The sequence below is a fragment of the Haliotis asinina genome, chromosome 4 (assembly GCF_037392515.1).
Source record: "Haliotis asinina isolate JCU_RB_2024 chromosome 4, JCU_Hal_asi_v2, whole genome shotgun sequence".
In the NCBI taxonomy this organism is placed as follows: Eukaryota; Metazoa; Mollusca; class Gastropoda; order Lepetellida; family Haliotidae; genus Haliotis; species Haliotis asinina.
The window spans coordinates 67,875,236-68,119,028 of record NC_090283.1 but is presented as its reverse complement, the minus strand read 5'-3'; the positions used below and the strand labels follow the sequence as shown (position 1 = coordinate 68,119,028).

The 243,793-nt window shown below is 39.7% G+C and overlaps 5 protein-coding genes across 6 annotated transcripts; 3 read left to right on the top strand and 2 right to left on the bottom strand.

Annotated features, from left to right (window-relative positions):
- The first annotated feature begins 265 nt into the window (after window positions 1–265).
- Window positions 266–45,146, top strand: LOC137281813 (U2 snRNP-associated SURP motif-containing protein-like). Its single transcript, XM_067813433.1, has 24 exons — window positions 266–353; window positions 4,849–4,947; window positions 5,709–5,865; window positions 9,203–9,312; window positions 10,153–10,226; window positions 10,410–10,549; window positions 11,528–11,610; window positions 12,110–12,275; window positions 13,850–14,082; window positions 14,427–14,470; window positions 18,037–18,141; window positions 20,852–20,918; window positions 27,125–27,300; window positions 27,609–27,771; window positions 28,089–28,168; window positions 28,644–28,731; window positions 29,939–30,052; window positions 31,044–31,206; window positions 32,229–32,330; window positions 33,869–33,968; window positions 35,013–35,145; window positions 35,630–35,740; window positions 42,082–42,203; window positions 43,051–45,146. Exons 1-24 carry the CDS (start codon window positions 294–296, stop codon window positions 43,163–43,165), a joined length of 2,805 nt encoding a protein of 934 aa, XP_067669534.1. The 5' UTR covers window positions 266–293; the 3' UTR covers window positions 43,166–45,146.
- Window positions 45,147–45,653: 507 nt separating this feature from the next.
- On the bottom strand, window positions 45,654–101,117 carry LOC137281812 (collagen alpha-2(IV) chain-like). The gene is made up of 40 exons (XM_067813431.1): window positions 100,844–101,117; window positions 96,353–96,409; window positions 94,966–95,100; window positions 90,840–90,884; window positions 89,689–89,751; window positions 81,536–81,616; window positions 79,884–79,961; window positions 79,241–79,303; window positions 78,034–78,111; window positions 76,978–77,124; window positions 73,770–73,832; window positions 72,625–72,723; window positions 72,357–72,410; window positions 71,380–71,479; window positions 70,765–70,887; window positions 70,298–70,603; window positions 69,185–69,265; window positions 68,199–68,296; window positions 67,435–67,644; window positions 66,100–66,268; window positions 64,228–64,338; window positions 63,627–63,841; window positions 63,024–63,177; window positions 62,586–62,702; window positions 62,068–62,238; window positions 60,063–60,152; window positions 58,493–58,750; window positions 56,954–57,043; window positions 56,248–56,381; window positions 54,879–55,185; window positions 54,451–54,504; window positions 53,611–53,796; window positions 52,867–53,000; window positions 52,616–52,760; window positions 51,717–51,845; window positions 50,832–51,039; window positions 50,011–50,123; window positions 48,816–49,021; window positions 47,876–47,962; window positions 45,654–47,071 (listed from the first exon to the last, which is right to left on the bottom strand). Exons 1-40 carry the CDS (start codon window positions 100,931–100,933, stop codon window positions 46,787–46,789), a joined length of 5,334 nt encoding a protein of 1,777 aa, XP_067669532.1. The 5' UTR covers window positions 100,934–101,117; the 3' UTR covers window positions 45,654–46,786.
- A 745-nt stretch (window positions 101,118–101,862) lies between these two features.
- LOC137281811 (collagen alpha-2(IV) chain-like) lies at window positions 101,863–174,119 on the top strand. The gene is made up of 42 exons (XM_067813430.1): window positions 101,863–102,140; window positions 102,269–102,326; window positions 129,516–129,629; window positions 135,273–135,407; window positions 138,384–138,428; window positions 140,513–140,575; window positions 147,669–147,791; window positions 148,332–148,367; window positions 148,665–148,727; window positions 149,164–149,355; window positions 149,803–149,856; window positions 150,182–150,244; window positions 150,570–150,614; window positions 151,332–151,451; window positions 152,098–152,302; window positions 152,810–153,109; window positions 153,666–153,844; window positions 156,366–156,450; window positions 157,137–157,252; window positions 157,383–157,560; window positions 157,830–157,946; window positions 158,571–158,660; window positions 159,410–159,517; window positions 160,687–160,800; window positions 161,328–161,489; window positions 161,944–162,114; window positions 162,448–162,591; window positions 162,875–163,009; window positions 163,246–163,421; window positions 163,726–163,789; window positions 164,268–164,447; window positions 164,826–164,933; window positions 165,145–165,216; window positions 166,275–166,397; window positions 167,527–167,631; window positions 167,981–168,115; window positions 168,481–168,615; window positions 169,021–169,176; window positions 169,452–169,568; window positions 170,701–170,892; window positions 172,009–172,295; window positions 172,801–174,119. The coding sequence occupies exons 1-42, from the start codon at window positions 102,034–102,036 to the stop codon at window positions 173,056–173,058; spliced, it is 5,430 nt and encodes a 1,809-aa protein (XP_067669531.1). The 5' UTR covers window positions 101,863–102,033; the 3' UTR covers window positions 173,059–174,119.
- A 17,105-nt stretch (window positions 174,120–191,224) lies between these two features.
- On the top strand, window positions 191,225–203,686 carry LOC137282668 (protein O-mannosyl-transferase TMTC4-like). The gene is made up of 16 exons (XM_067814455.1): window positions 191,225–191,561; window positions 191,923–192,142; window positions 192,477–192,564; window positions 193,164–193,273; window positions 194,237–194,341; window positions 194,976–195,137; window positions 195,955–196,157; window positions 196,550–196,730; window positions 197,079–197,135; window positions 198,327–198,398; window positions 199,318–199,397; window positions 199,751–199,858; window positions 201,016–201,157; window positions 201,621–201,735; window positions 202,364–202,546; window positions 203,398–203,686. The coding sequence occupies exons 1-16, from the start codon at window positions 191,248–191,250 to the stop codon at window positions 203,532–203,534; spliced, it is 2,277 nt and encodes a 758-aa protein (XP_067670556.1). The 5' UTR covers window positions 191,225–191,247; the 3' UTR covers window positions 203,535–203,686.
- A 7,401-nt stretch (window positions 203,687–211,087) lies between these two features.
- LOC137281803 (protein O-mannosyl-transferase TMTC4-like) lies at window positions 211,088–238,676 on the bottom strand. 2 transcript variants are annotated; one of them, XM_067813421.1, is made up of 16 exons: window positions 238,186–238,676; window positions 237,880–238,099; window positions 237,345–237,432; window positions 228,986–229,098; window positions 227,856–227,936; window positions 226,843–226,998; window positions 226,337–226,539; window positions 225,634–225,814; window positions 224,325–224,381; window positions 223,386–223,457; window positions 222,636–222,715; window positions 222,283–222,393; window positions 220,532–220,673; window positions 219,894–220,008; window positions 214,187–214,369; window positions 211,088–211,293 (listed from the first exon to the last, which is right to left on the bottom strand). In XM_067813421.1, the coding sequence occupies exons 1-16, from the start codon at window positions 238,518–238,520 to the stop codon at window positions 211,160–211,162; spliced, it is 2,271 nt and encodes a 756-aa protein (XP_067669522.1). In that variant the 5' UTR covers window positions 238,521–238,676; the 3' UTR covers window positions 211,088–211,159. The 2 variants fall into 2 exon arrangements, with proteins under 2 accessions (XP_067669522.1, XP_067669523.1); XM_067813422.1 differs by lacking the exon at window positions 227,856–227,936 and having other exon boundaries at window positions 238,186–238,675.
- Between the last annotated feature and the right edge of the window lie 5,117 nt (window positions 238,677–243,793).

The window sequence follows — 243,793 nt, the reverse complement described above, 5'->3', positions numbered from 1 at the left end:
AACTACATTCGTTAGATTAAGTGTGTGAGTGAGTACGCCGCTTAAATTACACTATTCCAGCAATATCACGGCTCAGAAACCAGAAAAAGGTCTTCTCACATTGTACCCATGCTCGTAATCGAACCTGATATTGCTGGAATATTGTCAAAATCAGTGTGAAACAAACCACACTCATAATCCAGTTGGTGTAGTTTAGTGGTCTGTGTTGTCAGTGCTTTTACGATTATCTCCCTTTGAAATTAGTCGTACATTACCGGTACTTTTCGGCAATATCCGTATGAACGCCAGACAAAATGGCGAACAAATTACCATGGGGCCTGAAAGGGAGCCGTTTGGCCCCTGGTTCTGCAAAGGTATGACTAGTAGTAGAATTTCACGATATCTAAATGGAAGTTTACAAATTGCTCGTTCAAAGCGATGATGTTTAACCTGCAATTTTGCCTCAGTTTTACGTGTCATGAGATAACATGATATGCCCCACACTGGGTCACGTTGTTTTCCGACATTCATCGTTCTGACCTAGTGTTTTCTTTAGGTTGTGTTCAGCCGAACACAGGTACCAACTGGACGTAGTTTAATAACAAATTTGAATCAACATATTGGTTTTGCCAGAGGAACAGTACACCAACTGGACCAAATGGACCAGTCTGGCGATTTAGCTATTTAAGTTACTAACATTTAGCTATGTTCAAATCCAGTGGCCATGCCATTGGAAGCAGTTTACCGAGCGCATCACCCTTTACGATCTTTAAGGTTTGGGGTTACGATAAGGTATCCTTTACAATCCTTATGGGTATAGGGTTACGGTTGGCCACACACTAGGGTTGGGCACCCACTATGATCATTAGGGGTAGGGACCCTTTACAATTTTTAGGGTTTGTGGTTAGGGTTAAGGCTAGGGTTTGGGGTCAGAGTGCTAATTGATCTGAAAAAGAAAAACAGAAACAGAACGCCTATTGTTTTTCCCTACTGGAAGATATTCCAATTGCATTTGATAAAAATATAGCTACTTCTGAAACATACAGTGAGCATGTTCCTGTTAGTGTACTTATGAAATGTGTATTATGTTTTGAACAAGAACTCTCTACAGTTCAGCATTCAATAGACCCCTGAAGATCCCGGGGTAGAATAGGCCTTCAGCAACCCATGCTTGCCATAGAAGGCGACTCAGCTTGTCGTTAGAGGCGACTAACGGGATCGGGTGGTCAGACTCGCTGACTTGGTTGACACATGTCATCAGTTCCCAATTGCGCAGATCGATGCTCATGTTGTTGATCACTGGATTGTCTGGTCCAGACTCGATTATTTACAGACCACCGCCATATAGCTGGAATATTGCTGAGTGCGGCGTAAAACTCAACTCACTCACTCACTCAGCATTCAATATTTAGACTTGACATCCTGTAGTCACGAATACATAGGTACAATTGATTCCTTTAGAATGTTTATCAAGATGGTAGAACTAACATATTCATTCATCATGATAATGAGTGAAAGCATGTGACAACGTACATCAACACTTGAATCAGTAGCATGTACATCATCAATATTTATGGGACACAAGTTCCTGTGTCCTATAAGTGGCAACGAATGCAACAAAATTGTATTAGTGTGTCCACAGGAACACAGAAAAAGTTCAAATGCTCTTTGTACAAATTTCAAACAAGCAATAGTGATATTCATTTTACCTAACAGATTGAGTTTCCTTGATCAAGTTGGTATTTCAAGAAATTGTTGTTTCGTTTTGATTTGGACTTTTGGCTATTTTTAACAAATGTCAAATGTCAAACATGTCACAACCTGTGTACGAAAGGGGAAATGAAGCAAAGTATGGCTACAGATAAACAAAAAGGCCAGATTTACGAAAGTGTTTTGGCAGGCATGACGCAAACATTTGTAAATCTTCTGATGAATATGCTGGGAATGAATGGTTCAAAAGCGATTTGTCACATAACCTTGGTCCGTCAACTTTGAAGTTGAAAACAAATATAGAAAGTTGCAGAATGACAGCTTTCTGAAGTACACATGGCTAAAGAAAACTTTATGCTTTGTGATATTGGTTTGAAGGGAAAAGCAACTTATCCCTTAACAAGTGATGAAAGTTGCATTTTAAAATTCAACTTTGATACGGCACCAAGTATCAAAGTCTCACATTCACAGTGTTATCAAACCTGTATTGAGGTCATGTTACATCAGTACCAACCCACAAGAACTTTGATATCAGCTGATGATAAAGCATTTCAAGTTCCTAAACCTGAAACAAAGATGGGGGAAGTGGGTCTATACTTTGCAGTTCCAAAGCTGTGTGATGCTCTGCCACTGGAAATCAGAAACTGTCCAACAAAAGACTCTTTCCTATATCAGCTGAACACTTATCTTTTTCCGCTTCCTTCAACAAGCGCCGTTGAGTAGTCATGGCTAATCTGGAAACAAAATCAATTATCATTCATTCGTCAAAATGAAACTATGCACACAACTTGAATGAGCACTTCGAAATGCAGCAATTCACAACCAGGAATCAGAGAATGAAAAACCTTCAATATTACATTTAACAATTAAGTACTGTCTATTTAAAGGTGAAACGAGATATTGCTGATGGCGTTATCACTGATTCAATGAACTTGCAAATTTTGCATGGTGTCAGATGTGACCATTACTATTAAAGGCAACAAATAATCACAGTCTAAGTAAACTTAGCCCCAGTGTTATTCGTTACACTCCTACACTGGGTCTAACTAAACCTAGTAGGATCTCACGTCAGGTAACCTTTGAGATTGACCAATCAGAGCTCAGCTTTCCAAATCATGAAAGTGGACATTCACACATTCCTTGTGGACTTTTACCCACACAAAGGTTTGTGCCCAAATGATTCTGAATGCTATTTTCCCTAAGCATGGGCTGCATGCAGCATGCCACAACGGTGAAAAAACAGTCGCTGAAAATAGCGCTTTTGGCAATATTCAGAGATATCAGCTTGCGGAATATTGACTAATGGTAACCATGTCAGCAGAAACCAGAAAGCGTATATACTGCAGTTCAAATATCAGTGTTATATGCAGATGTTCATTTGTTGAGAGATCATTGTCAGTGACCGGTGTATTTTTTAAGTCCCACCAAAGCCTTAACAGTAGCCATTGTCTGATTGGTTAAATCGTTTTTTTTGCCATCGTGTCTTTTATTTTATAGGATGGTGATAGGTCACTCAAAGGTTACCTGATGCAACCTCCTACTAGGTTTTGTTGGACCCAGTATTGGAGTATAACGAATAACAATGAGGCTATGATTACTTAGACTGCAAATATTCATGGAATTTGAGGGCTGTATTGAGTCTGTTCTCGAAAAGGATTTGATAGAGAGCATATAACAAGGTGACTATTTGGGTATCATGTTAGACGAAAAATGTGAAATTACTTGAGAAGAAACATACAGTCTATGTAAAATTTATTTGCAATGTTGAAGCTTATGTAGCATTTTTAGGAAACAAGCACACCACCAATGCTACTGTTGTTGGGATTGATGACAACCTGTCTTGATTGTATGGACTAGGGCACTGATGAGGCTGCTGTAATGACTGGCAGATTTTTTAAAAGATTGCCATCATTATGCCTGTATCATCAGCCCCACATGAGAGCTGATTTCCTGTCCAAAATTCTGTGAAGACAAAGGTTAGAAACAGGTTAAATCCTGAAAGGTTGAATAGACCTATGTTCATAAAGCTAGTTGGTCCAAACATGGAGGACTTTGACTTTTCAAAAGCTGCAAGAATATTCAGCAAAATGAAGAGCAGGTGACCTGAGTGGTTTTGTAGGTTGTGACAATGTCACTTACTGTAAGTGTAACTATCACTGTCAATCTGTGTGACTGGGTTAATGTATTATAACACATGATGTGCATTTTGAGCACCAGTGACACTAGCCAGTGTTATTTACAATGAAGCATTAACATGTCATTGTTTGTGTGGTTGTCTTCAGATTGTAAGAAAACTCTGTCTGTTATTGAATATCTATGTTTAAAGGTGTTTAAGTTATCACTACATTTATTAGTAATATTACTATCTGAGTTACGGTTAATTAATTTGTGTACCAATGTGCTAATGATGATACGCATTACAATAACAGTTCGTGAATAACAACGATTTATTAATAATAGTATTTAAGTGTCTGGGGTGCCCATGTTGTAGCCCAGGACACCTGAAAATTAGGAGTATGAGTCCCTGGGACCCTCAAATATAGGACTCTAGGTAAATTCCTGAATATGGTCAGTATGTTAGTATTGAGTGTCTATTGATTGGTGATGGGGTAGCCTAGTGGTTAAAGTGTTTACTTGTCACGTTTGGTTTGAGTCCCACATAGATACAATGTGTGTAGCCCATTTCTGGTGTCCCCTGCAGTGATGTTGCTGCAGTATTCATACAGAGGCGTAACACCATATCATACCCACACATATCTTTGAGGTACTACAGATCACTCAGCTTGACTCTTGCCAGGAGAATTCGATATGGGTTTGAATCCATTGCTCTAAGGTTTGTCCTTCACCTAAGTGATAATATGGTTAAAAGTCAAAAACCTGGGTATTATTATGCTTCCCCAACAACAAAGGTTTCTTTCAGCTAATTTGACTTTCGAATAATATCAGCTTGCTCTGAAATGCAAGGAACTGTGGAAATGTCAACATTTTACCGGAGAACCAACATCCACCACCTTCCCGGCTCAGGCATACACTTTCAGTGCATGCACACGCAAGGATCTTGGTGCTGTTTGAGGAACAGATAGCCTTTTTTCCTACACAAACACTTTTTACTCACATCAAGACATATATCTTCATTAATAGTCTTGCTCTATTTTTCAGACCATATCCGAAAGCAAGTTGAAAGCTTTCGAGGTGGGAACTATGAATCTGGGAAAGCAATCCATGTCAAAAAAAGAATTAGATGAAATGAGGAAAAAGGTAATGACATTGTTCAAATTATTGCATAATTGTGTTCATTATTGTACATTATGTATTTGTTTATATGCTTCAAATCACTAGCATTTGGGATTACTTGGCCATTTTATTAAGCATGTCAACTTATCCCAACTGAGTAGATTGATGCTGATCATGTAAATCACGGTCCAGTTACAATTATTTTCAAACTGCCACCATATACCTGGAATGCTGGTATGTGTGTTTTTAAACAGCAAACAAAGAAATGCAATTCTTTGTAGTGTCTGAATGAGAAATTTAGGGTTTTGCTATTTGATATGTCATAATTGTTATAATAGTGATAGAATAGGCAGAATAGGCCTTAAGGAACCCATGCTTGCAATAAAGGTGACTATGCTTGTCACAAGAGGTGACTAAGAGGATTGGGTGGTCCGGCTTGCTGACTTGGTTGACACGTCATCGGTTCCCAATCGTGCAGATCGATGCTCGTGTTGTTGATCACTGGATTGTCTGGTCCAGACCCGATTATTTACAGACCACCGCCATATGGCTGGAATATTGCTCAGAGCAGCGTAAAACTAAACTCACTCACTCACTATAATAGTGATATAACAAAAAAAGCTCTTAAAAACTCAGAATACCAGCCACATGTGTCACAGGCTGAAATAGTGATGTGTTTGTGAGGTGTTGATAAAGGTGAAAGTGAGGTGAATGCAAAGGCGTGTGAAAACTCAACACCAGTAGAGAAGCACTTATTGTTAAACGTTTATTGTAACTGTTTGCAGCAAGATGCAGAAGCTACTGCCCAGGTATATGAGGAGTTTGTGGCTTCATTTGATGAAGCACATAAACAAGCTGGCACCAAGATGTGGGTCAAGGGGGAAACTGTCAATGCTGACAGACCTTTCAGTGGACCTCAGAGAACTCCAAGAAACAACTCAGGTAAGAATAATCTCCCAGCATTTATGATACTTACCATCATGATCATTATGTGCTTTGAAAAATCATAGGCCTTGTTCAAAATTAAGCATGAAAGTCAAGGGTCCTTGATGAGAGGGATTCCTAATTTAAGAAATACTGAACACTATAGGACTACAGGACATTGTGTTATTTTGAACACTGATAAGCAAAAGACACATGCATATTGTAACATGGACAACTAGTCACCAAAATGTCTTCAGCAACCTATGTTTTTTTCGTAAGAGGACACCACATGATATGGTGGTCAGGTTTGCTGACTTCATTGACACGTCTTTGTACCCATTTGCACAGATCAATGTTAAGGTATTGATCACTTGATTGTCTGGTCCAAACTGTATATTCACAGACCATCATCATATAACTGGAATATTGCTGCGTGCATGCTAAACAAACTAGTTCAAGAACTCTCCAAAACTGCTAAAATCACCAGTCTCCATTGATTCCTATCCCAAAAAGAACCGTGTACAAAATATAGTTTAGTTGTGGTGCCTATTCCATGTACAACCAAGTTTAATGTGTATTTGATACTCTGGATGATAAGTCATTTACTGCTAGACACATATTAGATGATCCTGCGCACACATTTGTGACAAGAGAGGCGGTACAACGAATTGGGCGAGTACACTTGGCTGCTACAGGTAGCTTGACGATTATGCACGTGCAGTACATGCTAACCATGACATGAAATCAACACCGCTACTGATTAACACCTGTCTCACTACTGTGTAACACCAGTCTTGCTACTGTTTTACACCTGTCTCAATACTGTTAAACAGATTTCAGTTGTAGTGAAAAATGTCCAAGTTAGGAAAACATGGGCAAATAGTTCAAGGGAGATGGCATACAATGTTATCATGTATATGGACAAAAATTGTGCAACCAAAGCAGATTCTCTTTTACAAAGTAGCCTTGCTACTGGACTCTCAACAGCAACTTTAAAGCGCATTAAGGCAGAAGGTGGTAGGAGTGCGAGTAGACCAACATTTATCAGTCCCACCAAGTTGCGCAAACCCAAAACTTGCAGTTACAAACTTGATGATTTCGACCGGTGTGCAGTCCGTCAATTTGAACAAATTTTATATGGCGTAACAAAACAACTACCCACTCTGGATACACTGTATGATATGGCAAAGTGCCAGTTGAACTAATGGGTTCTAAGGAAAGTTTTCAAAAAAATCTCAAAAGACATGGGGTTTAGGTGGTGAAAAACGCAGTCCATCCGTAAACTTTTAATGGAACATAAAGATATTGTTTCCAAGCGTTTGCAATACTGGCGTGCAATAAAGAAATACAGAGAAGAAAATCGAACACTCATCTTTATCGATGAAACATGGTTGCATGTACACCACATTGTCCCAAAGTGTTGGCAACTTGAGGGCGAAGTCGTGATAAATTGGGTTCAACCTCCATCTGGCACCGGACCTCGGCTTATTGTGGTTCATGCAGGGGGTGAAAACGGTTTTGTTCCAAATGCTTTGCTTGTTTTTGATTCCAAACTCAAATCAGCAGACTATCATGACGAGATGAACTTTGATAATTTTTCCAAATGGCTCCAGGAAAACTTGATCCCAAACCTTCCATGGCACTCTGTCATCGTTATGGATAATGCACCATATCATAGCAAGCAAGTGGACAAATGTCCAACAACCGCCAACAGAAAAGATGACATAAAAGCGTGGCTACAAAGGCACAATATCTCATTTGATGAAAAAATGCTTGAGGCCGAACTATTGTTTCTTGCAGAATCCAACAAATCGGGCCCTGTCTACAGAGTAGACACGATGTTGAAGCAACATGGTCGTGATGTACTACGTCTCCCTCCATACCACGCAGAACTAAACACGATTGAGTTAATTTGGGCAAATGTGAAAAATTATGTCGCTTCACAATACTTGCAGTTCACAAAAAGCTCTTTAAGAGTTGCCATAAAAGAAAGGATGTCTGCAATTGGTGCAAAAGAATGGTCAGAATGTTGTAAACATGTTAAAACAATTGAAGATGGTTAGTGGCAATGCGAAATCGCAGTAGAAAGGGAAATTGACAGACTAGTGATTGACTTAGGACTTGCAAGCGATTCAGACACCGAGACTGATTCAGAGAGTGATAAATTAAGCATAAATCAGTAAGTCTGCCTAATTTTCCAGCATTGTTGTGTCTTGTATAATAATTGACACATACTATATCAGGTTTTTACTGTTCCCATACGTTGTCATAAAAAAAGAGTAATCTTTGGTGAGTTGTCTGTATTTTATATTTTTTTAGTCACTGATAAATCTACTGAGTCTGGTACTGAGTAATCCCCAAACCGACAAATTTGTGTACAAAGATATTTCTCACTGACTTATCAATGTCAAAAGGTATTTTCAGTTTTCTGTACACAATTTTGGTGACCATAATAAAAATATGACAGAAATTTGGAAATATTGTTTGAATACCAACCATTTCTCTGGAACCGGTTATATAAATTTCCAGGACATGTATTCCAGGTTGATCACCAGCAGAATTATGGACGAAAATCAGCCTGTACAGAGAAATAGGAACAAAATTATGGGATAAAAATATTTCTCCCTTACTACTCTGATTTAGCCACCACCATTCAGTAACAGATAACTTTTAACATATTAAAAAGTTAAATGAAACACAATTAACTGTATGTAGTTATTATCTATTTAATATTTAGCAGGCGAAAAGTCAACTTTACCCATTAAAACAACACCGCATATTTCTTCGAATGATAAAACTGCAATTTCAGGCATAAGATACTGATATTCCACGCTAACCTTTAGTTAAGACAAAGACAGATAGATGATTGGGGCATTGACAAGCATTTTAGATATTCAACAATTTTGTTAAAAAAAACCAGGAAAAGGTCATTTGCTTCGTGAAAAGGATCAGTGGTCCTAAACATATTTGCTCAGTATATTGTGTTGATTCAATTCGTTGGGATTGTACCTGTTCCCAAATCGAGTGTGCTATAACTATTCATGTGTGAAATGCTCTGGGAAAATGAACTTCTGGATATTTATCAGACAACCTATCTCCCTCTCGTTCTGTGGGGCGTTCCCAAGTATGCAAATTGGGGTCATTTGTCAGGTCGTGGATCATCTTGTATGTATTTACCAGTATCTACTCCTGTTAAACTGATTCCAAGCTTCATCAATAATAGACTATTAACAGGCTACCATTATGATGATTGCATTTGTGGAATATATTTGCAGCATTCCTTCTTTGAAGAGAACCATGAAGTTAGTTTTTGTTAACTATTTCTTTAACTTTGCTTGCACTGTGCATTTTGCAGGAGACAGCAAACCTGACAAAAGCCGACTGTATAAGCCAACGTCCAAGCTAGCAGAACTTGCTGCCACATTCCAGTCTATGAAGGAAACCAAGAAAGAAGATGATAAGCCGGTAACTTATAATATGTCAGCTAAACTATGTGCATGGTTAAACTTTAAACACTTAATATAGCAGATTCCTGCTGCAAATCCACTTTCAGTATTGAAAGCAGTTAATGAATGATTTTCTATGAAAGCATCATCATTCTGTTGATACATCATAGTTTGTCTCTCCTCCCCTCTTTTTCTCTTTGCATTGTCTCATTTGAAGTCATTTACCACATAAATGTGTAATTTATATGAAATTAAAACAAGCTGAGGTAGTTTCAGTCTCTTTTGATAACTGACAAAACACCAGTTTGTTGAGCGATAACATTGACAGATATCCCTATGTCAAAGTGAATGAATCTGGTCTTGCTGTATTTTGCACTGTGATTTTTCAACAGAGGTCCATTATATCGATAATCATACATACTCTCGATGCATTGATAATTTTTCGTTTCTACCTTTGATTATTTGAGACTCAACAATTGCAATCCATTGATAGTTTGATGCATCATTACAGCCCCATTATTTAGTGAGTCAGACTAATGCAGGGAATATGGGTTGATGGCAACATGTACAGTACACTGGATCATGAAGAATTGTGGCAGATACTGAAGTTCCTCTGACATATCTCTACACCCCAGTCAACTGAAGGCAGGACTGACCTAATCAGTTAGCCACTATTTTGGGTTTAAGGGGTGTAAATATAGAATCAGCTCACCCCCAGGGTTAGTGTTAGGGGCGATGTTATTCTTTACTTGGTTCCCTCTCTTTTCCCTTATAAGTACAGTTTGTCTGGAATTTAGGCACACAGTTTCTGTTAGGTTTCAGTTGGTTATTATCATGATCATGGAGGTTTCTTTTACAGAATTCTAACAAAAAGAAAAGGGGAGATGAGAAGAAAAAAAGCAATCTTGAACTCTTCAAAGAAGAATTGAAACAGTAAGTGCATGAATGAAATTGTAGAGATTAATAATTTTGCTTGTTTGTTAAATCCATGCGAAAGTCATGCTCACGGTTTCTTGTCTGATGTTTGTCATTTGATTGGTGTTTAGGTAATGATAAACAATCCATCAAACTATACTGCCTTAATATAAATATTTATCTTGCCATCACAACTTACAGGATACAGGAGGAAAGACAGGAGCGACACAAACTAAAAAAAGTGTTGAGAGATTCGGGAGTTGATCTTCAAGACAGTGACAACAAGATTTCCCCGTTTCTTGATCCCATGGACATAGGACCTGCTTCGCTACGTGGGCCAGGTAAGGTGACTTCTCAGTGTGTGCATCTGGACCTCTTTCATCTTGACCTGTGAAGATCTGGGTTGGAATTATTGTTCAGTAACCCATGCATGTCATAAAATGGGATCAGGTTGTAAGGCTTGCAAGCTTGCTTGACACATGCTGTCATATCCCAATTGCGTAGATCAATGTTTATGTTGTTGATCACAGGATCGTCTGGTCCAAACTTGGTTATTTGCAGACCACCACCATGCAGCTGGGATATTACAGAGTTTGGTGTAAAACTAAACTCACTTACTCTTTCCACTGAAGCAAATCCCAGTTAGAATAGATGGTTGTTAGAAGTGATCAAGGGGGCCAAATGGTCAGATTCAAGGACTTGCTTCACTCTCAACCTGTCTAAACTGGACATCGTAGATTGTTGCTCCCAATGTTTATGTTTTCGATTGTCCTGTCAAGACTCGATTCACCACCATGTAATGTATATTTTACTATTTTAAGTGGCGAATATACATTAAAATATGATTAATTCTGGTGAAAGATTGGCAGATAGGCTAAGAATACACTATCTCACTTCAATTCATTTCTGTTCAGTAGTGTTTTTGCATTTGTTTGCATTCATATTATAAGGCCATGCCTGCTCATTTTGCATTAATCTGTGATGCATGATGACTCATTGTACTTGTTAATCTTCATGTACTTATGCCTCTATACCCACTCCCCTACATGGCACAATGAGTGAAGTCCATTCCCAGTCTGATTAGCTGGCTGGAATATTGCAAAACCTGGCTGATTCCATTAGTAGTTGTTCATTTGACTTGGCTTAATGTTGCGAAACTCCACTTTCAAAACAGTTCTTTCTGTTATTCTGATTTTATCCATTATGAATTTTCTGTTTATAGATGGAACTTTGTACTAGTTGTTCATGCAGATCATTTATTATCTATTTCTGGTATTTCTTGATCGTGTTGGTATGATTAAATGTAATCCTTGATTCAGGAGACCGAGCAGGGGGAATTGGATCATTTGACCCAGGCGATGAGAATACAACCAACATATATGTGGGCAACATATGTCCAAAGGTGAGGAAATATTGTATTATCAGGATTTATACATACAAACTGATACCAGTGACAGTTTCTTCAGTAAACAAATAGTTGTTCATAGTTACCTCCGTTGGATGTCATAGAAACTGTGGATCAGAGATTCTGATCCAGGTTTGTCGTGATGATTTCAAGGCTTGTTTGCACCTTCCCTTCCATGGTTTTGTTTTTTAACCATTTTTTTCGAAGTGGTACACCACTTAACCATTACTTATGCATACATGGATATAGAACTGAAAAACTGTTGAAAGCTGCATTTAACTAGACTGACTCGCTCCTTTGTCAGAACTGATATAGATTATAAGCAAAGGCAAGTCTGATGCTTTTTAATGAATTGCATTGAATTTATTCTTTCATTTTGTTCAGTGTTTCATGTAGATAATTAATTTAAAGTAAAATTCTTAAATATTTAAAAGACAATGGAGAATTCTTTTACATTTGCTAATGAAAAGCCTTGGTGGTGAAAATTTAACCTCAGATGACAGAGCAACAGCTTTGTGAAACATTTGGGAAGTATGGTCCTCTAGCAAGCATCAAGATCATGTGGCCTCGAACAGAAGAAGAACGTTCCCGTGGAAGAAACTGTGGCTTCGTTGCCTTCATGAACAGGAAGGATGGAGAGCGAGCGATGAACTCCCTACGAGGTGGGTAGGAGATTACCAAGGATTTCTCTGGCTCATTTCTGCGCTTTTTGAATTATTTGTTTGTTGAAATCCTGTTGCAGCAACCTGTGGGAAGGCTAGGAATTTTGCATTCATTTCATTTGAAATGAAAGTTCAAACAAATTTCTCTAGTTGCAGTAAATGCTTCACTTTTGAGGTTTTCATCAATTTGGGTCTTTTGTCATTTTGAGGGTTTTCATGTCTTTAAATATTGTGATCTATTCCACTTTGATTTATTTTCACTATTGCTTTACAAGAGTTTGCATTTTGAGAGCACACCAAGCCGTGCCACAATAGACTTAAAAGGAAATGAGATTGTAGAGATGAGACAGTCAAACAAAGTCACTTTGAATGAACAGTTATATTTTCATTCCGAATTGAAAATATATACCCTGAATATGTTTACAAATTGGCACTAAATGATATTTGACTCGAACTAGCAGTTGTTGAATTACCCATTTGGTGATGCAGAATGTCCAGATGGAACTGGACAATCTATAGATATAAACTGGAAGTCACATTTATCATTAAATTTGGGAAACATTGTATTGGACATTGTTCAACATGTCCATTTAAACTAAAGGACTGGTTCAGGGAGACATTTTCCCACTTAGAAGAAAGGCCCTCTTTATGAAAATTTACAGAAACATATTCTTTACTTTTTTCAGGATATCATTATTAAAACTAGTTGTACTGTAATTTGCTAGGCATGCATGTACAATAAAAAGAATGAGGCATCTTACCTTTTCTGAAATGTATAGGCCACCAGCATTGCTCATGTCCTTTGTATCAAACAGGCAACTTCATAGAGCACTTGGTACAAATTTGTTTTGTGTGACTGTTCATTTCAACTCATTTGACTCATTATTTGTGTCGTATTTTCTCCTCTTTGCCTTAAGCATGTTTCTTGGTCAAGTACAGTGTAAAGTATCTGTACATTTTCTAAATACCCTGGACCTGTTTGATATTTTGGTTAAATTTTGGAAGTGATTTCAATACTCACTCCTACTTAAGCACAGAATGTAAGCAGGTCCACTTACTTCTTATAGTCAGGCTGTGACTTGGCTGAGAATATATCTCTGTACCCAAATAGTGTGGGTCATTGCTTACAGTATCGATCACTGTATTGCCTAGTCCAGACCATGTTACTTTCAGGCTGCTATCATGTAGCTTGAATATTGCAAAGCACAGTGATATATACAACACATAGGAAAATTTGTTAATTTTGAAGTCATGCTGTCAGTTACAAAACATTAAACCAGATGTCACTTGCTTTGTTTATCAGTTGTAAGCGACAGTTCTGTTTTAAGTAGTTTTATAAGCTTGCTTATTTTGACCAACTTCATACCACTGTCTCGTTGAATTGGATTATTCTGGTATAAACATGACCAGTCTGCTATGATTATTGAGCTAAAGTTTTATTTTTTCATGTTTTTGTGAACTGAAGGAAAAAAACCCTGTTTACCTTGTGTACATCTTCTTACAGAAAAGTTGTTCTTATTTCATGTTGTCAATGCGATTTCTTCACTCTTTGCCTTTGGAATATTTGAACACAGGAAGAGAAGTGATGGGCTTTGAAATGAAGCTAGGGTGGGGTAAGGCGGTGCCCATTCCGCCCCACCCCATTTATATACCCCCAGCTCTGGTTGAGATGACCCAGCCACCCCCACCCTCAGGACTTCCATTTAATGCTCAACCACTGAAAAAAGCAAGACTGGAGAAGTTGTATGGAAATATTCCACCACCAAAAGATGGAGAAGATGAACAATCGAAGGAGGAGAAAGAAAAGGTAATGATATTTGACAGTGATGCTTATGTTCATTTGTTGAAATTTGTTTAGTGATAAATTTCACAGATAGTTACTGTGAATTGTTTCTGTAAATCTCAAACTAATGTTTAGTTTAAATACTTGGTAAGTAGAAGAATACAAGGATTTGTAGGTGTTTTTCAGTATCTATTTTGAAACCTTAAACAAGAATTTATCTTTAATATTCATGAAGTAATATTGATACAAATTTTCTTAAAACTTATCATTAAATTTTGTTGATATTAAATAGTAGTGTAAGTTGTTTATATACCTGTTGTTGGTATAAATATCCCATCTCATGTTGTTTTCAACTGCCATTTCTCCAGACTTTAGCCAACGCTGTTGTCAAAGTGGTTATCCCCACAGAAAGGTATATTTTTAGACTCTTTTTCGATCATTTGTCCAAAGAGCTTCATCATCTGATATGGAGAAATATAGTTGGAAGATATTTGTTAATTATTTTAGTCTCAAATCATTTCCTGAAATTTTCAAATACATGTTTATTTCTAAGGAAGAGCATATTTTTTAAATTTCAAATACATATCATGAATGATGAAGACAAAAGGACAGAAAAATGTCCAGTTGAGATTGTAATGTGAACAAAAGGTAGGACGGGATTGAAGAAGAGGAGGATGAAGAAAGATGATGGTGATGAAGATTCCAGGATGTGGATGTGTACTGTGAACTGTTAAAAACTGACTCTTGTGAATTCCACGTGTGTTCTCGGACAGTGCTCACACATAAATAAATTGATTGTTTCTCAGCTTGTGTACCAACTGTGAACAGGCATGAGAATACATGACTCTCAGTTTACATTTTGTTCCAATGTTCCATGGACTCGTTTATATTGATGCCATTTGTTGCAATGGACATTCTCATGCTTATGTGTAAATATGATGTACATTTCATATCCATGCTTGAATATTTAGCAACTGCAGTAATGTGAACTGGATTTAAAGGAGGTTTTAGGTTTTATTTGAAAGGGAATAGAAACGGGTAGTATAAACACACTGAAAGAACTGGTTTTCTTTCGGGGATGGGGTGAAAATGTGATTTTTTTATTTATTTTTTTATTGTATTTTTTTTTGTACATTTGATTGTTTCTTGAATATTCAGCTGACCATATGCATCTCATCTCCCTTTTCATGTAGTGGTTTGTAAGTAATTATAATCAACACTTTTAGAAATCTGAAACATATGTAAGTATACTGGGCTTGATTTTGACCTCATTAACATCACAAAGGATATAGATAAGAAAGAAAAAAATATCAAGAATGGTCTTATTATTTCCAGTTATAAATATTAAGACATGGTGATATATGAAATGGCATAAGAAGGCAGTCAGGTTGTCATTTCATAAGTAATCTCTCGAAGTCATGGTAGTCATGTTTGTAGCACTTGTGAGTTGGATGTTAACTGCAACATGCTGAACATCAAATACTGGTTAGGGATATATTCTAATAACAAGCATGGCAAGTAGGTGTGTTAGTGTTCGGCTGTAGATTCTGGTGTCTTACCAATAATGTGTGTTTTTTGTATGTGTTTGATTCACTTGGGTGATTCCTTGTGACTAATGTTTCACATGCATGTGACAATGTGATTTCGCCTATTTCTATGCTTTGTTAGCCCCATAGCTTGTGGGTTTTACCAAACTGGATCACTTAAGGCTGTCCTCCTGCTTTAAGCTTACATGTCGTGAGATAACTGCAATACTGTTCACAGCGGCATTGAATCCCACTCATGTAAACACTGACTATAGTGATCTGTCATTATGGTTTCCCAACAGTTTGTTGTGACAGGTGACTGTGAGGTCAGTCCATGATTTGGTTTTCGTACCCTGATGTGTTTTCATCATCAGGTTGATCATAGGTTTATCTGGTCCAGACTTTATCATGTACAGACATCCATCAAATAGCTGAAACATTGCTGACTGTGACGCTAAACAACAAACATTATAAAGATTAGAATGGATTGTTGCCCTGAATAAGATATCTGAAGTATTGCTCCACGTGAGAATGCGTATGATGACAAGTATTGCTCATGGGGAAAGCTCCATCCTGTGCACCAAATTACATTAATATGAGCCAGGTAAAATGATCACCTGGTTGATAGTTTGTCAACATACTCAGATATTGTGATGGGTGCTCATCTTTTCAACCATTGGTTTGTTTGGGCCACCATTCATTATTTGTAGGAGGCCTTCACTTGGCTGAAAGATTGCTGACTCTCAGACTGAGACGTAAAACAATGTTTATTCACTCTATCACATATTTCGATGTATTTGCATTAATGAAGCCTACACATAGCTGAAAGATTGCTGACTCTCAGACAGGGTTCTAAAACAACATTCATTCACTGTCATATATATTCATATGTATGTGCATCATCAGTACCTCTTGAAGTTGTATATGCTATATCCTTCCATTACCTGTGATCTTTTAAGGCACAGTGGAGTGTAATAGCTATGCATGTCTATGTAGGAGTGTTTTAAAAGTCATATGTGCTCAGTGCTTATTAAGTTTACTTGCAACACTGTCTTACAGGAATTTGTAACAGTTTCTGACTTGAATTTTGCAAAATTGTAGGCCTGGTTATCTGGTGCTGTTACATTTTGCTCTGACATATCATTAAATCAAGTGACACTGGCGAATGACTGTCCTGTAGTGCAGCCTTGATAAAGTTATAGGACCATGCTGCAGCTTGGTTTTATGCAGAGCAAAGCCCTGGTAAGAATATTGGTCGTCAGTAACCCATGATCATCATATGAGGTGGCTAACGGGATTGGATGGTCAGACTTGCTCACTTGGTCATTGGTTCCAAATTGTGAAAATCAATACTCATGCTGTTAATCACTGGATTGTCTGATCCAGACTTGATTATTTACAGATTGCTGCCTGATAACTGGGATATTGCTGAGTGTGGCGTGAAACTAAACTCACTCACTGGCTCCCTATTCAGTGCAATCACATTTTCATCTTAACTTGCAAATAAAGTTTCATTAATCAAGTCCTGATTAGTTATATGATCAGGTTAGTTATGACACATAAAAGTCGAATGATTACGTCTCTGTACACAAGCCTTGTGCGAACCATACTTGCTGAATGCATGCCTAACACTGTGGCAGGGTGCAAGACAGTTGCAGATGTTACTTGATTGAAAAATGTTGCCATTGTTGCCTGTGAGTAAGCATTCACTGGTATTCCTTGCTTCATCCTGGTAAAGGCTTAATTCCTTGGGGTAGTGGGTACACTGCAAATGGACATTTATTCTCAGGTCATGGAGGTGTGTAGTGTATTCAGGAACAGGAGGTGCTGATGACAAGTAAACAAGCACAGAAATCTTGCTATCTGTTTTCTTTTAAACTGATTTTATAAGAGCTTGTTATGACTGGTGAATGGAGAGAATATCATTTGAAATAGCTTTCATCATGAATCACAGCCTGACTTTTGTTTAGAGTTCTTTTATGTTTGAGGTTCAATTGTTTATGAGATTTCTTTCCTCCGTTTTTTACTCGCATCCTGATCAAGATATAAATGCTATGTTTGTGTCATATTGTGAAGTTGTTGACCAGTTTCAAATTCAAACAGAACTTTTATTCTGGATTATTGGCTTATGTCAATCTCACTTCATGGTTAACGAAAAATGCTAGTAAGTAGTTTTTATGTAGTAATGTGACCTAAACTGTCCCTGTTCAATTTTTCATCAAATGCTTTAGACGTAACAACAGTTAATTTATTTTTTTTAATGTTTTGTGACTGTAAACACCCTACCAAAACAAATGTTTATGATTTTAACAACCTGCCAAAACGTAACTGAGACTTGTTCACCCCTGGTCTTCGGCTGGTTATTATTTGCTGATTACATATATATGGTGTAGTTAGGTCCCGAAGGGGGCTTAACTCCCACGTCCTGGCATTGTCTAGCTTCTTCTTACAGAAATCTCCTGTCTCTTATACATCGATTGGTCGAGTTTGTTGTTCGAGAAGGACCCATGTTTGAAGCAATGATTATGAATAGGGAAATAAATAACCCTATGTTCAGGTGAGTTCAAGTTGTAACTGACAGATTACTGATAGTAATTGGACAGAATCATATGTTCTTTAACGTCATGTTGAATTCTTTAATGGTAAATAATATCTTGTACGATTATATATGGTCTTACGTAAGTTACGTAAGGGTTGAGGTATAGTCTGTTTATCTGAACAATGAAAATCTTTCAGTGTTGCTAGTACAAACACTTTCTTCAGGAAATGCTACCATATCCTAATGTGAGAAAAAATCAGACAATAATGACAATAATCTTTCAACATGTCAGTAAAGATATACAAATACCCTGACCAGTAAATTTTGAGTTGTTCCATGAAAACCATTTTCTAATCTTTATGCAAAAGAAATGTCCAGCCATGACAAAAATCATTCCGTGTTTATGTAGGTTATGGTGTTGCAGTTGGGTAGTCCAGCTGTTAAAGGGTTTGCCTGTAATGCTGAAGAACCAGGTTCTGTTCCACACATGGGTACAGTGTGTGAAGCAAATTTTGTATGAATATTGCCAGATGAAACCATATGTATTAGGTTGTGGTGCTGTGATTTGATGTGTAGCAAAATCAGTAGGATATTAGTCACAGACCAAACCTTGGGACAGGGCTCAAACTCACAATTAAGCATGGCCTGTGTAATCATAGTAGCAAGAGAGTAAGTGAAGATATCTGATCACATCAGCAGTATTTCAAGCATATGGATACAATGTGTGACGCTCATTTCTGGTGTTCCCTGATGTGATATTGCTGGAATAATGCTAAAAGGAGCATAAAACCAATCTCACTCGCTCACTGACTCTGAGATCAGAGGGCCTATTTAGCAGACAGGGACTTACGCAGGGAATACCGATAATATACATAGAGTGTAGTTGAGATAATGTTTGTCTTGCCAGTCTACGATTATAGTCATTTGCGTATAATAGAGAAAAGACATTGTTTCAATGAACTGAAGCAAAACCAAAAGCTTTATGTTTATTCAAGAAGGTAATCTCACACACCACCTCCAAGAACAACCCTTTGCTTAAGGTTTCTTTCTAGAAAATCAGTGCATCAATGAATAGATTATTAGATTCTCATCCTGATTGTTTTTTTATTAGGAGCAATATGTTACTGAATGTAACTCTCTGAAACTTTGGTGAGCCATGCAGTGGGCTCCTTTCACCGAATAAAGATGGAAGGGATCACAATTCTTTCCCACAAGGGTACTTTGGAAGTAATCTTCCTCTCTGGTCTAGTGGATAGAGAGTGGCCACTTCATTTCAAAAGACATTGAGTAGTACTGTTACCCTGCCTTGTGCTCAGCATTCAGTGGATAAAACAAGCCATGGACGTGGAGTTAAACTATAGTGTGACATCTTACTGGGCTACCTTTATTATGAACTTTTGGGCATGCCATCCTGACACAAGCATACACATCAGTATAGAAGGTCACTAAACTTCTATTCAACATTAGACCACATTTACCTGGCCTCTGTGGATAACAATCAAGCTAGATGAGGCAAAGGGTGAAAATCTAATGCTACACTAATAGAGATGCCAACCTCTACGCTTTTATCGTAGTCGCTACGAATTTTAACTTCAAACTACGCCAATACGATTCCACTAGAAATCCTACGAAATTTGAGTAAAATGCATTAAAATTCGGATATGTAGACAAAAACATGTATTTTCAATGATGAAATACATTTTCAGACTTCACGTACTTTCCATTCATCATATTTAATGACATATTTGAACTGGAGTGATTGCAAGTAAGAGACATAATTTTAGCAAAGCTGATTTCAATACCTTTGCGATTTGACATGTTTAGTTCCTGCGGGAATAATTTAACCATGTGACCGTAATATCATTCATTTTTTTCTCAGAATCCATCATGATTTTGTTTATTTAGTTAACTACAAATTTTATGGTCAAACTACTAATTTCGAACATTGAAACTACTGTTTGCAACACTTTTAGGTTGACATAATCTGCACTAATACTGCATTGTTGCCAGTAAGCCAACTGGAGGTGGGGTAGCCTAGTGGTTAACGTGTTAACTTGTCACGTTAAAGACCTGGGTTCAATTCACCACGTGGGTACATTGTGTGAAGCCCATAATGGTATCCCCTGCCATGATGTTGCCGGAATAATGCCAAAAGCCATGTAAAACTATACTCACGCGCTCAAACTGCAAGTGACATTTTATCAAATTCATCTATATGTGCACCATATATCGACACAATTTTTTCATATATATTTTTGTAGAAAATGTTATTTGAGTATGGATTGTTTTTAAGCTAATTTCTGTGTTTTTATATTAACTAGATTCCATAGAAGATAGACATCCCTGTCTTGTATGGTAACTTGTACATGTAAACGATATGAAGAATCATGATTGATATTTTCAAAATTCACTCATGGCAGTTATGTATAGGTCATCAAGTATGATCTTTCTTTAACTATTTAATGCAGTTCATTATCTCAGTATGGTAAGGAACGGCATACAGGTAAAGTTGTCGTCTTAAACTATAAAAGTTAAATTTGAACTTAAGTGTCATGTTAAACATGTTTTTCACCTCAGGGTTTCTTTCCACTTGACATGCCATTATTAAACTGGAATACTTTTAACTCAACTCACTTAACTATCACAAGGCATAATATCTTGTCATTTATTCATGTGTATGATATGAATGTTTTTGCTATGTATTGACACAATTTGTGTACCACTGCAGGTTTCTGTTCGACAACCAAACACCAGCACACACATACTACCGATGGAAGCTTTTCTCAATTCTTCAGGTACAGCTTTCTTTAATTTGGTGACATTTAAATTTACACTTGCGTGTCTAGAGGACCTTTGATTGTCATGATTAGAGATGGTTGGGTAGTCAGATGGTTAAAGCCTTTAATTCTACCAAATGCCTGGGTTTGATTCCCCACACAGGTGCTGTGTGCAGTGCCCATGATTAAAGAGGATGCCTTTACTTAATTACGCCATTGCCTTAAGTTCATGTTTTAGCTATCACAGTATGAAAGTTTTAAACAGATGTCACCTTGTCTTTCAGAATGTCCTCTGCAATGATTGTAAATGGATTTCTTTCCCTTGTTTAGTGCAAGACAAATGAAAATATTATTTTATTGATACAGTGATCAGGTTTGATGACATTGTTGACTGAATGTGATCAAATTGCAGCAGATATTTGTGATGCTATGATAGTTTTGTTTGGTCCAGATTCAGTTATTACAGGCCGCTTTCATAGCTGAGACGTTACTCAGTATGGTTTGCAACCAACCAACAGTCAAATTAAACCAATTTTTGCATCATATTCATGACTGCCTCCTGATTACTATCAGAGCAACCAGTTTTAAAGACTATCAAAAAAAGCCTTTAAACCCTATCTGTTCACAATATCCCTAGGCTTTTCTTGCTCCCATTTTCAACGCTGTTAAGCAAATACTTTTGGGAACCAAGCGCTGTATAAATTCATTATATTTTTAACTTACCTTACCGTAGGTCTTATGCATATTACCTCAAGCTTCGCTAGTAGAGATCAGACAGACGTTGATTCGCCATTCCCTAAATGGCTACCTCGTATAATCTACGGATGTAGTCACGGAAGTGACGTGATCTCCCTAGTCGCGGGAACACGAGCCATCCCAAAATTCACTTTTACTTCTAGCGTTCGTCTGATCAGACGTGTTTGTTTCGCTCGGAGTTTTCTATTGTGTTGAATAAAGTTGTCGTTCAACAGGTAGGTGTGTGTTGTTTCCTTAGGTGTGTGGTTAGTTAAATTGAATTTAACTTCACTTACCTTGCTACCTCGTGTTGTAAATGTTTCCTTTTTTCTCACTTCGATGTGGGTTTTCCTGCGTCGTTTGTGAGGTGTCATGGCGGGCTTGGAGGTTCTTTATTCCGTCAGGGATACTTCCTCCATCTGTTCTGCTATTTTGTATGGTATTTCCTCCCGTTTTTTGCCTTTTTTCATGTGTTTTTTGTCCCACGTGGCATGTTTCGCAGGTAGCCATGTTGGTTGCTAGCCGTCACTGTCGCGAGCTTACAGGTGTACCCACCTTAGGTTGGGGGTGCGCTCTTGCTGCATTTTTTCTGTAGGGGTGTTTTTCGTTTCAACCTCTAGCGTTATTGTTTATTTCACGCTTCGGGTATGTTTTTTTCTGTTGCAGTTAACTGTGTATGACTCGGCAGTTTTGTACTATCTGCAAGGGGCAGAAGTCAGCCAAGGATCCCCACCCCTGGTGTCCGGATTGTGCATCACAAACCTGTTCCCTTGACAGCCGCTGTCAGCATTGTACAAGTCTTTCAGTGGCAGATTTCAAGACCTTTTTAGCTGTCCGTAGAAAGAGGTTTACTCAGCAGAAGAGGAGAATGTCTTCCCCAGCTTCTTCATTAGGTTCCTTACAGGACGACCCGGAGCTGCCTACCTTTACAGCACTAACGCCGATGTCTGGTTTGGAGCGCTCATCTACGACACCGGTTCGATCATCTCCGGAGCCACTTCGCTCGGACGCCTTTGTCGACTTATCCCGTCCGGACACCTTGGCGCACCCAGAAGTTCAGAGGCTTTTACGGTCTCTCCTGACGCCCAGCACTTCTACTAGAGAGCCAGCGCCGACCTCTGCTGCTGGGCCAGCGCCGATGTCAGCGCCTGCCTTGATTCCCGAACTTGTTTCAACGTCAACGCCTACGCCTATGCCAGCACCGACGCTGACGCCAGCGCCTATGCCCACGTCAGCGTCCAAAGCCTTGATGGGGACACCTTCACTGGTTCCAATACCAGCACCTATACCTACGCCAGCGCTTGTTCAGACGCCGGCTCCTGTGCCTCCGCCAGCGCCTTACCGGATCCCCAGGATTTCTCACACGCTATCTAGAGAAGAGGTGCTACAACGTCAGCTAGATGAGGAGAGCGCTCGGCGCTTAGAAGCGGAGCGCTCGAGACGCAGATCGCGGTCCAGATCTCCGAGAAGTCAGCGCTCCCGTTCTCCTCACTTTAGTCGGCGTCAGCAGTCGCGCTCATGCTCACGCTCTCCTAGACGATCCATGGAGGATTCTTATTCCAACAGGAGTAGACGGCGCTTCCGTTCGCGATCCAGATCTCCTCGGCGCTCTTCCAGAACCCGGCGTTCACGTTCACCAGAGGCCCCGCGAGTTTCACTGAAGGATTCTTCTACTCGGACGCCTTCTACCTCTTCCACCCAGCGGCGGGAATCGACTTCAGTCTCTTGGGAAGATTTGGAGGAGCAACACTTCTGCCCTGACTATGAAGAAGAGGCAGGTGTAGGCGAGGATGATGGCACCTATCTACCACTATCGGCAGTGTTTGAGTGGATTGCTGACAGGCTACCTGACTGTCCTTCTCCGTCAGTCGATCCTAATAATCCGGCATCCATCCGTTTGTCCCCGGAACTACTCATTCCACCTCATCCTATGGTGGCGGATGCAGTGTCTCTCCTGGACGAGGATTTTGCCAAGCTGTCTCTGAATCCTACGATCAAGGCATCTAAGTCAAGGAAGTCTGATTACAAGATCCACAGCCTAGACTTCACAGATAATGGTGCGGCTCAGGACGACTCACTCAAGCGCTTGTCAAGTTCTTCACTCTCAGCTTATAAAGTGCAGGACTCCAAATTAGCAGCTATTGACACGGAACTCAAGCGCATGCTTAAACCTATTTCGGCTACTTCAGCGGCTGCAGCAGACCTATCAGAGGACAACGCCTCCAGGGTGGATCATCTCACGACGATCTTCCAGTGGCAGGGCAAAGTTCTTCATGACTTACTCGGCCACTTACGTGCAGCATTGGCTATGACTAGTCGCACGCGGAATTAACGAACACTGAAGTCGCGCTGTCTACCTTTGAGGCGCTTGGTTCTGCCTTTCGTGGCAGAGTCAGAGGAAGTGGAAAGAAGCGCTATATTCCCAGGAGGGAATCCATCCGCTCCTCCTTTGGTAGGGGACGTGGCCGCACCAAGGATAATGACGCACAGCAGAAGCCCCAGGAGCGCAGCCGGGACACCACCTCGACGCCAGGGCTTGGCTAGCCAGTCTGGACCTACAGGACGCGTACCTACATATTCCCATACATCCGCGTCACAGGAAGTACCTGAGGTTCGTCTTCAACGGAATACATTACCAGTGGAGGGTGCTTCCGTTTGGCATTTCTACAGCCCCATGGCTTTTCACACGCATCACGCTTCCGGTTACCAGGTTTCTACATCTAAGGGGACTTTGATCCATACATAGACGACTGCCTTCTCAACCACGGCAGTCCTCTACTGCTACGCAAACAGTTGGACTTCTCCACCCGCCTGCTGCATCAACTGGGTTGGATGGTCAACACCAACATGTCACATCTGGAACCAACTCAAGAACTGACCTTCATCGGGGGATTATTTTTAGCGAAGGACAATCTTGTCAGGGTCCCTCCAGATCGGTGGCTGAAGATTCTGGCGTTTGCGGATCGAGGTCTCTCTCAACCCATGACCCTCAGAGAGTGGCAGTCTCTGTTGGGTCTTTTGACATCGGCGCAGAGGGCGCCTTATGCTACGGCCCTTACAGAGGTTTCTGTCACCATTCATCCAGATGAACGACCTCAAGTCACAGGTTCTTCTACCTCCACATCTACATCAGTATCTCCGGTGGTGGATGGTAGAATCGAATGTCTGCGCCGGCGTCTGTTTGGAAGACTCCAGTCACGACCGCGAGTTGTTCGTGGATGCGTCCCTGCTAGGGTGGGGCGCCCATCTGGCGGGCCGAACGACCTCAGGGCTGTGGTCCGACGCCGAAAGGTTGTGGCACATCAACAACATGGAATTGCAAGCCGTCAGTCTAGCAGTTCGCCACTGGCTACCAATTTTGTCCAACACCAAGCTCCTGGTGGCGTCGGACAACTCCACAGTCGTCTGGGTTATCCGGAATCAGGGCACGACCAGGTCCAAGCAACTCCTAGACCAGATGTTCGTGTTAGCAGATCTGCTAGACAGCAACGGGATCACAATCAGGGTTCGGCACATACCCGGCACATACCCGGATCCACAGGCTTGGGCAGTCGACGTTCTATCTCTGTCATGGGAGGGTCTAGACGCGTACGCTTTTCCACCACCCATTCTTCTCCCGGAAGTGATTGGCAAGATCAAGCAGACACAGAACCTGAGATTGCTTTTGGTCGCGCCCTGGTGGCCAGCCAGACCGTGGTTCCCCGATCTGCGACGCCTCGTCAGCGGAGATCCGATTCAGCTTCCAGATTGGCCACACCTCCTTCGTCATCCGCACAGCCAACAACTCCATCCAGATCCGCTGAGATTCCATCTGCACGGCTGGACCATTTACAGAAGGCATTAAGGGCGAAAGGCTATTCCTTGCGTGTGGCGAATGCCATAGCCTGAGCTCATCGGACATCCACCAGATCCCTCTATGATGACAAGTGGCGCTCATTTGAAAGCTCTTGTGCTCAGAGATCACAGGATCCCATAACAGCTTCCCCACAGTACGTGGCGAATTTTTTTATGTTTCTACGTAATTCCAAGCATCTCAAGGGGAGTACGTTAGGTACCTACTTGTCAGCGTTGAACTCTGTCTTGGCGGTCAAGTCGGATCGTCAGATTTCTAAAGTTCCAGAACTGGTTGCCCTGCTGAAGGCGTTCAAGTTAGAGGACCAGAAGGATAAGTTCCGCCCTCCAGCTTGGGATCTGAATGTTGTTTTGCAACACTTGAGAGGCCCCCCCATATGAGCCCCTAGAGGATGCTTCTTTCGAGCTGTTGTCCAGGAAGATGGTCTTCTTACTTGCCCTAGCTACGGCAGCTAGAGTTAGTGAGATTCATGCCCTGGATGTCACACAAGTGCGTTTTGAACAAGCTAGGCATGTCCGAGTCCACTTTGCTGTGGGACTTCATTGCCAAGAATCAGCTTCCCGGTCAACCGGATAGACGGTTCTCCATCCCGCCTTTATCGACCATCCTCGGACGACATGATACGGAGGAGGAGTTCCGGTGTCCAGTCAGGGCCCTTAGATATTACATCCAGAGGTCTGCCTTGAAGAAACATTCCCGAAAAAGACTGTTTATCCCTTTTTCTTCATTGTGCAAAGCCACACTATTGCTCTGTGGCTTCGTGCGACTATCCTGGCGGCGTACGATGCCAAGAAACTCCCCCATCCGACGGCGAACAACCCCCATGAAATTAGAGCTCTGGCGTCCACTATGGCCCTCCACAGGAACTGTACGGTGCCACAGATTATGGAGGGTTGTTTTTGGAAGTCGTCCACTGTTTTTGCCTCACACTACCTGAGGGACTTGGCTGTCGAGGACATGGAGGGGCTTCAGTCTTTTGGCCCGTTGGTGGTTGCACAGCAACTCACCCGGCCTTCCGCCCATTAGATAATTATGTTGTTCTTACCTCTGGTCTTAAGATTAACCTCACCCTCTGGGTGCGTCGGTTTCTCTTTGGAGTTCCCTTGGGTTATCCTTTGTCCTGTTTCCAGGTTTGCCCTGTGACGTTGGCACTGGTCTCCCGGGTCTCCTGTGCATGTGCTTGGTCTGCTGAAGAGTTGAAGGTCCTCCGGAGTCCACACCACCGTCCTCTCTGTCAAAGCCATATGCATAAGACCTATGGTAAGGTAAGTTAAAAATTTATTAAAATCTAAATATTTTAGATATTTAAATACTCACTTTACCAATGGGCGGTGACTCCCTTCCAACGCTGGATGCTCCTCCCCACTTTGGACTCTTCGGACCTTTCTTTCCTGCTGCCAGTAAAAGTGAATTTTAGGATGGCTTGCGTTCCCGCGAGTAGGGAGATCACGTCACTTCCGTGACTACATCCGTAGATTATACGAGGTAGCCATTCAGGGAATGGCGAATCAACGTCTGTCTGATCTCTACTAGCGAAGCTTGAGGTAATATGCATAAGACCTATGGTAAGGTAAGTATTTAAATATCTAAAATATTTAGATTTTAATAACATTATCATTACTGTTGCTGTTTTCAGGGAGATTCACCGTACACATGGCGAACAGAAGAGTTCCGTATGTTCAAGGGTGGGTCGTTGTGGCGACCTCCACCTTTGAACCCGTACACCCAGGGAATGCCCGAGGAGCTTGTGAGCAAGTCTGCCTATAGCCTTGATATTGACCCAAGCATTAAGAAGGGGCAGCTCACTGATAGGTATGTGTAGCAGATATTTTCATTTGACAACCAGTAGAGTCACACAACTGTTGTATGTTGACTTTGATTATTGAATGCCAAAATGATTTTGGATTTTGTTTATATCCTTGCCACAGAACTATTAGGTCAGATAAAAGTAATAGGAAATACTACAGTGTGGTACTGATGGCATTTTCTGGTGTCCCTCACCATATTACTAGAATTTTGTTGCAAGCTCACTCTTTCACTATTGTAATCCACTTTGATAGAGCATCTAATGGCAGCAATGTAGGATATGTGATAACGGTGATGGTCTTTTGATGTTCCAGTCAGAGAGACAGGTTGGAGGACATGTTGCGAGAGTTGAGTCCAGAGCGACAGAAAATTGCTGACGCCATGGTGTGGTGTCTGGATCACGCAGAGTCGGCGGAGGAAGTAGTGGAGTGCATTGCCGAGTCTCTGTCTATCCTCCAGACTCCACTCCCGAAAAAAGTTTGTAACCTCAGACCAGTGTCTCTCAGACTCCGATGACTCACAGATTATCTTTATGTATATGCCATAAATGTTGCATTGTGCACATCACATTTTCTTTACCTAAACCAAACAAAGATATGGTACTCCGTGACATTACTTTTTCAGTATAGACCTTTACATACCCTCCCAAGACTATCAACATTTTTGTGTAGAAGTTAACAACACAATGCCACAACTCCCTGTATGCATCTTAAATCATCACAGAAAAATATTGAAATACCTGTCTGAGATGGAAGATAGAGACACAAAGTATCTTTATTTCTCTTACGTTTCAGATTGCACGTCTGTTCCTTGTGTCGGACATCCTCTATAATTCAAGTGCTAAGGTGGCCAATGCCTCCTACTTCAGAAAGTAGTAAGTACACGTATCAGCAGGTCCTGGCAGTGCTGCCTCCATTACCTGGTGGGATCTTGACTTTTGTTTGTAGAATCTAATGTGTTATGACAAATTATATATTATACCATGCAGCTCAATTTCAATTTCATAATTGAAATTTGACCAAAGAGATGTCTTTATGTTCGGATCTCCATCTGATTACTTCTGTGTCAAGGTCATTGAAAAAACTTGTTACCTATCACTGCGATCTACTTTGTCAGGAAGTCAGTGTGGGTGTGAAGTAATTAGGGAGCTCCTTTGTATTAATGATTTGCTCATTTTAATAATGTAGCATTATCACTTGCATCCCAGGGCAATAAGGGTATTGTTGAGGTCCAATTGAAAGGATTCTCTGTCATATTGTAGGACAAATGGTTGACCCTTCTGGGTAAGCTACAGTTAAACATGTTAGAAAGCCACTGGATATGACTCATGCTCCTGCCTTCTCTTGCAGTTTTCAAGTCAAGCTTGAGGAAATATTCAAAGATGTGCATGAAACCTATGAAAACATTGATGGCAGATTAAAGGCAGAACAGTTCAAGGTACATTTTTTTTATGTGTGTGTATGACTTGTGAAATGTAAGAACATGTAACAACATTCATTCATTCATTCATTCATCCATCCATTCATTCATTCATTCATTCATTCATCCATCCATCCATTCATTCATTCATTCATTCATTCATTCATTCATTCATCGCCATTTTACTATATTATTGGTCACAGTGAGGATCCATGCTAGAACTGGTCTTCAACAATCAAAGCTTGTTGTATAAGATGTCAAAATGAGATTATGTGGTCAAGCTTGCTGACTGGGTTGATGCATGTCATCATGTCCCAGTTGCCTAGATTGATATTGTTAACTGGATGTCAATGTTTTCCCAAAGCTTACGATCATATCACTCATACATTTTTTGTATGGTCCAACATTGATATACCTTGAGTCCTGTTTTTGAGGGTCCTTTGGGACACATGCTTTCTCTGGTCCAGAGGAAACAAATACTTTTCACTACGTAAACACTCTAAGTAAACTTAGTCTCAGTGTATTTCGTTACCCTCCACCACTGAATCTAACAAAACCTAGTAGAAGGACGCGTTAGGTAACCTTTGAGCAACCACTGACCATCCAATAAAATGTGAGACAGTTAAATAGACTTTAAATCCACCAGACAACGGCTACTGTTTAGGGATCCAAGGGACTTTCATTTCACTGACACACATCTGTCCACAAACAAAAATCCGCATATGACACAGTTATTTGACATGCAGTATATACGTTTTGCGGTTTCTGTTGACATGGTTGCCACTAGTTTATATTTCCGCAAGATAACATCCTAGAATATTGCCAGAAACACTATTTTCAGCGAATGGTTACTCACTGTTGTCATGGTTGTACGTACGCCGTGTGCATCACCCGGAAGCGAGCGTACGCTAAATAGCATTCGGAATGGTTCAAGTATGAATCTTTTCAAGATAAAAAGTTCGAAGGGTATGTGCAAATGTACACTTTGGCGATTTGGTAAGCTGTGTTCTGATTGGTCAATCTCAAAGGTTACCTGACGCGAAGGTTTTGTTAGACTCAGTAGTGGAGTGTAACTAAAAGTACTGAGGATAAGTTTACTTAGACTAACTACACAAATGGAAATAGTCATGTGCTGGGTTACCTGTAGGCTAAACCGCACTGATTTGGATGGTATTTCTTTTCATGTTTGAAAATGTGATCTAACCTTGTTTATGTTTGATTCCAGCAAAAAGTCATGTCATGTTTCCGCACATGGGAAGACTGGGCCGTCTATCCGAACGACTATCTCATCAATCTGCAGAATGTCTTCCTTGGCCTCATTACACCCAAAGAAGAACCGGTTAGTAGAAAGTCTCCATGGTCTCATCTGTTCACCAGTCTGCCAAACCATCAGTTAGAGTAAGAACTGGTCCTCAGTGGAGCTGTGAAGATATATCGTATTATCAATAGTCGTGATACTTTTTTGAGCGATAAATATATCGATATTTTTTTTCGTATCATGATACGTATCTTTGACCCCAAAATTGTTAATTGTCACTAGAAATTGACGGTTATGTCAGTATTTACACTGTTACTTGATATCAAATAGATGTTTCTAAACAAAATGACTGAAGATAGAATTTATTGAATTGAATCATATCGTAACCTTCCAAGATATCATCCTAGGCATTAGCCATTCAGTGAAAGAAAAATTGCGTCCAGAGTTACTGATGTAACAGAGATCGATGTAATGGAGCCACTTCTGAAATGAAACATAGTTCAAGTTTCAAGTGTTGCTGTTAAGCTCAGGGGAATGATCCACAAAGTCATGTTAAGTGATCATACCCTTCATATTGATTGACAGGGCAGTGGGGTAACCTTGGTGTTGAAGCATTTGCTCGTCACACCGTAGACCTGTTTCTCCTTTCACAAAGCAGCCTTTGCTAAGGTGAACCTTAACACCCATTCATTAACACTGCACCAAAGTTACCTTAGTCTAAGGTAACCTAAATGCAGTGTTAAAGAATGGGAGTTACGGTTAACCATAGTGAAGACTGCTTTGAGAAAGGAGCCCCTGATTTCATTTGCCGACATGGGTACAATGTGTGAAGCTCATTTCTGGTGTCTCCAAGATGGCATTGCTGGAATATTGCAAAAAGCGATATAATACTGAACTCACTCACTCCATATTGTTTGATGGGCTTGTGAAGTTGAAGCACATGTTTCACTTTGTAGAATGGAGGGCAGGTAGTTAAGATTGATTATTGAGGTGTAGACGTTACTGTTACCACTGTTTGCATCCCATTTAGTGATGTTGCGTATGTTCAAATCCTTCCATGAATGTGTTACAGGAGGTTGAGGAGAAGCCAGAGAAGCCGATTGTAGACTACTTGGATGGAGCTCCCATTGATGATCTGGATGGTTTGCCACTGAAAGATATCGAGTACATTGAACGCAAAGTCATTGAGGATTTGGATGGGGCACCTCTGTCAGACGATTTAGATGGCATGCCATGTATGTTTGCTCATGAATTGAAATCCTAAGTGACGTGTGTGCTGTAGGATTATTTGTCTGAATTTGAAAAACCTAAGTGTCCCAATACTTGGCCTGTAGAAACAGTTGCTGTGTATACACATGAAAAAAAGTATTACAACATCTGTGATTTTTAACCTTCATTTTGCTGCTTATATTCACATGATAGTGTTATTACTGTGTTGATCCTTTGTGTGTACAGTACATTCATGACAAATTTGCATGTGCTGCATGCCAAGGCGAGCATCACTTGTAGTATGGGTACATGTCTTTAAGTGTGTATAAAGTTGCAGTTTTGTGCTGATGAGATTCAGATTGTCACACACTTGTCTTCAGGAATATCTTCATTTTTATATGGTCTATAGTGCAACAGTAGAAATAAGCATCTGTGAGACCAGTCTTGGTCTGAATTACTATTCCAGCATTCTGAGAGAAATCATCAGACATTCTTGAACTAATGTCCATTCTTGAACTAATATCACTAATAGGATGGGTTAAACATGATGACAGTCAAGGATTACTGGACAGCTAGCTTTGAATAGGAACAATAACCAATACTGTATTGGAGAGGTGTTGAGATTGTTTCAAGTTGCAGACTAAAGGAGTGAGGAATACATCATTCATTTTAAATTAATGTCTAAATTGCGTGTCTCCATTTCTAAATCCTAATTCAGGTGTTAAATTCTTTAACTTCAGTGTAGGGTGGTGTGAAAGCCTAGTGGTAAAGGCGTTCACTTGTCATGCGAAAACCCCATATGGGAACAATGTGTGAAGCCCATTACTTGTGTTCCCCACTGTGATATTGCTAAAAGTGGAGTTAACCTAAATTCGATCACTCACTCACTATGGTTCAGTGTAGATGACTTTAGGACCAATATTATTTTGTTATGCGTGTACATTTCCAAAATAACATTCTCAGAGGGATTTTATGTTAGAAAAGATACCGGGCACACTGTGTGACATGTGTAAGTAGTGGAAACACTCAGATATGCTTACATTTTCAGTGGACAAGCCAGAAAAACCAGCCAAGCAAGAGACATCTTCAATGGCCCGCTTTGCCCGCTCCAAGTGGGAGGAGGTTGATGAGACAGAGCTTGAAGCTCAAGGTAAGAGTTATGTAGGCTTATTTTATATACATAACTTCCATTATCATATAATGGTTAGGTTTGTCAGCAGATTGAATTATTTATGCATTAATAAGATATAAAAGAAGAAATCATGAAGATATTGCTATGAATTCCAGTCTGGCAAGGCCGTTTGACTACCAAGTTAGAAATAACAATCAGGGAGCTTTTCAAGTTGTTAGGAAAGTTGGTATAATTGTCAAAATAATACTCTAAGATGCTGAAAATTGGTGTCTAAAGAGATGCAGATTAGGTTAGTTGTAGATGTTGGCAACTTCTGGGGGTATAACTGCAAAGAAAGTTGACAAGGATGGCCTAGATATGAGGTCCCATACCTGTGTGGTGATGTAGCCTCGTGGTTAAAGCTTTTACCCATCACGCCGCAGACCCTGGTTTGATTCCCCTCATGGAGACAATGTCTGAGGCTCCTTTCTGGTGTCCCCTTTCATGATATTGCTGGAATATTGCTAAAAGTGATGTAAAACTAAACTCATTCATTAACTCATGGGAGCCTTTCTTTAAATCGTAAACAGCTGGAATTGGTTGAAGTTTGTGCTATTTCATGCTGTAGCTGTGAGTGACATTATTTTCTGTATTCTGTTACAAAACTTTATAACAGGCCAGACATAATTTAAATAAACCTGACTTTTCCTAGACTTGAGTATCTTCCCTTTGTTAAATGGCAATTACTTTGTTTGGCTATGAAAAGAGATCATGGACAAGTCCGGGAAATTGTCTTTATATTTTTATGGTAGTTTATTTGTTTAATGAAAAGTTTCACTTGAAACATCATTAGTTGTTGTTACATTCATTTCTGATGAAATATGTTCTTGTAAGACCTGTATGTTCAGATACTAATTTGAGGCTGATGACAGATTATTACTTCGAGGATTGAAGTTAAAATCACTGCATCTGATTTACCATTTTGCTTGCCAGGGCTAAATACAGTGTTAATTGCCCTGACCATCTCCTAACACAGTAGGACAATAACCTTATATACTAGCATTTGGCCAATAAACTTATAGATACTTTGTACTTTTCATCAGTGTTAGAGACAAGTGCCCACATGATGTGTTTTTACCCAGGATATAATAGAAAGTTTTTGCCCAGGATGAAAAAAAATGGCAGGATGACATAATTTCAAAAGGGGCATGCTATGATAGACTTCCTAGTATGTTAAATTATTCATGCATATGATTCTTTCATACTTTAAGGCACAGTTATGTCACTTAACTTCATCGTGAAATAGAAACTATAAACTCCCAAGTATTAATTGATCTTATTTTATTAAAAAGAAGTTCAGAGCATCAAATGACTATGACAGATAGATGTTGTGGTGGGGCCTTGTTTCAACAGTATGTGAGCTTTACTAAAAAGCAGTATTTACAGTTGGAATTATTTGTCATGGTTACGTTCATGTTTTCAAATGAAGGCTTGAAGAGTGTAGACAGGGCTTCCACCTATGTCTTTGGTTGTGATGGTGTCTCGGTGTGTATTATATTCCAAACACTGCTTTCCAGCCATGTCGACCTCCAAGTGGGACCTTTTGGACCAGCAGAGTGGGGAAGAGGAGGATGCAGCAGGACAGGACCAGATGGCAGGAGAAGATATTGATGGGGCGTAAGTGAGACCTGCACATCTCGCAGGATAGTTGTATTGTCTCTTGATCATCAAGCATTGTCAGATGAATCTTTGACAGCTTTCTTTGTTGTTTGATGGTGCACTCGGCAATATTCTGGCTATATACAACAGTCGGTTAATAATCTATTCTGAACCAGACAATCCAGTGAACAACAGCATGAGCATTGATACCTATGCTCTTTGGATATGATGTCATGTGTTAACCGAGCGAGCCTGATACAATGTCATGTTTTAAGCGATTTAGTCTTTCCACCCAATCCTGTTAGTTGCCTCTTACAACAAGAATAGGTTTCTGAAGACCCATTCCGACCTGTATCTTCACGGAAGTTGAGTCAACTAAATGTTTAAGTGTGATTGTGTTATCTATTCTGATAAAGTCACAATGACCATTCTATTGACCGCTGGCATGCCTGGCCCAGATTGATTGTGTTTGATGTTACATCAGATGAGGGTGGGTATGCATCGGTGAATGCATGTCTTCGTCACGTCAGACATGGTATACATGCCCCACATTGGCACAGTGTGTGAAGACCATTTCTGGTGTCCCTTTCTGTGATATTGATGGAATATTACGAGCAGTTTAAAATGAAACTGTGTATACACAGGTGCTTTATATCTTCAACGTGATTGGATCCTTTTCGGGTGTTCACCAACTTTTCATTCTGATGAAATATTTGACTTGATCTTACTTTTGACTAAATACCATAGTTATAAATGTGAGTTGTGAAAGACCTACATTGTTGCAATTTAAGAATTAATTACAATAGTATTATCTTATAGAAAAAGTTAAGACATTGGAATAAATCTGAGTTAAAGAATTTGAAAGAAAATGAGCACTGTATCTGACTAACTTTGTTTGTAGAAGATGTATGGTTACAAATGAGAGTGTGTATGGTATATAAAAAGAAAAAGAAAAAAGGTGATGTACACATTGACACGTTGCCCTCTCCCGAAATGATACAACTGAAGGCTGAGGAGTTGTTATTGAAGAAATGAGGTAACACGAGAGCTTGACTGTTTCAGTCCTATGGAGTTTGAGGACAGAGGGCAGGACTCTGAATCAAGTGAGGACAGTGATGATGATAGTCAGGAGCAGACTACACCATACAGACAGGAGATGTCTGAGGAGAGGAGAGCCAAGCTGAGGGAAATAGAGGTAAGCAGATCACTCTCACTTCAGCCTTACAGAAGTAGTCTGAAGCCTGCTGTTTGGATAACTTCACTTTTCATGTGAGTATGGTGCACACCTGAATATTATTGGGGATCCCCACTTTAGGGGATTCAGTATTTAGACAAACTTATTTCATGCATTATGCAAAGACAAAAAACTGAATAGTAAATGAACAGTGATTTGGTTGATTGGTTGATAATGTAACGCCACTCTCAGCGTTATTTCAGCTATATGGAGGCGGTCTGTAAATAATCGAGTCTGGATTATTCAATTCAGTGATCAGTATGATAAGCATCGGTCAGTGCAATATGGATACAATGACAAATGTCAACCAGCAAGACCTCTTATAGTTGGAGAATGAAGTTAATTGCAATACCACAAGATACCAGATAGTAGTACTTGCATGTACTGTCTTTTGTTACTCTGGAAGGGGGTTACCAGGTGGCTACATTTGTATATGTTGATGCAGGTTAAGGTGATGAAATATCAGGATGAGCTGGAAGCTGGACGAAGATCGCGAAAGCCCAACTTAACCTTCGCAGAGCAGATAGCCCACTATCGCAAGAAACTCTTACAGAAGGTATGTAATGGACTCACATTGAAACTACATTTATGTCCCAAAGTTCATCCTCAGTCTGTCTGTGTGATACACCATTGATTTCTGTTGTGAAATACCATAGTGTCAAATTACGTGTCTTGTGGCACTATGCTTAACACTTTTTCCTAATAGAGGCTTTTTATCCAAATTTCATTGTCATATTTGGGTTTTGGACGAAATGCTTATTTAATTAATAGTAAATAGTAAATATTACTGGAAAGGCAAATTTTTAACTTACCTTACCATAGGTCTTATGCATATTACCTCAACTTCGCTAGAAGAGATCAGACAGTCGTTGATTTGCCATTCCCTGGATGGCTACCTCATGTAATCTACGAATGTAGTCACGGAAGTGATGTGATCTCCCCTCTCGTGCGAGAGCACAGAATCCAAAATTCACTTTTACCTCTAGCGTTCGTCTGTTCGGACGTGTTTGGTTCGCTTAGTTTAGCTACTTTGTGGTTCAATAAATTTATTTCCTCACGGGTAGGTATGGTTTGTATCCCTTAGGTGTGCGTGTTAAGGTAAATAATCATTTAACTGCACTTACTTTGCTACCTCGTGTTGTTTTTTTCTCTCACTTCGGGGTGGGTTCGCCCGCGTCGTGTGTGAGTGCGGCATGGCGTCCGTGGGGGTATTATATCTTGCTGGTTTTTTCTTCCTCCATGTGATTTTCCATGTCGATTAGTATTTTTGACCATGTTCCACAGCATTTATGTGGGGTTTTTTTCGTGCCACGTTGCGATGTACGCAGACAGCCATTTGGGTTGTTTGGCCTTTCGCTGTCACGAGCTTACGGGCGTGCCTACTTTACAGTAGGGGTACGTTGGTGCTGCATTTCTGGTATAGGGGTGTTTTTTCTACCTCCTAGCGTTGGTTTCAACGCATTGTTATGTTTGTTTGTTGCACTTAACTGTGTATGTCTAGGGGCAGGAATCGGCGAATATCCCCACCCTTGGTGCCCGGATTGTGCGTCTCTAGCCTGTTCTTTTGACGGACACTGCCAGTACTGCAAGGCGTTATTGGTGGCGGATTTCAAGACTTTTATTGCGGCTAAGAGGAAGTTTTTTTTCACAGCGGAAGAGAAGGTTGCCGTCTCCAGCGTCGTCGTTGGGATCTCTGCCGGACGACCCTGACTTACAACCGCCTTCAGCACCTGTGCCGACGCCTGGGATGGGGCGTTCGTCTGTGACGCCTGTACGTTTGTCCCCGGAACCACCTCGCTCGGATTCCATCGTGGATCTGTTTTCATCCAGATGCCTTGTCTCATCGGGAAGTCCAGAGGTTCCTGCGCTCTCTCCTGACGCCCGGTGCTGCTGCGATGCCAGCGTCTCGACATCTCGACACCAGCGCCTTTGCTTACGCCAGCGCCTATGCCTACGCCAGTGCCTGTGTTTGCGCCAGCGCCTATGCCTACGCCTACGCCAGCGCCTGTGCTTGCGCCAGTGCCTATGCCTACGCCAGCGCCTATGCCTACGCCAGCGCCTATGTCTACGCCAGCGCCAGAGGCTGTGCTTGCGCTAGTGCTTATGCCTACGCCAGCGCCTATGCCTACTCCAGCGCCAGTGCTTGCGCCAGTGCCTATGCCTATGTCTACGCCAGCGCCAGATGCTGTGCTTGTGCTAGTGCCTATGCCTACACCAGCGCCTTTGCCGACGCCGGACCCTATGCCAGCGCCAGCGCCTTACCGTATACCCAGGGTGTTGCATACGTTGTCCAGGGAAAAGGTTTTACAACGACAGTTGGATGAAGGGCGTGCTCGGCGCTTGAAGGCAGTGCGCTCTCGGCGCAGATCGCGCTCCAGGTTCCCTGGGAGTCGGCGATCCTGTACCCTCCACAGTAGTCTTTGTCGGCGCTCTCGGTCCCCGCGACGCCCTTTGAATGAGGACTCTCGCTTTACTACCAGGTTTACTTGCGCTCCCAGTCCATATCACCTCGACGCTCCTCTAGAACTCGACGTTTGCGGTCGCCGGACCCACCTTGGATCCCGTCCAAGGAATCTGCTGCTCATGCATCGACTTCGTCTCCTACACTGCGGCGTGATTCGAATTCCGTTTCCTGGGAGGACCTGGAAGAACAGGTTTTTGGCCCGGACTTCGACGAGGAGGCAGGAGGCGATGGTGAGGGCACTTAACTACCCTTATCAGTCGTCTTCGAGTGGATTGCTGACAGGTTACCGTACTGCCCTTCACCTTCGGCTGATTCCAGCAACCCTGCAGCACTTCATTTATCGCCGGAGCTACTCATCCCGCCTAATCCTATGGTGGCGGATGCCGTGGCTGTATTAGATGCGGTCTTTGAAAAATTGTCATCTAATCCGAATTTCAAAGCGTGTAAATCCAAGAAGTCAGATTACAAGATACACAGCCTGGTTTTCGCGGACAGAGTGGCTGTCTTGGTTGAATCTATGTAGCGGTTACTGGGCTCCTAGCAGCTCTCTTACAGAGTGCAGGATTCTAAGCGGGTGACCATTGAGACTGAACTCAAGCAGATGCTTAAGCCGTTGTCTGCGCTGGTGTCAGCTACCTCGGCGGCGGCGATGGACTTGTCTGAAGACAACGCCTCGAGGATTGATCACCGTACCAGATATTCCTATGCTGGTAGGCGTGAGACTGGGTGTCCTTTGGAGGGACTGACTGCATCCTCGAAGATCCTTACGTTACAATTTGTCTACATATACTTCAAGCGGAGAAAGTTTTCTTTCACGTGATTTACGCATTTTGTCACGAAGATTTTTCGAGACCTCTTCCAAGTGCCACGCCTAACTACACCTCTTATTACAAGAGAGGGCAGCATTTATCTTCGGGGAAAATTCCAACATGTATACTTGGGAAGCAATTTGTCTACGTCAGTTTCAAGCGGCGGAAGGGTTTTCGCGGCCTTTACTCATTTAGACACGTGCTCTCCAAACAGCATGGTTACTGTTAAGCCTACAGGCTAGCAGGGTATCACCGTTTACAAGATTTCATGGTGATCAGTTACCTGCTACACCGGTGACGTCACGTCTACATTTTGATTGGTCCCCGAGAGACAACGCCCTGCAAAGGATCCCAGGGACGTTACATCTACGATCTGATTGGTCATCGAGGGACAATGCCCTGCGCAGAATGTGTTGTTATTATTCTAGTGTAAGGAAGTTGTCTGCAGTGACTTAGTCATTTACGATGGAAAGATGTCGTTTACACTCTAGACTAGCAGTCTACAGCGGCATTGGATTTCTCTAGTCGGCATAGAGATCCTCTAACAGTAGTCTCAACGCTGCCTATCAGGAGGCGTGCAGCGATGTATGGCAGTTTCTGATCGGACAGACAGCCAGCTATAAATAGACTTCCTTGAAATGTCAACACATTCATAATGAACAGCGTGGTTATTCTGAAGTCGAAGAATGACGCATCTTTACGGCATACAAGATTATCTTGAGAGGGGTGGACTTCATTATCAGGCTGTTAAGTCAGCTTGGATGACTAACTAACTCCGCGGGATTTGATTCATCACATCGCCGCCCCAGGTTCGGGGGGTCGAAGTTCAAGGCGATGTTAAAAGCAAGCTCTACTCTGTCCGTTATCACTATGTCAGTGACAATGTCTACTCGATTTGCTCATGTCACCTTAGGACATCGACATTGGACATCTTGACACCACACCTGTGGTAGGCTCGCTGGTCAATGTTTGCGTAGGAAGTTACATATTAGAGCTGTCATTCAACAACCATCTTTAGGTAGACACTTCTCTCCAAGGATTGAGTGCCTATCTAGTCAAGGAGGTTGCAGCAGGATTCTGGAAGAGTGGAGCTCAATCTCTTCACATTACCCAGTTGAAGATGAAAACGGAGATGCATGTCTATCATTGGTTGACAGCACCGAGAGACAAGCTACTGATGATCCATACGGTCAACTCAATAATAGCTTTCTAGGTAAACAAGGGTCAAGGAGGCCTCGACCTCTACTACACTTGTCGTTTCTACCCTTCGACGTGGTCTAGTCTGATCCTCCAAAATAAAGTATCTCACATACCAGGAGCCTGCATCTTCATGGCAGACGCCTTATCTCACCCCCTACGTCTATCACCAACGGAGAATATGTTGTGTCAAGAGACGTTTCAAATAGTCGGCTTCCAGAGTGGGACCAATTGTTGTACCATCATCACAATCGGACACTGCACCTGGTTCCGTCGCGGTTTCATCTTTGTGCCTGGACCATCTGTGAAAGTCTTGAGGGCCAAGGGGTACTCATCTCAAGTGGCGAAGTTTATCGCCCGGGAGCACAGGGTTTCCACTCAGTCACTTTATGGACCTGGAGGCGTGAGCGATCGACGCGATGTCCCTGTCGTGGGAAGGTCTGGACGCTTACACATTTCCACCACCAGCCCTTTCTCTCAGAAGTGGTCGCTAAGGTCAAGCAGACTCAGAACCTGCGACTGCTTTTGGTCGCACCTTGGTGGCCAGCCAGGCCATGGTTCCCCGACCTTCGATGGCTCGCAAACGGAGAACCATACAAACTTCCAGAGTGGTTGCATCTACTTCGGCATCCACACAGTCGACAACTGCATCCGGATCCACTGCGATTCCATCTTCACGCATGGGTCATTTGCAGGGGGCGTTAAAGGCTAAGGGCTACTCCATGCGCTTGGCGAGCGTTATAGCTGGCGCGCATAGAGTTTCTACCCGATCCCTATATGACGACAAATGGCGCTCGTTCGAGAATTTTTGCGCACAAAGATCTCAAGATCCTATGGCAGCATCCCCTCAGTTTGTGTCAAAGTTCTCTTTCTACGGAACTTTAGACATCTCTGAGGTAGTACCCTAGGCACCTATCTGTCAGCATTGAATTCTGTCCTTGCGATCAAGTCAGATAAACAGATCTCCAAGGTACCGGAACTTATTGCGCTTCTCAAAGCTTTCAAGCTGGAAGACCAGAAGGCCAAGTTTCGTCCTCCAGCCTGGGATCTTAATGTCGTTCTACAACATCTTAGAGGACCGCCGTATGAGCCGTTAGAGGAAGCCTCTTTTGAACACCTATCCAAGAAGACGGCTTTCCTACTAGCATTGGCGACAGCGGCTAGAGTCAGTGAGATCCATGCTCTTGACGTCACACAGATCCACTTTGAACAGTCAAGGCACGGACAAGTCCATTTGGGTCTGCTCTGGGACTTTGTGGCTAAGAACCTGCTTCCCGGGCAGCCCTACAGGTTATTTTCCATCCCTCCTTTGTCTACGATCCTTGGTCATCATGACTTGGAGGAGGAACTGCTATGTCCGGTCAGAGCTCTGAGATGTTACATTAAAAGGTCAGCCTCTAGGAGACGGTCCCGCAAAAGACTATTCTTCCCATTTGCGTCGACCTGCAAAGGAGAGGTAAACAGGAACACGATTGCCCTTTGGCTCAGATCGACAATCCTGGCTGCCTACGACGACAAGCTCCTGCCTCATCCGGTAGCAAATAACCCGCACGAGATCAGGGCCTTGGCGTCTACAATGGCCCTTCATCGAAATTGCACGGTAGCACAGATCATGGAGGGCTGTTTCTGGAAATCATCAACTGTCTTCGCTTCCCACTACTTGAGGGACCTGGCAGTTGAAGATGTGGAGGGGTTACAGTCATTTGGTCCACTGGTAGTTGCTCAGCAACTTACCCGACCGTCCGCCCATTAGGTAATAACGCTGTTACTTACCGTTAGTCTTAAGATTAACCTCACCCTCAGGGTGCGTCGTTTTTTCTTTGGAGTTCTATTGGGTTACTCTTTGTCCTGCTCCAGGTGTTTTCCTGAGACCGTTGGCATTGATTTCCCAAGTTCTCCTGATGCATGTGCACTGTTTGCTGAGGGATGGTCCTCCGGAGTCCACACCACCATCCATCTGTCGAAGCCATATGCATAAGACCTATGGTAAGGTAAGTTAAAAATTTATTAAAATCTAAATATTTTAGATATTTAAATACTTACCTTACCATAGGGCGGTGACTCCCTCCCAGCGCTGGATGCTCCTCCCCACTTTGGACTCTTCGACCTTCCAGTTGGCGGTAAAAGTGAATTTTGGATTCTGTGCTCTCACGCGAGAGGGGAGATCACGTCACATCCGTGACTACATTCGTAGATTACATGAGGTAGCCATCCAGGGAATGGCGAATCAACGACTGTCTGATCTCTTCTAGCGAAGTTGAGGTAATATGCATAAGACCTATGGTAAGGTAAGTATTTAAATATCTAAAATATTTAGATTTTAATAATATGTACCTGCCAAATAGGTGTATTTTTTAAGGTCTCATTTTAATTTATTCCTGTCGGGTTACATTGTGTAATTGTTCTTTTTGCTTGGGATTGTTGCAGGAGACCAGTGAGTCACCTGGAAGAACATCACGTGAGAGGAAGAGACACAGGTCAAGGTCACCATATTCACCATCACTACGTCTTGGCTATGACAGTCCAAAGCGATCAAAGAAGATGAAAAGGTTAGTCGTCAGTCTTGCTTTAAGTGTAAGCATATAAGGGAGGACATTACATTTGTAGTTTGTCTGTTTTGTGTTGTTGTTGTTTGTTGTTTCTTAGGTACTTTTAACGAATGAATGGAAGACTTTCTCAGGTTGATGTTTAGAAAATTCCAAATTGGAATACAAAATATTGAAGTCTGTGTTGGAATATCTCAGCTTGATTGAACATAAAAACACATTACAAACAACCCAAATTGTCCTCTACATTCAATTTTTCAAATGATGTAAATGATTCCTTGTGTTTTTGTTCCTTTGACTTTTTGGGATAGTTTGCCACCTGTTGTTCAGTGTGCTAAGCTGAGAACACCCCATCAGTAGGCCATAGTTCCAGATGAATCAATTATGAGGAATTTGTCAAGGTAGAATTGTCAATTTTACATTATTTTGAGTTTTATGCACCAGTCTTCCAAGGTGCCTTAAATCGCAGTGCAGAGTTGCCTCCCTTACACAAGTATTTGTGGGTTCCTGTCCTTATTCATGTTGAGTATGTTTCTAGGTCTGTCATTACTATACCCTACACATAGAGTTTACAAAAATGGTTAGTGTCTGAGACCTTGGCCTAGATTTTTTAAGCTCATTTCGCACTAAGAGAGCTTTGCAAATCTAGACCCTGTATCTCCTCAAGTAATCTGCTTACATAACTTGATGCTTCTTGACATGACTCGAATATGTTTTTAAGTAGCATTAATGCCAACTCACTCACTCACTTTATATTTATACTGATGCTTCCTGAATACAATGTACCACTCCTTCACATACTTATTGTTTTCAACATACTTATTGTTTTCACTACTCTCTTCTGCAACAGCCCCAAGAGATCTCGGCGTTCACGTTCACCAAAGTCAAGGTCACCCAGGAAGTCCCCATCAAGAAGTCCAAGTCGTCATCGACACAAACACAAGAGGAACAAATACCGAGACTGACGTGTGCCCCTCACTAAGTATAACTTGTATATATTGTAAAGACATTGTACAGTCATGAGCTACACCAATAACAACAGTGATCTCTCCAGCCCTCAGCATGTTTTAAGTCAGTGTTCTATGATGTGTTCTTTGTTGAAAACACTCTGGTGTCAAATGAAGGAATTTCCTTTTTATTTACTCCGTTTCTTTATAAGCTGCCTATTTACACATACCAGTCGAGGAATATTAGAAGCTGCACAGATTAGACCTAATGCTTTACAAACTTAATATAAATATATTGGACTACTGAATATGGGGACAGAAGTATTCCACCTGTAAAAGAATCTGTCTCCATTGAGTATTGGATTGTGCTCAGGTTTGAAGCATTGAACATTGAAGCTTTGCATCAATAAAAGCCTAACCTTGAATGACGTAGTGGTTATGTCGATCCGCTTTTTCAGGGGTCATGTGGTGAAATTTCTTATGTTTGTTCTGCAGTAATTCTAGTCACCTTTATACATATCATTTCCTTTGTACAACTGACTCATAAAGGGATACATATACTTGAATATACTACTTCTTACTATAGGGAATAATAGTCTCAGTTATTGCATTTGGATTGTACAATTTCTTGGCAGAAATAGAAGAATTATATTGTTAATAGAAGGATCCATTGAATAGAGAACCATTAACAAATTCTTGCTGGTCATTGTCCAACCTGTGTGCAAGGTTGTTACTATTATATTCTCTCAAAGTCTCCATGTCAATGGCAGCAGTTTATGCATTCAGAGTTCACTGTAGTGATGCTGGGTTGTGTGAGATCAGGTATTATTCTTAACCGTTCATTGTTACCATTTGTTCATCACTTCTCATGACATCATGCAAGAACCAAATATACACCTTTATGTAATGTTCCTGTGTATGTCCTTAAAGATTTGTCCTGTCCCGTACAGATCACACATTATCAAGCACAGTCATTTGGTTTTTGTTTGAAAGTTCAGAAGTGTTAGAACATATACTGTCGGAGTAATTGACAGTTTCCAAGACTGACCAAGTTGTGGAGAAGCCTGATTTGTAAAGGAAAATCTGAGAGGAGACATAGTTATGCTATTTCCTTCATTAAGGTTAATACTCAACATGTCATATTACAATTTTAAAAATATCGGCCTGTGTTCAGTCAGTTGTGAATGTACCATATGTTAGAACAAGTCTTTTACAAAATGTTACATGTTTTCCTGACGTATTATTATCAGCAAAAATGTCCATATGTCCAGCTGAGTTGTAGTTTCTACTATGACAAATCAGTCAACATTGAAAGTTCTTGTGGTTATTCTATCTTTGAGACCTGGATGTATGTGATGAAACATTTGATTGTGTAATCAAGGAAAATTTCTGTTCAGTGAGATTTTGTAAATAAAAAAATTATATTTCTTCAAATTAAACACTGACCCTAACAAAGTAATGATATGACAAAGTATTGCAAATTTGCAAATAATGACTTCTCCGAAAATTGGAATGTGATCATCTTTGAGAAAGTTTTGTCATGAGGTGTATTGATGTTTATTTTGTGTGTGCATCAACTTTGAATTCTGCAGTTTATCACTGGATTGGCTGGTCCAGACTCAATTAATTAAAGACCACCACCACCACCTTGCTGTATTATTGACTAGTGGGGCGTAAACTAACCTCACTCACAGCTCCTTGAGTGCTCAATGATCAGTCTTCTTCATAATTTATTCATTGCTAGTGACCTACATTTTGTGTTGATTTGTTTTAATGATGTTAATACAAATGCAAACGTATGCAGTTACCTCCTGTTCTAAAGGATGAATAATGTTGGAGCAACTGCTGTGTTTGCAGGGCCAGCTGATAAATCAAAGAGTAAGATGAATTAGATGTTTATTTCTGCACAATATTTGAATGTGATGTACATTTTCTCCCATCAAGCAAGTCACATGAAGTTACCATTGATGCCAATCATGAAATAAATATGAACAAGTTACTGCTTCTCCTGTTTGAATTTGGATTCACTGCTAACTGTTTTCTCAGATTCGCTACTTACATCTTTTTTTTAGAATTGTTATTTCATTGCTAAAACCCAGTTACAAGTAATGGGCCCAGCCACAACACCCAACACTGCCGCTGTTACAGGTCATTGGCTCCCTCCCTCTGCAAGCTGTCAGCATTCTCCTGGGGTTTTTTAGGGGACAGTTACATAGACAGATTCTTTCATACAAATGCATAAAATTGGTGATTTACAATGTGATTAGGTTGTCTGACAAAACATCCACATGCAAAGTTTGAGATCTATTGGATCATTGGATGAAGAGTTATTTACAAAAAACCCGGGTCCACATGCATGTCACGCCAAACTATATGTAACTTTCTCCGTTCCTCCAGTGATATTGCAGAGTAAACTCATACCTAAATAAATCCAATGAACTGGCATACAGTTGGCGTTCCTTCCAATGAAGTCATCCTTTCAGAACATATGAGGCAGACACCATGATGTCAAATGATCATTTATTCTCTTTAATTACAGACATTGTGAATTGAGCTAACCCAAAGGAGTATTCAATTTCATGTAGTACAGACAATTGAATTGACATGATCTCAAAGACTGAACTCCCCCAATAAACCAGATCTGATGTGATAAACATCCACACCCTGTTCCGTTGGCAGTATAATGAAACATACAAAAGATACATTATCTTCAAGTATTAAAGCTTAAATTTCATCCAGCTTGAAATATTCACTAATATGCATAAGAGCTTAAACTAGCAACAACAGGTCAAGATAAAACAGGGAGGATTTTAGTCACCACTTATAGTACAGTCTGTATAAAAATCAAGAAAAACAACTGAGCATTTTTGAGCCTTGTCTTAAATCACTGAATCAAATGTGCCTCGGCTATAAGGAACGTCTGGTGTCTGGAATTCAACTATTTTTGTCTTATCTTGACCTGTTGAATCTTGTTATATCATTATGACTATTCAGACCCTTCAAAACAGATGCCGCTTTAGGCGGTCATTACATACAAAAGACACAGATATGAGGATGGTAGATACTACTGTTTTCTTCTACACGAGAGGCACATTAGCAGTAATCATATCACACATCCAATACTTGAAAATATATCACGAGAATTTGGCAGTGATGGTTGGGTACAAGGAGTATTATCACGTTATTGCACTGAAAGATGCTATCTGTTAATATGGCTTGCAGTACTTCCAACAATTTTCTTCATAATTTTATAAATTGTATGTAGTTAGGTACAAAAGCATGTTGAATGTAGTGCAAGCCAGTTTGACTCTACATGTGACTAGAAAGTACACTGTTTTCTTCTACTCCGTGCAAAACATCAAGTGTACAAAACACAGATGTCTGAATGTAAATAGCACCAATATGAAATCAGACTGGTGACCCTTCATTGCAAATTGGGGTCTGTTTTTTCTTCAAACACACATGCCTAGCCATGAAAAAACCTGTTTGTATGGAAGCTGGTGCTTTCAATACATAGGGGGTAGTTTACGTTCCATCGTCGGACGGTATGTACAGATTTACAAGCACATGACGCCTGGAGCAATATCCCTGACGAGATCACAAATTAATTATAGAAGCTAAAAGAACTTTCACTTGTATTTATTTAAACCTATAGAGAAAAGGTTCAAGAGATTCATCTTTCATACAAACTTGGCATCTGCTTATTTTACTTCGTAAATTGCCTGCCTTGAGTGTGTCTGAGAGAGGCCTGCTAAACTGGTTATCTCTTTCTAAAGTAGCTAACCAGAAACTTAGTGAAGTTGCATAGTAATTACATGTGCCTCTTCCATGGCACTCGATGAAAGGAGCGGCACGGAAGTCCTCCAGGCAGGAACCTGGGGAAGCCAAGGACTGGCCAGAGCCAGAAGAACCAGCACCAGTGTTCTGAAACAGATAGGTTGGGAATGTTAGGTCACATTCTTGTGTCAGAATCTGGTGAGCATGTTTATTGCTCATCAACTCATTCAGAAATAGTCCAGCTATAAAACAACTGTTTGTAAATACTCAAATCGGCAACAGGCAATCTTGTGACTGATATCAACACAACTGATCTATGCAATTTCACACAATACTGTAATTGTATATATCGTATATAGAGTATTGCTATCTGATACATTATAACCTCACGCTATAATGCCTCATAGGGGTCAAGGCTAAAAATTGACACGGAATTCCATCACGTTGTATATGATGCAGATCAAATCTACAAGGCAGTTTCCTTAAACCTCAAGAGTTGCTATTTGGAGTAAATAATTTAACCAGGTGAATTTATTGCTGGTCCCCACGATTTGTTTGCCATAATATACTGGTCCTTTGACATTTTTGCCTGTGAAATACCGGAATATACTGGTAGATGGAAAGACTGTCATAATTTGCGTGTTGAACATGAAAATTAAGCTTCATATGATTATTATCCACGTTTTTTCACTTAAATAGTGAAAATGTATCCCATGCGCAAAATAACTACGATTACAGTACTTAAAATCAACAAGGTCAGTGAGTCCAACAACCCAGTCATGTTACTCCTTCTTAATATTAGTCCTGATTTACACAAGCTGGGTTGCTGAGGACCAACCCGGATCTTCTTAGGCAACTTGTATTGATTTGTCTCATATGTAAAACCAGTTCTGAGTGATTTTGTCATTGATCTTGCCAGTGTTCATGGGCTGCTAAGATAAGGTGACTTACCAGAATGAAACTATAACCGATCCATAGGGACCTCCAGCCTCCTGGACACTCAGGCAGAACCATGGTTTGACTGTGGATGGCCATGATCTGAAACGCAATAAGCATAGTTCCACACTTTGTTTCTTATTTTAATGTCACTCTCAGTAATATTCCAGCTACATGGAACCAGTCTGCAAGTAAGTCAGGACAAGACAATCCAGTGATCAACAACATGAGTCCTCGCAGCAGGGATACGATGTCATGTGTCAACCAGGTCAGAAAGTCTGACCACCCAATCCTGTTAGTCGCATGCATACAAACATGCGTTGCTGAAGATAAATTCTAACCCAGATTTTCATTGGGTATTCCATTATTATAAACTCCATGTGCGGAGAGTGGTAATGACAAATCTAGAATCATAATCTAGGACTGACTCGGGTCCTTACATACAGAGCAGGAACATTACTCAGAACATGTAGCCAGTAATTACACACGAAACAGACTATATTGTCACAGTCAAGTCTTTTTACAGCATTTGGAAGTGCACATAAACAGTCAGAATTTATGGACATCAACTTCTTTAGGAAGGAACACAATGATTTTGAGTATATTCTTTCTCCTTGATGTTAACAGAGTAAATACCTACTAAGGAGGACTAAGAAAATGAAACTGAAAATACAGAAAATATGTAATGTTTCAGACTATGTTCACAATAGTGTAAACAATTACATTGTCACATCAAAGGCATGGGTTTGACTTCCCACATAGGTACAATGTCTGATTCCTGTTTTTGACATGCTCTCGGCACTAGGAATTGCTGGACTACAGTGGCACTACACCAACCTCACTGTCTCGCTCCTCACACAATACAATATATGGTGCTAACTCCAACACTGTTATAAACAGCATTAAATCTCCACACTCGCTAACCCATCTCCCTGCTACAAACACAGTGACTTACAGGTGACGGTGCTTCACAGACGGTGCAGCGACTGATGTAGGGTCGAATCTGTTCCCCACTGACTGGATTCATCATAGGCGTCATTGGTTCGGGCGTGGCTAGCCAGTAGCTGTAGTCACTGCGCGAGGCCACGTTGCAGACGTTGTTGATGTTGCAGAACATGAAAGGCATGGTGCTGAACCTGGGCAGACAGCTACCAGCAGTACCTGATGAGAAACCAATCACACTGTAATCATGAGATCAAATTTGACTGACCCGTGAAGGTCTGGGATAGAATAGGCCTTCAGCAACCCATGCTTGCCATAAAAGGCAACTATGCTTGTCGCAAGAGGTGACTAACGGGATCGGGTGGTCAGGCTTGCTGGAATATGGCTGTGTGCGGTGTAAAACTCACTCACTCGCTTAAATTTGACTGTTCATAAATACAAGAAGAGCACAGCCTTGTCCAAGTAAGTCCTCCTAGCGCTACGATAACCATAACTCTCATTCTTAAAAGACCTATGTTGGTCATATCACAGAGATCAATATGTGGGTGCCGGGAGCATCAGATACAACCTAAGCAAGTTTAATTCATACAGATAATGGTCATTATGAGTCGTAAATATGATCCAAAGTTACAATGTGTGGCAGTGCAGATGTTATGGAAGTCCAAATAACATTGAAATCTAAAACTGTTTGTCTATACAAAAGAAACACTGTTTGACTTTTTCCAGGATGGAACAAAACAATCTGGGGGGATCACTTTCACATTTGGTGGTGGCTTCCTGAAAGTTCACTACTTCTCCATGTGTATATTTGTTTCAGACTTAATGAACAATTAAGAAAACTCAACAGTCTAGTACTTTCTGATATTTTCTAGTCAAAAGTAATTTTGAGAGCACACTATATATCAATGAAAGCAATATTTCATCATATCTTGAATAAAACTTATAGATGAAAATCATGAGCCTGGATAATAAACACTTTGCAAATAATCAAGTCTCCAGACAAGACAATCCAGTGACCAACATCATGAAGATCGTTCTCGGCAAATGGCATATGATGACATATGTCAACAAGTCAGTGACTCTGAACACCTGATTCCATTAGTTGCCTCATTTGACTACAAGCATGGTTTAATGAGGACAAATTCAAACCCCATATCTTCATTGATCTTTTATAAAACATAAACTATGAAACACATCTGTGCTCCTACCAAGATCTTGTCCATGTGCACGCCCATTGCCAACAACGTACAGCAGTGAATACCCGGTCCACATATTGACTGTCCCCACTGGGCAGTTTGGAACATTGGTGGTCTGACTGTGCCTGAAAATATAACATAATCGTAACATAAAGACCCACAGAATAATGTATAGTAGTTGTTTGAATATGAAAACACAGATGGAAACAGCCATCTTTATTCTGTCATCTGGTCCATAGTCAACATAGGTTTAATACTGCTAGCAAACCAATCAGAAAGCAACATTCAAAAATGTCACGACTGAATTGTGTTTGATTCAGCAAGAATAGAAATCAGCCCATTATAATTATTAATAGTGCACTCTGTCCAACTCGGACTCTGACCAACACAGAATCTTTCTTGGACTGCTGTAAATACTGGACTGAACTTACGGTCCTGCAACAATCATACTTCATAGGAAACTTATGTTTAACTCAGACTGCTCTGACTTTTCAACTGGTTCCAAGTCGGTCCTAATTAGACAGAGTGCAGTTAATACCGTAGTTGTACCAATAATCAAGAATGAACATTAACCAGTGATAAATAGCATTGTTTTGAGAACAAGAAGAATGTATCACAATGTCCAGACAGACCAAAGCAAAGGTGTCATGAAAAATACACAAAGTAAGAATATATTTAAGTCCCAAGACTGGGCCTAGATTTTTAAAGCACTCTTAGCATGAAGACAGTCATAATTTAATGTTAATGTATGGCAGTTACGACTATCTTAGTGCTAAGAGAGCTTAAAAAGTCTAGACCCTGATGCCTAGCTGCACTGTGCCCACCATCCTTACCTTGTGAAGTAAATGCCCGGGCCTCCTCCATCCCCTCCGGGTCCTCCTATCTCACCAGGGAATCCTGGCAAACCAGGAAGACCAGGCATGCCATCGATACCAGGAATACCAGGCTGACCGGAGGGGCCTGGTTCACCAGCTGTTCCTGGAGTTCCTGGGAACCCTTCGGTACCACGGAGGCCATTCAGACCAGGTAGACCATCATCACCTGGAACGACATGTATAGTTAGTTTGGGACAAAACCTCACCGGAAGTGTGATCCAACTACATTGTTACAATTGTGGAAAAATGAAGGGGCACTCAGGCTATTTTCCCTGCTCCAGAAGGCATAGATATCCTAAAGCACCTGTCCAGAACGCTGAATTTGTTTTTAAAGAATGAGTTGTAGTTACGAAACTGAGTTTAAACAACAACAATGGCGTATCCTAGTGGTTAAAGCATTCACTCATGACTCCAAAGAAACAGGGGCCCCTTTCACAAAACTCTCGTAAGTCTAAGGTCTCGTAACTTTTCTCGTAGCATTCGTGCCTCCTATGCTGTAACATTGGAAATAGGAATTCTACGAGTAAAGTTACGAGACCTTAGGCTTACAAGAGTTTTGTGAAAGGGGCCCCTGGTCCTTATCCCCATATGGGTACAATGTGTAAAACCCATTAGTCTGTCCCCTAAACTTAGTGAAAAAATCAATGGAACTATAAGGAACGTGATAATCATTTTCATGTAATCATATATTCCTTCAAAGCTGTTGTTTGTCATCTACACAGGAAAATATAGATTTTCATACGAATGTTCAATAAAAGTTGTGGAACACTTGCAGATAGGTCTAGAGTTTTACAACACTTCATACAGTGAATCTGAATACACACTAAAGGGAAGGTAGCTTACCTGTAGGTCCTCTTAGGCCTTCTAAACCTGGCAGACCAGGTTCACCCCTTCCTCCTTTGTCTCCACGCGGGCTATCTGGCAGGCGAGCGTAATCAATGGGGCCGGGGTCACCTGGGTATCCCTTCAAACCTGCAAGATGGAAGAACCATACATATTTTCAATAATCTACAGAGCTCAATACAAGCATTTACAACTTGCACAGGCGTAACATGAAACTGCAACCTCGGATTTACACCAACTTGTCATGAAAAGCAAGATAACATTTTATCTACGATAAATCTTTTATAATGATGTCTACATCATCAATACCACTACACAAACATTAACAGAATCAGATGGTCAGGCTTGCTGACATGGTTGACACATGTCATCATATACAAAATGCATAGATTGATGTTCATGTGTTGATCACTGGATTGTCTGGTCCTGACTACTGCAATGTAGTGGGAATATTAGTGTGTGGGAGTGTGTCATTAAACAACAAACCAACCAACCAAAACCCAATCATTATATATACAGTGGAAGCTGTCTAAACTGGCGCTCATCAGGACTGAAGAAATAATAAAGTTTAGACAATGTGCTGGATTTTTGGAGCTGATGATAAATGTACAAGCCACGAATGGGACTGAGATTTTATGTGGCTATTGACAACTTGCAGGATTGGACAGATGCCAGTTTTGACAGATTCCACTGTAATTGTATATTCAACAGCTGCTGCAACCTGTTTTTGTCCGGAGCAACAAGATTATCATGTATAATTGCTCTAGGTGCACACAGTCCTGTAAAAATCCCCAAATACATCCATATAAGAAAATATTGTATGTAAGTAAAATTAGAGGCATGTTCTGGACAATATATTTAACAAGCACATGTGCCAGGTGTTAAAAAGGTGAACCTACCAGGAATACCAGGACCTCCAGGTCGACCTCTTTCACCAGAGAAGCCAGGATCACCTCTCTCTCCCTTGCGACCAGGAAAACCATTTTCACCATCGTCACCACGCCGACCATCAATACCTGGGAGACCAGGTTGACCAGGTTCTCCCTGAAAGGACAACATCAAATTAATACTCAAGTAAAAAAAATCGCCAATGTCTGTCAAGTTCACAGAGCTGTGTAAGTTCGTAAAATGCAGGAATATATATACTCACATCTTCGCCAATCCTGCCTGGTTCTCCATCTCGACCGTCAGTCCCTGGTAGACCTGGCAAAGCAGTTTCTCCCTTCAATCCCTGCAGACCAGGTAATCCTGGCTGTCCTGGTGCTCCCCGTTCTCCAGGTAAACCTGTTGAATCAATGGAAAACATTGCATTGCTTCATCTGATTTTGACAAAGTCCTCAAGATCTGCAACAACTGACATGTGTATCCTCTGTGATCGTATGCTACTGTCCCCTACCTGATGTTATGTTATTGTGGCTTATCTGATGACATGTTATTGTGCAGTACCTGATGGTGTGTTATTGTGCCCTACCAGATAGTATGCTATTGTGTCCTACCGAAAAGTATGCTATTGTGCACTATCCAGTGGTATGCTATTGTGCCCCACCTGATGGTATGTTCTTGTGTCCTACCTGGTGGTATACTGATGGTATGTCATTGTGACCCTTACTGAAGGTAGGTTATTGTGACCCAGCTGAAGATAGGTTATTGTGACCCAGCTGAAGATGGGTTATTGTGCCATAAGCTGTTGAAAATTTTCAAAACGCACTTTTATAAGATAAACCATATAGGCGTATTCCTTGAGTGATGACTAATGATTATTTCATATATGTTTTTACTGAGGTTCTAACTGAAATATCAAATACCCATGTATATGATATTAACAAGAGATTTTTATTAAGGATGACAAATGAATTATCTAACCATTTGGTATTGCATAAATGAAAGATCTTACCCGGAAGTCCATCAAGTCCTGAGTCTCCTGGCAGGCCCTTCAGTCCAGGTAGAGAAAAGGCAGACTCTCCCTTTTGGCCTGGAAGTCCAGGTCGACCTGGAAAACCATCTTCACCTTGCAAACCTGGAAGGCCAGGCAGACCAGGGGTGCCTGGGATACCATCCACACCAGGAGGTCCTGGGCGACCTGAGAAACAACACACATGCAGGATTATCAACACAATCACTGACAGTTATTGGTATTAAGAAAACATGATGATCTGAACCTTTTTATGTTTCAGAGTAGGACCTATGAAATACAAGCAAAAATTGACCTTCAGCAACCCATGCTTGTCATAAAAGGTGACAAAGAGGATCGGGTGATAAGCCTTGCAGACCTGGCTGACACAGGTTATCGTATCCCAGTTGCGTAGGTCAAGGAAAACTAAACTAAGGCAATATCAAGATTAAATGAATCAGTGTCAGTAATTACAGGTACGTTGTGAGTGAAAGCAGGGGTAGAAACACTTTTTGTGTGCCTTAGGGCAGCAGACAAATATGCTTTGTATGTCATTCAAAAATCAACTACACCAGTTTCAAGGTACAGCAGTGTCAACCTAATAGGAGATGCATAAAAAACATGAACCTAATTGCTGTAACAAAGGTATGTTGTCTATATGTATGAAAGAACTGTTCAACTGAGCTATGCTTAACTATATTTTCAGTAAGAATTGGCTATGTGAAGAGCCCATACAAAAGTCGTCATGAATTAAAAAGTAACTGTCTCATTAGTCTTTTATTATTCACTTTTGTATATCAGAAATGGTAGCAATGAATTTTTAATTGTCAGCAATTGTCTCACCTGCTGGTGCTTCTTCTCCAGGCAGACCTGGCAGACCAGGACCTCCATCAAAACCTGCAACAAGATAATCACAGCTTTATAGTCACCAGCTGTACCTGGTTATGCATAAATTTGAGGACTTGTGTGGCTGAAAATGTAAGTGATGATCACAGCCAGTTATTTCTGGATATGCTATGTGGAACTGCCTGATGATTTCAAAGCCAGGAGGACTGACATTTGGCTATGTGTTCATGTAAACCAGGTGGTTATGCAATGTTCATACTTATTCAAGGTTTTATGTTATTGATCCAGTCGAAGGAATGATATTGATACAAAGCACACTTTTCTTTTGAATCTGTATTCAGTGGCTACAACTAAGGAGCCACAGACCTGCAGCACTACATCAGTTTCTGGTTGTACTAGGCCAGGGAGTTGTCATTCCACCATACCTGGTTGGCCAGGCTCGCCATCAAGACCAGGTCGACCTTGAAGACCATTCTCTCCTCTAAGACCACGGGGCCCACTAAGACCTGGCAAACCATCTTCACCACGTCCCCCAGGAAATCCATCAGCTCCAGGGAGTCCAGCAGGACCAGGGGATCCCTTCATGCCATTCAGACCTGGTAATCCTGGTAGACCAGGCAGACCATCATCACCAGGCTGTCCAAGTTCTCCGTCGATACCAGGGAGTCCATCCTGTCCACGATCACCTGTAAGGCCAGGGAGACCAGGGGTGCCAGGCAAGCCATCCACACCCTATCCAAGAGAGAAGCACAAGCGATTGATGAACTCATGTGAGTCAGAGATGTTTTTGGCAGTCAGCTCATAGGTGATAGGATCACTTCTAATTGATTTTCAAAATTGGGTAGAAAACAATATAACCAGTGCTAGCTAGTCTTTTGTAGAACTAACCGTTTTTCTCTTCACCATCATCAATAATTAAGAGGTCTCTAAAACTGTCCCCAATGTTATAAAGATGTGGCAACTTTGGTGAGCGAGTGAGTTTAGTTTTATGCCGCACTCAGCAATATTCCACCTACATGGCGGCGGTCTGTAGATAATTGAGTCTGGACCAGACAATCCAGTGATCAACAACATGAGCATCGACCTGCACAATTGGGAACAGATGACATGTGCCAACCAAGTCAGCAAGCCTGACCACCCGATCCCATTAGTCGCCTCTTACGACAAGCATAGTCGCCTTTTATGGCAAGCATGGGTTGCTGAAGGCCTATTCTACCCTGGGACCTTCACGGGTCCACTTACATTTGGTACATCTTGGTACAGCATTGGGGTGTATTTACATATGGTACAGTTTTGGTACAAAGCAATACAGCAGTACCTCTTTTCACATATAGACAATGCAGTTGACTGATAACAGAACTTAACTAGCTCTGTTGGAGCAATAGGAACAGCAGCAGCGACATAATGAGTCCATTTCAGATTTAAGTGTTGCAAGGAAACCCTGACATAGATAATGAATAGAATTTACATAGTTTCTTTAATCTTCCAACAAAAATGTTTAAAATTTACATTCATTCCTTAATCTTTCAACAAAATCATTTTTAGAATTCACATATTTTTGTTAATCTTCCAACACAGTTAATGTTTAGAATTCACATATATTCCTTAATCTTACAACAAAAATAATGTTTAGAATTCACATATTTTTGTTAATCCGCCAACACAAATAATGTTTAGAATTTACATATATTCCTTAATCTTCAGTCCTGTAAAAACACACTGTAAAATAGATATCCTGTTTGCAATGGTGAAAAAAGAATATGGTGGTGTCCCCTAGATTATGGCCATACCTACCAAACCACCTCGTTCTCCATCCAGACCTGGCAGACCATCAAGACCTCGCTCCCCCTTCAACCCAGGAAGACCAGGGAGGCCATCATTGCCATCTCTCCCCTGCAGACCGGGGTCTCCAGGCAGACCATCGAGGCCTGCAGAATCAACAACACAACTTGTATCGTGTACACCCACCATTAACCATTGAGGGGTTTGGAGCTTCAATTTCTTGGACAGTACCGGTATATTTTTCAGTCATTACTCCAAAAAATGAACTGAGTTTGTGGTGGAAGAAAAAACAATCTGAAGTAATATTAAGGAAACATTTGTCTCTCCACTTTTGAAGTGACAGTTCCTTAGCTTCACAACCAGAATTAATAACAACATGATCAAAAGAAGATATTCATAAAAAAATAAAAATAAATATTAAAATATATCCCCAAATCTGATTGCCACATCAGTAACTAAAAAATACTGAAATCTCAAATCATTCAAAAAATGAAAAGCAGTTATCTTATGAATATACATAAACTATTCAAACACACTATAGTAAAATCCTGTTAAAAACATGTTATAAGCTCATGACACCTCTAAGATGATTTACCTCACTACATTTTCATGAAATAGAAGAAATATTTGATACTGAATTTGGTTTTGATTACCTTAATTGCAACTGAACAAGGTTTATGAGGTATGCGTCATTGATAGTATAGGTAATCACACTCACCAGGGATTCCCATTTCTCCAATCCTGCCTTTGGGTCCAGATGGTCCGTCAGGTCCTGGGAGTCCACTTAGACCAGGAAGACCCTCACGACCTGTAGGATACAGCCAGACATTAGATACACAATGTTATCTCCAGGTATAAGGTGCCACACCCAATTCACACAACCTTCATCAACATAAACAGTGCTAACAACAGACCTCTGGTATTTGGGGGTCAAGTCTGTAATTGGGGTCAAGATTAGGCTATGTTGAAAAATTGATTAAACAGGAAGCCCTTTTGAAAGCGCAGAGATTTTCCAATTTTTTCAAGTCAACAGGCAGTTCATTCCACAATGTTGCTGCCTTGAAGGAAAAGGATTTTTCCTCAAACCATCTAAGCTTTGGTTTTGGCACACAGAAGAGACACAAATCTGCAGATCAAAGTTGTCATGGTGGTTCATAATGTTTTCTGGATTCCAAGTACACCAGTTCCAAATCAATCAGTCAATGTATATCACCTCAATGTACAAGGTCAGGGATCTGATCCCCATTTAGTTTTCATCACTGGATATTTAGGAGATAAACATACGTTTAGCAGAAAAAAACAAGGATATAACAAAATCACGATGGGTCTAAATTTTATATCTAAAACCTCATGCTACATGTTTGGTTTTCAATCAAACTTAGAGCTATTATAATTTCATTATATACTATGCATTCAGTTTTAAATCGGATTTACGGCTGTAATAATTGTGTTATATACCTCTGATTTTCAAACACAGTATGTTTATCTCCTTTCTACCACAACTACACTATTCAGATTTACAAAAACAAAACAAATACCGTGTTGGAAAATCAGAGGCATATAACATGATTATATACCTCTGAATGACTCTGATTAACCAATCACAATCCAGTATTTACCGAAGTCAGGGAAGAATAACTGATGGTACTTGACATTACCCTAATAGATGGTCACAATTCGCAGTGCATCCGTGTCTCTATGATATTCATAAGATTATAATACTTTATGATTATGATAGCTTGTAATGTTAAAAATACTTTGTGGTTCATGTTCCTGGACTGTGCCCCTTGTTAAAGACAAGTACAATTATTTCATGTCAATTTTGGTAAAAAGTGACGAGGTATCAAATCCCTGACCCTGTACTCCCTGGGCAGACACTCCATCTCCTGGATCAAAGTGGTGGTCTCTGTCCAGAGTGAATGTACAGGTGAGTGTACTGTAATATTCAGTTATATCAGCACAACATGCCGTGTGTTCTTTATGTCCTGTCCCATGAAGTCCACAGCCTCATGCACAAAGAACAGACATTGTGTTTTAAAAGGGTCATTTTGTGTAGTACTCATTTGTTAAAGAAAATTCAGAAATACATAAAATGTCAGCAAGGAAACTCTGAAGTCAACCTACTGTTTTGGTGACCACTTTGAGAAATAATGAATGAGAGATTACTCGACAGAATTACTCTCAGAATGCATATTGGCAGTTATCCTAAATTTCATCATAATACAGGCCATTTTAAACACGTATATTTCCCTCTTACCTATTTCTCCTGGGTAGCTTGGACCCCTATCTCCACCCAGTCCCCTAAGTCCCTTCCGTCCAGGGAGACCTGGCTGTCCAGCAAGCCCCGGCAGACCATCAAGACCGGGTTGACCCCTCACACCCTTGATGCCAAAAGGTGCTGTGTCACCCTTAAGACCTGGGAGACCAGGGAGACCAGGTTCACCAGCGAAGCCTTTGGGCCCTGTTGGTCCTGGAAGGCCAGGTAGGCCAGGGAGACCAGCATTTCCAACCTCACCTGGAATAATATCATTATTATTACACCCCACGTTTCTTATCTAACGGGGCAGTACGGTAGCTTAGTGGCTAAAACATTTGCTCTTCTCACTGAAGTCCATGGGTTTTGTACCAACATGGGTACAATGTGTGAAGTCCATTTCCAGTGTCCTATGGCATGTTATTGCTGGAATATTGCTACAAGCATCAATTGAAAAAAAGCAGCATAAAATCCACCACACTCACCCTCATCTAAACTGTCCTCATGGTCAGCTTTTTCAATTAATGTTTGTATATGATCATAGTTACTTTACCAGTTACTATAACAACACTTAGTGCTTAGTGGTTAAACCATTTGCTCTTCATACTGAAGTCCATGGGTTTTGTTCCAACATGTGTACAACGTGTGAAGTATTGTTATCTACCATCGACTACATGGATAATAAGTGTCACTGAACACCGACAATGGGGTACATCTCGTATATCACATGTATGTGTGAAAATATGACAAACCAATCAGAGTGCATGTAAAGATTGAGGCAAAACCTAATAGCATTCAAATAGCATTTTGTGATTGTTTAATACATCGAGAAAATTAAGACAGTCATTCTGACATCATAAATGACATAGCTAATAGAACTGTGTTGCATAATTAATTTCAAATTTCACTACATATATGGCAGTAAGATTATACAGACAAGCACAAACAAAATCGAAATCAATGTTTGGACCGTCTACAAATTCTTTAGTTTGTGTTTACTTAAATCTCTTTTTCATATCAATTTTCAAGTAATTCAGTTACTTTTTTACTGTTGGAATTGAACTGCAATAGAGTTACGGTTCTTGTTTAAAGTAGACTCAAAACAAATTCCTCCAGAGGGACATTTTTGGGTTTTCGGCTAGTTGACCATGAATGACAGGGGAAGTTGGGAATGTCGCCGACAGCCTTCTATTTCCCATTTATGTCACCAGAAGGCTGTTTCTCAACTGTCCATATGTGAAAAAGTTGTACATGCCACCCGTATTTGGCTACCCAAATCACGTGCATTCCATGCCTGTGACGTGTGACACTTCCTTGTCACCATCCGAGTATGTTGGATGTGCAACATTTTATAATGTTGTAATCTTGGTGCTTAACAGGCAATAAACTGGTTCAGATCTTGAGCGACATTCCCCGTCTCATTATTTATTGTCCTTTTGACATTTGAAGAGCAGAACCTGTCACAGGAATGTAAGTTAAATTACAGCCAGTTGTTTGTATGATAGACTGTCACAAGATTTCTGTGATACTGAGCCATAAAGCAACAAACATAAACAAGAGACACACTACTTACCCTTGGCACCACTGGCACCAGGCAATCCAGTCAGACCATCGGTACCGGGAGATCCAGGAATACCATTGACGCCTTTCGCTCCAGCCAGGCCTACAATCAATCATTCACTTATTTATGTCATGTAGTCAAATATAATCAACCAAATACAACAGGTTTCTCCCCCACTTGTGTGTAAAAATACACACATGGGTTTCTAACCCACATGTGTATAAGGATACTCACATAGGTTTCTCACCCACTGGTATGTAAGAGAACTCACATGGGTTTCTAACCCACATGTGTATAAGGATACTCACATAGGTTTCTCACCCACTGGTATGTAAGAGAACCCACATGGGTTTCTAACCCACATGTGTATAAGGATACTCACATAGGTTTCTCACCCACTGGTATGTAAGAGAACTCACATGGGTTTCTAACCCACATGTGTATAAGGATACTCACATAGGTTTCACACCCACTGGTATGTAAGAGAACTCACATGGGTTTCTCACCCCATTGGGTGTAAGAATACTCACATGGGTTTCTCACTATCTGGTATGTAAGAGCACTCACATGGGTTTCTCACTATCTGGTATGTAAGAGCACTCACATAGGTTTCTCACCCACTGGTATGTAAGAGAACTCACATGGGTTTCTAACCCACATGTGTATAAGGATACTCACATAGGTTTCACACCCACTGGTATGTAAGAGAACTCACATGGGTTTCTCACCCCACTGGGTGTAAGAATACTCACATGGGTTTCTCACTATCTGGTATGTAAGAGCACTCACATGGGTTTCTCACCCCATTGGGTGTAAGAATACTCACATGGGTTTCTCACTATCTGGTATGTAAGAGCACTCAGATGGGGGTTTCTCACCCATTGAGTGTAAGAATGCATGGATTTCTCACCAACTCATGAGTAAGACACTCATCTATCTCACTAGCTGTATGTCTCATTGATGGCATCCACCAAGCAGCTCATCACAAACCTGCCTGGGAACTGTCCCAAACAGCTGATGATGCTTTATCCAAACCTAATTATGACACTCCAAGCTGACTTGTACCATTAGCTATTTACTATGGGGGTTTTCCTTTTATTTCAGCTGAATAATAAAAATATCAAGGTATAAAATTCCCCCCCCTCCCCCCCACAAAAAATAAACCCTGACAGCAGGAACACAAGCAGCCCACAAGTAGTGCTCTGGAATTAAATCTTTCATAGACTAGATTCTGTTGTCATGGAAACTAGAATCATTTCTTAAAAACAAATACAGGCAAAAAGCACAACTCCATGACCAGACAGTCTGGAAAGCTTTGTCCAGATATATCAAATGGCTTGGTAGTTAAATTCCAGAAACTTCATGAAGGGTACATGTTTTAAAGAAATCACAAATGTACATTCCATTGAACCCTTCTCCTGAGGTAGTTTTGAGAAAGGTACTTTTCAAACTCATTACTTGAGGTATTAAAGTACAACTCTGATATAAAGGTAACAGAACTGGGGAAATTCACATGTCCTGTCTCAAACATATCCATTAGTGTTGGGAATTGGTTAAAATCTCATAAATGATTGGTTCATTGCAATCAACCATCAAAGATTATTGGTTTATGTCAATTATCACTTTCTCTGGGCTATGTTTGTTAATGCACCACAAAACAATAAAGAAAAAAGGTGTAGTTCTCTGAGTGTTTCTCAAATTGCAAAACATGCATTTACAATTTCAACATTTCTAAAGGATGATTATTATGTAAGGAACATATATTTCCTGGGGTCTTTAAGATACATTCAGTCATGACTGAACAAGCCTGTAGTGCTTGTGAAATGTAACAAAGTCAGCCTTGTGAAAAATATTGTTAATCCAAACAATTGCTCCAAAACTGTTTGTGTTCATCTATGAGAAAACATGATGGAGTGCTTTGTTGATCAATCGCCATGACAAATCTTTGACTATTTAAATTAATCAGACCACCATTAGTATCCATCCTATCTATTATGATTGTATCCACGGTACATACCTGGGCGCCCAGGTAGACCATCCAGACCAGCTTCTCCTGGCTGACCAGGGAGACCATCTTCACCGTCAAGACCACGAATACCAGGAAGACCGGGCTGGCCCTTGACACCAGTAAACCCTGGTATACCTGGCAGTCCTTCATCACCTCGGATACCACGCAGACCAGGGGATCCTGCAAGCAGATTTCATAAACAAATGTCAACTGTGCCATCACATTTACCAATTTATATTTACAAGGTAAAGATCTACACTTATCTCAAATGAAAAATACCACCCCAAAGGGATGCAGGTAGTCCTGTATTTGAGGGTCACAAGGACATATTCGCAGGTCCTGGACTACAAAATGTGAGTGCCAGACACTTAAATATTTTTGTTAATGCTATGATGTAATATCGTTGTTATTCGTTACTGTTATTGTACTGTGTATCATGATCATCACTTTGTCCACAGCCAATGCTTTTGACAAAATTTAATCCATGAGGAATTTTGTGGTATAAATGGATGTTCATTCTGATGTACCTGGGAATCCCCGCATTCCTTGCAAGCCGGGCAGGCCAGGGAGACCGCGTTGTCCGGGCTCTCCAGACAATCCCTTTAATCCAGGGCTTCCAGGAAGACCAGGAAGTCCATCCTCACCTGTTCAAGAGAAAGGACAACAGATTTGTAAGGAAGTATACACAGGTACGTGACAACAGCCTGAAGAGTCGTCATGTGCCCACATGGCAGCCAGTGTATTAGTTGAAAGTGTGAGCACTGTAGGATTCAACTAGAATTGCTTCATGGCCAATATTCAGTCAGCAGTGAGTGTTGTACTGCAGTCTTAATTCACTCGATCTCTGGGTGATGATGATCTGTCATAGTGTAATAAGAATTCAAGTTGGAACAAGCAACAAGAAGGACAATATTATTGATTCTTGCTTTGACATGCCATGTGGCAATATTCAGTGACTCACTCACCATATGCTCCTGGAATACCATCAGGTCCAGATGTTCCCTGTCGACCAGGAAAACCGACAGCGCCACCAATACCAGGTTCTCCAGGGATTCCATCTTCACCTCTTTCTCCTGGGATGCCTTGTCTTGGGGTACGTCCAGGTTCACCTCTAGGTCCCTGTAATGGCCAAAGACAATTTTGATGATACTTAGCTACAGGTAACATTTTGGGGGTAAGTTGGTTAGATGACTCTTAGTATGGGCTGGAGTAGGGATGGTTGTGATTGTGGGGGTTGTGGTTGGGTGGGGGTTCCTGTTGAGTTGAGGGGTGAGTGAGGTTACTAGTAGTTAAAACATTCACTTTGGTACACATAATATTCATCCTACAGTAAGTCTACACATCATAAAATCAAATGTTAACTCCCACAAAGTACAGATATTGATATAAACAATTAAGCCCGCTGCCTCATTTGCACATTTCAAATGAATAGATCATTGCTCTATGACATAAAAACCCCTCATGGAACATGCACACTTTTGACACACTTTTTGAGACTTAAATGTCAATAAAACAACAGTTTATTATGTCTATCAACATAACAAAATTTGTCAAAAACAAAGTTCTACCTGTAATCCTGGCAGACCAGGCAGTCCATCATCTCCAGGAAGACCCTTAATTCCTGACTGACCAGGCAGTCCCTCGTCTCCTGGCAAACCAGGATAGCCTTTGGAGCCACGAGAGCCTTGGCCACCAGGCAGACCAGGGAGACCATCGACACCTTTCATGCCTGGTAATCCTGGCAGACCAGGCATACCAGGAAGTCCATCTAAGCCAAGTTCACCTGAATATACAAAGTGATCCTTGCACTTTAACAACATATGAGCTGATGTGATGATGTTACTGTGTACCCCTGTCTTACTGAAACAGCCAGTTTATATTGTCATTATCTGGATATTACAGTTGATTGAATGAAGTATTATCAATGTGACATTATCTAGAGGTTACGTCTGCATAAGTATCTCCTCAGAAAGATCATAACCTAGGATTTAAAACAAAGAATTAACATAAGCTTACAATCATCATATCATCAATTGGGACCAGTTGCTCAAATGAATTAGAACCAATAATGTTGCCTCTGAACAATCCATTATTCATATTACACATATTCTACAGTACAAATCATTTACCACCTTTGATTAAATAAGACAACAAAAATAGTGAAGTTACCTTCAAACCCTGGTTCTCCATCGAAGCCTGGAATACCTGGCAAACCTCGGATTCCAATTTCTCCCTTCAGATCCTGCTTAATTGGTAAAGGTACAGGGTCGCCTTGTTCACCTGGAACGTAACATGACATCTTCATAAAAAGTACAAAGGCAACATGTAGAGGGACTTGTTTTCAGAACAAGTACAAAGGTAAGGTGTGGAGGGACGTGTCTTCAGAACAAGTACAAAGGCAAGGTGTGGAGGGACTTGTCTTCAGAACAAGTACAAAGGCAAGGTGTGGAGGGACTTGTTTTCAGAACAAGTACAAAGGCAAGGTGTGGAGGGACGTGTCTTCAGAACAAGTACAAAGGTAAGGTGTGGAGGGACGTGTCTTCAGAACAAGTACAAAGGCAAGGTGTGGAGGGACTTGTCTTCAGAACAAGTACAAAGGTAAGGTGTGGAGGGACGTGTCTTCAGAACAAGTACAAAGGCAAGGTGTGGAGGGACTTTCTTCAGAACATGTACAAAGGCAATGTGTAAAGCGACTTGTTCTTCAGAACAAGTACAAAGGCAAGGTGTGGAGGGACTTTCTTCAGAACAAGTACAAAGGTAAGGTGTGGAGGGACTTGTCTTCAGAACAAGTACAAAGGCAAGGTGTGGAGGGACTTTCTTCAGAACAAGTACAAAGGTAAGGTGTGGAGGGACTTGTCTTCAGAACAAGTACAAAGGTAAGGTGTGGAAGGACTTTCTTCAGAACAAGTACAAAGGCAAGGTGTGGAGGGACTTTCTTCAGAACATGTACAAAGGCAAGGTGTGGAGGGACTTGTCTTCAGAACAAGTACAAAGGTGAGGTGTGGAAGGACTTTCTTGAGAACAAGTACAAAGGCAAGGTGTGGAGGGACGTGTCTTCAGAACAAGTACAAAGGTAAGGTGTGGAGGGACTTTCTTCAGAACAAGTACAAAGGCAATGTACAGAGGGACCTTCTTGAGAACATGTACAAAGGCAATGTACAGAGGGACTTGTCTTCAGAACAAGTACAAAGGCAATGAACATAGGGACCTTCTTCAGAACATGTACAAAGGCAATGTACAGAGGGACTTGTTTTCAAAACAAGTACAAAGGCATGGTGTGGAGGGACTTGTCTTCAGAACAAGTACAAAGGCATGGTACAGAGGGACTTGTCTTCAAAACATGTATAAAGGCAAGGTATAGAGGGAAGTGTCTTCAGAACAAGTACAAAGGTAAGGTGTGGAGGGACTTTCTTCAGAACAAGTACAAAGGCAAGGTGTGGAGGGACGTGTCTTCAGAACAAGTACAAAGGCAAGGTGTGGAGGGACTTGTCTTCAGAACAAGTACAAAGGTAAGGTGTGGAGGGACGTGTCTTTAGAACAAGTACAAAGGCAAGGTGTGGAGGGACTTTCTTCAGAACAAGTACAAAGGCAAGGTGTGGAGGGACTTTCTTCAGAACAAGTACAAAGGTAAGGTGTGGAGGGACTTGTCTTCAGAACAAGTACAAAGGTAAGGTGTGGAAGGACTTTCTTCAGAACAAGTACAAAGGCAAGGTGTGGAGGGACTTTCTTCAGAACATGTACAAAGGCAAGGTGTGGAGGGACTTGTCTTCAGAACAAGTACAAAGGTGAGGTGTGGAAGGACTTTCTTGAGAACAAGTACAAAGGCAAGGTGTGGAGGGACTTGTCTTCAGAACAAGTACAAAGGCATGGTACAGAGGGACTTGTCTTCAAAACATGTATAAAGGCAAGGTATAGAGGGAAGTGTCTTCAGAACATGTACAATGTGTCCTGTGTATGCATCCAAACTGAACAAATAATTTACATTGTGGGTGTTTGTCTTCAGTTAATGGAAATAGTTCAGTGGGTTGAGGGAGAGCCTACCCTTTACTCCTTTCCTGCCATCGCCTCCATCAAGTCCTGGCAGACCAGGGTCACCCTTTTCTCCTCTGGCGCCGGGAATCTCATCCCCAGGCAGACCTTTGTTGCCAGGGAGACCAGGAAGTCCAGGTAGTCCGTCAAGACCAGTGTCTCCAGGAATGCCAGAATCACCCTAATCAAAGAAGAGTCAGTGATTCCATATACACCACAGGGATTAAGTGTAAAATCATATAAATAAATATAAATATTTACCAGGAAATACAAATGGATAAAGAAACAAAAGTCATCAGAAGATGACCTATTCCCCCGGCCCCCACATGTTTGAAAGGACAAATCATCTCACAGTTACTCATTGTCTTTTCTAGACTAAGTTTGAATTGTTTCCATGGAATTCTTGAAAATTATAAATGCCATATATCTGTAACCAGCAAAGTCACAATTTCATATATCTGCCAAGATCTGCTGAAAGATATGAAATGGTTTTCGAGCTGTGCTCTAGGAATGAAGCCCACCCCTTCATTTTGAGACTAAGTCCAAAACGTATCCATGGAAACCAAGAAAATAATACATAAAAAAAACCTTTAAAAACCAAAAGGCACCACTTTGGGGTCTGCCACACATATCTGCCAAGTTTTATGGACAGATATTAAGAAGTTTTTGAGTTCAGACTAGGTCCAAAACGTTTCCATGGAAACCGAGAAAATAATACATCACAAGATCTTGTACGTAGCAAAAAGCACCACTTCAGGTTCTGACTGATATATCTACCAAGTTAAGCTGAAAAATATTGAATGGTTCTTGAGTTCTGCTCTGGAAACGAAACACACCTCTCACTTTTGAGACTGTGAGAAACATTTCCATGGAAACCAAGAAAATAATAAATCACAAAAACTTGTAAATACCAAAAGGCACCACTACATGTTCAGATTGATATATCTACCGAGTTTTGCAGAAAAATATTGAATGGTTTTTGAGTTCTGCTCCGGAAACAAAATGATTACGGACGGACAGACGGACCGACGGACGATGGATGGACGGACAGACGAGGCGTCAACTATATCCCCCCGCATTACATGCCGGAGGGATAAAAAATATAAATGCCAAAAATCTGTAAACAGCAAAAGGCACAACCATAGGCTGAGATTACTATATCTGTCAAGTTTGGTCTAAAAGTATTGAACGGTTTCTGAGTTATGCTCCGGAAACAAAATCATTACGGACGGACGGACGGACAGACGGACATGCCGGAGGGATGAAAACAGAATACCTACTACAGTTAAACATTAACACAGGTGATATGATACATATCTATCTCATGGCAAATATGGTGAAACTGACCTTCATTCCCTGGTAACCAGCACTTCCAGGCAAACCTCTTTCTCCAACCGTTCCCATAGATCCATCAATGCCTGGCAGACCAGGGTAGCCTGTTGAGCCCTTTGGACCTGTGGGGCCTCGGTATCTTTCAAGATCAATGAATCCCAGCGGTTCACCTGGTAATCCCTTGGCACCAGGGAAACCAGGGGCGCCATCGCGTCCTGGGGCTCCCTGATACAGCCAAACAAACAATATGTTATACTTTGAACATGACGCCACCTTTTCCGTCTCACCACACAAGTCACAACTCATGGGCTGGAGGACCCTGCATTTGTCAGTTTTTTTTAACATTTGTTCTCAACTTATAATATTCCTCTACTGACATGATGACAGTTGAACAATGAGAGATATGACATCAAAAGGTGTATGACTTCAGGTGTAGCTTATATTGTAGCTTATATGGTATGAATATTCCTCTGGTATAACATCGAAACCAAACCGTTGACGTAATGACAGCTGAACAATGAGAGCTGTGGAATCAACAAGTATATGTCCAGCAGACATATTAAGAATATCAGTTGTGGCTGTTTTTAAAACGTCTTCTATTTTATGAATATTTCTCTATACTAGTATAATATCAAAACCATAATGACACTTCAACAATGACATCTATGGCAGCACTAGATGTATGGCCATGTCAGGACTGGGGAGATACTATCATATCATTACTGGTTGGTCCTTTCTAGAGATAACCATACAAAACCATACACACAGAGAATACTTACGGGCTCGCCAGGCCTTCCATCAGGGCCAGGCAGCCCAAATTCACCAGGTTGTCCTTTCTCGCCAGTGAAACCAGGCAGCCCAGGGAAGCCATCCTGCCCTGTCAACACACAAATAGTGAGTGAGTGAGCTTAACAATGCTTTCAGCACTATTCCAGCAATAAAAAATGGGGGCACCAGATATCGGCTTCACACATGTGGAACAAAACAAACAAGTGTTTGAAACTAACATGGCACTGTCCACCGCTGCTAAAGAAGAAAATGAGTTATTTATAACATATTTACTACTCTTTACTTATTGCTCACACGTAAGATACATGAAATGACTGGTGTCTGGATAATCACCCTATGTAGGCTGTCAAGAAAATTGAGGACATTGGTTGCAATGTTTTATGGAATACTGCGTTAACATAAGTTCAAAAAGTGGACAAAGTGTTGCAGACATATTGAAAATACCCAAATCAACTCGTGTCTGCATAATCCCCTAATGTAGGCTGTCACCAAATTTGAAGATACTGGGTACAACAGTTCATGAGTCGTGGTTACCCAAATCAACTGGTGTCTGTGTAATCGCCTAATCTAGACTGTCACCAAATTTAAAGACATAGAGTACAACAGTTCATGAGGCATCCATTAACAAGAGTTGGAAGAGTGGTCAGAGTTACCATGACCTTGGAAATAAGGTCAAAGTCAACAAAAATTGAATGGTGTCTGTGTATTCTCCCAATGTAGGCTGTCACCAGATTTGAAGACATTCGGTACTACGGTTCATGAGATATCTTGTTGACAAGAAACAGGACGTACACACATATGTGCAGATGCAGCTGAATACATAGTCCACTTTTAGTACCACTGTTGCGGTAAGGGACAATAACATTATCAAGACAAACTTGTAAGCTTGTGCTTGTGAAAATGTCAATTTGAGCTCAACATATTCATGCTAACATCAAATGTTTTAGCGATTAATTGATATTTTGAAGAAGCTGACCTTGTCTGCCAGTATCGCCATTATCTCCTCGCCCACCAGGAATTCCATCTGGACAGAAGCCACAGTCATCTCCTCGGAGACCTGCAAAATGCATTTCCAACATATGTACTGCGAAAAACATGATGAACTGAAACTGAACAACCAGCAAAATCCTACTGACCTTTTAGCACTTTTGTAGTAGCTAGCATTATTGTAACTAATATTGACTTACTGTACCATACTGAATAGTGTTTTAAATTCTCAGTTTAACCTCCAGGTTTTGTTGGGTCAAGCGCTATGATACTCGAGGGATGTAATTGATGTCTACACTTCTCGCAACCTGAGATCAATAATTTCATTATCTTGTCTCTTCCTAAGGTTGAAACTGTCAGTTATCAGTTTTGGGGTTTTCTATTCTCCAAAAGGGCAAGGAATGCCAATGTCGATGAATTTTTTGTGTGCTCAAGCATACATTTTGTATGGAGACACTGACCATCAAAACATACAATCATTATTACTCTCGGCCATGTACTTAGGACCTGTAAATATTTGAGCCTGGAAATACATGTACAATTTATTTTATTCACACAGTGTATACAAAAGTTGTCAATTTTGGTATAACAAGGACCTGTATTGCTAAACCTATTGTGGCATAAAGGGGCAAAGTCCCTACCAATTCATATTGATGTCTACACAGGGATTAACAATTTTACAGAAACATATCTTCCCTGTTTTGTAAATTCAAAGGTAAAATTTGTGAATGAATTTTATTGGTAGATTTGGGTCAAATAGTAGTAAACTGCCTGTAATTTACACCAAATATAGGGAACCAACTACAAATATGATAATACATATCATTTGAAGAAACATATTGCAGCATGAAAAGAAAATGATAATACCTTGTGGTTGTAGTAAACTTCAACAGTGTGCTTACTTGTAGAAACGATGGTTTTGTTATTTTATTTCTGTAGGGAACTGGGTTTCACAACTAAAATGTAGTAACAGTTGATCTTTTTCTAAAGACTGAAATGTGATAAATTGCTAATATAAACTTAAGAAACATAATGAAAATGCTCATGAAACTCATTAACATTTTCTATATTTGCAAGTACAAGATCCGTGGATGCACTTTACCTTTTTCTCCAGAGAGACCTGGTAGACCATCCACACCTGGTGGTCCAGGTTCACCTCTGTCTCCTGGCAATCCTCGTGGTCCGACGGGTCCAAACAAGGTGAAGCCTTCACCAGGGTAGCCAGGCTCTCCATAGTATCCAGAATCTCCAGGAAGTCCTGGTAAACCAGGCAGGCCAGGAAGACCAGACAGACCCTGCTCACCAGGAGGCCCATACACAGTCTCACCTGGACGACCATTTTCTCCATTCTCCCCGGCCAGACCAGGGAAGCCCACGATACCATCTTTCCCGTCAACTCCAGGTAGACCTGCATGATATTCACGAAAGGATTGTATTCCATTTGGTGGTACAAAAAAAACCAAACCACTTAGAGGCTGGATAAGCAGGGGTCAGCTTCTTATAAGCAGGGGTCAGCATTCTATCAACTTTTGAAGATAGATGGGCAAGGTAGTATGGATATACACATACCTCCGACACCTCGGTCACCCTTCATGGACATGCCGGGAATACCGGGGAGACCGGGCAGACCCTGGGAGCCAGGGAGGCCAGGGAGACCAGGCAGACCACGGCGACCCTCCTCACCATCAAAACCTGAAGCAAACAAAACATTGACACAATATTTCTCTCTGAATGCCACTATCACCCCGTTGGTAATGATTAAAAACAAAACAACAATATTAACAATACTTATGTAAAAACAACAGAAGTTATGAATTAGCAGGGGATTAGTGAAATTAAAATTGAAATCAACTAGCACAACAAGGGCAACGAAACTATATAATTGTCTCTTTTTAGGTATTGTCTTGGGACGACATTAGTCTTATACATTCCTGTTTCTGTGTTGTGATGCCAGAGATTAGTCACATTCCAGGTACTGTTTTGAAACAATATACGTTTCCCATGTACATCTGACTACCAACTTTTCTCTTCCTGTTATTTTCCTCTATTTTCCACTCAGGTGAGATATTGCATTTAAATCCATGTATTTCCATGGAATTCAGGAAAATTACCATACTTGCAAACAGATAACTTGAGATTTTTATTTGTAAGTAATGGTGCCAACAATCCCACAAATCAATCTACCTGGGCCTCCAGGGAAACCTTTAGGTCCGGGTGGTCCAATTCTTCCCCTGGGACCTGGCCGGCCGGTGCCAGTACCGTTACCAAGGATACCAGGAGGACCCTGAAACACACAATTTCTTACTGTGCACACATACATGTGTTATTAAAGCATGCAAGCCAATACTAGCATCCAGAAAGCCAGAGTTCAGCACAAAAGAAGAAAATACTAACTGCATTTGTTTTGATTTAACAAAAAGATCTTTTCGTCATCTGAAGCTGTTGCCTTAGGAAGACCTTCTTGCTAGTCATAAGGTGACTAGTATATTTTAAAGCATTAATTATGATACCTTTACAAATGTCTCATATTTAAGGATTGTTTTATTTTTTCTTTTTGTATTTACCGAAGGATAACAGTGACACTAGTCAGTGTACTTCAGTACACTTTAGAGCTTTTCAGTTTAGACAAAACAGTTAAGCATCCAGTCTTCATACAAAAACTACAGTAGGTTTTCCTGTATAGGTGTAATATGTGAATATGTAATGTGAGGCCTATTTCTGGGGTCCCCAGGCAAGATATTCCTGGAATAAACTGATATAAAAACATACTCACTGACTGACTCAAGAGTCTTTAGAGATATGAAACTCTGACTATAAAACTATAATTCTGTATAAAACTATAAATTTCACTAAGATCACCCAGTGGAACAAGATATCATAATAATAATAATATTGCTAATTTTTGTGCCTAGAGTTCAACGCGATGCTGCTTTCTGGCCACACATTATTACCCAGACGGAAATTTCAAAACTGTTACCTGGCACTTAGCGCGACCAAATAGTTCCATACATCCAATTCCCAGGTACCCATTTTAAACAGCTGGGTGGAATGAGTGCAATGTGGAGGATGTGCTTTGCCAAGGGACACAACACAGAATGGTCACAAATTGTTGGTGTCTCCACATATTAATGAACAGAATGTGAGCGGACTGATGTACTTACAGGCAAACCTTGAAGGCCCTGTCGTCCCGGGAAACCAGGCTCACCGAACATACCCTGGCAATGACAAGTACCATGAATGAATAATTACATATATATTACACAGATATAAAATATGGATGCCAGTGTTTACAGTCAGGGTGACAATGTAGAGACAAAAGTATTACATCAAAGGCGGGTTCATAGTCATGATAATTAATCTAAATTACAAACAGTATAATTTCAGAATTAAGAGAAAGGCCATGAATATGCAAGTTTTCTGATATTTTACCTTTACTCCATTTATTCCCGGATTGCCTGGGAAGCCCTTGGCGCCAGGAAAGCCCTTAGCTCCGTATGGTCCTTGTGGTCCTTCCTTACCACGTTTGCCCTGCAGAATTTGGTACACATCATCAGATCATTCCAGAAATCAAGCAGTGATTAGTTCCACTTACTTGTCTGGTTTGAGAAATGAATATATGACAAGTTTCTAAGGATACATGCTTTTGATTCTTTATACGATGTTTCACAGCAAGAACCGACTCTTAGACCTTGCTTAAAGAATAAAATGTTGTTTTCCATAAAAACATATCATGTATTCCTGTTTGTCCAACTTCTAAATGCCTTACAAGAACTGGTCTGAGAAAATTTAATCACACATTAAGACAAACAGAGAAATCATTATCACCGATCTGTCAATAATCCTTCCACTCGCATATTACAAGTAAGGCTTCATAGGAAAGGGCAGGTTTTGACATGAGTACAGGTTTCCTGAAAGTTTTCTTTAGCTTGCAAAGTGTGTTTTCAATATTGGATTTCTTGTCAAGTTGCCAATTACAAATTGAGGATGATGCTAAAGAATAATGAGAAATCGATAACACAAACCTTGAAAAGAAGGTGAAGGTCAGTGTACGCTGTCACCAAATTTGGAGATATTGCATTAACAAAAATCTGAACAAAAAAGTGCCCAAAGTGTCATGGTGACCTTGATAATAAGCTAAAGGTCACCCAAACTGACCAATGTCTGCGCAATCCCCCAATGTAGGCTGTCACCAAATTTGATGATATTGGGTAAAATAGTTCATGATAAAAAGAATCCGGATGTACGTATGTAGTCCCTGTTGCTTGAATTTCGTAGGTCTCTTAGCGCTTATCTGTATCTGCCATACATGAACATAAACTTACAACCATCTTAGCACTAAAAGACCTTTGAAATTCTAGGCCCTGGAGACAAAGAGCAAGCATGTTGATGCTAATGTACAGAAGTAAAACAAAACATCTTACTATGGATTAAAGTATGGACAAAGATGTAACTTTTCCAATCTGGAAGTCCGCTGTGATATTTTGAAATGCTTATTCTCAGCCGTGTGTTTATTAAAATGACAGGGAACAGAAAGGGGTGCTGCTAACAGTGTCCGTAGAGAGGAGAACACCTACCCTCCTTCCTGGAGGTCCATCCATTCCCTTGGGACCCTTCAGTCCACTCAGTCCAGGTGCACCCTGAAACATTTATCAGGTCATTCACAGTTGTCAAACAGTTACAAACAGATACAAACAGTTACAAACAGATACAAACAGTTACAAACAGATAGAAACAGTTACAAACAGATACAAACAGTTACAAACAGATACGAACAGTTACATTGCTGGGGATACACTGTTTATTGTAACACTAACCATACTATGATAAACAACGGCACTGAAATAGATACATAGTGTTTAAGTAACACAAACAATACTATATTAAACAGTTACACGGACACAGATACACACCTTAATGTAACACTAGAGATATCACAAGAATCATCCAGTTTGTGCTAAAACTATGTACAGTGAAATAATACACAGTATCATAGTTAAACCATGAGGACATGGTGCACTTTGCCCATTGTTCAAGTTATTGCCTGATAAAGTACTGTCCGACCTTTTTCATCTTTTAGTGAATCATCATGGGTGATCTTTTTGAATTTATCTTCCCGTTACTAATCCGCTAGGTGCGCTGATCCAGACGGTCCAACCTTAAACTGACAGCGCGTGTCGTACGCGCGATGTGTGCCGTTCGCGTTAAAATTACACTTAGTGACAGTTAACCAGCATAGCCTTCACAGTCACCAGTAACGTTCACGCCGGTGCATGGCCAGTATATCTTTTCCCTTTTACGATGATATATCAAGTGTTACGTCCTGAAATATTTGTTCCATGATTCTATGAAACACCTGAGATAGTCATGACTGCTTATATTGCAAGAATGAATCGCAAAATAGCAGTTCGAAGCAAGGTGGTGGAATCAGTTGATAATTATCATGTTTTGTCATTTTGTTGACGTTTTGCAATCGGTAATATAAGTCTGACACTAGATGTCTCAATATCACACATCTAAAACTGCAGTGTATTTTCATAGTATATGTACTCAAATCACTTAAGTATTACCGCTGATTTCACACATTCATGTACTTCACTGCATCTAGGAGCTGATGCTGTGCGTGAAACACTGAAAGTCTTGTTACGTAAATTTCATCAGGTCATACAAGATAGGATTGAGATTTTTGACATAACAAATACTTAGCAAGTACAGAGAGAAACAATGGTCAACTAATTGTAACATAACAGTTACGGACGATTTATGTCAATCATCACTTATATGCAGCCATGCAATGTTGAAATATGATAAACATGGGCATAAGTAAAATCTACATTTTTATGTCTGTAACAGTTTGTGATGCATGGAATATAAAATCACTGTATGGATAAATAATGCATAAAAACATTGCAAATTTCTACTGCATTTTAATTATCCTGAATTAAGGGTATAAATTAAAATGCTTTGTTTTTACTTAACTTTTAACACAAGTGAATAATATTACAATATACATTCATTAACTGTAATATTTCAGACACAGAAGAAGCACTACTACTACTAGCATAAGTACATATTCAAGGGCACTTTCCAAATTCTTTTTTTTCGTCACATAGCTAAAAGAATAAATATATTCACACTGATGATCTCTGGTACAATAAATGGCAATGTTAAGTGTTGAAGCAACAAATGGTTTACATTTTAATGCAGTGTCTACATACTGCGTGCCTTCACAATATTCAGATCATTATAATAGTCTTGGTAAAGCTGATAGTGTATTTATTAGAGCTAGCTCTTCATGTTTTGTTGCAAATAAATTGATTTTTCAAATTCTAACACAAATATATCAAAAGAGTCAGAATCTTTTCCCACTTTACAATATAGCTGCAATGTACAATGTTGTAATTCAAACTGAACTTTTGTATTATGGTGCATGTGTACTTTAATATAAAATTACACATGCAAGACTTTATTCAGTCATTGTACATATTATCTGTTAATTTGTAAAAACATAAATAAATGCGTAAACATATCTTTATAGAATAATTGTGGGGTTAAATTTCATATCATCAAAGACACATATTTGATTTTAAACACCTTTTCTGTGTTAATTCTTTTTCTGTATTAAACCTACATAATCTTAAGTTTTCTTGGAGAATGAATGAATGTTGAATGAAAATCAGAAAACATGGGAAATATTTGTCAAAATAATGTTATCAAATCAGGAAACACATGTGTAAAGTAATTCTATCATACACATCCTCTTGGGAGGTCAGAATTATACGTTGTTTTCTGAGAGAAATCTCTGTAAATGACTATTTATATTAAGATGCGTTAAAGTTTCCTAAGAAACGAATCAATAAATTCTCATATATAAACTGACTCACAACACTGAATGACAGACGTATTTTACAAGGGGTAAATATTGTATTGCAAACTATGATGACTGGTGTTTCTGATGCAACCGACTAACTGCTTGGATAACAGGTGTATGCATAAAATCATACAGTAGTGTCAGAATTTAAAAGCAAAATGGATTCAGATAAGAGAGGAAATGGTGCTCAAAACAAACTTAATATATTTCTAACTAACTGTTACATTCTATGCAGAATTTTTTCAATTGTCAGGGATTTGTAATAATCACAAATTGGTGATAAAGACCTTCCAGGGGATACTCGTTGGTTGGAGGTATATCTCTGATTTTTTACATTGAGAACGGTGGTATTATGGGAACAATATGGAAGATTTTAATGCGGCAACAGTTTAAGAATCACTGATGGAAATAACATAGGCATTGATAACATACAAAAAGAATTTTCATTGATGCTACGACACATAAGACTTGCACTGCCTCATGTTCTTTCATAGGAAATGCCGTGACGACAGACTGTCTATTCATTGCATTTTCCCTTTTTATCTATATCATGTCAATTCATACTGCACTTGGAAATTAAACAAATGATACTTTTCTGAACTAAAAATCAAAGCAAAACATGTCAGTTAATGGCTTTTCTTCGTAAATAATTGTTTTTTCTGTGAAGGTGAACATGGCAACGCGTAAGCTGGATTCTGGGTTCGCTAAGATGACAGACAGATGAACTGTCACTGCATACACTGGAACAATTTTCCACCATGATGATAAATATCTGCATACATCTGCGGAATTTCCTTAAAAAATTGCCATTCATGGGCTTCACCAATCAAATGATACTATAAAACATTTTTTATCCAGTCCAGCGTTTACACAGAAATATGTATCAGTTTGGGAGCAAATGTGTGAGCACGTACCCTATCTCCTTCCATGCCCTTGTCGCCTGGGTCTCCTGGAGGTCCTTTAGGACCGGGGTCACCCTTGTCTCCTGGAATACCGGATCGCACCTCTGTAGGTCCAACGACGGGGAACTTCCCTGGTGGACCTGGGTCACCGGTGTCTCCCTGAACAAACACACAATGGACATAATAGAAATATTGTAACTGTAGGAAAACATCTCTGTCAATATTTTACTGCATGTATTGAGAACAAACCTGTTAGGTCTGATGCAGTATACTGTGGTATTTTGTTTTCGGTTCAGCAGACCGAAATCCACTTTAAAAAATGGTACATTTTGTTTTCGTACCAAAAATTTCATCTAACTGACCTTACACACATTACTTTTGGAATGTCATTACAAATATTCCATGTAATTTAATTCCAGATAACATCTGCTTGCTGGGGTTAAAAAATCCCATTGCCCGATGCCCGGGCCAAGTCAGTTTTCACAATGGGCAATCAAATAATGGTATCTTACTTGTCCGTGCACTACTATATAATTTCCACTTAAGGTTTCAAACTGCAAATAAAGTTGGATTTCATTCCATATCTGCTTATAACGTAGCTTTTAAATTTTGCAATAATAATAAATTAGAGCTATCGTTCTTTGAAATTTATCACTCTTTGATAAATACTCCAGTAAACATTAACATTGTGTCATAAACTCAGGACGAGTGGAAAATTAGTCAGACAAGTTACTTTCTCGAAGTCACTTGCCCTGAGGCAAATGGCTTTTAAACCAAATTTTGAACCCCTGGCATGTAGCTACTGTTTCTGACAACAAACCTATCAGTATTCTTAACCCCTTATGATCACATGACATTATTATAGTTGGAGACTGTCTTCAGTCAGATATTGACTGGCTATATGAAACTACATTTTCAAAACATGACTCAACTATAGCTCATCCTACACAAATAAAATGTCTGTATATCAACCACAATAAGATAAATGTCATGAAAATCAAGTAAATCTGTTGATTTCAGAAGTAATATGTGTTCCAGGTTGTCATCACCGTGGAAGCCATCAGTTACCTTTGCTCCTTTATGTCCTAGTTTCATTGCACCCGGCAAACCTTTGTATCCCTTGGGACCCGGCAGCCCTTTTGGACCCTGAAACACAATGTGACATCAGCGTACCTCTACCCACAGCATGATATTGCTGCAAGGCAGGGGTTGATTTAAGGACATGAAAACTACTTGCACCTGGTGCAACCTGAGGCAATCATCTTGTTGCACCAAATAAAAACAGGTTGCACCTACTGCATAATACAGGGCTCAGGCTGTTAACCTACTTGCACCAGGTTAAAATAAAAACCCATGGTGCACCAAATCAGATGCAATGCTTGAATTGCAATGTGTAATGAAATAAACGTGCGTTTGAATCATTTAAATGTTTTATGCATTAAATCGTGCCCTGTTCATGTAAAATCTAATATAATGCTTGAAATTTGGTAAAGATAGTTTAGAACAGTATTATAACAAATGAAATCTGTAGGTATCTTGCTTCCTAAACTTTCATGAACAGTAAGTTATTATTCCTACAATAATCAGAGATACTGTCCCTACAACAATCAGAGTCACTGTTCCTACAACAATCAGAGTCACTGTTCCTACAATAATCAGAGTCGCTGTTCCTACAACAATTAGAGTCACTTTCCCTACAATAATCAGTCACTGTTCCTACAACAATCAGAGTCACTGTTCCTACAACAATCAGAGTCACCGTCCCTACAACAATCAGAGTCACTGTTCCTACAACAATCAGAGTCACTGTTCCTACATATGTTCGATAATTATTTTTCTTTTCTTATTATAACTTTCTTTCAATCGATTTTCAATTATTTTTAGTCACTGGAACATCACTAAGCAACAGAGTGAAATTAAAGCCATCTAAATCCAGGCTCTATTATATTACAGCTTCACTGAGGTTTTACTTGACTGTAGATTCTGTGTTTGGTCATACACTCTTAAAATCCTAACTTCCACAAGAGCAATTCTAATAATTTACACAAGCACACAGATCTGGTGTAACGCCATTTGTCTTCAAGCTGACACACCGCAAGCTTGGCCAAACACTGGCCTGGAAAACTATGTAGACGTTATAATGTACAAAAATTTGGTCCTTTTGTTGACCTGCCTGATGCTCATCAAAATGGGATAAACCAAGACCTATGTCAGTATACCAGCATCATACACTGGCGTTAGTCCATACCAGTACAAGCATTTTGATTCTACTCACAGGGATTCCTCTGTCTCCAGGGTAGCCGTAATCACCGGGCAGACCAATCTCACCAGTGATACCCTGTCAATGAACAGAAGCTGTGTACACATGCACAAAATAAATGTCACATTTGAACCTATTTTATACTCACCATCATTAGTAAAGCTACTTTTTCTACACTTAGTTGCATATTTCTGAAAATCCATTTCTGAACATCTTTCACACTTGATTTCACAAGCAAGGGTTTTCTTTAGAAACATGATTTCCTTTTTTATTACCTTCACTTATATCAAAGGATTCATGTAGGGAATAACAAATGATATTGCTTATCCTTTATCATATTAATGACATACATTATCAGGGAATTCCACACTTAGAATATGTTATTTGGTTCAAATTTGGGACTCTTTTTGAACATTCATATTTTCAGAGGTATCATGACATTGCACTAATGTACTAATGTAAGTACATTCTTTTTTACTAGTCCTGTTATCTGTTATATCCTGTGAAATTATTGATTATATATCTCAGAAGCAGAAAGGTGCCACATAAGTGACAGAATGTGATGAAGAAATATATGTTTACCAACTGTACCAGTCACTTTGATATTTATCATTTTTTCCCAATACGAGAGACATTTAGGAAGTTTAATATGGCTTACCACTTGTCCTGGTCTTCCATCTTCACCAGGCTGTCCCTTGAAGCCAAAACGCACACCTTCACTTTCTCCTGGTGCTCCCTAAACAACAACATGTGTCACTGATATACAAATCAAATGGATGGAATACAGACAGAATACTGAAAAATGTCCTGTGTACTACCATACATATTATGGTATCACATGGGACATACTTTAATATCTTATTTATTACTCACATTAGCAAAATAATTCTGAGCAAAGTACTCCGTTTCTAAGAATCCAACAAATCTGATGACTCTCAGCATTCCTTGAGTCAAGCAAGGTCTAATACTATTGTGATGTCATAACTGTAAAGGCCTTAGATGTCATACATGCTGTGATACTGTGAACATCAAGTGATGTTAATAACATGGTAAAATTATGAAACAGTGATATCTTCAAGTTGTAAGTAATAAAAATTGTATTACATGGAAAGTTGTTTACCTATCTGTATACCACACATACATCATACAGACATGTATTTCATCCGTGGAATATCATGAAATATACCATACATATATTCAATACAACCACTTGGGTGGAACACCTTGAAATACATCAAACAGATACCCTATTTGTTTAACATCCTGAAATATGCCACATACATCCTTCATTTTCTAGCACTGATAAAAAAATATGTCCTTTGCCTCTTTGTAAATGATGGAGGCATGTACTTCAAAAGTTGATATAACTGGGCCACTTACCTCCCTTCAAGTCACTTCATACACTAACAAATATTGTATCAAGTATACTACAGCATGTCATACACCTTCACTTCCTCATATATATCGACTTCTAGTTTCAGAAAAGGCATTTGACCCAGTGTCAAAGACTGAATTGATCTGGACACCCGGTGTCTAAATAGTGGAAGTATGGTATAACATGTGGCATTCTAGAAGCTGTAGTATCAGTGCACACAAGTGTGCAACCTCCTCAGTGCAACATTTCGATACATGTCCTCAGCATGTCCACACAATTACCTGTATATTATGATTTGAAATGCTAATGTGCTGGCACCTTTATCATCAACACTTACCAAATGTTGCATCAATAAGACTGACATGCTTATGTCAAAGTTCTCTTCATATCGCATATATCATATATATTTAGTGAGGATACAACCAGTTGGAATATGTCACCATTAATTCCTGATTCCTTAGAGCTCACTAACTGACTAATTGTAATCTGCAATTACATTTAGTCTTATTTCTGAACTAAAGATTTGATGTGGATTTGATCTCCCCAGTTAGCATCAACCATTCCCACCTTGTCCTTCCAAACACTTAAGCTATCAAACTGTCTACATGGCTCACAAAAGTAATCGTGTAAAGAGCACCAATCCAATTTAAATCTTGCCAGACCTTTTGAACAACTTTCATGATAGTGGACAGTCAAAACAAGCTTTGATTTAGAAAAGAATATTAAATGAGGAAACACAGAATGACCTGCATCTTATTAACTGCAGCCTTCATATGAGCCGACTGAGGTATGCAAGGTAGGAAAATCATTAAACAAATATATGAACAACAGTGAAAATTTGTTTCTCTTTACCTGATAAAACATTCTTATAAATGCAAACATCCAGCATGACTAAATGTTAATTTAAAAAAAACATCTTCTGTGCTTGTTCTTACCTTTCTACCAGGTCTACCTGGACGTCCTCTAGATCCTGGCAGGCCAGGCAGACCAGGCTGTCCCGGGAAACCAGCATCTCCCTGGAAGAAGCACATGAAATATGTGATCACCGAAGATTAGACTCTAAAATCTTGAAATATATGTGAAAAGAAGATGAAGCCTCCATCATCGTGCAAGTTTAATGGCATTCAGGTTCAAAATAAAGGCATTCACACAAGATGTGTGAGGCAAGGCAAGGTGCACTCATACTTTCAAAATACAGCCAGCACTTGGTTACTCAAAACATACATACTAACTAGAGCAAAGAAAATCAGGTGCTTCTGGCGGATGTATATAATTGTTGTACTGGCAAGGGGCAAAAAGGAGTAAGTTTCTTATCATGTCTGAAATTCGAAAAGCACATAATTTTTTTTCTGACAATACACATAACTATAAACATACTGTCACCGCATGTTAACTGGCCTGGATATGTAGTCAACAGTTTAACATATGAACAAAGATAGAAACTATAGGAATGTTACTGTCAGTCATCATATTCCAGTAATGGCAGAAATACAAAGGACATCAGGACAAACACACACAGCAAAGTTCAGATATGTGTTTTTCTGAGAATTTAAGAACATGGTAAAAGAAAGTTGAAAATGAATATCACCAGAAATAGAACATTAACACTTAACTTCACTAGTTCCATACATGTATATGAGAAAAGAATAGGTTTTTTAAAATTGGTGCCAAGAGGGATACCATAATTGGTTAGAATTAGTGGGTATCTGTGGGTACAGATTCTCTAGCCTACTTGTTTCTGAGAAGATGAATTGCCAAGAAAATGTATTTTAAGAGAATTTAGAGAGTGCCATGGTCAAAGGTAGGTCAAATCATTTTATCTTACCTCACATATAAATGTCGTTTTCCCCCCACTTGCAATAGTGTCAATATCAACTCATTCGGTACTTCGTGGTAGTACTTCTTTATTTCAAATAACATTAAATGATGCATGATGCACAGAAATTACCAATGTTTTGCGAATACAAATCTACGGAAGGGAGATAACTCTAAGTGTGCTTTTCTTCTAGCGATGGCTAGTAATGACTATGAAAAGAGTTGCCTGCCATTCCAATAAATACATTCTGACAAGACGTTCAAATGTAGTCCTTGTGAATATTAAGAATTCATACAGGTTGGCTGAAGTGTTTGATTCAATACCCATGCTTCACATTGGGGTGTTCTGCAAGATAAATACACTGTTCTATCGTCCCTTGGGCCCATGGTTTGAGGTACCTTCAATATTTGTTATGTTTCCCTCGCCCTTCGGCATCAGGCATCATAAACAAACATTGACCAATGAACAACTCATAAAATACACTTCAAATATGTAAAAGGAAAAACAAGGATTGTGTTTGTGGTTTATCATTGCATCAAGCAATATACCAGCCATTTGATTGCTGCCTTTAGATATTAAGCCTGAACCTCCTTTCACAAATTGTTTCACAGCATAAGGTTGTTGGACTACAATTCTTACTGGAATCTGACAATTGTTTTCACAGCATAAGGTTGTTGGACTACAATTCTTACTGGAATTTGACAATTGTTTTCACAGAAGACTACCACCAAAGTTTACCAGAGACCAATATAACTCAATGAAAAATTTAGGAAACAGCTGCGGACTATTATCATGGCCCATTGATAAAAGCTTGATTGTGAAGTACATAGTATGCTTCGGATTACATTCAGGGAGACAGCTCAACTGGAATCTTTGGTTGTCTAATAGTGCTGGGGCCAGATAAGTACAAAATGGTAACGAGGCTGAAAATTGAATCAAGATAATGATCTGTGGAGCCATAATGACAGCGTTGCAGTGAACCATTCCAGACGAACATGGCACAGGGGCAGCCTCAAGATTGTGTTTGTTCCTTGACAATGGACAATGCCGTTGAGTATAGGTAATGGCAATCTACCTTAAGGCAAGAGAGAAGCACAATGGGATACGTTATGAGTTTGTTATGTTAAACCCACTTCAAGTAATTAAAGTACTATCATGACAAACAAAGAAATATACTTGAATTTGCACCTACAATGTCTGAACCTGCATCACAAGATCCCAGGTACCCAGTTGTAAGTCATGTGTCACTTTATGCTATAAACCAGGATGTGTTATCAATAAAGAATGCTTCACTGACTCACTAACTACTAGACTGTTGATAAATTTGTGTAAACAAGTTTGACATAGCCAAAAGAATCTACTGTTCTATGACTGGGTAAAGCGCCAAGGTTAGTGTTATATCATTGTATTGTCTAATGTATTTGTACTGTGGTCTACAGTTTGGGATTAATTAAAATGCATACAGTCTGACAGGTCATAATTGTTGATATGCTGATATATATGACTTCAGTGTTTTTTTAACTAATGCAGGTTTAAATGTTGAAATGCCTGTGATCTTTGCTATGCAGGTTTATACAGCATACCAGCTGGTGTGTATATCTACGTAACACAACAAGGACTGAAGTAAATCCTCTGGCACTGGTATTTAAAGCATGGCAAATAATTTCATCCAATGGGTGGTCACTATTTCATTCAAGTGTAGCACATTTAAATGCTGACGAATTACTGTAAACTATACAGTTTACAGATGTGTGGAACTTGTGTGCTTTGTGAAACTTGAACATTTCTGCATGATGGCCCTTAAACATAAACATCTGACTGCAGAAGCTGTACTGGTTATATACACAAATTGAAATCTGGTCAAACTTGAATGGAGTTTACATGCTCTGTGCTCCAAGATGGATGGAGAATTTGTGCTAGTGCTTATAAGCATATACAAGCAGAGCTACAAGAAATACTGGCAGTGTGGCATGTGTACCATAAACTGGGCTGCATTGTAAGACAAAAAGAATTCATTTCTAGAAGCTGGTATATGAGAACACAAGTTTACAGCTTCCTTATCATTTAACATAATTATCTGTGGTATCTACATACCTTCTTTGGGGACTATGCACCCAATCATTTCTGGCATAAGCTCAATGAAGAAACAAGTTGGTAGATAAATGTTTTGAATTATTGACATAAGGCATGTAATGGGAGAAATCTGAGCTGACCCAAGATGGAAACAGTGAATTCCCAGAAGAATGTACGTGTCCCCCATCGGATTGTGCTGACACATGCAGAAATCAGGCACTTTGAGACAAAACAATAAGCAACAAGTGCATCCTAGAAGGCCTGCCAGTTCTCTTTATCTGTGAATGTGGCACCATGTGGCCTGGGTGGGCTGTTGTCTTTGTGATGCAAGGGATAAACAGGCTAATATTTCACCAGTATTGTGTTGAGGCCTTTGCATACAGGGGAACTCATTTTTGTTGCTTAGTACAGTTGACATTTAGGTTCTTACCCATTTATGTGGGAGGGAAGGAAACCTAAACCATCACTCATTTTTTAAGAGGAGGCAGGAGAAAGAAAAGGAAAGAGGAGAGGAAGGAGAGGAAGGTGATAAGGAGGAAGAAGAGAGGAAGGTGATAAGGAGGAAGCAGAGAGGAAGGTGATAAGGAGGAAGAAGAGAGGAAGGTGATAAGGAGGAAGCAGAGAAGAAGGTGATAAGGAGGAAGAAGGGAGGAAGGTGTGGGAGGAAGAGGAAGAGAGGAAGGTGGTCAGGAGAAAGAGGAGAGGATGGTGATGAGGAGGAAGAGAGGAAGGTGGTCAGGAGGAAGAGGAGAAGAGGGTGATGAGGAAGAGGAGAGGATGGTGATAATTAGGAAGAAGAGAGGAAGGTGATATGGAAAGGAGTTGATAAGGAGTAAGAGGAGAGGAAGGTGATAAGGAGGAAGAGGAGAGGGTGCTGATAAGGAGGAGGAGGAGAGGGTGCTGATAAGGAGGCAGAGGAGAGGGTGGTGATAAGGAGGAAGAGGAGAGGGTGTGATAAGGAGGCAGAGGAGGAGAGGAGGTGATAAGGAGGAAGAGGAGAGGGTGGTGATAAGGAGGATGAGGAGAGGGTGGTGATAAGGAGGAAGAGGAGAGGGTGGTGATAAGGAGGAAGAGGAGAGGGTGGTGATAAGGAGGAACAAAAGAATAGAACAAAAGTATCTTTGTGTGTTTGATGAAATGAATACTTTACTGAGTTGACCTGATCGCATTAATCTTTTCCTTTTCTAGCAAACACGTTTTTTAATTACTCTTAAAAAATGTGATAGCAACCCAAGTCTCCTGACGAGTACCCTTTTCTAATGACAAAGTAAGAACCCCCAAATGTACACTTTGACGCAAGACATATAAACTAATGAAAACAAGAAATGAACGGCCTTTAACTGCACATTATGTGCGGTGCACCCTGACATTTGTCAGTCCTGTGGAGCTGTGCAGCATATCATATGTGTACAAATGTTGCTTTAACCTTTGAGTGTTTACACACAAAAATGCATTAAGTATTGCAAACTGTGTTCAAAACTCCCAACACAATTTTCAAACATCAAAATTTTGCTTTTTAAACTTAATCGCATTTGATTGACACCGTAACTACAATTCATGAATATGACAAGGCTCAACACCTCCAGCTATCCTCACCACAAACTTCACATAAATTGGTCTTAAATAAACAACTTAGATTCTCCTTTCCCATTCACATGTTCATGGCCATTGAATAATAAACTAATTCTCACTGACAAAGTATTATCATGTAAATATTTGCATGTTTTAACATCAGGCAGATACATCCAATAAGCAGTCCCTGTGTTCTCACATGGACCATGTTAGTTGCCCTGCAGGAGGGCTGGCTGCACAGTAGTCACGCTAAGACACAAGGAGGGGCAGTGTTTACACTACTCCAATGAAGTGTCAGTCTCTATACTGGGTGTCTGGAGACGGCCACTGCATGTGCTTGTTGATACAGCTTCCTTTCCTTTTATCTGTGTAATCCTGGAGTCAGATTAGCACAGAGTCCATGTGTGTCATGCCATGCTCCTGACACACTGATTAAGATACGAAATAAGCTTTGTCTGTTGTAACTGGCTGTTGACTACTTTAGTGTGGACATAATGTTGCCTCCTGCCACTGGTTGATCTGACGGGGTTAGAGGGTCACAGGGATGAGAGAGAGGACTTGAGACAAACACAGGATGGTGGGTAGGTGAAGGGAGGACAGGGTGGGGCAGTAGGTAGGGGAAGGTGTAACAGGGTAGGACAGTGGATTGGGGAAGGGAGGACATATTAGGACTGTGGGTAAGGGAAGGCAGGGCAGGGTAGCACAGTGGGAAAGGAATAGTAGGAAAGGGTGGGACAGCGGGTAAGTGAAGGGAGGACAGGGTAGGACAATAGGTAGGGGAAGACAAGACAGGGTAGAACAGTTTGTAGGAGACTGGGTAGGGGAAGATAGGACAGGGTAGGAAAGTGGGTAGAGGATAGCAGGAAAGGGTGGGACAGTGGGTAGGGGAAGGCAGGACAAGGTAGGACAGTGGGTTGGGAAAGATGAGTGTTTGTTATATACACCAGAATTTTAGTGGAATTGGAAGAGCTGCACTGCCTTCTGTTCTAGTTCAAAATAATGCCTGTCATGGGTTTATCCTGAAATTTTCTCTGTTTCAATGCCATTTTCAATGCATGTCATTGTATCCCAATTGCATAGACAGATGCTCCTTATATCTATCACTGGACAGTCTAGCTTAGATGCACATGTATACAGATCACTGTCAGCAGCAGGAATATTGCTGGAGCAAAAAGCATAATAAACAAACAGACCGATAAAATAGTAAATATTAGAGTGACAGGGACCAAGACACCCCCTCCTATGCTGAAGCCTTTGTTTCCCATTATTGTGTGTGAGCATGCCTTTGGTAGTGAGTCACTTCCTACATGGGGAAATGTTACACCATGAGAGGGATCATTACTCATGGTGGGACCTGAGGGAAGCCATTCCATCAGATAAACCACATAAACCTCTGAGTAAGCATCTTTTGTTTACTCAGTGCACTACAAGGTCAACATAGAGCAGACAGGGTACAGTAGTGGCGAGATGGCTATGGTGAGTGAGTGAGTGAGTGGGCATGGGCTGCTGAAGGCCTATTCTACCCCGTGACCTTCACGGGTAGATGGCTATGGTAGTCATGAGATGTGATATATAGTCTATATAGTATATATATATAGAGGATCCAGAGTAACCAGTGTACAGTATTGGTGAGGGGACTGTGGTGTCATGAGATGTGATATATAGTCTATATTGTATATATATAAAGAACCCAGAGTGATCAGGGTACAGTATTGGTGAGGTGACTATGGTAGCCATGAGATGTGATATATAGTCTGTATAGTATATATAGAGGACCCAGAGTGATGAGGGTACAGTATTGGTGAGGTGACTATGGTAGCCATGAGATGTGATATATAGTCTATATAGTATATATAGAGGACCCAGAGTGACCAGGGTACAGTATTGGTGAGGTGACTATGGTAGTCATGAGATGTGATATATAGTCTATATAGTATATATAGAGAGGACCCAGAGTAATGAGGGTACAGTATTGGTGAGGGGACTATGGTAGTCATGAGATGTGATATATAGTCTGTATAGTATATATAGAGGACCCAGAGTGACCAGGGTACAGTATTGGTGAGGTGACTATGGTAGCCATGAGATGTGATATATAGTCTGTATAGTATATATAGAGGACCCAGAGTGATGAGGGTACAGTATTGGTGAGGTGACTATGGTAGCCATGAGATGTGATATATAGTCTATATAGTATATATAGAGGACCCAGAGTGACCAGGGTACAGTATTGGTGAGGTGACTATGGTAGTCATGAGATGTGATATATAGTCTATATAGTATATATAGAGAGGACCCAGAGTGATGAGGGTACAGTATTGGTGAGGGGACTATGGTAGTCATGAGATGTGATATATAGTCTGTATAGTATATATAGAGGACCCAGAGTGACCAGGGTACAGTATTGGTGAGGTGACTATGGTAGTCATGAGATGTGATTATAGTTTATATACTATATATAGAGAGGATCCATAGTGACCAGGGTAGAGTATTGGTCAGGTGACTATGGTAGTCATGAGATGTGATATATAGTCTGTATAATATATATAAAGAACCCAGAGTGATGAGGGTACAGTATTGGTGAGGTGACTATGGTAGTCATGAGATGTGATTATAGTTTATATACTATATATAGAGAGGATCCATAGTGACCAGGGTAGAGTATTGGTGAGGTGACTATGGTAGTCATGAGATGTGATATATAGTCTGTATAATATATATAAAGAACCCAGAGTGATGAGGGTACAGTATTGGTGAGATGACTATGGTAGTCATGAGATGTGATATGTAGTCTATATAGTATATATAGAGGACCCAGAGTGATCAGGGTACCGTATTGGTGAGGTGACTATGGTAGCCATGAGATGTGATATATAGTCTGTATAGTATATATAGAGGACCCAGAGTGATGAGGGTACAGTATTGGTGAGGTGACTATGGTAGCCATGAGATGTGATTATAGTTTATATAGTATATAGAGAGAGGATCCATAGTGACCAGGGTAGAGTATTGGTGAGGTGACTATGGTAGTCATGAGATGTGATATATAGTCTATATAGTATATATAGAGAGGACCCAGAGTGACCAGGGTACAGTATTGGTGAGGTGACTATGGTAGTCATGAGATGTGATATATAGTCTATATAGTATATATAGAGAGGACCCAGAGTGACCAGGGTACAGTATTGGTGAGGTGACTATGGTAGTCATGAGATGTGATATATAGTCTATATAGTATATATAGAGAGGACCCAGAGTGACCAGGGTAGAGTATTGGTGAGGTGACTATGGTAGTCATGAGATGTGATATATAGTCTATATAGTATATATAGAGGACCCAGAGTGATCAGTGTACAGTATTGGTGAGGGGACTATGGTAGTCATGAGATGTGATATTAGTTATATCTAGTAGCCTGGAGCTAATGGTACTAAGCTAGAAGGGGGATGGTGGTGTGAGGGGATGAGGGTGTATGGACAGCTGGAACTATTATTGATGGAAGATATTCTCACATGCTGAAATGGCAACAGAAAACTTAACATTGTGTTATCGAATGGGGCAAATAAAATTGACAGAAATCTGCAGATGAGCTGAAATTTGCCATTACTGGTCACATATGTTGTACTTACTTTGGTTCCATTGCAGCCAGGATATCCTTGTGGTCCTACTGGTCCCTCGATTCCAGGTTGACCCTGAAACAAATCACAATATGAACACTCGTGGAAACATTTCAATCTACTAGCTGTGTGATGACTGATACTGCCCATGAAATAATAACTTTCAGATTCTGTTCAGTGAAGGTGTCATGCAGCAAAATATATGTAACTGAGGGTCGTATCTAAGGTTTGCAATATTTTAAAATAATCTACTACAGTTTTAGTGACTACATCCTATTTGGGTAACTTTATAGCTCGATTTACAACTCTTCTGTTTGTGTGATACAGAACTGCTGATAGGTATTTTAGATTTCTCTCCAAAATATCAATACAAAATGCTTTCTTTATACAAATTCAAACACTTCAAACAACTTATCCAGGGGATATTTCCTATACTTAACTAAGTAAATTTTGCAGATGATTCTCCAAACTGTTGTACAAGATGATTGATGGTTAGACAGACATGATCAAAATTAACAATTCCATTAATTTTTAATTACAAGAACAAAAAACTGGAGTTTTTTCCCTTTTTCTTTAGTATATATGAGTTTGTGTGTACATGAATATTGAAAAACTAACCTATAGTACAATGTTACAGTAACTACTGCTATTAACAGATAAAATGTACTCAATAAAAATCACCGACTATCGATACCAACCCAAAGAAATTGCCTGTTGGATTGCAGTGTCCTTATAGTAAATACATAAAATAAAAAAATCTCAATTAATAACTTCTACATTGATAATTTTTAAAAAGCATGACTAGATATTGACCCAGCCAGTGAAATCACCTGATCACCAGATCAGATTCACATGATGTGATGTGATATGGGCATACAGTAGAGCACAGGCAATGCTCACGAGTTCAGTTGACATATGTAGCTTCACATACTGAAAGGTAGTCCTATAAATGTGCTTGGAGTGTGAGAGTACCAAAAATGTGTTTGCAAGAAAACTAAGACATTGTTATGCAATGCACATGAAGCAGTATGCTGTAGATGAAAAATATTTCTGAACAGCAATGCACACTAAGTGAAAGTCTTACACACAAAATAACACAAATCTTACCCAGCTACAAGGGAGACAATACAGTGAGTTGTCAGGATACCAGAGAAAAAACTTACCGGGATACCTGGTATTCCTGTGAAACCGGGCAGACCTGAGGCACCCTGCAAAATTGAAATAGAAATTAGCTGTCTTTAACAGACTCAGCATGTGGACAATGAATATTTTTCTAATATGTTTTTTTAGCACTAATAATTAATTGAGAGGATTTGTCTATTAAAAGCATGGAGCGGTCTTAGCCAGGGTCCCAACATGAGTAGTGTCATCCTTGCTGTGAGAACCTTTATCTGACAACACCTGATTTTAATGATTTTTATTCCTAACTTAAAGGATGAAACCTGTGAAAGTCCAGGTTAGAATAAATCTTCAGTAACCCATGCTTGTTATAAAAGGTGACTAAAGGGATCGAGTGGTCAGGATCATTGATTTGGTTGACACAAGTCATCATAGCCCATTTGTGTTGATTGATGCTTATGCTGTTGATCACCACACTGACTGGTCCAGACTCAATTATTTACGGACCACTGCCTTATAGGTGGAATATCATTTGGTACAGCATTAAACAACTGCCAACAACCAACTAACAGGCAGACATCAGTTCATTGAAGTGACTTTCAGCAGCAAATGACTGAAGCACTCATAAAATGGTAATGAAACTCTATTTTCAGGGTTCCATTACCTTGCAACACAAGGATAAGTCTGGATCCCGTATAATGCCACTGACGCTTTACCCTTGCACCATGTATGGCTTTCATGTATGACTTTCATAAAGATTTTTTATTTATTTCATATTTAACATATTTAAATCATCACATATATTACCCTTTTGGGTGTGGCCTGGTAAATTTAATTACTTTCTCCTGGAAGAATTGGGTATAAATATATGCAAAATGTTTGAAAACTAATCAGTGATTTCAGTTCATGAAGATTTTGTCTAATACACAAATGGTCAAGAAATTTGTAAAATTTGTCACTTTCCGGAATACAGGCACCAATCCTCCACTGCTTGAATTATGCTGATGTAGACTATCCTGTTACATGTGCTTGAGTTCATGAGAAACGACACAGCCCATCCCTGGTTGATGCCATGACAGTGGGGAAGTGCATTCCCATGCACTCAGCCAGTCCCTCCAACTCCCTCCCACTCTCACAGTGTCACAGTCAAACCATTTACACCACCTTCTACATCTCTGCCAGTGATATGGCATGAAGTCATCCACAGACTCATCATCTAGACCATTTGATATGCATGAAATTATTTCAAAGACAGCCCTTTTCCTTCTCAGGATTCTGCGCTGGATGTGCTGGTAACAATGGGTCACTATGATCTATGAAGTATTTTACTTGAAAATGGTTTCTTGTAAAGCTGATTGATGTCTAAAGTATTAAAGTGGACACCAGAAAATTGACAGAAAATCACTTTTTCATACAAAAAATATCATCTAAATGTAAGGCTTGTTTCATCACAGGATCTAAAGACAGGAGGCACCTGCCCTGTGATGTCTGACCCATACTGCACCCAGAATTAACTTCAGATTTCATAAACATAAGAAATAAAATCTGATTATAAAAATAATCTTGAGGAAATATGTTTCTAGACATAGATTTACAATTGCCTCAAAAACAATTGTTTCTGCTTGTAAACCTACTTTCAATAAAAATACACTTGCAAGCTATCAATACAGTGACGTGATTTCATAACAAAAAGAGTTATGAAATTGGCTCCATGACTCAAAGATGTATACGTCATTCAACAAGAGCAGTTTGAATGCATTAATGGAACAACAGCATGTGTGTGTCATATGGTGTGGTGACAGACTGGGCGGTTCTCTTATGGCCAGCAAGAAGAAGGTGGGGGAAAAGGCTGTCAGCCTACACACCCCACTGGGGGTGTCTGCAGACTTCTGCCTACGTACTATGCCAGGCCTGTCTGCAGACAGTTCTCTCTACACTCTGGACAGAAGAGCTAGCCACAGCAAGTCTACACATTACACTGGGAATGTTTACTCAGTTTGCCTATACAGTACACTGGGGCTGTCTCCAGCCATCCTACACAGGTCACTAGAGCTGTCTGCAGAAATGCCAGCCTACACACTACATGGGTGTCTGCAGTAATGTTGCTTACAATATACAACGGAGGTCTGTAGAAATGTCTGCCTACACAAATTACTGGGGCCAGTCTGCAGAAACATGTGTCTACACACTACACTGGGGCTCTCTGCAGAAATCTGTTCCTACACACATCACTGGGGTTGTCTGCAGAAATGTCAGCTTACATGTTACACTGGGTCTGTCTGCAGAAATGTCAGCTTACATGTTACACTGTGTCTGTTTGCAGGAATGTCTGTCTACACACAATAATCGGGCTGTCTGCAGAAAAATCTACACACTACAGCAGCTCTGTCTGCAGACAAGTCTGCCTACAAAATTCACTGGCACTGTCTACATAAAGGTCTAATTAAATCCTACACTTAGGTTATCTACAGAAATGCCTGACTACATACTACCTTGCGACAGTCTACAGAAATGTCTGCTTAGACACAACACTGACGCCGTCTACAGAAAAGTGTGCCTACACACTACACTCAATCTGTCTACAGAAATGTCTGCCTAAACTCTATACTGGGGCTGTCTACATACAACAGTATGTCTGTCTACAGACACGCCTGCCTACATGTCACTGAGGCTGTCTGCAGACACGGACCCTACATAAAGCGTATCCCTCATGAGCCAGATGGACCGCACACCTCACAAGTCCAAACAATAAACACACATCAGACCGTGCCACTTCCATCCTACTCAACCAGCTGGCCCCACCCTGTAACCATGTAACCCAAGTATTGATCACACGTCATAAACTTACTAATAATTACTTCCCTCTTTAACATCAGCCACATGAACAAACACAGGACTGAACAACTGAAATCATACGAACTTACATTCACACAAAGTTTTCGTAACCGATTTTACATTAGATGTGTGATCTGATGGATATTCACAACGTTCAATAAAAACAAGATGATTCAGAAGAACAGTTTTCAAAGAAAGTTAATGAATTATCTGACCCAGGGGCAGACACAGCTCTTTGAGAAAGGGGGAGTGCACACTTCATTTTCACCTGTTTTCAAGAGTTTCATTTAATAAAGTATCAGGACAAATGGGTGTAAGTGCACCCTTGCATCCCCCATTGGATAAGCCTATGTCAGACCTATTCCTTCTTTCACATTAGTGCTTTCAGCAACCATGGTTACTTAAATATACTGTGCCATACATAAAGCAGATGTACCTGTATATTATTTCATGTTACTAGTGTGAACGCTGTCCAGGTAGTCCCTGTCAGACTTTCTTCACCCCTATCACATCAACACAAACACGAATCCTCAACATGGTAAGCAAGAGTCGTCTCACATACTTTGTGTTCAATAGGTGTTTCTACAGTGATCATACTGGGACTCTGTAACACCTGGGACCTCTAGCCTGAGAGTCACTAGGATACACACTGCTACCACTGCCTTATGCATGTCATGAAGAAGTGGCCATGTGTTCAGAGTATTCTACATATCGGGTTATTTGGGTCACCTGAAACTTATTTTCTTAGTTCTTACTAAAGAAAGTCATAGTATAAATTCTAAGTTATGAAACGTTCAAAATAAGATGTTATCAAATATGGACTATCAGTTCATTTTATAAGTTTGTAACTGGAATTTCTTGCAGTTTATAACATTTTACACCAAATTTTCAGAATATCTTGTCCCTTAATAATATGCCCCCTCCTCCCACACTTTTCATTCATGAACTTCATAATTTTTGTGGCCTGACACGGAATCAGATCTCAAATGAATATAAAATTAATTACTTTTTCAAGAGAACAAATCAGTGATAGCATGCACTCAATATTGAGATAATTCATTTAATTAACAGTTGTCAGAAACGTTTCCGAACATTTGCCTGGATGGAAAATGATTGTGTTACTATCTGGTCTCAATTCCCACCACTGCACGAAGATCACACTTGTTGTGACCATAAGGTTACAAGTGTATGCCAAGCCCACAGACCCTCTGATCTTACGTCAGATGTCTTGTCCATACTACCTTTGAGGATAACTGTCAAGAAGCTGACAACTGTAAGAACACCTGTGGCATGACTTTACACCCAACAACACACCCATCGGCTTCTAGTGCTTACTCTGAATCCCTTGGGTCCTCGAGCGCCGGCCTCACCCAGGTCACCTTTCATCCCCATCTGACCAATGGGACCCTCTGGTCCAGGGAAGCCAGGTAGGCCAGGTGGACCCTGAAGCCCTGGAAGTCCCCTCTCTCCCTGAAACAAACAAACAATGCCATCCAAACAACACATACAAAATGTTTGAGGTTAACACCGATGGATAGACTCTTTAATGTGTATTTATCATATTAAAACATAATACTTTGTAATTTATTTAGCTTTAAATCTAACATTGATATTTCATGCCAGATGAAAAAACACTATATAACAGAACTACTTTCAGCAAGGAATCAGTGACACGTTTATGAAGCAATAAAGATGACAATATTCAAAAGAAGTTAATAACCACCCAGATTTTTTGTACACATGAATATATTTAATCAGCTAATAGAATATACACATTTGAAAATATCCCATTATTCTTGCATCTCTTTGCATATACCTTAACATTTTAAGCAATAGTTTTATGAAACCAGTTGTTAAAAACATTTTCCCTGATGCTTACTTTACAATTTTAGAACATTACCAATCATCAATCAATCATGATTTTGACTTTTGTGCCCTGTCATTAAATTGACAGACATTATAATCTAAACTAAACTTTAGATAACAAATCCTCTATTGTGTAAAATATTCACTTCAGAATTAACATAGAAACCTTGCATTTGAACAGTATTAGCTTCTCATGTCAGGATAATGAGATTTCTTCTTTTGACAGGTGCTAACCACTAAAGCTGATGCAAGGAGGTTGAACAATCATAACGGAGCCAGAAAATGTCAACGACCAGAAAAGTTTATTTGCTGACAAGTCCTAATTAAACAAGGTGTTGCATCGCTGTTTTAGCCATTTAAACACTAGCTGTGAGAATGATTAAGCGTGACGTAAGCCCTGTCTGCGGTTTCCCTAATAAGTCAGGGGACAGACAAACAGCTTCACACACCAATGTAAATAAATCTCACACAACAGCTGAGGTCTAACAGTGGACCTCTGAATCTCCTTTACCGGTAATATTGAGTTGGGATGTATTGATTCTGTTTCGTGTTATATCACAGCTAGGTGATAAGTCATAAGATTACAAACATGGTTGTAGCATTCACAGTAATCCCAATAGTTTACAAAGTAGAACATAACATAATGAAGTATTGTTATGAATGTTTGTACACATGACAACTAGGTGATAACTGATAATACTTCATGCTGAAACATAAGTTACAAAACACTGCTGATTTAAGTGGAATACAATGTTCAATATGTGTCTGAAAGACTAGTGAACCTTTATATCCAATCACAAGTTGTTCCATGCAGCACATTCTTTTAAAAATTAGAATGGTGCGAAGCTTTACTCACATTTTCTCCCTTCTGGCCCTCACAGATACACACATTTGATGTGCATCCTTTACAAGCCTGAAAAACAAAATGATGATATTAAGCACATGAGCGTATGAGCATGCTTTTATGTCCCTTTTAGCAATATTCTAGCTGTATCACAGCAGGGGAACACAATCACTGTTCATCACACAGGATACCCATGCAGTCAATTGAACTGCTATCTTCAGCATGAGCAAACGCTTTAACTACACACTACCAAGCACTCCCTAATGAAAATGAAAATCAGCATTCTGCTGAGTTCAGATCTCCAGCCAAACAATTTACTTTGTGAATCTGAAGACGTTAATATCCTTAAATCATAGGAAACTTAATGACAGTCTCACTAAGCTCAAATGAATGTATATTTTGGAAAAGAGTGTAATGATTTATCAAGTGCATTGATCAGTTACTTGTTTTATACAACCAGAGCAATTTTATTTCTTATTCATGAATTTTTGTCCTCAGAAAACCTAAAGTCAGGAGCAGAAGAAGAAAAATTATATCACCAGTCAAGCAAAATACACACCAAGTTTCCATGATAACTCTTTTGGTTTGTATATATACATATATCTGTTCTGAAGATTTTGTAATGTTCTCGGATGTTTTAACTTGATAGCATGAACACATCCGCTTCGCAGCCAGGTCATGGCTTTTCATGCTGCATGAGATTTTGTGTAAGGTCCAAACGACTGCGTATCATTAAAAGGGTTAGAAAAAAATACTTGGATTGTCGATGAGTGAAACGGTGTTGATGGGTTGCTTTCCCCATAACTAGTTAAAAAGAAAATAGAACTATAGTTGAAGAAAGTTGCTCACTGACAATTTGACAGTATCTAAATAAACATCTGTTTCATATTCAGTTTAAGGTTCATAATTATTAGTTTATTTCTCATTTCGTTACAAACGGAATTTCACGTTTAATATTTTACAAGGGGATTTCATGTTTGGTTCGTTAAAAGGTAAGTCAAAATTTACCTTAATAAGTTACATTTTAAATTCCCACTGCGCAACAGTATCAAAGATAAATAAGTTCAGTTTGCTGATTTCAAGAGTATTTCACTTAAATCACATTAACAACTGGATATCATTTATCATTTTCCGAGGGGGGTGGGAAGTGGGGTGGGGAAATATTCTGGAAAAACATGCAACCAGCAGATCTGTAAAACAAGACATAAAATTGTTCTTGCCTAAGGTAAGATACTGACACATGGGTGGTCAAAGGTTTTGTCAAGGGCTTGGAAGTCCTTGGAACATTGTCAAGACAACGGTAACCTTCCTTTAGATTGTGGCGATTGATGGGGTAATCAGAATCAAATACTAAAAGAGCAAACCTCTATAACCCACAGCCCCCATCTAACCCTTTGCACATATTAAAAGTGTTGATTACCAACATAGTCTGAAGGAAACAAGAAAATTTGATTTGTGATGTTATCAATCAATGTTATAACATACCAGACCTAGATTAGCAAAGAACACTATAAAATTATGACATCTTGTGAGTTGTGCTGGTGTTTGGAAATGGTGTCTTTGATCAGTTAGATCTAGAAAGGTCATGTGTTTTGAGAGACCTTGAAAAAGGAATGAATGTGAGACAATAACATTTCTTTTTAATCATTTCTTTCAGAAACTGAAAGTAAGTTAAAACTCTTTGAGATCATAGATGTTTCCAGAACAGTAATGCACTTTAATCTTTGTAATCCGTTCAGAAATTAGGATCATCGACAAGTACATTCACTTTACTATACTGGACAAAAATAATTAGGGATATCTGTAAATTCAGGAATTCTGAAAATGGTCTATTTGTTCACTGACACACTGATAAAATATCAATCCAGTATATCAGTATCAAGTCAACAGTCAGCAAAGTTTGGTTAACCCTCAGTATAACAGCAAAATGTTATTCCAGCACTAAGTCAAAAAAAACCTTATAGTTTGATAGGTTTTAGTTTATAAATTTATTCCATGTTTTTTTCTCTGTTTTGTGTTTGAGTTACTAAGTATCATATAAAACACAGAAGGAAACTCATCCTCCATTATAATTCCAAGAATATGGAACGAGGATCCTAGAATTATGCTTAGGGTTCATTCTTTGGTCTTTTTAGTCTCTGTTTGCTCAAGACATGAGTGCTTGTGAGTCATGAGTCCCTTGTGTAACATTACCCCACCCCCAGGTGACATGTGACCCCAGGTGGGGGCCAGTCTTGGCCTACACACTGCTGACTGGGGTTGTGTGGTTTTCATTAACCCAGCATCAGGTTTCAGACAGGGATGTTATCAAATTTCCTTATCTTGACCAGAACTATGTAGCACTGAGGCCATGTGTTAACAAAAGCAATGTGCTTCATCATCAGATTGAAACGTTGCCCAGTGGGTGGGTGTTTCAGTGAGGACAGTTATAGCAACTTATTCCTATTTAACATTGCAATATTGATATTTCACGTGTTAACCCAAAGGAAATCTGTGTGTACTCTCTTGACCTTAAATAGCACTCTTCTGTTTTATATGTATAGTTTCATAATCAATGCATATACCATGTTTCATAAGTTATAACTAGTCATATCCATTACTAACAAATTTATGGATAACAGCTTCTTTTATTTTGTGAATGCAGCTATTCAATAAAAATTCTTGTACCACCTGTGCTGAAATACCACATTCAGAAAACGGATCATCTCACCCCCAACACCATCCACCCTCGACCTCCGAAGAATATTCATTATTCATGTGAAAAAAAGCCTTCTATTTGTGAAACGGACGTCAGGGATGAGAATCCGTATGAGTAGAAAAAAAAAAGAGGAAAATGGGCTAGGCCTCTTTGGAGTCCTGTTAACTGAAACAAATTAACAAACATCATGAACAGCACCAGAGCCATCCACTACACGGAATTCCATGGATTCTCAGAAATTTCTCATCCCTGGTACATAATTATCACCACTCTCTGTCTCACAAGGGTTAAACTCTTTTAACTTCAATAACATATTTGAATAATCTACACTCTTAACTGGATTGATCTTTTAATCTATAGAAACAATTATCCTGGTAATTCACGATTAGATTTTGATGTATTTTTAAAATTAAATATGATGATAGCACAGTAATCTATACTGTTGGTTGATAAAAGACCCGATGGTTTGTGCAGTGCCAGCAATTTATATCTTATATGGTATCTATTCTATCACAGTGGGTCATTAGGGGAAGTTGGTGAAGGGTCATTCCTGGAGAACATTGTGGAAATTCCAGCTGTGAGCAGTCCAGAACCACACACATAACACACAGATATAACAGTCACACCATTCCTGGTCCTTGCACTTGTGTTTTTACTCACACTGCCATATTAGCCAGAAGACTCATGATTAGCACTTTCTGATTTTCAATTTTAATAATTTTACGGTGGATCTACATTTAAAAAATCTAGGAAATGTGTACAGTTTCAAATATTTTCATTTTAATATAACCCATATAAATACATTGGGGTATATTGTTTCTATGCCAACGTGTAGAACGTTGTGGGATTCCCGTTACGTTGTTTGAAACACTATGATCACATGACGGGCAGTGTAAAATGGTAGATATCTACGAGATATAATTGAACAAAACGTGTTTGAAAGGTGCGTAGAAAGTAAAAATAGTCAAGAATCTATTTTGGAATTTGTGAGCATCGCGTCCAGACCGAAAGCAAATAAATTCTGAGTGTGAACGCTTAGTCCCAGATAAGGCATGTGACCTACATCAAGCTCAGCGTAACCGCGTAAACGTGCAAAACGAAATAATGACTGCTCCCTGTATCATGGCACCGCGAGAGGCCACAAGCACATGTACATGGAACTTGTATTGAATGGTATTTGCTTTTATCAACCACTTGACAAACATCTTGACTGGTTAATGTTCAATATCTTTGTTCCAAACGTACCTCAATAATATGAAGATGTTAATATTAGAAACTTTATCGAAAATGTTTTCAGCTTATAAAGGTAATGTTTCGGTATTCATATCTAACTTAAGACTAGCATCATATCCACTGAACAAGTGTATCTCGCATCACTACAACTTACACCTCTAACAACGTCATATCTACAGGTCTATAGTTATCCAAACACGTCCCTAGCAACCAGGTATTTGCTGAGGAACTGGACATTGGCCGATGACAAGAATTACGGCATAGATTAAGATACCTATCGGTTGATCATAGTTCAGATGTTCATTGAAGGCAGCTTACAAGCTCTATGCATATTTCAGAATACAGAATAAATAATTGTTAGTAAATATCATATCTAAAAGAATTATTAACGGAAACGAAATGCCCTGTGAGAAATGACACAATTAAGTCTAAACGAAAACATTAACTGGATCAACTTTAACATGACCATTTCTTCACTCGTTACGTCCTACGGGGCATTTGAATTAATGAATATTACAAATCTGTAACTGATGCAGTGAGAAAAGGGCTGTAAGTACAAAGGAAATACTCACGGCTCCAGAAGCAGTATCCAAATAATCCAAGAAGAGAATCACTCCCAGAACTAACGGCAAGTGCCGCTTCAGAAACTCCTTGGGTTTCATGTTGTTAAATGCTAAATCACACTTTGCTTATGCAGAATAATACTATCATAAAGCCTACTGGCCAAAGGAAAGCCAGCAAGCCCTTCAAACTAGCTGTTCCTCGCTATCCCTCACTTCGAGACGGGCTAGTTTCTTCAGTTTTCCACCATCTTGTCTCGAGTTGAGGGAATATGCACCAAACTGCAGACGACAAAATAGGGGCACTATTTTCTCAGGTTTCTGGAAGGCACCGAATTTGGAATATTTTGTCACGGAAATTCCCCACTTTACCAAGTCATATCTCAGTACATGATTAAAGTGGAAAATTTGTCAGTATTGTAGTGAAAGAATTTCCAACAAGACGGACTAACTTCTCTCAGCGGAAGCAGAGTTCCTCCTTTTCCGCGCAAGCCGCCCTGAACTTGTGCCTGTGGGCGGATGCTGTAGGGGGTTGACCTGTCAATCACTCCGTGTTTGTCGTGGGGTAACGGTCCGCTGTACCAAATATCCCACGAGAACTTGGGAGAATTCACGACCTAGCGCGCATAGAACTGACTGTAATGTGTGGAAACACTTCTCTGTATTGAACATTAGACTGTAACTTCAAGAGAAAACCTTGAACTTTGTGAAAAAGAATAAAATTAGAAAAGAAATGTTCAGTGAGAAATTCTTTACCCAACATTAGCAATTTGATCTGCATATGAATTGAATACAATGGTTGCTCTTCATGCAACACCCTTCTTTAATGCAAGCGTCACGTTACAATGTATAAACAAAGGTCTGTTGTCCATTCAAATTGCCATTGAGTAACATTTCCGATTGAAATAGCGACACATGAGTAATGCGACAAATTCTCAACATATGCTCCGACGGCGTGGGAGGGGGTGTGGTTAAGCCACTTAAACTCCGCCCATTTCCCAAATCTATGCACATCCGCGGAGAAGCACATCGTCTTCCAAGATATTCTTGTGGAAGAACTGGGTGCAGACGACTGAATGTTAGAGAAAAGATTCTAGCGTCTGTTCAAGTTAGGGATTTGATTCTTTGCTGAGTCCAAACTCAGCTAGAAGGGCGGCCGGAGCCTTACTTGCTGGCCGTTTGGACATTCTAATTCCCTATAGATGATTTTGTGTTGCTCGGGTGCCAGTCCAGTGACTGGCACTGCCAACCTCTTTCATACACATAGAGTACCGAGTTCGTCCCGTAGAATTAAGGCCATGTCTACATGGTAAGTTGAGAATCGTTTCTATGTCTCTGTAGTTAAATGTAATTAATAATGCGTGCTATAATTACTTTTCGTTGCTGGTACCATTTACCAATACTCTGAATGTCTTCATGTTTCTTCTTGTTTTCCAGGCTGCTTCTCAGCATCTCTGTGATCGCCTTAGGGACCCTTTCTCAAGGCGTCAGCGCAGTGAGTACACTATTTTGTATACACGTTATTATCCAAACTGCATGTCCATAACAACCCACCAATATCGTTTTTGCCAATATTTGTGGTGGCACACGTGTGGAATAACAGAATATAATGATGTTTTTGATGAAGACAGGCTTAATCTGTTTCATTGCGGCTTTGTTTTTACATGGATAACTACTCAGTTACGACTGCGGGCGATTTGTTCTCCCCGTGCAATGTTTAGGTGCATCATAATATTCAAAGTAAAAGTAATATCTGCACAAATATGAACAAAAGTTGAACTCTTCTGTAAGGCGGATAGAATGACCCGGGGAGCATTCATTATTTCGTTTTGCAAGAGGTCCGAGGCCAGTAACGCTATCTGTATCAGTATCAACATTTGTGAGGGTGAGGCTGAGGTTTGTTCGGCTTTTGATTGTGTGTTTTCATTGTTTATTGTTTCATAGATCGCTGGTCACATCATTTTTATAGATTACAGTGAGACAGTTCGTTTAACCATTATCTTTACTGATAAAACCTTCAAACAATGTGAACTCAAGTATGAATTCTTGATGTTACCTCTGCACAATGCAAACAATTGTGACAGATCACATAATCTGACAACTGAAACATGGCAATTAATGCTGTCGACGCAATATGTCAAGACAGTTACTGAGAAACAATTTCCTTTCATACTGATATGGTTTAGCTTTTTTCTGTTTCATAAATGAAATCTTTTTATGTAAAATATCAAAAGATGCCTACAAAACATTTTGCTAAAAAAAAAAACAGATTTCATTTTGTAAATTACATCAACTTGTAAATATTCAATGTAAGTGTACAGTTAGTCAAACTGTCCAAGTGGTATCACATTTCAAACTTATTATGCCACATGTTATTCCTCCACTAAACTAACCAGCTCTTTTTTATCATTTCTAAAGTAAGAGAAAATGAGTTTACCATTCATTTCAGGGAATTATAAACCTTATATATTGTATAAATTTTAATTTGTTATTCATATGTATTGCATGATGAAAAACTGATTATGATGAGTATGCAAAATCAACAGTATGCAAAACATGTTGCCTTTTGTCACTTTTAGAAACAAATTTGTACTCAAATGTTTCTTGGTATAAGTTAGAAGTAAGATTCATGATTTATGTGATTTTAAACTCTGAAGAGCATTGAGGACAACAGGAGTTGTCTCCCCCTGGTTCCTCCAGTCCTTGGCATTCCCTTAATGCCGATTTCCTTCAGACAGAAGGGGTGAATGTAGGTGGGGGAGGAGGCAAGATGTCTGCCACAGGGGAAATTCCGCTTTAGAGGAGGGGAAATATTACATTGGGGGAGTAGTTTAGTTTATAGGTTTCGTGTTATTATTAATCAACAGAATATACTTTCGAGGAAAAACATGTAATCTTTTGAAACGGCTTATACAAAAATTATTATAATGGCATTTACTGCAATAGGTATTGCAATTTAGTACCCAGTGATATCAACTTAATTCTGAAATCAGTCAATGAAATGTATGTTTTCCATCTGTTTCAAAGCTATCTTTATTACAAGATCATTAATCATCATCTAAAATAGTTTCCATATTAGTTCTCTTCTTTCACAGATTCATTTCATTAACAAACAATACACTGATTGCATGTAATATCCTAAATATTTTGAACAATGAGGCATTTATTTTAAATGATAAATAGACATGCTTCACTGAGAACAGATTTAAGAAATGATCCCATTAAGATACCAGTGGTTCCATTAATCATGTACTCACCGTGAGTATTTGTCCTGCTGGTCTTGTGTAACGAGTCAAATGGCTACACACAGGTTATATCAGCAGGTTGTAACACCGGGCTGTTTGGGGGCCTAAGCCTTGTGTTTTTGATTTGCTGGGGGATTAATGGCTACATAATCAGGACAAACAAACAAGATTGTCAAGTTGTTTGCACATCTGGTGACGCGGATGACCCCAATTAAAGGCTGCATCTCTTCCTTGACTTTCCAACCTTGCTCCTTCATAATGAAAACTTGTTTAACATTTGTCTTTAAAACATACACTTAATGTGGGTTTCATATATTAGTGAAAATGTAATGCTTGATTAAATGTCAATATTTTCATTTCTTTTCTGGGACATTTTGGTGGCTCATATTCATAAAATTGTTATAAGCAACCTTTGCATGTATAAAAACAGAATAATTGCATGAAATACATTGTTTTATGTTTATTGTACAGAAAATGAAAAATATTGTCCGTAATTCAATCTAATTTGTAATCATTACTAAATAGTATATATCTGTCTTTAGGTGCGTTGTGTTAAATCAAAAAAAAAAAATAAATAAAATAAAAACATTTACATTCTCATCCAAATTATGGTGTAAATTATGTCATATTGTGTTTTTTTAATGTTGCAAATTTCCATTCTGTAGTCATATTTCATGTGGATCATGTTTGATGATCCTGTCTGATAACTATTTCAGGGAACAAAGTTGCTATTCACTCATTCCATGTCTTGAATTTAAACGGTATCTTCGTGAAGAAGCACCATCATGTACTTGACTGCCTCAGGTCTATACTTTATCTGAACAGGTATATGGGGCACCATCATGTTCTTCATCTGAAAAGGTCTATAGTTGACCTCAGCAAGTCTAGTGGGCACAGTCATGAATTTACTCAGAACAGGTCTGTGGAGTCAGCATAATGTGCTTGATTTGAACAATTCATTGAGTCGAGTTATGTATCTGAACAGTTCTCTTGGGCACAGTCTGATTGGTGGGTGTCTAATTTAATGCTGCATGATCAATTCTTAAGGGTCCAAGTCCTACACAGTCGGCAGACTGTTTTGTTGAGTAACCATAGTAACAGTGTCTAGTCATGAAACAATCAATTCTCTGCAGTAGCCTGTAATAGTTTTTTCCCATCCATAACTAGTCAGGATAAACTAAACAAACAACACCCTGTACACCATGTTTCCTAGTTACAAGAACAATTCCAAGGTTGATAAGATGGCCTATAAATTCTTGACCAAGATTCCATAGACTGAGGACTGACACAGTCTTCTTCCCAAGTGAATGTTTCACACCATGACTTGGCAGGGTGCCTGCCAGTCGACATCTTGATCCCATCACCTTCGGGTGAACAGGGGGATGAGCTCACAGGATACCATCTCATGTGATCTTCATGGCTCCATGTCCTGGCGGCCATCTTGGTTTACCAGAACTGGAACCCCCCCAAGTATGCTACATTGACTGAGAACTTTTCCTGACAAGATGAACACTGCAGCAGCTGGTGTTGATGCTTCCTACAGACTGGCCAGTCAGCCCCGGCTTTACCAGAACATCATCATCATGGATGTTTCCATCCTCCTGATATGCAGATGAAAGACAGAAAAGACAAGCTGGCTTGGACAGAAGCATAACATAGCTCTTGAGTTACACCTAGCTTCGCTTTGAACAGTGTTATTTATGTGTGTGGTAGATCATCTGATGTGGTCCAACCATACACCTAAACCCACACCTAGTGGAAGATGACTTTTTCAATGAAAATAAGTGAAATAAGGGTAGTTATGCTCCGTAAATTCTCGTATGCATACTATAATTTGTGAACCAGTTTTTAATTACCATAAAAAGGGGCAAGAAGTAACGTCGTAAGATAAATAAGTTGCTGTAGAGTTATGCTCTGTTTTAAAGATACTCTTCCCATGAATACCTTCGCAATCCAGTGACACAGTGTTTAATGGATAGTATATATCCAGCAAAAAAACAAACCTTGTGGCTGTCTAAATTATGTGTTTCGAGATCTGTGTCTGAGCAGCTTAAACAGAATCTTGAGTGTTAGTACCTTCTCGTTGTCTTGCTTATCATTACTATAATTCTGTCATATAATCAACTTTGTCTTAATTATTTGGTTTGGTTGAATTAGAAGTTATATGAAACTGTAACTAAAATATAAGTTTATCGATGTCTGCCAAAAGCTGGGAACCTGAAGTTGTCACTTGACATTATTCTCAGTAGACCTTAGCCTCCATGTATTTATATTTGCAAATCATACTTTACCCAAAAATAGTTTACGAGACTCTGGTTATAGACTAGTGGCCAAATGTCACAAATTTGTTTGTCCAATCACAATCTTACATTTTTTTCATGTTAGGACATTATTTTGTTTTCGGACTCAGCAATAGGACAGCACAGTGTTCCAGTATACACTTTACAGATGATACATATTGCAGTATCATTTGGGATGATTGGTACATTGTTGAAAAAATACTTTTATGTTAAATCTACACTTTCAAAGATATGATTATATTCTAATGGTTTTTTGCAGTCTTTGGAAAAGTCATTTTATGAATGAAATTGCAAGAAATAATAACCCTGATTTGTTGATAATATTTTACATTATTCTAACAAGTATAATTGTCTATAAGAAGTCTAGAAAACCAGTGATTTTGTCCATTTGAGGCAGTAGCAGCATATAGTGATTTTATCATCAGTCAGAAAAAAATATTTGCATGCTTGTTTCATTATTCAAAACAACATTATGCAAGATTTAACATCATTTGAAGAATTGTTTTAGTATATTATTAGCAATTTCAGCACATATTGGATGACAACTGGACAATGTCGTAGCAAATAAACTGACCATCTGCAGCATATGAATCCCAAAACAGTTCAGTCTGACCAAAGGGAAAAAGCAAGAAAAGAAACACTGTATATTTCAGATTTGTGAGTGAATTATTGTCCTTAAATATGCGGAATATTTTCATATACATATCTAAATTTTGATCTAACCGTCAGCAGCTGAATTTGAGAATCTTGCAGTCTGTGTTTAGGATAAACTGTCCCACTGGTCAGGAAGACAAGTGGTTTGAACACTGCCATGTAACTTGCATAATGACTTCAAAATACAGAATTTCTTGTGAAAGCTCATATTTTTAACAAAGTAATCAGTGAACAAGCTGTAGATTGTGACCCATTTCTGCTGACCAATACACTGGTAGATGTGTAACACTTACTCTCCCAGCCTGACCACTTCTGTATTGCTGAACACACACAGTGCTAACCAAGAGCATTTCACATACTGTCATATGATTTTGATGACATCAAGATGTGCGCCTCCCAGTGATGCATGACATATGAATTGTCCGTGTACTATGGGGATAGGTCTTGTGTCTGGTAGGTGGTGCCACTGGAAGCATTGTGGCATTGGCTACTCATGGCCAGTGAAAAATATTCACTGCTCATAAAAATAAAGTTTTGAAAAATAGAATTTCTAGGCCAATTTGGTGCAGGTGCAGTGGGGTCCAGGATAGACTAATTTGCATTGAAATCTGTGGATTTCTGCGGAAAATTGCCATCTCTGTAGTATTTTGCAAGGTTGATGTTAAAAATTAAATATCAGCTTCTTCAATATCCATAGCAAAGCAGTATCTAAAAAAGTGAAGTGAAAAAGCCTCACAGTTGTTGCTGTCAGTGGTTGAACTTGTAGAATATCTTTGATAGTTCCTTTTCTGTTGAAAAAGAGAGTTTGAAATGGCCACTAAGTTACTCTCCGAAAAGTGAAGTTGTTTTTTTCCAAAATGAAGATATTTTGCACAAAGCGTTAACTGGAAATGATCTCTGCCTAGATAGTTATGATTTCTACCCATAATGCCTTTGCTCAAAGGTGCCATGGTCATAAAGGTTAGCTCTCTTAAGTAGTTTTTTTCTCATGGTTACTACAGAGGTTTGGCAATTTCAGCAGTAAGTGTGTATCAAGTTTTATGACATGTTAATTAAGCTAAGTCAGACATAAAATGCTTAAATACCTCTGCTGACCAGCTGATATCCAGGAAGCAGGTCTGGCAGGAAGTGTTGAAGGTAGGGGTTCAGGGTCCCAGGAAGCTCCCCTGGGAGTCACTCCGGGTGGTCAGGGGGTCAGCCTCCTAGGGGACATGTTAACAACCACTTACAGCCCTTATAGAGCAGGAAACTGTACTGTTACGTCCCCTTATGCTCCCCTTATGCGGGATCCTGTCATGATCAAACAGGGCTACTTGAAAACTTTGGTGTTAATTCAATTGCCTTTTCATTATCTGCCATTAGCCACACTGTAACATCTGTTTGTCTTTTGATGGCAAAGGTGGTCGTCATTTTACGGTGGCTGGTGTCCCTTAGAGGGAATTAGTGCATTTCTGCATGACATACAGTGGTAATTTATGCTCAGTGTAGTTGTCTGAGCTGCTAATTGATACAAGCACCTCTGAGTAGACATGCCCTTCAACAACAGATGACAGTGCTCAGCACTTATTGCAACAACAACCTCTGGCGTTTGGTTCACTGTTTGATGGGCATTACAGTGTTTGATATCCTGTTCAAGAGTATTTCACTTACATATTGCTGGCATGTGGTTGCTTGCCTTAGTCTCATCATTATTTGGGAACCTTAGTAGATGATGTTATTTAAAAAAAATTACTTCTCATAGTTTGTGAATTGAAAAAAATGTTTGTGTTTTTATCTGAAATTGAAGAAAAAGAATCGAAAGTCAACAAACCAAATCATTCTGTGTCCTGCAGGATAACAAGTGGTTGGTCTTTAAATTTAGGTTAGTTTGTAAGGAGATTTGGACTTTGGTGCCTCTTTGGCAACAGTCTTAATCTTCCTGTATCACAGGAAATAGTCTTTACTGCCACCCCTGTGTAGAGCCCCATCTGATAGGGCTTGATGCTGGCTTGATGTACATGCCTCTCCTGGCTACCTCTGCCTTACAGGAAACACCCTCAACTCTGAAACACAACACTGTCAGAATGTGCAGAGTCAGGGCTTTCATACACCTCTGATAGTGTGATTGCCATCTCCCAGTCCAACTCACACCAACTCTCACATACATGGCTTGGCCTGCTGTTGTCAGGGAACATGTCCAGTGTCCTTCAGTCATAGTATCCAGTCTCCTGAATGCATCATTGATGCTGCTGCAGCTGTCTCTGTGATGGTGCTGGATGCTTTCTTTGATGTTCCTGGAAGCATCCTTCCTTGTGGCATTTCTGACTGAAGTTCATGAATGCAGCCTTCATAGTGCACAAATGTTTGCACTGGCATTGACTAGACATTATCAAGAGGATCCTGGATCCTTAAGTGTTCACAGTATTCAGTCTTGCATTGTTGTAGCTTAATTTTGTATACAGTGATACCATTCGGTTTGCATCGTGATTCAACTGTTGAACCGACAGACTTTGATGGAACATAGCCATTACTTCTAGGAGTCAAATGTTGTGTGATTTTTATGATATTTGAAAAGTGTTTGAAATAAAACCTCTAGATTACAAACACTGGTTTGTTTAGTGATGGGAAAATCCTGATTTACCTTCTGGTTTAACCTCGAAGTATCAGGTATAATGTTAGCATTTTTGTTTAGGCCAGACCAAAGTTATTTCTTGTTTTATGGATCTGACAGTCATATTCTTTCAAAAATAAGAAACAAAAATGAAAATTAATTTGCGCCGCTCAAAAAACAAAATTGTGATATTTGTATGGGCCAAAAACGTAAACTTACAAGAAAATTTCCTTTGGATTGTTTTTTACCCCATATACACAAAATAAATTACCAAAAGTATAAAAGTATAAAACTAATAGTATTTCAGAAGGAATATTACTTTGATATTCCCCTTTTGCCGTTAGGTCTTCTGAGAACAAATATGTTAAATATTTAGATAAAATTGGTCTGGCCTGATCTATTTCTTCAGGTTTATCAAATGCAAAAATTAGTCACAAATTTGACTGCCAGAGAGACGTTGGAGGTATGAGGCTTCATGACATTTGATAATATTTTAATAATTTTATTAATTTTTGGTAGTGAATTTCCTGTCATTATTTCATTTGAACTTGTTTGTAGGATATTGGTGAGAACTGAACAGTGATCTGGAATGTGAAGAAATATGACTTTTGTACTAGAAAAAGGAACTGTGTGACAATTTCAAGAGCCTGTATGAAGTCAACAGGCACCTGCAACAGTTACATTGTTGATAGTGTGTATATGAATCTGCCAGTCCAGGTGTTTTTGTCTGTCTTTGTAAGTACAGGCATGTAACTTCAGCCAATTTGAAATATGACTTCCCCATGCCCTGTATTAGTGTGGAAAAATATTCAACTCTTTACCCGCCAGTCTCAGACATATGGTAGAAATTAAAGTCTGAGGCTCTCAGTTCGCTATGACCTTCAGGAAACACTTTTGCATTCCTTGGCAAGAACCATATTTGGCTACCTTACATAGGTGTGTGAAACACGCATGTTGAAAATATCAATATTTGTGACATTTTTCATGAATTTGTCATCACTATTGTCATAGGTGTTGCGTTTTGTACAAACACTGGTTCTGGGTGTGACATATTTAAAATCATGTCATGCTGGTTGATTTCATCAGTTATGGGGAATACTTGAGCAATCAACTCAGTACCATGTTAAATTAATCATATATTACTTATGCTTCAATTGTTCTATAGGAAGTTCTTTATGCCCAGTATTTTATGCTTTAGTTCACAGATTTGTGTGAAAATAGAGTGCTGGCTGATGTGTATGTATGTATGTGACTCACTTAAAAATCTACTGTATATTAGGTGGGGTACCAGGACTATGTGTTACAAACACACTTGGCATCAGGATACATCGTGCAGCCTGATCTGTCATCTAAATCAAAACTTGTGATTTTGATAAAATCATTAATAACAATGGTTGAATGAAATTACTGAAAAGGAAAACTGCAAGTCAGCCCAAAAAGTTAATGGTTGCAAACGTTAAACCTAAACCAGTTGAACTCAGACTCTGAAAACAAGTCTTTAAACCTCTCATGACCTAAGACATGTTTGAAAGTTTAGTTTTCCCCGTATCGCCCTCCCCCATTGTTGTATACATTACACACTGGGGTAGCAAGCACTTCCCTCTCTGCTAGGCAGTGACTCAGTGTGCAATATGCAGTACAGGCACACAACATACACCTGCTCTTTTGCCTGTACAGAGCTCTCTATCTATATTTGCCAATTCACACGCTGAAAGCTGGTGTTTTGTTTTTGTCTTATCTCACGTCTAGTACACGCCAATCTCACCATCACTGTTTGAATATCATATCCCCTCTCATCCTGTCTGTCCAACATTCTGTGCCCATTGTCAGGGTATATTCTATATCCAGTCAGATTGAGGGTTGATAATGACTCTTTATGGCGAAGGGACTGTAGAGAGTTGTATATTAAGGATGGTAATAGTCTGAGGCCATTAAAAAAAATAGTACTGACCTTTTATATACTAAAATAGTGTTTGATCAAGTTTTGGATAGCCATTCAAAATATGTGTAAGTGTTGCCCAAATATGTGACAAGATCAAAAAAGTCTCTCTTGTGTACCTTTATAAACATGAAGATGCAGAATCTTTTGCAAGAAAGGGTAGTTTGTGAATAAATCTTTGTTCAATGTTGATATCATAATGTGTTATGTGGAAAACATACTTGTACATAATGTGTTTTTGTAGGTAAAACATTTGGAATTGGAAATGTCAGTTTTCATTCATGCAAGCCAGTAGTTGATTTGCAGAAGGCATAAAATTTTCAACCCTTGTTTACTGCTCAAATATACACAAAGAGCATGAGAATCAGGAGCGAACCAGAGTTTAAAGGGCGTTATTCATCACTGTCAACTGAGACATTTTATAAATGGCAATAAAAACATCTAGGTTTTGTTAAATGGAATGTGCTAGGTTTTCCTCTTCTTGGAAGCTGTTGAAATACCAATTCTCAGAAACCTGTCACAGAGTACATAAGTTATCCTGCAAAAACACTATTGTTGAAATATGAAGATATTTTTGTTTTGTGTGGCCTAGATTAGGACAAAGGAGCAGTTGTTGGAAGAACCGATAGGGCTGTTAAAGTGCAGTCTTTCTGATCAGTCACATTAGAAATATGGAGCGATGTAGTCATATATTCTGGCTAGAGCTGATATAGATACAAATAGAGGCTTCGGAAGAAGTGATAATATTCGCCAGTGCATAAATGGGTTAATGTATTGTCAGATATCAGCAGAGAAATCGAATCTAGTCTAGGAAGTATACATGAACCAGCAGAAGCCAGAGCTGCAATGTAATTGAAAAATATCAAAGGTGGACTCGTCTCTGCTGAAGATGCTTGGGCATCAAAATGTTATCTCCATCAGCAACTCCAGAAACTGAATTTGCTAGGGTTGAAATCATACACTGATCTTTTGATGATATACAACTTGCAGCAAGAACGTTTATGGCGAGATTACTTTCAGTGTGCAGCTTTTAGTCCACTGAGAAAAGATTAAGAATTCCTGGAACATATTTATCTCAAGACTGTGATGGTGTCTGCTGAGGGGAATAGTCAGTGGCTTGGTCCTCGATACACTAACAACTAGTTTCTGATATTAACATATTTTACAGAAAATAAATCCGTTCATAAAGCCAGACAAATTTAATTTCTAGTTTTTTCGATTTTGGTCCTTGAAAAATCTGAGGGCAGGAGGGGGATTAAAAAAAATCACAATTCAAATTGATATTCCTTCTCAATGCTAAAAGTTTTTTACTTTTACCAATTTATTGAGAGTATTTGAGGCAAAATACAAACTTAAAAAATTCTTATGAGTTTTTACTTTTGGCTATTTTAAACCTTAGCATTATGTTTTTTGATTGAGGTATTTTTTCCTTATTCTTGAAAGAAATATAACTGGTGGATCCATAAAACAAGAAACAAAACTGGTCTGGCCTAAAAGATGAAAAAATAATGTTAATGAAAAGGAGCCTTGAGACTTTCTTCATTTTCAGGAAACTGTTGGAATCTTGGCTCATGTTCTAGACTAGCATGGGCATCCTCAGAAATATTTGTTTCTGGGTCTGGATAAAAAAACTAGCTCCCAAGCTGTGTGTTGAAAGATGGATGAATTTATAGTCATTGTAAGCAAGTCTAGATAGGGCTCACGGTAAATATCTAGAAATGGCTGGTCTGCTATGGCACCAGTCATTTTATTAAGACAACTTGTCCACTGTTACCTAGAATCTTGTACAGACACCACAGTGCCCACTGTAGCCAGGGTCTTATGGTCTCTTGTTTTAGAGAATTAAGTCTGGCACTTTGTGGCATGCACAACCCATACTGTGGAGGTGCATGTCAAGTGCGTTTATGGTGCATTAATTACTCACAGGCAGTTTGGGGGCATGAGTGTGAAAAGATACTGTTTGAAAACAGGAAATTGGGTAAATTAGGTGCCTTTTTCAGAAAAAAAGACCTGTTGGTTAAATCAATGAAGAAATATATGAGCACTGATATTGTTTAAATGTCTTTGGAAATCATGAACAGGTTCAAGACTTTGAAACCTCTATTCAGTTGGGTTTTTCCAAAACTGATTCTTTCCTCGCGAAAATGGAAAGAGAAAAATGTTACTGAAAAAAATGGTAAATAAATCCCAGACCTCAAAATTCCTGTGAAGGAAATTAACCATTTCCGTTTCACATTAGAAATTTTCTCATAACCTTTTTAACTTCCATCCATTTGTTGACTATGACTGTGCTCTGTCTCATGCTTAGTGTCATAAGATAGAAGATGTACATAGTTTCTACGTCTTACATTCCTAAATTGTTAGTACTTCTTACTGGTACCACAGACCGACGTGACAAAGCAATAACATGCTGATTATAGCTCGAAGGACAGTGGTTCCGTATGTGCCAAGGCTGAACTTTTTAAATGCGCACATTCATTTCCTTGCGAAAACAGGACGTTCATCAGATTTTGAGGACAGCAGTTTTTTTTCTCCTTTTCTAGACCTATAGGGAAGAAAGAAATGCAGTCAGGTTTTATGCAAAGGGAACTGAGCTATGGACTTTCATATGACGAGGGAATGTTTAACCATATATTCTTCACATCAGACATGTATGTTGTAAGGTACCTTGTAAGTTGCTTCTGATCCAAGCTCTGATTCTCTAATCATGATACGTATGACAAGGGAATGTTTAACCATATATACTTCACATCATACTTGTATGTTGTAAGGTACCTTATTAGTTAGTCACTTCTAAACAAAGCTTTGATTCTCTAATCATGATACCCAGCATTTGTAACAACGTGATCGGTCTGGCGCTTCATGGCCTGCAAGGTCTGCACGCTGGTTCACATGGCCTCAAGTGTGAAAGTCGTTTCCCATGTTAGCTGCTACGTATTTACACAGCCAAAGCCTACCCATTATAATTACAAGTACATCATTTCATACTGCCTCATTGGATAATCAGCTTAATTCCAACTGAACACTTTGACTTGGGAAATGTTTTACCCTCATTTTGGCAGCTTTAAATTTGTTTACAAAGGTGTTTGAGTGTGTGAACATCCTGCAAGGAATTAGAAGGGTCGAGCTGGCTTAAGGACAATCATTTTACAGAAGAGATGTTGTGCAACAAATCATTTTCTTTGGTAAAGAAACTTCCATGTTTTGTCATTTGTTTCCTCAGAATTTTAATCATCACCAGATCAGTCACCATAAACATTATTATCATTAAATTGTCATTTTCGTTAGTCATATGACCATGACTATGATTATTACACTGTTTGACCGCCTCCTTGGTGTAGTGATGATACCGTCTACTCAGAGAATGGAAGGTTGCAGATTCGCTCCTCGGCCTTCTTATACCAAACGACGCTAAAATATGGTACTTGTAGGCCCCTGCCTGGTTCTTGGCATTAATGGGTACGACAAGGACTGGTTGGTTCAGAGTCAGTATAATGTGCCTGAGTGATAAATCCATCAAACCAACTTAAGTCTGGGCTAGTACAAGCAGTTACATACACATGCATGCATGTTGTCATATGAGCGAAATATTATTAAATATGACGTTAGACCCCATTTAACTTCACTTCACCATCACGTCTTATCTTCATTATAATTATCACTGCAGGATCAGTATCAAGGAAGACATGGTTTTTCACTGTGGTAGGGTTATCAACAGTTATTTAAGCAGGGAAGGTTCGGGTTAGAATGTATCTTCAGCTTGCGATACGAGGCGTCTATCAAGATCAGGTGGTCAGATTTGCTGACTTGGTTGACACGTGTCATTGGTTCCCAGCTGTGCAGATCGATGCTCATGCTGTTGATCACTGGAATGTCTGGTCGAAACTGGATTATTTACAGCCTGCTGCCATATAGCTAGATAATTGCTGACTGCGGCATAAAACTAAATTCACTCAATAAACAGTAATTTTGAGCTAATGATTAGAAAACCTATGTTTATTGTTAACGGAACTCTGTTATATGGTCATAAACATGTTACGTGTCTGCAAACTGTCTGTAAACCTGCTTCTTCATGTACGATGCTGCAACGATGCTGCAACCTAGCATGAAGTGAAGCGGATGCACTTCAACACCGGTGCTCATAAAATAGCTTAGTTACTGATTGTATCAGAGTTGTCAGTGCATTGATATGTGACACAAACCCGAAACCATCTATGCATACATCATTAACCCTATACTTTCTTGTGCTATCAGAACAAAAAGACTGTCTATTTATAGCGTGTATGTGAGGCTGTGGTGACTGTACTCCTCCAGCAAGTCATCACATGCTATTTCCAGGCAATGGTATCTCATGCATTTCATGGCACATTAACAAAGTTTAGTTCAGTTGAAATGATAGACCATGAGCTTATTTTATAGTCAATAAACTAAAAGCAGCATACTTTTGTATTTAAGTAAGATGTGAACTTTGAAGTGTTTTCTTTCATGTATTATTGAAGTCACTACTACAATTATTGGTCTCTTGGGGTACTACATCTTTTATATACTAGAAAAAGTTGTGGCATTTTAAAGTAAATTGTAGGTTGTCATATATTAATATGAAACAACCAGTGCTCCTTTACATGGAGGCTATGTAACGACCTTCCATGTAGTACGATTTATATTTTTATGTAACAAGTCAATGTTTGGGTGTCACACGAGCAAAAGCGAAATGGTATTATATGGAAGCAAGTTTAGTATTCTGTTTATTACCCTAGAAACATACTTGATAGAAATTGCCTACAAGGTGATTACTCTCATAATAGTTTTCCGCCTGTCAAGCAAGGTGTCAAACTTTGCATTAGCATTATGACGTCATGATTAGCCTTTATGACGTCATACATCTAGTGGTATTACACTAGTGTAATATTGCCTTAAAAATATTACACTGCAGTATCTTCCATGGGCGAGTGTTAATTTGTATGATTAGGTTTTCAGTGGTCTTAAGTATTCATTTTGTAATTTTACCAGATATTTGCACACTACATCCATATGATAGAACTGAGCATCTGCAAGTCCGACTAAATTGACTTTTTATCCTTGGACGTTACCCAGACAACTGTTACCAAGCGACAAAACAAGATTTCTTCTGTCAGCTGTTTTCCATCTGTCAAACCATCACCTTCCCCTTCCTCTAAATGTGTCTACCTCTCATGCCCCAGCCAGGATGCTATGTCCTGCACAAGTAATGTTTAGTGTTGTACTGGGAAGGAGTATTCTGATGAATTAATTGAAGGATATGTCTATTTGTCTTGCAGATATTTTATGGATAGATTTACGCTCATTGAATCTTCATGAATTCATAAGTTGTCCTGTACTCTTGCTGTGATTATTTTTTCTAATTTTGGGCTGGTTTTGTGAATGATAGTGAAACGTCATATTTATCCCTTGAACTATTTAAGGCTAACGTCCTTGGTTGCCCATATCCAATATAGACTAGAATTGATGAAGACAATCCAAACAGTTTTCGAATTTAGGGAATTATATTTTGTTGATAGTATGTTAAATGCAAGACATTGTGTAGTGAAGACTTGACCATAAGAAGATGATAAGAAAATGGAGTTCATTTTGTTCTGTGTTTTCCACAGTGATGCTGTGGTGTGTGGACAGACTGAAATGGTTAAAAGTAGTCAGTGTACAGGTGAAAAATAAGGAAAGATAGAATATTAGTTCAAAAGAATACCCAGTCTTGACTATCATCAGAAGTTTTGTATGAAAGCAAAATAGCTGTGAAAATTATATGAATGGATGAGCTAAAATGTATTGTTGTTGTATTAAGTGCCCTGTTGAAACGAGTGACCAACTTTTTGACGTATCTATGAGTATTGTCTTTTGAGACCCCACCGTACAGAAAGCCTGGAGTGTTTTTTTTGTGTAAATTATCTAAGAATTCTAGTCGTGTGTTACTGTGAATGCTGTAAAGCTGAAGTGTTATGAAGGTGGCTCAAAGACAAAATAGTAACTTTCTTTCAATGAAGGACATTATTTGTGAAAATATAGTGGATTAGAAGTGTCAGTCATTATAGAAAGCTCAGACAGGCAGAATAACTTGAAACCATAAACCCTTTTATGGACAACAGCGTCTTTATTGTTGCAAGGTTTCAGGGCTACTTCTTGCTCCTTCATCAGGTCAGTAATCAGGTCCCAAGAAGCCATGAACCTGCATAAACTGAGTGTGTAAAGAGAGTAAAGCATGGCTGTATACAAGAAAACAGGATCCCAGGAGTGCTCACCCTTGGTATGCGAGATCCCTGTGGGAATATTGTAGTTACGCCCCCACATCTGTTTCCCACATCAAGGCAGTACAAGAAGTGGGTAAGCTGCTGCCTCTTCTATCACTGAAGCACAATCCGTCAGTGAACCCTACAGTGTACCCTTTGTCCTATCTCAAACACTAGGAGCACAAAGCATTGCAAAGTGCTGTCCTGACAGTTTGTTAGATTGTAAGGCAAAGGTTTTCCTATCTGTACTCAGCAGTACATGAACACGTTCTTGCATCATGAAGTTACCCAGATAAGTTGTCCCCTTGTCTCATTCCTTGCTTGATAATTGCTATGTTCATGAGAACTGCTGAAGGTTGAGGTTGAAGTTTAGAATGGCTTCCTTAGGTCATGAAGTAGCCAAGAGGTTTAAGGATTCACTTATCTTTCAGAAGCTTTGGAATCTTTTCTCTATAAGTATCCCTTTTGCACTGCATTGTGTTTGACCCACACTGGAATTGCAGAGGTAAACTCTTTGAAGTGTGCATATCTTAACAAAATTTCACAGCAGTAGACATATTTCACTGCTTTGGCAATATTTGTGTCAGTACTGAAATGTACTTTTGTGACATTTTCCACATAAAAACATTAAACACATATAATATTTCTAATATGTTGAATATGTGTAAATCTCCAGGAAACTGGACCATGAATATTTCCATAAAGAAATATTATTGCCTGAAGTTAGGGAGCAGTACACATGTATGAAAATATTGCTGTACAGATATTCTGTATTCACATCTAACCATGACGACATGATTTACATGTGTTTATGACTGCCAAAGATGGGACGTGATATACTCACCTTTTTGTAAACACCTGATAACATTGCCATCATAGTGGTTCATAAACACATTTTCAAGAAATACACTGAAACGTACAACCAATTATAGTAGAGAATCTTCAGAATTTGGAAAAGGTCTTGACACTTAAGTTTGGTCATATGGCATGAAACTGACCTCCAGTTTGGCACAAACTGAGAAGTACCTGAGACTGGTTGCATTTGTTACCAAGGCAGGAGGGAACAAGGATGCATGCAGTGGAATCCTGACCGATTTAACCAGCATTATAGTATTGTTATGTCATATGTTTTGGCAGGTTTGATTTATGACTGGTAGTATTGTTTGACCATAATATAAATTCTTTATCACATGCTTGCCATAAAAGGTGACTATGCTTGTCGTAAGAGGCGACTAACGGGATCGGGTGGTCAGGCTCACTGACTTGGTTGACTCATGTCATCGGTTCCCAATTGCGCAGATCGATGCTCATGTTGTTGATCACTGGATTGTCTGGTCCAGACTCGATTATTTACAGACCGTCGCCATATAGCTGGAATATTGCTAAGTGCGACGTAAAACTAAACTCACTCACTCACTCACTCTTTTACATTCCTCTTGTCTTGGGTCGAGACAACACAGCCATGTTATTTTCCCCTCATGTCCAGAATGACTTTAAATCTGTTAGCTGAACATAATGCATCTATCATTCTTACCCAAAGAACCAATCAAGCAGGTGTTCCATCAAATATCCTTGAAATCATTTTGAAATGACATCTGCAATAAAGTACATTGTGATTGGTTTGCCAGTTTCCTCATTTTCAGAAATATCTGGGTATTTAGGTCAGGTTAACTGAATGCTATTTTTATTTAGAGTCCATGACCGGCAGATTAAGTTAACTCATTATTTGATGTATTTGTGTACCATATTTGGAAACACCCCTTCCTTAAACCACCTACATCTCAGGATGGAGATTACCAGCAACAGATTGGTTCTAGGGTCTGCTTCATATAAAGCCAGTTCCTGTTCATGCATGCTCTCTGTACCTAGGGCCTGACCTCAGTCAAGTTCAGATGTGTAAAATGTGCCTCCCTGCAAATACTACTGTGGTCCCACATCTGGGACATCTTCACCCCTCCCTCCCTCCCTCCCTCCCTCTGTCCCTCCCTCCCTCCGTCTGCCATGAGGTGCCACTATATTCTGTACAGCCAAATGTCTAACATTTCCACTGACCCACCCTTCAGACCTTTCAACATGGACAGCAGCAGAAGACGTATTGATGACTGCTTCATCACCACCACCAGCTGATGTTACCTCTTCTCACTACATTATGTATCTTATTGCAAACATTCTTGATGTGCTGAAATACGTTCCACACACATTTCTTTTGGCAGTAGGTTTTGTTGGGTCAGGATCTGACATTTGACATTCCAGCTAACATGTCCCGTACAAACCATCAAACCATTTTCAGGTCATAACTCACCAAAATTCTATATTATTTGGAGTACCTTCCATACTCCCAAATGTTGCAATCTTTGCTTAAAAGGCCTCTAAGCACAAGGATCTGAATCACAGATTGGACAATAATATTAAAAATCTGGACTTTTACGCAATTGTACATTGCTTTTATGTGTTATGATCAACATATATTTAAAGTTGGTGAAGAGATGAATATTTTTTAAAGTTTTACCACTACACTCATTACAAAAAATACATGAGGGGTGACACTTGCTTTGCAAATAAAAACTGAAAAAAACCCACACAATCTGACTATTTCAGTGTGTGGTTCATTCAACCCTTACATTTTTCACACCCACAAAAAAAATTGTCCTGGGATATTCTGTGATGCCATCATGTTATTGCAGAAAGACAGTGTCATAAATATCATTGCAGACAAATGCCAACAATATCAGATTTAGGTCAGTGTATCCTGAGAGAGACACATATACACAGATGTCTGCTTAGAATTCGTGTGGCACCCAACAGAGATGATGTGATAAAATACAACTCTTCACTAGACAACTGTGGAATCAGAAATGAATTCTTGATCTGTGAAGGACTGGACAAAACAGGATTCCAGAATACAGCTTACTGCTGTGGCGGCCAATTTATGTCTGGGTTTGTCATTGGAACATCATCAATGTGTGAACACATCTGTGAAACAACTCATATTGGTTTATCCACATGTGTGAGAAGCATTCACATGTCTTGTGTCTCTGGTGCCAGCTAATAAGCTTGAGACTACAAGAGAAACTGATGCATGGGCTTCTTGCTGTGTGACATCATCTGAGATATCTTTGTCTGAAACAACAGGTACCATTTCCGGTCAGATCAGTGGATGAACAGTGTAAACCACTGGATGCACACAAAGAGTCAGAGTTGAGCAGGAGTGATTTTAACACTCTACTTGATGTCAGTTAAAAGGCAGATGCTATGCTATTGCTCGTCACAGATGGCAATACAATTTTCAGCTCTACATTTCAGGATTTGATCGACTTATGGATAGGTCAGTGTCCTGACAACTGCAAAATACAGTTAGAAATTTTATTGTATTGAAGATTCTTGAACAATACAATCATGTGGGTTTGTTTCAACAGACTGCTGATCAAATCCCTTCTCATGTTTTATAATACTTCTTTTAACATGGTAATATGTGATTGGCCTTCTTCCGGTATATGATATTCATGGGGTATATAAGGACACACCATATGAGACCTCAAGGTCTCTTGTCATGGTACAATAATCAATCTATTATACTCGTTCAGCTTTCTTTTCACTCATTCTTATTAGGTCGAACCAATGTTATTTTTTGTATTTACTCATGCACCAGTTGTATTTTTTCAATAAAAATTCTCTAAATAAAAATTAATTTTACACGTCAAAAACAAAATCATATGTATTTATTGGCCCAAAATGTAAACTTACAAGAAAAAAATGTTTTCATAGTTTTTTGCTCCATTGTTAGAAGTAAAATATTTAGAAGGAATATTACTTTGACTGGTGATTTTATTTGATTATTTTATTCTCTCCAGGCTTTTGGGGGTTTTTTTGGACATAAATCCATAAAACAAGAAATATAATTGGTCTGGCCTAAGATACAACGAGTAAGTGAGTGAGTTTAGTTTTACGCCGCACTCAGCAATATTCCAGCTATATGGCGCCGGTCTGTAAATAATCGAGTCTGGACCAGACAATCCAGTGATCAACAACATAAGCATCGATCTGCGCAATTGGGAACCGATGACATGTGTCAACCAAATCAGCGAGCCTGACCACCCGATCCCGTTAGTCGCCTCTTACGACAAGCGTAGTCGCCTTTTATGGCAAGCATGGGTTGCTGAAGGCCTATTCTACCCACGTGTCACCTAAGATACAAAGCACACAGAATACATGTTTACCATTTGTGGATTCTTGAGATATATTTACTCTGAACAATATAGATTTACTGTTTGTATGAAAAGGTGCTTCTTTCCCAGAAATAATGTAGTTGCATTTGACAAGTTATGGCAGATGGGTGTTGTCCTGTTCCTTAGGAACAGCAGTTGTATTATTAAAGAGAACAGACTGATGCAGTCTTCCTATATCAGCCACATCTTACATACAGTCATGACTCATCCAGCATTGCAATGCCACAGTCAATCTCCCTCGAAAACTACATCACCTCTGTCTAAGAAAACATTCTCAAACACAGATTTAGAAAGGTGTATACATCTGTGTTATTGACAATGCATATCACCTGGGAACTGGTTTCAGTTGGCATGATATCCATTGCTTAAAGTCCAGCATTGTTGTTTTCATCCCATGTAATTTCACACTGATGTCTGCATGTTTGTCTGTATTGTGTTTCTTTGTATTTTGATGAGAGGAGTGTCTGAAAATGTCATGGGAAAACTGTTCCAGTTTCTGAAAAACATACAACACTGTTGACCTTGTAGAATGTTAGTCTTCCCAAGAAAACTAAGGCTGTGAGCATGAAGGAACATTTAGGATTGGCTGTGATGAACAAGATCTGTGGTATGGTAGCTGAAAGATATTTGGCAGTGGTTCTGGAAACGTTGAGGGCCTGTGTTTGATTCCGTTCATGAGAATAACCCATATTGAAATGTCAGTGATTTATAAATATCTTTGATTGAAGTGTAGAAGCTCAAGAACACTGTCTCCTCTCTGAAGTATGAGTGAGTGAGTTTAATTTTACACCGCACTCAGCAATATTCCAGCCATATGGGGACAGTCTGTAAATAATCGAGTCTGGACCAGACAATCCAGAGATCAACTGCATGAGCATCGAGCAGCACAATTGGGAACCGATGACATGTGCTTCCCAAGTCAGCGAGCCTGACCACCTGATCTCGTTAGGTGCCTCTTACGACAAGCATAGTCGCCTTTTATGGCAAGCATGGATTGCTTAAGGTTTATTCTACCGCGGACCTTCACGGGACGCTCTGAATTATGAATACTTGAATAATGAATGTATGTATATTGATAAAGAGAGTGTTCATTTGCTGAATGGGCTGAACTTTAATGGTGCTGCCAGTAGACATGCTGACCCTTTCTGAGAAACACTTGCAGGGAGTCATCCTGGTTCTTTCCCTTAATGTTCATGACTAAATTGCCTTTTATACCAAATGGACAAGATTGATTATTCTCTCATATCAGCCTTCTGAGTTTACCTCACTGTAGACATAAATGTCCCAAGAATGTTCTCCTTTTCTTCCTCCATGTTCCTGGAGATCCCCAAGTCTGATTCTGCTTCTTGGTCTATACATCTTCAGTATCAGCTGGCAGAACAGGAACACTCCTGACATAGCTCTCTCACAACCAGAACAAGCCAAACATGACACCATCTGATAAGCTCACATGTTTCCCTGGTTCACTTATTGCCACCATATGCATATGTCATATCGTCACAAGGTTGATTATCTTTAATTAGGTAAGGTTCTTTTGATGTGATGCACCTTGGCAAAGATTCTTATTTCTGCGTGGCTCCAGGATCATTTAGATTTGCATTTAGTATTAAAAGTAATAATTGTAAGACCATAGGGATGAAACTTCTCAACATTCTTACAAGAAATAGAAAAACTTACTTTTGAACAAAATTTACAGTTGGGTGAACATGAACAAATCCCTGTCTAACCTTGAAACTTTCGATGTTACAATGGACATACACACAGACAGAGTCCAATTAGCTTTGTTTATACCTCAGTTATGTAACTATTTTTAAAGTGAGTCACTTCTATTTAACATTTAGTACAGCCAGTTAATGATGGACAGACCAGAAGTGTGTTTCGCAAATCATACATGATACTTTAAAAAGTTGTAACAAAATCTGATGGGTTTTCTTTAGAGTTTTCTTTAGAGTCTGCTAAAACAAACTGCAGGCACATATGAAGAAGTCGGTACATGGACAAGGCATTTTGTACTCAATGTTGACGGAACTGAGCACTGTTCATGCTTCACTAATTGTAAAATTGCATACTTGTCAGTCTTCCTGCATCTCCTTGTCCCTATCAAAGGTCTACATATGGTGTGAGCTCATGTGTTGAGGTCTTTATGACTACTTTATGATCTATGAATGTCTCCATGATGTCAGGCCTTGCTTGAGGATGGGATTTCATAGTCTTCTGTTCAGGAAAAGAATGACCTTCCATGAACCCAATAATATTGAAGTGGCTGACCTTGCAGTCTGTTTCTTAGACTTGCACAAGTCTCTAAGGTAATAATTAAAAAAAAATATAAAAGGCTTTGGGCCTTACAATTACTGTCCTTGAAGCAAGACTATCTATTTGTTAACACTGTATACATCATGACTGTATAATTTATCTTGGCATATGTGATATTGTATTTAGGTAAGAATTAATTTAAGGTATTGAGAACACTTCTTTGAAGTAAATGTTGGAAAACGGTTCAGTTCAGTGTGTAGAGGAAGCTGAATGGTGCTGATCAGCAGTTTTTATTAACTGCTTTTAAGAGCTTGTTGCATACAAAAACTACTCTGTCTCATTGTTTGGATAAAGTTAATACATTGTTGACAGTGCGCAAAATAAGATGTCTCAGCATTCTTTCAGACAATCATGCAAGAAAACTAACTGATGCTGCAAGTGTTAAATTTGACAGTGACTTTAGTTCACTTCACAGTATTTTGTTCGTTTCACATTCTGTGATTAAATATGATCACCTTCAGCCCATTAACTCAGAGTTCAGAGTGATATGATACTGAAATTTATCATTCCAAACTGTGTTCCTGAGGAGATATCATCGTTTTGACAATAGATATTGTACAATGCACAGACAATGCTGATGTGATGAGCCTTATGACCTCACAATGCTGTGATATCACTGTACTGCAATGCCCTTGGCATCACTGTGATGTACGCACTAATGAAGTGTGATTTTTTTAACAATAAGTAGAATCTCACCCTCATGTCATTTGTTATCATACATATCAACACTCACAGATAAATGTAAAAATATGCTTTGATATGTGTAACTTTATATCTACTCGTGGTGATATGTTTGGTATCAAAAGACATGAGGGTGAGATTCTCTCTATATGTGCATTTGCTGACTGGATATTTTCATGTTGTTAAACAGGATACAGCTGGAAAACCGCTTCACAGCATTATGTTATTTACTTTCAACCTACACTGCAGCAGAATTGACTTTCTGGTGAAATCAGTGTCGGCTTAAAAACAGGCTCACCTGTTCTCCCCGTTTAAACTTTGATAAGGCGACTGGCAACACTTCCCCAGTGAGTCAGTGTCTGCCTGGCTATCAGGAGATGTAGTTGAATTGAAACAGGGTGAGATTTGTGGCTAGTGTGGGAGGATGATGTTAGCTTATGTGCAGATAGATGCACTTTCAGGGAGGGAGAGCTTTGTTAGCAGATCAGAATATAGATAGTAACTTTGTGAGTGGGAGAGCCAAGTACATGTGCACAACAGAGGGATGTCAAAGCCATGTGGATGCATCATTGTAGGATGAGGGTGGATGCATATTGTGCGTGCGTGCGTGCGTGCGTGCGTGGGGCGGTGAAGGAGGAAGATTGTGTATTTGCATTTAGTGCATTTCATGATGAATGGTATACCAAATGAAAGTGCATGCATGCACTTTTTGAGAGGCACATATAAGTAAACACACCTCAGCTCCATGGAAATGTTTAAATGTGAATGTGTGTATGTAAATCATAGATGACAGATATTTGGACTTTATGTAGTTTATTGAGTGGAAGAAACCAGTCTTTCTGCCTTTTTGTGTGTGGTGGGACTGATATTTATGCTGCTCTACCTGTGCTTTACGAAGGATAAATAGAAAGAAGTGGGGAAAGGGAGTTGCAGTACTTGCCTGTCAGCTCACACATTTGGGGATTTGGGGGTAAGAGGACACATGAGTAATACTTCAATGGAAATGGAACAGACTGTCCATGTCAGTTGTCTAGCATTTCAACTTAGTCAGCATATATTGCCTCATTTAATGTGTGTAGGTGGCGGAAATTAACTTTTAATATCTGTACACAGCCCTCTGTATTGTTTTTCTCCAGGGAAAACATATTTTTTTTGTACACTTCATGGGAAAGGGGTATATCATCCATGGTATGAGTAGCAGTCATTTGGGACTTGTACTGAGTTTCAGATGTATGTGTCACTAATTAATGTTTCCTATTGCATCACCTCAAAACTATTGCCACTCAAAGAGTTTCCTCAAATCTACCCAAGATTGTAGCTGTATGTTAGCTTGACATAAAAATCAATGAGATGTTACTTTGGACGTGTCTGTGGTACGCATACCAACCTGATTAAGTGGTAAAAATAAGTACTTTGAGTGAAAATTACACCATTCTAACTTAATTGATTAAGTCTCTGAAGAGTTCTTTTTATTGTTAACTTCAGCTAGTCCTTTTGTAAAACACCGCAGTTTTAATCAGAACAGTTTGGAATAATGACAGAAAACACTTAATAACATTTAACAGAGATTTGATTCTTTTCCAAAATTTCACTGTTTTTATTGTATGAATTATTAAAACTGTTTTGACAGCCTATGACAGTATATGAAGAAGTAAAAGTAATACATCTTTGCCTGCTCCGGAAATATCTGTTTTCTCTCCAATGTCCTCCTCCTACGTCATAATAGCCACTTAAACATGCATGTTCAGCGAATTTGAAACAATAGAAGCGACTGGGCTTCTGACAAGGCAATGTATCCACCGTCATACCATGTGTGTGGGATTATTTGCCATCTAAAAGAACAATTTGCTCTTTCACTTTAAGAATCGCTTTAGATAGTAGTTCTTGTCTTATGTTCAACATAGAAACATATATGGTGGAATGCTGTGGTCACGATTTCTTGTAGCCAACCTTTGTGTTGGTATTAGTGAGAGGTTATGGGATACAGGACGATGACTAAGAGGTTTTCTCCAGCTGTGTTGTAGGCAGCTGTAACAAAAGGTTGAACAATGTAATACAGGAGGATCTTATCTGTGTTGATTTCCTACTTACTATTTGTAGGTTCTGTGGGAAATGTCAAAGTGCCAAGACCACTGCTACCTATGTTGTAATGCTGAAGTCATTATTGTGAATGAAAGTTGTTAAATGTCCATATTGTTTTATATGCTGAAAGTATTCTTATCATAGGATATTTGTATAGCACACATATCCTCCCAACCAGTACATGCTCAAGGCACTGGTTTTTCCCTCAGTCACTGGATGTCAATCTTAACAGCACATCGTATTATCAGTCTCAACTCCCTGGGGTGTATCCAACTCTTACAACCCCAAGTTTTTGCTGCTTTCTCATCCTTTGGATTTTTTGTTATCAATCAAAAAGTAAGGTGATCTAAGTACGAAAGTGATTGTTATTTCTATGCTGTAGCATAGGATTACAGTCCTTATAATGACAGTCACAGATTCAGTTTAATTCCTTCTTGTGCCAAGCAAGAGCATGCCAAACAGTAGCGTGCCAAGCAATAGCGTGCCAACTCCATGGGGTTAGAACTGATAGCCGACAACCTCTGTTGGTCACCTCTGGAGACAACAGGTGGTCAGACTCAGTGACTTGCACAACCTCAACGATTTAATCGTAGTTGCTAGAATACTAGACTAAACTACAGCAATATGATTCCACTAGAAATTCTATGAAATTTGTAGAAGATCCATTAGAATTTGGATCTGTAAACAAAGACCCATATTTTCGTTGATTAAATACATTTTCCAACTTCACTTTCCTTACATTCATCAAATTTAATGACATATTTGAACTGGAATCATCGTAACTACCAAACTATTTTTTAGCAAAAATGTCTCTCAGGAATCTGAAGCAGATTTTCGATTCCTTGGTGGTTTCAAGTGTTTAGATGACTTCTAATTTTATGATAAGCAACTGATTTTCTTCCATGAAACTACTAATTGCAAGAATTTGGGGTTGGCATCTCTGAACTTGGATCATGGTATAACTGTACCCCGAGAACATGGGTCATTCATAAAATCAGTGTTGTGTGGTCAAGACCCGATTAACACAGTTGACGTTTTCCCCATTTTACACAACCCTCTCAGTAATGCTGTAGCCCTTAGTGAAGAAGTTGACGTTTATCACAGGTTTTGAATCTCCTCTCTTACTGGAGAATGTAGATCCTTGTTTCTATGTAAACATTAATTTGTGGGAAACTGAGTGTTAATTTGTGGGAAACTGAGTGTTGGCCTACTGTCAGCTGTATACAAGCATCTGTCAGCGGTATACATGCATCTGTCAGCTTCACCTTCCTTTCCTCACACAGATTCTTCCTAAGAAAGATGATGTTGTATAAACTGCCTCCTTACATCCTCTCAATCTAGTCATACCTTGCCAGTCATAATAAAGCCAGCACTGAGTGAACATATTGCACATGTTTGCAAACAAATAATTTTCAGTCATTAATCGGTCTTGCACTTGTGGTGGGGTAGCCTAGTGGTTAAAGCACGTGGACCTGAGTTCGATTCCCCACATGAGTACAGTGTGTAGAGCGCATTTCTGGTGTTCGGCACTGTGATATTGCTGGAATGTTGCTAAAAGCACATAAAAGTCACTCATTTATTCGCTCTTGTACTTGATAACCCTTCTGTGAAACAGTCAGTTAACCATGACTGTTTTTACCAAACTTCTACAGTCTGTTCACTCTAAACCTCATGATGCAGACAACAAAGCATTAGTTGGAAACAGAGGAATCATGAAATGGAGTTATTGGTAATTCAGGCATAGCAGAATCAACACAACAATGTAGCATTTGAATATTAAAGAGTTTTATGTGGAGGAAATATACTAAACTGTGTAGCCGCTTCTTTAGTGGTGATCTAGACAGTTGTGAAGTGGAGGTGTGTCTGAGTTTTTAGGTTAACTGTTAATGGACAAGAATGCCTTGAATGATCCTTGTAGGCACTGGCAAATGGCTTGTGCTGCAATGAATAATTGCCCAGTAATAGTCACAACTTCAGCGGTCGAGTTGAAAATCTGGAACCAAACTGAATAATGGAGACATATTTGTGCAGATGCTTACTGAAAAATATCATTTATGATATAAAACATCAGTTTCCATCCGTTCAGCCTGACTTCTTCTAGAATGCTGATTACAAATATATATATATATATATATATATATATATATGTTAAAATGTTAAAATGTTTGCTAGTCACACCGAAGATCAGAATTTGATTCCTCATATGGGTACGTTGTGTGAAGCCCATTTCAGGTGTCCCCTGCCAAAATATTTGCTGGAATATTACTAAAACCAGACTCACTCACTCACTCTATATCTAATAAGTGGAACACTAATCCTCAACCCTAACACTCACTAGACAAAGTGAATATAGTATGTGTTTGTTTACTAAACTTGGTGTATTGGTTGTTTCAGCAAAGAGATGTGAGAGGAAGAGAAAGAGAAAGAGGTGATTTAGATCCTAAACGATGTGGAGCTGGCTGCGAGACTGGAGGAAACTGCAGATGCACTGGAGAAAAAGGTTCCAGGGTGAGTAGATCATGCACAGAAACAAAAGGCTTCGAGAGTTTTTATTTTAATTACATATATATCAATGTATGATGTAAGGCCCATCCTACCGCCCGAGACGGTCCGGAAGGTCTAAATTACAGCTGGTCAGTCTGATGGTCTGGTTTCAGATGTTCCTGAGTCAATTCACCCTATCTTGGTGCCTGGTCTGGTTAAATCCATATTCAGCTGGTAGCATTTTGAAGTCACCAGCCCTGATGTCTGCTTGGGTTTTTGACTTATTTCATACACTGCATATGCAGATGGTAGCTGGATAGCTGGAACTTGACTGAATGTGGGAGGAATGTAAAGAACAGAACAAATGTAAAGGAACATGTTTGTAACGAGATATGTGCCTTGTTCCAAATGTCACACTGTTTACAATCATGAGAATGATGTGACTTTTCTTGATCCCCAGTGAAAAAGTTCACTATGAGGTTCAAAGTGTTATAATAGAAAATGATGTGGACAATTTGTTGTCAAGGGTATAAATTGGACTGGCGATTGAAGGAAAACAAACAGTTTGCAAACAAATATCGTCGCCTGGAATGACTTTAGGTGCTTCTTAGAGAAGAAATAGCATATATTTTCCTGGTGAGAGAAAATGGGTTGCAACATCTATAAGGAATAATCTCTGCTTCAGTGATTTTTTCTTAGTATCAAAATAAGAAATGAAATTGCAGTAATCTTTTTGGGGTTGCTGTTTTCAATGTTCACCAAGGTCCATCTTGATGCTGGCTGTGATTAGCATAGCATCCATTAAGGCTGATATCAAAACTTGATTTATGGGCACAAATTTCCAGGGTATGACCTATGAAAATATTTGAGGGAACTACATGACAGAGTGCATTTCAGCATGCATGTCATGTGAGATGAATGAGTGTGGCAGCTGCTTGTTAGATACACCCTCTCCTTTTCCTCAACTCCATGAGAGGGCAGGAACACAGGAATATTTCACAGTAATCTGCACAGAAAACTGCACCCATAACCCTTCATTAAACATCCTTTGAAATGATGCCTTGGTGTTTGGGACAGAGATCTGAACACACTTTAATGTATTCATTCAAGTAGAACAATCCTGAAAATGGTTAAAGATGTAAATTTCAGACACTTCACTAACATCACTTGCTTATAAATCAAACATAACACACCTTTAGTAAGTGGAATTAGTGGTGCTAATATCAACGCAATAAATATTGGCCAATATGATGGCAGAAAGATTAATTAGGAGATACCCCTTTCACTGACCGTAGAAGCAAACCTCTGTCTGTCTCACAGTCCCAGAACTACAGTATTTTCCTTACTGTTCAGCCCTCCCTGCAATGCCAAAGCCTTAAATGAACCAAGTCTAGATTGTCTAAAGGTTCTGATCTCTGTTATCCCTGGGGCTCCTTTTCAGTTTATATGGGTTAGTTTGTTACTATTAAAATTATATATAGCATCAAGTCTCGTTAATCTGACATCTGTTTATCTAACAGTTGGCTTTATCCAATGCTTTTGTTGGTATCAAATTGATTAAGCATAATTTAGTCTCAATTATTTAGTCTGACATTCTCGTTAATCCGATAATTTGCTGTGAAATGAATGATGTTGGATTAACAAGACTTGACTGTAGTGTACCTCAGGGTATGTGACACTAGCAAAAGGTCAATCCTATCCCTTTTTCCACATCCCAGTGACTTAGTGAAGACATAGTGAATTTGCCACACAGCTTGTATATCGTGTTTTGTTGATGGGAAAGATAACTCCCCAGCCCACATCTTACAGAATGCTTCATATTTTGGGTGGAGTAGCTGTAACAGCTCACAGCATCAAAGTCTTGGATTTCATTCCCAAGATGAGGGCAATATGTAAAAACCATTTACATAGAGTCCATCAGTATGATCTTAACTAAATACTCACTCACTAAATACATTCTCACTCACTCACTCACTCACTCACTCACTCACTCACTCACTCACTCACTCACTCACTCACTCACTCACTCGGTATGCTGTTCTTTCTGCATGTCTTGAAACCAGGTGAACCATCCATTGCCCTGAGAGATGCAGGCAGTAATTACCTAGAGGGAGCTAGCACAAAACAAACACAGTAATCTCCAAACATCAACTCCCTCCCTATCCTAGCCACATGACAGTGTTTAGGCAGGGATACCACACATCCTCACAGCAACAAATATAAATATACCACTAATGGTGGGGAGGCCCCTGAATCAGACTGGTCTGAGTAGCTATACTAGAATATCCCGGTTTAAACCTTCAGGCCCTGTCTGAACAGATAGATTCCTACTCTCTTTATCTATTTCAGTGTCATGAGCTAATAAGTAACAGATTCCTTCTGTTCTAGTGTAAAAATTCCTTCTGAGTAAATACCCTCTTGTGACTTCTGAAGTTAGTCATAGAGACCTTGATTTGTGTAATACTTTATTGATGTTGAATAAAGGAACTGAGGCTTCAGTGCTTGAAGAGGTACTGATGGACTGGTTATTGCAACACCATCTAATGTGGGGTGTGAATGAGTGTAGTCAGTTTACTGAGATACCTAGACCTCTGCATTATGCTTCTTTCCGGGGAAATCAGCTTGGAATAATTTGCGAATGCCTCATGCTTGTCCAAAATGTTGGCCACAGATCTGGACTGAGTTTTTGTGGTCCCAGTACACAAAATGTTTGTTGTGGTGTGACATTCGTAAGACTGATAAATCATGGAGCTATGACACTGGAATTACAACAGGTCTTCATGTTGCAAACATATTATAGATAAGGACCCGGACTATGATAGCAAATAATATGTTTGGAATACTGCTGACTGCTGCCTCCAAACACTCGATATCTCTCTTCCACACAGGTATCAGACCCTGAGTCCTGTTTCACAAAGCTCTCATAAGTCTAAGATCCGTAACTTTTCATACGTTTTCTCCTAACATTCGTACCTCCCAAACTATAACAAAGGGATTGTGGTAGCTATGAGAAAAGTTATGAGATCTTAGGCTTATGAGAGCTTTGTAAAACAGGGGTCTGATCAGTGTGCATTGCTCGCATGTAAAAGAAATGAAGTCATAGTCAAGACCCCTCCATGGAAAGGATTCTGCAATATTTTCTCTAACATTTCCCTGTTATAAAACTGCAAGTGTATCAGTGTTGCCAGTTGATTATCATCCAATCTCCCTTCAACTCTCTGCACTCACTACCATGCCAGAAACCAGCAGCCTTTTTCCTTCTTTATCAGATGACCTTAGAATGGCTCTCTGTTTAAATAATCTATTTCCAGATTTTGCTACCTATCGTATTGTTCCTTTTTTCTAAATTCAAATACTTCATTGACGTTTATTCCTTGCTCTTTGGTTGTAATGTTAAAATATTGTTTCACTGGTGCTTAAAATTGTCAGTGTTTGGAGAATTGTTGTGGAAAATACAATTTCATTGATAAGAGATAAAACTGTGAACCAAATGCGCTTAAAGGCACATGATTCATATCTATATCCAAAGGTTTACCAGTTGATATTTATCTTCCATGATTCATGCCAAGACATGATTATTCATTTGCCCTTGTAACTTCCCAAAACTCAGACATAAAGCTTTGATGGCCTTTTCCAGAACTGAAGCATATGTTTATGTCACACCCAATTCCTGCCCTGCCCTCAATATGCTTTCCCTCCTGACCAGGGTTTCCTTTCACAAAGCACTAGCATGATCATAAGTCACTAATTTAACCTTAGTCCATTGTTAAGGATTGGGAGTTAGGGTTAATCTTAGTAAAGGTTGCTTCGTGAAAAGAGCCCCTGATCTGTATTGCTGCAGTTGAGCACTGTACAGTCATGTCCAATTGCCCTTGTTTCTTTGAGTCACTGTCTATCTGGCATCAGATGCTTTGAAGATTTTCCCCATCATCAACTCTGCTGGTCCGTCTCTGATCCGTCTCAGTGTAAGCCAGATCCACCCAAATGACCCACAACAGAAATAAAGATACAAAACAGCTGTTGAGTAACCTCTGTGGCTTAATCTGTCTTCATTAACATGATTAACATCAAATCAGTCTTGACGTGTAATTGTAATTCTTTGGCTCTGGGACTTGTACCAAGTCACCTGTCTGGTGATGGTTGAGTATTATTTGTCCTGATACTCATGAGTAAGCAGAAAGCAGATTTTTGTGACATTCTTTGAAGATTGAATTTAAAAGATAAGCCACATCTACTGACAAACGTTTATGAATAGTCTGTGTCACATCCCTTTCTGCAATGCTACAGCCTTAAATGAAGCAAATCTAGATTTCTTCAGGTTTTGAATCTCCCTTCTCACCAGAGGTCCTTTTCAATATAAAGTATGAGAAGACTATTAAACAGCATTGGCCCCTTCCTCATTGTGGCTAGAACAAGGATCAGTAGTCATTAAAGTCATTAAACTCTCATGCTGGGACTTTTGCCGGTAAAGTTAGCATTTGTACAAGTCACTGAGATGAAATAAAAGTGACGTGGCTCTTTAATGGCATCAATGGCAAGACTAGTCATAGGTACATGAGAGGAATTAGCTGCTGTGCTATGACTGATGGTATTTCCTATGCTAACTCACACAGACCGGATATCATCTTGCCATGTCTTGTTATAACCGCAGACAGGAAACACTGTACATTTATGCCCCTTCCTATTTGCTGGTGGTAGCCGGAGGAAATACCTTAGTATGATTTATATGCATTGTTATTCTTGTATGTGTTGAAAATATCAACAGAATCTCTTTAATTAATAATGTGCCATTGTTGCCGAAAGGGAATAAAGGCCTGTAACTAAGAATCAAAGCTTTTGAACAAAAGTTTTTGAAAAATAGGTTATTGATATATGTTATCATCTATGTATATTTATATAACATTGTATCTTTATGTTTATATTTGTAGTGTATAGAATATTGCCACTGATCCTTAATGGCACGTCATGCAATATATATCTTATCTATCTTATCTATCTATCTTATCTATCTAGAAATATTGGTGGACTGATTGAATTGCCTTTGTAAGTGTTTATCATAGATGGCAGGATGTGCAGTACTTTTTGCCCGAGTCTGATCTCATCATTATTTGATAATGAAAACTGAACACCCGATGAAGATATAATTTGAACTGTACAGTGGAAACTGCTCTAAAGCAGAACTTTTTGTGATTATGGAAATCATTTTTCTCACCTTAACTAGGTGGATCAAACCATGTAAATATTTGGTACAGAGATTATCTTACTTTCTCTTGATGTTTCCAAGACACCAAGGATCTCTTTGGTATTCCGAAACAGTTCTTTTTTTTATTGGAATATATGGTCTCTCAAGCATTTGGACTTCTGGACCTTCTTTCACAAAGCATAATGGTGATTGTAATTCACTAAGGTAACCTTAGTACAGTGTTAAAAAATGGGAGTTGAGGTTGACCTTAGTAAAGGTTGCTTTGTGAAAGGAGACCCTGAACTTTGAGGGGCATGTCCACTGAAAGAATATACAGGTCATAGATGAACTACCAGATGAGATGTTGCTGGATCATTATTGAAATATCAAAATTTTGAAGACTTACCATTATTATTTCAGTATTCATGATTGGCTTTATGCATGAAGAATTTTACCAGACTTTCAATTTCTCAATTGGATTCCAGGGTGCACCAGGAGCTATTGGTCCATCTGGTCCGCAAGGTAACCAAGGCTTCCCTGGACCCGAAGGCCTTCCTGGACCCAAGGGTATGAAGGGTGACATTGGCCCCAATGGACCAATCGGAGAAAAGGGAGCCAGGGTAAGTCGAGTCCTTCTGATTGGTGGTCTTGCAAGGAGCATCTAAGTTCATTATGGCAACACAAAATTTCACAATTTTACTATACACTACAACCTGCCTTTTCTAACCTTTACATACTTGCGCAAGACAATCAACAATTCCCAAGTACTATGACATTATGTGTTGGGTTAATAAATATATCATTGGAACCATTTCGAAAATTATTCAGTAAAGATTACATGACACACAGGCAAGCAAAGTCAGTATCAGTTCAGTTTTTGTAAGTGTTGATGTGAATCAGAACTGTAAAGTCAGGACAATTAATGACGTTGTGTCACATATGAATAAATGCAAGAATGACAAAATGGAAAGCAAAGGTTTATATTTAATGGTTATGTGGAATGAGTATATATATATATATATATTCAAGACTCCTCCCACCATTATGGTGAGGAATAAGTCATCTGTAGGAGAACAGCTTAGTGCTGTTTTCAGACAGCCTGACAACCTCACTGACTACATGTCCGCATTCCATGGTAGATACCACTTCTCTGGAATCCTGTCCTTCTGTTACCATAGCAACCTCTGTACCCAGTTGCCATTTGTAACAGAGAATTTGCAAGAAATGACACAACACAATTCAGACTTGTTCAGCAAAACATGCTTGATACCTTGACCTAACTTCTTCACCAAAATGGACAAACCTAAATTGCCCATTTCAACAGAATTGTCCATAATCAAAATCGAACTTGGTAGTTTTGTGGAGTTTATTGTCTTAATCTGAGTTAGATTAACTTTGGTATTAAGATTAAGTATTTTGTCACTCAATTTTGAATATCTTTGCTTTACAATAGAAAGTTTTGCAAGTAATTTCATTCGTAGGGAAAGGGATTCCTAGCATGAATTTTGAAATATGTTTAAAAGTTTATTGTGTCTACAAGCAAAGATTTTAAAGGACATCTGGCTCCACAGAAGTAAATGTCAAAAGCATTTCAGCAATTGGATTTTATGGTATCTACCATTAACATAGCTAAATTACTCCCAACCATCTCTAGATTTGATGTTATGGTCTGAGTCTCAAAAGTGTATACGTAACTGAAATGTAAATCCAGATTTTAATTTGATGTTATATACATTACAGTAATTTAAAACTAGGCCCTGAGTGTTTGGCACAATCTGTACCCAGCAGAATGCATAAACTAAAGAGAGCAGAGCCAGGGAAGTGGTGAATGCTTTAGCTAAGACTGGAACCACAGTATAAGGCCTGGCAGCACCTGATTTATTCCTACACAGCATCATGTATATATATACCTCTGACCTACATCTCTGGCCGCCACCCATGAGTTAGTCCTGGAACACTAAGACTACTTACCTCTGTGTCGTCTTTATTTGGGAACAGACAGACAGCATTAGACTGGCCATTTGTAGTGAAGAACTATCTCTAGATAGCTTTAGAATGGCTTCATGCTGCCATTTTGAGGGATCTATTATCTACAGACAGCTTTAGAATGGCTTCATACTGACATTTGTGGGGATTGACTATCTACAGACAGCTTTAGAATGGCTTCATGTTGCCATTTGTAAGGATGTACTACAGACAGTATCAGACTGGAGTCATGTTGCTATTTGTAGGAAACAACTATCTACAGACAGTATTAGACTGGAGTCATGTTGCTATTTGTAGGAAACAACTATCTACAGACAGTATCAGACTGGAGTCATGTTGCTATTTGTAGGACACAACTTTCTACAGACAGTATTAGACTGGATACAGTCATGATGGTTACAGTCATGACATAACAGTGCTAATGCCTCTGTCGCAATGTGATTAGACCTTGCCTGACTCGTGGAAAATAATATGAGAGTCATCACACTGTGGGCAGTTTCTATCCATTTATGTTTCTAGAGTAATAAACAGAATAATAAACTCGCATCCATGAAATACCATTTTTATCTGGCTTGTGCAAAATTTAGCATCTAGGTCACTGTCACTCATTTGATACCAATCATCAGTTCATTAAATAAAATTGGTATCGCACAGAAGGTCATTTAGTATCCTCTATGCACGGATGAACTTGAAAATATCTTAATAGGAAGAACTAACCTAGAACATGCTCTAGAATTTTCATTTCTAAAATTTGTTTTAAAAAGTTGTCTATCTCCCATATTGCCCCTCAATTTAAACAGCTCTGCACCTGTTGAGTGGGCAATGTGTGTAGACTATAGACAAAGAGAGTAGTTTATCTTTTGTAAAATAATGAGTAAACAAAGATCCTAGACAGCCATTTACTGTATGGAATCTTGCCAAATCAGTAGCTCAAGCAAAACAACCTCCTTTATCCTTCATTTCAAACTTCAAGACCTTATCTTCGTGGACCAATGAGCTGATTTAGGCATGATGTACTAAGTCTCCCCAATTTAAACTCACATCAAAAACACTTGCATGTATTCCAGTGAAATGACACCATTCTGCACGTCTCTATAGGGTGAGAAAATTCTGAGGAATTGGGACTTTCCTGTTGGTATCTACTCTTTGGAAAGGGGCTTGATCACTTTTGACACAATGCCTTCCCTTTGCTCTTGTATAATATTTGCAGACCAGCCGAAATTTTAGTGTTTGATTTAATTATTGTTTTAAATATGAAGACAATGAATGTGCAAATGTGACCAAACTAGAATCTACTGACATGGATCACAATAGTATAGTGATTGACATGAGAGCTATGAAACAAACATGTAGACAAGGGTTGTCGGTGCCTGGCGATGGGGACTTATGGCTTAAAGATAAGACAGACTTTAGTATAACTCTATCCGTCAGATACAATAAGAAGAAAGGAATGGGTTTCTGACAAATTTCAGCCCATGGTTTGTTGGAGGACAGCATATCTGAGAGTCCTGCTGTTGGCGTGACCAAACCTTGTAAGACTTCATGGCATGCTAAATATGCTATGATATGGGTTGACTGTTTGATAACAAATGTTTTATATCTCTCCACAGGGAAAGATGGGGTCACCTGGTTTCTCTGGCATCAACGGTATTCCTGTAAGTATATGCTGTAGTACAAATTACGGGTTGAATGAAGATTGTTACCACTATCAAACATAGGGAATGGTTATCTTTTTTTGTTTCAGTTTTAGTAATAAGAGCCTAGACTACCTCTGAAAGCAGCAAGGCACAGGTTTAATCTTGCTTATCACAGACTGCCACTAAAACAGGGGATCACCATGGGGTCGTTCATGCCAGCACTGGGTTATCTTAAAAGGATGTGTTGTCTAATCAGCTGAACTCTTGAGTTTCTACAACAGGACTCGTGAATTAACTTGGGAATTGACAAAACAATTTTTTGTGATCAGTAGTTCCGATTCATTTAACTTCAGTTAATCCCACCAGTTAATCTGTATTCAAAATGTGCTAATGCTTGGATTTTGAGATCAATGGATCCAAAGCTGGTAACATAATGTGCATTTTCATACTTGGATATATAACAGCAAGCGACATGAGAAACAGGTATAGAAACATTTATAGTGAGTGAGTGAGTATAGTTTTACACCACACTCAGCAATATTCCAGCTATATGGATGGAAACAGTTATAATATCAAGCAAAGGAATCTTTGTTGGGAAATATTTCACAGGATGTGACCTCCTTCAAGATGGTACACACCAAGCCTTTCTGTGACTCAATGACATTGTAATGTGAACTGCAGTAGTAGCAGAAGGGCAATTATTGGCAATATGTTCTTTGTGCTTGATGACTGGGCAGCCCTGCCCTGTTCCCACATGCTTCTAGTTCCCTGACACCCTTCAGACTGGTCCTCACATTCCAAGACAAGTCTGCTGCTGTAGTGCATTGACCCAGACACTCAAGTTGAAAATGGACCAGATTCTTCCAGAAAATGTGATCAAGTTCAAGGAGCATGTTGGCTCACAAGATGTATTTATACAGATTTGTTCTCAGTTGAGTCACAAAAAACAGATCCTTGTGGACAAATTGGATGCACATGTTCTGTAAGGATTCCTCATGGCAAACCGAAGAGCATTGAAAGATGGGTCAGCTATGAGCGTCTTTTGTGTAGGCCTCCTTCAATCTTGATGACTAGAGAATGACTGTTTCTTACACTTTCAAGGAAGTTGAACAGTCTTTGCCACAAACTTATATTATATGACAATATTAGTATATTCAAGTAATATCTTCAGATTTGTTGAAGCAGAGCATACTTGAGGGCTGAATTATGACCTGTTCATTCAGTGACTTGTTGGCACTAGCTAATTTAAAGAGACAACTATAAAATTATTAAACAGGAGTTATTTCAATTTTTGGTGGTCGTCAAGCAGATCAAATTTCTCCATCAACCAACAGCATCCATTTGCTGTATATTACTTTCCAGCATATGTAGAGGGATGAATGAACTGAGTAGAACATACCCAGCAAGCCTGGCTGCATGATATGCTATAACAATAAACACATGAAGCATAAATGTCAGCTTTCAGACCTGTGTAATTGATAAAACACACTTGGTGCTAACTTACAGCTCAAGTCTTGTGCATGACAAATGGCTTCCGTTATGGCTGGAACAATCTGCCCTGCAGGGCTTACTTCTTGCTGAAACTAAATGAATAGAGTTTTTGTTTCCTAATGACCCATCAGTGTCACAAGAAGCTACACAACTTCACGGTGAATTAAAACAATTTTATGATCAAATTCAGCTATATCTGCTTGATCAGCAAGGCTAGACTACCTTTCTTTCGAAATTCTCTGCTGGACAAACTAGACAAAAGTATTACAGATGGGGCTTGTATTATCTGTCATACAGACACTGAAGCAAATATATCCAGGAAAGCCCATGCAAGTGTAGCCTAGATTTCCACAGCTTGGAGAAAGTCTCAGGGCTTCTTTTCGTTATATTTTATATTTTATTTTTTTTCATTTATATTTTAACTATGAACACTATTTTTCTGTAAAATGTGTTAATTTCTGAAACTAGTTGTTAGTCGAGGGTATGTTATATTAGTTATTAAAGAAAATGTAAACTAGGACATTGAGACACACTTGTTATACCTCAGTAATCCTACTTAGATGAATTTGAAAATTACCAATCCTAAACTCATTTTGAATTTATGTTTCTAGGGATTCCCTGGCCCACCTGGACCTCGAGGTGCTACTGGTCTGGATGGTTGCAATGGAACTCAGGTATGTACTGGACAGATGTTAATTGATGTTGCTTATATTCCTCATGCTGTTCTGTTGATCCAATCAAAAACCGTTTCAGTATATGCTCTCATGATGCAGCTGAAAACAGGTATGTATTAATAATAACAGCTTTGATGTTCCCCATGCCATCTGATGGATGCAGCTGAAAACAGGTACATAGAATTAATATACAGCTTCTATTCTGAAACTGAGTTTCAGTTTCATTATCATCTCCACTGAAAGGTAATGTAGTTTTTCATGAGCTTAGTTTATTACTCTCTGGGAACAATGAAAAGGACTTAACAATCTTGTTACCATTGCCCATACAGCTAAAGTGACTGATGTAAATATCTCGAGTTGTACAAGGTTGATACAATCGCAAAATAATGATGAAAAAAACTTTGGGACAAACCTAAGTCTGACACATCCAAGTTTGACACACGAGTGTTTTTGTGCAGATATAATTCATTCCCTAAAAACAGTTGTATTTGAGAAAGTTAATTTAACTGATGGGAATGGTCTGGGTATTAAACACAAGCTGGGAGAAGCTGGAGGAAGTGATACGGTGAGGTTTTGTTTTCAGCATAATGTTTGTGGCTTTATTTACTTTAGGAACACAGCCCTAATCTATTGGGCTGAAACAGCATAATTTCTAGGCTCGCTAACAGGGGATATGTCATCACCCACCAGATACCCATAAAACTGAGGCTTCAAGAATGCTAGCCCTGCAAAGTAAATAGGATGTACGTTCTCAGCATATGGGCCTGGGTGCGTTTGCAGCAGCGTACAGGCAACATCCCCAGTGGGGTATATTGCTGGCTTTATGGCACTGAAACTCTGTCCTATATGGAGCCAGATTGCCATCTTCTGAGACATGGGTGAGGATAAGATCACAATCACCTATATACTGGATGGACCATGCATAAAAGTAGGACTTAAGAAAAGGTTACAGGTGTTTGAAATCTTACTTTGCTTTTGTGCAATACAATGGATTAAAAAAGACATAATTTACATTTACTAAAACTCATAGACCTACTTAATTATTAACTAAATGCATAGAATTCATGAGATTTTTTCAGTAATCAGAAAAATATAGGGAATAAACTGAGTAAGGAATAGTATATATCCTTGGTTTATTCTATGTTGTCCGGAAATGTGATGCCCAGAAATAGTTTCTTTGAAACTAGATAACCATGGTTCCGTTGACCAGTTAGTTCACTGCAAATATGATGCCTTTCCTGTTCCATGAGGACATTTTTACTGGGTCAACATGGCCATAGCTGCAAGGTTAGGTACAAACACTGAACACATGTGCAAACCCAGCATGCTGCATACAGGATGAGGATCTCTTTTCCATTCTTGACGTTTCAAAATCCTTTCATGCAAAACATGCAGAGTGGAAATTCACATTCAACAGTGTACAAAACAGTGTGTCATGATACTTTCAGTTTTCATACATTGTTTCAGACAGTGTTGGAATGTCTGTTCGATTATGTTTTGTGTGCTAATAGGGATACATTGAATTTGTTCATGAAATCAAGATAAACCTTGTAGATTATTTTCAAAGTATTCATGAACCGCAGCCTTCATCAAACTAAGGAAGGTATTTCAGCAATTAGTCTGCATCAACAGATTCCCTCCATACACTTCAACACACAAGCATCTGCCACCTCCCAGCCAGTACATGTCAGATACTGTGATGATATCAAATTCCAAAATCAAGTCCTAACTCCTGGTGGAGATAAACCTGTGGAAGTGTACCTCCTGCCTCCCCTTTGTTAAGGGCAGTCCAGGGGTTCAAAAATTCCATCGCCCTGATGCTTGGGACAAGTCAGTTTTCATTTCACAGTTTTCAAATAATGGTGTCATACTAGCCCGTGGACTGCTAGATAATTTCCACTTATGGTTTCAGACTGCAAATGAACTTGGATTTCATTTCATATCTGCTCATAATGTAGCTATTACATTTCACAATAATAGTAATTTAGAGCTATCATTCTTTGAAATTTATGATTCTTCGATAAATAGTCCAGTACATATTAACAACAAACATTGTGTCATAAAAGCAGGGCAAGTGGAAAATCAGTCAGGACCAGTTACTTTCTTAAGTCACTTGCCCTGTGGCAAGTCCCTTTTAAAAAAGAAAATTGAACCCCTGTTGTCCAATATACACACTCACTTCCATAGCACTGAACACACCATACAAGCTCATGGTTACCAGGAACATACAATCCCATTATCTAACAACCACCTCTCAGCTGTCATTGTATAACTGACATACCCAACAGATGTCATAGGCCAGTTACCTCACAACCTCATGCCTGGTCCAGTTAACTCATGACCCCATGACATAAATCAACCCACCCCTTACCCACCACAAAAACCCCCACCCATCCTACAGAAATCATCACCCCATCATTTCACCACCCAGCTACCACCCCATCCCACACCCAACAATCACATCCAATTGATGTCTCTCTCAACAAATCTGACATCAGCCAAACCTTGTTCTGCCAGATGCCTCTACCAATAGCAACACCACCATCATCCAGTTTGTTGCATGTCCGGCATTGCTGACACAGCACATGCTATCTACTCCTGTAGCCCTTCATACCTCCTGTGGTGCTAGCATTCACTACAGCATATGCCATAACTGACTTCGCCAAGTCAGGAACTGCCTCCTTGGGATTATTTAATGTTGATGAGATCTGGAGGTCTGGGGATTCTGACCGGGTGGTCAATGACTGTCTGCTTCACAAGTCCTGATCTAGTTCCTATGAATCTAGGCTACCAGCTTTGGTATGCAATGGTCTTGAAAATTAGATCTATGACATCTACAAGACTTCAACTGAAACCATGAGATGTGTCTGGAGCACACTGCCATGATAAAAGATGCCATGATTCCATCAAGAATCTTACTTTCTTGCCATGACAACAGTACGAGAAACATCTTTTGAGTGAATTATCCCACACTTTTGGATTACAATTAAGAAAACTTCATTAAGTTAGTTCTCTCTTTAGTCTTTCTTGCACTTCTGGTATGTTATAGATTACACTTCAGTGTTTGATCTTTGTCAAGACAGAGGATAGCCAGTTTGACCAAACCAAGTGCCTACTGCTGAGCATTAAATGAGGTCATGTCTTGGATGAATTTGGATGCTGGTGGTCTAGAAAAGATCTGGTTACACAAGTGATTGGGTCCATTATCAGTAGAAGCAGAATGAGGGATAGCCCAGTGATTGCAGGAGGGTTCCCACAGGGGGTCCCAGAAGACTGTCAGGATAGGGCTATTGCCTCCATCATCACAGTGACTGGCACCACCTCATGTTGTGGTCAAACGGACCTTGCCCTTGAGTCCTTGCAAAAGCCTTCAACAACCACAATTTGACAATAAATTGGCATTGTGATGTTAAACATTTATTCCATATTGACAAGTGAGCACTGGATAAACTACAACTTTCTGGCGTTAATGTTCATTATAAATGTAAGCATTGCTGTAAATTTCTGAGACTAGAGAGGTCAGCTAAATGTCTGAAAGCATCGCAAGCCCAGGTAAAAAGGCTAGGGCTACTATTCTTAGTCACACGTTCTGTAGTACATATCTGTAATACATATCTGTTGAGACACAATGATACCTATGTCTATATAGGTGCTGATGTATCTATCAATAAAACCCAGGAGCTGGGAAGAAGAGTCAGTGGACAAAAAAGCCTTTTCTATGTCTGTACCCTCAAGTGTAGAGCCTCCTATGGTAAAATGGTGAGATGAAACTGTGAGATGGGAAATAACCCCAGTGTTTATTACAGATGGGTGGGTCTGCTGACTCTCACAACCTGTTTGCACAGGATGTTTGAAATGGCCACAACCTTCCATTCTTTTGGCATAGGAAGTAGGGGATTCCCAGATATCATTTTAGCCATGTACTGATCACAGTAGTAACAGGTATTGGTATAGAATGAGAAAGGTACATCGAGTAGTCAGCAATGCTGATACAGCAAAATTCCTATCTTAATAATAGAAGAGAGGACAACTGCTTTTTTGTGTCAATGATTGGTTTTCATTGTCACTGGTATGTTGAAAGCTTTTTGTATATTCTCTCTGGACATTTCAATAATTTCTCTAAAGAATGTGTAATGTTTGGCCGTAAGTATAAAAAGTATTCATGTCTGGGGGTAAAAAGTTCAATTGTCCCTCATTACATAATGCTATTGAGGTATGCTCCAGTTGTTTGGTGGCATGAACGTTTCAATAATTTCGTTAAAGAATGTGTAATGTGGTTGTAAATGTTAAAAGTCTTCATGTCTGTTCGGGGTAAAAAGGTTTAAGTGTCCCTCGTTACATAACAGTATTGAGATATGCTCCAATTGTTTAGTGGCTATGTGGGAGAATATGGTCACAGTTTGTCGCTGTGGCAAATTCTTTTCAGGTCAGCAACCCACAACCAGAGACCTATCTCACTTATACATATGATGTCAATCAGAATGGAAATCTGAGCTGACTTGAAAAGCAAAGCACAGTGCTTGGCCTCGTAACAGAGCAGGGCAGTTTTTATGATTTATGAAAGAGGAATTGTTTTACAAAACACTTAAGGTCCGAATAGAGATACCTGGTTAAATTTTAATGACTTTTCCCCTATAGTATTGACATTGTCAATTGTAATAATTAAAACAATTTCAGGACCGTCATATAACAAACTAGTGACTATACATATAGATGCATGGCTCTTTGACATAGTTTCCTAGTTAAGACCGTTATTGTGTCTTACATCCAATTAGGTGGGCAGGCCTAGTGGTTGAGGCATTTGCTCTTCATGTTGAAGATCCAGGTTTGATTCCCCCCAGGGTGCCCTTTTCCGATGTCCCCCACCGTGTTATTGCTGGAATATTGCTAAAAGCAGCATTGAACCAAAGTCACTCACTTTTATCAAATGAAGTGTCAAATACTCTCCAAATCCACCACAACAGTTCTTACACTATTACTGAAATAGTGATAAATAATAAACTCATGCAAGAGAATAAATAATGTCAGGTGCTTTGAGGATTTTAAGATTCACAATAAAAATATATCCGTTCAGATCATAGTGAAAATATACATTTTGTATGGTGAGAAAGAATATGCATGTTTTGTATGGTGAGAAAGAATATGCATGTTTTGTATGGTGAGAAAGCAAACACACAAGGACTGCTGAAGGCACTTTCCATCTTGTGTTTAAGGTTTTGAATGAAATATGCCACATTTGAATTATTACAGACTTCATCTTTGTTGGTAAAAGCTTTTCACCAACCAGGACTGAGATATTGGGGGATATGAATCTGGACAGAATCCTTTTGTGAGTTTTCTGGTCGGTTAGATCCACAATGGATGCAAATTAACCTAGAGTCACCCTGAACTCATTTGAGCCTGACAGTTTAGGTACACAGTGGACAATGGTCAAGGGTAGAGTTCTGAGTGGGTACATGCACATAGTTAACTGTGTTACATGCTTTGTTTCAGTAGAGGTAGATAGATGTTGGGTTGAGATCAAGGATAGAAGTCTGAGTGGGTACATGCACATAGTTAACTGTGTTACATGCCTTGTTTCAGTAGAGGTAGATAGATGTTGGGTTGAGATCAAGGATAGAGTTCTGAGTGGGTACATGCACATAGTTAACTGTGTTACATGCTTTGTTTCAGTAGAGGTAGATAGATGTTGGGTTGAGGTCAAGGATAGAGTTCTGAGTGGGTACATGCACATAGTTAACTGTGTTACATGCTTTGTTTCAGTAGAGGTAGATAGATGTTGGGTTGAGATCAAGGGTAGAGTTCTGAGTGGGTACATGCACATAGTTAACTGTGTTATATGCTTTGTTTCAGTAGAAGTAGATAGATGTTGGGTTGAGATCAAGGATAGAGTTTTGAGTGGGTACATGCACATAGTTAACTGTGTTACATGCTTTGTTTCAGTAGAAGTAGATAGATGTTGGGTTGAGATCAAGGATAGAGTTCTGAGTGGGTACATGCACATAGTTAACTGTGTTACATGCTTTGTTTCAGTAGAGGTAGATAGATGTTGGGTTGAGATCAAGGGTAGAGTTCTGAGTGGGTACATGCACATAGTTAACTGTGTTACATGCTTTGTTTCAGTAGAAGTAGATAGATGTTGGGTTGAGATCAAGGATAGAGTTTTGAGTGGGTACATGCACATAGTTAACTGTGTTACATGCTTTGTTTCAGTAGAAGTAGATAGATGTTGGGTTGAGGTCAAGGATAGAGTTCTGAGTGGGTACATGCACATAGTTAACTGTGTTATATGCTTTGTTTCAGTAGAGGTAGATAGATGTTGGGTTGAGATCAAGGATAGAGTTCTGAGTGGGTACATGCACATAGTTAACTGTGTTACATGCTTTGTTTCAGTAGAGGTAGATAGATGTTGGGTTGAGATCAAGGATAGAGTTCTGAGTGGGTACATGCACATAGTTAACTGTGTTATATGCTTTGTTTCAGTAGAGGTAGATAGATGTTGGGTTGAGGTCAAGGATAGAAGTCTGAGTGGAGTTCCACATACGTGTTAAAATAGCAATAAAAATTATATGAATTGAATTTTTGATGACTTGAGGCATTTCCAGTTGAGAAACCAAGGTACGTGAAAGTTGTGCTAGTTATTACATAATTTTCACAGGAAGATTAAATACTTTCACTTTAAGTCTCAACCATCTCTTCATGAATTTAATACTGTAAGTATTTCATTTTGAATGTATCATATATGTTTTGTCATGTTACCTAAGTATTTTATCATACTTAGTCATGTAGTTACTTACTGGTAATTTGATTCATTCATGTCCTTTACTAACAGAACATGATAATTATACATTGTCATTTTCCTGACCGTACTGAGATCCAACTGTTGGTATGTTTTGTTGGGATTCCAGGGTATGGATTGTGCACATTAGGTCCAATCAATAACATGTTTGAGGTGAATATATTTTGACCCTTCATGGAATCACACATTGAATCATTTCTCCTTGATTATACTAGGTTCTTGCAGTTAGTTTTACCTGACAGGTAGTTGTAGATGTATGACTATGTATTCACTATGTTTTCTCATGTGTTATAGGGAGATCCTGGAGCTCCTGGTCTGCCAGGTCTTCCTGGAGAACCTGGTACACCTGGTCTCGATGGTCTTCCTGGTCTTAAGGGAGAACCGTCAGTTGCTGGAGTAACCCTTCCAGGACAGAAGGTAAGGCTAGACCTTATCTTGTTACCTTGTTTTTTTTCTTGATTTTTGTTGTAAGAAATATACAGAAGGAAAAAAAATATCATCAGTCAAAGTAATATTCTTTCTAAATATTAAAATACTTCTGTATATTTTTTGCTAGTTAAAAGATTGTATTTTTTGAACGGGCATATTATTTTTCTTATTCTTGCATAAAAATGACAGATGGATCCATAAAACAAGCAATAGACTTGATCCATAAAACAAGCAATAGACTTGGTCTGGCCAAATGGTAAAAAACGTACATTCTTGTAAAATCAAGAGAACCAATTGCATGAAAGTTTGGAAGACATATTGATACAGATAGAAATTTTAAAAGTTCACAACATTTAGAACTGCAAAATGCTATCAGATTTGTAGTGGAAAATGTGACCAAACAGTGTATATTTTTAAAGAAATATGAGATCTCAGATCACTGTGTGGGCAGTGAAGTTGTAAATAACCTTGTTTACATTTAGGTATTTTAATTCTTGCAGTTGAATATTATTGTGTGCCATTTTGCAGGGAGAGCCTGGAGCAGATGGTCTACCCGGGTTGCCTGTGAGTACTAACATTTAACTGGACCATGACAGTTTACTCAAAACCTTGTTTACAAATCTGTCCTGTCCTCAGATTTGATGTGTGAAACAAAATATTAATGATATATTTACTGATTAAACATATTTATGCATCATAGTGCATTTTCTATTGGTTTCCATGACAACACAATCAAACTACATGACTAAGCTGCACTTATGAACAGAAATTACACAGATTAGATTTGTCTTTCTTACAAGTGTTGAAGCAAAACAAGATATAGTCTATGCAAATATTCATGTACACATTTGTTTGTAACAGGGAAGTCACGGAAGAGATGGACCTATTGGCCCCAAGGGAGAGCCTGGTTTAGCAGGACCACCCGTATGTACAAGCTCTTTCTTGTTGAGAATGCTCCCAGATTATCATATACTGCAGAAATTAATTCAACTGAAACTAGAAGTTCTGAGAACATTTTACAAACATTAAACATATCTTTATCTTTGTAATCACATTGCCAAACTGTATCACCACATTAAGAAAGTAAGATTCTTTATGGATAACAACTTCTTAATTACATCTAATGCTACGTTTCAGTATGGATCCCGATACTGTTGTCAAGCCTTAAGCTTGTGGTTCTACTGCATGTGTTTGACTGCAGTAACAATAAGAAGTCAGAGCTTTTGGTTCATGCCACTGCCACAGCTATCGTACTTTGTAACAATTATGTGTGACAGCTCCAGCTATACGACACAGCATCTGGAACATCTTTCCACTGATGTTATGACACACCCACAGCAATGTAGAATTTGCTTTGCAGGGTCCCCTTGGTGAACGAGGACCCCAAGGAGAGAAAGGTAACATGGGTTTGGGCACTCATGGAGAAAAGGGTCAGAAAGGATCCACAGGACCCCCAGGCAACCCCGGACCCCCAGGTGATCTAGGAGCTCTCACCAATCCTCCAGGCCAAATCCAAGGACCTAAGGGACTGAAAGGCATGATTGGAGATGAGGTGTGTTGTCATGTGATATTTACGTATATGAAAAGCTTCATGTCGACTGGTTCTGCAGTTTTACTTGTTGACTTGATGAAGTGTCTTTATCTTTGACCATGTTGTAGAATGCCATTCAGTCACCGTCAAGTAGCTTTTTACTGTTTTAATACTTGAAAACACAGCTGCAATAAAATATGTGATGTGATGAACGTTTGCTGAATTAGGTCCATGTTTGTTTCCTTGCATGAGATGTATTAGGATCTGCACCAATGGAAAAATAAACGACTAACAGTGTTGACTTGGTTTTATTAGGTCATCAGACAGAAAGACAGAAAGGGAAGCTGATGCCTGGCATTGTCTTCTCATTGTTGGTCTTTAGCAGTGTATCATCAGAAACCACAAGCTTAATGAATCTGAAACTTCACATACTTATTCCCACCAACAATTTGATTTTGTTCATTTCAGGGTATGAAGGGAGAACCTGGTCTGCCTGGCATGAAGGGGCCCTCCGGTCTGCAGGTAGGATTTCAGATCTCTCCTTCATGCGACACTGTCACCTCAAAGTAGCAAGCCTATAATTCTGCCATACAGGGTCAATTATCACATGACAATAAGATGTCATATTCATTTCAGACATCACAACATACAGGCAGATTTTACTTTTAGACAAGACAGAAATGAGCCAGTGAGATAGCTGGATTGTACTATGAGTATTGATTGTCAACATAATAATATGATGATGATGTGTCATTAAAGCACGAGTAACAAATCTAATAAAAATATTGTTCTTATCTTCTTATCATATTAAGGATGTTGTTTTTGATTTTGTTTTTGATTATTTCAGGGCCTACCTGGTCCTCCAGGAATGATTGGTGAGAAGGGCGTACCTGGCATTGCTGGTCCTCGTGTGAGTTGCCAAAACTAGCATCTTATTAATGCATTTGTATTGAGAATCAAACACATTAGCAGCATTCATATCACAGAACTGAATAAGTGCCAGTTCCAATCCAAAGATTCTTTGTCCTATGGCACATGTAATTTCTTTGCTTCTGGATGTCTAAGAGACATCATAAATACATTGCTGAAATAGCTTGTGTATGTTTTGCTAGTAGGGTAGTTCTGTTCACCAATATAGAAAGGACGAATGTTTGAGTGTAAAGATAAATGTAGAGACCAATCATTATGTTGCCAAAGCTTTCGTATGTGTTACGTATTTTGTCATTGTTTTCCAGGGTAAACAAGGCTATCCTGGTGTTCCTGGACAACCTGGACAAAAGGTACTGTCAGATTAAATACTTTCTGGTACAGATGAAATATATTTGAGATACTGTGGCTTTCTCTGAAATATATACATATATTAGGAGATAAACAGCATGTGTAGGCCAATTTCCGGGTGATATTGAGTACTTGAAATATGGGAATTTATTTGGATCTAAAAGTGATAACCGAAGGTTTTAAATGAAATATTCCTATGCTTCAAAATACTCAATAACAGCTTGATATTGTCCAACACATGATGTATATCGATATTACAAACACAAAGGTAAACCAAAAGGCCAACATAGGGTTTACTGTCTGCACTCCTTTACACTGAGTACAGGTACAGATACAGCAGGGAAAGGGTCATCACTGGCTGTTTCAGCTGGTTCCCATGGTAGCATCTGGAACTGCTCATTTGTGAGTCATTCAGACTTCACATCACCACTGCTCATGACACATCTATACAATTATATTTCTACGTGTCTATACGCAGTGAAAAGTCTTGTAATTTCTGGGAATTGAATAACATTCAATCATGTTTTTCAACCAATGAGATTAAACAACATTGCGACTTTTGGTTTACATTGATGAATAAAGCCTTATGATTTCTGATGATGTAATAAGCATCGGTGACAGTGAAAGATGTCTGGCAATGCTTAATGTATTTGCCAAATTAATGTGCCTGCTACATCTCTGTGTTTGTTTACCATGTTTTACTCTATCCTGTTGTGTAGGGTGACCGGGGAATGGATGGTCTTCCTGGTGTCCCTGGCCTTCCTGGTATGAAGGGAGATCGTGGTCTAACTGGTGTTGATGGTCTTCGTGGTCAGAGAGGTCCCCCTGGTCCAGCTGGAGTAAGTATGGTGTAAAGCAGTAATTACCCTTTGGAAATGATCATGAAACCTTACAAACATTTGAACTTTGAGTTGTAGCAATTACATTGTCATCAATGTCAATTACATTGTCATACATTGTCCTAAATCTTGGTTCAGTTTTCAAGAATAAATTCCACAATCTTTCTGGTCAAACCCTAATTGTCTTGGGCCTCCTTTCACGAAGCACTAAGGTGATCATAAGTCAATCTGGTAACCTTAGTGCTGTGTTGAAGAATGGGAGTTCAGATTAACCTTTGTAAAGGTTGCTTCGTGAAAGGAGTCCCTGAGCCATAAATGTACTTCAGCCAAAGACAAAGTAGGTGACTTGCTAACTTGTGAACAGCGAAACACTGGACTAGTTACACAGTGCAGTGATGATACTCCAAATCAGTTAATGAACAAACACAAATTTCTCTGATCATCATGGTGTCAGAAGTTTCTCAAAAGTATGTATCTTCACTGACATAACAATTAAAAAGTTATTGACCAATGCCTTTCAAAACATAAAATAAGCCCCATTTATTACAGTCTGACCATGGAGTAGCGTTATTGAATCCCTTATCATGCTATTAACCAAATGCTTTACCACTCCTTGCTCCTCACCTGCTAATGGTACATTGTGCAGGGACCTGGAGGAGATGGTCCACCTGGTCCAGTTGGACCTGCTGGTCCACGTGGTCTGCCCGGTGATCCTGGACTGCCCGGCCTTCCTGGGCCACAAGGTCTACGTGGTAATGATGGTCCCTCTGGTGGCCCTGGAATCCCTGGAGTACCTGGTACTCAAGGTCTTGATGGCCCCAAAGGAGAAAGAGGAGATGCTGGAGTTCCAGGTAAAGTATAGCTGTCCTTTCGACCAACAAAACATGCATTTAAATTAACCCATGTTTAATCAAGCAAGCTCACATTTGTTTTGTTTTCTGTGAGTTTCAGGTAAAGTTTAGCTTTTCTTTCAACCAGAAACACATACTGCTATTAACCTATGTTTAGTCAAGCAACCACAGGTGTTTTGAGAGAATCACAACATTTCTTTTGGTTTCAGCATAAACAGTAAACAGCTATTGTTTTGTAATGCTTGCAACTCTATTATCATTTCTTTTCAGCCATGTGCGGAAGAGACCTTTTCCCAAAAATCCCAGGTGTTCACTGTGATAAAAGAAAATCCCAAAGTCAAAAAACATCATAGCCGATAAGAATATTTGCACTTCTTGGTCTCGCATGATGTTTAAAAATATTTATCTGGGCATTTGATAATCAAATTTGCCAAATGACACATTTCAGTATGTAAAATGTAGATACTGTTGGGTTTATGTTTAGCCTGTGTCTCTATTTATCATCAGGTATTGCTGGTCTGGATGGTCGCCCTGGTGCTCCTGGTTTATCTGGACAGAAGGGAGAGCCTGGTTTCCCAGGTGAAAGTGGAGCAAGTATTCCTGGTGTTAGGGGACCACCTGGTTTGCCTGGTCTGGATGGTATTCCTGGGGCGAAGGGCGAGAGAGGTCCTAAAGGTCTGCCTGGTCCACCTGGAAATTCTACCAAGGGTTTGCCCGGCCCCTCAGGTCCCAAGGGAGAAAAGGGCCAGGGAGGGTTCTCTGGTTTACCTGGTCGTGATGGTCTTCCTGGTCTCCCTGGAGATAAAGGTCAGTTGGTTGACAAACTGACACCTTTTATTTCCAGTGTTATAGTTTGTAAAAGGATACCATTAATCATCTTGATTTTCAAAGAGAAAGTATCTACTTGTGTCAGTTAAAAGTTAGTCTTCTGCAGTAAATACTCAATTATTGATAATTGATTGGAAACAGGGAATCTTAGGTCCAGACCAGTTTTATTTATTGTTTTATGGATTTTTGTCCTCTTAAAAACCTGAAGGCAGGAGGGGGAATATAAAAAATTGTAATATTCCTTCTGAAGGCTAAAGTATTTTACTTTTAGCAATTTTTCAAGAGATTATATGGGGCAAAAACAATCTAAACAAATTACTCCTTTTCTTTGAGGAGGGAGTGGGGTTGGGGAAAGAAGAGTTTACTTTACATTTTTTCTTATTCTTGAAAAAATATGACCAACAACTCCATAAAACAAGGAATGAAATTGACCTGGCATTATGGAATTTTAACTGAATTTGAACAGATATCTTATCTTATCATATGTTCTCCTTCTGTGTAAAGTATGGAAACTATATTGTTCCCATATCTACAGGTGACCGTGGCGGTTCCTGCAGTCTGTGTCAGAATGGTGTAAAGGGAGAGAAAGGTCTGTCTGGTCTAGATGGGCTCCCTGGACAGCCTGGTGTTCCAGGAGAGCCTGGACCGGTTGGATCCAAGGGAGAGCCTGGCGAGGATGGTCCTCCAGGTCTGCCTGGCCTCCCTGGTCTCAGGGTTAGTAATGGCACTCAGTTTACAGACATTTCCATTGATACTACTCATCAAAAGTTTAGACTCATTTGTGTAAATGTAGCCACTTACTTCAGGCAACTGTTCTAAGCTAGATTTTGCAAAATATTCCATTCTATTTAAAGGTACAGATTACACATAAACTGTAAATCAAATTTGTAACATTGAAAAGCTTACTGCCATGAGTTCAGTAAATGATGAAAATCAGTGAAAATTGGAAAATTCTTAACAAAACTTTACGCCAAAAAGTAGCTGTTCACATACATAATATTTCCACATGCGTTTTAGCAATCTGATGCATGATCCTCGTGCAATTCATCTGCATAAAGTTTGCAGTTGTTGTCCCCAAGTTAATGGAGAAATTCATTACATATGTAACCATATGTACAAGCATAACATATAGTGAGTGCTTTAACCCCTAGATGCCACAGTGATATATATGCTTCCTCAACCATTACGTTGAAGTCCAATAAAATTTTGAAACTTTGCCGATGAACCGAGAAATGGTTGGGATGTTTTCAAGAATGCACTGACATGAACGCTGAAGTGCTCTTTCTGCCATATTGGAAAGTGTTTACAAAATCATTTTTTGTGAAGGCAGGTATTGAGACACCAATTACATCACATATTTCTCATATTCAGCTGTGACAAATGCATCATTGACTTCCCCATACATCTTAGAATCACAATACAAATGGTCTTTGTCACCAGTACCAACAGTCTAGATAAAATGAAGCTAAAGATATTGAGTCTGAAAAGGAATGCTGTGTTCAAAAGACTATGCTTTTTGAAAATGTAAGCAAAGAACAATTCCGATTTTACAATACACAGCATTTTCAGAAATTTTCCTACATCCAATCGTCTAATCATTGCTTACTATGACTCGGTATACGTTTGTATTCTGTGAAAGTTTTTGTAGGTTTGAATAATATTTACATAGGAAGCTGACACATTTAGTGTTGTAAACCACATTTTAAGACTTTACTCAAGTGTTAGAACATCACATGTAGCCATTACTGGAACATGTACTTTTGTTCCTGTGGCGTACAATATTCAGTAATAATTATGTTAGGACAAATATTGCAATTCCGTATAAACAGGTTAATAAACAGCGATTTAATTCAACCTTACAAGTAAAACTGATAATAATAATGAAAATTTTATGAAATGTAAAGGCACACATATTTAAAGGAATTGTCTTGTTCATTGCATTTGTTTGTGTCGTTTTATAGACAAAACAATTATGAATATTGACTGACCGGGTGCAAGTTCGTCAAAAGCGTTTTACAATTCATTATCAGTGATTTCAATAATACAATCAATTCAGATTATGTTAAAACATACCGTGATGGCAGGATATCTAACTCAAACAATATTTATATGAAAATTGTTTAAATATATATACACCAGGCCATGTCTTATTTTAGACAAACCTTAAGTCCATATTCTAATAGTTCCATACTAAAAAAGCTATCTCTTTGTACCTTTCATTGCATACTTATGAAAAGAAATATTACTTTTCATTTGAGTTAAATTGATGCAAAACCGATGTGCATGTTGCTCACAGTAAAATACATTGTTCAACTGTTGTTGATGTATTCTGGACACTATTTCAATGGTAAAACCATTAATTTTGTGTTTTTTCAAAATGTGTTTAATTCAGCCATAGCAGCCGAGACAATATCGTCTTTTTCCGACATCCCAAAATGCACAAAACGTGCCATGTCATCAACTAAAATGATGCATTATTTTCAGTCATTTCATTACATTTGAACATGTGGCTGTTACTGCGTTAATAATGGTGCCAAATTAGTCAAAATACATCCACACAAACAGGAGAATATGAGAATGTAAGAACTAACCTATGTATCAGATAGGGCCATCCAAATCGCTACTGCCTGCTTTCTCATGTAGTACATTGGCATCTTTTCTTGTGAACCTACCAAAACGTATACGCTCACATTGGGAAACTTTGTACTGGAATACTTTTGTTCACCATGAACAAAACATAATGAAAATATAGTGTCCATATCCACAACAGTTTCTTTCCACGTGATCTGAGTTACACTGGCCTAGTAATAAGCATAGCAGAGTTATGAACCTTATCTTTATACATGCATGGCCTCTCTGTCATTTAAGAAAGTGGATTTTTGACATTTGTTGCAGGTCATTTTTAATGTTGAGCATATAATGTTACGTTTTAGCCCATAAATCCTTTTCATATAAACTTCTGTCATTTAGATATCAAGCGGTATTTTCTTTGCTCACACCTTCTGTAAAGATGAAAATTGATAAAATCACAGGAGAGTGCTTTTATCGATGCATGATAAAAACTGGAAAAACTGACTTTTTTCAACAAAAGCTTCAATGAAAGTTATAGGTTGTTAAAAGTTGCTGAATTGTTGCTGCAGTAACCACTCCCCTGATTTGGTTATAGGATATGGCGGGGCCACTGGTTGTTGTTTGTGTCCATGGAATGACATTGGGTACCATCTCTGTATTCTAGGGTGAGGATGGTCTGCCTGGTCTGCCTGGTATTCAAGGTATCAAAGGAGAAGATGCAAGAGCAGAGGTCATACCTGGACCTGAGGGTTAGCACCTTGAGTAACGCATTCTGTTGATTCTGTCCATACTGACAAAGTTTTGTCAAAGCTGTGGGTTCTGCTCACACAGGAGGCTGACCCAATGCCATATTACTGAAAAAATGTACCACATGGCATCAAATCAACTCATTCACCTACATTGTTTGAGAGTATTATCTATCAATTTTATGTATTATCATGACAGAAGTAAGAGAGTTAAACCAGTCTTGCAAAAGAATGAGTGAATGCTTCTATGATTAGGCTACTTTTTTCTCATCTGGATGGCACCATACAACTACATTCTTAGAGTGAATGTTTCTTGCACTGACTGACAGTGTTAAGGCATCTGCATGTAGTCTGTAAAAAATAAGGATTCCTTTATATTTTTCCAGGTTTCTTCACAAGCTATGTGATACAGAAACCTGGAAAAAATATAGGAATTAGTGTGCTTTCATGTGATCCCTTATGTTTTTCCCTCAGTATATGTAGTTGTACTTCTTAAGAATGGTCCACTGCCTGGTACCCTTATTTCAGAAACACAACTACTAATCTCTATATCTACAAAGAGGTTTTGGAGTAATGGAATCAAACTTGTTTGGACTTAAATATCTTGAGTCTCTTTGCTTGTATAGAAAACTATGACTGACTGTCACGAAAAGTCAGGGCTTTTCAATAGACTGTGGTTATTTTAACAGGTTTCAAGGGTGAACGTGGTGATGTTGGTCTCCCTGGTGAGTCTGGTCGGCGAGGTCTTCCTGGACCTCAGGGTCCCCCTGGAGCTCCAGGTCTGCCGGGAATCAAGGGAGAGAGGGTAAGTCAAATATGAATTCACCATTAAATTGAAAGGCACCTTCCTGTTGTCAGAACAAATAATTGTGATGCCACTAAATGAATATTTATTTTCACTGAATATTTATTTTTCTTATCTGCTTTTTTATCAGGGAACAAAAGGCCTTCCCGGTTTAGATGGTCGCCCTGGCAACCCAGGAGAACCTGGTATTCCTGGCTCAAGAGGCCAACCTGGAATTGGTTTACCGGGTTTCCCTGGAGACCGTGGTGACCCAGGAGTGTCTGGTCTGCCAGGTCTTCCTGGTATGAAAGGAACAAAGGGAGAACCAGGTATGCTGTTTGTCAATGTCAATATTTCTTGATGTGTCCCTTCAAAGAATTTAGACTGCAAAAGTGCATGCTTTTGTTAATAGCTTTAAGTCTTTTTCAAAAGATTATAGGAACACACAACACAGTATACTTGTAAGACGATTATATGGGTGACAACTTCTTCTTTACTGTATAGCATGATGTTTCTGGGCTACTTCATGTGATAGTAGTAAACTGTCCAAAACTGGTATATTTGTAACTCTTTGACCAAAAGATTTTTGATTTTGCAGGAATTCTTCCCCTTAACATCATTAACACATTGAAGGGAGAAAAAGGAGAATCAGGTCTGTCTGGTCCCTCAGGTATCCCTGGCATGCCAGGTTTGCCAGGACAGAAGGGAAATCCAGGTGAGAATAGAACTTGACCCTGCTTATGGTTTGAAACCGTATCCTGACACTGAAATGCTGATGCCTTGTATTTGTTGTAGAGTCAGGTGATTTACAATCAACTCGGAGTGTGGCTGGTGAGCTACTGCGCCAGACTAGTGATCCAGTTTGGAGGTGTCGGGATCAAGGCCACAATAGGGTGTAAAAACCTTGGAGTCAACTTTGTGTGCAGACTCTATCCGTGTTGTCACAACCCCTAGTATACAGTACACAATCTTGTGCATGTAAAAGAAACCAAGATTCTGTATGTATATGACCAAAATGGTGGCCACATGAATATGTGTAAATGCCTAGTTGTGGGTACAGCAATGTGCAGTAAACTTGGACAATAGTAGTGCGTCCTAGTCCACCCTGTGAATGGGAACCTCATAAGGATGGGAAAGCCACAATAATTCGGTGTGCCTGATGGCTGCAGGAGTCGCATGATCCACAGTAAATTGAGATTGATAATATAATGTTGCTAGTGAGATTGATATCCAGTGATCGATGGGAAAATACCATCTCCTTGAGCATCTACCAGATATGTCTATCTATCTAGATATGTGCACTGTATAGATATCTTAAGTTATAAATAACTTCTTTCAGGTTTGCCTGGCAAAACTGGTGTGGATGGCTTACCTGGATTTAAGGGAGAAGGTGGTCTGCCTGGTTTACCTGGCTTGTCTGGTCCAAGAGGTGAGACAAATGGCAATAAGTCAGTGACATAGACCTTGTCTTGCATTGTTTACCCTCGTTACATGTACACAGTGAAACAACTCCATAAACAACAGAAGTTAAAAGACAATGAAGTCAGTGACATAGACCTTGTCTTGCATTGTTTACCCTCTTTACATCTACACAGTGAAACAACTCCATGAACAACAGAAGTTAAAAGACAATCTCTGCTATGTTTAACTGGAATAAAAACCAAATGTACATTATGTTCAACAGCACTGACTTATACAGTAAGGCTTGTGGAGGGTCAATTTCTATTCAACATTGATATGATGAATCAGTATAAAAGGATATAGCCTTCTTCCTGGATACCATACCATCGAGTACCCTACCTTGATACCCATTATGTTAATTCTTATCATCATATGTAAGAAACTGCAATGTGTTCTTCAGCTCATGGCTGAGTTCTACAATATCTTATCCAATTATTATTTTCAAAACAGGTGACTGCACAATTATATCTAAATCTTCAAAGACAATGCAAGAATTACACATTGTATTGCTCAAGCTGTTAGTCACACAATCATAACGGGTCAGGGTATGGACACAGGTACCCGGGTTCACTCATTACCGATCCGTCTTGGGTATACGGGTTAACCATCCCAGCCCTGATAATTAGGTTGTGTTATGTGTTTACCATGTACGCTTGTCACTGATATGAATTACAATTTCTCTCCCACTTCTCAAACTTAAGTCATGTTGATCTGCAGGTCTTCCTGGTCCACGAGGGGATAAAGGTGAACCAGGACTGCCAGGTTTGCCAGGACCAAATGGACTGAAAGGAGATGGTGGACTTCCTGGTCTTCCAGGCATTTCAGGTACAAAGTCTGTCTGAATTAACAGAAGTAATACTGTTGCTGAGATGTCAGTCTCTTCGATTTTATCACAGTCGCCACAGATTTGAGCCTCAAACTACGTCAATACAATTGCATTAGAAATTCTACTAATTTGAAGAGACAATTTATTACATATCATTACAATTCAGATCTATTTACAAAATCATATATTTTCGTTGATTTCGCCAAAAAAGAGATGACAAGAATTTGGATCATAGACAAAAACATATATTTTTATCAGTTAAATATATATTCACAAAAAAAGGCACAGCAAAAAGAAATGTAATGCTGAAAGTTTGGAAATCTGCTGTTGTAGGTATGTGAAATTAGAGCTACACTTTTGACTAGCATCATAGTATTTTTCTCAGAATATCTCCTGATTTTAATGTATTTAGTTGACTGCTAATTTTATGGTCAAACTACCCATTTTGATCCTTGAAAATACCATTTGCAACACTTTGGAGTGGGCATCTCTGGCCTAGTCCAGAGTAGAGAGATATCAATAAAAGGATCATTGCTTTGACCCTGCCAAATATAACTGGTATGATAATCTGATAAAGATGCAAATGAACTTTGTAGTCTATGTGCATCAGATATCACAGGATGATCCCTCAATGAAGAGATAGTGGTTTTGCATATATAATGGACTGTATCACCTGTAGCCGATTCCCCGACTCCTTGAAGCAAACTTATATTTACTCTGATCTCAAACTGAGTATGACAGTTTGGAACACATGAATGTAAATATTTACCTGAACTGCTCGTTTAAAATAAAAACCCCAAACAACGTTAGTAATCTACCCACCAAACTTCAATTGTCAACTGTGCTTGAGTTCAATGCCATTTTCAGTATATTCTGGGAAATGCATTTTCCTGTGCTTTTTCAAGTATGAACTTGCAGCGTAGCATGTTAATTCATGCATTATTATCCTTGTTTTGTATTCTTAATATCACATATAAGGAATAGATGTATTTGTTTTCTCTCACTGTTCTCACCAAATGCTCACACAATACATACAATGCTGACTTCTTCCTCCCTGACAAACTGTATTCTTCTGTAGCATGGTGCCTAATAAATCTTTCTGCATCATCACTGTCTTTTCCCAGGATATGTTCAGTGTAAACTTCATTACTTTATGACCTTGTTCCAGGTTTGAAAGGAGAGACTGGATTCCCTGGAGAACCTATGGTGGGACCCAAGGGAGAACCTGGTTTGCCAGGTCTGCCTGGAGAAAAAGGACTTGTTGGTTATGCTGGCCCAGAAGGTGAGCAATATATAATTTTGCACGAGTTTCATATAAAATGTTATATTATTATGTAAGCATAGCATTGTTTACATAACACTATTGGTTTGTAGTGAAAATAAGATTACTTTTCTTGATTAAATGGACATGTTTGGTTTTTAGAAGCTTTGTTTTCGGTAATTACATAGTAAGTATAGACTGGTGAATTCAATACCTGTAATATCCATTGCAACAGGTACTGACCTCCTTACCAGTCTATAATTGTATAAGATGCACTTTCCCGAATGAAATAATTTCTTTATTATCCATTTCATTCATGTACATTTCTGCAGTAAAACATGGTATGCAAGTGTATAACCCTTCATGGATGTCACTTTCAGTTGTTTATTGATGTCACAGATGATGAAATACAGAAATAATGCTTGCTAGGCAAAAATATGTGCATATGATATATATGATATAGGTTATGTTTCACCATAACCTATAATATAAGATGTAACAATTCTATAGTGAATATCTAAAACACAGTGGCTATCTTCCTTTGCTAGGTCTGCCTGGTGCACCCGGCTTGCCTGGTCTCAAGGGTGAAGCTGGCCAGCCTGGTTTGCCTGGTCTTGATGGTCTTCCTGGTGTCAAAGGGGAGCCTGGACTCGATGGACAACCTGGATTTCCTGGAAATGATGGACAAGAGGGTCTGCCTGGACTCCCCGGTGAGTAGAATGTACATGAAGAGAGCTTAGACAGCTTCTAGTTGATGTTTTTACACCGATTTTCAAAGTGGAGAGTCAACATGAGATATTTTTCAAATCGGTGATATTGTCATTGCTTGATTGCGTGTTGTTACTTACTTTCTCTTGATGTGTTTTCCATATAGTTATTGGTATTACTTTTCTTCTTTATTCGCATTCTTAGAAGTGGTCACAAATCACTGACTTGAAAGTTGAAACAAAAAGTGGAATAAAAGTTACTCAAGGAGATATTTCTTTTTTCTTAGAACATTGTTACATCATAACCAACCTAGTTAGATTTGTTGAATCTTCATTGTTTATTGTATCATTAACAAATATTCCTTCGAAGGTATTGCCTGTTTTTATCAAACAATATGAGACCCAGTCTCTGTATTAAGCTCATATGAGGTCTATAATTGTGTGCTGTCCTCCCTAGGTGAACCTGGCAGTAAGGGTGATTCTGGCCTGCCTGGCCTCCCTGGCCTGTCTGGACCCAAGGGCGAGCCTGGTGAGCCTGGACCTGCAGGACAAGCTGGCCTTCCTGGACTCTCTGGCGTCCGAGGACCACCAGGACCACCTGGGCAAGATGGTTTGCCTGGACTGCCCGGTTAGTGGATTTGTTGTCTTCCCCTCCACTTCTTCCACAATTGATACACGTGGTTGTCAGGTATTAATAATAATAGTAATGCTTCTTGGAAGTAATGAAATATCTAAAGTTATGTGGCTTGGGTGATGTTGTGTCATCGTACATTTACAGCATGGTTTGTTGCTCACGATATCACTCCCTGGATAGCTTGATAACTGACAGGCATCCATCAGTAGTATACCACTGTATGTGCTATAGCACACTGACTTAAAAATTTAAACATTGTCATTGTCTCTCAGAGATTAGGTAACGGCCAGTGTTGGTGGCATATTTTCTACATTGCTGGTTTTGCAGGTGTGAAGGGTGAATCTGGATTGATGGGTTTCCCCGGTGAACCTGGACGCGATGGTCTGCCTGGTCTTCAGGGTTTGGCTGGGCTCAAGGGAGAACCTGGTGCACCTGGCTTCCCTGGTGAAATTGGTCGTGAAGGCATTAGAGGTAAGCAGTACTAGGTGACTGATCCTAATTCAAGATGCTTGATTGGGTGGACATATTGTTGGTGAGGGCATTAAAGAATGGTCGCATTAGAAGAACCTGAGTCTCAAAGGTGGATTGGCTAAGTCATAGCTAAATCACAATGCTAGTTACAACAGTCCTTTATTAATACATGTGTCACACAGTCATATCTAATGTAAGTGCTGGCATTTACTGGCTGTGGAAAAAAGAGAGTAATATGTTCTAATGGTGCTTGTGATTAACAGTAGGTGCCTATTTGTTTCAGGACCAAAGGGTAGTAGTGGTCTGCCTGGCCTGCCTGGTCTGAAGGGAGATGCTGGTGAGGCAGCACTGCCTGGACTTCCTGGTGACAGAGGAGAGGATGGTCTACCTGGAATACCTGGTGAACGTGGACAGGACGGTAGGCATCTGAACATTAGTTCTGTTAATATGCATGCAAATGCCCAACCACTTGCTAAGGCTTAGTCATCTTTGATATACCAAATGGGATACAACAATTCTAATTAAGCCAATTCTGCTGGAGTAACAATATTCTTAAATGTGAACATATACCCTTCATTTTGAGGATTCCTAGAAAATGTTTTTGTCCACACTATTCAAACTGATAGAGAGAGACTACTTTGTCCATGTTTGAAGGTCTGCCTGGTCTGTCTGGAGAGAAAGGAAACCCAGGTGAGCCGGGTGTTGGCTTGCCTGGCAGAGATGGTGAACCTGGTGTGCCAGGACGTGATGGAGAGCCTGGACTTCCTGGTCTGGCAGGACCAAAGGGAAATCCTGGGCCAGTAGGATTCCCTGGTCTAAAGGGAGAAAGGGTATGGAAAATAACTATGTGATATCTGCAGCTTGTATGTTCTTTAGGGGATTCTTAATAATTGGTACATCAGTAATCTCAACCAAATATGAATAATGGCACCTTTAACATAGAAGTCCATCATGAATTGTGCATGAACTATTACCTTTTGTGGAAATACAAGAAAGGAACATAATTTCAGGTGAGACATTTATGTTTCATTTACTTGAAAAACAGTCTCAGAGATGGTGCATAATTAAAACGGCATCATAGATATGTGTTTCCTAATTAGTGCACAGATGTTTTATTGTATTTTGGATGTGTAGGGACAACCTGGTCTTGATGGTCGCCCTGGCCAGCCTGGAAGAGATGGTCTGTCTGGAATGAAAGGTACCAGCCATCTACAAACTTGCAGATATCATACAAAAAACTATAACTAGTTGTGAGTGTAACATTACACTAGTGTAATGCCGCCAGACATATGACGTCCCAGTGCTAATACCTCTGTTGCAGTGGTATTACACCTTGCGTGACTGGCGGAAAATTCAATCTGTTTCTATCGATTTATTTTTCTAGAGTAATAAACAGAATGTTAAACTCGTTTCCGTAAAATACCATTGTATTTAACTTGTGAAAACTGAAAGTTATCACAGTATAAAAGTTTTGATCAGTTTTTGGTGGAAAGTAATAATCAGAATGCTAAACTTGCCTCAGTGAAATGTCAGGTTTATTCGCTCATTTGATTAACTTGTTTAACAAAATTTGTATTACACATAAGGTCCTTTAGTATCCTCTATTTCACCTGCCAATCTTTTGCTCCTGTACCTGGTATTTTGTTTATTGTGACAACTGCCATTATTTACTACAGGAAACTCTGGCCTTCCTGGCCTGCCTGGTGCTCCTGGTAGCAAGGGTGAGTCTGGTCTACCTGGCCTGCCAGGTACGCCTGGCATTAAGGGTGATGCAGGACTGGATGGGCGGCCAGGTCTGCCTGGTTTGCCAGGTCCAAAGGGAGACAGAGGATTCAATGGTCGGGATGGAGAACCAGGTAAGCACACAGATGCATGAAGACTGACACTTCAAAGTCATTTAGCTCTAATATACCGAGCATAACCCATAAGCAGGAAGGAATGTCTAGAGGCAGTGTTGGAACATCACATGGAGTATTTTGGACAATGCATTAATGTCACATCGTGTGGTTATAGTCATCTCTCTAAACAAGGAAAACAACTATGGTCAAAATTAAGCTATTTATGAAGTAAGTAAGGATTACTCCTCTATGTCATGTCTCTCTAAACATGTGAGCAATATCATCGCATGTTGTTGATCCCCTTATATCACATGCATGGTTAAAGGTATAAAATTTTAACTTGTGTGATTTTTTTAAAGTGACGACAGTTACCATGGTTACTCATTTATGTTTCAGGACTTCCCGGACTTAAGGGAGAAGTGGGTGACTCTGGCTTGCCAGGGCTCCCAGGTTTGTCTGGAGCTAAAGGATCACCTGGCCTGTCTGGTCTTCCTGGAACTCCAGGTTTGTAGCTCAGTGATAATGTCACAAGCAGTAAATGTCTTTGTATGCAAGTGTTAATGTCTTAAAGCCAGTCCTTATTGCTATCAAAACTATTGGAATACATTTGAGCAAGTGTTTGAGTGCCTTTCGTTTTGTTTGAAATACATTGGACCGAAAGTTCTTACCACAAGTGGAGCAGTGATGTTTCAATCTGTGTTTCTTCTGTGACTAGGAGAGAAGGGCGAGCCTGGATTCCCAGGTCTGGATGGGCTTCCTGGTCAGCCAGGACCTCAAGGAGAGAGAGGTATGTTGTACATTTCCAGAACTACAGATAATTTTTGGGGTCACTGAGGTACGTACCCTCGAGTTCATCTCAGGTGGGTATCCTAGTTTTCCTTCGAGTTAAATTGTACTCACCTCACTCATGCTCATTTGGATATTTTGCCATTTTCCTCTAATTTTCAAAATATGATAAAGTTTAAATGAAAGTGTCTATTGTTTAAGTTTGATCTTTAGTATAAGAAACGATAAGAAGGATTGCAAGTTGTCAGATTCATTTCCTCAAATAGAACCTCTCAGTGTACCTCGGCTATTTTATCTATCCACCTGTCTGCAAGCTGAGATTTGAGATTTTTATGTGTACATATGGAAGATCAGATTTATTGAGTATTTACAAAAATTTAAGCATACTTGTTTACATATGACTTAATAGCAATTGAGTCTTCACATAAATATTTGCATAATTTACACAGATACACAGCTTACCTGTACTGCTGCATTTCTTTCTGTGGCCACTCCAAAGTCTTCACATGATATGACTCATGTAGATACTCTGTATGATGTAGATAACTGCACATTTGGAGGGGTTCAAAAATCCCACCGCCCGATGCCCGGGACAAGTCAGTTTTCATTTCGGGCTATCAAATAATGGTTTCTTACTTGTGTATGGACTACTAGATAATTTCCACTAATGGTTTCAAACTGCAAATAATCTTGGATTTCATTTCATATTTGCTCAGTGGCAAGTATCTATTTACTTTGAAATCACTTCTTATAAGTGTAAATAAGGTAGCACGTTGGACACAAGGTGGCAGACCTTCACATCTACTGGTCTTAGAATTTATGATATGTTTCATGCCTACAAATTATTGAAAAGTGACTCGTTACTTTTAGATTCAAGATGGAAACATTATTATACCTCAGTCTATGGTTGGGGGCTGTCCTGTCTTACACATGTGGAGTAACTGACGTATTTCAAGTTACTGTTGGTATACCACGGCAATCATTGTCTGTAAGGAATGTTATTATAGGCCAGGAGTTTGGCCAAGTAACTTGGTGGTATATATTTCATATTCACTGTAGGTTTGGATGGCCCTGCTGGTCCCCCTGGTCTGCCTGGTCGCTCAACACAAGGTCTGAAGGGAGAGCCTGGACGTTTAGGCCAGCCTGGTAATGATGGACGTCCAGGACTGAAGGGAGATCCAGGTAAAAATACTTTGTTTTTCGGGGTGCAGAGAATTTTCATATTTTGATAAATTGTGAAAGAAAGCTTATAAGGCAATATGTATTGCAGTGTATTGCAAGAAGTTTCTTCTAACAATAAACTAATCATAATAGAATCACTGCTTTATTTATATAGCAAAAACACAACAAAATCACAATGCTTGATTAGTTTGATATAAAAAACTTTTAGTCATGACAAAATAAAATTTGCGAATTTTTTCAACTCGAAATGCAGCCATACTGATGCCTTTGCCATAGTACTGACGGGGCACAACTTTGAATTGTTCGTTGTTGGAGTTTACACAAGAAACTCATAACATTCGGTGTGAAAAATGGAAATATCCAAAGATTCTCGAGTGTTACAAAGTCTTCCAAATGCATTTGAAAATAGTGGTTTTCGATCAGCATATCGCAATACAAATCGTTTAAACTGAGAAATGCTGGTAAACCGGTTATATTGCACAGCCCTACATGTTTAGTGTGTATATTTTATGAGTGCTTCAGCAATATTGTCGGACTACACAGACTATGTTATGTTTCACTTAATGCATGAAGGATGGTTGAATATAGAAAAGGTATTTTATGACACAATGTAAATATGTCTATATCTATTTCTCATACACATAAGGCTTATTATCTGCCATGTGGTGCCAAGGTATTGAAACGTAAGCCATTCACATCGAAACATAAGAATGAACCCTCTTGTTCTGTTTGTCAAACTTTAAGATATGAAATATATTAAGGGACATTACATAATATATAATAGGGCATTTATGTCTGAGGATAATATGCCCCACAATGAAAGGAACTGAGTGGAACTGACTATTAGTGTTTCCTGCAAAGTTTCTGTTACTGCAATGCTATTATTGTGTTAATGAGACACATCACTTGGAAAAGTACTGTGTGACTTAAAAGGGTTACACTGTTATTCTCCAGGCGTGTGCAAGGATACACATATAATTAAAAAGACTTCCTATGGACCCAGTTATCATCTTGCTACTCAGAATGTCATTGAACTGTCAGGCTTGAAGGATTACATGACGGTGGTGATGTAGTAAATGTGCCAAGGTTGTTACCTGTAATGATGTGGTTACCTGTGGTGATGTTGCAGGTATGCCTGGACTTGATGGCCTGCCTGGTATAAAGGGTGAACCTGGACAATCCACTGATGGTCTTCCTGGACTGAAGGGAGAACCTGGACTTCCTGGACGAGCTGGTCAGTTTTAATTGAAATATAATGCTTAAAGAAGTACTATGACCAATTTCAGAGTTAGACAATGTGTTGGTGTCACTAGTAAAACGTCTGAAACTGAAACATTGTTGTGGTGTCTTCAATAACTGAGACATTGTCAAGATGTCGCAAGTAACCTGTACGAAACTGAAAAATTTTGTCATGGTGTCTTCTTTGACTGTAGATGTGTTGGATCACAATGTCCTAGAAATTGGATTAGTCTGTTTTCTATTTGTGTTACAAAAGATCGTTGTCTGCAAGTTGTCAGGAGATATTACATGATGACATGTAAGAGATATTACAAGATGACATGGATGCTTGTTACTGACCCCAGGCCTGCCTGGAGAGCCTGGACCACGTGGTAATGATGGCCTGTCTGGATTGCCTGGTCTCAAGGGTGACCGTGGACAGCCTGGCTTCCCCGGAGAGCAGGGACGTGATGGCCTTCCTGGTCTAAGTGGATCTAAGGGTGAGTTTCTGTAGGGATTTAATTCTTATATAGGCAAGTATCAGTTTTGCTCTTTTTGTGTTTTCAGCATCTGTGTGAAATGTTTGTTTGGATTGACTTATATCATGTACATGTGCCAAAGTACCTAACAGGTTAGATTTATTAACTGGGCTTGATTTAACAAAACATACAGGCATCATTTCATTCAGCAGCAGATCGTGATCGTTTCTGGTTTCACATATTTGCCTAATGTTGGTATACTTAACACTATTTTGTGACATACTGTGAAACCAAATTGCATAACCTTTAGCAAGTCTTCATTCTGATTGACATTGTCTAACACAAATGTAACCATATTGAATCTTTCTGACTGACCTTTAATGCAGGTAACGCTGGCTTGCCTGGACTCCCTGGTATCTCTGGTGATAAGGGAGATAGTGGTCTTCCTGGTCTTCCTGGACTCCTGGGACCAAAGGGAGATCCTGGTCTGCCTGGTCTGCCTGGTCTGGATGGAGCACCAGGTAAGTTACTATGCTGCTTCAGATCTCTTCATCTGGGCAGTGGGGTTGCGTAGTGGTTAAAGCATTGGCCTGTTATGCTTACGACCTGGGTTCAAATACCCAAATGGGTACAATGTGTGAAGCCCATTTCTGGTGTCCCTTGCTGTGATGCTGCTTGAATATTGCCAAAAGCAGTGTAAGCCAAGCTCGGCCAAACTCATTCTGTTCACTTCTTGATTGAAGCTCTATGTTATCCCAAGTAAGCCAAGTTGTTTAGTCACTGGAGGTGAGGCCATTCTGCTGACATATTCTATACACTAAACCTTACAAATGTAAAGTAAATAAAATCTTGTTACTGAGTAGTGCTGATGACTGTTAAGTTAGCTTACTGTTTCCTGGTTTGATGCATGGACTGTTCTCTTTTAGGTCAACCTGGTGCCTTTGGTTTGAAGGGAGAGCCTGGTTTGCCCGGCGTTGTGAATTACGAACAACTTCCTAAAGGAGATAGAGGATTCAAGGGAGATCCTGGTCTTAATGGTCTCCCAGGCCTTTCCGGACCCAAGGGAGAACCTGGACGCCCTGGTAAGTGAGACCACTTTTTTTCTATGCCATAATCAAATGCGTGGTTAATAATAATTTTTGTGGACATCATATTAGCTTGATTGCACACACCAATAAAGACATGGCACTCAAATGACACACGTTTGTCAGCTTTTAAAATTTCAACAACATGAGTTGTCAAACTTGAGTTTGCCACGTGAAGGTGGCACAGCAGCATGGCACACCAAGACAACACAAAACGGAAGACAAAGCTGAAAAGTGACAATTCATATCATTTATATCGACCTGATTTTCAGGATCTCCTGGAGTACCTGGTGAACCTGGTCCAACTGGTCTGCCTGGATTCAAGGGAGAACGTGGTCCCCAAGGTCTGCGGGGTCTGGATGGTCTGCCTGGAACTGCAGGAACACCAGGTAATGACTGTTGAGTGAGTGAGTTGAGTTTTACACCGCACTCAGCAATATTCCAGCTATATGGCAGTAGTGTGGAAATAATCAGGTCTGGACCAGACAATCCAGTGATCAACAGCATGAGCATCAATCTGGACATTTGTGAACTGAAGACATGCGTCAACCAAATCAGTGGTGATAACCACTCTTATGACAAGCATATTCGCCTTTTGTGGCAAGATTGCTGAAGACCAATTCTACCCTGGATCTTCACAGGCCTATTTGAAACACTTTAGGAACTGGGAGAGCAGATGGGGAGGGGACAGTGTTCTCACATTAAAACAACACCAAGTAATCATTTCTGAAAATCTGATGTCTTAGTGATTAGAACCTTATGCCATTTCACCTATGCCATGTAAATATAAATACTAGCACTGGTATCACATACATTCCATGTGGTGGGGCGTTCAGTTGCTTACAGTACTCTCATTAAAACAGCACATAGGATCAGTAATTATGATTACATGACATAGGTGAGATGACAAAAGGCTCTAATCACTAGGACCTTGCAATGTCTGAAATGTTTACTTGGTTTTGTTGGGGTGTCACAGTCATGAATAGGTTTACTTGTTTTTTGTTGAATGGACTACTGTCCCTTTAAATATTCGTGTTCCTTAACTGTAAAGTAACTTTCATTCCGTAAAATAAGTGACTCTTTCATTAAAAGATGCAGAACTAAAACATACATTGGTTTAAATGGTGTCCCTTGAAATACAATATTTTTTAAATGGGTAAAAGCAAAAGCAGGCTGTATACCAATACCACTGACGACTTTCATAAATATGGTATTAGATATGGCCTACTTTAGTATTTTATACATTAATCACCCAGCACTAGCAAAATATTATCAAGCAAAGCACTTCTTTCCTAAGAATTCAATATCTGTGATGACCCTCTGGTTTTTGTGAGTCAAGCAAGGTTTAATGCTATTGTCACAGAGGTAATAGCATTGTTACATCATAACTGTAAATCACTTTGACGTCATAAGTACGGCACCATGCGATGCTATTACACAATGTGTAACAAGATTGTAAAATTATTAAATAGTTATATCTTCAGCGGGTGAGTAATAAATACTTTACTCTCTTGCCCAAAGGTCAGCGCGGTCCTAGTGGTTTGCCTGGTGACCGAGGTCTACCTGGACGTTCCCCACCCACTGGCTTCCTGCTTGTGCGACACTCCCAGTCTCAGCAAGTACCCAGCTGCCCAAGAGGTCAAGCCCAGATGTGGGATGGTTACAGCTTGCTGTATATTGAAGGAAATGAAAAGTCACACCACCAGGACCTAGGTGAGACAGACTGACATTTTCTGTTATATTCTCTTGTGAAGAAAGGGTTGTGTGATGTGAAGATGATTTGTTGGTTACAGTGTTCTGATACAGAGATAATGCTGTCGTATCAGCTGCCTTATGTAGTGTATAAAGATATGCTATATGTTAAAGGAAAGAGGAGTTGGGATGTCCCGACATCAGATTCCTGGAAACATGTTACTGAATATGATTGATTGAGTGAAACAAGTTTAATGATGTTCTCCACAACATTCCAGTTAAATGGGGGCAATCTGTAAATAATCAAGTCAAGTCTGGGCCAGACAGTTCAGTCATCTACCACATGAGTATAGATCTACATAAATAGGATACAGTGACGTGTCAACTGTGTCAACGATTCTCACCACCCGATTTTGTTACTAGCCTCAAGCATTTGTTACTGAAGATCAATTCTATCCTTCATGGATGTTCACAGATTGAATGTGGTTCAAAATGATATGTCCTTATCAATTGGGATGAAAACTGCGTGATAAATTCCATGTAAAATACGGTATTAACCGGTATTAATTTAGGTTATATATTTCCATGAATAGAATAAATAAGTTTTGGCCACAACATAGAAATAAATAAAGTGGTGAATAACATAATTACTGGGTCAAACACCCTCGATAATATTGTTTCTTTTATGCCTTACTGTTCTACACCCTCATTAATATTATATCATTTTCTGTTACTGTTCTATATTTTTATAGACAATATATCTCATGAATGAAAGATGCATGAATTTTGCACCTTTGTTGAGTGGTATAGTTGTTAGCATGCTGGCCTCTCATGCCAATGGTGCAGGTATAAATCCTCGCCAAAAATATGTGACCTGGGTTTCATACCGTGTTGTGCCCCTGTTCAAGGCACTTCATCCACATTGCTCTCAGTCCACCCAGCTGGTTGAAAATGGGTACCTGAGAAGAGTTTAGCGCTTAGAAGCAGCTTTGAAAGTGCAATTCTGTCAGGGCAATAATGTAATGCCAAAGAGCAGGATCTTGTTGGGATTCTAGGTGGAAAAATTATCATTATTATTATCATTATCTTTGATGTTTTAGTTTTGGATTTTAATCTCACTGCTATCTTGGTTTTCAGGATGGGCCGGCTCCTGCATGCCACGTTTCAGCACCATGCCTTTCTTGTTCTGTAACGTGGACAATGTCTGCAACTACGCTAGCAGAAACGACAGGTCCTACTGGCTTTCAACAACTGCTCCTATTCCCATGATGCCTGTAGCAGAGGGAGAAATCCGGCCATATATCAGTCGCTGTGTTGTATGCGATGCTCCCGCTAATGTGATCGCTGTCCACAGTCAAACACTGCAGATACCAGATTGTCCCAATGGATGGAATGGACTCTGGATAGGATACAGTTTTGCTATGGTAAGTTTGTGTAGATAGGAATACTATCAGTTTAGGTTTCTTCACTTCTAGCAGCTTACTATCTCTTATTTACAGTTGAAAAAAATTTGCATCAGAGGACCAGATCCGCAAAGTGTTTGTAATCCTTTGATGAATTGCGATAGCTTGTAACACTACAAATGCTTTGTGGATCTGGAGGTTAATATTAGCTTTATATGAATTTGTAAAGAGGTTAATCACTGACACAGTGCATATCTGCGTCAATTATTACAACAGTTTGCAGGGAGGTTGATCACTGACACAATGTACATCTGTTTCAAGTATTACGACAGTTTGGACAGTTTGCGGGGAGGTTGATCCCTGACGCAGAGTATATCTGTGTCAAGCATTACAGCAGTTTTCGGGGAGGTTGATCACTGATACAAGTGTATATCTGTATTATGACGGTTGATCACTGACACAACATATATCTCTGTCAAGCATTATGACAGTTGATCACTGACACAATGTATATCTCTCATTCCAGCATACAGCAGCAGGCCCTGGTGGTGGTGGCCAGTCTCTCTCCAGCCCTGGCAGTTGTCTTGAAGACTTCCGAGCCACTCCATTCATTGAATGTAATGGTGCTCGTGGCACATGTCATTACTTTGCTAATAAATACAGCTTCTGGCTCACTACTATAGAAATGAATGAACAATTTAGTTCACCACGTTCACAAACACTTAAAGCAGGAAACCTCCGGACTAGAGTTAGTAGATGTCAAGTTTGCATCAAAAATGTGTGAGATGGTCATAATTTGGTCTCTTGTTCATAGTATTGTAAAACTTGTAGGCGATATTGATGAGGTAAGAAAAGGGAATTTTTGTCTTTTGTCCTAAAGGCAGGAAAAATGTGATGTTTTTGTTTTTACTATTATGGAAGTCAATTTTGATGTCTATAATTTTATAACTGACTACCAGGGCAAGCCAACTCGTGCCTTATAACTGATTCAATGGTGCTATGTTTTCTGCGAAGATGTGAGAGTTTCATGCTCAAGTTTACTCTATTTTCTATTATCGCATAAGAAACCTATTTACGTCCGGGATCGCCAAAATAACTCTTTACTTGACAAGGCACAAACTTAGTGTGACAGAGAGATTGGACAGGAAAGCAGCGCAAAGCACCTAAGGATCAGAAAATCATTACATGAACAATGAAATTGCTGATGCTCAAACTATCTAAAGGTACAAAAGAAGTTGGTCAGAAAAATAGCAATAACAATGTGCTTTGTCAAGTAGAGAGTTCCTATGATCCCAGCAACTGTGATTATAAAATATGTCACTGCCATCAATCATGTATTTCTGGATTGTAGTTCCTTTGTTTGCAGCATTTGTGATGTATTGTCAATACAGCCAAATAATAGTTATGTATTTTATACCCTTCTTATGCCTTTTGAAATGAATTCTGGCCAAACTGTTTAAGATATTTTTCGTCAATGGTTTTCATTTTCTGAACAGTTATAACAGAAATCAAGAGTTTTGATAGTAACACAGGATCTCAAAATTCCATTTGACTGATTTCTGTTCACCTCAGAAGCATTCTTCTAGCATAGAATACTCATGTATATAGATGACGTTTGTATGCTGGTCTTGTATGGTCATTTCTATTGTATAGTACCGACTGACACTCTTGTCTCTTTCTCTCCTAGTCATAGTGTTTCGTAAGTGCCAAATTTCTACCATCACAACCTCTCTGCTCTAGTAGTTAATCTAGAGGTAAAAGGCATAATGTGCAATGTTCGAAAATCAACAATTGATGAATATATGAACAAACATTTAATAAGAACAATAAAGTCTTTTACACAAATACTGCTTGGTGTTGGATTCACTGGTATACTGAATAGATGCAAAAGCACTAGGGCTGCAACGATTCACTGATCCAGTTTGATTCATTTGGACCCTTGATTTGATCATTTTTGATTCAGTTACTCATACAAGTAAAACCATCAGATTTCATTTAATTCAGAATCAGAGTTGGCTTTTTTAGCCTGAAATCCATCATTAACTTGGCAATGTCTACTAACAACAATTAGCACGGCCTCAAACAATCATGTTTCATTTTGCCTTATTTCAGTGCTCAAAACTGCTTGCGCTGGAGCCAAAATTAGGTTCTGTCTGTGTGGAAATAATTTAAATAGGTATTCAAATATCAAATCAAAATTGTGATAATTATGGAAACAAAGGTGTCAGATTTGATTTTTGATGAATCAATGCAGCCCTAAAGAGCACTGGGGCGAAGTTGCTGTAACAAGGCCCATGTTCTAGCTTTTCCACTGCGTGTTGGAGGAAAGCTTAGAGTGATACTGATCTCCGACTTATGCAAAGTTGGTAGAGTCAGCAGTATGTGACCCGCTTTCAGTTTGTATCTTTTACAGATGCAGTATGAACTTGTCTTTAGGTCTGTTCAGCTGGTATGTTCTACTGAGGCTACAGATACTGTACTTTTTGGTTGAATCCCATCCGAGATTCAAACCCGCACCCTCAGAGTCAGGCACCTAATCGCAAGCACTCAAAAGTCAGCTACCTAGCCCGCTCAGCCACCATGACTTCCGCTGCGACTAGTACTAAAATTTAAACAACCACTGGTAAAAATAATCATGTTTGAACCAACACAATTCCCTAATTCCAAATTATTAAAAATAATATAACATTACAAAATTTATCTTTATTTTATTATATATTACATCATTTAGTTATTTTCATATTTCAATAATTTACCTATCCCCACTTTTCTCAAAATCATTGCTACCGGTACTTTTGAAACTTAAATTAAATAGCCAGTTTTCACTTGGATGTTCCATCAAATGTGCGATTGAATGTTTACATTGTATAGTGACAAGATGTGGACAGATGACACAATATCTATATCAAATGCTGTATCATCGACCATTCCACTTTGGTGCCTTATTCTAACTTCAAAAGATAAGGTTTGGTAAGGTTTATAGTTGGCCCATGGATACTTGAAACATATTTCATTCACCAAAAGTGATTATAGATTAGTAAAATAGCTAATAGCTGTTGATATAAATGCAACAAATGTTACATAATAAACAGCATGATAAGAGAGCAAGCAGCCTGCATATAATATTTACCCATTAAATGTGCAACTGAATGTTTACTGAATGTCATGGCGACATGATTTGGACAGATGAAGAAATAATGCAATGCATCTTTAGAGGGTTTTCGGCTGGAACAGGATAGATGTAGAGATGTGCTGTGACAGTGTAGCCTAGCTAAGTCAGAATCTCCACTTTTTGATATATGAACATGTCTGGAAAAGAAGTGGCTTAGCGAGGCCAGTATCTGACCCTTTTGATGAAAGAACAAGGGTGGGGAAGAAGGGGCCAAGCTAAGCCAGAATCTCCCCCTTTTGATATCAAGAGCACGGGTGGGAAAGAAGTATCCTAGCTTGGTCAGAATCTGCCCACTCTGATATAACAGCAAAGGTGGAGGAGAAGTGGCCCAGTCAGGCCCGAATCTCCCTCTTTTGATATAAGAACAATGGTGATGAAGAAGTAGCCTAACTAGGCCAGACTTTCCTCCTTTTCATAGGAAACAGAACAAAACTTTATCCAGGGTAAGAATAATTTAGGCCAAAATTTCCCGAATCTGAGTCCAGAAAGTTTAGACTGGGGAAGAAATGGGCTGCTACACTGCTACACCAGTTTACAGTGTTCCCAGAAATTATTGAGAAAATCTTTGTTTTTTTTCTAATGATGCTAAGATTGGAAAAAGGGCTTTCACTATGCACTAAGCATACTAAATAAGGGAGACAACTCTTGAAGGCTTAGAAGGCAGCTCATTACGTCAAGAGTTATCTCCCTTGTCTGAGCAGACGGCTTCCTGTGTTGACATGGCAGAATTTACAGCAAGAGAGAAAAGAATGCTCATTCTAGATGATTTTGAAAGGGGTGAGGCTGATGCTAAAGTGTTAGCTTGTAGACATGGTATTCCTCTGTCTACAGTATATAGAACTTTGAAGAATATTCAAACAGGAACCGGGATAGAGCACAAAGCAGGGGCAGGTCGGCCTAGGAAATTCAGTGTTGTGGATCGCCGAAGACTTGGGCAGATTGTGAGTAGGGGCAAATTGAAAAGTGTTGAGAACATCAGAAATGAAATGATTAGCAGAGGAAGTCCTCAGGTATGCAATGAAACAGTTAGGCAGGAATTACAGAGACTTAATTGGGTGAAAAAACGTGGAATTCCCTCGCCGTTGATGAAAGATGCACAAAAGGAAAAACGTTTAAACTGGTGTCGGGCTCATGAAAATCAAGATTGGGATAATGTTTTCTTTTCGGATGAAAGTTCCGTTTGGCTTTTCCCTAATTGTGTGAAAATTTGGACCAAAGATATTGTCAAACCTATCTACCAGCGACCAAAACATAGCCCGAAGTTTCACATGTGGGGTGGCATATCGGCTCGCGGAGTGACGCCATTGTGTGTTTTCACGGGAAACTTGACAAAAGAAAGATACGTTGACATTCTAAATGGTCACCTTCTTCCGACAGAACAAACATTGTATGAAGATGATTGGATTTTCCAGCATGATAATGACCCAAAACACACTGCGCGCTACACAAAACAGTGGTTGTCGGGCGAAAATGTTCAAGTTTTAGACTGGCCCAGTTACAGCCCAGACCTAAACCCAACTGAGAATGTGTGGGGAGTCATGAAGGACAGAATAAACCAAAAGGGACTGAGAAATATTGAAGATATGAAGGCCGAGGTGGTCCAATATTGGGATACCCTGTCACACGATTACCTACAAACTTTGATGGGTAGTGTGCCTAGGCGTATTCAGGCATGCATTGCTGAGCGAGGAGGTCTAACAAAGTACTAAAACAAGACTGAGACTGTAAAAAGATGATGTTTTAACATGTTTATGTAAGTAAAACGCCAGTAGTTAATAAACGTAATGAGTTACATGACGCAACATGATTCTCAATAATTTCTGGGAATACTATAAGTAAAGCGTTCCAAAAGCATCCCAAGAGACTGGTCTCACTTTGAGGAGTGACTGGTCTAATTAACCTCAAATACATTCAACAACAAATCATGTCCAATTACCTATTTTTGAATTTGTGATTAGCACTGTTATGCCCTATTTATCTGATAGAGAAAGAACAAACAATGAATAATAAAGGGTCATGATATGAGTCATAACGATTTTATCAACTGATAAATAAAATGAAAGTTAGCTGGAAATTGATGTTTATTGGGACAGATAAACAGGGCTCAGGTGAACAAGTTGGATCTCCCATACAGACCCTGGCAAAAAAGTTAGGCATTTCCATTGAATTTCAGTGTAGTATAAACAATGTTCATGAATTTAATTTTCTTACGATCCAAGACAAATTTTGCAGATTTATGAGGAATCATCTTACCATCAATAATGGGTCTGTATCAGTATCTTGTGAAACTCCAGTCCATAGTTTTCATGTCGATTTCCAAAAAGTCCCAATTCTCTCCAGTCAGTTTCATATCAGAATCAGTTTTCATTTGGCGCGTTTTTTGTCATTTCACCTTTCCATGTTGACTCGCTTTTCCCTTTTTCTGTTGAACGAGAGTCATGTTCTCTGATTCGCAAAGCCACCTTACGTTCGCCTGAAACTGTTGCTAAACGAAAACATGACGTCATATGCATGGTAGTTGTGACGCGATGAGCGTTCCATATCGTTGCGTACTAAATCCCACTGACCTATCAGACAGTAGCATAGGTCCCACTGCATATCAGTTAATTAATGAATAACAGCACTGTGTAGAGTTCCCGGCGTGATGAATTCAGTGGATAAAATCTCCTACTCATGTCAAGTGCCATTAAAAAAACCGCAAGCGTGAAACAAGTACTATCCCAGGGGATACGTGTTTGCAAACATGGCCACGCTGTTCTACATCAGCTGACGATGTAGTCAGCATGGAGAAACATTGGTGACAACTGTTAACATTATCAAAGCAACAGTTTGATATTCTTACATTTGATATCCAGTGGGCCCGTAGTTCATACTTTCACGAGTTTGGGCAACACTTAAAATAAATGCATGTGCTGAGATAGTTGCCAAATCATTAAAATGTCTGGTAAATGGCGTCGGTTTCCATATTGTTTCTTGTAGACCTGTGTTTCTCGGGTGCCGCTTTCGGTATTCCGACCAACGTTTGAAGTCTACAAACCTGAAAGATGGTTTAGCCAGAAATATTTCCGAATTCGTTCATCATTCCATTGTGTCGTTCTGTGTAGATCTGAATTTACACTTGGTTAGATCTTGGTTTTAAAAGGACCCGCAAACTTGAAACAGACGCGACGTCTGACTGCTAGGTTGAGAGTTGCTTCCCTCTCATAAAGGGAACTAACTCTGACAGGCGGATCGACGGAGTGCATCAAAAGAATGTTTGTTATCAATTGATTATTGGCCTATATGTAGTAGTCTTAGGAAATGTGTAAGTTGGAACTATACTGTTGTCAAAACCTGAGAAACAAATCACCGACATTCTGACGTAATATGCATCAGAGCGCACATTCGAGATTTCAAATATACACACGTGGGATACAGGCCTCAGGTTACTGCTGTTCTTGTAACTTGTGCTGTTCTTGTGCTTTTCTTGTGCTTTTGTGTTTTAAATCTTGTTGTTCTTTATCCCCAAATCACATCTTGCTCACGCCCAAAGGAAATACGCTTTCTGGAGACTGATGATGTTTTCTAATTTTAATATTTATTATAGGACCTTTAATCAAAATGTTATGTCGAGCTTGTGTGTCTACAGTTTATTTCTATGAATAAAAACGAGTTTGGAAGAAATCAATTTCATATAATAGGTCAGGAGAGTTCTTCATCAACACTGATGTTAAACTGAAGCAACATACCTGAAATATTTCCTGAATATTCGACTATGACTTTGATTACTTTTGCCATTGCTAAATAATATATAATTTAAACACCTGAACTGAACGATATTTACCCTAAGTTACCTCGTGATTAGAGTTACACTTCAAAATATAAATGCTCGTATAAAGATATTTGTTAAGAAATGCATGTTACAATCTTGTAAACATTGCCAGCTTCACAGCAGGATGTTTTGTCACATAGCACAAAAATAGTTGTTCCAAAAATGATTCTAAAAGCTTTGAGAATTTTGTATTTAGGCTCGGAAGGTTTAATAAAACATCTGAATTTGAACACATGGAACATGCCGTGAATACTAACTGTACCACGCAAGGTAGTAACCGATGATACACATCAAGAGTATCGGAACGGTAAAACACAAGTGTAATACCAAACGTAACATACAGAGATCATATATTAAGAACACCACACGGTATAAAACGAATGCAACATGCCGTGAATATGCAAACAAGGTGAAACTGCATTCTCAGGATATAAAAAGCAAATGAACATACTTAAAAATACGAACTACACCAAAGACGTAAACAATATGTCGATTTTACCTCGTGTTTACGAACTATACACAGCATGATGAATTACAGATGGAACACAATTACACAGACGGACTAAAGTAGGTAAGATACATACCAAATGAAACATACCTACAGTATACAAGCCATACTGAATATGATATATTGTCTGATCAATGTAAAGTACGGTCACAAAGCGTGACAGGGTAAAAACCATGTTATTTTAGAATCCGATACTTGTATATAGGGCTAAACGTTGTCTTTTCGTCTAGAGCTTAAAAATGATATTTACATGGTCTGAAGTACAACGATGTTGTATTTAATTTAGAAATGACCTCTCGACTAGTAGTAACCTGTCAGTACATTGTGCCACAGTAGATTATCCTTGTTGCACTGACGTAAAGTTGGGACGGGGGTTCGGTCTCTAATCGCTTACATCTCTCTTCGCTGACTAATTAGGTGAAACATGCATCCTGACTCTCATAATGAAACCACCTGACCAGGGCTACTGTGACCTTGTTGTTTTATGAATATTTAGTGGAGTAGGAAGATACGTATATCCTATAAGAATTCCATTATTTATTTAAAAAAGCATTGGCGATAGTGGTGACAATTTCAAAAATGGCCTAACATGTCAAAATATAACCAACATGTTTATCAAGTTTTTATTTCCAAGAGGTACATGTTAGCTTGCTGGCCGTGTGCAAAGGCAATAAATTTACATGATTTGATTTTAGCATTTTTTTCTATCTGACTTTTGATCTGGTGAAAGTTTGGTTTAACGTAAATATAGTGTCAATAGTGTAAATATTCCTCTTTACTGTTAGGCAGATAATGTTTACAGCGTTGCTATCCCAGAAGACTGTCGCTATTACCTTCTGCACTGATCTGGAGGCTTTGAACATTTTGGTCCTGGCAGAAGTGACATGTTTCCATTCCATGGATTCTTGTTTGCTCTCAGGGTCATAGTGGTGGATCCAGGTTTCAATACAGGTTACTAGCCTAAATTGAAAATCTTCTGGATTCTTGTATCTGGTTAGCATGGAGTTGCTTATGGTGACCCTTGTTTGCTTCATTTCATCTGTAAGCATTCTTGGCACCCATCTTGCGCGCACCTTAGACACGACGAGATCTTCATTAAGAATTGTCTCGATGGATCCGTGTGAAATGCCTGTGGTCTCCTCTAACTCGTTCAATGGATAGTCAACTTCTTTCCTGCAATGGGTGTGAGGTTTCGGTGTAGGTACTAACACTGTTACTGAGCAAGTGATAGATAGAGTTGTAATATGGAGAATATATACATAGCTACACATACAATTGACAAGGATGGTGTACAATGTTTACGTCAGTGCACGAAGCTCTCAAACAGCCTGACAAGCTTCCGCTTAACACATCCACAAAACCAAGTTCTGTGGATAGTCAACTTCTTTCCTGCAATGGGTGTGAGGTTTCGGTGTAGGTACTAACACTGTTACTGAGCAAGTGATAGATAGAGTTGTAATATGGAGAATATATACATAGCTACACATACAATTGACAAGGATGGTGTACAATGTTTACGTCAGTGCACGAAGCTCTCAAACAGCCTGACAAGCTTCCGCTTAACACATCCACAAAACCAAGTTCTGTGGATAGTCAACTTCTTTCCTGCACTGGTTGTGAGGTTTCGGTGTAGGTACTAACACCGTCATCGAGCAAGTGATAGATAGAGTTGTAATATGGAGAATATATACATAGCTACATATACAATTGACAAGGATGGTGTACAATGTTTACGTCAGTGCACGAAGCTCTCAAACAGCCTGACAAGCTTCCGCTTAACACATCCACATAACCAAGTTCTATGGATAATCAACCTCTTTCCTGCAATGGGTGCGAAGTTTCGGTACAGGTACTAACACCGTTAGTGAACAGTTGATACATAGAGTTTTAACATGGGGAATATATACATAGCTGTAAGTGTGTATGTACAATTGACAAGGTTGATGTACATTGTCTGTTGAATACATCCACTGATAATACGACACATCATAGAACGAGATCGTCTTCCACATACCAGTACACATTCGACACGCCCATAGCAACCAAATTCATCAAGTCCATGCCAACTGCCCCACTTCTGTTAGTTGGCCAAAATATTCCTTTCCACTCAAACCTCAATCGTGAACACCCAGCTGGACTGTACCACCATGACGCGTTCATGGTGCTGGCACAACCGTTAATGTCATTGTCAAAAGTACCAAAACTGGCTCCGTTGAGATTCTTGGAGTCATCGCCCGAGCCGGCCAAACCATCCAGATATTCCCTGTTTCTGGTAGTAACAGAATAGTTCCAGTGTAATGCATAGCCTTCCTCCCCGGAATCCACCCGAACGTTTTTATACCAGACTGAACCATAATTTACATCACGATCCCACAAAACAACATGCATGTCATACATGCCCTGTCTGGTTAACTGGTGGAGGTTTTCAAGGCCGATAAAGTAAAAGTCCGGGACATATGTTGGCGTACCCTTTTTCATTTGCCTCCATGTCACATTAAAATTAGAAGGATTGGTGAAATGGACATCAAGCACGTGCATATACCTTGACACTTCGGCATAACATGTCCATTCAAAGACATAGTCCGATCCAAAAGGCTGCATCAGGTAATTAACACCTCCACCCGGCGTTTCTTTGCAATCTGCAGTGTGAAAGAGAAAAATGTAGCAATGTGGCAACAAAAGCCATAATGTGGTAAGAAAAGATCCTCAACGACAAGGGGTGACAAGGTACGCTCACACCACGATACGGTACGTATTGCAGTTCAAGGCCTGCTGTTCGGTCCGTTTCTGTTCGGCATATGATCATGATAGGAAAAAATGAAAGCGTTAAACCTTACATTGTTCAATAACATGGAAAAATATAACAATGATCTTAGTTTGAATAAACAAAACTATTATATTATTATTAGAAAGAAATGACGTTAAGAAAACCCAAGTACCATTTTTATTATTACATTACCTCTGCCGAACCAAAGGCAAGATACCACGGCACTAATAATACCTCGAAAACCGCTTCACCATATCAAGAACCTGGGTTAGAAATGGTCTTCAGCAACCCATGCTTGTAACGGGGTGGGATGGTCATGCTCTTGATTGGCACATGCCATCGTGTGCCAATTGCGTAGGTCGGTGCTCATGCTGTTGACCACTGGATTGTATGGTTCAGACCCGATTATTTCCAAACCGCTGCCATATGGCTAGAATATTGCTGACTGCAGCGTTACTCAACTGACCAACCTTATCCTCAGGGCGTTTATAGCAGGGGCGAATCTACCATTATCCAAAAAAGCCCGGGGTCACACAAGATTGTTGCTAAAATGGTTGGGCAAGCCACCAATACTATCTGAATGCAAAGCTTTGCAAACTATCGGGTTTACACGGAAAAATTGGCTTGATGTGCGTCTCGTGGCTCTGTACTTTACCATGAGCTTACGAATGGCATAGTACTCAGAACGTTTCGTGGGTAGGATCCATGGGTATTGCTCAAAGAGGGGCAAAGCTAAGCATCCTCATTGGGCGAGACATTGGCAATACTTCATTGGCACTGATTCCACATGTAACTGGTTATCGTTTACAAATTACTGAAGTCTTTGCGGAAGGATCGATTGTATGTCAAATGTTGTGGCATATGGACACCAAAGGCTAGAACGAGAGTTAAACCCTTCCTTCAGTCAAATATCAAAAAGGAAAAGGTATTGGAGAAACTCCGCGTAATTACATCTGTACCCGATGTCTGTATATGTGTACATCTGCATTTGTGTACTACCAACCTCGGCAACGTCTCTGGCAATAGAATCCTACAAATCCCTCAGCGCAATGGCAACTCCTGTTCTGTGGGTGGAACACAGGTCCATTTTCGCAGGGATTTGTCTGTGGAAATGAAAGGTGTACAGCCTCTGAATATGTGTACAGGTTAATGCGAGAGGGAGGGATTTGAGTTAGGTTTTTTAGTTTTACACCGCTTTTAGTAATATTTCGGACATGCCAAGGCGGGAGCCACCAGAAACGGGCTTCAGATATTACATCAATATGGGGTATCGAACCCGGGCCATAGGCGTGATGAGCGAAAGCTTTAACCACTAGCCTACCACTGATGGAAGGAGTACATATAAGTACCAGTCACTATGATCAATACATGGCACGTTTTATGGATAGCAACTTATATTTGTAATTCTTTACACGATGGTTAAGAATACGGCTTGACGTAAAACGTGCCATGCAAACGATCATTCGTCGCCAACTCGTGAGATTCCGGAGCAAGCCGAGTCTTCATGGCGTTTACGGAAAGGGTCGAGAGGTGATGAATGAAGTGGAAAGTGATTGATCGATAGCAACGACAATGAAGGGACACAACTCGTTAAAGAAGCAGCTGACTCACACCTTGAAACTTTCTGGATCAATGTGGAATCAAGAAACTAATGCTAGTGGGGCCATACCATACATCAAATAAATCACAAAAAGTGTTTACAAACGTTCAGTGCACATGACTACATGTCTAAACTTGACATTACTATGTGTACATTTGTAAGTGATAATGATACATGCACACGTTAATATTTTCACAGTTGCGAGAGTCTGGAAAGGCAAACGCTATATATTATAGGTTCCACTGCACTAAATCAGAATCACTTGCTACTTGAACGAGTTTCGTATGAAGAGAGACCGGTCCTGGGGTAGAACAGGCCCTCAGCAACCAATGCTTGTCATGAAAGGCGACTCAGCTTGTCGTAAGAGGCGACTAACGGGATCGGGTGGTCAGACTCGCTCACTTGGTTGGCACATGTCATCGGTTCACAATTGCGCAGATCGATGCTCATGCTGCTGATCATTGGATTGTCTGGTCCAGACTGTATTATTTACAGACCGCCGACTTTCATTCCTATGACTTGTGTGTATGGTATGGCTGTTAATACCCTTGATAATTTTTTTAAAAAAATATGAGGTTACTATAGAAGTCTATGGGAAAACATTTGGTGTAACGTATAGGCGATTATGTTATACATACAGAACGTACGTCAGTTCAAAAGAATACCCAGTCGTGACTATCCTCAGAACCACATTTTGAAGTGATGAAAACATGCCTGTGAAAAAGTACATAAATGGATAACTGAAAATGAGTGATGACACCAGGTGTTCGGGGATAGACATTTATCAAGCAGACTTACTATTGCCGTAAGTTTACAGTCTACATTGGTGTCCAGCCCAGAACAGCTTTCCTGTGTGTAGACCCGACTCAGATGACACGTGTAACCACTTGTAACCTTGCAGTAGGAGGCAGACATTCCGGATGATTCAGGCAGACTACTGAAAACTCGATCTGGCTTCGTGCTTGCTTGTGTGTCACAATGTTGCTGTTTGTTTTTGATGACGGGCAATTCATGAAATAAGCACGTCTTCTTTCAGCAAGGATACATCCAGAATACATATGTATCAGCAGGCAGACCAGGAATTGCTTCATCGCTCCCACTGCCAGTCTTTCCCTATGTGAGTTCTTGAAAGAAAATAAAGAAAATTCTTTTGATGCTGATGGAGGTGGTGAAATGGATACAGTTTCAGTATTGCTTATCCAGTTTTTAGGATTCTTGTGTACGTTTTAAGCAGCTTCGGAAGCTTACAATTTGAGTATACACGTTTCTTCAATTCACTCGCATATTCGGACATAACATGACTTTAGAGATTATAGAATGATATGAGCAAATTATTCAAGAGGATACACATTGTTTGAAACATCTGGGATGTTCTCCCTTCGTCATATTTCTGCCTTGCTATTGCTAACTAAGATTTTTTTAGAAAGGCGCGGTGTGCGCACGCACACACACGCTCATACCTCTGGTTCCACCTATGCCAACCCTATCAGCTTTTGAAGTCGATCATATCATGAGAAAGAATCTGTGCAGAACTAATACATAGTTAAAATGGTGTTAGCGTCCTAAGGTGACTTAATCTTCTAAATATTAGAAAGTCTCAAATTCAGACTTTTTTTTGCAGACGGTTTTGCAGTTGAGTGGTCCTGAGCTGTAAAACTACCGTTTCATGTTCAAGATAACGTTTACCTCAACGTTCTTCGTGGGCGTAACTGTAGATTGCCGCTGGGCATCCTGCACAAGAATACCCGTTACAGGCAGAGCTGAGATATGACGTCCAACTAGCCCTCCACGTTGACACAATACAGCCTGGGTGTTGCCATAACAAACTCACTTGTTTATTGCACGTACAACTTAGGGTTTCCCTCCTTTACTTTAACTTTATTCCCGGCGAAGTATTCAAGATTCTGATCAAACTTTTCCCAAAGAAGTAGTGACCGAGTGAGTTTGGTTTTACTAAGCTTTTAGCAATATACCAGCAATATCATGGCGGGGAACACCAGGACTGGGCCTCACACATTGTATCCACGTGGGGACTCGTACCCGGGTCTTTCGCTTGACGATCCACTAGGCTACCCTACCCACGAAGTAAAGTTAACACTATGAGGGTGGCACTGTTTGATGTTCATTATCATAGAACTGAAAACACTCCGCATGGTTTTGTGGTATTTCGAAGGAGCGTTACCTTCGTTCCTTCCGTAGTGTGATTTAATACATGTAGTCCAATTGTGCTGGGTCATACTGGGGCTTGTCAACTGAATCACAATAGCAGCTTGGCCGGCCTTCTGCTGATCCTCCGCTCTAGTTCACATTCTAAACTGTCACAATTTTGTGTAAATATACACAACACAGTCAATATTTCGACAAGTACTATCCAAGTCATAATTTCAGAATCCCAATGAAGAAGAACAGTCAAATATCCGTATCAAAATTCAGAGAGGTCAGCAAGGTATACGCCATAGAAATTAGCAACCTCTGGGGGCGCTCCACTATCAAAATCCATGCAGGATGATTAGCCTTGAACAGTCTCCCGCAGAACCTCAGAGACTACATATCTTCAAATCCAGCCTATAAACACACTTGTTCAAGACAGCCTTTTCAAATATGGTTCTTTCCTTCAATCTCATCTCTGTTTTGTGCGCTCTGACCATGGATACATTACAAATGTTCCATCATCATTATTAATGTATCTGTATGTCTTCCATACTCATGAAGCTACCAAACACGTATTGCCCGTCACTCCTACAGCATGTTTTACGTTCACCAATCCTCCCGGTGTGTTTACATGGGCAAGACTGAGTACGAACATCGTTTGGTTAAAGGTCGCATGGAGTAAAAAAATCAAATATAATCAAAACACAGTTATCACTTATTCATGATGTATAAAATACATTGCTGATTAAGAAAAAACCCCAAATAAACAGAATAATACGCGTATAATCGCAGATCAAATGTGAAATATTTTGTACTTGGATTTACCTCCATCGAAACGAAGCAGCCGCGATACCGCACTCAGTCAGAGTCGGGTGATGTGCACTGAAGTGTAACGAAGCCTTCTCATTGGCTACTGGTTCATTTGAATATGTTTAGCTGGCTCCTTGTTTATGGCTTATAAGCCCGATAGGTTTTTATTTCAATTGCATGTGGTCAATAATTAAAGTTGTGCATTGCATATTGTCATTATCAAACAGGCAAGCAGGTATATAGGTGTCAATAAACCAGACATTGAGTTTTCTCTGTGACTGCATATCACAATCAACATGTATTTCCTTTTAAATTTTATGTAACGAGTAGATTATTTACTTGCTTGTGTATACAACCTAGATTAGACTACTGCTCACGACCTCATATTTCGGGCAGGCACTCTGTTTCAAGTTCAGCGAACCTATCCACTTCGCATGCGTTATGAGCCTCATCGTATCTGTTGAAACCACTTTTTTAGTGAATCTTTTGAACTCCGATTTCGCGGGATTTATATTATCGCGCTTTTTTCAACTTTACAGGTTGAATTGGCATTCTTGGTGATCTGTTTCCGTAAGTGCACACCGAAAGGTATAAGAATCAACAAAGTTGTGTTCTACATTGCTTGTGACCTTTAACGACTGCGGAACACTCACAGTTCGCGGGTATAAGGTCTGCAGTCTCTACAGGACAACTGATACTGAATAAGACATCCTGAAAGGATAATAGGAATATCAAAACTCAACCCACAGTTCAAGATGTGCTCTGGTTCCCGTGGTGGTGTACGGAACTTTGCTCACCACAATTCCTACTGGGGAGGATCTTTGCCAACGATAATAATACAACATTACATAGAATATGAAAGCATTATTTCAGTAAACGACACAGAAAAATGATTACACAGTGCCATTTAGAAAGTGTCACATGTAACACATGTTATATTTGGGATTTCACCTTCTTAGTAAAGTACAAATTCTAGTACTTTTTTAGTTGAGTCCCATTCAGGATTTGAACCCACGCCCTTAGAGTCTTATCGCCAGCACACTATAAATTACCACGTGCTCGCGAGTTTGATCGATATGGAGGTTTATCATGTGTCCGAGCTAAATATCAAACAAGAACACACGGTAAAGAATTTATCTCGACGAGCACCCTCACTAAATGCTTTTAATCTGGGCTGAAAGAATGAGACATTCAGAATGGTGGCCGACTGTGTCTGTATACCATTTTTTATTTGTGAACGATGATGTTTTGGTTCATACAACAACATTCAGCACAAAACGTTCTGTGTAGTACCGTGCGACAGCTCTAGACTGAAATAAAGTATTGATACAATTTTAGAAATTAAACGCTAGCTGAAACGGCGATGTCTTATATGTGTTGAACGGTCACGTCACCTCGTGCAGACATTCCACATTAGAAATGGTGCAATCAAATGTTGGAAACCCACTCTGTTATTCGTTGTCAAATATTTGTATATTAATTAACTCTCAAATAGTACATAACAACGTAAGCAACTGCTACTCTGTTAACTTCCATCGACTTGGGGGTTACCCGAGATTAGGTCAGCATGACCTGTATTGGAATGACGACAGTCTCATTAGACCTATAATAGAGAGGTGCGTTACTGTAGACATGTGGATATTCTACGTCAGGTAAACACACAGCTCTAGTGAATGTGGGGACTGTTTCTGGTACACTGCTACAGAAGTGACATTTGTGTTCTAGAAGTTGCCGTATTTCTGTTGCTGTGCCCTCTCAGGTGGAAGAAAACGCTTAGGTCATGATCACCGCTTGAAAGTGATATGGAGGACTGCGGGAAAAGGCAAGAGAGAAAGTCGTTTGGGGTCGTTAGTATCGCGAGAGGGAGAGTAGAAGATGGGCAAAGAGGATGTGAATTTACGCTAGTTTATTCTGGATGGCTTGTCCCACACTTTCTTCCCCAGAATCGCCAACTGATAAACAGAGAGACACAATAACTAAACACTCTTGTGGAAGGTGACGGCCATAATATTGAGCCGAGTCGAGGTGACACCTCGACAATACTGTGGCCCCAGTGACACGGATTGAGTGACATTTGCAACTCTTGCTTGGTGATTACATGGGTTTCTGGAAAGTATTGGCTCCAACGGGTACGTTGCAATCTAACTGGAACCAAATGTGCGTCATAGTGTAGTGTATATTTACAAACAATACAAACAAGGGAGATAACCCGTGACGGTATGATGTTACAAGGGGCCCGCGTGGTCCAGTTTGACATAGAAAATTATACCTAAGGCACGTGTCCTGTTTTTGACCGATGGGTAGCCAACCCGCTCAGCCACAGCGACTTCCCCCCAAAAAAAAAGGGTAGTCTAGATAAGATAAGAATGTATAACATATGTTACATATGACCACTTTCTAAATGGCATTGTGTAATCGTAGCGTTCGGTCGTTGGAGCCATACCAATAACACTCATCAGAGGGCTACACAAAGTCCGAAATCCAGACTATCAGCTGTCCGACGTTAATTTTGGTGGAAGTCGCGGAGACTGAGAGGGTTAGATGGCTGTAACACTGTGCTTATAATATTGTAATAAATATGGCACATGGACAGCGCAGGACTACAGAACTATTAATGTAATAACTATTGCACACAGCTGTACTTCCCCAAAGCTATCTTAATTTATCAATACCAAGTCATACTAAATATCTGATCTATTCAACTCCTAAAAGGGTCATATTTCAAGAAATCGTTAGTGCATAGCGGACGCGCTCCAGGTTTTAGAGTCTAGGTCAAAAGCCGCTTGCCACAAAATGCCCTCGACCAAAAGGTCCTCATGTAGTGGCCACTGACATTTAGTTCATGAACAGAGGGTCTTTAGACAGGGATGCCCAAAATTAGCCAGAGGCTTTTGTCCAGGGGGCCGTTTGAGGCATTGATAGGTGATTTCAAAACGTGCTCCAACAGGGAACCGTGTTTCACGTCAGTCTTGTCAAATAAAAAAACAAAATGAGTATTTTTACAACAGAATGATTTTTGTACCAACGACTTTTTGCGGTCATTAGTTCCAAGGACGTTTTCACCTTGGACTAACCATCCAGCTCCTGTAGTAGATGTAGACGATCGCTGGAGGCAAAGCAGTGGATGTCGTCGTCCTGACCGCCATCAACGCAGAGCAAAGTCACCCCTTGCGTGTTGATATACTCTCAGTTAATGCTAATGAAAACATAAACATAGATACTGTAACTTTGAACAAACTAATGATATTTGAAATACGTTTCGCGCCTAGCCTTCACTGATGGACCTGTCTATATATGTGCTGGTAAGCCTGACTGAGGCCCTGTCAAGGTGGAGACGTAAGTCAAGTATGAGTACTGTTGGCAAAGGTAGACCTAACCATTCTGTAGATCGGATATCGTTGACATGTCATTCTTCATTGTAAACACAAAAAGACCCATTCCTATATATATGAATCGTGCCACATTGATCCGACCACATGTTACACCGTAGACTGTACTGCACACCAAGGTAAACATGCGTTACCACTGTCAGAGGCTACATTGATTGTGAAGTCGGACTCGTGTAGTCGATATGACACACATGTTCCAAGAACGACGTGTTTGACGTTATGTGTGTCCAGCGACTCAACGCCGGCTGTATGTCCTCTATGTTAAACCTTCCTTGAAGACATTCACGGCTCCAACACTCCCTGTAGGTCCTGTATATCAAGGTTCCTGCTATACATTAACGGCTCCAACAAGAATCACCAAGCACGGAACAGTCAGTAAGTGAAATATGCACTATCACATATGGAACATGTTCGTCAGAAGGCATAATCACGTGTCTGCTTCCATTTCACTGAGCAAGTTTTAAAGTGGATTATTTTCCTCCCTCGCTCTCTACCAACCTTTAACTGGCCCATCCAAATCTCCGATTCACCCACCCTCATCAATGTTTTGTGACTATAAACTTGTCCAACTGTTACTGGGAAGGGCCTACTCTTGGTTCTCCTGGCTTAAAAGTGCTGGAATAATGACAGAAGCAATACTGTCGCCATAAGAGAGCCACACTCGATACTTACCCAGCAATGTATACACATGAAACAGCTCTATCATCTGCCAATATTACACTCAGACTTTCCACAGGATAACACGCCGTGACAGTGAGGGCTGCGATGACAAACTCACCCCCGCCAAAAATCAACAGTGTCGTAAGCAGCTACCCGCAATCAGAGTGGGATGATGTCCTGCCTGTTCCCAAACTCAGTTTCTCTGTGGCATCTGTCCTCGTCTTCTGTCTGGCGGTGCTGTGTTTTGTGAACAGTTATGACGGGGACTTTGTCCTTGATGATTACGTTGCCGTCCTTTCCAACAAAGACCTGCTTCCCGAAACCCCGTTTACCAACGTTTTTGTTCATGACTTTTGGGGGAACAAGTTGGACCACAACAGTCACAAATCCTACAGACCTCTCACCACCATTACGTACAGGTATGGGCATACATCACTGTTAACAACTGTCGTTTATAACTGAAGTCCCGAAATACCCTTTCCAAGAAAAATGCTTCAAAACAGTCCGACACGGCCCTTAACCAATAACTGAGCTATTATGTTACTTGATGTAATACTGGTTTCAGTTTGGTTTCACAATGTGATACTTAGCAAACTGATTTACTGAAACCCGGATGTTTCTTAAAACAGCTACATAAGACATGTTTGTTTGAATTGGGCGTTCTCGCGTTTTTGGGGTCTGTTAATTTGTTTCGACAAAATGATACTGTTATTATTTGTACACGTTATGACAGGCGATAGTAATATTTGCCTGAATAGAATCATGTAACCTCCACTGCAGGTGGAACTACGCATGGGCAGGATCTATGCAGCCTGAAGGATTCCATGTTGTCAACATCGTCCTGCACGGCTTGGTGTCGGTCATCTTCCTGGCAGTATTCTCTGTCCTCATGTCTGGTTACCAGGTGGACCAGGATTCTGCCAGACCGGTGTTTGCCTCGCCCCGAGCTGCTCTCCTGTGTGCTGTACTGTTTGCTGTGCATCCCATACACACTGAGAGCGTGAGTAAAAACATGGCATCATTGTCCAAAATATGAATGGACATAAGTTCAATACATTTACTGAAAAGTCTGCGAAATTGCGTTGTTAAGGTCTGATCTCAAAGATGATGCGATCGACTGAACAATTAGATTAAACCACAGGTTGCATTTTTTAAACGTGATTTCACTTGATTCAAATGTTTACAGTACGTGTCTTAGATTAACGTTTACTCACAGAAATTTTGATACAAACAATATACCCATTTTAATCAAAAGGCGCCCCAGTGAGATGGGAAACTGACTGATTGAATGCTGACTGACCCAAACCAACTCGGGACATATACCTACATTTCAGGTAGCAGGGGTCGTGGGTCGGGCTGACCTGTTGTGTGCCTTGACCTTCCTTCTGTCGTTCCTGCTGTACGTCAGGGCTTGTCGTCCATGTAAGTCGTCATATCTATCATGTCCTGACTATAGAATACACGACATCAAATATCCTCTGTAAAGTAGGTCTAGAGGGTAAGCCAGCCATGGTTATGCCTGGGACCCTTTCAGTAAGTGTTTATCGTCACTATTATTTCATCTCCGGGTAGATTTGCTTCGTTGGTTAGTCGGTCGTTTGACGCTGCACTCATAAATTTTCCATTATTTGGCATCGGCGTGTAAATAAATGAGGCTGGACCGGACAGTCCAGTGATCAAAATAGGAGCTGGGGTAACTTACTCACTCACTCACTCGCTAAGCAACCCACCCAATCACCTACCAGTCGGCTTGTAGATTATGATATAAAGCTAAACATGTATTACGAACTGCTTTAAATGACATAAACCATTGAATCCATGACTCATTTTTTTAAAAATATAAAACCTTGTTATTGTATCCTCGTAGCTATGTGGCTGAAAAAATGCCGATGTGACCTTAGATGTTTATTCTCAACCAATCAAACCACCTATCTCCCCACTCGTTCATTCACTCACCCATCCGGTCACCCAACCGATGACCGACTCACTGGTCATGTCATGTATCTTACTGATTTCAGCAGCATCTCAGGTGAGCTACCGTCCCGAGTCCTTCTCTCTGGTGTCTATACTGGCCAGTATGTGTCTGTGTGTCGTGTCGACCTTCTGTAAGGAGCAGGGCGTCACTGTCATAGTAAGTAGCCTCATGTCTGGTCAGCTACCGTCCTGAGTCCTTCTCCCTGGTGTCTATACTGGTCAGTATGTGTCTGTGTGTCGTGTCGACCTTCTGTAAGGGGCAGGGCGTCACTGTCATAGTAAGTAGCCTCATGTCTGGTCAGATACCATCCCGAGTCCTCCCTGGTGTCTATACTGGCCAGTATGTGTCTGTGTGTCGTGTCGACCTTCTGTAAGGAGCAGAGCATCACTGTCATAGTAAGTAGTCACCCGGTGTCTATACTTGCCAGCATGTGTCTGTGTGTCGTGTCAACCTTCTGTAAGGAGCAGGGCATCACTGTCATAGTAAGGGGCTTCAGTTGATCACACTCCACACAGAAGTGAACACACCTGTTTACCCCAGCTCCAACGGTTGCACCAGAATGCATCTTAAAGCCTTTCTCATGAATGAAAAGATGAATGAAAAGCAATAATAACGTGTCCATTTACAAACTTTACACCCATCCACCTGGTATGCTCATAGCACAAACAATTAATATGGCATTTCTGAAGTCAACTGATATAGAACCTTTTGAAGAGAAAGGCTTTGAGATGACGCTTAAAGTTTTTAAGGGTTGGAAACAGCTTAAGTTGATAGGGCGGGGAATTTCATTCGACGGATGCCATGTTCTGGTAAGACATGTAGCCAAATGATTTCAGGTTCCGCTTAAAGTAGCAACACTGATGCAGGGTGTGAGCTTCTACTCTATATACACGCTCTCTTTACTATATATCTTATAGTTACACTTCTTGTACTGTCGGCATAGCATCTTGACATTAATGTGCCAGAAAGATACTGCACAACCTATCCAATGTTAACGACTGGTAAGTTATTCAGTACATGAAACTGCTCAACCTCCATAGGTTCTACCTATTTCAGCTTGACAAAAGTGTCTACCCAACAGTGTTTAACAGAATGATCATAGATGTTTTGCATTTGCAGGGTATTTGTAGCGCGTATGACATAATCGTTGTGTGTGAAGTCGACCCTCTCCACTGGCTGGGACTCAACAAGGCAAAGAAGTCCAAGGAAGATAGGTTAAAGAAGGTTATTAGTTAAATCTAATCGAATCTTGATTGGTTGACGGGATCCTTCACACTCACAAACATGCAAATTCTAACATGCCTAAGTTTCGGCTATATCATTGGTATGAGAGTAAAGGTGTTCAAATATTTCTCTGTTATTATGTTCTGTAATATCCATTCTCACTCACATTATGAGACCCATGCGGGATTCGAACTCACACTTCCAGTCAGACACCTAAACGCCTGTACACAAAGTCAGCGATCTGACCTACCGCCGTTTCCACAACAATGGAGGTTCGAATCATGGATGGCGCTGAATCCCCAAACGCATATGGCTGTACTTTACTGAGAGAGTGTTAGTCCAGCCCGGAGATATGTTACATTTAGCCATTTTTCCACATGTCATTGTGTATGAGACTGTATTGATACACAGAATACGTGGTGCAGACTACTTGTTGCGAGAGTACCATTTTAGTGGAGGCCGTGGTGGCTGAGCGGGTTAGATCGCAGACTGTTTGTGTTGTCGATCATGTGCCTAAATAAAACAGTGGACATACTTTATTGAGAACGTGTAATTTCAAATATGACACACTTTATGTTGCGACCAGTTATATTGTATTGCACCTTTGAACTGTATTTATTTACACACATTCCAGGTTAAGCGACCGCGGTGGATCAATTGTCTCGTCAAGCGTCACCTCATCTTGTTTATTACCGGCGTGTTGATCCTCAACATTCGGCTACGGGTCATGGGAGAAATGCCTATATTCGATGCCAACATCATCCCACATGCCTTTGTTAATGGCACAATATACAGAGTAAGTGAGGGCGGCGGGACATCAGAAATGGGCTGCAGGATCGAACCAATGTAGGGAATCGAACCTCGGTCTTCAGCGTGACGAGCAGACGCTGATAGCCCCTGGGCTATCCCACCACGTCGTTATACCAGGAAAAGGTCCTACATGACCCAATGTGCCTCTGATAGTGTTTGTTTTTTGATTAACGCCACACTCAGCACTGTTGCAGCTGTATGGCGGCGGTTTGTAAATAATGGAGTCTGCACCAGGCAGTCCAGTGACCAATACGGTGAGCATTTATTTACGCAAGTGGGATATGATCATGACTACTCGATCCCGTTTGATGACATCAGAAGCGACAAAATCCTTTCCCTATCTACAAGAAATCTCTGCCAGAAGCAGAGTCAATTGTTTCAGCAATATTGCAGGTGCATGGTGTTGTTTGCAAAACACTTCGTGCCTAAATCAGACAATCCAGTGATTGTCACAATGCGATACGATGAGAGAGCATATCTTTATGAAGTACTGTTACATAGGACCCATGAAGGCGCGGGGTAGAATAGGCCTTCAGCAACCCATGCTTGCCATAAAAGGCGACTAGGCTTGTTGTAAGAGACGACTAATGGGATCGGGTGGTCAGGCTCGCTGACTTGGTTGACACATGTCATCGGTTCCCGATTGCGCAGATCGATGCATGATCATGATGTTGATCACTGGATTGCCTGGTTCAGACTCGATATAGCTGGGATATTGTTGTTACATAGTGATGACACCACGAAAAGGTGAGCGTTTCCTGCACCCTCCTAAACTTATGTTAAGTCTTGTAACTTATTTCTAGGTTTTAAACTACAACTACCTTTATGCCATCAACATCTGGTTGCTGCTGAATCCATGGTGGTTGTGCTGTGAATGGTCAATGGGCTGTATACCTGTCATCACCTCATTGGCTGATCCCAGAATACTGGCAGTCATAGCTCTCTGGACTGGGTTTGGTGCTATTGTGTTCCATTGCTGCAACGAGTCTGTCACACATGATCGCCGGTGAGTAATTCTTATATCCTTAGAATATCGTATTTAAAGTGCATTTGGCTTGTTGTTTACATATCAACCATCATTGCTGAACGGTGTAGATGTGTTACTGCTTACAGACAACAGGTATCAAATAAAACAAAGTTAAGTAGATGCTGTAGGCCTACTAGGAGTACGTAGATGACTAGATATGTATGCTGGTCTCCGCCTATCTTACTACTTTCTCGAGCGTCTAGTTAATGAAGGGCTTGGAGTGTATGTCGAATAATACGATTTGAATATGGTCCAGTGTGATGAGAATTACCTCTTTGCTGCACCATCAATCCCAGTCGTTTAGATCACATCATGTTACGCCTGATTTATCTTGTCATACAGTTCCATGTTGTAAATGTTTCTATCCGCAGGATCCTGATAACGTCCCTGGCAATGTTGTGTGTTCCCTTCCTGCCAGCCAGCAACATGTTTTTCCGTGTGGGCTTCGTGATAGCAGAGAGGATTCTGTACCTGTCTTGTGCTGGTTTCTGTATGTTGGTGGTGCTCGGGGCCAGGCAGATCTGCTATAAATTTCACTCTACTGCCAGACAGGTAAGGTTATATACACAACCATGGTGTTGATTTCATGCTTAAAGGTCCAGAGATGTAAGTGCATTTTGGTTGATGGTATGAACTATAGGATCGTGGATGCTGTCATGAGTAGTACATAGGGCAGTCGTAATACCAAGAGTGTGGTCAATTACAGTAAATGGCGTTTTCATTGGTTGATGGTATAAACTATAGTTTCGTGGATATTTTCTTTAGCTGTAAGAGAGGCGTAATACCAAGAGTGTGGTCAGTTGCAGTAAATGTCATTTTCATTGACGTTCACCGTGCACAACAGTGAACAGTGTAAATGTTTTGGCTTTCACGTCTAATCTGACCATGTTTGTATTGCAGATGGTATCGGTTGGCTTCATAGTTCTCATAGTTATATTTGTTCTTAGGTCAGTTCAGGTAGGTGCCTGAAATTGAAACTAAAGTTATTTCATTATAGAATCTGTAAATGCATAACCCTACCACGTTATCAAGTTATCCACCCGTCATTCTCAACACCGCCATCCTTTCCTGTCCACTATGCATTAAGTCTACCTCCTTAAACAGTAGAATCTACACTTTACAGAGCTAGTGTAACCCAAAACAATCCTAAACATACCTACCCTTTCCTGTCCCCCTTATGCATGAACTCTGCCTTGTTATCCACCCGTCATTTTCAACACAGCCATCCTGTCCTCTATCCATTACGTCTACCTCCTTAAACAGTAGAATCTGCACTTTACCGAGTTAGTGTAACCCCAAACAATCCTAAACATACCTATCCTTTCCTGTCCCCCTTATGCATGAACTCTACCTTGTTATCCACCCGCCCTTCGCATAAAAGTTATCCTTTCCTGTCGTATTTATGCGTGGACCCTACCTCGTTATCCACTAATCCTTCTGATTACAGCTACCCCTTCCTGTCCTTCTTATACATTAACCCTACCTCGTTATCCACTGATCCTTCTGATTACAGCTACCCCTTCCTGTCCTTCTTATACATTAACCCTACCTCGTTATCCACTGATCCTTCTGATTACACCTACCCTTTCCTGTCCTTCTTATACATTAACCCTACCTCGTTATCCACTGATCCTTCTGATTACACCTACCCTTTCCTGTCCTTCTTATACATTAACCCTACCTCGTTATCCACTGATCCTTCTGATTACACCTACCCTTTCCTGTCCCTCTTATACATTAACCCTACCTCGTTATCCACTGATCCTTCTGATTACACCTACCCTTTCCTGTCCCTCTTATACATTAACCCTACCTCGTTATCCACTGATCCTTCTGATTACACCTACCCTTTCCTGTCCCTCTTATACATTAACCCTACCTCGTTATCCACTGATCCTTCTGATTACACCTACCCTTTCCTGTCCCTCTTATACATTAACCCTACCTCGTTATCCACTGATCCTTCTGATTACACCTACCCTTTCCTGTCCCTCTTATACATTAACCCTACCTCGTTATCTACCCGTCCTTGTTACAGTTATCCCCTCCTGTGCTCTATCTCATTAAAAAGCACTAGAATCTGCACTTCACCGATTCACCGAGAAAGTGTAACCCCAATATAACATGATGTATCTAATTCCCATCCAGAGAAGTAACGAATGGAGAGTTCCTCTGGCTTTGTTCACGTCAGGAGATAAGATCTGCCCCAACAATGCAAAGGTAGGCGTGATAGTAGCAATACCTCCTTTGAGTCCGAGTGCGTGAGTGCATTTATTTTTGTGCCTCTTTTCTCAAACTCCAGTGATGGCATGGGAGGTAAATGCACTTGACACATTGTGATCCCGGGTGTTCGGCGTGGTGTGTGCTTGCTTTAACCACAAGGCTATCCCACTGCCCCTTGATTCTGTCATAGTTCCGAGTGAGTAGTGTGTCAGCAATATTCCAGCAATATTACGCCAGGGGGCACCGGAAATGGGTTCACACATTGTAGTCATGTGGGAACCGAATCTGGATCTTCGGCGTGACGAGAGAACGCTATAACCACTAAGCTACCCAACCGCCCCCTGTCATAGTAAATAACTACTTCACAATAGAATGAATTCCACCGCATAACATATTAACATATCTTACGTGAAAGAACTTTAACGTGTTTTGTATCACGTATAAATCCATATCATACCTTCTCTGTTGTGTTTTGTCCGATAAGTATTTAACATTGATATGTTGTAAAGGAATTATAATGTCATTCGTGCGATAAACAGTTCGGTTCTTATTTTTGAGAGATCCCTTCTGTGACGTAGATCAAAGACCATTTGACCTATTCATTTCTGCCATACTGTAGCCAGCGAACCTATGAGGCAAATTCCTATTATTATGCACCCATGTATTAATGTAAATCAGGTGAAGTCAGGTGTAAGCATACACAATGAAATGTCCTGATTCTATTGCTCTGGCAGTCGATGCTAGTTGCAGGAGAAGACTTTGATCGAATGGTTTTGATCGGTAATTTACTGATCGCACATTGTAGGAAGTAGTGGGAAGTAGTAGGAATAACAACATCTGCAAATGGTTAATCACGTCTACCTTCTACTATTAACAGGGAGCATACAGCAGTGTTTTGAACTGTTTGTAATTACAGATTCAGATGGGCCAAGCCATGTATTTTGATGCTGTCAACAAAACAGACGTAGCCATCATGAAATACAGACGAGCGATTGAGTAGGTTCTTCCTGGTGTCATTAGTTGGTGTTTTAAGAACATTTGTTTTCCGAAACAAACATTTCCGCTATCAAAAACTATACATTAAGTCCTAAAGATTCAAAATATAATGTTGCTTTCAAAGGAAACAGAAATACCCATGTTACATTTCCTCTGCTTGGTAGTTTGAGAGAATTAACCAAACACGTGATAGTTATGCAAGTATGATAACAGTGTCTTGTGACCCTAGTTTCAACAACTAATGCATCATTTGATAAAGAGCCCAATTAATGGATACACGTTTGTTCTAGAACATCGCTGCATGTACTGACAGTAACACTCTTATTGTTTCATCTGGATCGTTTTCCCATTAGGTTGAATTCTCAGGACTACGCATCAATGCTTTACTTGGCCGTGATCTTCAGGCGTGAAGGCGACATCCTGGAGGCCGAACAGCTCCTTGAGAGATCTGTGGCTATTAGGTGCGGTATCGTTCATTTTTATGCGTCTAGTGTACCATGTAAAGATAAATACTATTTCATATTTCATCACAGTATCCTGTTCATATTGTTCTCTTTATTATATCTTCATGTTAAACTTAGTAGGTATCATCCTGTCGCATTCATATTATATTTATCACCTTCCCTCATTCAAAATGTTTTACTTTACTGTCCTTCGCCTTGATATTACGGGAAAATTGTTAAAACCCTGTAAACCATACTCACTCAAATTGTTTTTGACAACACACGCTTAAAAAACCACTAATCATTCTATAACATCCCGTGTGATGTGCTGCTGGTCCACAGTCCGCCCAGTCATTGATAGTATTTTGTGTTCCATAAGGAATTTTACACGGATTTCAACTTACTTGTGTAAGATATACCCGCACCTAAGTGTATAAAGTGCCCAAATCTTCAAAAATGACTGTAGCTTTGCGTATACAAGAGGTGAAGTGTCTACTTATATTTACTGGCATTATCTATATTAATGCGAGAATAATCAGCAAGCAAATAAACATTTTAATAGAAATTTTGAAAGAGTATATACTACTCCTGACTGTAAGATAACTGAAGCAACCTAAGTATTGTTACACATCAATTCCTGAGTGTCAAAGAAGACTATTTTAATTCCCCCTAACAAAACCTTTGAAGAAATAACTTTTTTCATAAGGTGTTTTCAAGTTTAGTGATTTTTTTCACTGGATTATGTAGCCTATCCTTTTATATTATTGTCTTATCTATTTATAGTGAATGGTATGATTTAACGCCGTTTTTAACAATATTCCAGTGGAAGACACTAGAAATGGGCTTCACACATCGTACCCATGTAGAGATTTGAATCCGGGTCTTCAGCAAGACGAGTGACCGCTTTAAACCCTAGACTACCCCACACCCCCTTATTGTATACATATTTTGAGACCGCTGGGCAGATATACTGCTGTGTGGTGCCTGGCAACAATTACACTCTTGCCACAATAAACACTATTATTTTCTTTAAATGAGAACTGTGATTACTGTTCCGTACATTTACAGACCTGACAACGTAGAGGCGTTGTCTGGTAACAATTACTCTCTTGCCACAATAAACACTATTATTTTCTTTAAATGAGAACTGTGATTACTGTTCCGTACATTTACAGATCTGACAACGTAGAGGCGTTGGTGGACCTGGGTGTAGTTCGAGCAGAACTGAAGAAGAATGAATTGGCAGAGACAAGCTTCCTTGAAGCGATTCGAGAAGACAACAAATGCTTTAATTGCTACTTTAACCTTGGGAATTTTGTACGTTTTCCAACACAGAAAGAGTTGTTATGTGAATGATTAAATCCGTCTCTCCTTTGGGATATTGTGGAAGTGAAAAATGTAGTGCAGGAAATAGAAGATACAAAGATACAATGGCTTTCCCCCGAAACAAAAAAAAATCAAGTGAATGTGTTTAGTTTTAGATTCAACTTAAAACTTATGCATGATGGATTGATGGTAATACCTTCTGATTGGACATTTTCATTTATTCAGTCGGTTCACAATTGAGCAGATCGATGGTCATGATGTTGGTCATTGGATTATCTGGTCCAAACTCCAGTATTTACAGACCGCCGCCAAATACCTGGAATATTGCTGAGTGCGGAAACATCAAACAATAATTATATGCTATACAGCCTGTGTTATATTTACAGTCTGTAAGAAAACAACATCTCCCTGAATGTTGTTTCCCTTGTTGTGACGGCTGTTTCTTTAATGTTAGTATAGAAACACAGGAAGATCCATCGAGGCGATCAGTGCATGGCGGAATGCTACCCAGATATATCCTGGTCACACGTCAGCATGGAAAAACTCCATCCTGCTTCTGAATGATCTGAGTAAGTTCTTGTTGTTGTTGTTGCTGCTGCTGCTGCATGAATCCACAATCAGCAACATTCCAGCTATATGACGCTGACATGTAAATACTCGTATCTGGATCAGATAATCCAGTGATTGATAGAATGAGCAACGATCTCAAACCCCTGAGTTCGAATTTGCCTGGGACCTAGTCTTTGTCTTATTGCGAGGTAACTCGCACTACCTGACTTAGGTGCTTATGACGTAATAAATATTTTTTAAAACCTAGTTTACTCATCGCTTTGTGTGAATAACATAAATTACAGAATATTAATACATGTTCCAAACATATTATATGTCGTGTCGTAAATGTTCCATTCTAATCCTTAGCACCTTAAACATTAATAGAATTGTCAGTTAAAGGGTTAATTTCAAGTCATCATCTATCTGTAGGCAAGGAAGAGTCATGGGTCTAGAGCAGATCTTTTGCAATAACCTTCTGTTCCAGCGACATGATATTTTTGTTGTGATAACAGATGTTTAAAAAACACATCTATTCATATTCCAAAATAGCATCCTGTCTGAACTATTTTCATCAAAATTTATGTTCTTGAATAATGTAAATGTTTGTTTACATATGGTGTAGATATACTTGTACCTTTCATTCAGAGAAATACGACAAAGCTATTGAGGTTGGCAAGGAAGCATTAAAGGCACTGCCACGTGATATGGACCTGATATTCCGCCTGGCCAATATTTACATCATGGTGGATGAGTTCCAGGAAAGTGAGGACCTGTTCCTGGCTGGACTAGAGATAGACCCACACAGCGCCAGGTTCCATCACAACCTTGGTAACATTGCTCCGTGCTTGTTGTTTTCTTCTATGGGAAAATTAGTATATGTGATATACGTGATATGTGTAATATAACATACAGCCCTTGGGATGAGTTGTAACTGTATTTAATTTTCGACACCTGATAGCACAAATCATGTCTCATGCACATTGAGATATAAGGTGGTATGGTGAGATATGGTAAGATAAAGTGAGTGAGTGAGTGAGTTTAGTTTTACGCCGCCTTTTAGCAATATTCCAGCAATACCACGGCGGCGGACACCAGAAAATGGGCTTCACACATTGTACCCATGTGGCGGTGAGATAAAGTGTGATGTAGTGAGATAAAGTGTGATGTAGTGAGATAAAGTGTGATATAGTGAGATAAAGTGTGATGTAGTGAGATAAAGTGTGATATAGTGAGATAAAGTGTGATGTAGTGAGATAACGTGTGAGATAAAGTGTGATGTAGTGAGATAAAGTGTGATGTAGTGAGATAAAGTGTGATATAGTGAGATAAAGTGTGATGTAGTGAGATAACGTGTGATGTAGTGAGATAAAGTGTGATGTAGTGAGATAAAGTGTGATGTAGTGAGATAAAGTGTGATATAGTGGTATAGGTGATCACTGTAATGTTTCATTAGTATAATTCGTACACAAAATTCATCTTCAGTTTATCGCCACGTTTGATTACGTGTTTTTTGGTTTTTTTTGATGTTATGACCTTTTTTTATTTTTGAACCTTCATAAGTGACTCTTATTTCGTAATGCGTGAAGTCCATTTCTGGTGTGTCCGGTAGTGATACTGGGGGAATATTGCTAAAAGCGGCTAAACACCGTACTCACTCTCTCTCTCTTTTCGGTTCCCAGGTGTGTTATATCATCGTTGGGGAAAGACAGCGAAAGCCGAATCAGCCTTAACGCGGGCAGTGGAATTGAACCCAAATGATGCGACGTACCTTCAAAACCTTCAGCTGATTCGAGAAAAAATGAGAACAAATGTGTAGGCCGATGTAGCACAACATCAACGATCAAAAACAGCGAATATGAGCATCAGCCGCGTTCATTGCCATGTCTCAGGCAGATTCGAAAGCCATTGTCATGGTGCCACCCATCGTTTAAGGAGACGTGCGGGATGGAGATGAAGTGTTGAACATATGCTCCCTCAGACATGCAGTATTCACGATATTGAAGGGTTATGTTTCTTTCATGCTGCTTTCAACAGTATACGTTTTACGTGATTGCGTATTGGTTGGACAGGGAGATGAAACTGTTTCAGGACTTAGATTAAATCTTTAATACAACCCACGAGGTCAGATATGTTTCTGTCAAACCTGGTATGGATATCGATGAGAACCAGGAGAACACCGTCATGGGATTCGAGTGTGCCCAAGGGACGCAACTCTGCATAACGAATGGCGGTGCACTAGACGTATCAGGAGATTGTTAGGACAGAAGTGATAGACATGAAGAAGGTTGATGTGAATACACTCTTTGCTTTTTAAAGTAAATGTGTGAGGGTCGTGTTATTTGTGTCCAGTGAGAAGATCTTGGTTTATGCATGGTATGGCTTCAGAAGACCTGGTAATAAACGCAAATCTTTCCGTTTACCGCATCGACTGTGACGATGCAAGGACACTATCCATTATTGCCTGGATGTGACAAGACTTCTTGTTGATAGTGTCCAATGTTGTTGAATAACATGCATGTAACACATTTATAAATGAGGTGGATTTCGATCATTACGATGCATTTTTAAAAATATTTGTGCAGCTATTCCTATTTAAAAAGCGTACACAGATCTCTAGTTTGGTTGTTTTCGGGTGGTTTTCGTCGGTAGGTGTCGGTATTGTACAAGGCACTCCTGTGTGTCACACCAAGTACTCATGTGTTCCAGGGAGTGTCTAGTAGGTGTCATCACTTAAATGCCCACGCATCCACCGACGCATGTGGATTCAAGATAGATACTTGATGTGAAATCCATGTCTGGTGTCCCCCATCGTGATATTGCTGGAATATTGCTAAAAGGTGGCGTAAAACTAACCTCACTCACTCATGGGCGCTGTGTTCATTTGCCAACAGTCGTGGTGGCCGTAATCTAGTATTTCAAGGTTTAGTATAGAGTTAAGAGAAAGCGAGGGGCCAGCATTCACTGGAAATTCTTCATTGCTTCATATGCAAATGTACTGAAAACGTGTGCAAATCTCTTGTTAATTTCATTAACAATACTTACGAGGCTGTAATGTAGATATTGTGTAAAGTTTAATAATACTTTTTATATTACTTGAGACGACCCCTGCCACCTGCTATTGTTCATTTGCTTTGCCACCCTTAACAATAGGGTGGTGGCAAAACGAGGACACCCCGCTTGCAAATACCCCGCTTGCAAAATGTTAATCCGCTGTCTGTCACAACATACCGTGTATATAAGCTTCTCACTATTTGGTTGTGTTCACATTTAGCTTGAAAACGATGTAAGAATCTACATCGAAACGTCGCTCAGCGTAATAAACAAGAAGTTGATATCCACAAAGCTGTGTTTCATTTTTCACGATTGCACGAGTAAACATACTTTTCTGGATATCCTATTACGCATCCCACTGAATGCCAAATTAGGCCGATGTGTGTTATTTCTACATATGCTATTTGCAATTGTGTAAATGTTAGAGATACAGAGTAGCAGCCAAAAAAAAAAAATCAAAAACAGTTTTCTTTTTCCTATTTCCGACAATACTTTGCAGTGTTTCTGTTTCTCCCATTCTCTTCCCACAGAGGTTACTCCTGTCAAATCTTCCTACGGAACCTCTGTTCTAATACGTCCATATTTCCCGGTCATCGAGAAATCCCGAAAAAAAACTTCATTATACACCTAAATACTAAAAACACAGGTCATAAGGGCAGCTACGATCTCGTTTACAAGACACATGGCGAGACAAGAATTCGAAGTAAAAGATTTCGGGGGACTTACTTGATCTAGAAGGAAATGCAATTAATTATAGTTATAATCAAAATTCATACCTTGTATCAAGAAAAATAGATCCTATGCATGTTGATTTCCACTAAGATAGACTTAGGAGAAGTCAGATCCTGTCCTAGTATTTGTCCTAAGTTAGGATGTCCTAGTAATAGGATATTTTTCGAGAATAAGGTAGGACACCTATCCTAGACACTAGGATCAAAGTTAGGATATAATAGGGCTACGATGCTCTCGAGAATAGGAGCCAGACAAAATGATCTCAGCGCAAAGGTGACCGTAACTCCCATAGCTTAGCATCACAGTCGTCTTAGCGCTACGGTTGTTTTGTACGATGGCACCCAGTATTCCAGCGTTGTCGTGAAAATCCACTACAAAGTTCTGGATCCTGTTCTGGATCGTGTATCGTTCTGTTTTTTATGGTATTGACCGTTGTTGATGTTTCTTTCGCCAGTCATGACGTTACACAGATTGAATAAAACAATATTCACTCTCTTTCATTTTCATTTTCGTGTGTTTCTATGAGTTGGGAAAGAAGTGAAACAGTTTTGGATGATGCCTGATTGTTGTTTTAAATATGAAGGTGCATGTCAGCAATTTTCAAATTTAACCCAAATACAGAATACTGTATGTTTGAAATTGTTGTCACATTGAGCAGAGATCTGTGACGCGTCAGTTGTGGAAAACTGTAGATATTTTCATATAAGCTGACAAAGCAAGCCTTTCATTTGCGAATCGTAATTCCACAAACCAGCTACTTTACATCGACCAGTTACCCAATCATAGCTTCCCCACCTCCCCATGCATACCCTAAATATGTAAAGAAATAATAGTTAAAAATTAGACGTGTATGTGATAAGTGCACACATCCCAACTGTAATCAGTTAGTTACTGGCTAATAACTCACCGCTCATAACTATTTGCCTTGATTGTGGTTCTTGATTCATCAAACCCGTGAAAGCACGGGGTAGAACAGGCCTCCAGCAACCCATGCTTGCCATAAAAAGGCGACTATGCTTGTCGTAAGGGGCGACTAACGGGATCGGGTGGTCAGGCTTGCTGACTTGGTTGACACATGTCATCGGTTCCCGATAGCGCAGATCGATGCTCATGTTGTTGACCACTGGATTGTCTGGTCCAGACTCGATTATTTACAGATGGTCGCCATATAGCTGGAATGTTACTGAGTGTGGCGTAAAACTAATCTCACTCACTCACTTGATTCATCAACCATCCACCGGCATGCGATGCTCCCAAAGACCTGGATAATTTCAGTCACTCGTCCGTCAGTAAACTTTCATACGGTGACATTAATGACATGTGACATTAGTGACATGTGACATTAGTGACATGTGACATTAGTGAAGGAAACCATCACACCCTAGACGAAACTATACACGAGTAATGCCAGAATTTCAGAAACATCTGGTTTGAATGGTTGAAATAGGCACAGGTGTTCACATTTCTATATCTCCAATAACTCGAAACGCAAGGGACTGGCACTATTTGTGGACTACAGTCAGAAACACGCTCGGTACAGTGTGCGAAACAGCCACTGACCCGTTAGGCCGAGACTAGTAAAAATCTAGTCGGGCCAATAAATCTCCACAGTCACTCGCCCGAATGACTAGTGAACTTTGTAAATATAACATTATCTCCGACTTCTTATAAATTTTTAACTCATTCAAGATTATGGCTTGGTAAAAATGTTCATCATGTTTGCAGCTTACCTTTGTGTAATCTTCTGCTTCGCTTCTTCATTCAAAATTTTTGTGAATCACTTCGTGGACAAGTAACTTTCAAGCGCAGGTAGTCAACTGCCAAGCAAACTTGGGCAACTTTCACACACTGGGAGTGGCACTTACAGTTTTTTAAAAATCGTATAGTGAGTAACAAATGGTTGAAGATTTTCTTCATGTGTGAATGCCATGCCGACCTGAGAAGATCCGGGTTAGAATTGGTCTGCAACAATCCATGCTTGTCGTAAAGCCGACCAACTGGCTCGGGATCAGTGGCTTAGTATGATAAGAAATCTTTAGAGGTCTTACAGGGATTCACCTGGTATTCTTACCAGTGCAGGAATGAATGAGTGTGGTTTTACGCCATTTTTAGTAATATGCCAGAAATGAGCCTCACACATTGTACCCATGTGGGGAATCGAACACTAGAACTAGATAGATGGATGGACGTAGATATAAATGTGTATTCGACCATTTCCGTCTTACATTTCATATGTATGTTATGACACTAAGAACCTGATGATGTCCAGACTAAACGGTGTGATGTTTCCAGGTTTGTAATAATTCTATAATCCTGAAAACATGTAAAACAGAAACGGGCTCAAAACATTCTACACAAATTGATTCTTTTTTTTTGTTGACTTTTTTTAAAATGGCAAAGTGATGAGCCACCATTAGATTATAATTACGATGATAACCTCCCCCATGTCGACACTGGGAATAGAACTATTCTTACTCTGAACTTACTACAGATAAAGTAAAATCATGAGTTTAAAAGCTTATAATTCATAAAGCCACCTGGAATTGATTATGTCTTCTACGATTGATATATTCCTAAATATTTATGTTAAACGTTTTAACATTGTTCTTGACACTCATATCTTCCCGGCTAACTGGTATCAAAACCCATTTATAAAAATAGGCCACCCCCAAATCCTGAAAATTATAGACCAATAACATTACTAAACTGTTTTGGAAAATTTTTCGCGACTGTTTTAAACAGCCGATAAAATAAATTCATCGAATCAAAAGGACATCTTTCCTAAGCCCAAGCTGGTTTCAGAAAAGGATATTCACCAACAGACCATATTTTATTTAATGTTTCGGAATTATTAAAATGAAATTATGTTGAGCATTTATCGAGTTTTTCCAAAAGCATTGGATACCACCTGAAGATCAGGTCTCTGGAAATACTTTTTGCAAAATAACATATCTGGGAAAAGCGTCATACGCTTATCAACAGTTACGTCAACTGACGCCATGTGACAAAGGGCACAAGAAACGGTGTCTTTATCGTGGAGTGAGTGAGCACGATTTTACGCTGCTTTTAGCAATAATCCAGCAATATAATTGCGGAGGACAACAGAAATGATCATGAGGTTCACACATCGTACCCATGTGGGGAGTCGAACCCGGGTCTTCGGCGTCACCATCACTAGTATGGAAACAGAACTGTAGGTAACTGTGCAAAGTATAAATCGAAAAAAAAAAAAAAAAAAAAAAACCAAAAAAACTTGCTTTAGTTACTTATATACTTATAAAAATCTGCTCTATGAAGTTATTATTATGCTGAGAAAGCGAGAGACAAAAAGGTTCAATTTCTTGCCCTTTAGTTGATGTAACCGAAATATTGTTACCAGGGGCAACAAATCCCACCCACTGCCGAAGCGACTATACCAAGGAATCCAGCATAAATTTGGACTCTTTTGAATGCAACCGGTGAGACGTTATATGTGACTACACAGTGACAGTCAAATCGAACTGTAACAACATTGATTGCAGCAAGGTCGAATATCACCCCAGCTGTCTTTTAATATTACTAATAATACGGTAATACTGGAATACATGGCTCTCAAGCATGAGTTATCCAAATATCGTTACTTGCTATTGAATTCAACAACACGATTGATTCTTGTAACAATGAGAATGCGTGGCCATCAATTTCTTGTAACATACTGGAGTTATGGGTCATGGGCTTGAGTCGCACACGTCATACTGGTTTGGAAGTGTACACGGAAAGTCACGTTGCTTATGTGAAACTAAAACGGATGTTGTGAATCGGTTAATATCAGTGCTTTAAAATGTGCACTCATTTTTCTTACAATTGATACATGTACTGAAATGTTATTCTCTTGTTTGTCGAACTAACCATTCCAGAGTTACCCCCCTTGTTTATGACGTACATGTGTCAATTGATTTACACTGGTCTTCTGTCTAGTCCCAGAGAAAAACAAATCAACACTGAAATTAATCACGTGAAAACATTATGTAAAAGTAGGATACGGATGTCTCGGCTCCCGAGAGATTTCAGCTTGTTACCAATCTGTGCCTATTTAATTTTTTTCGATAATCCTGAAATTCTGATCACAATACCCATCATTTAATTCTTTCCGTGTAGGGTTTGGAGTAATGTAAATTATTTTTAATTAACAGCAATGGCAAACTGATGATGTTCAACGATCAATGGTGCGGTGGGGTAGCTTAGTGGTTAAAGTGTTCGCTCGCCACATCGAAGGCCAGGGTTCGATTCCCGACAGGAGTACAATGAGAGAGGCCCATATTCGGTGTCCCTAAAAAATTGTTAAAAGCCCCATAAAACCCTACTCAGTCAGTACAACGATCCGGATATTGCAAGAAACTATTGTCGTTCAGTAATGACATGCGTCTTCTCATTAACTCCTTATATTTGAAACAATTGCCAGGAACCAGGGCTTTGTAAAAGTTAGCAAGCTTTTCTAACTTGAACATTGGCGGATCATGTCGAAAGAGAGACAGCTCTGATTACTTTTATGTCCGTTCCACACTGCATCGGGCCTGCATTTCCATTTTGCTTCTTAGCACTGTTAATTGCTGGAATATTGCTAAAAACTCACTCACTCACACTCACCTCTCTCTCTCTCTCTCTCTCTCTCTCTCTCTCTCTCGTACTCATACTCACTCACACTCTCACTCATACTCACACTCACACTCACACTCACACTCACACTCACACTCACACTCACTGGGGTTTGAATATACTACTGCGATGGGCGGTTCTGGGTAGCGCAAGGTCTAAAGGGGACCTTCCTACAGATTGTTCAAAGTGAATTGATGCTAAGACAATGCACAGGTTCTATAAAGCAACTCAAACTTATTTTCGTCGGTTATTTCCCCAGGAAACGGTAAACATGCAGGGTTGCTACTCTTAATCAAACACTACAAAATGATTTTGACAGGACAGATTATATTTTCCCTATAATCCTGTGGATATTTTTAAGGATGAGCGGGTCATTTGGAGCCGACTTCAGTGCCTTCTTCAAGGGTGTCTCCACTTTCTCATTGTTCCCAGTCTGACGATACAGAACACCAAAAGACAAGGGTCGAATTGTCTCGGTAGAAATGGCACACCGAGGATTCGTGTTATAAGCTATACCTTATTGCTTCTTTTTCAGAAATATCGTCTTAAAAGGCGACTAGAGGGGTCGGGTAACCTGGTTGACGCATGACATCGGTGACACATGCCATCAATATTTATGCTGTTGATCACTGGGTAGTCTGGTAGTGTGCTGCAACTGCGCCAATATTTCACACGTCTGTGACGTCACTTAGATGTAATGACTCAACAATGTTTCTCCATTCGATTGTCTTTGGATATACAATAATGCTGAAGGTCGTTGTACAGGACTGAGTGGAACAACCTTATACGTAATGGAACAGTGGACACTGTTTATATGAGTGGATTGAATATAAACACTGTCCACTGACCATTCATCGGGGAATTAAAGAACTGTACGATATTTTGTATAGCAAAGAGAATGGAAGAATTCACCTTTTATCTACTTTATAAATAATGTAGCAAATCACCACACAAATACACGTGATTTTATTAAAACAGAACAAAGGCTATACAACACGTTGAATCTGTTGAGTTGATAACTGTTCATATGGTTAACGTCTTTGTATGAAGCGCCTGGAGATTTTTTAGGATGAGCGGGTCATTTGGCGCCAACTTCAGTGCATTCTTGAAGGCTGTCTCCGCTTTCTCATTGTTCCCAGTTCGATGATACAGAACACCTAGAGACAGAGTAGAACATATACATGAAAAGTTGAATTTGATACACAGGTAGTCATGTCGTTGCTCTGTTTATTTAGGATGAAATTCTCACAGGGCATAGGATTTTGTCTCATGTATGATCGAGCTGGGTTGTACGCTTTTATCATCACATATTTATTTGGCTTCAATATCATGTCAGAGGCCACCGTACACTGGATTCACATACTGTGCCCACGAGGGGAATCGGTGTGACCAACGGACGCTTTAACCACTAGACTACCCCACCGCCCCCTTCCTCCTCTAAGGGCCTTGGGAATACCTTAATTCACATCTTCGATGTTCGAGCAACACACTCGACAGAAAGACTACAAAGAAACCAGAGGGTGGTTATTCAGAAATTTTAACAGTCAAAATGTATACTGATGTAATGACCCAAAATGTATACAGATGTAATGACTCAAAATGTATACAGATGTAATGACTCAAAATGTATACTGATGTAATGACTCAAAATGTATACTGATGTAATGACCCAAAATGTATTCAGATGTAATGACTCAAAATGTATACTGATGTAATGACTCAAAATGTATACAGATGTAATGACTCAAAATGTATACAGATGTAATGACCCAAAATGTATACAGATGTAATGACCCAAAATGTATACTGATGTAATGACCCAAAATGTATACAGATGTAATGACTCAAAATGTATACTGATGTAATGACTCAAAATGTATACTGATGTAATGACCCAAAATGTATTCAGATGTAATGACTCAAAATGTATACTGATGTAATGACTCAAAATGTATACAGATGTAATGACTCAAATTGTATACTGATGTAATGACTCAAAATGTATACAGATGTAATGACCCAAAATGTATACAGATGTAATGACTCAAAATGTATACTGATGTAATGACTCAAAATGTATACAGATGTAATGACTCAAAATGTATACAGATGTAATGACTCAAAATGTATACTGATGTAATGACTCAAAATGTATACTGATGTAATGACCCAAAATGTATTCAGATGTAATGACTCAAAATGTATACTGATGTAATGACTCAAAATGTATACAGATGTAATGACTCAAAATGTATACAGATGTAATGACCCAAAATGTATACAGATGTAATGACCCAAAATGTATACTGATGTAATGACCCAAAATGTATACAGATGTAATGACTCAAAATGTATAAGATGTAATGACTCAAATTGTATACTAATGTAATGACTCAAAATGTATACAGATGTAATGACTCAAAATGTATACAGATGTAATGACTCAAATTGTATACTGATGTAATGACTCAAAATGTATACAGATGTAATGACCCAAAATGTATACAGATGTAATGACTCAAATTGTATACTGATGTAATGACTCAAAATGTATACAGATGTAATGACCCAAAATGTATACAGATGTAATGACTCAAATTGTATACTGATGTAATGACTCAAAATGTATACAGATGTAATGACTCAAAATGTATACAGATGTAATGACTCAAAATGTATACTGATGTAATGACTCAAAATGTATACTGATGTAATGACCCATAATGTATTCAGATGTAATGACTCAAAATGTATACTGATGTAATGACTCAAAATGTATACAGATGTAATGACTCAAAATGTATACAGATGTAATGACCCAAAATGTATACAGATGTAATGACCCAAAATGTATACTGATGTAATGACCCAAAATGTATACAGATGTAATGACTCAAAATGTATAAGATGTAATGACTCAAATTGTATACTAATGTAATGACTCAAAATGTATACAGATGTAATGACTCAAAATGTATACAGATGTAATGACTCAAATTGTATACTGATGTAATGACTCAAAATGTATACAGATGTAATGACCCAAAATGTATACAGATGTAATGACTCAAATTGTATACTGATGTAATGACTCAAAATGTATACAGATGTAATGACTCAAAATGTATACAGATGTAATGACTCAAATTGTATACTGATGTAATGACTCAAAATGTATACTGATGTAATGACTCAAATTGTATACTGATGTAATGACTCAAAATGTATACAGATGTAATGACCCAAAATGTATACAGATGTAATGACTCAAATTGTATACTGATGTAATGACTCAAAATGTATACAGATGTAATGACTCAAATTGTATACTGATGTAATGACTCAAAATGTATACAGATGTAATGACCCAAAATGTATACAGATGTAATGACTCAAATTGTATACTGATGTAATGACTCAAAATGTATACAGATGTAATGACCCAAAATGTATACAGATGTAATGACTCAAATTGTATACTGATGTAATGACTCAAAATGTATACAGATGTAATGACTCAAAATGTATACTGATGTAATGACCCAAAATGTATACAGATGTAATGACCCAAAATGTATACAGATGTAATGAACATAGATTGTGTTTCCCATGTGAAGTAGTAGGATACAAGTTGGATATTCCTGTAGTATGTACCAAACATGAACGATATATCTGTCGACATCTTTCACCAGACTGCATGATTATTCTTGACGTAACAGTCGCCAGACATTGAGGATGTGCCTATCGGTCACACATATCAGATAAGGAGGATATGTGCATAGCTTACATACAGCATGGTTTAAACTCCCACACTGCGAGGTAGTCGATATTGGGCGCTAACGCAAAATTTAAACTATATAGAATTTAGACAAAAACGATCATAATAGCAAAAAATGAAAATTTCATCGCTTAAGGTATGGCTGTCGGAGGGAAGTAGAAGCATCATCTCTCGTTTGATGGAATTCTTATTTTGAACTGAAGGTTTAGAAATAACAGGCTGTCATTATACATCAATCATATATGGTTGGCTCACAGGTGTAGCTGACATACCCAGATTCAGAAATAGATACGGATTCTGGTTGTCTCGCTTGATGGCGTCCTGCAGGTGTTTTTCGCTTTCCTTGTATTTCTCTGTCTTTAGGTAAATAGTAGCCAAGCGAAAGGTCAACTCCGGTTCATATTTCAACACCTCAAGCGCCTTCTCCCCAACCTCAATGGCGCGGTCGTATTTCTCTGGATGCAAGAACAGCTGAGTCACATACAGAATACATTTCTCTTGAAGGAAATCGTTCAGGAAGCCAATTATTGTAAGTGGGTTTACTGGATAGGCAGATATATCGTGTATACAATAAATGGGAACACAGCTTGTACAAAGAATCTGAATCTTACAGGAGCATAAGGAGAAAACGGACCCCATCAAAAACGTGAAAACCGCCACCACTTATATCTTACTTAGAACACCCAGAAGATGGAGGTATTGTACTCGTGCTGAAACCTTTGAGCATCTTGCTTTGAGCATCCAGAAGATGGAGGTACTGTACCCAGGCTGAACCCTTTAAACATCTTACTTTGAACACCCAGAAGCTGGAGATACTGTGCCAAGGCTGAACCCTTGAAGCATCTTACTTAGAACATCCACAAGCTGGTGTACTGTATCCAGGTTGAACCCTTTAAGCATCTTACTTAGTTTATCCAGAAGCTGGAGGTACTGTACCCAGTCTGAACCCTCTTAGCATCTTACTTTGAACATCCAGAAACTGGAGGTACTGTACCAAGGCTGAACCCTTGAAGCATCTTACTTAGAATATCCAGAAGCTCGAGATACTGTACCAAGGCTGAACCCTATAAGCATCTTACACAGAACATCCACAAGCTGGGGTACTATGTCAAGGCTGATCCCTTTAAACATCTTACTTAGAACATCCACAAGATGGTGTACTGTATCCAGGTTGAACCCTTTAAGCATCTTACTTAGTTTATCCAGAAACTGGAGGTACTGTACCCAGTCTGAACCCTCTTAGCATCTTACTTTGAACATCCAGAAACTGGAGGTACTGTACCAAGGCTGAACCCTTGAAGCATCTTACTTAGAATATCCAGAAGCTCGAGGTACTGTACCAAGGCTGAACCCTTCAAGTATTTACTTAGAACACCCAGAAGCTGGAGATACTGTGCCAAGGCTGAACCCTTGAAACATCTTACTTAGAATATCCAGAAACTGGAGGTACTGTACCAAGGCTGAACCCTTTAAGCATCTTACACAGAACATCCACAAGCTGGGGTACTATGTCAAGGCTGAACCCTTTAAACATCTTACTTAGAACATCCACAAGCTGGTGTACTGTATCCAGGTTGAACCCTTTAAGCGTCTTACTTAGTTTATCCAGAAGCTGGAGGTACTGTACCCAGTCTGAACCCTCTTAGCATCTTACTTAGAACATCCAGAAACTGGAGGTACTGTACCCAGTCTGAACCCTTTCAGCATCTTACTTTGAACATCCAGAAACTGGAGGTACTGTACCAAGGCTGAACCCTTGAAGCATCTTACTTAGAATATCCAGAAGCTCGAGGTACTGTACCCAGGCTGAACCCTTTAAGGATCTTACACAGAACATCCACAAGCTGGGGTACTATGTCAAGGCTGATCCCTTTAAACATCTTACTTAGAACATCCACAAGCTGGTGTACTGTATCCAGGTTGAACCCTTTAAGCATCTTACTTAGTTTATCCAGAAACTGGAGGTACTGTACCCAGTCTGAACCCTCTTAGCATCTTACTTTGAACATCCAGAAACTGGAGGTACTGTACCAAGGCTGAACCCTTGAAGCATCTTACTTAGAATATCCAGAAGCTCGAGGTACTGTACCAAGGCTGAACCCTTTAAGGATCTTACACAGAACATCCACAAGCTGGGGTACTATGTCAAGGCTGATCCCTTTAAACATCTTACTTAGAACATCCACAAGCTGGTGTACTGTATCCAGGTTGAACCCTTTAAGCATCTTACTTAGTTTATCCAGAAGCTGGAGGTACTGTACCCAGTCTGAACCCTCTTAGCATCTTACTTTGAACATCCAGAAACTGGAGGTACTGTACCAAGGCTGAACCCTTGAAGCATCTTACTTAGAATATCCAGAAGCTCGAGGTACTGTACCAAGGCTGAACCCTTCAAGTATTTACTTAGAACACCCAGAAGCTGGAGATACTGTGCCAAGGCTGAACCCTTGAAACATCTTACTTAGAATATCCAGAAACTGGAGGTACTGTACCAAGGCTGAACCCTTTAAGCATCTTACACAGAACATCCACAAGCTGGGGTACTATGTCAAGGCTGAACCCTTTAAACATCTTACTTAGAACATCCACAAGCTGGTGTACTGTATCCAGGTTGAACCCTTTAAGCGTCTTACTTAGTTTATCCAGAAGCTGGAGGTACTGTACCCAGTCTGAACCCTCTTAGCATCTTACTTAGAACATCCAGAAACTGGAGGTACTGTACCCAGTCTGAACCCTTTCAGCATCTTACTTTGAACATCCAGAAACTGGAGGTACTGTACCAAGGCTGAACCCTTGAAGCATCTTACTTAGAATATCCAGAAGCTCGAGGTACTGTACCCAGGCTGAACCCTTTAAGGATCTTACACAGAACATCCACAAGCTGGGGTACTATGTCAAGGCTGATCCCTTTAAACATCTTACTTAGAACATCCACAAGCTGGTGTACTGTATCCAGGTTGAACCCTTGAAGCATCTTACTTAGTTTATCCAGAAGCTGGAGGTACTGTACCCAGTCTGAACCCTCTTAGCATCTTACTTTGAACATCCAGAAACTGGAGGTACTGTACCAAGGCTGAACCCTTGAAGCATCTTACTTAGAATATCCAGAAGCTCGAGGTACTGTACCAAGGCTGAACCCTTTAAGCATCTTACACAGAACATCCACAAGCTGGGGTACTATGTCAAGGCTGATCCCTTTAAACATCTTACTTAGAACATCCACAAGCTGGTGTACTGTATCCAGGTTGAACCCTTGAAGCATCTTACTTAGTTTATCCAGAAGCTGGAGGTACTGTACCCAGTCTGAACCCTCTTAGCATCTTACTTTGAACATCCAGAAACTGGAGGTACTGTACCCAGTCTGAACCCTTTCAGCATCTTACTTTGAACATCCAGAAACTGGAGGTACTGTACCAAGGCTGAACCCTCTTAGCATCTTGCTTAGAATATCCAGAAGCTCGAGGTACTGTACCCAGGCTGAACCCTTTAAGGATCTTACACAGAACATCCACAAGCTGGGGTACTATGTCAAGGCTGAACCCTTTAAACATCTTACTTAGAACATCCACAAGCTGGTGTACTGTATCCAGGTTGAACCCTTTAAGCGTCTTACTTAGTTTATCCAGAAGCTGGAGGTACTGTACCCAGTCTGAACCCTCTTAGCATCTTACTTAGAACATCCAGAAACTGGAGGTACTGTACCCAGTCTGAACCCTTTCAGCATCTTACTTTGAACATCCAGAAACTGGAGGTACTGTACCAAGGCTGAACCCTCTTAGCATCTTACTTAGAATATCCAGAAGCTCGAGGTACTGTACCCAGGCTGAACCCTTTGAGGATCTTACACAGAACATCCACAAGCTGGGGTACTATGTCAAGGCTGATCCCTTTAAACATCTTACTTAGAACATCCACAAGCTGGTGTACTGTATCCAGGTTGAACCCTTTAAGCATCTTACTTAGTTTATCCAGAAGCTGGAGGTACTGTACCCAGTCTGAACCCTCTTAGCATCTTACTTTGAACATCCAGAAACTGGAGGTACTGTACCAAGGCTGAACCCTTGAAGCATCTTACTTAGAATATCCAGAAGCTCGAGGTACTGTACCAAGGCTGAACCCTTTAAGCATCTTACACAGAACATCCACAAGCTGGGGTACTATGTCAAGGCTGATCCCTTTAAACATCTTACTTAGAACATCCACAAGCTGGTGTACTGTATCCAGGTTGAACCCTTGAAGCATCTTACTTAGTTTATCCAGAAGCTGGAGGTACTGTACCCAGTCTGAACCCTCTTAGCATCTTACTTTGAACATCCAGAAACTGGAGGTACTGTACCCAGTCTGAACCCTTTCAGCATCTTACTTTGAACATCCAGAAACTGGAGGTACTGTACCAAGGCTGAACCCTCTTAGCATCTTACTTAGAATATCCAGAAGCTCGAGGTACTGTACCCAGGCTGAACCCTTTAAGGATCTTACTTAGAACATCCACAAGCTGGGGTACTATGTCAAGGCTGATCCCTTTAAACATCTTACTTAGAACATCCACAAGCTGGTGTACTGTATCCAGGTTGAACCCTTTAAGCATCTTACTTAGTTTATCCAGAAGCTGGAGGTACTGTACCCAGTCTGAACCCTCTTAGCATCTTACTTTGAACATCCAGAAACTGGAGGTACTGTACCAAGGCTGAATCCTTGAAGCATCTTACTTAGAATATCCAGAAGCTCGAGGTACTGTACCAAGGCTGAACCCTTTAAGCATCTTACACAGAACATCCACAAGCTGGGGTACTATGTCAAGGCTGATCCCTTTAAACATCTTACTTAGAACATCCACAAGCTGGTGTACTGTATCCAGGTTGAACCCTTTCAGCATCTTACTTAGAACATCCAGAAACTGGAGGTACTTTACCCAGTCTGAACCCTCTTAGCATCTTACTTAGAACATCCACAAGCTGGTGTACTGTACCCAGTCTGAACCCTCTTAGCATCTTACTTAGAGCATCCAGAAACTGGAGGTACTGTACCAAGGCTGAACCCTTGAAGTATCTTACTTAGAACATCCAGAAACTGGAGGTACTGTACCAAGGCTGAACCCTCTTAGCATCTTACTTTGAACATCCACAAGCTGGTGTACTGTACCCAGGCTGAACCCTCTTAGCATCTTACTTAGAACATCCAGAAACTGGAGGTACTGTACCAAGGCTGAACCCTTGAAGCATCTTACTTAGAACATCCAGAAGCTGGAGGTACTGTACCAAGGCTGAACCCTCTTAGCATCTTACTTAGAACATCCAGAAACTGGAGGTACTGTACCAAGGCTGAACCCTCTTAGCATCTTACTTTGAACATCCAGAAACTGGAGGTACTGTACCAAGGCTGAACCCTCTTAGCTTCTTACTTAGAACATCCACAAGCTGGTGTACTGTACCCAGGCTGAACCCTCTTAGCATCTTACTTAGAACATCCAGAAACTGGAGGTACTGTACCAAGGCTGAACCCTTGAAGCATCTTACTTTGAACATCCAGAAGCTGGAGGTACTGTACCAAGGCTGAACCCTCTTAGCATCTTACTTAGAACATCCAGAAACTGGAGGTACTGTACCAAGGCTGAACCCTCTTAGCATCTTACTTTGAACATCCAGAAACTGGAGGTACTGTACCAAGGCTGAACCCTCTTAGCTTCTTACTTAGAACATCCACAAGCTGGTGTACTGTACCCAGGCTGAACCCTTTAAGCATCTTACTTAGAACATCCAGAAACTGGAGGTACTGTACCAAGGCTGAACCCTCTTAGCATCTTACTTAGAACATCCAGAAACTGGAGGTACTGTACCAAGGCTGAACCCTCTTAGCATCTTACTTAGAACACCCAGAAACTGGAGGTACTGTACCAATGCTGAACCCTCTTAGCATCTTACTTAGAACATCCAGAAACTGGAGGTACTGTACCAAGGCTGAACCCTCTTAGCATCTTACTTTGAACATCCAGAAGCTGGAGATACTGTACCCAGGCTGCAGTGTGTGTTGGTGCCTCCTGCGTTACATTGTGGAAGGCGTCGATGGCGTCTGTGTGGCGTCCTAGGTGCCAGTACTGGTGGTAGTAAACATTACAATTACCACCATGGTTATCAAATGGTGGCCAAGAATACACTTTGCTTTGTGAGTATTGGTCATTGGATCAGTTGGGTCAGTTAGTTTCTAAACATTACCCTTCACACAAGCATCGAAAGGAGACCAGCATGTTGTGTGTGGATGCCCGAACATTTCATTGCATTCATTGAATGTCAGTTTTGGTTTCCTTGATGTACACATATGTCCCTGTTACTTGGGTTCGACTGGTGATTTATTTACATCGGGATTACAGTTTTTAATATTCAGAAATATTGCAGCTGTATGGCGGTGGTCTGTAAATAATCAAGACTGACTCAAACAATGCAGTTATCAGCACCATAAATATTGATCTACTCAAATGGGGTAGGGTGACATGTCTGCGGGCCTGACGACCCGATCCCGTTAGTCGTCTCTTACGACAAGCATGAGCTGCAGAAGACGAGCATCCACACTGTGCATCGCATGAGAGTGAACGAGTGTTGAGGATGAACAAGCATACTTACCAGATTGGCTAGATTATACATGCAGTCTGTGTACACCCTGCAGCGGAGGAGACCGCTGTGGAAGCTGTTGTTTGCCGACTGTGTCTTGTTTAACTCTGCCTGTATAACCCCAAGATTCAGCCACGTCGCGGAATGATCTGGACTGGGAATATACGGCATGAACAATAAGTGGGGGGAACAGAGAAACATGTGTGCGTGCGTGCGTGCGTGTGTGTTTGTGCGTGCGCGCGCGCGTGTGTGTTAGTGTGTGTGCGTTTGTGTGTGTTTGTGTGTGTGCGCGTGCGCGTGCGTGCGTGTGTGCGTGCGTGCGTGCGTGCGTGCGTGCGTGCGTGTGTTTGTGTGTGTGTTAGTGTGTGTGCGTGCGTGCGTGCATGTGTGTGTGTATGTGTGTGTGTGTTTGTGTGTGTGTGCGTGTGTGTGTTTGTGTGTTTGTGTGTGCGTGTGTGTGTTTGTCTTTGTGTTTGTGTCTGTGTCTGTGTCTGTAGAGATACCGACACTTATGTCACACAATCTGCTAAAATATCTTCCTGTTGGTTTACAATCTGGAAAGCGTAATCAGAAAACTTATGTTGCCCTTTATATTGCTAAGTAAACTAGATGAGAAACAGGCCCTCTTGTGAAACCCGCAAATAAGGGTGAGATAAGGCATAAGTTCAGGAGAGTCTCAGATTCAAAACGAGGTTTTTGATCATAGGATTGTATTATGACAATATTCATATCCAGTGTGATTCATTATCACACTAAGCTTTGCGTTATCGGTTTCTTCACAAAAGACCAGTTCAGTTATGGACAAAAAAAAAGCACGTGCGGCATCAAACAATATGCTCCGGGGCGTCATGACATTCATTTAAGTTGCTAAAATACATTTTAATTGGAACAGTATATTTATGCACCCCTCGGTAACGTGTTAACCAAACTTAAACAATAACTCAAAAACAGCTATGACAAGAAAATGCACATTGTTAAGAGTGAGTGAGTGAAAGAGTGATTTGGATTTACTCCACTTATATAAATACCACGGCGGGGGACACAGACGCGGACTTTACTCACTGTACCCATGCTGGGAATCAAACCCGGGTTCTCGGTGTAACGAGCGAACGCTTTAACCACTAGGCTACCCCACCAACATTCAAAGGAAGTAGGCTTAGCTGTTACATTCTGTTGCAATTCCATTGCATTACATGTCTTATGTATTTTGACAATAACGGTTTTATAACCATATTCGGACAATTCAGAATCAGATAATTCATATTTCCTTCATAATGGTTGAATAATGTATAGAGTGTATCACCGCATATGAGTAACAAAGCTATTGTGTGTTGAAATTGATCACGAATACATACATTAGCATACAGTGGACAAACTTTGATCAAATAGGTCAGTGTGCACTCGGTTTTCTGAACGTTCCCAAGCTGCCGAAAGAATTATGAGGTTAATGGTCACATTAACATCTCATCCTACCGGGTACCCAGTCAAGTATGAGCTATCGGGTCCACATTCAATCAGTGTACTTCATTAAGGTATATATGGGCCGTTGGGTTAGGTTACTGATTAAAAAGTTCGCCTGTCACTCCGACCACCCGGGTTCGATTCCCCACATGGGTACAATGATTTCTGGTGTTCCCGCCTTGATATTGCTGTAAATATTGCTAAGAACGACATAACCTTCTATCATTCCCTCACTCACTCATTAAGGTATGGTACAGCAAGCACAACTAAAGTCATGTAGTAAGACTAGCATCATACTGTACCTGGCATTTACAGCCTTCTTCAGCAACTCCTCCGCCTCAATCAAGATGGCTTTCTCTTTCAGGACCGACGCCAAGTTGGTGACCTGTGCACACACATATTGCGCGTTGAGTCTGGGGAAATAAGAACAGCATCAAATAACAACTTGTCAGACACAACCATTGGCTTCCTTACTGCTCAGAAGCATAATCAATTTAACTTCACTTATTTACAGTTTAATCAGCAAAACAAACAATTCAGTGATTATGGGGAATATCTGTTGAAAGTGAACTGTATGCAACCATCCCAACCAGATAAGCCTGCGTTATAAATCAGTGATGATGATAGTGATGATGGCGCTAATTTGCATACGTACTTCAAAGCCACCCTGATTTGCTCAACAGCGATATCCGTATGGTTGTTTTCCTTCTGTAGTCTGGCAACGTTCACGTGGATCTGTGAATATGTAACATCGTAGGGTTACAAGTTCAGCGTTACAAGCTCAGTGTTACAAATGTCTATTTGGAAGATCCGGGTTAATCATTAGAAATATCTATCGTCTCTCCTTGTTCATTGTATCATAAGCTTGCATGTATGGAACGATTGCAGAAATCAGGTGATGGCTTACAGAACATGTGTTTATGAAACACTGTCAAAGAGCATTTCTACCAGTGGTTGGCTTATAGAACGCGTGTTTATGAAACGGTATCAAGCTGTATTGATACAAGGTGCTAGCGAAAGTGTGTGTGTATTATGTACCAACCGTGGAACCTGTCATAAACATATACCAGTTGTTTCAAGTGAGTGAGGTTGGTTGTACGCCGTGTTTAGCAATATTTCAGCAATATGAAGGCGAGGGGCACAGAAATGAGCTTCGCACATTGTACCAATGTGGGGAATCGAACCTGGGTCTTACCACTCGGCTACCTCACCGTGCAGTTGTTTCAAACCTCAAATGGAGTCCTTCTCGTGTATTCTAACAATACATAAGGGGCCATAAGGGGCAATTCAGAATCAGGTCATTTATATATATCGTCAATAGTTGAATAATATTGAGAGAGTAGCAACTCATGAGGGTAACAAACATGCGCCTTACTGCGTGCTGACTTTGACCACGAAAACATACCTTAGCATTTAGTGGACAAACTTTGAGTCCAGATGTAAATAAGGTCAGGTCATCTTGAAACTCTTTGCTCCTCTGAAAAATAGGAAACGTAACTTTACGACACATGACAAGAATATTCAGTAAATTCACCAGTAAAGTCCCCAGTTACTTAAAATGTGTATCAGTAAACGGTATGTATAACAGCAAGCATAAGAAACAGGTTAAAATGTACCCTGGATAGACTGCAGGCAACTATTGTCGCCATGGCTGTTATGTTCCACGTATTCGGTGTTTGCATGATTACGAGGGATTATCATAATCCTAGTCGTAGATCAAAGTGTTATGGAGGCCCATTAAGTTTCCGTACGTAAGCACGTATGTCCATGTACGCGTACTTGTGATTGAGTGGATGATTGTACTGCTCCAATATTACTCTTCTTTTACTTGTGCTAGCCAAATGAGATACCATGTCGCAGCTTAACCCGTCCGCCGACATATACCAATGGCTCCGAACCGACTATTCTTTGATGTATGCCCTCACTAGTCTTTGATATATGCCTTCACTGTTGAGCGTGTTAGCTCTCACCGCCAGGCACTCTTACAAGAGGACTACACGTGTAGAAGACCCAAATAGCACAATAATTAGTTTTCCGTATTTTCTGTACACACACACACACACACACACACACACACACACACACACACACACACACACACACACACACACACACACACACACACACACACACACACACACACACACACACACACACACACACACACACACACACACACACACACACACACACACACACACACACACACACAATTTACACATGGTCATCTATACGGCATAATTCTGAAAGCGATAATATATTTACTACTCACAGACACATATATAGGTGTGTGTGTGTACGTGTGTGTACGTGTGTCTGTCTGTCTGTCTGTCATGAGACTTACCTCAGTCGATCGTAAGACAAACAGCACAGCCAGGAGCAAGATTACGCCGGATACAATCTGCAGTACAGCACACAAAGTTGACAATATCAAATGGAGAACAGAAATCAAAGACTGATTGGTCCTGACTTCTTACACCAATTTCTGGGGCGTTGGTATTGACAAGCATTAAAATCGTTCGCTCGTCAAGCCGTAGAGTCATTTTAATCATTTTCCGACATGGGAACAACTTGTGAAGCCCTCTAAGGTACCGTTCATAAATTATGGGTAATGAGGTGATGCTGATATTTATGGAGAAGCATATACAATGTGAAAGTTCTTCAATGTTTGAAGCGCCATACTGGCAACGGCAAACGAAGGAGGGACCTGGTCTGGTTCATCACTGTTCGTTTCATCATCGTCACATTCCGAATCAGGTCGGGAGATTCCGTTGCGCTGATCGGATACTGCCTTCACAATGTCGTCATCAGAGGGGCGTTCTGTAATGACAATACCATTGTCTGCTGAGATAAAGTCTTCAAGGGTAACATCGCAGGAAATGTCAGACACTTTTTTCAGTTCGCTCCACGTATTTTTCAAGTAAGACAAAGGCACATTTTAATTTTCATCATCAGTGTCGACAGCCACAGGTGCATCAGTAATCACAAAGCCACCTGTCTGGAAACAGTTCCGGATACGCGAGCTTGTCACTTGACGCCATGCTCTGTGGATCATCTCGATGGCTGTCAGGAGGGTGATTTCATGCTGTTGTTTGTTAAAATGCTGTCAGTATGCCTTTCATTACTTGGCATCGGTATGATGCCCTGGTCCATAGGCTGAATCTTTGATGTCGTGTTAATTAGTGTTTCCTGGGACTCACGGGGATTACAAATCAGTTCGCTATAGCCGGTAGTTCGTTATAGAGAATTCGTTTTTCACGACTATTTTATATGATTACATATAGAGGTTTATTCGGGACTTTTAAAACAGTTCGCAAAAGCTGTCAGTTCGATATATCCGTGTTCGTTATAAAAGTAGTCTACTGTATAACATACATGTTATACAGAGAACCTTCATCATGAAGGTTGGCCATCTGTCATGGCCCATCTTTCATACTGTTTCAACAGTTATTGCATTACCGTAAGAGCACACGAAACATTCTGTGCTTCGATATTATATGACAATTTTGATACCGATCTGAAACTTCCTTATCATTTACACATCGACAGTCAACATTTTCGATCAAATACGTTTGGTGTGGAACATTCCAAAAGGAATGCTTAATTTAAAATATATTTAAAAATGATACTTTTCATCTCTTACAAATAGCTACCTTCTTGGCTGTTGGATGAAAATGAAGGCAGATCTGTCTGGCCCCGAGCACCACCAACATACAGAAGCCAGCACAGGACAGGTACAGAATCCTCTCTGCGATCACGAAGCCCACACGGAAAAACAGGTTGCTGGCTGGCAGGAAGGGAACTCCTAACAATGCCAGGGATGTTATCAGGATCCTGCAAGGTAATATAAACATACATAGAAAATGTCAATGCCAGAGACAGCCAAGGTTGTTTTAAAGAGATTGCACAGAACGTAAAACCCAGCACAGTAGTAAATCTTACCAACACCACAACCCTGAAGCCTAAGTTAACATACCATAAAAATTCTGGCATATATTCACAGTGCTATATATACTCCTTTTGTGAAATACATTGAAATCTCTATAGTCATATATATTAGACATGCCAGTTTTTTATTTTCCCATTTCATCCTGTCATACACGAAACATAGATGGATAACAACCCGGGTCTGCCTCTTTCCTTGAAAAGGGCAGTATATTTCAAAAATAGGACAGCAACAGGTTTACTAAAATTTCTAATGCAAGAATCTATTTAGAGGATACTAAACATCCTTGTAATATCATTTTAATTAAACGAGTTAATAATTTTATATCACAAGTGTAATGTTGCCATAAATATTTTACAATGTAGTATCTTTCACTGGCGAGTAATAAACATAAATATTAACCAGCATACCTGCGTCTTCTTGTGAAATCGCCTTGATAACAGCAATATAACAAGACACTAAAGCCAACCCAGAGCGAAATGACTGCCAGTATTCTGGGATCAGCCAATGAGGTGATGACAGGTATACAACCCATCGACCAATCACAGCACAGCCACCATGGATTCAACAACAGCCAGGTGTTGATTGCATAAATGTAGTTGTAATTCAAAATCTGAAAGAAAGAATATACGGCGATATACCCACGCTATGTAACTACAGTGCTACACGATTTTGCTATTGTGCGTTACAAAGGATCACGAAATGACACGAAAAAAAACCCCTATTGAGCATCTTACTTTCAATATTATACCATCACATGATTTATGGTAGCGGAAATTCTCCCTCTGTACCTTACTGTAAGACAACATGCAGCATCTTACTTTAAATATTATACCACCACATGATAAATGTTAGTGGGAATTCTCATACTGTACCCTAGTGTGTATGGCAACAGATAACCCATTCAGCATCTTACTTTCAATATTGTTCCGTTAACCATGGTGTGTGGATTGTCATCCACTGAGAAGTTGGGGGTTGATGATCTCATTATCCACAGCCTGATGAGGAGGAGTAAAACGCCGGTCAGTAACAGGATGAGATGACGTTTGATGAGACCCGCCACCCATTTCTTCTGCAAAAACAACGACACGTATTCGTTAAAATTAATTTCAGTTGACTATACCTTGCATGTTTAGATCCCATTAGTGCTTTGTAATTTCAGGTGGACATAATTTTACCATATTTCACCATATTTTCGGAAAGGAGAGAAATGAATACAGAAAAAAACCTACATCAGCACATTACATTCACGACACTGACAGATCAATAACGCTGGTGGTTGACAGACATCTATCAGGACGACCAAGGGCGACCAACTGAACCAACAAGAACGCTTAAAAATGATACATTAAACAATATGCAAAATGTATACGGAATATTTTGTTGTATGGATCCGCTACAGGAACGTACAGCATGAACACCGGTAGAATATGGCACCTATCCTAACCCAACCCTAACCTAACGCTAACCGTAATCCTAACCTGACCCTAATCACCTACAAAATAGTATTATGGTGTGTTTCTAAAGTTTGTGGTGCTGTAATCTAAAGGCAGGTCATACATCAATGTCTGTCCATGACAATTGCTGATTAAAGTGGCAAGAACATTTCCAAAAGGTTCAAGCTGTTATGTAGCACGAGGACGTCAGGCAACACTTGCCAGGGCTGCTGTATCAGAATTACCATAGTCACTCAGTCTCAGGCTTAATCAGATGCATTGTGCTTTCATGGAACCCAAACCTGAAAAACCTTTTAGTCATAAATGATGTTAAACTCTGTGCTGAAGGTATATATGTTCCAAAAACATTTGCTGGTGTCCACATATGAGAATACTGTCCGCTGTATTTAAACGATGTTTGGGTCTGTCAGTTTACTTTATTCTTCACGAGGAATATGAAGGTCAAAAGATTCGTTAGTTCGTTCACATTCACCTTACTCCAGTTTTTCAAAGACAGCAGCTTGAAAGGGTCGAGCCTACACACAATGACGATGTCGAACACGCTACATATGCCCTAGAAATACAACACAAGTATCAATCAATAACCAAGAGGCAATAATGGCTTTTAGACTGGACATATGTCGCAGTCTAAAAGTGTTATTCGTGGTCTGGCACGCAAGTCAAAACATTGATTAGATAACCGTCTCGTGTCCTGTTGCGCTACTTAGTGGAATAACCTGTCCAGAACTTTTGGACTAATTCATTTAACTGGATACGTAAATATTGATAAGTATGGCTTGATACTTCTAAGCGCATGTATATTGCAACACTACGCTCCTTCTAATCCATGTAAACACATCGTACAGCCAGCTCTGGCAAACAGAAACCTGGAAATCGTGGAAATCCCAAAACGGGGCTTTGCCGCTATGAAGGTTTGGCGGTCTGGTACGGAATTGATATTATATCAATCTTATTGTGCGTTACAAAACTACTCTGAATAAACGCAAACAACACGAGACAGGTGTAACCAGTGAGCCAGATGAATTGTGAATCATTTCACGACCTCATTAAACAGGGACAGTATGTAACGTCTATGTTCACACTTTGCCATGAAATATGGAAATACGCTGTTATTAAAATTAAAATTCATTTGTAACTACCATTTTCTTGTGACACAAGGATTTGGAATTCAATGTGTTCAGAATCGTTTGTGATGTCTATTTCCACTTTCACTCGAGAAAAATGTCTGAATAGATTAGTGAGACGCGTGTTTCGATTATTTCGACTCGATTATTTACAGACCGCCGCCCTATAGCTTGAATATTGCTGAGTGCGGCGTAAAACTAAACTCACTCACTCACTCATGCTCTAGAGTTGACGTTTCTTATACATTTATATTTTCTGTGTAAGTTGTCTTCACCCGCGTGAGGAAATGAATTATTCTTAACATGGAGTGACAGGATAGTTGTTACAAAGTTGTAGTGTAAGGGGTCTCAGGTCTGATGAACGTTTGAAACATAAGGTTACCGTTATTCCCAAAGCCACCTCTCTTCTCCATGAGACAATTACAGCAGGCGCCACAAAGATTATACAGAATAGTAATTAAGTTGGGGGACTGCTTACTATGACAGTGATGCCCTGCTCCTTACAGAAGGTGGACACGACACACAGACACATACTGGCCAGTATAGACACCAGGGAGAAGGACTCGGGACGGTAGCTGACCAGACATGTAGCTGGAAGAAAATGAAGACGCATTATTGAGAACAATAAACCCGTGAATAACGCACTTCAAAGAGATTACTTATACACAGGATCAACAACTTAACTACAATGTAGTCCTCAACGTTCAAACTGCTATTTCGGCCACATCCAGCAGCCTGATAATATTAGCTGCACGTCATACACGTGGTTGGTAGTGTGTCCTGTGATCTACTGCCGTTATATAACCATGAGAGAACTAATTCTTGCTACTGATTTGCACACCTGAGTTTGAAATGAAGAGGACAAGAGAGACCGTCTCATCTATTTTTAAAATTTGGAAGCAACAGAGTGGCAATAATTAGTTTAACTAGCATGCTTTTCTTTCTGAGCTTACAATACTATCCATCGAAAATTTACACTCACTAGAGTAAATGTAGCCACTTCAGTCAACTGCCCTAACATAGATTTTGCAAAATATTCCATTCTGTTTAAAGGCACAAAACCCAAATTCGTAGCGTTGGAAAAGGTATTGTCACATGTTCAGTAAATAATGAAACTCAATGAAAATTTGGGAGTTTTTAACAAAGTTGTCCACATGCAGATATTTGCACATGTTTTCAGCAATTTGATGCACGATACTCATACAATTCACCTGCATAGGGTTTGCAGTTGGTTCCCCTAGTTGAGAAAGTCATCTTCGACCTACCTTATATAATACACGACCAATAGTGAGCGCTTTAGGTGAGTTCTGATCTGTAGTGTATGAGTCAGCGTGCTAAACAGTCCCCTCCGTTCCGGATGGCAAAATGGATGATTTCAACTTTCAAATAGCCTTCATGCCGAGCAATATTTCAAAATATCACGCCTTCTAGTGTTTCACACCTTTTGAGGTACAATCGTTCATGCTCTCTCTGGGATAGTAACAGGACCTCAGTAAAACTTTCAACACGTTTTATGGCAGACATATGGAGTTCGTTTCACAATTAGATTCACAGGAACAAAAGTAATGGCCGATACGATTCCTGTTTTGTTTACAATACTGTACGATTGTTTCTGGAGAGGAGTTCACCAGCCTTTCCATAATGTTTCAGAGTGGTGCCCCCATGGGGAAGAGTACTATCAACTATTTGCGAACACCCGGTGTCAGCACGTTTTGATAGTGATTCACAAACACGTGATCGGTAAACGTGTCTCATGTTGCCAGTCGCTGGAGTCGATATTATGGATATGGAAAGGGCTTGGTTGTTTCTATTTCAGCTGTTGAATGCGGCGTCAAGCAAACACATACTCTTGATATAGTCAGAATTGATAAACCGACTCTGGTTTTAACAGAGAGTTAATATGGATATGGAAAGGGCTTGGTTGTTTCTATTTCAGCTGCTGAATGCGGCGTCAAGCAAACACATACTCTTGATATAGTCAGAATTGATAAACCGACTCTGGTTTTAACAGAGAGTTAATATGGATATGGAAAGGGCTTGGTTGTTTCTATTTCAGCTGTTGAATGCGGCGTCAAGCAAACACATACTCTTGATATAGTCAGAATTGATAAACCGACTCTGGTTTTAACAGAGAGTTAATATGGATATGGAAAGGACTTGGTTGTTTCTATTTCAGCTGTTGAATGCGGCGTCAAGCAAACACATACTCTTGATATAGTCAGAATGGATAAATCGACTCTGGTTTTAACAGAGAGTTAACATGGATATGGAAAGGGCTTGGTTGTTTCTATTTCAGCTGTTGAATGCGGCGTCAAGCAAACACATACTCTTGATATAGTCAGAATTGATAAACCGACTCTGGTTTTAACAGAGAGTTAACATGGATATGGAAAGGGCTTGGTTGTTTCTATTTCAGCTGTTGAATGCGGCGTCAAGCAAACACATACTCTTGATATAGTCAGAATTGATAAACCGACTCTGGTTTTAACAGAGAGTTAACATGGATATGGAAAGGGCTTGGTTGTTTCTATTTCAGCTGTTGAATGCGGCGTCAAGCAAACACATACTCTTGATATAGTCAGAATTGATAAACCGACTCTGGTTTTAACAGAGAGTTAACATGGATATGGAAAGGACTTGGTTGTTTCTATTTCAGCTGTTGAATGCGGCGTCAAGCAAACACATACTCTTGATATAGTCAGAATTGATAAACCGACTCTGGTTTTAACAGAGAGTTAATATGGATATGGAAAGGGCTTGGTTGTTTCTATTTCAGCTGTTGAATGCGGCGTCAAGCAAACACATACTCTTGATATAGTCAGAATTGATAAACCGACTCTGGTTTTAACAGAGAGTTAACATGGATATGGAAAGGACTTGGTTGTTTCTGTTTCAGCTGCTGAATGCGGCGTCAAGCAAACACATACTCTTGATATAGTCAGAATTGATAAACCGACTCTGGTTTTAACAGAGAGTTAATATGGATATGGAAAGGACTTGGTTGTTTCTATTTCAGCTGTTGAATGCGGCGTCAAGCAAACACATACTCTTGATATAGTCAGAATTGATAAACAGACTCTGGTTTTAACAGAGAGTTAATATGGATATGGAAAGGACTTGGTTGTTTCTATTTCAGCTGTTGAATGCGGCGTCAAGCAAACACATACTCTTGATGTAGTCAGAATTGATAAACCGACTCTGGTTTTAACAGAGAGTTAATATGGATATGGAAAGGACTTGGTTGTTTCTATTTCAGCTGTTGAATGCGGCGTCAAGCAAACACATACTCTTGATATAGTCAGAATTGATAAACCGACTCTGGTTTTAACAGAGAGTTAACATGGATATGGAAAGGACTTGGTTGTTTCTATTTCAGCTGCTGAATGCGGCGTCAAGCAAACACATACTCTTGATATAGTCAGAATTGATAAACCGACTCTGGTTTTAACAGAGAGTTAATATGGATATGGAAAGGACTTGGTTGTTTCTATTTCAGCTGTTGAATGCGGCGTCAAGCAAACACATACTCTTGATATAGTCAGAATTGATAAACAGACTCTGGTTTTAACAGAGAGTTAATATGGATATGGAAAGGACTTGGTTGTTTCTATTTCAGCTGTTGAATGCGGCGTCAAGCAAACACATACTCTTGATATAGTCAGAATTGATAAACCGACTCTGGTTTTAACAGAGAGTTAACATGGATATGGAAAGGACTTGGTTGTTTCTATTTCAGCTACTGAATGCGGCGTCAAGCAAACACATACTCTTGATATAGTCAGAATTGATAAACCGACTCTGGTTTTAACAGAGAGTTAACATGGATATGGAAAGGACTTGGTTGTTTCTATTTCAGCTGCTGAATGCGGCGTCAAGCAAACACATACTCTTGATATAGTCAGAATTGATAAACCGACTCTGGTTTTAACAGAGAGTTAATATGGATATGGAAAGGACTTGGTTGTTTCTATTTCAGCTGCTGAATGCGGCGTCAAGCAAACACATACCCTTGATATAGTCAGAATTGATAAACCGACTCTGGTTTTAACAGAGAGTTAACATGGATATGGAAAGGGCTTGGTTGTTTCTATTTCAGCTGTTGAATGCGGCGTCAAGCAAACACATACTCTTGATATAGTCAGAATTGATAAACCGACTCTGGTTTTAACAGAGAGTTAACATGGATATGGAAAGGACTTGGTTGTTTCTATTTCAGCTGCTGAATGCGGCGTCAAGCAAACACATACTCTTGATATAGTCAGAATTGATAAACCGACTCTGGTTTTAACAGAGAGTTAATATGGATATGGAAAGGACTTGGTTGTTTCTATTTCAGCTGCTGAATGCGGCGTCAAGCAAACACATACTCTTGATATAGTCAGAATTGATAAACCGACTCTGGTTTTAACAGAGAGTTAATATGGATATGGAAAGGGCTTGGTTGTTTCTATTTCAGCTGTTGAATGCGGCGTCAAGCAAACACATACTCTTGATATAGTCAGAATTGATAAACCGACTCCGGTTTTAACAGAGAGTTAATATGGATATGGAAAGGGCTTGGTTGTTTCTATTTCAGCTGTTGAATGCGGCGTCAAGCAAACACATACTCTTGATATAGTCAGAATTGATAAACCGACTCTGGTTTTAACAGAGAGTTAACATGGATATGGAAAGGACTTGGTTGTTTCTATTTCAGCTGCTGAATGCGGCGTCAAGCAAACACATACTCTTGATATAGTCAGAATTGATAAATTGACTCTGGTTTTAACAGAGAGTTAATATGGATATGGAAAGGACTTGGTTGTTTCTATTTCAGCTGTTGAATGCGGCGTCAAGCAAACACATACTCTTGATATAGTCAGAATTGATAAACCGACTCTGGTTTTAACAGAGAGTTAACATGGATATGGAAAGGACTTGGTTGTTTCTATTTCAGCTGCTGAATGCGGCGTCAAGCAAACACATACTCTTGATATAGTCAGAATTGATAAACCGACTCTGGTTTTAACAGAGAGTTAATATGGATATGGAAAGGGCTTGGTTGTTTCTATTTCAGCTGCTGAATGCGGCGTCAAGCAAACACATACTCTTGATATAGTCAGAATTGATAAACCGACTCTGGTTTTAACAGAGAGTTAATATGGATATGGAAAGGGCTTGGTTGTTTCTATTTCAGCTGTTGAATGCGGCGTCAAGCAAACACATACTCTTGATATAGTCAGAATTGATAAACCGACTCTGGTTTTAACAGAGAGTTAATATGGATATGGAAAGGGCTTGGTTGTTTCTATTTCAGCTGTTGAATGCGGCGTCAAGCAAACACATACTCTTGATATAGTCAGAATTGATAAACCGACTCTGGTTTTAACAGAGAGTTAATATGGATATGGAAAGGGCTTGGTTGTTTCTATTTCAGCTGTTGAATGCGGCGTCAAGCAAACACATACTCTTGATATAGTCAGAATTGATAAACCGACTCTGGTTTTAACAGAGAGTTAATATGGATATGGAAAGGACTTGGTTGTTTCTATTTCAGCTGTTGAATGCGGCGTCAAGCAAACACATACTCTTGATATAGTCAGAATGGATAAATCGACTCTGGTTTTAACAGAGAGTTAACATGGATATGGAAAGGGCTTGGTTGTTTCTATTTCAGCTGTTGAATGCGGCGTCAAGCAAACACATACTCTTGATATAGTCAGAATTGATAAACCGACTCTGGTTTTAACAGAGAGTTAACATGGATATGGAAAGGACTTGGTTGTTTCTATTTCAGCTGCTGAATGCGGCGTCAAGCAAACACATACTCTTGATATAGTCAGAATTGATAAATTGACTCTGGTTTTAACAGAGAGTTAATATGGATATGGAAAGGACTTGGTTGTTTCTATTTCAGCTGTTGAATGCGGCGTCAAGCAAACACATACTCTTGATATAGTCAGAATTGATAAACCGACTCTGGTTTTAACAGAGAGTTAACATGGATATGGAAAGGACTTGGTTGTTTCTATTTCAGCTGCTGAATGCGGCGTCAAGCAAACACATACTCTTGATATAGTCAGAATTGATAAACCGACTCTGGTTTTAACAGAGAGTTAATATGGATATGGAAAGGGCTTGGTTGTTTCTATTTCAGCTGCTGAATGCGGCGTCAAGCAAACACATACTCTTGATATAGTCAGAATTGATAAACCGACTCTGGTTTTAACAGAGAGTTAATATGGATATGGAAAGGGCTTGGTTGTTTCTATTTCAGCTGTTGAATGCGGCGTCAAGCAAACACATACTCTTGATATAGTCAGAATTGATAAACCGACTCTGGTTTTAACAGAGAGTTAATATGGATATGGAAAGGGCTTGGTTGTTTCTATTTCAGCTGTTGAATGCGGCGTCAAGCAAACACATACTCTTGATATAGTCAGAATTGATAAACCGACTCTGGTTTTAACAGAGAGTTAATATGGATATGGAAAGGGCTTGGTTGTTTCTATTTCAGCTGTTGAATGCGGCGTCAAGCAAACACATACTCTTGATATAGTCAGAATTGATAAACCGACTCTGGTTTTAACAGAGAGTTAACATGGATATGGAAAGGACTTGGTTGTTTCTATTTCAGCTGCTGAATGCGGCGTCAAGCAAACACATACTCTTGATATAGTCAGAATTGATAAACCGACTCTGGTTTTAACAGAGAGTTAATATGGATATGGAAAGGGCTTGGTTGTTTCTATTTCAGCTGTTGAATGCGGCGTCAAGCAAACACATACTCTTGATATAGTCAGAATTGATAAACCGACTCTGGTTTTAACAGAGAGTTAACATGGATATGGAAAGGACTTGGTTGTTTCTATTTCAGCTGTTGAATGCGGCGTCAAGCAAACACATACTCTTGATATAGTCAGAATTGATAAACCGACTCTGGTTTTAACAGAGAGTTAATATGGATATGGAAAGGGCTTGGTTGTTTCTATTTCAGCTGTTGAATGCGGCGTCAAGCAAACACATACTCTTGATATAGTCAGAATTGATAAACCGACTCTGGTTTTAACAGAGAGTTAATATGGATATGGAAAGGGCTTGGTTGTTTCTATTTCAGCTGTTGAATGCGGCGTCAAGCAAACACATACTCTTGATATAGTCAGAATTGATAAACCGACTCTGGTTTTAACAGAGAGTTAATATGGATATGGAAAGGGCTTGGTTGTTTCTATTTCAGCTGTTGAATGCGGCGTCAAGCAAACACATACTCTTGATATAGTCAGAATTGATAAACCGACTCTGGTTTTAACAGAGAGTTAACATGGATATGGAAAGGACTTGGTTGTTTCTATTTCAGCTGCTGAATGCGGCGTCAAGCAAACACATACTCTTGATATAGTCAGAATTGATAAACCGACTCTGGTTTTAACAGAGAGTTAATATGGATATGGAAAGGGCTTGGTTGTTTCTATTTCAGCTGTTGAATGCGGCGTCAAGCAAACACATACTCTTGATATAGTCAGAATTGATAAACCGACTCTGGTTTTAACAGAGAGTTAACATGGATATGGAAAGGACTTGGTTGTTTCTATTTCAGCTGCTGAATGCGGCGTCGAGCAAACACATACTCTTGATATAGTCAGAATTGATAAACCGAGTCTGGTTTTAACAGAGAGTTAATATGGATATGGAAAGGGCTTGGTTGTTTCTATTTCAGCTGTTGAATGCGGCGTCAAGCAAACACATACTCTTGATATAGTCAGAATTGATAAACCGACTCTGGTTTTAACAGAGAGTTAATATGGATATGGAAAGGGCTTGGTTGTTTCTATTTCAGCTGTTGAATGCGGCGTCAAGCAAACACATACTCTTGATGTAGTCAGAATTGATAAACCGACTCTGGTTTTAACAGAGAGTTAACATGGATATGGAAAGGAGTTGGTTGTTTCTATTTCAGCTGTTGAATGCGGCGTCAAGCAAACACATACTCTTGATATAGTCAGAATTGATAAACCGACTCTGGTTTTAACAGAGAGTGAATATGGATATGGAAAGGGCTTGGTTGTTTCTATTTCAGCTGTTGAATGCGGCGTCAAGCAAACACATACTCTTGATATAGTCAGAATTGATAAACCGACTCTGGTTTTAACAGAGAGTTAACATGGATATGGAAAGGACTTGGTTGTTTCTATTTCAGCTGTTGAATGCGGCGTCAAGCAAACACATACTCTTGATATAGTCAGAATTGATAAACCGACTCTGGTTTTAACAGAGAGTTAATATGGATATGGAAAGGGCTTGGTTGTTTCTATTTCAGCTGTTGAATGCGGCGTCAAGCAAACACATACTCTTGATATAGTCAGAATTGATAAACCGACTCTGGTTTTAACAGAGAGTTAATATGGATATGGAAAGGACTTGGTTGTTTCTATTTCAGCTGTTGAATGCGGCGTCAAGCAAACACATACTCTTGATAAAGTCAGAATTGATAAACCGACTCTGGTTTTAACAGAGAGTTAATATGGATATGGAAAGGGCTTGGTTGTTTCTATTTCAGCTGCTGAATGCGGCGTCAAGCAAACACATACTCTTGATATAGTCAGAATTGATAAACCGACTCTGGTTTTAACAGAGAGTTAACATGGATATGGAAAGGACTTGGTTGTTTCTATTTCAGCTGCTGAATGCGGCGTCAAGCAAACACATACTCTTGATGTAGTCAGAATTGATAAATCGACTCTGGTTTTAACAGAGAGTTAATATGGATATGGACAGGACTTGCTTGTTTCTATTTTAGTGGTTGTTACAATTGCTTCGTACACACAATAATCACCAACAATGTTAACAAAACAACTTACTGTCTAGGCAGGCTCTTGCATATAGAAGGAATGATGTAATAAAGGCCAAGGCACATAGTAGGTCAGCCCGACCTACGACCCCAGCAACCTATAACACAGCAAGGTCAAAGTCAGCATGTGATGCTTCATGTTTCAATGATATTGTAGATTGGGGTTTCCAGTTCTTGAATCAGAACATGGATGTGAATATGAAAAAAGCGGTAATTATTAAAATACCAATGTAGAGGCCTAGGATCATGAATTGCACATCATTATTTGTCAGTGAGGAAAATGATTGCAGATGATTATAGAAAAGAGTGCATGCTATTCCTGCTAGGGAAAAGGAATAATGGCATGTTGTGTTTAGAGGTTTACACAATTACTGAAGCATACAAATTATTTCATAATGTGTGTTACAATTTCTATACTGGGCAACAAAAGCTGAAATTTCATTTTTCCAAAACTTGCGCTTCTTTTCCTGTTCAGTATATGAAAGTGTTAAGGACATGAATTCTTACATCTAATATCTTGCGCGTTCAAAATAGTTTGTACTCACACTTTCAGTGTGGATTGGATGCACGGCAAACAGTACAGCACACAGGAGAGCAGCTCGGGGCGAGGCAAACACCGGTCTGGCAGATTCCTGGTCCACCTGGTAACCAGACATGAGGACAGAGAATACTGCCAGGAAGATGACCGACACCAAGCCGTGCAGGACGATGTTGACAACATGGAAGCCCCGAGGATGTAGTCCACCTGCCCATGCGTAGTTCCACCTGCAGTGAAATGTCATCTATGACAGTAACACAGGGCTCTACTTTGTGACTCTTTGAGGTTTCTTAATGCTATTCTATTTTCTCACCTATAGGTCAGCACAGTCAGTGGCCTGTAGGACATATGACTCTTTCCATCCAACAGGTTGCCCCAGAAATCATGAGCAAATATGGTGATGAGGGGAGTTTCCGGCAACACATCTCGGTTGTTGGTGATCGCCCATGTGTCGTCATATACAAACCCAGCATCATGGCTGATCGCGAAACACAGCACGGCCAGACAGAAGACGAGGGCAGACGCCACAGAGAAGCTGAGTTTGGGTACAGGTAGAGCATCATCCCACTCTGACTGGAAATGGGTGGTAACGTGGCTCTTGGCCTTGTAAGATCGACCTTTACCACTGCTAGTCTGCTTGTCATGCATTCTGTCACTCAGATTAAATATGCAACAGTAATCATGATATGATAATTCCACAAAGTGAAGAAATGAACAAAGTTCTTTGGCAATCTGAAATCTTCCTGTCGTCCTGGACAACACAGGCCAGCACCCACCAGAGGGGATTGATCAGGAAACGGATTAACCATATGTCATGAAATATGAAACATGAAATAATATGTCAATACTTAAGTGTGTATACGAGTAGTGCGTTTTGGTTGTTGTTAATCGATCGGCTCATATCAGTCCCACAGCTGTTGAGGTTCAGCGCCAGAAGTGCCGTTATGGCTACAGACCTTAACTCACTCACTTAGCAGCAGACAAAGACGTGCTCATGAGCAGGTCACGAGTGATGTTTATACGATAACAGACATTCAAAAAGAAAACAAATAGTTATAAAAGAAAATTATGATGTGGTTCTGTCAATATTCACAAAAACATAATAAGCCTTATATATGTTGTATTATACAAATATTTTAGGAGTATTAGACGTTCATTAACTAATGTACCATTAAATTACGTTGTACTAACGTTTTAATTACGTGTTGTCATTAGAGGGTAATTGACTTAATGAAGGTTTGGGGCTATCATTAGACCGTCATTAACTTCTTGGAAAAGTGGACTTTGCGCCAGAATTTTGTTTGAGCACCCACTGGATCTACCTAAATACAACTGTAAAGTCACACACAAATGTAGGATATCCCATGGTGTAAACTCAAGTGCAGATACTTAGGCTGTTTGAAAAATAGGCTCTGCTATATGTTGTCCCGCATTTTGTTATGCGTTAAAAATAGTAAATTTCTCCTCTCTTTATCGTACACTGATAAAAGTGCTTTGCTGTTATAGTTTAATTAGGGGACTAAGGCATCTTTCCGGAAAATGTGAACGAGCAACATACTGTATTTTATCTGAACGACATAAGTATGTATTAAATTAGTCAGTGTGCTTTTGTATAACTTTATACACTCGATCTTAAAAATTACTCATATGTGCAGCAGTGGATTTCCTTCTTTTGCGTCAAAAAAGGAGGGAGAGGTCATACTCTTATATAGATAAAGGGGCATCACTTCGCTTTGCTTACACTAAGTCATTATAACCCATATCACTTGGGGAGAATTTGCTGTTGGTAAGGACACTAACTTTTTGTAGTGTTTGGTTCACGTAATTATTGAAAACAATGATAGTCAAAACATCTGTGACAAACGTGCACCTGGCCAGTGATGAAATACGCCATTGTTTTGTCAATAAAAGAGCACAAACAAATTCAATGAGCAAGACAAGCCCTTTGAAAATGTGTTCATATACATTTAACGAAATAGTTAAATCATTTAAACAGTTTTGTCAGTTTTACATGGGGATGAAATAGATCTACTAAATGTCGATAATGAAATTAGTTTCATGAAAACTTATCTCAACGATACACAGAATATGCATAAATAGTGAAAGTGTAATCCGCTGGACAGGGAGATTGTGTTATATTATTCAACCTCAAAGAAATTGCCAAATACATGCAACAATGTTGCCACATAGTCTAAGTGTGTATTGTGGGTGTCTAGGACATACCAGCCAGATAGACCAAGTGTGTATTGTGGGTGTCTAGGACATACCAGCCAGATAGACCAAGTGTGTATTGTGGGTGTCCAGGACATACCAGCCAGATAGACCAAGTGTGTATTGTGTGGGTGTCTAGGACATACCAGCCAGATAGACCAAGTGTGTATTGTGGGTGTCTAGGACATACCAGCCAGATAGACCAAGTGTGTATTGTGGGTGTCTAGGACATACCAGCCAGATAGACCAAGTGTGTATTGTGTGGGTGTCTAGGATATACCAGTAAGGTAGTCAGGTGTTTTGCCCATGTACTTGCTGGTTGTCATTGCTAAGACTTACACCAATGAGTATCAATATAAGAAGTATAAAGACAACACGAAAGTCTATGCATGCTATAGTCTGTCTGGCTCAAAAGCGGACCGGTGAATTTGAATCTAACTCGAAAACTAACAAACATAAAACACTCAATGCAACACTGACTATACTCAAAACTTCATACCAACTCCGTGAGGTTTTTGCAGAAGTTTTGTCCTAAAATTAAACTAGGTGTTTATCAATCTATCATTAAAATATCAACACATTTCACTATTTGTTACGAGGAAGGAGTGCAGAGAAGGGGACAGCCAGGTGTGCTAGAAAGGATTGAGACAGCACAGCACAGCACAGGTTAATGAATACATAACGTTCTCGGCACTTGAGCACGTGCTCCTCGAACACCTGGCTGTGCCTTTCTCTGCACTCCTCCCCTTTGAGTCAAGCGGACTATACCATCAACACGTTTTTGAACAAATGCCACTATAAACATACGGAATGCTGAATGCCATTAAATTTGGACACTCTGTGTGTTGTAATATTAAGGTTTACATCATTGAAGCTAACACAGAGTTTACACTAATAGAGAGGGTACAGTTCATACTAACAAAGAGCGATGACTTTATCCTAAAGCAGAAGGTACATATACAGTATATTATACTAATGCACAAGACACAATTTATGCTAACACACAGGGTACAGCTTATTCGAACACATAGTACAGTTTATACTAGTGCACAGAGTAAGGTTTATACTAACACACGGTACAGTTTGTGCTAACACACAGTATAGTTTATGCTACACTAAAACACGTGGATTACAGTAACAATATTAACACACAGGGTAAAGTTTATGCTAACACAGGGTACAGTTTAACACGCAAGTTACAGTTTGTGCTAACACACAGTACCCTTTATACTAACACATGGAGTACAGATTATACTACACACAGTACCGTTTATGCTAACGCCTAGGGTACAATTTATACTATGTTACGAGAGTGGTTTTTTTGTAAATTGTATTATTTTTGATTAAGTGATAGTTATTATTAGGCCACAATGTTTAGAGCTTTGAGTGATAGTTATTAAAATGCTATGTTCAAAAGTATGTGATATGTCAGTAATCTATGAGCTCGCACGTAACGAGGTAGTCCTGCATTAAATGATACTTTATGACGTCACATGACGGGGGAAACAAACCACGCTTTGAATAAGTATCTAAGTAGTTTCTAAGATTGCACAAAACAGAAAGAATAGCCAGGATATGTAGGTTTTTTTTAGATTGTCACAACTAGTGTTACATAGAAAGTCAAAGAACTGGAGATTGCTTTTATCAATGGTCCACAAACCTAAGTTTGCGAAAATTTGTGGATTTAGGTGGAAATCTCTTATGTAGTCCCTGGAGAGGACGAACAAAGTACCGCTGTGAATTTTCTAGCAAGCAGAGTTGCTTCCCTTTAATGTCAAACAATAGTTCACAGGAATAAGAACTGTTTTTTAGGATCATTCTTTGCTATATTTTAACACTTGTAGGTGGGTGTAGGTCAGTATCATTCAGCCCCAAGCATTTAAGTGATTTAATCCTGTCTTACTTTCTGACAACACCTTTTTAGGTTTACATGTTAAATCCATGTACCGCCCTAAGTAGAGGAATCAGCTGTTGCAATGTTTTCATTGCCAAGAGTGTAGTTTACAGTTTGGGCCTTGTTTACTGTATGTTAGTCGTCATTTATTGACATACGTATGTACAGTATTGAGAGCCATTTGAAGTCACTTTGGTGAAGCACTAACAAGTGGTGTGTCGTCAGTTGGTAATACAGTCGGAACATTCAGATCATAGGCCATTACTAGCCTCTCTCAGAGAAAAAATTAAATCATTAATAAACACTAAGAAAACCAGGACGACATGACTCCGCCTTGGCCAACACCTTGCTTAACTGGATACCTGAGTTTTCACCCTCAGCTATAGCTCATGTACCTGTATATAAATCTGTTACTCCTTGTCCTCTCATATGCTTGAAAACGGTATAAGTATCCATACCGAAACGTCGCCATTGTGAAAATAAAGAAGTTGATCATCCATAAAACTTGTTCCTTCACCTTTAGCTCAGCAACTTCTAAAATGCCTCTAAAACAGTTTGTATCACTGTAGTGCAGTAGTTTTCAGGTGTTTTTGTGGATGCCCAGTTGATGTAACTTGTAAAACAAGCCATCGTGCAATATTCTGTCAAATGCTTTTCGTTATCTAAAAAGGCAGCATGCACTGTAGAGTTTCTCTCTATGTAATATCGCAGCGAAAACCGCTCAGAACTGCCCCATGTTCCTTTCTAAATCCGAGATGGAGTATATCAAGAAAATAAGGACTATTTTCAAGTAATTTATTTTCAATGCGTTTAAGTAATAGCTTCTTAAAAAGTTTCCCAAGACATGACGTCAGGGTAATTCCCCTATAGTTTCGGGGATCGGATTTTACCTTTTTACCTTTATAGATTGGAATGACCATACCGAGTCTATAGTTAAAGGACACATAGCGGTATTTAATCATTTTGTTAATCAGGTCACAGAGATGTGTAATGAGACACTGCCCCCTGTGGAGTATGTGATCATTTTAGTCATGTCAGTGTTATATTTTGCTGGTTCATAGGGAAACCTTATACCTGTTGACACGGCAAAGTTTTAACCGTAACAACACACACACAGTACGGTTTATACTAACACACAGGGTACAGCTTATGCTAACACAAAGTACAAATTATACTAACACACATAGTGCAATATATAACAGTTTATATTAACAGAGATGGTAGAGTTTATAGTAATACACGGGTACAGTTTATGCTAACAAACAACATCGCTTATACTAACACACAGAGTACAGTTCATACTAACACACTGCACAGTTTCTGCTAACACACAGTGCCGTTTATACCATCACACGGTGTACAGGGTGCAGTGTGTGCTAACACATAGGGTACAGTTTATGCTAGATTACACTAACACACAATACTAGTACAGTTTATACTAACACATAGGGTATACTTTATAGTAACACGCAGTGTATAGTTTGCACTAAAAGAGCGTACACACAGTGCTAGTATATGCTGACACATCGTAAAGGGCATACTAACACACAGGGTACAGTTTATACTAACTGTCTAGGTACAGGTTATGCTAACACACAGTACCTTATATACTAGCACATAGAGTACAGTTTATACTAACAAACTGACACACAGTGCCATTTATATTGACACACAAGGTACAGTTTATACTGACACACCAGTAGCAGTTGATGCTAAAATACAGTGCAGTACATCCTAACACAGAGGGTACGGTTTATAACACACAGGTCCTAACCTAACACAGGTCCTATAACACTTGCTCCTAACACACAGTAGG

Excerpts from the sequence above, each read along its gene's own strand:
- LOC137281813 (XM_067813433.1), top strand. The coding sequence starts at position 294 with ATGGCGAACAAATTACCATGGGGCCTGAAAGGGAGCCGTTTGGCCCCT. Across the intron at positions 9,313-10,152 it reads AGAAAGAAGATGATAAGCCG|AATTCTAACAAAAAGAAAAG; the intron begins GTAACTTATAAT and ends TTTCTTTTACAG. Across the intron at positions 10,550-11,527 it reads TGCTTCGCTACGTGGGCCAG|GAGACCGAGCAGGGGGAATT; the intron begins GTAAGGTGACTT and ends TCCTTGATTCAG.
- LOC137281812 (XM_067813431.1), bottom strand. The coding sequence starts at position 100,933 with ATGAAACCCAAGGAGTTTCTGAAGCGGCACTTGCCGTTAGTTCTGGGA. Across the intron at positions 63,178-63,626 it reads CTGGTCTGCCAGGATTACAG|GGACCTAGAGGTGAACCTGG; the intron begins GTAGAACTTTGT and ends TGGCCATTACAG. Across the intron at positions 58,751-60,062 it reads TGGTGCCAGTGGTGCCAAGG|GTGAGGTTGGAAATGCTGGT; the intron begins GTAAGTAGTGTG and ends ATATTATTCCAG.
- LOC137281811 (XM_067813430.1), top strand. The coding sequence starts at position 102,034 with ATGATTTTGTGTTGCTCGGGTGCCAGTCCAGTGACTGGCACTGCCAAC. Across the intron at positions 149,857-150,181 it reads AGGGGCCCTCCGGTCTGCAG|GGCCTACCTGGTCCTCCAGG; the intron begins GTAGGATTTCAG and ends TGATTATTTCAG. Across the intron at positions 157,253-157,382 it reads CGGGAATCAAGGGAGAGAGG|GGAACAAAAGGCCTTCCCGG; the intron begins GTAAGTCAAATA and ends CTTTTTTATCAG.
- LOC137282668 (XM_067814455.1), top strand. The coding sequence starts at position 191,248 with ATGACAAACTCACCCCCGCCAAAAATCAACAGTGTCGTAAGCAGCTAC. Across the intron at positions 196,158-196,549 it reads TCTGTCACACATGATCGCCG|GATCCTGATAACGTCCCTGG; the intron begins GTGAGTAATTCT and ends TTCTATCCGCAG. Across the intron at positions 199,398-199,750 it reads AAATACAGACGAGCGATTGA|GTTGAATTCTCAGGACTACG; the intron begins GTAGGTTCTTCC and ends TTTTCCCATTAG.
- LOC137281803 (XM_067813421.1), bottom strand. The coding sequence starts at position 238,520 with ATGCATGACAAGCAGACTAGCAGTGGTAAAGGTCGATCTTACAAGGCC. Across the intron at positions 224,382-225,633 it reads TTCATCCAACAGCCAAGAAG|ATTGTATCCGGCGTAATCTT; the intron begins GTAGCTATTTGT and ends GCTGTACTGCAG. Across the intron at positions 220,674-222,282 it reads AAGAAGGCTGTAAATGCCAG|TCCAGATCATTCCGCGACGT; the intron begins GTACAGTATGAT and ends GTATATTCCCAG.